Source organism: Hyperoodon ampullatus (assembly GCF_949752795.1).
Source record: "Hyperoodon ampullatus genome assembly, chromosome: 14".
Taxonomy (NCBI): domain Eukaryota; kingdom Metazoa; phylum Chordata; class Mammalia; order Artiodactyla; family Ziphiidae; genus Hyperoodon; species Hyperoodon ampullatus.
This window is the reverse complement of record NC_136927.1, coordinates 22,284,084-22,567,594: the sequence shown is the minus strand read 5'-3', so window position 1 is coordinate 22,567,594 and position 283,511 is coordinate 22,284,084. Positions and strand designations below refer to the sequence as shown.

The 283,511-nt window shown below is 55.4% G+C and overlaps 5 protein-coding genes across 8 annotated transcripts; 3 read left to right on the top strand and 2 right to left on the bottom strand.

Annotated features, from left to right (window-relative positions):
- Window positions 1-19,715: 19,715 nt before the first annotated feature.
- Window positions 19,716-25,637, top strand: TEKT4 (tektin 4; the record flags this gene model as incomplete). 2 transcript variants are annotated; one of them, XM_079718748.1, is made up of 6 exons in its annotated part: window positions 19,716-20,234; window positions 22,304-22,374; window positions 22,700-22,843; window positions 23,479-23,701; window positions 24,423-24,577; window positions 25,421-25,637. In XM_079718748.1, 6 exons carry the CDS (start codon window positions 19,716-19,718, stop codon window positions 25,635-25,637), a joined length of 1,329 nt encoding a protein of 442 aa, XP_079574874.1. The 2 variants fall into 2 exon arrangements, with proteins under 2 accessions (XP_079574874.1, XP_079574873.1); XM_079718747.1 differs by having other exon boundaries at window positions 19,716-20,249.
- Window positions 25,638-28,658: 3,021 nt separating this feature from the next.
- On the top strand, window positions 28,659-30,225 carry C1QTNF8 (C1q and TNF related 8; the record flags this gene model as incomplete). Its single annotated transcript, XM_079718973.1, has 3 exons — window positions 28,659-28,691; window positions 29,299-29,470; window positions 29,675-30,225. The coding sequence occupies 3 exons, from the start codon at window positions 28,659-28,661 to the stop codon at window positions 30,223-30,225; spliced, it is 756 nt and encodes a 251-aa protein (XP_079575099.1).
- An 11,098-nt stretch (window positions 30,226-41,323) lies between these two features.
- On the bottom strand, window positions 41,324-42,421 carry SSTR5 (somatostatin receptor 5; the record flags this gene model as incomplete). Its single annotated transcript, XM_079718488.1, has 1 exon — window positions 41,324-42,421. One exon carries the CDS (start codon window positions 42,419-42,421, stop codon window positions 41,324-41,326), a length of 1,098 nt encoding a protein of 365 aa, XP_079574614.1.
- Window positions 42,422-120,459: 78,038 nt separating this feature from the next.
- Window positions 120,460-123,885, bottom strand: SOX8 (SRY-box transcription factor 8; the record flags this gene model as incomplete). Its single annotated transcript, XM_079720235.1, has 3 exons — window positions 120,460-121,199; window positions 121,905-122,134; window positions 123,464-123,885. The coding sequence occupies 3 exons, from the start codon at window positions 123,883-123,885 to the stop codon at window positions 120,460-120,462; spliced, it is 1,392 nt and encodes a 463-aa protein (XP_079576361.1).
- An 11,981-nt stretch (window positions 123,886-135,866) lies between these two features.
- LMF1 (lipase maturation factor 1) lies at window positions 135,867-238,758 on the top strand (the record flags this gene model as incomplete). 3 transcript variants are annotated; one of them, XM_079720005.1, is made up of 11 exons in its annotated part: window positions 135,867-136,059; window positions 154,584-154,893; window positions 166,542-166,552; window positions 189,325-189,473; window positions 220,902-220,967; window positions 223,766-223,933; window positions 236,323-236,510; window positions 236,874-237,023; window positions 237,175-237,358; window positions 238,045-238,157; window positions 238,543-238,758. In XM_079720005.1, the coding sequence occupies 11 exons, from the start codon at window positions 135,867-135,869 to the stop codon at window positions 238,706-238,708; spliced, it is 1,698 nt and encodes a 565-aa protein (XP_079576131.1). In that variant the 3' UTR covers window positions 238,709-238,758. The 3 variants fall into 3 exon arrangements, with proteins under 3 accessions (XP_079576131.1, XP_079576132.1, XP_079576130.1); XM_079720006.1 differs by having other exon boundaries at window positions 135,888-136,059; window positions 236,323-236,506; window positions 236,870-237,023; XM_079720004.1 differs by lacking the exon at window positions 166,542-166,552 and having other exon boundaries at window positions 135,888-136,059; window positions 220,858-220,967.
- Window positions 238,759-283,511: the final 44,753 nt, after the last annotated feature.

Genomic DNA, 283,511 nt, shown 5'->3' with positions numbered 1-283,511 from the left:
GCCTGGTTGTACCCTGAGGATTTGGGGTGACCAGAGACAGCCCCTCCCTGGAGGCCCAGCACTGCCTTGGGGCACTGACTACTTGCCAGGCTTCCTGGGGGGTGAGGGCTGAGGGCAGTGGGGGTCTCCATCCAGGCTTGGGGACAGCAGGACATGGACACTGCCTGCCAAGGTTCCAGCCTGGTCCACCTCAGTCCACTCCTTGTGGCCAAACCCCAGCGCCTGGCCAGGTGAACTGGACAGTCCACCCTGCTGGGTGTCGGTTTTCCAGCACCTTCTGTGGTCCTGTTCCATCCCGCACCTGGGTCTCCTGCCAACCCAGGGTGGGGTGAGGGTGGGGGTGGTCCCTGCTGGCACATGGGAAACGTTGCGGGCTGGATGAGGGAGGAGACTAGCCTTGTAGGAGGGTTCCACTGGCTGTGACCCTATCCATCCGTGGGCGCCACCGAGGAGGACCACCCTCCACCCTGCAGGCAACACAGAGCCTTGGTCTCCCCACCCATCATACAGGCCCCACCCCCTCTAAGCAGTTTGGAGGTGCCCTGATATGTGCCCCCGGGAAGCTCCCCAGGTCCTGGGCTGTCTGTGCTTGGCCGCACACCTGGATTACCTCTTCCTTCCACGTCCACATCCTCACACAGACCAGGGCATCCCTGATCTGAGGGTGTCCCCCCAGCAGGCGCTGAGCACTCAGGCATCCCAGCCAAGGAGTGAGGCAAGCAGGTCCACTGAGGCCTGGCTGCAGGCTCTCCCCTGCTTGCATTCAGTATCCTGCCCAACCCAACAGTGGGTCTGGTCCAGGCCATACAAGCCCGAGGCCCTCCTGTAGGCCTGGGAGCTTCAAGGAGAGGCAGGAATCAGGAAGTGCCAGAGGGCGCAGATGTCAGTGTGTGTATGTGGGGGGCTTTGAAGGGGGAAGTGATGTGATGACCCCCTTTGCCCTGGGGCTTCTAGGTCAGGGCCCTGGGGGGTAGGGGATCTCCGTGACCCACCCCATGCCGGGCCTCGTTAACAGGTGGCCGCCTCTGAGGTCCATGTGGGGGTCTCTGCATCATGGGGACTCTCAGGTCTTAAGGATTGTCCAGGCACCGATGGGGTGTCGCTCAGTGGGGGTCAGACAGCTGAGTCGACAAACTCTCCCTCCAAGGGTCCTGGAGGCACAGCCCTCCTCACACTGGCTCAGGGCAGCCGGGTATTAGGGCACCTGGACACCCTAGGCCTTGGTCTGTCTAGAGGCTGGCAGCTCACCTGAGCCTCCCTGAGGGGTCCTGGGTTTTCCGAGGCCCAAGGACTCGCATCTCCTGGGAGGAAGGTCCCTCCCCAGCCCGTGAAGTCGCAGCCCAAACTGGCAGATGGATGTGGGCTCAGCAGGTGGGGCCGCCACAAACATGGAGATTTACACACGTGAGTCAGACAGACCTTCTGTTTGTTGAGCATAAAACGCGTACATGAGATTTCTAAGTGCAGCCCTCCCTCCAGCCTCTGGATTGGGGAGGCTCACAGCCCCTACTGTCCCTCTGTGTAAGGCCCGACTGCCATGGGTTTATTATTCCTTGGACAAACGCTGGGCTTGTCCAAGGCCCTGGGAGCAGACTGGGTACACCAGAGACCAGACACTGTGGGGCCCTGGAAAAGCTGGTGGGGGGAACCCTGGGACTGACACCCCGACAGCCGGGCCTCTCTGAGGGGCATTCAGAGGGAGACAGGGCCAAGCTGCATGTCCCCATCCCTCTTGCATCCAGGTCTGCTCCCCATTTGGTGGCTCTGCTCACACAGGCCTCTGGGAAGCCCCTGCAGAACCCCCTGCACCTGAGAGCTGGGCCAGCCCTTGCCCCTGGGGTGGAGGATTCAGGGTTTCCGTCCAGGCTGAGACACACTGCTGAGCCCACCCTGGAAAACATGGGGCAGCCCAAGCCTCTAACCTGATGGAGGAGGTTAACCTGACACACACCCCCATGTTCAGCGTAAACCAGCCCCAGCATCAGGCCACCTCACACACCTGTTGGTCCAGCAAGAGCTGCCCACAAGCCTGGGAACCCTGTTTTCTCTCTCAGATGGGCACTCTGCCCCATCAGTGCCTTCCTGGTACCCACCTGCCTGTGTGTGTTTGCACGCCACACTCTGAAGCAGTTTGTTTTAGTGTTTCATTGACCTGGCAGTGCGGAATCTCGAGGCAGAGGCCATGGAACCCCTCTCCTCAGCTCCACGCAGACCCCGGAGTCTCCGCCTGTCACTGGCACCTCATGAGGAAGGCGCCTGTTGTGGGGGCTCTGAGGCCTTTGATGCCTCCAGGAGAATGGGAGTGGCTTGCAGACAGGCAGGCAGGGCTGTGGGCCATGGTGGTCATGGGACACAGCCAAGCTCTCCCTACTCCCAGCTCCACAACTCTGTCCTTCCAGAAACGATTTCCCAGCCACCAAGTCTCTGGAACCTTCTGGAGTGTTCCAGGCTGAGCTCGGGGGGACAGACAGCTCGGGGCCGAGGTGGGGCCGCTAAACCCTGACTCTCCCTATTGATCCAGGACAATTTCCAGATGGCAAACCCCATTAGGTCCTCATGCACCATTAAACACTTTAAAAATAACAATTTATCACTGATGCCGAGGCCAAAGTTCAGGGCAGGATGCTGTGTGGCTAACGGAGAGGGCGCCACTCTGGATGTGGGGGTGGGGATGTTGTGAATCTGGTCACCCCCAGCTGGGGGGGATCTTGTCTCCCCGGGTAGTTGGGAGGGGCATACCTTCTGCTTGGGAGCTCAAGTCCACTCAGGGCCCAGGAAGTTTTGCTCTAGCCAATCCCACCCCCCACCTCATGGGCCCCGGGCACCCGGGATGCCCAGTAAGCAGGGTGTGCTCCTTGCTCAAAGGTGGGGGGCCTGGCTCAGCCCCCACCCCCTCACCCCATTCCCAAGGCCTGGTGAGCAATTCTCCACCAAGACCAGGAGGCCCCGTCGCCATAGAAACAGACCACGTTCCCGGAGTAAACCACCGCCATCTGTGTCCCTCTCTGGCCAGGGCTGGGAGTGGGTGGGAACAGGTGGCCTCTCCCACTGGATCTGTTAATGAGACAAATAAGGTCAGGTCTCCGCTCGCGGCCTCCCTGTGCCAGCTTCCCATTATGCAGGAATCAATCCTCCCCCTGACCCCAACTCCCCTGTCCCCCTGACGCGCCATGCTGGCGCCAGCCCCCAGCTGGCCAGCAACACGCTGAGCCCAAGCCCATCCTGGGCTCAAAACCCGAATTAGCCACAAGCCAAGGAACACCAGGAGCCCCCAGAAGCTGGGAGAGGTGGGAAGGATCCTCCCCTGGAGCCTGCGGAGTGAGTACGGCTCCGAGACACCTTGCCTTAGAACTTTTGGCCTCCAGACTGTGAGGGAATGAATTTCTGGGTTAAGCCCCCAGGCTGTGGTCCTTTTTTAGGAGAGCCCTTGGAAGCTAACATTCTACCTTAAGTAATGGTTATCATGGTACTCTCCAAAATGGACAGTTAATGTCTCATGTAAAATATGAACAATGCATCTTTACATCTTTTGGTGCTCTTCTTGGTTTGTAATATACAAAGTAAACCTTGTATACTCAAGACAGCCTCCCCGGTTCCCCCAGGACTGCAATGCCAGCTCTCCGGGAAGCAGTGATGCTCAGGTGCCTCCGGCCAGGGTCTCCCTCTATCTGTGACGCCGTGCTGGCCTGTCAGCTGGCCACGGGGTGGCCGGGACTTGGCCAGCTGGGCCAGGCTGGGCTGGTGGCTCGCCTAACCCACTCCAGGGCGGAGCTCGTGCTGGCCAGTGTCCGTCCAGCCAGCGGTGGCCCCTCTGGCAGTGGTCACGATGTCACCTGGAGGAGGGACACCGGCTCAGCCTGGTGGGGTCCCTCCACTTAGTCAGCCCGTATACTCATGGGGCCACTCGCTGTTGGAGGCAGAGGTGTGGGCAGACGTGGAGGCCCAGCTGGAGGCCCAGCTGGATGCCCAGGAGGAGCTGGGGCTTCCTGAGAGCTTACTGGAGGAGGGGTCCCAAGGCCGGTCCTGAGGATGGAGAGAGATGGGAGGAAGAGCAGCCTGGGGGAGGCCTGGGGGCAGGATGACCTGGGCTCTGAGGACCCACAAGGTCGGCCTGACCAGCAGAGGGGCTGGGGCTGGGGGCTGGCAGGGGCCATTGTGGCGGGGGTGCGAGACAGGGCACACAAAACCCACCAGGAAGGAACTTTCTGTAAATCAGGAGTAAATGGTGTTTGTGAGGATGAGGCGCCAGCTCCCTTACAGAGGCAGGGTCCCCAGAGCACCCTTCCCGCTCTTCTCAGGAAAGCAAGATTTACAATAATGCAAAGTGCATTAGTGCGGCGGGGGCGGGAGGGGGTCTGGTCCCACCGGCTGGCGGCTGGGCTTCCTCACTGGCCTTTGTGTTGGCAGCGGGGCTGCAGTCGGTCGATGCCTTGGCTGACAGCTATTTAGAGCTGCCCAGGGTTGTGAGGGAGGGGCGGCACTAACGGGGGGCTGGGAGCAGGCAGAGGCTGCCCCCCACACCCCGTGCCAGTGCGCCCTCCCTCCGTGGGCCTGCCTGATTGGGGGAGAGGTCTTCCCCCTTCCTCGGAGGCCACATCTGACCTTACCTTACCCACAAAGAAGACCCCAAGTCCCAGGAACCTCCTTGCCCTTCTTGGGGGACCCAGAGGGTGGACATTAGCTGGCTTCGTGGTCATCAGGCGCCAAGGTGCAAGGCAGGCAGAGGTCGGGTCTCTGATGGGCTGGTGGGCTCAGGCCCGTCCAATCCCTCGCTAACTCCCAGAGCTCCGGGCACACCCTGGGTGTTCACAGGGTCTTAGAAAACCAGCAGGACTCACTGCCATTGGCGGGCAAGCATCACCAAGTGCAGGGGGAGCCCCACCTGGATTCCATTGCCCACCTACCTCCCAGAGGTTCCTGGGCTGAGCAGACTCGGGCCTGTGGGGAGACCAGAGACGGAGGGCTCCGGCCTTGGCCAGGCCCACTTCAGGGCGTCCTCTTGGCCTCCGACGGGCTCAGGGCCTGGGACGGGGTCCTCCCTGTGACCCCCATGGCCCCTGCGCTGTGGCCCTCCAGGATGGTCTCCAGGATGGAGGCCTGAATGGTCCCCTCCCATCTCTGGGAGCACCTAGAGTTCAGAGGGCAGCAACTGAGCCCCTGGCTCCTGGGGTCCCTGTCACTGTTGGGACACTGTGTCTGCACTGACCTCTGGAGCCCCAGCTGGCCAGCCTAGGCCGGAGATCCGTGTCCCAGCTTGCCTCGGCCTGCCTGGGAAGGAACAATACCCAGGGAGCTAAATTTACACCTGAGCCCGCTTCCCACAGCCACAGAGATCAGGAATCAAGGAGCTGAAGCAGGGAGGCGCACATTACCTGTGGACCGTGCCTCCCACCCTGGCCCCCGAGCTTGGAAAACCAGGCAGGGCTGGGGGCCGTCGGTGGAGGGTGCACATGAGCCCAGAGCAGGGCAGCAGGTGCAGGGCTGGGGGGCTTTGTAGGAAGGATGGGGTTGCCGGTGCAGGGAGGCCGGGGAGTGAAAGGTCGGCAGGATGGGAAGGGTTGCAGCTGACCCCTTGGCCAGGCCCTGTGGTGACCCTGCCCTTCTCCTCCAAGCACTTAACCGGCCGCTTGCTCCTTCTTGGAGACTCTGAGTGGCCCTGGTTCTCAGCTAAGTGGCTCCACGCCATGTCCACCACTCCTGCGAGGGCCTTTGGGGCTTGGTGTGCCGTCCAGCTGACGTCCTCTGTCTATTTTCAGGTCCTCTTTGGGCTAAGTGCTGGGTGGAGCCGGGCCTCCCGCCGCGGCCCTAGAGGGGTTACGCTGGGGCTGTTTGCATCCTTTCTGGGGCCACTGGGCTCCTGGCGCCTCCTCGGGCCTGACATCCCTTCAGATGCACTTGGGATGCCCTTGGCCAAGGACGCTGGGCTGGTGGGGGGGCGCGGGCACCGTCTCCTCTTTCTTGCTGGAAAGGTGTTGTCTTGGAGAGAAGAGAACCTTTTCTCTCAGGATCTCCCACAGGAAAAGCAATGCCCCTTCCAGGGTAGGGTCTCCCCGCCTCTGTGCAGTGGGGCCCAGGGCTGGCTTCTACCCACCGGATGCCAGCGGCACCCCTTCCCCTGGTGTTGTGACAACCAAAAATTCTTCTAGATGTTGCCAAGTGTCCCCCAGGGCAGAGTCACCCCCAGCTGACAGCTGCTGCTGCAGGGGGAGCATGAGGTGGTCCCATGGGGCTTGACCACAGAAAGGTGATGTGAGGGTCCCTTGGGGTCCCCTGTGTAGGGATGTTTGGGGCCTGGGGACTCCCCAGTCACACTGCATGTGGGACCCTGACTCCTCTTGTCTGACGGGGGACATAGTGCAGCCCAGCCCAATAGGCATCGGGCCCAGACCCCACTGCCAGCGCCTCGGGGTTACAGGAGGAGTGTCAGACTTCACCCACCTCTCTAATGGGTCCCAGAATCCCCCAGCACCGAGAAGACAGGAGCCCAGGCCTGCAGCCTGCCACGTAGAGGGCTAGACACCTCATTGTAGTTACCCCACACTCAGAGAAGCAGACCATGGCTCCATTTTGCAGACAAGGCACAGAGAGCTTAGGGGTTTGCCAGAAGTCACACAGCGCTCAGGCGGGATGAGGGTTCACCTGGGAAGCCTGACTTCAAGGCAGCTCTGTGCCCTTGACCAGAGCCTCCAGAGGGGCCGGAGGAGAGGGAGGGGTGGGCGGGAGGCAGGGGTTGGGTGGAAAGTATGCATTCTGCACCGGTCCTCTGTGTCTGCCCTCCAAATGACCCCTGGGCTCTTATCTGGAGCCTGCACACCCCTAATCGGCTCGATTGCCGATTGCCGACAGAGGCATTTGCACATGCTGCTGCTGGAGACCCTTAACATCAGAAGCGGCTCCCTCGCCAACACTCCACTGGGACGGCCCAAGGTCGCTGGGGCCACAACTTGCAGGGGTGCGGAGAACTGGGGGTGGGGAGTGTGGTTGCCTCAGGGGGCTGGCCAGGAGGGGCGGAGGGGCCAGGGGCAGGCCAGCTGAGGTCAGAGTGGGGGGACAGGCATCCCTGCTGCAGCCCGGGCTCCTCCATGCAGTGGAGGAAAGGGGGCCCCCCACTGACGCCCCTTCCAGGCCCGGTTCCCCGGATCTCAGGGTCTGCAGCTTAGGGCTAGCCCAGGATGTGTTACTGCTGTGTGGCCCCAGGCCGCCCCAGGACCCCATACATCTTTCTTCCTGGGGCTGCAGAGGCATAAGATGGGGAGGGGGGTGTGAGCAGCCCGAGACCTGCAGAACGTCAGGGCGTCTGGGACAGCCAGCGCCGAGGCCCGAGACACAGGGCTCAGACAGGGTTCGGGCCCGAACACTAACAGCGTCAAAATGGCCCTTCTGTCCCCCAGATGGGGCCTGACCTTACCAATACCCCGAAAGGCCTCAGCCCAGCCCCAAGCTGCCTGGACCCCTCCTTGGGCCAGCCCCACTGCCCATCGCCCCGTCCGTCCTCACTCCCAGGAAAAGGCCTGTGAGTCCTGTTATTCCTGTTACAGAGGCAGCAAGAGGCTCCTGCAAAGTCCCCCAGTTGGTGGGGGGCTCAGCAGACCCTGGACCTGCTCACGACCCAACGTCCAACACCCCCACTGCCTCCACCATGACGCCACATCGGCCACCCCAGGACCAGGGCCTCCAGGACGGGGATGTGACCATCGCTGGTCAGTCCAGTCACTTCCATGGGGGTCTGCTGGGCCCAGCCTGGCTAAGGGGTGACTGGGCAAAGGCGCCAGAGCCTGCAGTCCTTCTGAGGCCAGCAGAGCCCGCCGGCAGTGGACACCAGCCTGGGGTTGAGGTGCCTGGACACAGGGCAGGCAGTGCAGGTGGTAGGCGGGCAGGCACTGCGCCCCCCAGGCTCCCTTCCTGGCCCACCGGCTTCCACCTGTTCAGCCTGTAGGAGGCTACGAAGTTAGGGACCATCCTAAGACCCTCACTTCTGACCCCACTGCAAGCCCAGAGGTCCCCAAGACCACCCTGATGTTCCATGATTTTCCAGAAGGGCGCACAGCCCCACGATGCTCCCGGGCACGGTTTGCCTTGGGGACAGAGCACTGGTGGGCATGTGCCAGGGTGCGGGCCCCGGGGGGCAGGGTCCAGGCACCAGACACCAGACCCCTTGTTGTCCCCCCCACGGTGCCAGCACACCTTCCCCCCTGGCATGGACTGTGAGGGCACACAGGCAGTGCCAGCTGGGGATGCTCCCTGAGCCATGTCCAGGGATTTTACTGGGGATGCGGCAAGGTGGGGGAGCCCCGTGGGTGGGCAGGCAGGAGAGCCCTGCGGGAGCCTCTCCAAGACTGTGCAGCTTGAGTGCTGCATCTGAGGCCACGTCCCAGCACCCCAGTGCTGCCTGGGGTCTGAGAGTCAGGAGATACCCTGACCTCACTAAGCCTTAGTTTCCTCGCCCATAAAAGGGCTGGTTGGGAGGTAGGTTAAATCCTGCCCTGCCCATGGCAGGAGCACGTGTGTCCACTCCAGCTGGGCATTGGGGCCCAGGTGATGGAGCTTCTATGGGGTCTGAAAGGCTCACCAGTAATGATGGGGTGGTGAAGGGGAACGCGGGTGCAGGGGGCCTGTGACCCCTGCATGTGCCTTGTGGCCACTGAGCTCCAGGGCTGGGTGGGGGCTGGGCTGGGCACCCTCTGCCCACCCTCCCACCCTCAGCCCAGGCGTAAGCGGCCTCGAGACGTCAGCCTGTTCCTGGCCCTGCAAAATCTCTCCTAAATCCTGTATTTAATTTTGTTCTCTGGGAAATTGTAGGAGGTTTTGGAGATAAAGCTAAGCTGATAAATCAGGGATTTGGCCGTTCTTGCAAAAATCTTGGACTGGGAGGTGGGAGGCAGGCCCAGGATGCCTAAGTCGGCCGGGCCTGGCTTCGGAGTCCCCCCTCGGAGCACCCACAGGGCCCCCCTCAACAGGACTGAAGAGAGTCTACAGTTGGGTCATCAGTCTCCCCAGGGTGATGGGCATGAAGGACACCAGGGTGAGCATGACACACATGAGGGTCAGACCCCAAGGAACACCCCCAAGGCGCTGTTAGAAGGTGGGTCCACGCACTTCAAGAGCTTGAGGGGCTGAATTACGTGGGGGAGGGAGTTGCTGATGCTCAGCCATCCCTTGAACCCTCTTCTCAAAGTTGTGCTTCCAAAGACCCTTCCCCCGGGGGGTGTGGTGTCAGTCCCTGCCCTCGCTGGCTGCTCTGCCCTGGGCATGCCCCACTTAGCCAACACTGCCACCCCTGAATAGTCTCTCAACCTCCCACACACATTGTGGCCAGTGTAGAGTGGAGTAGTAGGATGATAACCTCCCTCATCTGGGAATATATACCTTTTTAAATGTGACCCTGAATGACATTTGGTTTGTCAGCCTTGAAACCTATTGGCTGATGTCCACCAGGGGCCTCAGAAATCCTGGTGGGTAGGGCAGTTCTTGTCTGGTTTGCTCATTATTATTGGATTTGTCTTTTTAATGGGAGTGGTGTTCAGCCTGCGGGCAGGCGATGGCTCGAACCCAAGAGTGTGCTCTGCATTGTGAGCTGCCCACTTGGCCCCCTTGTCCTCCCTTTGCCTCTCACCTCTCCCTTGCGTACACCTCGAGCTGGTTTCTTGCATTTCCTTAGCTGGGTCTGAGTTCCTTTTACTCCAACAAAGGTTTGTGAATGCTGGGACGCGTTGCTGTCTCCGGACTACTGAAGGCAGAGGAAGGAGGAGGCCTGAGCCAGTTCTGAGACTGCAGGAGGCAATCAGGGCAGACTTCCTGGGGGAGGGGTGAATTAGCAGGAAGGGGGTTGGAGAGCATTCCAGGATGAGTGTGGATGTGGGGAGGGTGGGTGTGCTGAAGCCTGGGATGACCCAGGTCCTGGCTGGGCCAGGTTTTGCAGTAGTGACAGAGGTCTGGTCATCTTGGTGGCTTCCCACAGCAAAGGTCTTTCAGGTCCCTGGTGGCCCATCCAGGGCCTGCCCCATGCCATCCTCACTCAGGGACACATCACCAGCCACCTAGCAGGGGCAGGGCAGGCGGAGAATCGGCGCCAGCTCTTTAATGCTCTGCCCATGAGTGACTCGGGTCACTTCTGCTCCCCTGTCATTGACCAGAGTGGGGCCCAGGGCTTCACCTAGCTTCAGGGGGCTGCTGGGGGCCCCCTGTGCACAGATGCGGGGCCACAGGCTGCTGTTGAACAGAGGATGCCAGGCACTCGGGGTCTGGCTCCAGCCAGGAGAAGAAAACCCCTGCTCTCCAGGTGGGTGCACTGGGCCCACCCCTAACCTCAGAGCCTGCAGGTTCCCCCACTGAGAAGCAGTGCCACAGTGGGCATGCCCTGGAGGAACAGACATCTGGGGTGGAACCCAGCCTTTGGCCCCTGAAGTCAGAGAGTGCGAGAAGCCTGGCGGCCCCAGCAAGAAACCTTTCTGGAAAGAGACATGATTTAAAATCTGCCTTGAAATTCCTGCCGTGAACTTTCTCCTAACATTGCCTCTGGAGATAGAAGTGAAGTGACCCACGGCAGCCGAGCCTGGACAGCGGCAAGTCTGCTGCCCAGGGGCTGTCCCTGGACCCTCTGCTCTGAGCAGCTGCAGACCCCCATTCCCAGAAGGCTGAGGAATTAAAAGCAGGGCAGGGGCCGGCTGTCCAGAGAGGCCCCAGCAGCTGCCCTGGGAGAAGATTCTAGAGTTGTCCAGTCCAGATGGATGCCAGCTGTGCAGCCTTGCCAGAGCGACTGCTCCTCTCTGGGCCTTGGTCTCCTCATCTGTAGATGGGACCCAGCGGCACTCAGGGTGACTGTCCAGCAGATGCTGGGGCGGGGCCACCGGAGGCCACAGGAGTGGGGGTCAGCAGGAACAGGCCGGCATAAGTGAGAGTGGGGTGTGCGGCTCTGGACCCCATGGCTCCCCCAAAATTCCACCAGCCGGCATGCTCGAGGGACGTTCCTCAGAGCCCGAGGGTGGGAGTCCCGGGTCTCGGTGGGCCACGCGCTCCTGCAGAGGACGAGGTGGAGTGGACAGACAGGGACAGAGCCCAAGGACTGGGGACACCGGCTGTCCAGATCCCCCGGGAGAGACACGGAGCTGGTGGGCCCTGCGCAGCTCCTTCCTGCAGCATCTGCCCCAAGGCCTCCCTCAACGGAGCGAGGTGCTGCATCTGAGGCTGGTCCCCTTCTCCCCAGGGGCAAGGCACACGTGCACAGGACAGGGTGCAAGCTGCCCTAGTGTCGCGTGTCATGTCGGGGGCGTTGGAAGGAGACACCTGGTGGGGATGGTGACTCTGTGAGCTGCTTGGCCCAGCTGTCCCCGATCCCTCTGCCATTCTGCGGGGTGGGCGGACGGAGTCCAGGCCCACTGGACAGTGGATGGAGGACCCCAGGAACTCATCTCTCGTGGGAGCCCATGGAAACCAGGGCAAGTCCTCCCTTTGTGCCGCCTCCTCCTCGGGATGGCCAGGGCCTTTCCCAGCTGCCTGGCCTCTGTCCAGCTCCTGTGGGCTGACTCCAGGTCCCGCTCCCTTGCCTGCTCTGTGCTGGCATCCTTGCAGTGGGCAGTGTGAACTCTCCCAGGGCTCACGGACAGCCTACCCATTCCGTTTCCAGGCTTCTCCCTTGCAACCTGACACATGGCTGCTTGAACTCCTCCACGCATGGGGAGTTCACTTTCTGTGGGAAGCACAACCTGGCAGCACCATGCTATGATTAAGTCACCCCACGTCTCAGGGCCCTCTGTTTCATGGACACATCTCAGGCATTGCTCATCTGTGTCCAGGTCCCAGACACTCGTGTCCTTGGAATTGAATCTTCCTTGTGGCTCCACCGGCCTAATTGTTGGATACACTGCTTCTTTCCACTTTGTTCTGATTATAAATTTCACTGCTGTGCAGCTTGGTACAAGTGACTTTTTTCTTTTTTTAAAAGATTCCCCTTTATTTGCAATTCTTTCCTAGGACTGGATTTCAAGGGCTGGAGTTGACGTGTCAGGTGGAGTGGCTCTCGACATCACCTGCCAAACTGCTCCCAGAAAAGCTGACCCAGCTGGCCGGGCCCACAGGACAGACAAGTGTGGGTTTCTCCGCAGCCCGGCCTGCACTGGGTTTCAAACTGCTGCCGTTTCCCCTGGTTCGATGGGGGTGTGTTGGTGGCGGGAAGTCCTTCAGGTTTCTATTATTTTCAAGTGGCGTCTGGGTAATAAAAACAATAACACACTCCAAAGGATGGAAAGCAGTGTTCAAATAAAAACCTGATGCCCACATTCACAGCAGCACTGTTGACAAAAGCTGAAAGGTGGAAACAAACCAAAGGTCCACCAGCTGAAGATGATAAACACAATGAGATAGAGCCACGTGGTGGAGTATTACTCAGCCATGAAAAGAAGTGAAGCACTGACACAGGCTACAACCTGGAAGCACGTTGAAAACAGCTTGTGCAGCAAAAGGAGCCAGATGCCAAAGGACAAATATCCATGATTCCATTTACCGGAAACATCCAGAACAGGGAAATCCACAGAGACAGACGACGACTGGGAGTTGCTGGGGGCTGGGGGAAGGGGGCAGGGAGTGAGTGCTAATGGGGACAGGGCTTCCATCTGGGGTGACAAAAAAGTTCTGGAACTGGATGAAGGTGGTTCTTGCACAGCCTTGTGAATGCATTAAATGCTACCAACTTGTACACTTTAAAATGGTAAACATGGTAAATTTTCTGTTATGTGTGTTATACGCAATAAAGAAGCAGTGACAGTAGTAACAAATGCTCCTTCAGGGCTTGCTCTGTGCCAGGCACGGTTCTTACCTCCAGCTGTGGCTCGTTAACTGCGATTTACAGATGGGGACAGGCTCTCCCGGGTCACCTCACTGGCGGGCACCCATCCGCCCCTTGTTCCTTACATCCCTGCAGCTCTGTCCCGCTCCCCTTCCTTGGGCAGAAGTTTCTTTGTAAAGCCACTTCAGTAAGTATTCGCCTGTCTGTCCTGAGCCCAGTGATTCCTCCTCTTCCGTCAAGAGCCAGACATCCACATGCCTCCTGCAGTTGGGTTCTACACGCTATCTCGTCCATTCTGGAGTTTTAAAGCTTCTTCTAAAACCTGTTTAGGAGGGCTTCCCTGGTGGCGCAGTGGTTGAGAGTCCGCCTGCCGATGCAGGGGACACGGGTTCGTGCCCCGGTCCGGGAAGATCCCACATGCCGCGGAGCGGCTAGGCCCATGAGCCATGGCCACTGAGCCTGCGCGTCTGGAGCCTGCGCTCCGCAACGGGAGAGGCCACAGCAGTGAGAGGCCCGCGTACCGCAAAAAAAAAAAAAAAAAAAAAAAACCTGTTTAGGAGAACAGGAGACAAGATGGCAGAGTAGAAGGACCTGAGCTCCTCTCATGATCACACCAAAATCACAGCTAACTGCTGAACAACCATCAATCAAAAAGGCTGGAACCTACCAAAAAAAGATATTGTACATCCAAAGACAAAGAAGAAACCACAACGAGATGAGATGGTAGTGAAACACGAGGGAAAGGGGCATGGCACAACCCTTTATGAATGACATAGCCATTGTGGTTATGACTATAAACCAGTTAGAACCGATTAGGCACAAGTTGGCAGAAGATTCGACCTCCAGTAGACCTTGAGCCTCATTATATGATCATTGTAATACATTAGCTAAATGACACGCCCACAGGTGCCAGGACAATTCTGAGGCTGACCATCAAAGGCCAAAAAGTGGGCGGTGGCCCAGTTCCTGGAAATCCCCACCCCTTCCCAGTTGGAATAATCCTCACAGTCATTAGCCTAGGAAACTACCCAGCCCATAAAAACTAACCACACTGTATTTTCGGGCCTCTCGCCTTATGAGATGGCCCCCACTCTGTCTGCGGAGTGTGTTTCTCTCAGGGCCGGCGGCTCTCCTTCCAAGAGGAACCCATGCTCTGGGGCTGCTCTCGCCTTTTGAGACAGACCACGTTCTGTCTATGGAATGTGTATCTCTATAAATAAATCCACTTCTTACCTATCACTTTGCCTCTTGCTGAATTTCTTCTGTGCTGAGACCTAAAGAACCTGAGCTTCATTAAGTCCTGAGACCAGGTGTGTGTCAATTAAAAGACAGTGGTTTGAGTCCCAGCCTGTGGGTTCAAGTCCCAGTCTGGGTTTTGGCTGGGTTCAAATCCCAAGTGAGTTGTATGGTTTCAGTAGGAGGGGGCACTCACCATATAATCAAGTCCCATACCTGCCAGGTGGGTGACCCATAAACTGGAGAATAATTATATAGAAGAAGTTCTCCCACAGGAGTGAGAGTTCTAAGCTCCCCATCAGGCTCCCCAGCCTGGGGGTCTGGCATCCAGAGAAGGAGCCCCCCAGAGCATTTGACTCTGAAGGCCAGCGGGGCTTGATCGCAGGAGCTCCACAGGACTGGAGGGCGCACACACTCTTGGAGGGCACACACAAGGTCTCCTGCACCAGGACCCAGGCAGTGACTCCACAGGAGCCTGGGATGGACCTACCTGCAGGTCTTGGAGGGTCTCCTGGGGAGGTGGGGGGTGGCTGTGGCTCTCTCTGGGGTCATAAAAACTGGTGACGGAAATGTCCGGGAGTGTTAAACTCTCGCTGGAGGCAGATCTCTTGCTTGGGTCATTAGCACCAAGACCTGGCCCCACCCAACAGCCTGTAGGCTCCGGAGCTGCAACACCTCAGGCCAAACACCAACAGGGTGAGAACACAACCCCACTCATCAGCAGACTGGCTGCCTAAGACTTCCTGAGCCCAGAGCCACCTCTAGACACGCCGCTTGACCTGCCCTACCCACCAGCTCCTCCCACCAGTGGGCAGGCACAGGGCCCTCCCCCCAGGAAGTCGGCATAAGCCTCTACACCAGCCTCACCCACCTGGGGGCAGAATCCAGAAGCAAGAAAGCTAGAATCCGGCAGCTTGCAGACCAAATCCACAAACACAGCCCAGAACCTACCCTGGGACTAGCTGGCCCCTGGCCCTTGGGTGATGAGAGGGGGCATGCACTGCGGGGGCACACAGGACGTCCCCTATGGAGGGCCAGTTCTCCAAGGTCGAGAGACATAACTAACCTTCCACATACATAAAAATAAAACCCGTTTAACTCGGACATGTGTGCAGTTAGTTCCAGAGAGCAGGGCTCCCGAGTGGTGGTGAAAGCTGAGGGCATGGTGTCCACCTCCCAGCCCCCTGCTGCTCGACAACCATCAGCTCCTTGCCGGCCCGCCCTGGGTGGGTACCCAGGACCACCTCTTTCTGGGCCCTCCCAGCCTTCTCTTCCACCTGTGGCCACCTCTCCAAGCAGATGGCCACAGACCTCACCTAGGAAGGACCTGAGGGTGGGAACAAGGCCAGGGGGTGAGGCCACCCAAACGAGGGGACAGCCGTGCCAGGAGCTGCACACACGCCTCCCTCCATCCTCACATACCACAAGGGAGAGAATAGCCGAATCCCCGTTTCACAGATGGGGAAACAGAGGCATGATCCCATGATGGCTCCCAGCCACGCAGCCTCTGGGTGACCAGGCCCCGGCCACCTGCAGCTGCCACATGTAGCGCCCACCATCGGGTGGATGAACTGCGTCCCATGTGTGATGTCCTCCCTGGTGTGGCGTGGGCAGGACAGCGCTCGTGGCCCTCAGCTCCCCCTTCCCCCACCACCCAGGGCCGGGCCGGGGAGCCAAGCCAAGTGAGTCCTCAGCTTGTCAGACTCTCTCTTGTCTGCCCGGCTGCCTGGTTGAGGGATGTGGCACGGAGCCCACCTAGGCCAGGGTCCAGACCTCTGGCTACAGCCTCGCTCCCACCTGCCTGCCTGCCCACACTCAAGTCCTGTCTGCTTGTCCGATCCTGCAGCACCAGTGCCTCTGCCGGGCCTCACAGCCCCCAGGGAAGGGGCTCCACAGCCGCCTTGGGGGTCAGACCACCCTCATGCCCCCCCCACAGCCTTGGGGATGCCTGCCCCCATCTGGACTGTGTGCCCTTCAAGCCTCAGCCAAGGGGACTCTTCCTCCAGGAAGCTCTCCTGAGCCCCCTCCCCCTCCCCCTTGGCCTCCTGTCCACACTCTGGGCTGCTGGGGCCCCCATGGGGCCCCTCCCTGCTCCATGGCTTCCCCGGCATCCACTGTGACTGTGGCCAAGGCCGGGCTCAGGGCTGTCTGAACCACTCCAAATCCTCCATTATTAAAATGTTCCACTGGGGGCTTCCCTGGTGGCGCAGTGGCTGATAGTCCGCCTGCCGATGCAGGGGACATGGGCTCGTGCCCCGGTCCGGGAGGATCCCACATGCCGCGGAGCGGCTGGGCCCGTGAGCCATGGCCGCTGAGCCTGCGTGTCCAGAGCCTGTGCTCCGCAATGGGAGAGGCCACAACAGTGAGAGGCCCGTGTACCGCAAAAAAAAAAAAAAAAAAAAAAAAAGTTCCACTGGCCCCAGGAGAGACAGGTGAGGACGCATCTCCTGCCTGTGCCTGGCAGGTGGTCTGCTGGTGGCCAGAGGCTCCTTGAGCTGTCATTTCAGGTGGGAGAGTGGGGAGGGCGTGGTGGGGGGTGTGGTCTGAGGAGGCCAGATGGCTGAGTCTCTGCCCCTGGCATCTGAGTGACCTTGGGCCCATCATGGCTACCTGGGCCTCTCAGGGTGAGCTGCAGGCTGTGAAGCTGAGCAGAAGTGACAGGCTCCTGTCTCCCCATCTGGCAACTTCCAGGCTGGACCGTGAGTGAGCAGGGGCCTTGGGCCAGGGGCAAGCTCAGGCTCATCCACTACTGGTGCCCACAGGGGTCCCCAGGGACGGTGACATGGAATGGGTCAGAGCCGTTCCAGAGTGACCCTGCTGTAGGCCATGTGTGGGGACGGGACCCCAGGCCTGGGGCAGGGGTGTGTGTCTCCTGGGCTGCCCTGCATCCTGGTTACCCTTCTGCACAGCTGGGGTCCGTGCTCTGCAGCCACCTCCGGGCTGTGCTGCAGGATGCCCACTGGGAGCTCGGGGCGCGGGCCAGGGCAGCCTCTGGACCGTCCTCCAGGTGGGCCCTCTCCCTCCTAATCGTCCTTGTCACAGGGACGCCCGTGATGGAGCTGTAGCCCTGTCCCCCATCCCCTGCCGGAGGCCCATCTGTGGCCCAGGTGAACTTGGCCCTGTCCTCCCCGTGTTCGGGTCCCGACCCGGCGGCTCAGTTGAGGCACAGCGCCCTCCATGGCCCCCAGCTGACTGAAAACCCACCCCCAGCTGCTAGGGGCTCAGCTGACCCATCCAACTCTGAGTCCATAAAAGGGGGCACTGGGGTCAGAAGGTCCAGCCACGGGGTGCAGAGGCCCCAAATCGGGGACCCTGGGTGCCCCCTCCTGAGAGGGGCTTCCCCCAAGATGCCGAGCCGCATCCTCTCTGAGCTGCTCCCCCTGCAGGGTCCTGGGGCAAATGCCGGCGGCCTGTGTGCCAAGTCTGCCTGCTGCCTCCCAGGTGTGCTGCTGGGGCCGTGGCTCAGTGTCCCCTCTGTACAGAGGGAGAGTAGCTGCTGGGCCCCCGAGGATGCCGGTGCAGGCCTGCCGGCGAGCTCTCAGGAAGGGGTGTCATTACCCCGCCATCCTCTCCCTCCTCATATGCCTCTTCTTGTCTCCGTTTATCCAGAAGGATCAGGCCCAGGCCTGGGAAGGGTTTGTTAAAGGGGCCGACCCCAAGGGAGGAGCACGCTGAGGGGCGCCCTCCAGAGCTGCCCTGGGAGGAGGGGAGTGTCCCATCCCTGGGGCGCGCAAGCAGTCTGGAGGGGAGCATTGGGGCCTCAGGGCTTTGTTGACCCCACCGCAGCCTCTGAGCCACTGCCTGAATGCTGCTGGGGAGAAGGGTGCTGGGCAGTCCCGGCATGTCCCGAGACTCAATTTTCCCGACGCTAATGCAATTTGGAAACAAATAAATTTAATAAATCAATGCACCCGCCTCTGCGTCCTGACACGTGGCTGTATCCACCTGCCTGCACTGACCTTGCAGGTCACCTCAGCCCCTGCAATGGGGGATTCACCCCCAGAGACCCTGCAAGGCTGGGTCGGGGAGGGGTGCTGTGTGGGGGTGGGAAGGGGCCAAGGGGGGCGCTTGTCACTCCCAGAACCGGGCACCAGGCCAGCCATTTCCTGGCCTCCACTCAGGCCATGCCCACAGCAGCTCCATGCAGAGGCCAGTGTAACTTCACTCCCCGAATGGGGAAACTGAGGCTCGGGGTGCTGGGGCGGGGGGGCCTCCTGTCCAGCCACATGGTAAAGCGCAGGGCCTGAGTCGTCCCAGAAGTCTTCATCCCATGAGCGCCACTCGCCTCTGGACTAAAGGCCGGAGACCGTGGGATCTACTGCTGTCCAGGGTCAGGGCCAGGTTGGCCCAGAGCCCCGCCTTGGGGACCATGTCCTGTCACAGGGAGAGTTAGACTGGGACCCCCACATGCGAAGAGGGCCCCCTGCTGGCCCACCCGCCACACCCCAGGGTCGTGCAATGTCAGGGAGCTCGGTTCCAGTCCTATGTGTTCTGGCCGGTTCCCTGGGTTGGACCCCGGGCAGGCCCATCCTGTTCTGGCCACAGGGGAAAGATGGTGTGTGAAGAGCAGGTTCTAAGTCAAAGGTGGACAGTGGTCCCTCCCGTGGTTCCCCCCCACCAGCAGGCCCTGTGTATCCACTGCCACCTGGGAAACTAAACACAGAGAAGCTCAAGGTGGTTCCTCAGGCCATCAGCCCCGATGATGGGCTCTGAGTTGGGGGAGGTCTTGGGCTGCTGTCTCCAAAGCCTACATTTTTGAAACACCTACTGTGTGCCAGGTGGTACAAATGTCACCCGTCAAGTGAGGGGTGCCAGTGCCAAGGGTCAGGGCCCTGGGAGGAGGGCATGGGTGCCCAGGCCAAGGGCAAGCTCAGGTTGGTGCATCTGAGGTGCTCCGGGGGCTTGTGTGGCCCAAGTGGGGGATGGGGCAGCAGTGAGAGAGGGGGAGGGGCAGGGACCACGGGACTGTGCTGGGGGGGGCGGGGTGTGGATGTCCTGTTACGAACACTGGTGGGTCCATGGGATGGGTCAGAGTGCGAGGTGCCAGAGGTCATCCAGGCCACAGCGTTGCCGGCTGGGTTGACTCAGGAGAACCCCAGGAGCCGCTGCCCTGCCAGCTGCACAGTATTTCACGGCCAATGGCGCCCTCTGCTGGCCATATTGGGCATAGCCCTGACACAGGCTCCCAGCCCAGGATGGGGAACTTAGTAGAGATGTTCACCCCTCCCCGCGGACCAGCAGACACACACCAGGCTCTGGGTGGCCTTGGGGACACTGTTCCCAGGACAGGACCTACCTACAGTGTGGGGAAGATTTGGGCATCTGATTCAAGGTACCCACTGGAGGCTGAATTCAACTCCCCATCAGAGACACCTGTGTGCCCAGAGGGACAGCCCCACTGGAACCAGTAAGACGCAGGAGACAAGAGCCTGGCCTCAGGTGTGGTCCAGGTGCAGTTCCTCCAGGCAGGTGCCAGACGTGGCCAGGACAGGTGGGGCTGGGGCCTGCCTGGCCCTTTAAGAGGGCCGCGGGGCAGGGGGAGGGGATCCCTGTTGCCTAGCAACAGGAGGGCTTGGTGTGTACCTTCTCCAAGACCAGAAGCCATGTCCTGCTTGGGGACAGAGTGGCCGGAGCTGCCCTGCTGACCGTGCTGAGCGGCCCTCCTCCCTCTCCCCCCCACCCCGTGCCCGGGCGCACCATGGCGCAGACAGATATACTTCTGACCAAGGAGCCCGCCCCGCAAACGGTGCCAGCATGCCAGCTACCCCGCAAGCTGTACGATGTGGCCCGAAACACAGGCACCCACACGTCCTCGGGCCTGGCCACCGCTGGCTTCCGCACGGCCAAGTACCTGGTGGATGAGTGGTTCCAGAACTGCTATGCCCGCTACCACCAGGCCTTCGCCGACCTCGACCAGTCGGAGCGGCAGCGCCATGAGAGCCAGCAGCTGGTGGCCGAGACTGAGGCGTTGGCGCAGCGCACGCAGCAGGACTCCACGAAGAAGGTGGGCGAGCGCCTGCAGGACATGCACTGCTGGAAGTCGGAGCTGCAGCGCCAGGTGGAAGAGCTGGTCGCAGAGACTGACCTGCTGCTGGCCCAGAAGCAGCGGCTGGAGCGCACCCTGGATGCCATGGCCGTGCCCTTCTCCATAGCCACCGACAACCTGCAGTGCCGGGAGTGCCGCCAGCACCCCGACCTTGTGCGTGACTGCGTGGAGATGGAGTTGCTGAAGGTTCGGCCCCTCCCAGCCCCCAGAACTGCAGACCGGGCCGCCCCACCTCTCCCCAGGAAGCATGACCTACCCTGGGCTGAGAGTGGGCACCCGTGTGCCCCCACGACATGGCTGGCAGAGGCCTTGGTGCCCATGTACCACGTGGCTGCACAGAGGCACAGGGAGCCTGCTCCCCTCGGCACACGCAGGGACACACAAGCACATGCCCAGGCGCAGAGAAGGTGGCTCTGCTTGTAGGTGGGGGACCAGAACCGACTGGGGGCGCCCCGGCTGGGGGCAGGGGCAGGGCTCAGACCGCCCAGGGGGGAGGTGCCGTCTCTGGTCCCAGGAGGGTGCCAGGTCTGGCCTTCCCACAGTCTGGTCCTTATAGTGGGTGCTGGGCAAGGCCTTGCTCCCTGCAAAGTGGGCCCAGCCAGGACATGCTGGGTTGGAGGCACTGTGGCCTGGGGGCAGGTCCCAGCATGGGGGTTGAGCATGGTTGGGGGCAGGGGCTGGACTTTCGTGCTTATCCACTCACCCGAGCCCCGGGTCCAGGGTTCCTGCTCTGCCCCCTGCCCCATTATGGCTCCCATGTGGGGGTGAGGCAGGGCCCAGGCCGTGGCAGCATTCATACCTGGAATGTGTACTGGGACGTTTGTCTGAGGCTGAGACAGTTAGAGGCCACTGAGGCAGGGTGGGGCCTGGCCAGATCCCCATAAGCCCTGATGCCCCTCCACACACCCCTGAAAACCAGGAAGGGCCTGAGCTGAGCCCCAGGAGTGGCTAACTGAGGTTGGGATGTGGTTGGGTCATGGTGGTGCCTGCACCCACTGTGCAGTCCCTCAGTCACCCCTGGGTCCTGGCACCTGCTGAAGAGCCCCTTTGGTCACCCTGGATCATGCAAATTAAGCCTGACCCTGAGTTCCCAGAGGCAGAGCCCCCCATGCCCCACCCCCCATGCCCGTGTTGGAAATCCAGCCTCAGACCAGTGTGCAGGCGTGGATGGGATAAAGGTGGGGTGGGGGCTACATGCATCCCACAAAGAGCCCTTTCCCCTCCAAACCTGGCAGGACCTGTCCTTGGGGAAGCCCCCAAAGTATCAGGGAGTCGCCCAGCCCAGGCCCCTGATGCTGGCAGGGAAGAGCCTCACCTGCGAACAGGCTGTAGGCCACAGGCACTCATGAGATATGGGGGAGACAGCCAGCCAGCCCAGGTGCCTGGGGACCCCCTGAAAACCCCAAGCTCAGGCCAGAATCTTGAATACCTCCTCCTAGCCCTAGGCCCATCCTCTGTCCCCGCAACACCGCACCCTCACACTCATTCACTCAAGAAACTCCCAAGGCTCTGGGAGTGAACCCTCTGCCCTGAGCCAGGTCCCCTGCCCAGCAGTACATGGACAACAAAGGGGCCAGGACAGGGAGATGGACCCACGGGTCAGAACTGGGCACATAGGGTTTAGAGCCCGACAGAGGAGAAAATTCAAATCAGGGGGAAAGAGTTTTTCCTGCCCAGAAAATGAAACTGTCAGGGTAGCAGGAGGAAACACAGGGTTTCCCCTTGTGTCCTTTGTCTGGGTAAGGCCTCTCTGAGCCCAAGGCCCCAAGGGGCAGCCCCAGGGGGGTTCCTGGTCCCCAGTGGCTGGGGTCCTCAAAGGCTGTCGCCAGGCTGTCCAGGGGCCAGTGGGCAGGCTAGTGGGCAGGCTGGTGCCCTCAGTGTCTTGGGCAGGCTGCAGGGGTGGCCCCAGAGCCCAGGGGGTGCTAAGTGCCCAGCAAGTGAGAACCACTTCTGGGTGATCCTCCCCACAGCCCATAGAAGCCCCCAGAAGAAAAGACCCGCTGCACCACCCCAAACATCCCAGAATAAATCCGTCAAGAAAGCCAGGCTCATCTCCCATTTCCACGAAAGAAGCTGGGGGCCAAGACCACCAGCAGAGGTCAGGTGCTGGCAGAGCCCCCAGTTCCACTGGGGGTCACCCCAAATCTCAGCTCCTCCTAGAGGTTTGAGAGGCTGCCTGTGGGCCCCACCAGCCTGGCTGTCATCAGACTCTCACCAGGGACGGGGGTCTTCTTCCCCAGGAGGCAGACCTCATCCGGAACATTCAGGAGCTCCTGAAAAGGACCATGATGCAGGTCGTGAACCAGATTCGGTGGGTCTGGGTGGCCTCTAGGGCTGCCCTCGGGATATCCCCTTACCCCTCAGGCTAGCTATGGGCAGGAAGTTGGGGTGACCCGGCCCTGAGGCTCAGAGAATTGAGGGATTGTCCCCAGTCATAGCCAGGAGCAAGGGGCTGGGTGGAAGCACTGGGCAGGTGGGGGTGGCAGATTCCTGCATGGCCAAGGGGCCTGGGCATCCAGAACCCAGGCCAGCATCCCAGAGCCCACCCTGCCGCTTGGGGGGCTTACCCGGCCCTGCGCCCAGGTGGACCCAGCTCCCCACCCGCACAGACGGCAGGCCCTGCCCGCTCTCCCCAGGATGAATCACGAGCACAAGGAAACGTGCGAGATGGACTGGTCCGACAAAGTGGAGGCCTGCGACATCGATGAGGCCTGCTGCCGCTACCACAACCAGAGCACCGACTTGCAGTTCTACCCACACTCCGCCAAGTTTGAGGAGAGGTGGGGTCTTCCGCAGGGGCTGTGCACAAACGCCCCGCCCCCACCTGCGAGATCCCACCTGGGCTCCTAGTTCCTCCGCTGGGGGTCCTTTGTGCAGCTCTTCTGCTCCTGGGGATGGGCAGGCGAGCGCGACCTCCGCCCAAGTGCCCGGCACACACGGTTCACCACAAGGGCTGGGGTTTGCGAGGGAGGCAGTACCCAGGGTGGGGGGCCGCCTGAGGCAGGGCGGCTGACTGCAGCTCCGCATAAGGCCGGCAGGGGGCGCTGGGCCACCACCCATTGCAACACAGCCCCGGGGTGGCGCAGGGCCCAGGGACGTAGGAGGCACTGGAGAGCGGGAACCACCGGGGGGCGCAGGAAGCACGGAAGACACGGAGTGGGGAGCTGGGGGCGCGGGGCTAGTGGGGCGGAGCTGGGGGAGCAGGAGGCCCGGGGAGCGCGTGGGGAGGCGCTCCGGGTGGCGCGTGGGGCGGGGCGAGGAGTGGCGCTAGGACTGGGGCGCCACTCCCCAGTCCACTTTATGCTGGGGCGCAGGGGACATCGGGCGCGGCAGGTGCGGGGAGGCCCTGGTGCAAACCGGAGCCATTGGCAGGTGCCCCCACCGACCGCGGTGCCCGCCCACTCCCTGCCCGCAGTGCCTCCACGCCCGAGACCTGGGCCAAGTTCACGCAGGAAAACCTGTACCGCGCCGAGCGCGAACGCCTGGCCTCAGTCAACTTGCGGAAGCTCGTCGACTGCATCCTGCAGGACACATCCGAGGACTTGCGGCTGCAGTGCGACGCCGTGAACCTGGCCTTCGGGCGGCGCTGTGAGGAGCTGGAGGACGCGCGCCACAAGCTGGAGCACCACCTGCGCAAGGTGGGGCCGCCCCGGCCACGCCCATCCCACATCAGACCACGCCCACTCCGCAGCCAGGCCACTCCCAGCCCACGACCTGACCTCGCCCAGGGCATCCTCTAGGGCTGGACATCCCCTGGTAACCACAGAGAAAGACCAGGCCCAGACCGGGTAACCCAGACCACCCCTCCCCCACTGGCCACTATGCCTTTGTCACGACTTGGCCTGGCTCCTGCCCATCTTGAGGGACCCCTGAGGCAGGGCCCCCACTCCTCCCTGGGCCCTCATGAAGCTGATGAGAAACCAAGTGACATTTGGGGGTGGTGGCATTGTCACTGGAGTGACTGACCAGGGGGTGCTGCAAGCAGGAGCAAGGAGGGTGGAAGGAGGTGGGGCCTGGCTGCCTAGTGGGGTGTCCCCGGTGCTGGCCCCTGGCCTGGCAGGGCTCTGACCCTAAGCTCTCAGGGTGACCTTTGCTGCCTTTGTCTCTCAAGCTCCAGACCAGGGTCGGGGGCTGGTGACCACAGGGCTGGGGGCTCTCAGGCCAGAGCTGCTGTGCCACAAGCTTTGCTGTCCTCACCGTCCCCAGGCCTCTGGGTGCCCACGGGAGGGCCGAGGTGGCCGTGCACATCCTCCCTGCCTCCACTCCTCCCCCAGAGCCAGCGGACAGAGCCGCCTGCTCGACGTGGCACAGGGCTTGGGGTGCGGTGGGGGAGACCCACAGGGACTGTCCTGTGTGCAGACACTGCGGGAAATCACGGACCAGGAGCACAATGTCGCAGCGCTGAAGCAGGCCATCAGGGACAAGGAGGCGCCTCTGAAAGTGGCCCAGACCCGCTTGTACCAGCGTTCCCACCGGCCCAACGTGGAGCTGTGCCGAGACGCTGTCCAGTTCAGGTGCCTGTCGCTGCTGGGGCTGTCCTGGGCTGGGCCTGGTCACCAACCACCATAGGGCGCCGTCCACCCGCCTCCAGGCTTTCCTCAGCCTCTGGGGCCCCCTTGAACCCCTCCCCCCACCCCCGCACACAGCCCTGCAGATGTGAAGAGGAAAGACATTGGGCCCCACACAAGCACAACACACACACACACACACACACACACACACACACACACACACACGGTTCCCACGTCCCCAATCCTGCCCCAGCATGACTGGATGCTATGCGTCCCTTGGGGGACACTGTGCCAGGCTCCTAGTGCCAGGGGCGGCCACACTCCCTGCTTCACCCTGGTGAGGAATCTCAGGGTCTGGGAGGCAGAGGTCCCCAGGCCACACGGCTGCCCTGACCATCCTGCTCGTGGCCGTCCACACCTCCAATGTCACGGTGGACACACATCCCCGGCTTGAGGCGTAAGTGGGGTCACATCTTCTGTTTTCTAACTTATTGAGCTCGCAGTCGCCTTGTAAGCAGAAGTGCCCCTGCCTTGGGCATCCCTCTTTCCCTGTCCCTCAACTCCTTCAGAAAACTGGGGCCTCACTCGCCTCCAGTGGCGCCCATCTCACTTCCAGATGCCAGGAATAGAGGAATAGAAGTTCATGTGGTGTCCTGGCCCGGCCCTCTCCCAGTGTGGCTGCTGGGTTTCCCTCTGGGCCTTTTGGGGGCCCTTCTATGGCCAAATGTCTTGACCAAGACCCCCAACAAGGGCCCCCAGCCTTTGACCTTGGGCCTCGCTCTCCCCACCCAGAAGGCCAGGCGTCCCAGGGCAGCCCCAACTCACCCCTTCCTCCCACCCCCGCAGGCTGATGAGCGAGGTAGAGGAGCTGAACCTGTCCCTGGCGGCTCTGAGGGAGAAGCTTCTGGAAGCAGAGCAGTCCCTGCGCAACCTGGAGGACACGCGCATGAGCCTGGAGAAGGACATCGCTGTCAAGACGAACAGCCTCTTCATCGACCGCCAGAAGTGCATGGCCCACCGCACCCGCTACCCCACAGTCCTCCAGCTGGCCGGCTACCAGTGACCGGGCGGGCACCCCGGCAGGTGCAGGGACCCGTCTCCCCCTCAAATAAAGAGCATGTTAGCTTTCTACTCTGAGAGTGTACCTGGACAGGTGGGCTTTGCCTGTGGACCCCACGTTTCAGCCATGGGGGGCCAGGGGTCTCCTGCTTGGGGCACCCCCAGTCACCACCTGGGGAGAGGGGTCAGCCAAGAACCGTCGAGGCCCCCCCTCATTGCTCACTGCTGACCACACGGGGCACAGCCAAAGCATCGACAGTTTCTCTGCCCACCTGGGCCACCTGCTGGATGCTTCAGAGGGGGTGTCACCTCCTGTCACCACTTGTCACAGGCTCTGGTGGCCGCAGTGATAACTGAAGCCCCGCTCCTTTTCCTCCATGTGCCTTGGACGCTGTCACCGGAGGCCAGCCGGCACTCCCCTCATTAGTGGGCCGTGAGCCTGGAGCAGCGGTGTCAGAACACGCTGCTGGCACAGCTCTCCCCTGAGGGACTTGGCCCCCAGGCTGTGAGGGGCCACGCAGGGCAGGGCCTGGGGCAGTGACCGCCGGGGGAACTGTGGGACCTCTCCCTGCCACCCCACCCAGCACAGGGTGAGCACCAGACCCTGAGCTGGGGGTGGAGGGTCAGGGCTGGAGGGGCCTCCACCCCCAGCACCTTGGTCACCTCTGTGGCCAAGCTCCTCGTCCAGCCCCCTCCTTAGCCAGTAAGTTTGTCAGGCCGGGCTGTGGGCGGATGCGTGAGGGCCACAGAGCCCTGCTGCCCACCTGGCCCCACACCCTGTGTCCATGGCTCTGGGCAGAACTGGCACAGCATCAGGGGCTCCCCCCAAGCAGGGCCAGGTGCTCTCACGGTGGCCATGAGGCCCTCTCACTGTGCCCCCTGGGGACGAGCACCAGGCTACTGGCCCCTCGCCCATGGCAGCTCATCAACAGGACTCGGGAAGTGTCCATTAAGAGGCTGGGAGATAATAACTCGGCCGCATGTACGCCAGCCACTCAGACCCCCATTACCGCCTGAGGCCGAGGCGGGCTGGCTGTGTAGCACAGCGTCCCCATCAGCGGCTACCAGGGCCTCCTTGTCCCCGCGCCCCACCCCTGCTGGGTGGCTGCTAATGGGGAGCTAAGTGGAGGTGCTGTGCGAAGGTCATTATCTCCAAAGCTGGGAGGGCGCGCGGGCACAGCCCCAGGGGGCCGGGCACTCATTGCCTGCAATTGTCTTATGACCACCCGTGAGGCTGGAAATTTTGTCCCCTTGTAGAGACAAATGACCAGGCCCTGGAGCTGATGGGTAGCTCTGGGGGAGCCAGAGCTGGGGAGTCTGGAGGGTGGCCAGACGGCTACACCGACCCGCAGGGATTCAGCCCCTGCAGGAGTGGGGAGCGGGGAGTCACAGGGGGGGACATCAGGGCCCTGAGGGTGGCTGAAGCCCGTGGCATTTCCATCCACCACAGAGGACACTCTGGCCACTCTGAGTCCACTGGTGCCCATTTAACAGGTTGGGAAACTGAGGTCAGACGCAGGGAGCAGCAGAGCTTGGGCATCTGCCCTTCTCTGGGAGCCCCAGGAGCCCCAGAGACAAAAGTGGGGCAGGCAGAGAGGAGCTTCTGCAGGTTGACTGAGGCCAGTCAGCAGCTCCCGCCGGAGCCTGGACTAACCCAGCCCTGGGTGACGCTTACAGAAAGCCCTCCATCCAGGCCACCCACATCCAGATTCCAGCAGTGGTTGCTGACAAGGCGTGGGAGGCCGCTGAGCCCCACTGGAGTGTGAACTGGCATCTCAGGGAGGCTGGGGGATATCTGGGAACTGGCTCCAGCTGGCATGATCTCCCGACCACAGCCCTCACCAGCTCTGCTCCCCTTCAGCCTGGCACAAGAAGCCCCTCAGTCTTGCCCTCTACCCTCATCCTTGCCCCCTCCCTGGTCATCAGTGAGGAGTGCCAACATGGGGAGCCTGAGGGGAGAGCCAGACCCTGGGCTGTGCCTGCATCTGCAGAGGCAAGAGAGCCAGCCCCAGCTGCCCATGGCCTGTCTTCCGGCACAGCGGTCACAGCTCCCCAGGCCACATCTGTGCCTCCCTCTGCCAGGCAGCCTGGCTTGGTGGTGGTGGTGGGGCGCTTCCCAGGGAGTCACGTCCCCATGCTCAGAGGCTGAGGCGCCAGGCCCTGCCCCTGGACCTAGCATCCAGCTGCTCAGGCCCAGAGCAAGCATGAGGCCAGGCCCTGGTGTGGGCGTAGCCCACGCCTGCCACTGCCCGGGGGGCCCTGTGAGTCATTCCTGCCAGGGGGTTGGCATCACAGGGACACAACTCTTATCCACTGAAAGGCTGGGCTAATGCCGAGGGCCCCCAACACGGTGTCACGGCAGGCCTCTTGCCCCACTGGGCACCGTGACCCTGGGAGGGTGCAGCAGGAGGTGGAGGCAGACACAATGGGCCTGGCCCGACGTTTCTCTCCCATGCTTCACCCAAAAGGCTCAGCCCTCCTGTCCCAGCCAGAGACAGGAGGGCATCACCGTCACCAGGTGGGCTCAGCACAGGCATGGTGGTCTATCTCCCCTGACTTTGGCCTCCAGCCTCCTCACCAGCCTCCCTGGCTCCTCTCTAAGTCACTGTACCCCAGACAGAGGATGGCTGCCAGCTCATGGCTTCACCCCCAACCCCCCAGTCCCAGACACCCCAGGCCCTCAGAGCCACGCTGTGGCCCATGGGCTGTCAGGAGGATACTGGAGCCCCCGTGGCAGGGCTGCACTGACGTTGCGGCAGGTGGCAGGCTGGGCAGTGGGTGGCAGGGCCCCGTGAGCCTCCTGCCCGGGAGCTCTGAAGCTGACCTGAGGCCTGTTGGTCTTGGATGGCCCAGAGGGAAGCCATGGCCACCTGGGGCGGGCATGAAAGAGCTCTTTCATGGGCCACTGGGCAGAGATGCTGGAGACGCCAGGCAGGCAGCAGCACCTGCTCGTGAAATGGTAACAGGGAGGGTGGGGTTGGGTGGGGGTCTTCACAGCCATCCTGAGCAGGGCTAGGTGGCCAGGATGCCCGGGACCCCAGACCTCTGGGGGAACAAGGTAAGGGCCCCAGTAACACAGGCCTGTCTGTGGAGCGGGCTCCCCAGGAGATACCCACTCCTGTAAGGTTCCTCCACAGGAGGAATTCAGGAGGGTCTTGCAGAGTCCAATGGGGCTAGGGGGGTGGGGGAGGATCTGCTAGGCTCTGAGGGGGAGGTGGTGGAGAGGAGGGCTCCCACCTGCCAGGGAAGCTCAGCCTGGGAGTGGGTCTCAGACCTACTATATAAGAAGAAGGACCTCACCCTGGGCTGCAGTCCCCAAGGGCTTCCTGGAAGAGGTAGCCTGAGTCTTTGCTCAGCATGGCTAGGGTACAGGGAAGAGTGAGGACCCCGACCTCACACGCCTGCCCTTGCAGGAGACCAACACTGGCTGAGCCTCTCATACGTACATGGGGAAACCAGGGCAGGCAGGGCCCACTTGCCAGGGAAACTGAGGCCCAAATGATGTGGAGCTCACCCAGGGCCCCCCAGCAGCTGCTGGTTGAGCTGGAAAGTGGAGCCTCCACCTGGCATGGATGAGCCAGGTGTCAGGCAGGGTCTCTCGAAGGAGAGGAGGTGGAGGCAAGAGGCCTAGGACTGGTAGGGCTTAAAGACCATCTTACCCACAGATGGGTGGGGGCCACATGGGGGCCAGGGGGCACCCTGAAGGCTGGATGGAGGCCACACTGAGGTTGGATTTGGTTACCAACTTCCCAGGCCTCTCCTCCTTCAAAACCCAGTTCAGACAGTTCCTCTGGCAGCTACTGGACCCCCATCATCCCCGCTGTCCTAGCCGTCCCCGTGTGACCATCTGCACAGGCCTCAGAACTGCCAGGACCTTAGGGTGTGGCTTCTTTCTCATTGCCCCGTGGAGGGCGGGTTAGCGCCCACCTGACAGATGAGACTGAGGCTCGCAGAGGTGAGGTCACTTGCAAGGCCGTGTGGCCAGAGACTCTGACCCTTGAAACCTTCACCAAGGGCTTCCCCTTACCGCCACCCCTGCAGGTGAAAAGGGTGAAGCGGGGGTCAGAGGCTGCTCCAACAGGAGCAGGAAGGAGGGCCCACCCAGCTCCCGGGGCCTCCGTGGCCACAAGGGCCAGAAGGGGCAGGTGGGGCCGCCGGGCACCCTGTGCCAGCATGCCTACGTGGCCTTCTCGGTGGGCCGGCCAGAGGGGCTGCACAGCACCGATGCCCTCCAGGCTGTGCCCTTCGACACGGAGCTGGTGAATCTGGACGGTGCCTTCGACCTGGCCTCCGGCCGCTTCCTCTGTGCCGTGCCCGGCGTCTACTTCCTGAGCCTCGACGTGCACACCTGGAATTACAAGGAGATGTACCTGCACATCACGTGCAACCGGCGGGCCGCAGCCGTGCTGTATGCGCAGCCCAGCGGGCGCAGCATGATGCAGACACAGAGCCTGCTGCTGGTGCTGGCTGCAGGTGACGCTGTCTGGGTGCGCGTGTTCCAGAGGGACGGCGACAACGCCATCTACAGCGAGCGCGGTGACCTCTACATCACCTTCAGCGGCCACCTGGTCAAGCCGGACGCTGAGCTCTAGCAGCCCCCACGCCACATCCAGCCCTCAACTGCGGTCATTCCCGGAGCCCCGCAGCCCAGGACTGATGCCAGCTGAGATGGAGCACCAACTGCGTGCAGACTCTGAGCTGAGCACAGGGGTGTGGCAGGAGCAGGACAGACCCGGGCCTGCCCTGCTGGAGATGACACAGACGAAGGTTTCACACCAAGACATTCAGGATGCAGACCCTTGTTCTGGGTGTGTGGTGGGTGGGGGATGGGGCGTGGGCCGGAGCACCTCCACACGTGATGGCGTTTGCTCCCCTGGTCGAGCTACCTATTCTGCATATAAAGGCTCTGCCAGGAACCACTGCCATGGAGAGCTTTACAAAGCACCTATTGGGTGCCGGGCTGGTTGCTAGGGAGGCTGCAGGGTAGGGGGGGAAGGGGGTTAAGTGTAGATGCCGGCCCTCCTGGAGCCAACTCTAGCCGGAAGCATGATGGATTCCAGGGTGTTCGAGGGCAGCAGAGGCCACAAGACAGGATGAAATGGAGCAGGTTAGGGTACTGGCCCGGCCGGGATGGGTCTTGTCCTTGGTGAACATGCCACCAGCCGTGGTGGGCTGATTTTCTGGGGCTCAGCATCCCCTTGTCTGTCTGGAATGGGCTGGAAGGGGGAGGAAGCTCATACCTGGATGTGCACCTGAGCCTGGGGAGCCCCAGACCCCCACGGTGTCACCTCCTACTTAGGTGTGCTGATGCTGGGCCTGGCGGCAACAGGAAGTGACCAGGCTGGCCTCGTCCCTGCGGCCGGGTGTGGATGGAGTTTGGCCATGCTTACTCCACAGGAAGCCCCTGTCCACCCCACGGTCGGAGCCACCAGGCTACCCCACCCTCGAGTCCACTCCGAATCTTTCCTTTCCTGCCATGTGTCCTCCGGCCACCCTGGGACCTTCTGTCCAGTCCCTGTGGCCCCATCACCTGCCGCCTCCCCTCTGGCCCTCCCCTGGCATCCCCTCCTGCAGCTGCTCCCTTCCGAATGAGGATTCTGGGCCAGTGAGGCTGCTGGGGCCCTGGCAAGAGCAGCGTCTGGAATCACCAGAGCCTGGCGAGCTGGCTGAGGCCCCAGGCCATGCAGAGGTGGCTGGAGCTGCAGGCTGGCTGGGCTGAGCTGGCCAGGGCCTTCCAGGTGCTGGACAGGCATGGGGGTTTCCACCTCAGGGTCTCGGGCCCACAGAACGCTGGCCTGGCTGATCCTGTCTCCTCATCACATCCTACCCCGGCCCCCACTCCTTCCCACCAGGAGCCCAAAGCATCCTGAGATGGATCTCTGACTGGCTGGGGGCCCCACATCCACCTGGCCCTGGCAGATCCTCTCCAGATCATCATCAGCTGATGGAGGAGGTGGGGAGGGGGTGGGGGCCCACTCGTCCTTTTCACAAACAGGCACCTCCTTGTCCCCAGGGAGGGGACACAGCTGGGAACACAGTGACCCTCCTCTGCCACCACGGAACTCAGTTATCCCTCAGGAGCATCAACCCTGAGTGAGACTGGAGCCAGGAACGTCCCACACCCACCCGTGAACAGCAGAGCCCACCCTCCCAAACACACAGGCCAGGACAGGCCACGCCCTTGACAGGTGGGGAAACTGAGGTCTGGCAAGGGGGTGTAGACCCCCAAGCCTGTGTGGGCTGGGAGCTGGTCCCCTCCATGGACTGGGCTGTCTCCCCTAGTATGGCCTGGGACAGAGGGGGAGGCAGGAGATGGGTCCCCACTGTGGAGGGGCTGCTGGGACTCCCTGTCTGCAGGGGGAGGGGGCTTTTTTCTTTAACATCTTTATTGGAGTATAATTGCTTTACAACGGTGTGCTAGTTTCTGTTTTATAACAAAGTGAATCAGCTATACATATACATATATCCCCATATCTCCTCCCTCTTGCATCTCCCTCCCGCCCTCCCTATCCCACCCCTCTAGGAGGTCACAAAGCACCGAGCTGATCTCCCTGTGCTATGCGGCTGCTTCTCACTAGCTATCTATTTTACATTTGGTAGTATATATAAGTCCATGCCACTCTCTCACTTTGTCCCAGCTTACCCTTCCCCCTCCCTGTGTCCTCAAGTCCATTCTCTACGTCTGCATCTTTATTCCTATCCTGCCCCTAGGTTCTTCAGAACCTTTTTTTTTTTTTAGATTCTATATATATGTGTTAGCATACAGTATTTGTTTTTCTCTTTCTGACTTACTTCACTCTGTATGACAGACTCTAGGTCCATCCACCTCACTACAAGTAACTCAATTTCATTTCTTTTTATGGCTGAGTAATATTCCATTGTATATATGTGTCACATTTTCTTTATCCATTCATCTGTGGATGGACACTTAGGTTGCTTCCATGTCCTGGCTATTGTAAATAGAGCTGCAATGAACATTGTGGTACCTGACTGTTTTTGAATTATGGTTTTCTCAGGGTATATGCCCAGTAGTGGGACTGCTGTGTCGTATAGTAGTTCTATTTTTTTTGTAAGGAACCTCCATACTGTTCTCCATAGTGGCTGTATCAATTTACATTCCCACCAACAGTGCAAGAGGGTTCCCTTTTCTCCACACCCTCTCCAGCAGTTATTGTTTGTAGAGTTTTTGATGATGGCCATTCTGACTGGTGTGAGGTGATACCTCATTGTAGTTTGGATTTGCATTTCTCTAATGATTAGTGATGTTGAGCATCCTTTCATGTGTTTGTTGGCAATCTGTATATCTTCTTTGGAGAAATGTCTATTTAGGTCTTCTGCCCATTTTTGGATTGGGTTTTTTGTTTTTTTGATATTGAGCTGCATGAGATGCTTGTAAATTTTGGAGATTAATCCTTTGTCAGTTGCTTCATTTGCAAATATTTTCTCCCATTCTGAGGGTTATCTTTTGGCCTTGTTTATGGTTTCCTTTGCTGTGCAAAAGCTTTTAAGTTTCATTAGGTCCCATTTGTTTACTTTTGTTTTTATTTCCATTTCTCTTGGAGGTGGGTCAAAAAGGATTTTGCTGTGATTTATGTCATAGAGTGTTCTGCCTATGTTTTCCTCTAAGAGTTTGATAGTTTCTGGCCTTACATTTAGGTCTTTAATCCATTTTGAGCTTATTTTTGTGTATGGTGTTAGGGAGTGTTCTAATCTCATACTTTTACATGTAGCTGTCCCGTTTTCCCAGCACCACTTATTGAAGAGGCTGTCCTTTCTCCACTGTACATTCCTGCCTCCTTTATCAAAGGTAAGGTGACCATATGTGCGTGGGTTTATCTCTGGGCTTTCTATCCTGTTCCATTGATCTATATTTCTGTTTTTGTGCCAGTACCATACTGTCTTGATTACTGTAGCTTTGTAGTATAGTCTGAAGTCAGGGAGACTGATTCCTCCAGCTCTGTTTTTCGTTCTCAAGAGTGCTTTGGCTATTCGGGGTCTTTTGTGTTTCCATACAAATTGTGAAATTTTTTGTTCTGGTTCTGTGAAAAATGCCAGTGGTAGTTTGATAGGGATTGCACTGAATCTGTAGATTGCTTTCGGTAGTATAGTCATTTTCACAATGTTGATTTTTCCAATCCAAGAACATGGTATATCTCTCCATCTGTTTGTATCATCTTTAGTTTCTTTCATCAGAGTCTTATAGTTTTCTGCATACAGGTCTTTTGTCTCCTTAGGTAGGTAGGTAGGTTTATTCCTAGGTATTTTATTCTTTTTGTTGCAAAGGTAAATGGGAATGTTTCCTTGATTTCTCTTTCAGATTTTTCATCACTAGTGTATAGGAATGCCAGAGATTTCTGTGCATTAATTTTGTATCCTGCTACTTTACCAAATTCACTGATTAGCTCTAGTAGTTTTCTGGTAGCGTCTTTAGGATTCTCTATGTATAGTATCATGTCATCTGCAAACAGCGACGGCTTTACTTCTTTTCCAACTTGGATTCTTTTTATTTCTTTTTCTTCTCTGATTGCTGTGGCTAAAACTTCCAAAACTATGTTGAATAATAGTGGTGAGAGTGGACACCCTTGTATTGTTCCTGATCTTAGAGGAAATGGTTTCAGTTTTTCACCACTGAGAATGATGTTGGCTGTGGATTTGTCATATATAGCCTTTATTATGTTGAGGTAAGTTGGGAGGGGGCTTTCTGTCAGCAGCCCACCCCAGGGCCTGGGCCTGCAGCCTCCCTTGAGGGCTGCGATGGTCCCACCAAGGCTGGATCTTGGCCAGCTCTGGACCAGGATAGGGGATCCTGGCGTCCCAGGTATGAGACCCTCGCATTCCACTTGCAGGCCCTACAGCCCCATGAGGAAGCTGAGACTCAGAGGCGTGGGTCCCTGAGCTCAGGCCTGGGCAGGGCAGGCCTGTGACTCCAGACCCCAAGCACAGGCAGGGGTCTGTACCACAAGATGCATAGCATCAGGGTCTCAAAGGGATTCCTGCTCCCAGGAGCCCCAAGGCCCGACTAGGCCCAGCTGTGGCACATGGCAGGTGGCAGCAAGACTCTGGGGGGCTTGTTACAGCCAAGGGGTCGGGGGTTGGAGTAGGACATTCTGACTGGTGATGCCCTAGCCCCACTAGAGACTAGAGGGTGCTGGGTGGGACCTCGGGAAGCCAGAGGGAAGGCTGGGACCCCTTCCCCCCATCCACATCCTGGGACCTGGCCCCTCCCGGGATGCTGAGTTGGGCTGAGAAGCCTCAGGCTGCACTTTGGCCCTTTGGCCTGTGTCCTTTTATGGCTGGAATAGCTGGACACGCCCAAGGTGCTTGGCAACCATCAGGGCATCAGGAGCCACTTCGGAGCGCTAATGGGGGCCGTGGTGGCTGGGAAGTTTCCACTGTAGAGATAAAGGTGCCCGAAGAGGAGTGCAGGGGGTTGGAAGGACCCCAGCGTCCCTCTCTCCTCCCAGGTCCTGGACTCCCCTGCCACCCTGACAGGGACCCAGACCCACTGCGTGCTGCAGGCCAACCTGGCCGGGCGGGGCCAGGAGAGCAGTCCCTGTCCAGCAGCTCCAGACAAAGCCTGGGCTCTTTCTGGCTCCTTGTGTGGCCTCAGCTCCCCTGTCCGGCATCAGGGTGCAGAGCCCTCCATGCTGCACTGGGCCCTGAGGGTGCAGGGCTGGGGTGGGCATTCCCATGAAGGCTTCAGACCCCATGGCTGCTCGGCCTCCCTCTCACTCTGTCCATGGTGCCTGGAAGGGAGGTGCTGGGGCAGCTTGGCTGAGCCTCCCGGGACAGACCCTGCTCCCAGCTGCTGACCCAGGAGAGCAGAGCAGGTCAGGCCAGAGGGTGTCTGACCAACTCCAAATCCAAGGCCACCCCCCATGCTCAGAGAACCAGGGGCGGGGTGGGGGCTCCCCTTAGTGTGGCTGAGAACCCCTCGGAGGCAGCCGGCCAGAGCCTCAGAGCACAGGGATGTGCCAGGGGACACTGTGGGTGGGTCCAGGGCAAGGCGACGGTGCCTGCATCCCCCCAGCCCAGGTTTATTTAAAAACAGCAACTGAGAACAGGGTGGGATGAGGTGACGTTGTTATCTCTGCAAAGTGATGAGCGGCCCCGAGACTCAGAAATCCGCATGCCCAGGCTGCTGCCCTGACCGCTTAGGAGATGAGAAGGGAAATGGCCCCAATCAGAGCAGCAGCCTCTAGGCACCCTCTGCGGGGCCTCGGTGGAATCAGGACTGGCCTGCTGCAGGAGAAGGAAGCTGGAAAAGACTAGAATACAGGGCAGCCTGAGAGATGGATCCTCCGGGAGCCAGTTTCCCATATCAGTTTATCCATTTGGTGGAATTCCAACAAAACACCCATTTTTAAAACTTGGGTGAAATTCATATACCATAAAATTTACCATTTTGAAGTGAACAATACAGTGGCATTTAGTACATTCACAATGTCGTGCAACCCACATCTCTATCTGGTTCCAGACGTTTTCATCACCCCACAGAAATCCCGAACCCGCGAGCTGGCACTCCCATCCCCACCCCCAGCCCCTGCTTTCTGTCTATGGATTTGCCGCTTCTGGACATTTTGTGTAAGTGGAACCACAAACTCTGTGGCCTCTTGTGTCTGTCCGTGTTGTAGTGTGTGCTGGCACCTCACCCCTTGCCACGGCTGAGGGGTACCCCACTGTGCGGACGGACCACGGTTTGCCTGTTCACCTGCTGATAAACATTCAGGTTGTTCCCACCGTTTGGCTATTGTGGGCAGTGCTATGGTGAACATCTGTGTATAAAACCCATTTTCTAACTTTGTAAAATAGTGTTGAAGGGCGCTTGGAGGAATGGGTAGGCAGGAACCAGCTCAGTTCTGTGTGCTCTCTTGGACATGGAAACAGATTTGGAAGATATGGTGATGAGTGCAGTGACCACCAGGCAGACAACAGGAACCCCCAGAGGCCAGTCACCCAGGAGGCAAGAGCCCGAGGTACCAGCGGGGTTGGGATGAGGGGGCGTTTGCGTTCAAGGGTCACCTCATGGACTAAAGCAGATATTAGTGAAGTAAAGAGTTGTCAGCAATACAACCATTAAAACTATGTGGGACACACACAACGCACAACAGCCAAAAAGTGGGAACATCTAGGTTATCTATCGATGATGAACCGATAAAGTGTTGTTGGTCCCTCCATATACGTTTTATGGAGTGTGTATTGTACCACAACTAAAAAATACGTGGGGGGCCTCCCTGGTGGCGCAGTGGTTGAGAGTCCGCCTGCCGATGCAGGGGATACGGGTTCGTGCCCCGGTCTGGGAGGATCCCATATGCCGTGGAGCGGCTGGGCCCGTGAGCCATGGCTGCTGAGCCTGCGCATCCGGAGCCTGTGCTCCGCAACGGGAGAGGCCACAACAGTGAGAGGCCCGCGTACCACAAAAAAAAAAAAAAAAAATACGTGGGAATATTTAGCTAATTTCTGGATGGGAAAGACATCACTTTTTTTTTTAAAGGAGGAATTTCCCAAGCAGAAGAGGGATAGGTTTGATTTTGTAAAAATAGAAAATATTGTTCTACATCAGTCCTGAAGCCAAAACTCATGACGCTAGGAAGTGCTCCTGCCTTGGGGAGAGCAAGGGTGGGGTTCCTGCCTTCTAACGAGCCCCCAGATGGATGGAGAAATCTTGAGAGGAGAGAGGAGATTCATCCTTGAAGGAAGGAGTGCTCCTTCTATACCGACCACCAAGGGCATCGCGTCCAGATATTGTTTCCAAGCTGCCTGATCACCACCATCATCTGTGTCCCTCAGGGAACCCGTGGGCAGGGCCTCATGGGCCCCAGCAGGGTGGCTCCAGAGGACACATGGGCAGACAGGTCCACTGTCCAGAGGGCTGAGAAGGCCGCAAGCCATGGGTCAGGAGAAGGAAACCCCAGCAGCGCAGCTCATGGGAGCCTTGGTCCCCGCCCTTTTGCATCAGCAGCTTCCAGATCCTGCCTGGTCCCAGGCACCCCTCAGCATGGCCCCTGGGGGCTCAGCTAGGAGGGAGGGTGGGACCCAGGCTCCAGTGTGGGGAGAGGTCGGGGGACTCTGGAAGCTGACCCTCATCCTAGGGCCGCCCTCTCAGGCCTGATGACCACAAGAGCAAGGACCCCTATGGACCAGGCCACCTTTCAGGTGCCCAGCAATGGGAGCCTGGCAGCGTGTGGGAAGGGGGAGGGGAGAGGGTAGGCACTCAGTCCCCAGAATGGCAGCTGCCTTCGGCTGCAGGAGGGCCGTGGGTCTCCTTGTCCTGATAGCCCCATCCCCCACCCCCCAGGTGGTAAAACTACCCGCCCACCCCTCTGCAAAACGTCCTTTAATTAAACCCTCCTCAAACTGCCCAAATGGAGGGGACACCTGTTTCCTGGGGGGCTGGGGGGAGGGTAAAACAAGTGGGGGGCACGGGGAGCCACTCGGGGTGGGAGCAGAAGGGAATCATGGCCAGTCCCCACTGCCCAGCGATCAGGTTCCTCCCTCTGGAGAGCCGGCCCCTGTGGATGGCACCGGGAGGACCATGCCCCTCCCCCTCCTGGGGCGCCCCGGTCCGTACACCCACAGGCCCAGTGCCCTATACCCGGCAGCCACGGTCAGCTGTCTGTGCAGGTGTCACGGAAGAGAGTGGCTGAGAAAGGGCCTCAACGCCCCTCCCCAGAGGCAGGGGCCAGGGGAGGGAGGTTTGCTCAGGCGGAGACCCTGCTGCCCCCAGTGTGGGGACCCACGCAGATGGAGCCCCCAGACTCCCATCAGTGCGGATACGACAAATGCATAGCTGTCACCACCACGTCCAGATATGCAGCCTGAGGGCGTGGGGAGGGGGTGGGCCTGGGACAGGGAGGAGCAAGGGCCCTGGAGAGGGGTGAGAGCTCAGGGAGGGAAGGACGGAGACGGGGACCCCAGTCAGGTTCCTGGACAGTCACTGGACCTTCAAGGTAAGAGCCGCCATCACTCAATCATCAATCAATTATCACATCAATCACTCAGTTATTCATTCAGCAAACACACTTCAGGTTCATGGTGGCCAGACCAGCCCTCAGGAGCCAGGATGGCATGGGCCAGTCTGTACAGGACAGCAGCGGAGGGGAGGCAGCACTGTAGGGTTGGGATCCCCCCATCAGCCAGGATGGAGGGGGGTCACGGACCCAGCAGTCTCTCCAGGTCCTCAGCCCACCCAGTCCTTGAAGTCCAGGGTTCTGCTGGGGCCCTGACAGGTGACCAGCCAAGACCCTATTCTCAACGTCAATCACCTCCCTGACACCCCCAAAGGGTGTCCCAGCTCTCAGCCCCCAGATTCCTGTGGGAAGTTCTTCCTGGTGTCTACCCATGGTCTGCCCTCCTCCTGTCCCAAAATGCCCAAGAGGGTGGGCCCTTCCTGACCCTTCCTCGGGGCCCTATGCAGGGCACCCCTCGCTCAGCCCTCAGTGTGGGCCAGCCTTGGTCTCCCTCACTGTGGGGCTACAATAACGGCTCTACCTGTGGGGGCTGCACCTCCATCACCCACCCCTCCCACCCTGCACCCCCCCTGCCTGGCAAACAGCCCTCCCCATCCCGATCCCAGAGGAGGCCTCACCCTGCCCGGCGGGCCGGATTTCCTGAGTAAGGTCACTCTGGGAGCCACTGGAGCCCAGTGGCCAATAAAACCCATCGATGCGGAGAGAGAGACAGTAAAGCAGGTCACCTCCCGAGGGCATTTGCTCTCCCCGCCCCCCGCCCCACTCAGGGCCTGTGGACCCAGGACCTGCAAGCAGTGTGGTGGCTCTGTGGTCCCCGCAGCTGTGCCCAGCCTGTGCTGGGTGCAGAGGGCAGTGGCCAGTCCAAGCTGCATCCCCAGGCCCACTGTGCCATGTCCACGGCTCCCTGGGCTCACGTTTGTCCTGGAACACTCCTGTCCCCGCTTCCCTACAGGCTCTCAGGGGTGCCTAGTCCTCACTTCCTCCCATTCGGTGTCCCACCCTGGCCTGGGGCTTCAGGGACTGTCCACCCTGGCCAGTCCTGGTCACCAGCTCCCACCCAGACCCAGGGTCCATGGGCTGCCTGGAATCAGCTCCTCCACCCACTGGGTCCATCAGGCTCTGGGCACACATACAGGCACACACATGTCTACACATGCACTCACACACAGGCACACACACTCACAAGCAGACACACGCATACACACCCACACGTTCACACATATATACACACAGGCACATGCACGCACAGAAGCACATACACACACACACTCACACACAGGCACACATGCACACATACTCACACCCCTCACACCCCTCACAGGCAGGACTGGTTCGGTTGCTGCTGGTGTCTGCAGTCCCCAAACGGGCATTCTTGGCTGACGCTACCCTGGGGAGGGAGCTCAAGATGCCAAATCAATTGGGAGAAATTGACCTGGGCAGATATTTCTGAGCCATCTGCTTGCTCCCCAAAATTATTCTGAGTGGATGCACTTTGCATCCGAACCCAGGGGCGGTGGGGAGTGGTTGGTTGAACGAACCTGTTTCTCCCAGGTATCCACCCCTCCCTGGGATGCTGGTCCCCCTAGGGCCGGGCAGGGGCGGCTTTAGTCACCAGCTCCCTGTGAGTCCAATGCCAGGCTTTGTGGCCCCCACCCCCAAGATGGAGCCCAGGAGTGGCAGAGACTCAGCCTGGAGCTCAGGAGGTGGCCGCATTCCCACTTGACCAGGGACGGGGGCAGGGGCCCCAAACGAGCCACCCACTTCCCGCACCCACCAGCCATGGAAGAATCAGATGCATCCCCTGCATCCTCCGGGGCCAAATCCTAACCCTGCCACCCCCAGGAGGCAAGCCAGGGCAGCCCCAGCCCTGTCGCCCCTTTTAGCCGGCTTGTGTACACCTTCCCCTTCCTTATCATCTAAGTGTTCCGCTGCCCACTTCCAGCTGGGTGTTTGCCTATCCCCATCCCAGGCGAGTATGATCCACTTGCTCTGATTTGCACTGGCTTCAATCGGCTCCAGGGACAATATTTGCTCTGGGAAAGAGTCAAACATTTATTCTCTAATTTATTCAGGGAGCGGTTGTCAAACACAAGCGCCCTCATTATGTGATCTCGTTTCCAGGGCTTGGCCTCTGTCTGGGGTCCGTGCCGAGGCCCAGGTAGCGCTGACCCAGGCTTTCCCCTGCCCAGCACGGCTCTGCCTGCTCCCCGCGCTCTCCTGGGGTCGGCATCCTGCTCTGGGCCAACTGAGGACAACTGAGGTGGGGGCGGCACTGGGCAGGGCTGTCTCAGATGGGGGCCTGCAGGTAAGTGACCCCCACATTCTGGTTCTTCTCCTTCCAGCCTCGCAAAGAGGCCCAGGCACCAGGGACCCCAAGGCCTTTCCCAGCGAGGCTGCCAGGGCATCTTCTCTGGGACCCGTTTTCAGACCTGGGGTGTGGGAGGAGCGCATTCTTGGGAGTGGAGAGGACAGGAAGCCGAATTCCTCCAGGGCCTGGCATCTGCATACGCCCCACTCGGCCTGGCCTCTCCAGTCTGCTATTTGCCTTGGGAGGCCGCTCCCCCCACTGCTGTCTGGCTATTTCTCCTCTTCTGCTCCAGTCTCCACCCTTCTCTGGGAAGGAAAGCAGAAGAGGTGGCAGTGGGTTCCTGTACCCTCACCTGCCCCCCCACACACCCAGGAAGGCCTCTCCTGGGGTCCCCTCCCGCGGCCTCTGCGCTCACAGCTTGCTGGTCTGCATGAGCCCGTTGGCCTCGCAGCTGCGTGCGGGCAGCATGGCCTCCTGCAGCCGGCTGCTCTGGCCTGGCCGCGGCTCCGTGGCATCCGCCTCCTCAGTGCGGTAGCTCTTGCGGAGGCACAGAACCTTCCGGAAGCTCTGGCGGAAGTTGTCAGAGAGGAAGCCGTAGAGCAAGGGGTTGGCGCAGCTGTTGGCATAGGACAGCACGACCACAAAGAAGTAGGCGCCAGCGGAGGCGGGCTCCTCGGGCAGCACAAAGGCCAGGTTGACGATGTTGACGATGAAGAAGGGCAGCCAGCAGCCCACGAACACCAGCACCACCACCACCACCATGCGGGTCACCTTGCGCTCTGAGCGCCGCCGCGTGGAGCCCACGCGCATGCCCGACGCCTTCAGCTTCACCACGATGAGCAGATAGCACAGGCAGATGACCAGCAGCGGCCCAAAGAAGCCAAGCACGGACGTGTAGATGATGAAGATGGCGCCCCACAGGCCCACAGGCTCCGGCCAGCTGAGGTTGCAGGTGTTCCACCCCTCCTGGATGTCTGCAAACACCACCAGCGGTAGTGACATGACCAGAGAAAAGGCCCAGACTGCGGCGCTGGCCAGCTTGGCCACCCGAGGGCGGCGCCAGCGGGCGGAGCGGATGGGGTGGACCACGGCCAGGTAGCGGTCCACGCTCATGACGGTCAGGCAGAAGATGCTGGTGAACTGGTTGATGCCGTCCAGCGTCATGACCAGGCGGCAGAGCACGGGGCCGAAGGGCCAGTAGGAGATGGCGTTCTGCGTGGCCACGAAGGGCAGCCCCAGCATGAGGAGCACGTCGGCCACGGCCAGGTTGAGGATGTAGATGTTGGTGACCGTCTTCATCTTGGCGTGGCGCAGTACCACGTAGATGACCAGTGCGTTGCCGCCCAGCCCCACTGTGCACACCAGCAGGTAGAGCACGGGCACCACCACCGCCCGGGCGCCCGGTGAGGGCACCAGCCCCGCCAGCGTCCCATTCTCGCCGCCGCTGCCTGTGGCTGCCGAGGAGGCATTCCAGCTGGTCAGTGGGGAGGCTGGGAACAGAGGCTCCATCGTGGCTGCCGCGGGCAGGGCAGGGTGAGCGGGAGCGCCGGGCGCATCCACTGCAAGAGAATGAAGGACACGGAGCGACTGACCAGGAGGGTGTCTCCCCTGAGCCCAGCCCCACTGGCCCGGGAGGCGCAGGATTACCCCATGGCGCCAGGTAAACACGATTACTCATGTTCAACTGGGCCGGGAATCACATTAAGCAAATTGTTCGGAAAACAAGCCCAGAGAGGAAGGAGCAGCAGGACAGCTGCTGTGGGGGCAATGGGCAGACAGCCCTGTGAGCCCAGACGCCGTCTGTCGATACCACGATGGCTCCCAGAGACCTGACCGTCCCTCTCCACCCCAATGCCCCCCTTCCCGGCTCACCCATGGCCACTCTCGAGTCTGTGGCTGGCACCGTCTCGCTGAGGCCTCGTGGAGTCCTGGGGGTGGCACTGATACACCCAACTCGCAGATAAGGGACTAAGGACGGTGGGAGTCACCTCCCTGGGGACTTGGACAGGTGGAGAGGGGTCGGGGAGGGATAAGGAGGCTGAAACATCGGCTGGGCACCGCAAGCCCAGGCCAGCCAGAAGTGCAGTGACACCGGCCAGGCCCACTCTCCTGGGTGACCCCAAAGCTGGACTCTGGGTTGCCTCCTGGAACCATCGGAGGGTGCCGGGCCTTCCGTGTGGTTGAAAAACCAGAACTCAGGCTGCAGAGGCTCTGTCAGCGTCCAACTGGTGAGCCATGTCCGTGTCACCCTAGCAAAGCCCCAGCCGCATGGCCAAGAGGAGCTGGTTTCCCTGCCCCCAACAGCTACCCGCCACAGCACGGATGTCACTGGGTCAAGGAGACGACCAGGGACATAGATGCACATGCTCTCGGGCAGGTTCATCACCCCCAGCCCAAGGACAGCAAGTCTGAAGCCCCAGGCAGAGGGCACCAAGCGGGAAGGGGTATATGGGGACCGCACACCATGAACAAGTAAACACGACAGGCAGAGACGAATTACAGCCTGAGCCACTGGCCAGGAGGAAATGCACGTGTACGTGTGTGGCAGGGGAACGATATGGGGAGGGTGGATGGAGGGAAGGCTTCAGGGGTGATGGGGTTTTGTAGAGAAAGAGCCAAGGCAAAGATGGGGAAATGGCATCTGCAGGTCAAGGTGATGGGCACACGTGTATCCATTATATCGTTTTTATACTTTTCTCTATGTTTAAATTGTTCATAAAAACGGTGATGCTCAGGAGAAAATAAATACCTCCATTGATGAGACGGAGAGGAGGAAGGGAAGATGGGGGCTGACACCTCCAGCAGGGGATGTGGGGCTAGCAGGGAGTCTAAGTGCCCCCACGGGACCCAGACAAGGGCCTGAGAGGGGCTGGAAGGGGACATAATGACAAAAGCCAGGGTCAGCTGACCCCCCAGCACCCCCAAGTCACCTCAGCACAGAGGGTGTTCCCAGTGGCCGCCAGGCCCGGACTGGCGACCTCAGGGTTGGGGAGGGCAACTGAAATCTTGTAGACAAAGGGGCAGAATAAACAACTCTGACAACGACAGGGAAAAACCCTCTGCTCCCGATGGGCGGACACACCCGGATGCTAACAGACACTGGGAAACGCGACCCAGAAAATCAACAGTGAGAAGGTGGATCAGTGGATTCGTTTCAGGTGAAATAAAAGTAAATGACTGAACAAGTGTGCTTAAGATATGTTTAAAAATGTTTAGAATCCTCTAGGTATGGATAAAAATATTCTGAAATGAATTTGGCTTCTGTCTAAGGAGTAAAATGAACAAGTGTCTATTTTTGAAAATTACAACTCTTGGGTGTGAAAAAAATCATCATTTGGACAAAAAAAAGCCCCACAAAAGTCTGGACACAGATGAAGAGAGAATGGGGGAATCGGAAGAGGGGCTGAAGGACTCCCTCAGAGCAGGTGCAGATGTGGGGGTGCAGAAGCACATGCAGAACTAACTCAGGGCAAGAGTCCTGCTCAAAAGGGAAACCCGGTCCCGAACAGGATAAAGAAAAAATGCAGCAGCGTCAGAGGCAACCTACAGAGCTTCGAGGATGAAGAGAAAACCCTGAAGAACGCAGACGGGCTGGCTGGACGGAAACCCAGAGCAGTGCGGGTTAGGACAACAGGTTCCGTAACCGGGGATGGGGGGTGGGGGGTGGGGGGTGGGGATCTGGGGGAGCGGGGGGGAGAGAGAAACGCTGTCTCCTCTGGAATCCCCAACCAGAGGAGGCTTCCGGCTGGCCTGAAGGGGAAAGAGATCTTTCTCTGTGTGTTGCTGAATTTGCTGGTCCAGGTGCTGAGCACACCTGCTGTATATCATGACCTGATATGAGGTGTGTGACAAAAATTCTGTTAAAAAAAAAGGCCAAGGTAGGCTGCCAAGGGATGATGCATTTCAAGACAAAGCTGGCGGCGGGTCGGGGTGGGGGGGGGACTTGCCCGGTGGTCCAGTGGTTAAGACTCTGCACTTCCACTGCAGGGGGTGCAGGTTCGATCCCTGGTTGGGGAACTAAGATCCCACATGCCGCGAGACGTGGCCTAAATAAATAAATAAATAATAATACAAAGCTTGGGGGTCCCTTGGGCTGTGCTCTGGGTTGGGGGCAGGGGTGGGTGTGGCTGGTGCCCAGTTGGCAGGAGGGACACCCCGGACACTCCGAGACTGGACACCTGCAGGCTTGCTCTCGTGGGTGGGAATTGACCTGTTGATCTCTGTTCCCCAGGGCCTGGCACAGAGGGGCCCCCTCACATTTTAAAAAGAAATTAAATGTAAAATAATGTTTAAAGCTCCCTTGAGGTGCTAATGGGGAATGAATTCTAGAAGGACGCTGGTTTGGAGACAGCCAGGTAGATTGTGTGGGCATCAGGGTGGAGAGTCCTGGGGGCTACACCCTCTCCCCAAAGATATCCAAAGCAGAGGCTTTCTGGGGGCTGGGTGGAGAAGGAGCTCGGACGCACCTGAACGTGAGTTTGATTCTAAATCAGATGAGCACCTTGTCTTCAGGAAGCGGCCAGGTGTCCCTGCTGCCCAGAACCCAGAGGGTGCTGAGCAGACTGCCAGGCCCCTGCATCCCCCCAGATACCCCAACGCCTGAGTTAAACTTCAGAGCAGTGAAGAACAAAATTGGGTTGATCGTGCCGCTCCTGCCTCTTGGAACATAATTCTGCAGGAGCCATCGTTCAGAGAAAGCAATCTTCTTAGTCACGGAAATCACACGCTCCTGGGGAACTTATCCCTCCAGCCCTTCCCCTCTGCGGGTAAGGGATTCGGGGTGGGGAGTAGCTGAGGAACGACCACGGGCCAACACTGGGGCTTTCTGACCCAGAGGCCCCCACCAGGAAGGGACCACCTGCCCACTGCTGTGGCACAGGGAATAGAGCCCACCCCTACCCCAGCCCATCCCTACACACTGGCCAAGGGGTCTTAGGTAAGTCACACCACTTCTCTGAGCCCTGGCTCCCTGTAATAGGTGATACCTACAAAGCCACTGAGCAGAGGAAATGAGTCCAGGCACACAGTGGCGCTCAATAGCTGCTGAGATGCCCGACACATAGTAGCGCTCAATAGCCGCTCCCGCTCACGTGCCCCAAACAGCCCAGCACCTCCTCCCCAGCACCAGGAGCCCTGTGCTCTGTGGAGAATGTGCCAGAGCCTCCCTGGGGAGCCTGGGAGGGGACCTCGGGTGCTCAAGTGTTCCATGCCCTGGGGGAGGATCAGCGTGGTCCAATCCCTTCTAGGCTCACCCAGTGTGAGGTCAGAAGGAAGGAGCCGGCCCTGCAGCCCAGGGGCAGCTGTGGAAGCCACCGAGATCGAGGTTTGCCGGTCCTGGGGCCTCACCTGTGCAGGGTGGGGGCAAATGGGCGGAGGATGTCGTGGCTAAGAGGACAGGCCTCAGCACCACCCAAGGGCCCCCACCCAGGCCTGCCTCCCCTGGGACGGCCTGGATCATGGGTGCAGCCGATGGCAACCCCCACTCCTGTCCCTCCCTTGAAACACGCTCCATCTGTCCTTAAGGCTGCCTTGGTCTGGGGTATCCCTTCTCCATGAGGGGGAAACTGAGGCGGGTGAGGTTGGGCTCCATGCAGCAACAGGGAGGCCAGGCTTGTAGAGCCCCCTCCTCAGGGTCTCTGCAGGGTCTGCATGCCCTGCAAGAAGTTTCCAAAGCCACATTCTGCCCCCAGCGCACTTTCTCAGAACTCCCGGTCACTATTTCACTGGGAACCAATGGTGGGTCATTGTTATCGGTGCCAGCGACCACGTCTGCCCGGGAGGCTCCCCGTCCTCCCCTCGAGTGGCCACTGTCCCCAGGAACCTGTTCTCTTCAAAAGAGGCTCAGCAGCAGCCAGGACTGCCTCACACTTTGCGCAGCAGGGGCTCTCCCACTCACTTTCTCCCCAGAACCCCAGGCTGGCAGGAGGGGCAGGGACAAGGCAAGTGGGCAGGTGAGGGCCCCACCTGGACCCTGGGTGGGGAGATAGCGCACAGGTGAACTTCCAGGCCGCTTGCTCCCTTCTGGAGAGGGTGGCCCCCAGAGCACAGGTGCCAAGCCCTGGACACGCCAGGGTTCCATCCCCAGCCGCCAGGGCCCCAACCCCTCTACTCCCCAGTCCAGGGTGAAGCACACCGGGAACCCCAGGACCAGGCACCTTGTGCTCTGCAAGGCAGGGCCCTGAAGCTGGCCCGACACTGCCTGCACTCTTCCCATAGCTCACGGACCACCGCCTCCCCTCTGCCAGCACCCCCCACCCAGGGGCCCCCCGCGGCTCCTGCGCCCTCCTCGGTCTGCTTTTTCCGCACCCACTCCAGCCACAGCCTCCTCGCGAACCCTCCCGGCTGCGCCACCCACCCTTGCCAGCCCCTGGGCGAGCCCCGCTGCGGCGCCCTCCGTGGGGAGGTCGGGCCGGGAGAGGCGCAGTGGGCAGAGTCAGAGCGGGTCGACCCAGTCTCCCTGAGGTTTCTGCCCTGACTCTGGCACATCGGGTCCAGAGGCCGGAGGATGGCGAGGGTGGGGAGCGAGGGAGTGGGAGAGGATGGGGGCCGAGGCTGAGGAGCAGACGGAAGGGGAGGGGAGGGACTCAGGACGGCGGCAGGAGAGCTCCAGGAGTGCCAGAGCGGCGCAGGGTGGTGAGACTCGTGGAGAGGGTAAAGGAGATCTGTGAGGGACCCTGGCGAGAGCGGAGGGAAGGGGCGCGCGGCACTCACCTGGGCGGGGCAGCCCCTTGGGCCCTCGGAGAGCCAAGTGCCCGCGCTGCGCTGGCTCAGGACTCTGGGCTCCGCTCTGGGGCTCGGGGTGCTGACGGGGAGGCGGCAAGCGTCGGAGGGAGGTGGGGGTGCCTGGGGCGGGGCGCGGGGCGGGGCTGGGGGCGGGCACTCGGCTCCCCGCGGGGCCCCACGCCCAGTCCATCCTCAGTCCTTTGCTCTTCCCCGGGCCTCCGCAGTTCGCCCGGAACCCTCGTCCCGTCGGCGGCGACTCCGATGACAGCGACACCCCCACCACGTTCTCTTCTGTCCGCTCTGGCTGCAGACCCGAGCTTGGGGGGGTCCTGTCCTCAGAAGGGGTTGGAAGGGACTCAAAGTGCCCTTCCGAAAGTCTGAGGAGGATTGAGGAGGGGCCCTCACTCGGGGTGAAGCGCTGGAGGCTGACTCTGACGGATAGAGTGGGGCTGTGTCCGAGAGATGGGGGTCAGGACGACGGCCAAGGGGCGGCAGGTGGCCACAGCTGGCTGGGTGGCTCACTCTGGGGTCTCCCCTTAGCAGGCATCAGAGTCACCAGAAAGAAGGCATCCAAACGCAGGTGTCTGCCTGTCACGCCCAGGGTGCTGACTCCACAGGTGGGCAGGCCTGAGAATCTTCATTTCTGCCAAGCTCCCAGGTGATGCTGCTGCTGCTGCTGCTTCAGGGACCGCACCTTAACAGCCAGTGATTTTAACCAGCAGTGTTGAGCACCTGTGCTCCCTGAGGCAGGGAGAGCTGGGTGGGGGTCTGGACATTCCCTCACCAGGATGCAGCCCCCAGCACACTTACCCTGCCCCCATCTGGGAGAGCTCAGCTCTGGTTGAATGAAATGAGCTGCTCTCAGATGATGGCTTGACCGCCAAGACACCAGGACCCTCACCCAAGGGGATGCAGGCAGCCATGGGCTGCATGTGGACAGGTGGGGACAGTGTCCCGCTGCCCCTGTATATGGAGGTACTGGCAGGTCCCTCAGCAGGGCTGTGTGCCTAGACCCTTTCTTTTCTTCTTCATGGTTTTCTGTGATATTACATTTTCTACAAGGAGCATGGCTTATGATTTAATCAAGAAAAAGCACCTAGAGATCTAAGGATCCCAGCCCGGAGGCCAGTGCCTCTCTTCACACAGGCTCCCCTTGGGGAGGCTGGGCTGCTTCCTGGAGCACACAGTACCCCCTCTGCAGCCAGACTCAGACCCCCATGCTCAGGAAGTCACCAGCCTCCCTTCCCCAACCCCAGGCTATCTCCCTCGTGTCCCCCAGCTCTCTCTCCGAGGAGGCTGCACAGACCCCACCCCCATGGACATGAGGCCAGGAGCCCAGCCAAGGGGAAATGGAGTTGGGGAGGGGAAAACCACCCCCTCAGAGTGCCAGCCCTCCCCTATAGTCCCTGCCAGTCTGTCCAAAGGCTGAGGAGTCCTGCTGGCCATCAGACGGGCAGCTGCCAGCCTGGCCTGCAGATGGAGGCACAGTGGCCCACAAGGAAGCTGATGTCTCTCCTGATGACCTGCTGGGAACAGCGGCTGCAGCAGGACGGCCCACGCTGAGGTCCAGATGTCCCAGGTGACTGGTGCAGGAGGCCTTCTGGATGGGACGAAGTGGCAAGCCAGGGCCAGGCTGCATGTCCTGCTTGGCTGGCACATGCATGTGGCCTGTCACATACTCAGCAGATTCACACACACCCTCTGGATGCATTTAGGTGGGAGACATAGAGTTCCCTGCATGCCCAGGTGCCATGGCTGTGCAGGATGGTGCAGTTGCTGCTACGGACAAAACAGACAAAGCCGTATTCTGTGAGCTCCAAGGCTGGCAGAGAGAGGGGTGATAAACCAAAAATAAGTTAATGGATGTACTTTTAGACTGTCATAAGTGGAGAGGATCAGGGTGACGGGAAAGAGAGCAGTGGAGACAGGAGGCCAGGGAGAGCCTCTCCAAGGCTCACTGTCCTGGGTGCAGGGTCATGGTGGGGGAGTCAGTGCCTGGCACACAGGGGGGACATGGCCCTGTGAGCGGGCAGGTGCTTGGTCAGTTACAGCCCAGCATCAGGCTGGGACGCCCCTTACACCGTAACATCTGTGGGGTGTCTCACCTGGGCCCCCCTAGGGGCTCTGATTCCAAAGGAGAAAAGATGCTTGGAGAGGTGGTCAGTCCACCCTGAGGCTGCCTTCCCCTCCTCTGTTGCCCCCACTTCTGGCAGGCGCCCCCTGGCCTCTGAGCCCTGGTTCTGAGCCCCAGGAGATCAAGTGAGGTGAAGCCCTGAGACATTCTGCGGAGGTCACGCCAGCACCAGAGAGGAGGGCGAGGATTAGTGGCAGCCGGGAGCCATGGCAACAGGACAATGCCCAAGGGACTCCCCAGGGATGACCCCCGGACCCCTCCCACGGGAAACCCACCCTCGCTGTAGCTCTGCTGTGGCCTGTGATCCCCCTTTCCAGAGGTGGAGGCCAGTGGCTGCTGCACGTAACATCCCCCCAGCCACTCTGCCCCTGCCCGTACTCAGGCACCAGGGCTGAGGCTCCCCGTAATTATTCAAAAGCTACGGAGGCTGACTCCAGTTCACCTGGAAACACCCTGGAGCTGGGGCAGGTCCTGGGGGGCTGTGAAACCCTCTCCATCCTCCCGCCAAGCTGGCCTTCTCTCCGCTCCTTGGATGCTCCATGCTGCCTCCCACCGCGGAGCCTTTGCCCTGGCCGCAACCCACCTCCCTTTCCCCACCTGTCAGCTAGAATGCCCCCTCCTCCAAGAAGCCCCATGGCTGCTCCATGCTGGTTGTTTGTCCCTCAGCCACCATCACTCCCAGACCGTGTCCCCCTGGCAACATCCTTCCTGGTTGCAGAAGGTGTGAATTCTGGTGAGTGAGCATCTACAGGCGCCACGGTGGGCTCCCCGGGAGGCATGGGGCCTTCGGTGGGGGCTGAGCCCCTAGGGACCTGGGAGAGGCTGGGCTGACCCTCCTGGCCGTGGTCTCAGGCTTCAGTGGGCGCTTTGTAAAGATGTGGCTTCCCTGCCTTCGGGTTGGGAGGTGGGGTGCGGGGGGCTTCACCCCAGGGCTTAGTGGGCATCATGCTGTGCTGAGCACCCTGGAGGTTCAGGGTACAATGGGGACCAGAGAGCCAGCCCCTGGTAAAGGGGAAGGGAGAACAAGGAATCTGGGTGGAAGACACTCCAGGAGACTTGGCATCCACGCTGGTGAGAAAACCTGCACCCCTGGGGGTCACTGGGATGCCCCACCCCCACCCCTGCCAAGGCTATTCCCTCACTTGCTGGTTGCACCACACCGGTGAGGCTGCAGGCCCGCCCTGTGCACTCTGATTGGCTTAGCTAGGAGAGGGGCAGGAACCTGGGGGTGGGGGGAGCCTGGCCCCACCCAGGCCTAGTGAAGGAGGTGGAGCCCTCGGGTCAGTGAGTCCAGAGGGTCAAGATGGCTGAGTGCCATGGCCAGTCCCCCAGGAGGAGGGCCTATGCCTCCTGGCCTGGCCCCACTGCCCGCACAGGTGGGCCCCTCCTCAGCCTGCCGCTTGGGGGCGGGAGCGCAAGCTCTGCGGGTCCCAGCTCTTCATCTGAAGGTGGGGAGACAGGCTTGGAGAGGGCGGGGGCTTGTCTGGGCGCAGAGCAAGCCTGAGCACCCAGACTGGGGCCTGCTCAGGACACCCTGCTGTCCCTCAAATGGAGGGGCTCTGGCAGGGCCTGGGTCATCCTGGAGAGGCCTCTCAGGGTGACTCAGCAGCCCCCCCTTGCCAAAGTCTTCCCATAAGGGGGACTTGTCCTCCCCACCTCCTCAGGCCATTGCTTCTGGGGGCTGCAGGCTCCGCCTGGGTGGGGGTGAGGCAGGGAGCAGCTGAGGTCCGTCCACACAGGGTGCACGGCCATTTCCAGGACCATCCTGCCCATGTGGTGTGGGGTACAGCTGTTGGCACTGACTCAGTGGCGGGTGTGAAGGCCTCCAGAGGGGGGAGGAAGGCACAAGCTTCCAAAATTAGCAGACATGCAGTGGGGGCTGGCGGTGCCTGTTTACAGACAGCGTCATTGATCAGCAGAGACTCGCCAAGTGCCTGCCCTGAGCCCGGAGTGTTTGGGGGACAAACGTGCAAGCACTGCCCTCCTGAGCACAATGCACAGAGGTTGTCCCTTTTCCTGAGGTCACCGGGAGAAGGTGGCAGAGTGGCATCCAACCCTTCCCGGCACCAAGGCTGTGGGCTTCCCTTGCTGCCTGGCCGAGGGAGTAGACGGAGGTGCTGGGGGAGACCTAAGGTTTGGAGCCCAGGGATGAGGAGAGAGCAGTGTTGGGACAAGAGACAGATGACACACCCAGACTGGGGATGCTGTGCGCCGGGGGCCTGGGTCCGAATTGGGGAGAGACCGGGAGGCCGTGATGCGCCCACAGAGCTACAGCTCCCCCTCCCCACGCAGACTGTAGGCTGCATAGACCAGCCTCCCCTGTGGCCCTGACTGGGTTTGTGGGTTTCGGCTGGTTCCACCTGCAACACCCTGACCCCCCAGGGGCAGGGATGGGAAATGCCCAAAGGCGGGGGATGGGGGTTCTAGACATGAGGACCTGCTGGTCGGCAGGACCTCCTTCCAGGGGTCTGGGGTCAGCTCGTTGGGGGTGAGACTGAATGTACAAAAGGGCAAGAGCCAGCCACATGTGACAAGACCACAGAGGTGTGGTCTCCCGCAGTCTGGAGGCCAGAAGTCTTCAATCAGCATGCCAGCAGGGCCGCGCTGCCCCCTAAGGCTCTAGGGGAGAATCTGCTTCCTGCCTCTTCCAGCTTCTGGAGGTGGGACAGTCCTTAGCATCCCTTGGCTTGTGGCCGCATCCCTCCAACCCCTGCCTCTGCCTTCACAGGCCTCTCCTCCGGGTCTCTATCTCTCTGCATCCTCTGTTTAGAAGGATGCCCCTAAACCCAGGATGAGTTCATCTTGAGATCCCAAATTACATCTGCAAAGGCCTGATTTCCATATAAGGTCACATGAATTTGGGAGGATGCTTTTCAATCCAGTACACAGGGTGAGCATGTTATGTCTACAACTGAGTAAGTGGGGTGGGGTGGGGGAGGCAGCTGGCAGCCAAGGGGCTGCCTCTGTTGGAAGCAGAATGTGAGTTAAACAGGACAAAGACAGTGGTGTCCTGAGAGCACACGTGGGCAGGGACCCATCCCAGCCTTTCTCACCTGTGTTTCTTCCCACATGAGCCACCCAGTTACACCGAAACGATGGTGCAGAAGGAAGAGAAAGCACCTAGCCCCTTTCCTCTGTGCCACCTCGCTCACCAAAGCAGAGGGTTGCAGAGTGTGTGAATTCAAGGGTGAAATCAGCTGCCTGAGTCTTGGGCGGCGTTTCCACTAACCTGGTGACAACAAAACACACGTGCGCGAACTCATCGTGAAGTAGGAATCATGCGGTTTGGGTGGTTTCACTAAAGAGTGAAACATCTTATAGCTGCGTTTACAACTGACATCACACAATACAGAGACGAATGATAAAATTCATGTTAATAATTTAAACTTAAAAATTTTCCTCACTTAGAACAATATTAAATCACCAATGAAAAGACCAGGACAAATCGTCAGAGACTGAAGAAGAAAGGAAAACATTTTCTGTATTAGTACCATTCATGGCACTTTTCTCCTGATTTTTGGTCACGGGCCCTGCCAGTCATGTAGCCAGGATAGGCGGCCCGTGCCTGGAGCCTCTCGGGGACCTGGGCTGAAGCTGACCTCCCCACGGTGCCCTCCGCTCCTCCTCTGACCTTGAGGACACCGTGGAGCCAGGCTGGAGGTGCCCCAATCAAGTGCAATTTAATAATCCAGTGGCCACAATGCCATCCACCCAGCGGATGCCAGAATGACGTGGGGCACTCAGGGCAGTGACGGGCTGCAGGTTCGGGATCCAAGACGGGGGTGACGGACACATGGCTTGGCCTTTAGGAGGGGCTCCAGGGAGGCCGGGGTCTTGGGGGACAGGGTGCTGGACAGAGCCTGGGGATGGGGGCTCCCACTGACACTTCCATGCCCTGCCTGCTGTGGCCTGGCTGCAGCCGGAAACCCAGGAACTGGCTCCTTGTCATCTTTTTTTTTTAATTAATAGACTACATTTTAGGGCAATTTTAGGTTTACAGAAAACAAAGCAAATAGTACAGAGTTCCAATATTCCCCCTCTCCCTCTACACAGGATTCCCTCTGCTATCAGTCTTGCATTTGTGATACGTTTGTTGATATTAATGTTACAATGATTGATAATATTGATACATTATTATGAACTAATGTGTGTAGCTTCTGTTAGGGTTGGTTCTCAGCCTTATACATTCTTTGAGTTTAGACAAATGTGTAATGACATGTATCTATCACTATAGTGTCATACAGGGTAGTTTCACTGCCCTAAAAATCCTCTGTGCTCTGCCTGGTCATCCTTTCCTATTCCCAACTCCTAACAACCACTGATCCTTTTACTGTCTCCATACTTTTGCCTTTTCCAGAATGTCATGTAGTTGGAAGTATACAGTATGTAGCCTTTTCAAACTGGCTTCTTTCACTTAGTAACATGCTTTTAAGGAATTCCCAGCACAGGCGGCCCGGGTTTGATCCCTGGCCAGGGAACTAGATCCCACGTGCTGCAACGAAGATCCCGCGTGCCACAACTAAGATATCCTGCGTGCTGCAACTAAGACCCGGCACACCTGAATAAATAAATATATATTTTTTAAATGAGCCATTAAAAAAAAAAGTTTCCTCGGTGTCTTTTCATGGCTCACTAGCTCATTTCTTTTTAGCCCTGAATATTCCACCATCTGGATGGACCACAGTTTACTTATCCATTCACCTGCTGATCGCTCCCAGCCCTCTGTCCTTTTAGGGACAGAACAGGTAATACTCAAATTCCCAACCAGTGCCTTCCCGCTGCACACACATCCTGTTCCCCACCTGGATGTCGGGAAGCTGTCCCGGGCCCATCTCACCCTTGCCCCAGGCCTGGTACAGAGCTGGGCAAACACCAGGGTCTCAGCTAGTGTTGGATGATCTTGCCCAAAGAACACTGGTCCCTGAACCCAAGGGGGAGATATGTCAGCTCTCTGGGCAGCAGAGCCCTGCCACCTCCTCCAGGAAGCCCTCCTCCTTGGAGCTCTGTGGCCACTGTCAGTTCGTGAGTGTTAAAGGGCCCATACTGGGCTGAAGAGTGTCTCCCCAAAATTCATGTCCAACCAGAACCCCAGAATGTGACCTTATTTGGAAACAGGGTCTTTGAAGATGTAGTTAAGTGAAAGATCTTGAGATGAAGACCTCCTGGATCAGGGTGGTCCTAAATCCAATGACAGTGTCCTTACAAGAGACAGAAGAAGAGAGACACAGAGGAGAAGGCACATGAAGATGGAGGCAGAGACTGGAGTGACGTGGCCACAGCCAAGGGACACCTGGGGCCCCAGAAGCTGGAAGAGGCAGGAAGGATCCTCCCCTAGAGCCTCAGAGGGGAGCGTGACCCTGCCTACACCTTGATCTTGGACTTCCGGCCTCCAGACTATGAGAGAATGAAATTCTGTTGCTGTAAGTCACCAGGTTTGTGATAATTTGTCCTGGTGGCCCCAGGACACTGGACAGGCTCAACCCTTACAGGCTCCCTCCCTCCCTTTCTCCCTGGTAACCCCCTGCAGCCCCTCCTCCTGGGCTAACCCTGTGTGCCTTCGGGGACTCTGGTCTCCCCTCGGAGACCCCACTCGTTGTGGCCAGATATCCAGATGGCCCGGCCGGGTCCTCTGTGGCCCCAGCTCCCCCAGGGGAGAAAGGGCTGCATCCCCAGAGCAGGGAGAGGCACACCTTCCCCACTCTCCCCCCAAACATGAGAGCTCTGCAGGACTTCTGCGTTTGCGTTTCCACATTTAGTATGTTCTGGTGTCGGTGCCTTCAAAGTCCATTTGAGGGACTTCCCCGGTGGCGCAGTGGTTAAGAATCCGCCTGTCAGTGCAGGGGACACAGGTTCGACCCCTGGTCCGAGAAGATCCCACATGCCGTGGAGCAACTAAGCCCGTGTGCCACAACTACTGAGCCTCACTCTAGAGACCGTAAGCCACAACTACTGAGCCCACACACCACAACTACTGAAGCCTGCATGCCTAGAGCCCGTGTTCCACAACAGGAGATGCCACTGCAATGAGAAGCCTGTGTGCCGCAATGAAGAGTAGCCCCCGCTCGCCACAACCAGAGAAAGCCCGCGCGCAGCAAGGAAGACCCAATGCAGCCAAAAATAAATAAAAAATAAATTAATTAAAACAGGGGGCTTCCCTGGTGGCACAGTGGTTGAGAGTCCGCCTGCCGATGCAGGAGACACGGGTTTGTGCCCCGGTCTGGGAGGATCCCACATGCCGCGGAGTGGCTGGGCCCGTGAGCCATGGCCGCTGAGCCTGCACATCCGGAGCCTGTGCTCCGCAACGGGAGAGGCCGCAGCAGTGAGAGGCCCGTGTACAGCAAAAAAAAAAAAAAAAAAATTAAAACAAACAAACAAACCAAAAAAACCCCCAAAGTCCACTTGAGTCACTTAGTTTCCCACTCGGAGGCAAATCAAAAGGAGCACATTTGTCTTGATTTGTTCACATCAACCAACTTTGACATCAATTAAGAAGTCCATTTCGCTCACCAGATGCCAAAGGAGTGCTCTTTTCTAATATGTTAGCATTTAGTGATCATCAGTTTATTTCATTCCATTTACATCTGAGAGTCAAATGGCATTTGAAGGCAGAATTCCCCATTAGAGAAAAAGTTGTCAATAAGTCAGCACGAAAACGCAAAGCCCGCACTGCTCTGTCTCAGCAGCAAATCGTGGTGCTGGGACTTAGGGGATGGGTGCCCCGCCCCCATCTCATCTCAGCATCTGAGCCCCCAGCCAGGAGTGACTGCCAGGCTCCCAAACACCTCGGCCTCCGGCTGGTGGGAACTTAAATGAGGGATGGCACCTCTGTGTCAGGGGTGGGACTGGGCCACCTGCCATCCTCAGGCTAAGCAGGGGTCCCTCTCAGCTCCAGCCGACGGCTGCCCTTCGAGAACAGAGGCCCGGCATTGCCAGAACTTCTGACTTTTTCAAGAGAAAAATTGTTATGTTCATTGTCCCAATCCCCACGTGCTGTCAGCAAACTCCACCCACAATATCCACCAAGCCTCCCAGCACATCCGGGGCCTCGTCTTGTCCTCGCAGCTGCCCTGACACCAGGGTGCTGGCCACCCTTTCTCTGAGTGAGCCAGCTGACCCGCGGGGAGATGCTATACAGGCGTCCCGACACCTGGCGCGGCAGCCCAGTCTCCTTGGGGCAGCCCAAGTAGTGGTGCAGCTGGGGGACCCTGGCTCTGCTCTGACCAGCTGTGGATCTAGGACAGTCCACAGCTGTCTGCTTCCTCATCTGTAAAGGGGAACAGTAAAAACAACGAAAATGAACCATCACAACGAAAATACCAGTTGTGATGGGCCGTTTTCTGAGCCCACTTGGCTGCTCAGTCACACACACAGGCACAGGTGTGGCTGTGAAGGCATGTGCTTTACATCTGCCTTCAGGTGGCTTTAAGAGATTGGAGGTCTCAGGGGCAAGAGAGGCTTACCAGGATGGAATCACTGCGGAATCAAAGGCCACACCACAGGGACACTGCCCTGTGCACTGAGATTCACGTTGCAGGGGGCCAGGGACCCCATGGAGGCCACGAACATGTCCCGCCTTCGAGTCCCTCTCAGGTGCCCTGGAGCCAAGCCCCACATTAGACGGGCTGCAGGAAGCGCCAGTGATGGTGCAGACGCCCCGCGGCCCGCAATTCTGGCGGCACTGGAACCAGCTCTGTACCCAGCAGGCCTAAACCACCATTTAGCTCCACACGCTGAGGCCACAGCCCCTTAAAGGGTGACTAAGTCTGACCTAATTCAATCAGAGGCAGAGTGGTGACTGGGCCTCAGCAGCAGCGGCCAGGGACAAAGCATCCAGCTGCCTCGTGATGTCTAGGTGGCTGGAGGCGGGGTACCCAGGTTGGGTGGGACCACCAAGGCTGAAACCAGAAATTCACCAGGTGCCTGGAGGGATCCGGCTCCAAGTGCTATTCCCGAATCTCGGTCACCGCTGTGAGAAAGGGCCAGATGGGGAAACTGAGGCCCTGAGGGCACAGCACCTGTCCGCAGTCCCCTGCGTTAAGTTCCAGGGCAGCTGCAACAAAGGACCACACAATGGGGACTAAAGCAAGGGAAATTTATTCTCACAGCCTGGAGGCCAGAAGTCACAATCGAGGTATGGGCAGGGCCGCACTCCCTCCGCAGGCTCTGGGGGAACTCCTGCCTCCGTCCTAGTGCTGGTATCACCAGCATCCTTGATGCTCCTTTACCCCAATCTCTGCCTCTGGTCACATGGCCATCTCCCTGCGTGTCTGTGTCCAAGGACACTAGTCATTGGTTGGGGCCCACCCTCACGGCCTTGACTTACCTTGGTCACATCTGTTAAGACCCTGTTTCCATATAAGGTCACGCTTGCAGTTATTGGGGGAGAGGATGTAGACATACCTTTGGGGGGACACGGTTCAACAATTCAACCCACACCACTGGCTCCTAATGCCAGGGCTGGATTTAGCCCCAGGCCTTTAGCAGCAGTGACCACTGGTCAGCACTGCTCATTGGCACACTCCTCCCCAGGCTCAGGGCTGGTCCCTCCACCACCTCCGTGAAGGGACCACCTGGAACGCCAGGAGGGCAGGACCAGCCGATCCCAGTGGAGACAGAGTCAGGGGAGGGGCTGTGCCCACCCCCGCCTGCTCAAGAGAAAGGGGCACCCCTGAGACACCCTCCCAAGTGCCGGGCTGGCTTTGCTGTCCACTCAGCAAGAGCCAGGCCCTGGGCCAATGGCTGAGAGTGACCAGGCGTCCACTCTAGGCCGAAGGGGGGCACTGGGAGGGCTCCTCTGGGTGGCTGGGCGGCATCCCTGCAGACCGTGGGCCTCTCAGTCTGTTCTAGGACACAGAGACCACCCAGGCCCCAAGAAAGGCAAACGTCCACCCCAGGGCGGGGGCTCCATGGAAGAAATGATGCCTGACAAAGATGAGCTCACACCATGAAGGATGGCAGCAGACACACTGGCACTTTGAGGACTAAAAATAATAATGGCAGAAAAATCAAAAGAGATCATACAGTAAGCCTAAAGTGATTAAAGAGGTAAAAGTGGAAGTAAAAACCAATAGTGTGAAAAAAGACAGCAGATATGGAAAACAACCAAATAGGACCTTCAGTATGAGAAATGTGGTCATTAGTATGAAACCCTGAACTGAGGGTTTGCATAGCAGCTTGTATGTGGGCAAAAGAGAACAAAAGAGCTGGGAGACAGGCCTGAGGAATTCACCCAGACATTGCTCCCCCCAGCCCCATCCAAGAGGGGGATGAGGTGCAGAGAGACCGGGCTTTCTACTGAAGATACAGGCCAAGCCAATGACCTCGACACAAATAGGAGGGCAGGGACATCAGGAAACGTGAAGCCGAGGCTCCCGAAACCCCCGTGCCCTATGCCCACATCTGTGAAGACCAGGTGAGATGTGGGTGTAAAGCCCCCAGCCCGGCAGTGCCCCCAGAATGCCAGAGCACCCTGACAGGCACAACCTCTCAGGATGGCAGGGACTCAGGCCTCAGCAGGAAATGTTCAAAGCCACCAAGAACTGGCCAGCCCTGCCTGTGCTTCTACGTGGAACCTCTCAGCATCAAATTGACATTGTGATAATTGGCTGAAAAGACAAATTAAGGCATTAGGCAAGGACAAGTGAGAGGCTCTCAACAGGCTGGGAGGAAATGGGGTGGGGGAGGGGGCCTGGTCTGAGCCGAAGTGGTGCAGTGAAGGGGGAGGGGAGGGAATCTAGACTCAGGGGTCAAGGGCCCCCACCTCCCCTACCCTACCAACCCTCAATTGTTCCGGGGGCCCACTGCCGTCTCCTCTGCCACTGCTCCCCCCCGCGGGTCTTCTTCCTGGGACCCCCATGTCCCCTGCTGTGTTCCCTCCATCGGTCCTGGACCCCACCTAGCTCTCCCCTTCCTCCCAACCCTTCGCTCCCTGCCTGGACCCCCAGTGGGGCGGGGGCCAGCTTGTGTGCAGGGGGAGCAGAAGGGAAGGCAACACAGACGCTGAGACCCACCTCTCTTCCCCCGGTCGGTGTTCCTGGGAGGAGGCAGCCCCCCACTCAACCCTCCCTCCGCAAGGGAAACCTTCGGGGTGCCGGAGCCAGGGCCTGCTCCCTGCGCCACGCGGTCCCCAGGCAGAAGCTGCCGCGCCCTCCCACCCCCATCCCAGGGCGCACCCCCACTCCTGCACCGCCGGGCCCTGACCCGGGTACGCGCCGCTGGGAGGGTCGCGGTCAGACGCGGACCTCGCTCATCGGTCGGCCTCTGGCGTCACCTGCTGGGCGCCGCGGTCACTGAGGGCGGGGGCGGGCTCTGCGAGGGGTGTGGCCTGAGCAAAGGTGGGGCTGGGGCCCAGCTGTGGTGCTTCCTGAGTGGGGCAAGGGTGGAAGCGACCAGAGGCGGGGTTCCGTGCCTGCCTATGGCGCCCGAGTGCCACCCATGGCCACAAACTCCCCTCGTGCCACCCACGGCCGGGCCGAGTTCCTAACAAGTCATCTGTGTGGCCTCAGCTGGTCACTCAACTTCTCTGAGCCTCAACATCCTCCTCAGAAACAGAGAGGTCATAATTACTGCCCCTCTTGTCCACTCCACTGGAAGTTTCCAGGAGACCCCTGCCCTGAGCCTCTCCCGGGTCTGCCCCAGGCCCGCAGCCTGTACTGGGGTCCCTGGGGCCCCTTGGTTGGATGACACCTCCCCAGTGTTTCCCTAAGCTCCTCTCCCTGGTGGACAGCTCTCCACGGGGAGCCCTTGTCTTGGGGGTCAGTGCCATAGGCCTCAGGGCCTGTGTGGGTGTGGGTGGCATGCACAGAACAGGAGAGGAGAGGATGGGGGGTTCCTTGAGCAGGTCACGCCTCTGCCCCCTCTTCAGGGACCTGCCTGAAGGTCTGTGTCCACCAGTCCAGGCCTTGGCCAGGCCTCGGGCCCTCCTGCAGGGGGACCACCATTCCTGCACGGGGACAGCTGGTGCCCAGTCACCTGGGTGCTGGACATGCCCATTTGATGGGGGGCCATTAGCACCCTGTACAGCTGCCCCAAGGCCCAAGGGTGCCCGTGGGACTCACTCTTAAGCCCCCCACCCTCTCCAGGCTTCCTGTTGGCACTGAGTCTCTGTCTGATTTGAGGATCCCAACTGGAGGCAGCCTCTTTTTGGTCCCCTCCTCTCCCTCAGCCCCCTAAACCTGCCCCCACCAAGAGAGAGTTCAGAACCCCCTCTGAACCTGCGCTCTCAGTGGACCACAGCACAGCACCACCCGGTGGCTCCCCATCACTGGGCCCCCACCAGCCTCTATGAATCACTTGGAACAAAGCCGGCACTGGCCACTGGGGGGTGTGAGCAGCTCACAAATGCTCCAGACACAAAACCAGGGGCCCAGGGGCCCTCCAGCCAAAGCTGAGAGGGAGGACTGGGGGAGGAGGGTGTCCTTGCTGTGCCTCTTCTCTGATGGTGAGGATTTCCCGCATTGGACTGAGAACCTGGGGTTTCAGGCCAAGACCCAGGGCCAGCCAACCACCCTGGCTGGCCGTAGGGCCCAGAGAAGCTGGGTTGTGGTCTCTGCTCTGGTGGGGGCAGTGGTGAACTACGTTGGGTATGGGGGCCTCCTGCCACCCCAGCCCCGTCCACTCTCTGCTGACTTTGCTGCCTGGGCAAGGGGCCAGGGCGGCCGCCCCACACCCTCCAGCAGCTGGCTGGCAACTCTCCCGACGGCCGGCGGACTCTGCTCAGCCGGGCCGACCACACCTGCCACAGCAGCTGGTTCAAAATCCCCAAATCCTGAAAACTGGTCCCACTTGGCCAGGCCAGGGAGTCCTTGGCCCCGACGGTTGGCCTGTCCTTCGCTGAACTGGCTGACAGGGACTGTGGCCAGACAGCCCCAGTGCCCCGAGATGCCAGGGGCTCCAGGCAGGCCAGGCCATGCAGACCCCGGGCCTTTGGTGGGGTGGACGTGTCCCCACGGCAGGAGTGGATCTAGGGGAACTGCAGACTCACTTTTCAGCAGAAAGAGTAATGGAGACATTTGAGCGAGTCTGACCACCCAGGCCACCTCAGACCAGAAGGCGGGGGTCTGGGACATTGTCCCTCTGTGCCCACGCGGCCAGTGGGGAGGCTCTGGTCCATGGTCATGATGGGGACCTCAGGACCCGCGTGGCCAGGAGAGGAGGGGCCAGCGCTGTGGGAGCCCCTTGGCTGTGTGGGCTGCCGCCAGGCCTGGAGTGAGACCCACTGCCCCCTGCTCGGGGCAGGTGCTGCCCTGACCCCAGAATCTCAGGCTGTGGGAAGTGAGACAGGCACCCACGGGAGTAACTGATGATCCTGTGCGGTCAGCGCTTCACCAGGCTGGGGCCGCTGATGCCTGGAGCATTGATGGGCACCTGCCGTGTGCCCGGGCCCCCGCACAGGGCAGCCGCCCCTGCGACCTCCCTCACCGAGGCCGCGCAGCCTCCATCTTGCCCCTTGAACTGCCCACCTCCGCTCAGCCCCAGGACGCGGGTAGGTGGTCACTAGTCTCGGGAAGGGGGTAGGGGCAGCTTCTGGGTGTCACTGTGCACTGCCTGGAGTGTTAATGGGAGGGGGTTTGCCTACATCTGGGGCTGGGGACGGCCAGGGGAGGCCAAGGGACAGTTTCTAGTGAGCAATAGGACCCCTGGGCTGTGGGAGGAGGTGGACAGCTACGTCCATGCCCGCCACGCCACCCATGGGAGAGCTGGTGCCACACCTGGGGGATGAGGGGATGGGAAGGGGTCAGCCCTGTGCTCTCCCCCCCACCCACCGCCCCTGCCCCCCTGTAGTCCCCGCCGCTGTAACTGATCCCCGGGTGGGGGCAGCCTGGGCTCTGGGCTCTCCTGGCTCTCGAGCCTCCGGCCCAGCTGTTGCTGGGGAGGCCATGTCTGTCCCAGGGACTAACAGCTGCAGGCCCGGAAGCCCCCCACCCTCCCCAGAGCAGGTGTGCCCCCCATGGCCCAGCCTAGCCTGCCAAGGGCCGGTCCCAGGGGTACCGGGGCCCCTCACCCTCGTCTGCTCGGCCCTGGCGGGGCCCTGGGCTGGGACTGACATTCAGGGTGCTCAGGCATCCTGCAGCCGGCCTGTGGGCTGTGACCAGCGCCAAGAATGGGCCCTGCCACGCGCTCTCACCCACCAACACTGCAGGGCCGGCCGGACAAACACACACAGGTGCCTTGTCCAAGGTCCCCGGGGCGGAGAGCGGGAGGTCAGCTTCCCCCGAGGACCACAGAGTATCCTCACTCCAGGGACCCTGGGTGGGCAGCAGTGAGCACCCCAGGAGCCCACCCCCCACTCCTGCCCAGACTCGGCCAGGGCCCAGCCCCATGCTGCTCCCCTCCCTCAGGACCCCAGCACGGCAGTGCTCTCCCTGACCTGTGAGCCTGTCCCCACTGTCCACTCCAGGTCCAGGACAGGGGCCCCTGAGCCATGGAAGCCACTTGTGAACACTTGTCGAGGGGTCCACCCCCACCTGGGGTGCTTCTAGCAGACTCTGCCCTGCTCCACCCAGCAGGGCTGCCTATTTCCTGGGCTGTCCGTGGCCACAGTGGAAGGAGCCTGAGGCTTCAAACCAGGGGCCAACTTGGACCCCCCTTTCCCCCCACCCCCCACCAGCTCTGGGCACTGACTCTCTGCCCCCAACACCCCACCTCTGCCCGGTGCTTCATCTCTGACCCTTGGAGCCCCCCACCAGCGCACCTTCCCAGGACAGGGAGAGGCTCCCAGTTAGGACACAGAGCCTGGGACCATTAAGGGCAGGTGGCCCCACTTTACAGAGGAGAGGCTGGGGCTCCAAGAGGGGTTTTGCCCCAAGGGCGGACATGAGCCAGGCCGGCCTGCCCCACACGCTTCCCCTCGTACACTTGGTGTCTTTACTGGGTTGAATGGTGTCCCCCCAAATTCATGTCCACCTGGACCCTCAGCTGTGATCCTGTTTGCGGGTATGATTAAATCACGGTGAGGCCAGGCAGGGCAGAGTGAACACTAATGTCACTAATGTCACAAGCACTGATGTCTCCTCCTTAGAGAGAAGGAGGCGGCTCAGGAAGAGGCCAAGTGACGACCTGGCAGAGGCTGGAGGGAGGTGGCCACCAGCCAAGGGGCACCGGGGGCCACCAGGAGCTAGAGTGTCAGGAAGGAGCCTCCCCTGGAGCCTCCGGAGGGAACGGAGCCGGCCCACTCCTTCACTTCCTCCTCTGTCCTCCGGACTGAGAGAGGGCACCTTCCTGCTGTTTTAAGCCCCCATTTGTGAACATCTGCACACTGGCCCCAGGACACTAGCACAGGCCCCATCCCTGGACATGGCGGGTGGGGGCAAGGAACTTGCTCAGTGCCTGGCACCCAGGGCGCCCAGCAGGCCCGCCTCTGGGCACTCCACCAGCCCTCCTGTCTCTGCCTTGTCCCTGAGACCCCCATCCGGGCACGGCCTGTGGCTGTGGCTCCTGACCCAGGTTGGGGGGTCCTGGCCCCGCTCATGGGGCTCCACGGGCCTCGTTCGTGGGTGGTGTCACCTGAACTGTGCATTGGGTTTAAATTTACATTGTCAACTAAACTGCTTGTCCTGGGGGGCATCGACCCTGGATCAGGAGCAGCCCTGCCGTAGGAGGTGGCCCTCAGGACGTCTTGGGTCTCCGAGGTCAGAAGCTCACCTCTGTGGCCTGTAACCACACCTGGTGGGGCTGCTACATGTGCGCAGAGGGATGTATTTCCAATCAGCCCAAGTCCCCGGAGGCCTCTCTTGCATGTGGGGGTAAATAGTCATCTCCATCAAGCCCTGGGGCAGTGGGGGGACGTAGAATGGGTGGACCACACACGAGACCTGAGGATGATGGACAGGGCTAGGGACCCAGAGAGATGGCTCTGTAGGGCTGCAGGAAGGGCTTGGCAGCGTGGCCCCGAGGTGTCCAGCCCTGGTCCTTTTCCCTCACCCCACAGTGGGAGAGGCTGTGACACCCCTGACATCTACCTCTCCTCCACAGGACTGTCCCCTCCCCAACAGGACTGACCCCCAGGCACAGAGCAGGAGCCCCCCAGGAAGGGAGCACATGGTAGGCTCAGGGGTGCCAGGGCTTCCAGGATCGAGGAGGGTGGCATCAGCCCTGAGGTGGATGAAGGGTCAGGGCTGGGAGTTCTGGGGAGGAGGGAAGACCCCTTGCTTCTCCTGTGGCAGGGACTTCCCTGGGCTGTGGGTGGGCTGGACCTCTCAGGCTAGGGCCATCAGACCCCTCATGGCTGCCTGGAGGGATGTGCTGAAAAGGTCAGGAAGCCATTTCTGCAAGAGTGTGTGCAGGGCTTGATTAGTGATGTCTGCCCCAGGAGCCACAGGAGGAGTGATGCCATGCATGCCAGTGTTTGCCACCTGGCTGAGAGGAAGCAGGATGAACCAGGCAACCTCTAAAGATCCTTCCCAGCCAGTCCCCAGCCTGGGGTTTCTCAGAACAGGGTCCAGGCCGCTCCTGGGAGCAGTCTCTTCCAGGCCAACTTCAGGCGTCCGGACTGGAGTGGGCTCTTCAGGACCTCGGGTCTCCAGGTGACTCCCTGGGCTGCCTGGAAAGACGAGGAGGGAGTGGGCACACCAGCCACCCCGGGCTGGTCCCCTCCTGACCCCGCAGTAAAGGAGGCCTGGGCCAGACACGTCTGGTCAGGCAGACATGGTCCCTGTGCCCTTCTGGGCCCCCGGCACCTCCAGCATCAGTTACTGCAGCCTCCCCTGCTTGGCATCCAATCCATCAGCAGCCTCTCCAGCCCAGGCCCAGCGGTGAGGTGGCTAGCTGGCTTTAAGCAGGTGATTTATCTGGGCTTTGTTTCTCCCCAGCATTTTCAAACCAACGTCTGATGGTTTTATTTCTATGGAGCGGCTCTCTGCGTGGTCTGGATTTCCCATCTCCGGGAACCTTTCACTTCTGAGAGAGACTAAAGCAGTGGACGTTTTATTTTACTGCTTCTCCCCACGCAGGAGTTTAATAATTTAGCAGCAGGTTTGAGGCAGCTCTGTGCAGATTTCTCTTCTTTTCCAGACCCCCATGTGCATGCGCCGGCTGGCTGCATATCATGTTTTTCCTCGAAAGAAGTGGTTTTGCTATTAAGATCTTTATTTCAGCTAGATTATTCTACCATCCCTCGTCTTTGGCCCAGCTGCCCGGGGCCAGCGGCAGCTCCACGGGGCTTGACCTGCACCGCTGGTGGGTCGGCCCCGAAACGCCTGCCCAAGGCTCAGCCCAGACACTCGGGCCACACGTTCGGGGCCTTTGCTGGGGAGCAAAGCTGGGCCTTACATCAGCCCCTGCTTAGGGCATCTTACTGCCCCGGAGGGCAGACCCCAGGGTGGATCTCACCTCTCAGGGACTCTTGGCTCTGGCTGAGGCCAGTGTCTACCAGGAAGACTCCAAAGAAGAACAAGCACTCATTAAGCACCTACTGTGTGCTGCTGGCTTGACTCGCCTTATCTGTAAACTTGACGTTGGTGGCCTTCCCCTCGTGAGAGGGCATGAGGCTCTGAGAGGTAGTGGTTATTTAACAAACTCTTATTAGTGTGTTCCTGTGCGCCAGGCACCATTGGAAGGACTGCACAAAATGTGCTCCATTCTCTACACCACAATCCAACACGTGTACAACTGTTAGCCCCAGACAAGGAAACAGAGGCCCAGAGAGGCTGAGCGCCCATAAAATGGGCCAGAGCTGGCGGGTGGGGAAGCAGGCACCTGGTGCACACTGGCTGTCCCCACTCACCCCTGCTCCTCGGCTGGACGGGTGTGTGCGCCGCGGGAGGGGATTTTGATGAAGAGGAGGGGTCCAGGGGTGACTTCAGGAAAACCTGCTGACTGAGGAGGCTTGGGGGAACCTGGGGGGTCCAGGTTTGCCCCTCCTGGCCTGGACGTGAAGGGGCACGGGAGGGGGCAGTCCTGGCGTGTGCTGCCCGGAGGGGGCAGAAGGGGCTAAGGGGACCATCCCCCTGTGGGTCCCCCTGCAGCGAGCCCCTCCCTGTCTTGTGACCGACTTAGCTAATCACCATCAAAATCGGGTCATAAAGCTCAGCACAGCAGGCCCTGTGCTCCTGGGCTCACCGGGCCCTTCTCAGGGGGGCTCTTTAATTGAAACAACCCTGTGGTGACCATGCTCCCTGGCCCCACCCTGCCCAGCTCCCAGGCCCCACTGAACAGAACTGATCGGCTTGGGACCAGGCCCGGCCTCCCCTCCCCACCTGCGTCCTGAGGCTGGCAGAGTGGATGGCTGTCCTCGTAGGAGCTGGGCCCCTAGGACGTGGAGACCCAGGAGCTGCGGCGTCAGGTACGGGCGCTCAGCAGCCAGGGTTATAGGGGTGCCATGATGGGGATGCCCCCCTCGGCCCTGTTGAGACAGCAGCTGCTGCAGTCTGTCGGTAGCACCTGACAGCTCCAGGCACCATGCTGCACTGATGCTGGGGAGTGGCCCCAGGGAGGAGCCTGCGGGGACTGCAGCCACCCCAGGACCCTGTGCCGCTGGTGGGAGTGCCTGCTGCCCCCCGTCCCCCATATCCCGACTGAATGCAGATATGGACACCCAGTGCAAGGTGAAACGTGTGCAGATGGTCAGTAACCTCAGGAGGCGGCCGTGGAGCGGCACCCAGCACAGGGCCCTTGGTCGGTGCCCGGCCAGGTCCCCCAGATGGCCAGTGCCAGCCTCCACCTCAGATGCGGGCACCACAACCCCTCAGCGCACAGATACAGGCTCTGGGACTGAGTCAGCCCCAGCCCGCCTCCCTCACTCAGGCCCCCCAAGCTGCCCAGCCGGGAGGGGCTCCAGCGAGCGCCCCCCTGCAGCCCCCTCTCGCTCCTCATCTCCTCCCACACGTGTGAGCACAGCTGTGGGCCCCCAGCCGGAGGAAATCCTCAGCTTTGCCCAGGCCCTGGGGGACAGAGACCTCGTCTAGAACAGCTGGGAGTGAGCGCTGCTGATGGGGGCTGGGCTGGGGGCACCATTTCTGAAGAGGGAGGCAGGGCAGGGGCTGTTCTCCGAGGACCCTCTGGCAGGGAACATGCACCTTTGAGTTCAGGGATCTGCTCCCACCCACCGAGGAGACCTGGGTGATAGGGCCCGTGGCTGTGACTGTCTGTCCAACCTCTCCTTGCCAGAAAAGAAACCTGAAATTCGTGTCACTGACTTACCTCTGAGACACCCCGGGTTCTGGCCACAGCCAGGGACTGAGGGAAGAAGAGGGGGACAGGAGGGGACACTACATGGTCCTGAGCCTAAGGAGAGGTGTGGTCCCCTCTCCCAGCTGCCCCGGAGCGGTTCTGGGGGTGCCACAAGGCTGTGGTCTGGTGTGACCCGAAGACAAAAGACAACGCCCCAGGGTGGTACTGGCCTTGGGTCAGGCGTAGGAGTCAGTGACCCTGAGCAGGCTGGAGGTGGAGCCGGCGCTGCTCAGAGACCCCCGACAGGCCCAGCTGAATGGAGGCATCTTCGCAGAGCCAGCCACAGCTGCAGCATCTCCCTGCCCGGTGCGTGCTGCCCTGAGGAGCAAGGAGGAGGGGCTGCTTGGTGACCCCAAGGTGGGGTGGGCCTGCTGTGTCCACCAGGCCAGAGGTGGACAGTGATGCTCCTCAGGGCCACACGTGGGTATGGGCACAGGCAGCTGAAGCCTTGGTCACCAGGAGAAGGGAAGGGGACGGGGCTCACTTGTCACAGGTGCTGAGCTCGTCCCGGTGCTCCTCCCCCGACCCAGGATCCATCCAATGTCCTGAAGGCCTGTGAAGCAAATAACGGAAACATCAGTCTCCTGGACTTCAGTGAAAAAAGCACAAGTTTCTGGATCACGAAGTTGGGGGTCATAGCTTCAGGCATGGCTAGATCCAGGCACTCAGCTCTCCTGCCTGCTCAGCTGAGCTTCCCTGTGCTTTCACTCTCCCAGGGAAGACAGCCTCCTCCATGTACTGAGCTGCTAGGTACGAGAGGCCCTGTGGTCACACGTCACATCCACGGTGGAGAAGAAGAATCTGTGATAAATCCCTTTGCCCAGCCCACAGAGCAAAGGTGAGGGGAAGAAAGATCTCTGTCCCCTCAGAGGACCTGTGGCCCTGAGACTCCAATGTCGCAAGGCTGGCACTCGAGGCTGTTGGCCTCCAGCCTACAGACTGGGCATCTCTGTGCCCAGCAAGAGCCTTGGCCTTTCGGGTGGCCATGCTGTTCGGCAGGGTTCCAGGACAAGCTCCCTGCGGGCCCTGGGGCTGCAACAAGAAGCAACTCAGCTCTGAACCCCAAACCCCATGTCCTGAGCTGTCTGCACCTAGGTGTCCCAACGGCCCCACACGGGGACACTGCCAGCCCTCAGTCTGGTGGCTGTCCCCAGAGCAGCACCTGGCAGGCTCTTTGGGGACCCCTCCCTGTGAGGATGTGTCCATGGGCCACCCCAGGCCCCTGGGAGCAGCAGGACAACTCCTGGGGCAGCTTTAGCATCCACCAAGTATGTCCAGCCACCCCCTGCCCTGCCCTGGCCTTGAGGAGGTGAGTTCTGGGGGCCGAGGTGAAGCCAGGAGTGGATGGCGGCACACAGTGGGTGCTCAGCTGCAGGCCACCCCAGACTCCCCAGGAAGGGGCCCTGGCACGGAGCCCTCTGTCTGGATAAGCCCGCCTCAGGACGGCAGCCCGCCTCACCCTAACGGGGTTCGGGGACAGGAACCGCACTGGACCGGGGGCACAGGGCCCGGCATCTGTGGCCCAGGGCAGTGGGGCCCGCCTATCCGGCTCCGTGCTGCCCAGCCAGGAAGGCCGCCTCACACAACAGGGCTCTGAGCCTGGGGTGGGCCGGGAGGCACTGCCCGCCGCCCGCCGGCCGCAGGCTCACAAGGGCCCCATTGTGCGGCTGCGGCTGTGGGCAGCAGGTGGCTGCCCGGTCCCACACGGGGAGGCCCTGCCGCCAGCCGCGAGAGCGGAGGAGGGCACCGCGGGCACCAGCGGCAGCGGGGGGGCGCGGTGCGGGTGGGCCGGGCTGGGCCGGGGCGCAGCACACACGGAGTCGGGGCTGCAGCCTGAAGGCTCCTATTCTCCCAGCCCTGGCCCCGCCTGCTCGGCCTGGACAGCATGTGGTGAGGCGGCCCCCACCCCGCCCCAGGCCCCAGGCCAGTGCCCGGCCGTGCCCGGGACGTGGATGCCCGCACTGTGGCCTGCCAGTGGCTGCGGCTGGGAACACAGGGCTAGTTCTGAGCAGAGCAGTCCAGGCGGCTTCCTGGAGGTGGTGAGAGGCAAGAGGGGCAGGAAGTGGGCAGTAGGAGGGCCCAGCATGACAGGGAGGCCCCCCGGAGTCAGGGCAGCCCCTAGACACGTTCGGGCAGTAGGACGGCCCCTTGGAGAGAGCTGAGCACAGACATCCCCTCTCTGCAACCTACGGCCTCGGACAGTGGACGTCCCCTCTCTGTGCCTCAGTCTCTCCGTCCGTGGAAGGCAGAGAGCCCCAGAATCACCCTGGAGGTGGCGGAGAGTGTGACATGAGCTAACCCGTGGACAGGCCAGGTGGGGGTGAGCACCACGCCATCCCTCCTCTCAGAGCCAACGTACAAGGCAAAAATCTCTCCCCTCCGCAGGCCCTGCCTGGGAAGCCCCCTCCCCACCTAGCTGGGCCTGTCTTCCAGCAGCTGGCAGGGAGGGGCACCAGAAGAGGCTCGGCCTGCCGCCTTCCTTGGCCCCCGACTCCTCCCAGCCCTGCCCCCCGGCCCTGGGCCTGTCATGCAGGCAGCGAGCCGGCGCCTGGCCGCCCCGGTTTGGACACTGGGCAGGCTGCTCCCACAAAGGCAGGAGGCTGGGGCTTGGCTCCCACCCGGCCCCCCACCCCAAGCCGGCTGGAAACACATATGGGGGCGGCCACCCAGCCTCCCTCCCCGAAGTGGCATTAGGTAAGGACAGCTGGAGCCAGCTGGGGAGGCTGGCCGGTCCGATGGTCAGTCAGGGCTCTTGCAACCAGACACTGGGCTGGTTTCACCACAGCTCCCCGGCCGGCCTGGGGCTCTGGGTCACATTGCCCCTCCTCACCTGCCTGGCAGTCAGAGGGGGCTGCCTGGAGCCCAGACTAGCAGGCAGGCAGCCCCTCTCCAGTGCCGCCGGGGGCCTCACAGCTGCTGTTGGCACAGTTGTCCCTCAAAACAAGAGGTTTGAGTTAATGCAGTTTTAATGTACAGGATGAGACAGAAATGAAAGGAAGGAATAGTCAGCCCCAACAGCAGGATTTGAGTCAAAATAAAACTTAGCCCTGGGCCTGGATGCCCCCAGGACCGCAGGGGCATGGACACTACCCCACACCTTTGGGCAGCCCAGCCCCTACCATGAACACAAAGTCATGGGGGTCAGGGGGCCGAGGGAGGCCCGAAAATGGCCGCCACGGGTAGAGGTCACCTGCCTCACATGAGCTCCGCACAAGGGCCTCGGGCAACTGAGCAGAACCCAGATGGCCCCACTTCACAGATGGGAAACCGAGGCCCAGAGCCCACTGATGCCTCGGGGCTGGTGCTGGCAGGGTCAGGGTGGGGCAGCCTGTGCTGGACCAGCCCCTCTTCGGCCTCCTCCCAGGGAGGAATCGTCCCTTCTGAAACTCCTGTTCTCGCCTCCTGCACTGCCGGGGAGCTGGGGGGCCGGGGGGCTGGGGAGCTGGGTTCCTGCAGACCTCCCCTCATCCGCTACCTCGAGGGGCAGGCAAACTGCTTGGCTCTGAAAGGCAGACCTTTCTGGGGCCTACCCCTCCCCAGCATCTTGGCGCAGCCTCCTGGAGGCCCCTGCCCGACTCCTCTTGCCCTTGGCCCGGCCAGCGAGGAGGCCTTCCGGGGCTGACTCTCCAGAAGGGGCTCGGCGTACAATGCCAGCCTGTTGGGGTGACTCCGGCACTCAGGGAAGCCGGGGTGTCAGAGAGAGACGTTCCAGGCAATTGAGAGCGCTCAGCCAGGCGTGAGACGGCGGTCGCTGCAGGGCCCGTGGGAAGAGCACGTTTGATTCACCAAAGCCGGAGCCAGATGAGGGCTGCCCGCCCTGGGCCTGGCCCGCGGAGCCGCCTCACTGAGGCCTGGCCCAGAGGGGACATGCAGCCTGGCTGGGGCCGTGGGTCTCACCTTCTTGTCCCTGCCCAGCTAAGCTCTGCCATCTCCATCCCCACTGCACCAGCTCAAGGCTGCCTCCTCCAGGAAGCGTGCCTAAGGCCTCCCTCTCCTCCCTGTAGCTCATAGTGGGCAGTGAAAGAGCCAAAGAAAGGGAACCGGGCTGCATCTGTGCTCTCCCTTCATCCCCGACTTTGGCTGCCCATGCCTGGTGACACCCCCCAGTCTCTGACACTCCCCATAGGCATGTCCCTGTCCTTGGAGGACTCAGGCCAGGGTGTGTCCATCATCCCTGGGTCTCGTGCCTGACACAAGTGCTGGCTGGCAGAGCGAGCCCCATGGAGACCCTGCTGGGCTCCTGCCTCTGGGGATGACAAGACCCCTGTAGGCGGGCCTGACCCACTGTCCTGGCTCTGCTTTTCACAGTGGCGCCAGCAGGCTGTCCAGGGGTGCGTGGGGAGGGCAGGGAGGGGCGAGGGCGGGATGGGGGGATGGGCAGGGGGCTCCCTGCCTGCGGTCGCCTGGATGTGGCACAAATCAATTCTCCCCCAATTTCTTGCTGGGCCAATCTGGAGCTGGATCAGAGGAGGAATTCCACAGCCAACGGAGTGGAGCCAGGCTTAACGCTGAACAAACCGGCTCCCCCACTGCCCCCCCAGCCCGAATCACAGCCAGAGCCCAATTACCCGCTCCCTCCCGTCACGCCCTGTGGCTCCGGGCAGGGGGCAGGCTCCGGGCAGGGGGCAGCCTGACGCCCCGGAGGCCCCAGTGTGCCCCGCCTCCCACTCAGCTCGGTCTGCCCACTGCACCCCCCAACCCTGGCCAAGAGAGGAGGGAGCTGGGCCAGGTGGGGCCTGTGCTGTCCCACTGAGGACCCGGCTTGGCCCCTGCCCCTAGCGGGGCTGCTGCCAGCTGCCCAGAGCTGCCCCAGCCCATCAGCTCCAGGTGGATGGTGTGTCTGTCTGGACACTGTAAGTGTCCCCTGAAACGTGGGCTTCATGGCTGCAAAGTGACACCAAATGGCCTGTCCCCAGTTCTTCCCAAACTTTAAAATATGCTAACAAGTTTGGCTTTGGAATGAGTTGGCCGGACGGGTGTCCCCGGCCAGGAGGGCAGCATCGGGAAACTGCATGTTGGCAGTTGGCAGACACGCAGCGGGCAGGCTTGGGTTTGACCCAGGGGCCCAAGGACTGGGCTCAGGTGTTTGGGCTTCACAGGGCCACTAAGGGGGGGCCACTGGAGGCATCTGTGAAAGGGAGTGGCTCAGCGTCCTTAAACTTGGGCCCCGTCTGTGAGGAGGGTGTTCTGGGTCACTGTGGCCACACGCAGGAAGGACCTGGTGACCAGGATGTCTCAGCAGCTTTGCTGCCCTCTCACTGCTCACAGGCCTCCTGCTTCCCAGGATCAACGCCTCTTGCTTCTCCGATAGCCCCTCCCTGCCTCCCTCCCTGCTTGGTACACTGACCAGGTGATGTGAAGCCCCAGGGCCTTTGCACTTGCTCTTCCTGTAACGTCTCCACCCCAGAGCTTTGTACATGCACTCCGTCTTGTCCATCAGATCCAGGCAAAGAGGCCACCTCCTGTGTCTTAGTCCACTCAGGCTACTATAACAAACAGCCCTGGCCTGGGTGCTTTAAACAGCAAATCTTGATTTCTCACAGTCCCAAAGGCTGGAAGTCCCAGGTCAAGGTGCCGGCAGATTCTGTGTCTGGTGAGGACCTGCTCCCTGGTTCATAGATGGCCGACCTCTTGCAGTGTCCTCCTCAAGGAAGGGGCAAGGGCGCATTGGGGGTCTCTTTTAGAAGGACACTGGTCACCTCCTAGAGTCCTCACCTCCTGACACCATGACCTAGGGGATAGGATTTAACACAAGAGTTTGGGGGACACGAATATTTGGTCTACAGCATCCCCTGAGAAGCCCTTCCTGACCAGCCACTGTGCCCAAACTGTGTTGTCCTCTCCCAGCACTGACCCTCAGTGACCTCATGTGTCTGCCTCTCTGGTCATCTGTCTCCTCCTTTCAGACTGACTGGACCTGAGCTCCATTCACTGCCACGGCCCCACAGCCTAGTCCAGCCCTGACCCTCGGGAGGCATTCAGCACGTGATACCCCATGAATAGTTAATGAGTGACCATCAGAATCCCCGGCTAAACTGAAAATAGTGACCTAGCCATTTGGTTACATGATCTGCCTACATCTGGCATGTGATTCTTTTCACTGAATTAACCAGCTGTTTTGGAGTCACACATAACCAGGCTGATTAAATTCATTTTTGCGGGTTGATTTGAGTTGATGGATTGGAACAGAGGGTTCAGCAACAGATCTTGCACACAGGGAACTTAGCTCATTGGGAATTGGTGAGGGAAGCATGGATTCTACAGCGACTGGTGTAGGGACAACTGTTTACCCATAAATACCCGTACACTCAGATCCCTACCTCACACCACACACAAAGTGAATGCCAAGGGGATACAAGCTCTTGACATGGACAAGAGAATGAACACTAACATTGCAGTCAAGGTGCGGTGCCTGACGCCAAGGCCAGAACTCATGGAGGAGACTGACATAGGTCCTTCACTGACATGTCAAATACCTCGGGAGCAACCTGGCAACCTGCACAGGACAAGGTTTAAAATTAGTGACAGATGGTGGCCAGGGCGACACTGCCTCAGTTACGGAGAAGCCACCGGGAGAGGGGAGACAGTCTGAGCTCGGAAGACGTAGGGACAGGTGGTCCTGGGAGGTTGGCCCTTAGTGGGAACGTGAAAGGATGGGATTTCTTAGCTGTCACTGCTTTTGGGGAGCACAGGGCTCAGGAACGTTGATGGAGGGAAGCCTCTCTCAGGCCGGGATGTGGGAGCTCCTGGCAGTCACACGGACACAGGACCCCTCAGAGCACGTGGGACCTCCGCAGCAGCCAGGCAGCCCCTCACACTGAGTCCAGCTCACGGGCCCTGGGGACCGTATTGTGGTGGGACCCAGGTGGTCAGGTGGGAGTTCATGGTGATGCCGGGTGATCGGGAAGGAGACAAATCAGGAACTTTGGTTGGGAGGATTGTAGCCACACAGTGAAGAGAATAGGAAGCAGCTTTAAGGTTGACAACTTGGGCGAGATGACAGGATCCTGTCTGATATACAGGTAGGCGCCCAACTGGTTCTCACACAGTGAGTCAGTGAGCTCGAGACCAGGCAAGACAGAGTTTACATGCCCTTCAATTCCTGGACTTACAAAGAGAAGTGGGGGGTGGGAGGGAGGGAGGGAGCCAGGAAAGAGGGGGAGAAGGAGGGAGCCCGGGGAGTGTGGGGGAGGGGGGTCCTCAGGGGGAAGGTGGGGGCGGGGTCCCCAGGACAGAGGAGGCTTCCCTAACCTGGGCAGGAGGCTCTGGCGTCACCTGCTGGCGGCCCCTGGGAGCCCCATCCTCAGGCACCCTGGCCGGAGCAGCCGCACACCCCCTCGCCAGCACAGGGTGTCGGGTGGAAACACCCTCTGGGCTTGGCAGACAGCTGCTGACTAGGCTTCGGCCTCGGACGCCAGGCTGGGGCTTCTGGCTGTTTGTCTCACCAGGGCTCCGCGGCCCCCCGCTGGAAGCCCACTTCCCTAATTACACGTTGGGGCCGCGGTGGGCCAGCCTGGCGGCAGTCTCGGGCTGACTGTCATCTCAGAGGGAAATTTCCAGCCTCTGGGCCCCAGGGGACCCCGGACCCTGCTGGCTCCTGGCTGCCGTGGAGCGGGACACGTCCGCACCCTACGGAGTGGGAACAGCTATGCCCCAAGGTCCCATGCTGGCTCCCACGGCCGGGCCAGGCCTCCTCTCCCGAGAGCTGTTTCCTTACAGCCCAGAGACAGAGCCTCCTCCTTTTGCGGCTGCAGCTGGGCTTGGACGGGGGTCAACGTCCAGCGTAGCCACCAGCTTTGTGACTTTGCCCAGGTTGCTTTACCTCTCTGAGCCCTGTCTCTGCATGTGAAGCAGGAATGATAATACTCGTATCTTCCGGAGTCTCTGTGGGGCTTGAGGGTGCGTGTGCAGTCTTGGCCACAGCAGGTGTGGCTGCCCTGAGGCCCGTCCTACTCGAGCTAGGGAAGGAGTGGGGGCCTCTCCGGGCAGAAGGCCCTGATTCCACGTCGAGCAGCAGAGCTGCCGAGGGAGGGTCCCTCCTCTGGACTCTCTTCAGCCTTCCCATGATCTGAGGGTAAACTCAGGGACAGTGTAGGGAACCCAGCATTCTGTCGCCTATCCTATGGAGGGAGCCCAGGCCTCAGGCCCAGGAAACCAGGAGCTTAAGACCTCAGACTCGCCGGCGGCCTGGTTTGAATCCAGCTCTGCAGCTTCCTGGTTCTGATACCAGGCTCGTCACTGGGCCCCTCTCCCTCAGTTTCCCCACCTGGAAAGGGAGAGGCCAACAGTACAAGCCGTAGCGGGCTGTTGTCAGGAAACCTGGGCCAGGCCATGGGCTCCTTGGAGCTTTAGGTATCTGGAGCAGGCTGTCCAGAGAGTTCCGCCAAGATCAGGAACCCAGGGGAGCCAGAGTGTGGGCAGGAGGGGGGCAGGCAGGAGGACCAGATCAGGCCACACAGGTGAAGCAAGCTCTGGGAATGTTCACGGCATGTCCCCAGGACTCGGGGCTGGGCTGGGCACACAGTGAGGACTCAGCAGGAGCTCTGCGAATGAGGGAACGACCTTGTGAGTGAATGAATGAATGTGTGAATGAACTGTGTGAATGAGGGAAGGAATGTGCCAGTGAGTTAGTGTGACTTATGCTGGTGGCCCTTCCAGCCCCAAGCGCCACAGGAGCTCCCTCTGGGAGGGCAGCCCTTCTCCAGAAAGTCCCCCGGCAGCCAATGCTTCTGTTGGACACCTGAGCAGGGGCTGGAGGGGCAGGGGATTCTACCAAGGCTGCTGGGGGCATGACCTCCAACCTCACTGGAAAATGGTCAAGTGACCAGTGACAAAAGATGGATGTGAGAATAAGGCCTCCCTCCTTCTCCCAGGAGGGCCACGTGGTGCAGCTTTGGAGGCAAAACCCAGAGATACCCTCGCCCATTGCCAGAGCTCCTGCATTCCCAGGGACCGATCTGAAACAAGTCAAAAGAGGACAGGGGTGCAGGGATGTGGCCCGCCACCCAACAGCGGCCACAGTGCAGAAAAATAACCCAAATGCCTGTAGAGGGGAGGTACACCTCATCGGGCAAAATAACATCTCAATAAGGCAAAGACCAGAATCAGGGCCAAAAAGTATAGTGTGGTGTATTATCCACTGCTGTTGCTGTGGGCTGAGTGTGCCCCCCAGATTCCTATGTTGAAATACTAACCCCCACTTCCTCATGATGTGACCATATTTGGAGATGGGGTCTTTGAAGAGGTGATGAAGGTAAAATGACGCCATATGGGTGGACCCTAATCCAATGTGACTGGTGCTCTTATACGAAGAGATCAGGAGACACACACGCACAGAGGGACACCATGGGGGGACATGGGGAGAAAACAGTCGTCTGCAACCCAAGGAGAGAAGCTGCAGGAGGAATCAGCCCTGCTGACGCGTTGATCTCCGTCACTCGGGATTTCTGTGTTCTCCAGGGCTGTGCGAGATACATTTCTGCTGTTTAAGCCACCTCGTCTGGGATTTTGTTAGGGCGGCCTTAGCGCACTAGGGCAGCTGTGTAAAACATCGTCTCCAAACTTACCTGCTTAAAATAACTACAAACACTTGCTGTCCACGCAGCTTCTGAGTCCAGGATCTTGGGAGCAGCTTAGCTGGTGGGTTCTGGCTAGGGGTCCTCGTGAAGATGCGGTCAAGCTGTCAGCTGGGCTGTATCATCTGAGATGGGGCTGGAGGGTCCACTTCTAAGGGGGCCCACCTCTCACTTCTGGGACTGGCAGGTCAGTGCTGCAGGCGGGCTGGGGGGTGAGCACCCCGCGAGCATCCTTCCAGCACGGCGGCCGGCGTCTCTCTGGGTGAGTACTCTAGAGAGGTTTTTAGGACCTGGCTGCAGCAGTCACACTCTGTCACTCTGCAGTATCCCACCAGATACACAGGCCAGCCCTCCTCAGTGCATGGGGACCACACTGAGTGGGAACGCCAGCGTCTGAGAACCATTGGGACCACCTTGGATGCTGGCTGTGCACACAGGATTACAGAGACGGGATTCCACGCTGCTCTGCAAGATTGTACAACTAGTAAATGAATACATTCCACCTGCATTTATAGGAAAGTCATCTGGAGAGACATGCACCCCAAAGTTCCCCAGAGTTATACTTGTGTGTTTGGGACCGCAGTAGAAATGTGGGGCTTCTCTCTGTTGTACTTGAGTTTTGTGACGAGCATGTCTTATTTGTATAATAATGTTTAAAGCTTTATGCAAAAGATAAAGAACGTGAGCAAGACCAGAAGTTTCCAAGTCCCAACCTTGAAGCTGAAGGCTGTGCAGCGGGTCAGACCACCCTTCCCAGGGTCCAGCCTCCTGAGAAGGCAGGAAACAATTTAGTCCTCCGGTGCAAATGTTTTCATCACAAATGGTGATCGCTGAAGTCAGGCGCCCGGCCACTTCTTCCTTCATTGTTGAAGCATCAGGGTGTGTTTCTTCGGTGGGTTCTGCTGTCACCTAGGCTGAGTCGATACACAGAAGTACAGACTGAAAGTCACAAACAGGAGGAAGGCGCTCTCAAGCCAGCCTCTTGGCTAAGATTCGACGTCTCCCACTGAGGGGATGTCGGTCTCCTCCCTGTGGCACACAGCCACCCGGGGCTGCAGTGCGGGCGGGAAGGGAAGTCTGTCTCACTCAGGGGACCCTGGTGGGGTCAGATCCTCTGGTGACCACAACGGCAGCTCCAGAAAGAGGGCTGAGCACACTGGGCACCCAGGGCACATGCGGGACGCCACTTCTTGGGGATTAGCACCTATACTCTCTAGCGCCCCAACCTGACCCTGAACCCCAACACAGTGGCCAAGTTATGAGACGTGTCGCTACTGCCGCTGCCCCAGGGGCTTCCAGAACCTCCACCGGCTGATGGAGGACACATGACCCCATGGAGGTGCATGTTGGGGTCACCTGGCTGACCGGATGGGATGGGAGACCCAGCTCGCAGCAGAAACCACCTGTTGGGGGAGAAGCCCAGCCTGCACTGGGACCCTCCTGGCACCACTGGCCAGGTGCCGCCAGCCTCCAGCCCTCTGGCCTCAGTCCCTCTCAGTCACGGGCTGTAACCAGCAATTACCAGAGAAAACCACAAACGACTGCACAAAATTGTCCCAAATCCCCAAAGCAGTGAACACACAAACCTCCCAGGGACGAGGGGCGCCTTCAGGCAGATCCCGTCTCTCAGCAGTCCCCTCGGGGCCCCCAGGGTGGGCTGCAGCGGCAGCCCCTCCCGAGGCGTCCTCCGGGCTGGCGCCCCTTCTGCTCCCTCCTCATTTCGGCGCCTCCAGGATTCCGGGCTCTCCCGCAGGAAGCCGCGCGGTCCCCGCAGACGGCCAGGGCTTCCTTCGGAAGTTGTTCGGCTGGAGCCTGAGGTTGGCGCGGCGAGGGGAATGAGTCCTCCTAATTACAAGTGTGCAGAAATCGCCAGCCGTCGGAAACGGGGCGATTACATGCTCGGGGCTGGCAATGCTGCAGACGGCGATCTGAAATGAATTATGGCCACTGGGTGACTTCCCCTGGAAACTCAGCTCCAGGGGTCCCCTCTGTGGGGCAGCTGCTGGACATACAGCCCCCTTCCTGGCTGGGACCGTCTCCCTCAGCTTTAATGTTCCCCAGGGTAGGGGGACACCCTGACAGATCCCTGGGCTGCCAGGGGTGGTCTCTCTCACCCCTCCCTGAACTTGGGGACCCACGGATAGGAGGGAAAGAAGGCAAAGCTTCCCAGCCCCCCTCCCACTCTGAGATCCCATGCAAAGCAGCCACGTGCACGTGGGGGACAGTGGAGACCCCAGCTCGGCCCTGTGAGCCCCTGGGCGGGAGTCCCAGAGGTGAGCCTCATCCCCCACCCAGAGTCAGACCCCAGGCAAGGCCCCAGCTCCCGGAGCTTGTTTGCAGGGCTGTGAGGAGGTGGAGAGGGAGCAGCAGCCAGCGAGGGGGCTCCTGGCTCCTGGCTCCGGATGTTTATGTGCCAACTCCTGGGGTCCTTCCAGTATCCAGAGGGTCCCCAGGCTGGCTGGCTGCGGCAGGAGTGGAGGGAAGCACCGCAGTGGGGCTGGCTGTGTCCCCTCTGGGTCCCCTGTGCAGGGCAGAGGCCAGGGCTAGGGGACAATTCCTGAGCACCCAGGCATACAGGAGGTGCTTAATAAATGCAGATGCCCTCCTGGGAGGGAGAGGCAAAGTGAATGAGGGAACTCTGCTCCCTTTCCAGCCCCAACACAGGCCTGCACTGCACACAGTAGGTGCTGAGCTAAGATCTGCCCCGGGAACCACTGTGTGCCCAGGAGCTGGCCCACACTTCCCTGGCTCGCAGCCAGGCCTTAAGGGGTTAATGGAGGGCTGGCAGGCAGCCTCCCCAATGCTGGTCCATCCCCGCCCTTTGGGCTCTTCCTCTCCTCCCGTGCCCACTCATTCAGCTCCAAACAGGGCTCTGTTGTCCACCAAGGCACACGCCTGTAGGCGGGGGACATCAGGCCACTGCCCCGAGCACACATGGGCTTGGCAGGACCACAGGAGAGGCCGCTGCCGTGCTCACCGAGCTCCTAGGGCTGGTGGCCGGCTTGACGGCCTCCAGGATGGAGCTCTTGACGGTCCCCTGCCCCCTCACTGGCCTCTGTCCGCAGTGGCAACACAGGCGGCCGAGAATGTGGGCCCCGCCACTTCCCACTTGCGTGGACCTGAGCCTTGGTTTCTACCCCTGCATCTCCCAGGGAAGTATGAAGAGGCCATGTGGGTGGCAAACGTCCTCTCCTCATGTCCCTCCAGAAACCAGTGTCTCATCTGAAGCCAAGGCACCGGACTCCTTGCAGCTGCCTGTAGCCAACCCTCCTCCCAAAGTTCCAGACCAGCCCTCCGGGCACCCTGAGGGTCACCTCCAAGGCCGGCAGCCTTGGCTCATCCCTGCTGGCTTCAGGAGCCTGGTGGAGATGGTATCAAGTCGGGGTCAGAGAGTGTCAGTCACTGCACCCCAGGCGGCGTCCACTCGGGTCCAGGCCCCTCCAGGCCTCTGTCCAGTCGCACTGATGATGGATCCACACCATGAAGCCAGCCCCATGCTGGGCCCAGCACCCCCCTTGCTGGGTTCCCAGGGCCCTGGCAGCCTAGCCACCCTGGCCAGCAGCTCCCCCTCCTCAGCCAAGCCCACCCCCCCAGGCTGGCACTGTGCCCTCAGGCCCCAGCCAAGTCTAGACTGATGGATGCTGGGAGCACGCAGGAGCCTCTCCCACCTGGAACCCCTGCCCTTTCCCAGCCACCTCCTCACGCCCTTGCACTCCTGCCCAAAGCACGCTCGTCCAGCCTTTCTGTCCTCTCCTTGGTCTGAATCAGCTTGGCCCAGCAGACACATCTTCCCACCCTGAGTTTTCCTCAGTCCAAAGGAGGGTGAGTAATTACACTGTTATAAACTGGAAACACTTCTCAGCTGCAGTGGCAGGGGCCAGCAGGTCCAGACTCCCACCCAGAGCCCGCAGCTGTGGCTGGGCTGTCTGCCTGGTGGCCGGTGGGAAAGCCAAGGCCCTGGGAGGAGGGTGGGCGGTGAGACCTGTCTGGGGCTCCCCCCCACTGCCCATTCATCAGTCACCCAAGGTCAGACACACAGAGGGATGGACAGATAGATGGACAGACAGACAAATAGATGATTGGATGGGTTAATAGATGGACAGACGGATGGATCAATAGATGGGTGAACAGGTAGACAGATGGATATTTGGATGGATGGACAAAAGGAGAAATGAACAAAGTTAACGGGGCCTGGGAGGGCAAACAGAGCCTTCAGCTCCTTTCTCAGGGGCTCATAGAGGCAAAACCACCAGCCTGGGGGCTGAGCCCAGACTTGGCCGTCACCGGAGGGACTCACGCAAACCCTGAGCCATCCTTTCCCTGCCCTCTGAATTTGGTGGATGGTTCTGCAGGTGGGCACATTCCACGTGACCCAAAAGCTCGCCTGGGCTATTTCTTGCAAAGACTTAGAGGTCAGGCAGCCACCTCTGTCCAGCAAGCTGAGGGGCACCTGGGACAGGAAGGGCGTGGGTGGATTCCAATCCCCATCCTCTCTGGACCCGTCTGTGTGCCTGGCTGCAGGGGGCTGAACGGTACCCCCCCACCCGCAAAATTTATGTCCACCAGAACCTGTGAATAGGATCATATTTGGAAAGGGGTCTTTGCAGCTGCAATTAGGATAAGGTTCTCTAGATGAGGTCAGCCTGGATTAGCTGGGTTGGCCCTAAACCCAATGCCGAGTCTTTAAAAGAGACAGAAAAGACACACTGAAGAAGAGGCACAGATTGGAGTGATTTGGCCACTCGCCAAGGAACACCAAGGATTGCCAGCCACCACCCCAGGGAGCCACCTCCCTCCACGTGGGTGGGCTGTTCGTTTCCTGCCCACCAAGCCGGGGCCCCGGCAACGGAGGCTGGGCACCTGGGTCACCTGGCTGCACATCCAGCACCTGCCCTAGGTGTCTCCCCCGACTCTCTGAGCCCCAGGCCCACAGTGCAGAAGCTCCCTCCCTTCCCCTCTCAGCGCTCCAGCCCCTGGGGAGGTGGGCCTGGAGGGAGGCTGTGGGCTCCCCACCGTCTCTGCATTCACTGTCTCACCAGCAGCACAGCCCTGGCTCCCCCTCTCCGTCCCTCCAGCCGAGGTGTGGCCATGGCCGCTGCTGCCCATCCCTGCATGCTTCACCCCTCCTCCACGCCCCCATCGAGTCACTCAGCTCCCTCTGGTGTAAAGGTCTTAGGAGGGGGTTCTCTTCCTTGGCAGGCCCCTGACTGAGGGGCCATCCTGCTGGGAAGCCATGTGCTCCCACCCACGGCCCAGAGCTGCAACTTCTGACCCCCCTCCCACCTAGGTGGCCACAGACAGCCCTGCTGGACACCCGAGCCCCGGCTGAGCCCTCTTGCTCCATGTGGCCAGCGCTCTGGTGTCCAGGTCATGGGAGTGCCGCCCACTTCAGCCCCCTTCCCACCTCCTCCCAGACAAGCCCTGGGTACAGGCCGACATGAGCCAGGCTGAATGGCAAGGGGTCTTCTTAGGGGCTGTGAATGCAAGGGTCCCGCTTCGCTGCAGAGCCCTGGGCTGCCGGCATGGTGCTCAGGGCAGGGTTCCTGCCGGGGGACCCCCAGCCCAGCCCCCAGGATGCCCTCTGAGCTCCACAGGCCTCCCTGGCCTCCCCACCCTCTGAGGTCATTTTCCGCTTGGCCCACACCCGCTGGAAAAAGAGACCAGGGCATCTCGTTGCCAAGCCAGGGGGGCCGCTGGGGAGCAGCGGGAACCCGACCAGGCAGCAATTTAAACCAGGAGGCGCAGCCCGTCAGCCGCCAAGGGAGGGGGCTTTCAGGACCAGGCGGGGCACCCCTCAAGGAGAGGCCTCCTCTGGCACCGACGTCGGGTGACACCACACCCTCGGCCCCACGTTCACCCCATCTTACAGACGCTCACAGGGCCCGCGGCAGCATGGCCATACTTAAACCCAGTGGCCCAGATCCGGGCTGGGTCTGGGAGCCCCGCCAGCCGCGTGGACAGAACAGGGTGAGTGGGGCAGCCACTCAGTCCTGGGGCACTGTAGCAAAGGACCACAGGCTGGATGGCCTGAAACAACGAAAATTAATCTCTCGAAGTCTGGAGCCAGAAGTCTGAAATCAAGGTGTCTCAGGGCCCGGCTCCCTCTGAGGCTCCTGGGAGGCTCCCTCCTGCCTCATCCAGCTTCTGGGGCTGCCAGTGTCCCTGGGTTTGTGGCCACGTCCTTCCCATCTCTGCCTCGTCGTCACACAGCTGTCCTTCTGCGTCTGTGTTTAGGTTTTCTTTGCCGGCATGGACACCAGCCACCCTGCCTCCACCATGCCAGTCTGACCTCATTGTAACTCGATTAATCTGCAAAGACCCTATTTCCAAATAAAGTCACTTTCTGAGGTTATGGGTGGACATGAATTTTGAGGGGACCTGTAGAGCGTCCTGGGATGTGAGCAGAGGCCTTGCGTCAGGAAACCGTATCTGACGAATGAGGAGCCGCTTACAGAGCATGGGCCATGCGGCACCAGGGCAGGCAGTACCGGGGTCCTGCGGTCAAAACGCAGCCGGGTGTCATAGGAACAGCTGGAGGCTTTGGGGCAGGCCTGGCTGGGGTGGGGGGAGCAGGGGAGGGAGAGGCATGGGACCCCGGGGCTGGGAGCCCTCCCGGGCCCTGCAGCTGGCTCACTGTGCATGCTGGTGGATGCGGTGGTCAGCAGATGCTCGTGCAGTGACCAGGAGTAAGGGGGCAGCAGGATTGTGGAAGGAAGAAGGCCCCAAGTCAGAGAAAATGAGTCGTCGGGGCCCAGGCAGTTTGGGGGCATGTCGGGGCCCGGAGGGGAGGTGGAGAGAGTCTGAGGGAGAGACGGCTGTCCTCAGGGCAGACGTGTGTCTGGGGCTTGGTGGCCACAGTCGGCCTTCCCAGGTGACAGATGTCTATGGTGCTGAGCAGAGAAGAGCTCGTACACCTCCCGGCAGCCAGCGAGGGGCGGGTGGGCTGTGGCTTCCCTGGGGGCGGGGTGAGGGTGCCGAGGCCTCTGGGGGCCTTGGCAGGGGTGGGGTGGGGGATGGCTCATAGGGACAGTCAGCTGAGAAGGTAGATGTAGGGGACGGGGCGGCGGCTTGGCTGGCGGGAAGGCGTAGGGAGGCCAAGGAGCACGCAGACTTCCTTCCTGGGGCGGAAACTCCGCACATCGGCTGTGATAGGAAGCAGTTGTGTGTCTTGGAATTCGGAGAGGGGGTCCCGGCCTCCCCTGACCCACGCCAAGCATCTCCTGAGGCTCCTGGTCTGCAGGCTCCAGAGGAAGAGGGGCCATCTGCTTTGTGTCTGGCAGACAGTCTGGGGCTGCCCCTCTCCGGCCTGGGGGCCGCCCTCCCAGGTGGGGGCATCCTGCAAACCTGCCCCCACCCTCCACGTGTGGAAATAGGAGAATGATCACGGCAGCTGGGCCGCCTGTGCTGTGCGTAATGTGGGCTCTCCCTGTTGATTTCGCTAAACCCCACTGGGTAAGGAGGCCGAGACTTCCAGAAGGTTCCAGGGTGCCCCCACCCCCATAACAGCCCACTGGCCCCTTGGCCCCTCATCAGACCAGCCGGCTCGTCCCTGGCCAGGGTCTTGCACGTGGGGTCTCTCTCAGGGCCCCACGCTGTGGGGAGAGGGCGCCCCACGGAGCCTGAGAGGCTGGGCTTCCATCCAGGCAGGAGCCGCTGTGATGCATGCAGGGGTCCCTGCCCCCACCAGGGGATCCCTCGGCATGACACTTCCGGGGCACTGAGCTTCCAACCCCCAGGAAGGGGGCTGCCCTTCCGCTGGCGGTTGTCACTTGGATTCATCCTGAAGGCAGCGGACAGAGGAACGTGGGCCCAGCTCCCCGTGTCACCGCAGGAGACCGGCCCCCCCGGCGGGGCCGAGAAAACAGATAAGGACTTGTTCGGAGACATGACACCTGCGTGAGAACCTGGGGACAGAGAGCTGCGTGACTGGGTTTTTTCCACTTTTTTGTGGTAAAATACACAAAAAATTTACTGTTTTAACCATTTTTAAATGCACAGTTCAGTGGTGTTAGGCACATTCACATTGTTGTGCGACCATCGCCACCATCCATCTCAGAACGTCCTCATCTTCCCAAACTGAGATGCCATCACCCAGTGTATCCAGAATATTATCATTGCCCCATGTAATTAGTATCAAAATTATTAATGAGGTGGTTTACAGTTTTTAAATTTTATTTTTATTTATTTATTTATGGCTGTGTTGGGTCTTCAGTGCGGTGCACAGGCTTCTCATTGAGGTGGCTTCTCTTGTTGCGGAGCACAGGCTCTAGGCACACGGGCTTCGGTAGTTGTGGCATGCCGTCTCAGTAGTTGTGGCTTGGAGGCTCTAGAGCACAGGCTCAGTAGTTGTGACACACGGGGTTAGTTGCTCCGCGGCATGTGGGATCTTCTCGAACCCGGGCTCAAACCCATGTCCCCTGCATTGGCAGGCGGATTCTTAGCCACTGTGCCACCAGGGAAGCCCGGTTTCCATTTTTAAAACCAGTTTTATTGACATATAATTCACCCACTTAAAGTCTACACTTCAATGGCTTTTAATATATTCAGAGCTGTGCAGCCATCTCCACAGTCAATTTTAGAACATATTCATCCCCACAAAGAGAAGTCATTCCCAGTGCCCCCCTCCCCTCCCAGCCCCTGGCAACCACTGATCCACTCTCTGTCTGTGGATTTGCCTGTTCTGGATGCTTCACATAAATGGACTCACACACGATGTGGTCTTCTGTGTCTGGCTTCTCTCACTGAGCATCATGTTTTTAAGGTTCATCATGTGGTGGCCTGTGTCAGTGCTTCGTTCTCTTTTATGGCTGCATAATATTCTGTTACATGGATCTACCGTGTTACATTCTTTTTTTAGGTCTTGGAAATCTGGCCAGCATTTTACACTGACGGTTCATCTCTACTTGGACCGGCCACATTTACGGTCAGCAGCCCCGAGTGGCCCCTTTGAGCCCCGGTTGTCCGACAGCCGACCATGCTATACCTTAGGAAGGTCGTACCAATACGAGGAAAAAGTTAACGGCTCTGATGTTTCAGAAAGAAAGAAAAGGAGACTGTCCTCTGAATATGTTTTCCAACTGGCTCCTTGCATTTGGTTTTCTATCGGAACAAGCTTGAACGTTTGGGGGAAAGTAGGTGGGAAACCTGCCAAATCCTTTTGGGTGACACGTCCTGACCACGTTGTGCTGCTGCTCAAAGGGGCTGGGGCACAGAGACGGGCTCACCCTTGCCCAGCAGCCACCATCCTGCTCCCCGAGCAACACAGGCACCCTGCCTGCACCGCTCCTCAGAGGGCGCCTACTGGGCCCTCAGCCGTGTCCATGGCAACCCTGGCCTTCAATGCCCCAGGGAAGGTGGCCTTCTCAGGGGTGCCGGGCATCCCAGCCGGTGAGCTGCCCCCAGCCGAGCCCTCACCCATGGGATCAGTTTACCTGCCGGATGCCATCGTGTCCTCCTGCTCCCTGCCTGGAAGCCAGGCCATGGGAGCTTCTGCATCTTTCTGTGACCTGGGGGTGGGCACAGAGGCCCTTTCTCCCACCAGGCCCCACGCCATCCCAGCACTCCAGTCTCCACTGAGTCTGGATCCCACGTCAGCTGGGGTGCTGGGTGCTGCCACCCTCTTTTACAGATGAGGAGACAGGCTCGGTGTCAGGTCAGGGTCACCCCTGCTTGGTGGGGTGGGGCTGCGCCTCAAACCCAGGGTTTCTGGCTCCTGTCTCTTTCGCCTCCTAAATAATATTCATAGTGACCACTCTTCACGCGTGGGGCACGGGGCCCTTTCTACACGGGGGGCAGAGCCAAGCTCAGCAAGGCCGGAAGTAGGTGAGGCCACTTCACACATGTGAGGACTGAGGCTCCGAGAGAGCCGGGATCCGCTGGGGGCACCAGCTGGGAGGCAGGTCCTGCCCACCTCCCCAATGGCCTTCCTGGTCAGGGGGTGGAATCCCCGCACTGTGGTGGGGCAGGTCCGACAGGGAGGAAACCGAAACCTGGGGAGGGCCCTGCAGCGCCCAGCCAGCCAGCCTGCCTGCTGCGTTGACTGAGCTGCTGCTCAGGACCATCCCCGCAGCTTCTTCACCAGGCTGGGTCCTCCGCAGCTGGGCCTCAACTTTGCCAGTCAACGCTCAGGGTCAGCAGCCTCCAGCCCCAGCTGCAGTCTCAGGGCTGAGGGACAGGAAGTGGTCTAATCTGAGCCATCTGCCCAACCCAGATGCCCTGAGGTGGGACTCGGGGCTCCCCAGCTGCACTGCGTCCCCCCAGGAAGCAGGAACCAGCGTCTCTGGCCCAGTACATCCTGACGAAGGGCACTTGCCCACCGGGGGAAGCTGCCTGGCCACCAGCTCTGCATCCCTACCCCTAGCCCCGCAGAGCTGAGAGCTGCGCCATCACTCTGGGAGCCAGGCACCCATGAGTCACCCCAGGGAATTCCACCCACACATCCAGCAGGGTGGGGCCTCCGGGCCCAGTTGCTCTTGCTAGAAGTGGAAGGAACGTCCTGTGGAGGTGCCTCGGCCGCTTGCCAAGTGGACTCCAGGGTGTTTTCCAGGAAGATCAGGAAGTGAAATCGCTCCTCATCCAGCCCTGGGGGCAGGGACCCTGGCTGGCCCCTAGGGAGGGAGAGCAGATCCTTCCCCATGGGCTCACCTTCACCAGGGCCCCTACAGCTGCACCCCCTGGACACCATCCCCAACATCCTGTGGCCAGGCGCCCTGCACTGGGCAGGCAGGAAGCCCGCCACGCCCGCTCCTGGGGGTGGTGGAGGGTGGGGGAGAAAGGACGCCTTCGAGGGCGTGGCCCGTCCCTGTGGAGCTAGCTGAGTCTGGTGTGAGGGCTGTACAGGGTGAGTGGTAAGTCAGACCCTGAGGGACATGCGGAGACCCTGATTCTGGGGGCAGCAATCTGACCAGCAAGCTCAGGCTGGGATGGAGGACCATGCTGGAGTTTGAGCCCCTTGATCAGAGTCAGGGGGCTGGATACAGTTCAACACAACGCCCGCTGCCCGTACTCCATAGCCAGTGAGCCACTCAGGGTGGCCTCGGCCACCAGAACCCCTGTCTGCACCCTGCATTCCAACCAGGAAAACCCCGCTTCCCTCACTTTGCTAGGGATTCGCCCAGAAGCAGAAGTGTGTTCAGATGACCTGAAACCCGGGTGAGGGTCACTGCAGGGTGAGAGACATGTAACTTTCTGTGCCACGCCCCTAAACAGGCCCCTGGGCACAGAAGCCACTGGTGGAAGTTCGGAAAACCTCCAACACCCCGGCTTGGAAGCAAAACGTGGAAGTCTCGATGGCGTAGCCGTTTTCCTTCTGGAAGGAGGGAACACTGGGTCACAGATGGAGTGTTCCAGCCCGTGATCGAGGCCTCCGTGCCGCGCCCCCCACCCCCCACTCCCACGTCAGCCGGGCTGCAAACCCCAGCTAACTGGGTCCCTCTCCCAGCTTGCGGGCAACGTCTGCTGGGTCCGCCCTCTGCCCCCCTGGCGCCAGGCCGGCCTGCCGGGGAGGGGCTGTTGGCCACGTTAATCTATCAGTTCCTGGTGTGCCCTGGCTCCAAACAGCAGAGGGACCAGTAGATGCTCGCTTGGAGCCCCCGGGACTGCTGATAACGCAGCCCCTCCCAGCACGACCCCACCAGCAGGCTGGAGCCAGGGCCAGAGTTCAAACTCATTAGCACACGCAAAATGCAAAACGGGAGTCCAAGGATGTCCTCCTGCCCTGACCTCCCAACCTCCCATCTTTCACTGGTGAAGGATCACCACTGGTGAAGGATTCCTCCTCACCCGCCTCCGGTTGCTGTGATGTCATCAGGCCCTGGTCCCCTGCCACCAGGAGCAGCATTCCCCGCTGGCTTTGTGTGGCCTCTGGAGGTGAGGCAAGAACCCGGCACCACGGGGTGCCCCGGGTCCCCCACTGCTCATCCCCCCTCCAGGGCACCCCCAGCCTTCATCCACCATGCCTGGAAAGCCCCCCAGAGATGGTGCCTTCAAGTCCCCGAGGGGGAGGGAGACATCTGCGTACAGATCCTCGGCCCACTGGCCCCCGACTCGGCGGCTCACGCATTCACACGCTCACAAACACGTGCACACGCCCTGCTCTGAGCACAGGGAGAGAGCAGAGCTGCAAAAGCCCTCAGACAAATGTCCTTGCATCCGCCTTGCTAGTCCTGGTGCAGAGGCTGTTTTTCTGGCCAGGGGTTGCCCAGGACACAGTGAAGAGCCTGAGGGAACAAAGAAGCCGTGGGCAGGCAGGCATTTTCCTGGGAGGAGGGTCTGTGCTTTCAGAGGGTTTCTACCCCAGTCAGGACCCCTTCGGCAGGGTGGACACACGGCTGCCTGGGGTTCTCATACACGGAGCAGAATGATTTCCACACCCCCAGCCCCAGACCCGTGATGTGTCCAAATGCAGTGCAGGGCAGGTGCCGACCACACCTTGGAGAAGGCCACTGCCCCCATTGACTTCCAGGACATGGGGAATAGTTGCCATGGCCCCCAGAGGCCACCAGGAGGGCTGGTCCAGGACAGCTGCTCCGGCATCCCTTTGGCTGTGTCTGCACGGTGGTCCGGCCCCAACCTCACACACCTGGATGACTGATCTGAGGATCTGAGGATCCACCCGACACGCCCTTGGGAAAGTGCTGGGCTCTGCTGCATCTCAGCCAAACCCTGGCCCCTCCAGGCACCAGCCAAACAACCGTGAACATCTCAGTGGCCCAACAAAGAGTGACAGGGTCCCCGCAAACCCTAAAAATGCAGTTAAAGAGAAAGCAACAGACCAGCCAGTGCATGATTTACTCCCGCAAAGCACAGCTGCAAAAGCCAGTCCCAGTGCCGGGCAGTCTGCAGTGACCTCAGCCCCTCCTGCACCTTCTGCCTGGGACTCAGATGGCTTTGCCATCCGTTTACACAGGTGCTAATGGCCAAGGGTTGTGGGCTGGGCAGCGGGAGAACCGAGGGGCCAGGCAGTGCCTGTGGGCACAGCCGTCTGCGCGGCCAGGGGCTGGAGACGCCAGCCCAGTCGGGCCGTTGCCCTGTCTGCCGCCGGCCCTGCACGGCGTGCCTCGCTGGGTTTCAGCTGCCTTCCGAGAGCGGTCCCCTGCTTGCTGATTTGTGGCCGACTTAATCCCACACTAATTAGATTTCTGCGTTGGTGGCGAAAGGGCCCCGTGCCGTGCGTGCCAGCCCCCTGGCAGCCCAGCCTGTGGCTTGTTTTGCACAGAATTTTAATTGTTTCCAAATTAATCCTCGGACTTGAGTGAGCTCAGCACAGATAAGCCGGTCGCCGGGAGGGGAGCAGCCGCGTTCCCATCTCCCCGGGCCGAAGCTGGCAGCCCTCCGGTGGGGCGGCGCGGGGAGGCCGAGCCTCGGACATGACGCGATCGCCCAGAAATGTCCAGGCCATCTCCCACCTCCTGCCTCTGAGAGCGCTGCTGGGCTGCCCGGCCCTGGGAGTTTTCCTTCTGTTTGCTCTTGGCTCAGCTTCCCTCCTAATCCTATTTTCGCCAGTTTCTATCCAATTTAATACAGCTTCTGTAAGTCAGAATTAATTACCCTGTGTGCTTTCAGCCCTCTGCTCACTGTTCGAGGGCTGGGCTCAGAAAGGTGGGGCTCGGAAGGCAGACAGGTGGAGGAGAGGAAGACAGTCCCACACGTGGAGGAGGGTTTGGTGTCCCACTTCCGCACCAGGGAGCCCTGCCCAGCTGAAGAGGCTGGGTCCCAACACTGCAGCATGAAGGACCAGCCTCTTCCACCAGGAAGCCTTCCCTGATTGCCTCGGCCTCCCCGGGCTCTGCCGACAACCACAACGTGTACCCAACGCCAAGCCCGCCATCCCCACCACCCTCAGGGAAGGACCCACAAAGGACTCGAGCACCTTGCAAAATGTGTCCATTACCTTCGGATAAAAAACCAAGAAAGATACCGTAGGCTACAGAAGAAAAAAAATAGATAAATGACTTCACCAAATTAAAAACTTTTGTGCTGCAAAGTCACCATCAGGAAAAGGAAAAGACAACCTACAAATCGGGAGATGTTTGCAAGTCATGTACCTGATAAAGGAGTAGTGTCTCGAATGTAGAGAAAACTCGAACAACTCAGCAATAAGAAGACAGATCACCTACTTTAAAAAATGGGTAAAGGATTTTTTTTTTTTTTTATGGCTGCGTTGGGTCTTCACTGCTGCATGCGGGCTTTCTCTAGTTGCGGCGAGCGAGGGCTACTCTTTGTTGCAGTGTGCGGGCTTCTCATTGTGATGGCTTCTCTTGCTGCAGAGCACAGGCTCTAGGAACGTGGGTTTCAGTAGTTGTGGCACGCGGACTCAGTAGTTGTGGCTCGTGGGCTCTAGAGCTCAGGCTCAGTAGTTGTGGTGCACAGGCTTAGTTGCTCCATGGCATGTGGGATCCTCCCAGACCAGGGCCCGAATCCATGTCCCCTGCATTGGCAGGTGGATTCTTAACCACTGCGCCACCAGGGAAGTCCTGGGTAAAGGATTTGCATAGACATTTCTCCAAAGGAGACACACAAATGGCCAGTTAGTACATGAAAAGATGCTCAACATCATCACTCATCTGGGAAATGCAAACTAAAACCACTATGAGATACTACCTCACACCCACTAGGATGGCCAGGATCAAAAAACAAAACAAACTAACCTCAGAAAATGACAAGTGTTGGGGAGGATGTGGTCGTGGAAGCTTGTGCACTGCTGGTAGGAATGGAAATGGTGCAGCCACCAGGGAAAATAGTATGGCACTTCCTCCAAAGGTTAAACACAGGATTACCATGAAATCCAGCAATTCCACTTCCAGGTAGTCACCTGAGGTAATTGAAAACATATGTCCACACAAGAACTTGTGCACAAATGTTCATAGCATGATTCACAGCAGCCCAAAGTGGAAACAACCCAAATGTCCAACAGAGGAATGGATGAGCATAATGTGGTCTATCCACACAATGGAATACTATTCAGCCATAAAAAGGAAGTACTGATGCACACTACAACACAGATGAACCTCAAAAACATCACGCTCAGTAAAATAAGTCAGATACAGAAAGACACACACTGTACGATTGTCCCTTTATGAAATGTCCAGAATAGGCAAATCCACTGGGACAGAAAGTAGATTAGTGGTTGTCTAGGGATGGGGGCTGAGGGAGGGATGGCCGAGGGGTATGGGGTTTCCTTTAGGGCGTCCCAAAATGGATTGTGATCCTGGTTGCCCAACTCCAGTATCTGTAGTGAGTATCCTAAGAACAATTGAATCCTACACTTTAAAATGGCAAATCTTGGGACTTCCTTGGTGGTGCAGTGGATAAGACTCTGCACTCCTGATGCAGGGGGCCCGGGTTCGATCCCTGGTCAGGGAACTAGATCCCATATGCATGACACAACTAGAGTTCACATGCCACAGCTAAGAAGCCTGCTTGCTGCAACTAAGGAGCCCACCGGCCACAACTAAGACCCAGAGCAGCCAAACAAACAAACAAATAAATAAATATTTCAAAAAATAACAAAGAAATGGCAAATATTACTGCAGGTTAAGTAATCTAAGAAAAGTGATTATAAAAAACTGAATAATGAGTGAAGAAAGGAAGAAGAAGTACCAAAAGAAACCAAGAAGTCCAGAGAGTGCCCAGAGCCCCCAAGGCGGTTGAGGTGGGTCACACCCTCTGCTTCGAGCTTCCCGTAGGCAGAGCAAAGATGGAAATGCACTCACAACGATGCCCTTTGCCTCCAAGATCACATTCCAGGAACTTCTCACCTGTCAGCCAAGTTCATCCCCAGCAGAAACAGGCAGGAGGCTGGCTTTACAAATGAGAGCACCAAGGCAAGGCCAAGGTCACGAGCTGGCGAATGGCAGAGACCAGATAGGCACCCAGGCACTCCGCACACCCCACTGCCTCCCCACCTGCCCGTTTGTGTCCACAGAGATGTGAGCGGTCACCACCAGCAAGAGCAGCCACACATGGCCTATCCAAAGGAGATTCTGTAACCTGTTCTTGAAGACGGGGTGGGGGGGTGCGATTCACCCCCACAGGGTAATATACACCAGGACCAGCCAGGTGTCCCTTGCAGACAGAGGGCAGGATTGGGGGCAGCCCCGGGGAGCACATCCAGGGCTCATCACAGAAGGATGCTGGCCAGAGAGGCGGATCCTGACCACCACCATGACTAAAGTTTAAAGAATGTTTGAAGCCTTGAGGATTTTATGAAAGGGCCCATTCCTGAGGGCATTTGGGAGCATCTTGGTCCCTGGGCAGGGAGACCCTGCTTCCCGAGGTTGTCGGCCCGCCCACCCCCGCTGATGTGCACACAGAAGCACGCTCGCCCGTGGATTTGAGCAACCCTCCAGAAATGCCTGTCTCTCCAAGGACCCAGGCCCTGGGGGTTCCAGGCTTGTGGTCTCGGTGGTGTCTTCCTCTTCACCACTTTTCCCTGGGGTGACATTGAGGGAGGGAGCGGGCGCCACAAGACCACAGTTCCCACGGCCAGCGGCCCCTCAGAAGCCCTGGCTGGGGCCTCAACAGAGGGGGAGGCCCGGGGGTCCCTGCAGCCTGCGCCTTGCTTGCTCTTTCCTGGGACCCTCGGCACTGGGCTCTGCCCGATTCTCAAATGCCCGGCGTTGCAGTCCTGGGCGCAATGCGCCAGGCTCAGGTCTCCTGCAGAGTTCGGCTTGGGGGCTGGGACTCTCAACACCCACAAATCCTGAGGCCCTTTGCCAAAGAGAACCATGTCGCTGCCTGCGCCTCACTTCCCTCTACTGGACCCGGGGAAGAGGGGGCGCCCGGCCCCGCAGTGACCCCGCCTGGAGTTTAGACAGGTGGTCAGGCCCTGCCTCGGATGTCAGAGCTCCAAAAGTGGCTCCTGGGGCAGACAGCAGTACAGGGGGCTCCCCCGGGGGCACTGCAGGATTTGTCCCGGCCTCTATCCAGCTGCTGGCGGTTCCTGGGTGCCGGGCAACGAGTTGCCAGTCTTCACAGGCACTCTCCCTGAGTGCGCTGTGTCCACAACCTTCTCTGAAGGATTCCAGTCCCATTGGGTTAGGGTCCGCCCCACTCGGGAATGACCGCATCTTACCTTCACTAACTATAGCTGCAATGACCCTGTTTCCAAATGAGGTCCCCCTTGGAGGTACTGTGGGTCAGCACTTCAACACAGGAATTTTAGAGGGTCACAATGCAACCCTTAACATCCCCAACAGAATTCCACCATCAATACGACTCATGTGAGGCTGAAATGTGTGCTGGGGAGTGGACCGCACCCGACGACACTGTTGGCCTGGGTGCAGGTTCTGGGCATGGGGGCAGCTCTGCAGGGCCTGGTTGGGGGAAGGGGTAGTGGTTCCGAGGGGTGCCGAGGCCCGATGGGCTGCACTGGGGACAGAGAGCACAGAGGGTGGGGTCCCTGGGGTCCTGCCACGTGGGGCCCCAGGGCCGTGTTACGAATTTGCCCACCAGCTGACCTGAGATGGGATTACCCTGGGTTATCTGGGTGGGCCCAGTGTCATCCCAGGGGTCTTCAGAGGTGGACGAGGAGGCCAAGGAGACGTGAGTGAACATGGAGGAGGGGGCTGAGCCAGGGACGTTGTGCCTCCAGAAGCTGGAAAATGCAGGAAACGATTCTGCCCTGGAGCCTCTGAGGAGCCGGCCCAGCAGACACCGTGATTTCAGCCCGTGTGGGACTACTGACCACCAGACTGTGAGAGAATAAAATGTCACTGTCTTAAGGCACTGAGTTTGTGTGATTTGTTACAGTAGCCACAGGACACCTGTATGCCCCTGTCCCCTCCCCCTCTGGAACAGGGGGTTCCAGGAACAAGGCCCAGAGCCCTGTGCCACCAGGTGGATCCAGCTAACCAGCCACAGAGGCTTTTGACTGAATGCTGGTCTAGTGCCACGGAGAGTTCCCCAGAAGGACGAGAAGGAATACAGTATGGCCACACCTGTGACAGACGCTGCACACCTGATGCCATGAAAGGCCACGCCCTGTGAGCTCCACCTCGATGAAGGACAGCTCACTTTGATGGGTGACCAGAGCTCTGAATGTGCCTGTCCTCGTGGCCTAAGGCCTGGGGCAGCCTTGGGGGACCTGGAGCTCATGGGAGGCCTGAAGGACCCTGACAGGGCTGTGTGACCCCCTGTCCCACCCCAGGCCCTGGAGACCTCTGTCCTCTGCCAACCCCGGCCCAAGCGGCCGGCCTGCCCAGCTGCTCCGAGCAGACACAGCCACAGAGAGTGGGCCCAGCCCCAATACACACAGCCCAGAGCCCTGGCCGAGAGCAGCCTCCCAGTGCGAGCGGCCACCAGCTGTCCAGAGCGCCGTCTCCGTTGCTGAGACTGGTGGGGTTGTGCCACCCCCAAACACTGTCCCTAAACTTGGACAGCGTGTACAGTGCTCTGTGCCACCCCACTGCTCAGACAGGGAGACTGAGGCTCAGAGGGCCAGGGGCCACCAGCTCTGAAGCCCACACCCAGGCCCCCACCCTAAAGGGACAGCTCACCCATCCTATTCTGTGGACAGACCTGGGGAGGGGCCGAGAGGGGAATAAACACCCACTGGAGCTCAGGCTGCCACTGGGGTGGGGCATCTGGACCTCGGCCCCCACCTCTCCCGGAGCTGGGAATGGTAGCCCGCAAGAACTGTCAGGCCTGAAGGAACCCCAAGCCCCTGGCCCATCTCCGCCCTCGGGACACTTCATCCCCCTCCAAGAAGTGCAGCCCGGGTGGGTCTCCAGGGCCCACACCTCATCAAGTGAGAAGGAACTCCCTTGGGGGCCCTGCAGTGTAGGTGGGGTCCCTCAAGCCAGCCACTGGCCATCCCTGCAGCCCTTGCCCATCTTGCTCACCCCAGGGTCCTCCAGGGTCACGGCGCCTAGGACCTCACAGGTGCTCAGAGACAGAGCTTCACCCCAGACCCAGGGCCCCGCCTCTTGGCACAGCTGCTCAGAGCCCAGCGCACAGTAGAATCTCCCTAAACACCCGTCAGATGCAGGTGGAGTAAGGGGCTCCGGGCCGGCAGCATCTCCCCCTGCTCCCGGCCACTAGGACTCCAGTTAGAGCTAGACCGCTGCCCTGGGCCAGGCTCGGCTCCACCAGCCTCCACTCCCCAAGCACCCGGCCAGCTCCTCCTGCAGCTCTGTGTCCCCAGTGCAGCCGGGACTGCACTGGAGCCAGTGGAGGTTGGAACAGCCCACGAGGAGCCACTAGGGGTCCGGACACAGAGTGGATTCAGGGGAGGTGGGGCTTTCGAGCAGGAAGACCCTGGCACCTGCTTCACAGGCAGATGAGGGGGCAAAGAGGACATGTATGAACCTGTGCTTGCAACCTGCATGTGTATGAGCACCACACATGTCCACGTGCACGTCCCTGTGTGTGTACGAGCACAGCAGTGTGTGCACATGTGTGCACTTCTGTACGTGTGCATCTACCTTGTGGGGTGCTCCTGTGAGCTTTGGGAGCCATGAAGAGCCCAGCCCAGCCCCAGGATCCCTGTGGGCCACGGCCATCTGTCCTCCCTGGACACTGTTAGAGCCGGGCCCTGGACCTGGGGTGGAGCTGAGCAGGCCCCTCAGCCCTTCCCACCTCAGATGCCCACCCCCCCACCCCCACGCCTCACTCTGCGACTGTGGGGAAGGCCTGTCGGACAGGACAACAGCACAGACAAAGGCAGGGAGGTGGGACCCAATGCAGCCTGTTCCCAGGACTGGGCAACATCGGTGGGACACCCCAAGGCCGAACAGCCAGGACCAGAATGGTGGCCTGAGCGCAGGCGTCCCAGGACCCAGGGCAGCCCCTCCCAGCGCTCTGCAGTGACCCTGGGCTGCCTTCCCAAAAGTATGGATTCCAGAGCAGCTGTTCGGCTATCCAATCACCTTGGGAAATACAGACAGACACTGCCTGGCAGTGTCGGGGTAATCCACGCCTTCCTGGGGAGACAGTGACCACTGGGGAGCCCTGAAAACTGATTTTCCACCCGATTTAGCCAGCTCCCCTGTCCCTCCCAACGTGGCCCCCACTGTGCTCTGGGCAGGGCTGCCCTGGACCTCCCCCTCCCCCAGCCCCAGCCCCGCCTTCCTGTGTGGGGCTCCTGGGTGTCAGTGAGCTGAAGGGTGTGGCTCCTCCATCGCCCCCCAGTGGGCCCCACACTGAGGATTCAGGGGCCTCGGGTGAGAACCCTTCTTGCCGGCAGGCCTGTGCTTCTTCCAGTGTGTGTGGACCGGAAAGAGAACTCCACCAGCATCACAGACCTGCCTCAGGAAACCTCTTTTCAAACAGGCTTGAAGCTCAAGTGGATTTATTTTGAAGAAAAGTAGGTCACTAGCGGCACAGGTGGCCATGGGTCCAGCAAGGCAAACAGTGTTGACAACATCCTCCTTGAGTGCGCGCACGCCTGAGCATGTATCGGGGAGATAAATCGGGTTAACAGGTGTCTTTCAGCACCTACTATGCACCCAGCTCCACGCTACCCGCCAGTTGAGTATCTTTAAGCAGAGAGAAGTGCGTCATCCCTGAGGCCTAGGAGCTGGGATCCCCGCTGAGAGTGGGCCAGGGGCAGGGGCAGGACAAGCCCTGGGGTTTCCTGACCCACAGGGGGAGGAGGGTAAGGCCACTGGCCGGAGGGGAAAGGAGCCGTGTCCCTGGCCTCATGGACACCCGGCTGGTCAATCATGGAGATGGTTTCTTCCGGCTCCCCGGGCCTGCCAGGCACCACACTCCTGCTCTCTCCATTCACCAGCTTCTCTCTCCTCCCCAGGGGGTTGTGGTCTGTCAGAATCAGGACAGAGTCAACCCCTACGGGAGCCTCCTCTACCATGTGGGACAGTCAGGTAGCCGGTGATGGACGGAGAGACCAAAGGGATGCAGCCACTAGCCAGGAACACCACAGATTGCCGGCAGCCAGGAAGCTGCAGGAAACCAGTGCAGACAAGGGTCCAGGAACCCAGGACCACAAATGGGTTAAAACAACAGGAACTTAATCTCTCACAGCTCTGGAGGCCAGGTCGAAAATCAACGTGTCAACAGGGTTGAATTCTTCCTGAGGCTCCAGGCGAGGATCCTTCCTGCCTCGTCCAGCTCCTGGTGGCCGCGGGCTGTCCTGGGCTCCTGGGCACATGCCCCAGCCTCTGCCTCCGTCCTAACACAGTCATCCTCTCCCCATGTCTTCTTAATGTCTGCCAGGGTAGGGCAACTCCGGGCCATGCCCAGTCCTGCCCACGGGACGGAGCCCGGTGCCCATGGCGCTAACCTGCTTGCTCCCCAGCATTCCTGGAATCAGGTCCTCCTGGAACCCTTGTCTCCAGACACGCTGGGCTCAGGCCATCTCCCTCGATACCCGGAGATCACTGAGGGGAAATGCTGGCTGCAAGACGCTCGCACGGAGAACACCTGCCTCACCTTTCTGCGTTTCTCCTCCTGTGGAGGTGAGGGTGTCCTGCCCATGGATGGGCCACATGGACGCATAGCCGGTCACCCCGAGCAGAAGCAGCCTTGGCCTAGCAGCGTCATGGAAACCACCGCGGCTGCACGCTCGCCCCCACATGCCTGGAGCCCCGTCCGGCCGCGGCACTGCCGAAGGCCCTCTGGTTTCCGTGTCGTGGCTCAGGCTGCCCTGCTTGTTCACAGGCAGGTTTTAAATTCGGGGTTAATACCACGGTCCAGCACTCGGCACCTCAAATTTACAGCAGGAAGTCCTCCGAGGTCCCTCTGCATCTGGCCTTATTTATGGCCTCACACTCGAGATGCCGGACGCCCCCACCCACCCCACCCCAGGGAGCCTGGACCCGGGCACAGGATGGGGAGCAGGATGGGGCGGCGGTCGCCTAGAGAAGCGTGACTCGGGCCAGGCCTTGCCGGCCAACAGCTGTGCCTGAAGCAGCTGCTGGCCAAGGCAGCCTGGTTGGGCCTGGAACAGGCGGGCCAGCCAGGTGCCCCACAGCCAGGCCAGGGCCCCCACCTGTGCAGCCCCCACGTTCCTCCCTCCTGATGGACGAGGAGACTGGCTTGGTGGACGCTGTGCCCACCTGTCCCTCCATGGGTGCCCCCCAGGCTGGGTCCTTAACGTCCCAGCAGCAGGCACATAACCTGCAGGGTGTGCTAGGAGGATGGAGGCTCAGGCAGCAGCCTCGAGTCTCCCTCTGCCAGCATCAAGATGGCATTTCAGTCCTTTTTCTGCAAAGCCCTTTCCGTGGACATTGTCTGAACACCTACTGTGCGTTCAGCCCACAGACCAGCCTCTGTGTTTAGCCTCGGCCCCAGAATGCCTCTGTGCCGCCCGCAGGCTTCCCATCCCCAACAGGACCTGTGACCTCCCACCCTCATCCCCAGGGAGGCTCTGTTCTCAACTACCCCCCTTCCTCTATTAAAATCACAGGCCAAATCACACCTCAGAATGGGCTCTGGGGTTGCCTTTCTGCGTGGTCCATCGGGACCTACCAGCTGCCCCGCCTCCCAGACTCCCCATTCCCACAGGAGGCAGGTCTCTGGACGCCTCTTTCCCTGTCTGGCAGCTCCCTAGGCATCCACCTCCAACCAGCTCATTCCCCTCAGCGCCTGGGGGTTCCCCTCCCATCCACAGGCCCCTGTGCCCCCCAGAGCAGTCCCCACCACAGGAGTTGGCCTGGATCTGGGGGCTCCCCCACCTCTCTGGGCATCAACTGCTTGAGCTAAAGTAGGCGCTGCCCTGGGCGGGTAGCATCCCCAAAATTCACATCCGTCAGAACCTCAGAATGAGACCTTATTTGGAAATAGAGTCTCCACAGACGTAATTAAGTCAGAAGAGGTGGTCCTGGATTAGGGTGAGAGTTAATGCTCTGACACGCGCCCTTCTAAGCGGAGAGGACACACAGAGGGAAGAGGGAGTCACACTGGGGTGAGGGGCTCTGACCTCAGGCTCTGGCCTCCAGAACCTGCAGACAGTGTTTGCTGCTCTTCTAAGCTGCCCAGTTTGTGGGGGGTGGTCCCCATGCCCAGGACACTGACACAGGCACCTCATCTCTGCCCCTTCTCCCATGGGGATCAAGAGCCCACCAGCCCCATGGTCCCACCCTGAAGGACAGTCTGTGAGCAACGAGGTCCTCCCTTCCCTCGGGCGGGCTGGGTCGGGGGCAAGGGCAGGACGCCAGCCATGAGGTCCCGGCCGTGGGTGGACACGGGAGCCCTGGGTGACGGTGTCTGCGGGAGCCAGGCTGGAGGTCCCTGCCGAGAGTCTGCAGGCCCAAGTGGGGGGGCCTGGGAGACCCTTGGGCCTTTGGGGACCTGCAGGGCCTCAAGGATCCCAGGGCCCCAGGGAAGGGGGCAGTAGGGAGTTACAGGAAGTTCGGCAGAAGCTGGCCAGGTTCCCCGCCAGGGCCTGGCAGAGCCCGCAGGGGTGGGAGGAAGACGTGGAGCCTCATGGGGAGGAGTGGGGACAGCCAGCCGCCCCCTGCTGTTTGCACAGGGCCAGAGGGGTGTCCCAGGCCAGGCTCTGGTTACCTGGCCTGGCAGAGCTGCCCGAAGCTCCGGGCACATTCATCTTGCTGAGTATCCACGCTCTCCTCCCTTGCTGGACGCCTCTAGGGCTATTTCAGGCGCCTGGTGAAGACACGAGCTGTCTGGCCAGACAGGGGCATGGCCCCCGCCCACTGGGCCCTCCCTGCCCAGGCGTCCTGGCCCTGCATGCCGTGGTGACTCATGCCCACCATCAGGCCACCAGCCATCTCAGGGCAGGGTGGTCCGCAAGGATTCTGCTCTCCCAACCTCCACTGCAGGGAGACCCCCACGTCGGGGACCACTGTGCTGGGGCCACCGGGCCTCTCCTTCCAGGCCCCAAGCCAGCCTTCTGCCCCCTGGGCACTGAGCCACTTCCCCACCCGGAAGGGGGAAATCAGAGTTGCACCGCCATCCTCACGCTCCCTCGGGGTCCACACCATCCCCCGGCCTCACACCACACCATCCTGCTCTGGGCCAGGTCTCAAAGCCCCCACATTGCCAGGTGATTGAGCTAAGGGCCCACCGCTGAGGTGCAAGGGGCGGGACAACCGTGGGTGACGGTTTCCCTGTGGATGGCGGCAGGAGTGACCAGCTCCCAGGCTGTGGCCACAGTGGGAGGGTCAGACGCTGAGACTGGCCCCAATGCCATGCCACAGGGGATGAGACCAAAGACTGTCTGAGTCTACGCCCACTGGGGCCAGGGTGAGTTCACACTGGTGGTACCAAGACCCCAGCCCTCACGGGCACCTGGCTGGGTGCACGGAGGGGGTTCTTGTCCTGAATCCAAAATGCCACTCTACACGCCAAGTCCTTCACACCGCATGTGCCTGCTCCCTGCAGAGCGACCTCAAACCTAACAGAAGCCCCATACATCATGTGCTGTGAGCACCAGCACCCCTGTTCCCGACAAGGGGGTTCAGCACACGGGGCAGAGCTGAACATGGAGCCCCACTGCCGCCTCCCCTTCGTCCCTATCACGTTTTCCAAAAATTCAAATATGCACAGAACCCAGAAAATGAAATTGCTTCTGTCCGTTTCATGCTGCAGTTCCCATTCTACTCCCTACGTACCGGTTACTGGAAAGCAAGTTTCACAAACGGCTTTCTGTAAAGGACTTGTTTTTGGCGAGTTTATACAGCTACCTTTGTTCATATAAAAATCTGGAAGCTGCCTTCTGTGAGCTGGGCCCCTCCCCCTTGGACACTTAGGGAAGTATTTCTGCATGGAATATGGTCCCTGCTCTGAGGCAAAAAACGAGCAGGCACAGTAAATTCTGAGGTGGAATTTGTTTAACCTATCACCCCCCCCCCCCCCCCCCCCCCGGCAGTAAGTGTGACACTGGGCGGCCTAGAGCACTGAGGTATTTTTATGACGCTTGGCAAGTCCGCTTGGGAGGCTGGAGAAAACCCGCCAATCGGAGCTGCTGCAGGGGTGGGCTCACTCCCCGGCTGACTCCTCTCTCAGAAAAGGTTCTGAAGCCTCACGGGTCTCTGCAGCAAACCATTTAATCATAAGATCATTCGTTCATTCATTCATCCATTCGCGGCCGACTTCGCTCTCTAGCCAGGCTGGCTGCTGCTGGACAGGACCATGAAGATACTACCCCCAGCCCTGGTCTGCCCTGACACGGTGGGACAGGCCATGGGGAGCGGGGAGTTTTGTAACACTCCCAGGAGGAAGGGCTGAAAGAAGAATGAGGGTCCCAAGAAGCTTTGCTGCCCCTCGAGCAGCACACGCGGGTGGCCTTCACAGAGGGTGAGCCCCCCGGCTCCGGTCGTAAGCAAGGAGAGGCTGGGGAACCCCAGAGAGTGGGCTGGGCATCTCCAGGAACGCCCCATCTCCCTGGTCACTCACACACAGCGTGCTCCACGGGCCTGGGTCTGTAGCTGCAGGACAGAGCTGCTTCTTCCTGCCAATGGCAAGGATTTGGAAGGAGGTGATGAGCAGACCAGGAAGGTGGGAACTTGATCCGACACACACGTCCACACTGGAGACGCAGCCCCTCACCAAGAGAGGCCCAGCTCATCACCTCATGGCCCTGGGTTTTGTGAGACTCTGACTTTTCGGCCCCAAAGTGCGATTAGGGCCCGATGACCATCCCACGGAGAGACTGTCCCTCCATGGCCATCAGCCTCCAGGGGCTGCTACAGGGTCTGGGATCAGCAGGGCACTCAGGGAAATGGGGACAGTTTAACTGCCAGAACGCCCTCCTGAAATTGAAGTTTTCTTTGGTTTGGGGTTTTTTTTTTTTTTTGCGGTACGCGGGCCTCGCACCGTTGTGGCCTCTCCCGTTGTGGAGCACAGGCCCCGGATGCGCAGGCTCAGCGGCCATGGCTCACGGGCCCAGCCGCTCCGTGGCATGTGGGATCTTCCCGGACCGGGGCACGAACCCGCGTCCCCTGCATCAGCAGGCGGACTCTCAACCACTGCGCCACCAGGGAAGCCCCTGAAATTGAAGTTTTATCATCTAAGTCTTAATTGAAATAAGTTAGGAAAATTCTCCCCCACTTGGCTTTGCAAAGAAAAGGAATCGACCTATGTGAAATGGGGGGTGCCCATGCAGGTGCTGCAGCCCCATCCCAGCTCACAGCCCCCATCTCTCCCCTCAGCCCCCACCTCTGCCCACAGCCCCCTTCTCTGCCCAGCCTGAGGGCTCTGTCCAGCTCAGGCCCTGGGGCCTCGGGCAGCATCCCCACAGTCACCCTGCAGGCTCCCTCCACCCTGGAGGCGCGGCGGGTGCCACCTCTGCTCTGCATCAATATTGACCCAGCCCGGTGGGAGTGGGGAGCCCGGTGGCCCGCAGGGGGCTTGCAGAGTCACTCACGCCTGCCGTGCTCCCCGGGCCCCTGAAATGTTTGTGGAAAGTTGGAAACCACCCTGGGCTCCACATTTACATTGGGAAAAATAACAGGGTTTTTTTCTTTTTTTCATGAAAAGTTCGTTAATGGCTTCTGGAGGGGAAAGAAACCTTGAAACCTTGGTATCAAACTTACCAGGAGTGTGAACCTCACGGTTGTGCCTGCCACGAGGCCCAGCAGGCGTGGAGCCAGGGCGGAACATTCCGGGGCGGCTTCTCCTCAGAGCACTGATGCCAAGGTTTGGTTTGGGGGAGGGCCAGTGCGAGACTGGGCACTGTGTGTGTCCCGGCTGTGCTTCCTGCAAAGGGGGACCTGCACAGGTAGCGTGGAACCCTGATGGGTAGACAAGATCACAGAAGCTTCTGGAAACTCTCCCAGGGTGTGGACACAGCTGCCTAAGTCACACTGCACTTGACCTGCAAGTATTTCAGTGGCTTTTGTCTGCTCAGGTGGCCAGAGAACAGAGCCCCACTGACAGGGGGGCTCAATAGCAGGAATGTGTCTCCTCCCAGTCCCCGTGCTGGACGTGGAGATCACGGTGTGGGCAGGGCTGGGTCCTCCGGAGGCCTCTGTCCTCGGCGTGCACACGACCGCCTTCTCCCTGTGTCCTCCGTGGTCTCCCCTGTGCACGTCTGTGTCCTGATCTCCTAAGGACACCAGGCATGTTGATTAGGACCCATCCTAACAACCCCATTTTACCTTTACCACGTCTGTAAAGACTCCCTCTCCAAATACAGACACATCCTGAGGAACTGGGGGCTGGGCCTTCAACACAGGAACTTGGGGGACACATCCTGCCCATGAGAGCTTCAGTCTCTGACAATCGCCCTGGGGTAATGGTGAAAATAAAAATCACTGCCCCGGGCTTCCCTGGTGGTGCAGTGGTTGAGAGTCCGCCTGCCGATGCAGGGGACACGGGTTCGTGCCCCGGTCCAGGAGGATCCCACATGCCGTGGAGCGGCTGGGCCTGTGGACCATGGCCTCTGGGCCTGTACATCCGGAGCCTGTGCTCCGCAGCGGGAGAGGCCACAGCGGTGAGAGGCCCCCGTACCGCAAAAGAAGGAAAGGGAAAAAAAAAAAAAGAAAAAAAAAAAGTCACTGCCCGGACGCTCAGAGCTTTGTAGGTGCATCATCCCCCTTCAGCCCCACAGGCAGGGGCACCATGATCCCCCTATTCCCAGGCCCAGGGGTGGGTCATGGAGATGGGGACACACTCGCTGTCCAGGGGTCCCAGACCTCTGCCATGGGAACCCCAGGGGACATGCAGGACCATAGCGTTGGTGGAGAGGATGGTGATGACTTGTAGCTCACTCTGAGCAGCCCCCAGGAGTCCTGAAGCCACACCTGCACTAGGCGCATCACCTCTCTGAGCCTCAGTATCCCCATCTATAAAGTGGGTACAACCAGAGTTCCCACCTGGAGGTCATGTGTGTCAGCGCTTTGGCTGGCGCTGGAGGAGAAGGTTTCCTTTCCGTGGCCACTCTCATTACCACCAACGACGCCACAGATTGGGAAATCACATCCAGGTGCAAAGGTGGGCAGAGGGCACATAGCTCCTGCCAGAGGCAGGACCCAGATGGGCCTGAGCGACCGGTGCCCTGGAAAGTTTCTCCTCCCCACCTCCCCCAGGAAGGCTGCTGCCTGTGCGTACCCCTGACACACGGGCCTGGCCCCCACACGCCTGCCCCAGCAAAAGTGGGGCCTGGCCACGGAGGAGCACAGCCTCCTGAGATGCCACGGCCTCTGGGGGCACCAGGGGCCACTGCCTGGGGCCAGCACTTCCTGGGGGACCAAGGCCTTCCCGCTCCCCATGGAGATGCACCAGCCTTCCGCCTGACCGTTAATGGGGCCTGATAGCTAACAAATAATGAGAGGGGACAGTAGGCAGGTGGATTTTCAGTGGGGGGTTTGCCTCGTATGCTGTCTGGGGAGCAGGGTGAGTGGGACCCTGGGTGACCAGCGGCCACTCCAGCCCCTTCTGGGGCGTGTCTGGGGTTCTAGCCCGGTTGGGCGGTGTGAGGGGCCCATCCCTGACTCCAGCCATGGGCAGCACTTTCCATGAAGCCTGGAAAATCTCCCTGGGGCCCGCCCCTTCCCCAGAGAGTGGTGGGTGACGTGGGGAGGGGGGTGAGCCCCTGGGCCCCACGGGACCGCGTGGACGAGTACAGGGTATGTGTGCACGCAACCTGTGGGGCCCGGACGAGGAGCACCAGCTCCTCACTCTGAGCCACAGTCCTTGGCTCTGGGCAGGCCCCGTCCATACCCCCAGGGAGACCACATCCCCTCCTGCGCCTCTGCAGTGTCTTCTCCATGTCGGCTTCTCCCAGGAAGGCCAAAGGCTGTCCGGGCTCCTGGGCCCACACCCCCGGCCCGGCCCAGGCCCCCTGCCCCTCCTGCTGGACCCAGCCCTGACAAGGACTTTCATTTCTCCAAACTCAAAGCCACTCCCTGACCTGGGAGGGCCAAGCCTGCATCCACTGCTTGCATGACATGGCACCTGAGCTTCAGTCCCCTCCTGCCTAGGAGGAAACCCAGCCACCTGGCCGGTGAAGCCCCTACTCAGCCAGTGTGCCTCCGCCCTCCCTGGCCCGAGCGACCTCATTTTGGTCTTTCAGTTTTTGGAAAAGTTCGGATTTGTCTTTAAATGACCACAATACAAATGGTCTGATGAGTCACCCCCAAACCTGGGTCATCTTGGCTGCCATGAATCTTTCTATTTTAATGTATTGAGTTGAGATTCACATAACATAAAATTAACCATTTTAGATGTACATTCTCAGTGCGGTGCAGCCACCACTTCTCTGGAGTTCCGGAACTTTTCTACGCCCCGGAAGGAAACCCCGGCCCCATCAGTCAATCCCCATGCCCCTCCCCCAGCCCCTGGTGACCACTGATCCATTTTCTCTCTCTGAGGATTTGCCTGTTCTGTACGTTTCGCATACATGGAGTTACACACTATGTGGCCTTCTGTGTCTGGCTTCTCTCACTAAGCATCATGTTTTCAAGGTGCATCCATGTTGTAGCAAGTGTCCGTGCTTCATTTCTTTTCATGGCTGACTGATACTCCGAGTGTGGACAGACCACACTTGTTTATCGCTTGGCCTGGCCCTTGTCACCCGTTGTCCCAGGGCCACGGGAGCAAGCACTGCCGAGCCTCCACACTTGGTCCCAGCCCACATAGCCAGCCGCCACACACCAGGTGTCGGCTTTGCAGCGGTTTGTTCTGGGGACAGGCTCTCCAAGGACAGGTTGGATTTCACTCATTTTTTTTTAAGTGAGCTTTTTTTTTTTTGGCCGCACCGCATGACATACGGGATCGTAGTTTTTCCTGACCAGGGATCGAACCTGTGCCCCCTGCAGTGGAAGCACAGAGTCTTAACCACTGGACCACCAGGGAAGTCCCTGGATTTTACTCAGCCCCGGTGTGGCGTATCAGGGCCCCAGGGCCGTACCAGCTGCCCCTCTGTGCAGAGACACTAATTCCCTGCTCACAGAGGTCACTCACGTCTGCTGTCCCCACCAAAGGGCAGCCCCCATCGTTCCAGAAGCAGGCTCTGAGGCTGGTGTAAAGGGGCCACCTGTGTTCTGTCACCTGATCACTGCAGAGCCCCCATGTGAGAAGCAGTGCCCAGACAGGCTAAGAAGCATATCTCAGGCTGCGTGGCCGTGGGCAGAGCAGGAGGCCAAGCCCCCCAGCCCGCCCAGGGTCCAGACCTTCCCTCTCCGCTCTCCTGAGCTCAGCTTCCAGCTGACTTTCCTGCTGGCATTCTGAGGAAAATCCAATCCTCCTGGGTGGAAACGGCATCTGTCCAAATGAGTTTTCCGAGTCTGGTTGAAAACACTCTGGGAAGCTCCGGGAGAGAAAATGTGGTTTTGATTTTCTGGGGCAGCCAGGCCCCCAAACTCAGCCCACGTGGCCCAAGCACGAGTCTCTCCGATTCTCAGCCAGACACAGCACGTCACTGAGCAGGAGCTTGCTGACAGGTGGCCTCTCCCCGGGGCCTGGGGCTCCTGTCCTAGGGTGCTGCTCCCTCCGGCCTCATCTCGGACAAAGCCAGCATCTGAGCTCTGACTGGTCACTTCTCAAGGTCACTAAGAAACTTGGGCAGGGAAAGAGCTGACCCCATGGGGCTTCCGGGACATCCCGACCAAGCCTGGGTTCACAACTGCTGCCTCCTACCTGGGATTGTCCAGCTAGGTAGTGAGCTCCTCTGTGCAAGAAGTTTGCCAGGGCAGCTGGGCACGTGGACAGAGGCGAGGTCCTCCCAAGCGCCCATGCCCATTCTTGTCTGAGGTCAGGGGTGTTCGTTGTGTCCACCTCTGGCTGGAGGATCCCAAGCCCGTAGGCAGCAGGGAGGGTCCGGCCACCCAGAGTCCATGGAGGGGGTCCGTGTGGGGCTCCTGCTTCCTCTCCCAGGCCAGACTCTTGGAAGCCCACAGGAGCACTTTGGGGGAAACCCGTTGGCCTCCTGGGGCTGAGGTCATGGGGAAAAGGTCCTCCTGCTCCCAGGGGTCCCTGGGGTTCTACTCACTTCCCTGCACCCCACATCAGCTAGAGAGCAACTCAAGAGGCCTTACCAGTCTCTGATGCCTTGTAACACGGAGACCCCAGTTCCCCATCAGCAGAGCGGGGAGACCCCCGCCCGGGCAGGGAGTCTGAGCGGTATCATGAGGGGGGTCAGCAAGTTCCAGGGCTCAGCCGGGGGATGGGACTGGGAGGTACCCGAGCGCCCCCCCACCCACCCAGACTCTGCCTCCGGAGCCCCTGTCCACCCCTGATGGTCAGCTCGTGTGTCTGACATGAGGCGCTGGGGTCAGCAGTGACCACAGTGGGCCCGTCGCTGCCCTCTCGGGGCTCATGGTGTGTGGGCAGGAGTCCCACCTGTCGCAATGACAGCTGACGGTGACCTGGGCTACTGGGGAAATAATCAGATAGGCTCATTATGTGGGGTAGTGCAGAAGGCTTCTCGGAGGAGGAGGCATCTGGGCCGAGGGTGACGGGGCCAGCAGGGGAGAGGCAGGGCAGGCACGTTTAGCGCTGAGGACACCACTCCCCACTTCTCCCAGGAGGGGAGATGTCCCCTCATGGCAGCAACCTGTAGGACGGTCTGGCTGGTGCGCCTTCCCCTTCCTCCCGACAGTGGAAGCAAACAGGTAACCCACTCAGTTCCCGTCAAGTCTCCTGGGAAGCGGCAATGCCTGTTCCGGCCTCTCCTTCTTCCCCCATCTCTCTCTCTTTAAGTCTGGTGCAGGGACATTCTGGCCAGCCAGCCCGGCTCCCCTCATTGAACCCTCCCTCCCTGCCCATCTCCTCCACCTCCCCTGCAGCCCCCACCAGGGGCGGCTCCTTGGAGTACTCACCAGGCCAGGCTATTTGCATCGCCTCTTGACACCCACCCAGGAGCCAGGCGCTATACCTGGTTAATTGTTTCCTACTGCTGTTGGGAGCCCCCACCCACACACCTCCCCCAGGCTGCCCCCTGCCTGCTCCAGAGCTCCTGGAACCTGTGTGCACCCCTGACGACCCAAGGGCAAGGTCTCTGGGGCCGCTGGACACGCGTGTCTCCGTTTCATGGGCCTCCTCCCCAGGGGCCACCCAGCCTCGCAGCCTGGCCCCAGCACGCATGGCTCTGGCTTATCCACCGCATGGCTGCATAGGAATCTCCCAATTTAGTCCATTGCTCAGGCTCCGTGGGGCTCAAGCCTCTGCTCACTCAGGCTGACCTCCTGGCTGCCCATGGGGGAAGCTGCTCCTCTCTTTCCCCATTGGCTCTCTCGCCACTCTGAGGTGCCCAGGCAGGCGGACTTCGGTGCCCATTTCCCAGATGGGTAAACTGAGTCTGAGCCTTCCCGATATGCCTAGCCCAGGGGAACCAGCAGGGACCGTGAAGCGGCCTCTTGCTGGGGTCCCAGCATCCATCTGGGTGGCAGGGGTAGGAGGGCATTTTGCAGACTGGTGCTTCAGGGGCTCAGTATCAAGGAGGATCTGGGTGGGGCCTCTCCGGGGCTTCATGCAAATGAGCCTGCGCTGGGGCTGTTTTGTAACAGCCTCGCCCACACTCCGGATCTGCCGCGCCCGCTGCCGCCCACGGACCCTGCGGAATTAGCTCGCAAATGGGAGGAACAGGTGACAGGGAGCCCGCGTGAGGGGAGTCAGCCCCGCCAATCTCACACCCGGGTGTGCGGAGCGGGAGGTAGGCGGGGGCGAGGGCCCGCGACCCCATCAACCCATCACAATCAAGATGTAGTTTGTCTCCTTTCCAAAGGCACCGAGCTGGCTGCGTCCCTGCTTTGCAAGAAAACGACTTTCCTGCCAGCTGGGAGCAGGACGCCCACCTCCCCAAAGCCCCAGCTCTGTCTTCCTCCACGACAGCGCCTGCTCCATCCACACTGCGGGCATTCCCGAGGCGATGAAAACCCCCGCTCAGCCTGGCCTGTGACATCCATCTGCCCGGCGGCGGGTGGGGCTGGGGCTGGTGTTTCATGGAAGGAAACACTCCAGCCAGCGCTTCCTGCTCAGGTTGCCTTCTGTCCCTGCCGCTCCCTCTGGGCCTGGCGGTCACGGAGGCAGGGCCAGGCTCCACATCCAGCAGCCCCCAGTGTGCACCCCACCGCCACCCACCACTCAAGCCAGCTCCCAAGGGTGCCTGCGGGGCCTCCCTGGCCTCAGGGCCAGCCTGAACATCCAAATGTGCTGGCCGCCCTCCCGGGGTGTCCAGAACCTTTTCTCAGCCTTAGATCATCCTCTAACTAGGACACCCAAGAATGCTTCCCTCTGTGGATGATGCCAGCGCATTCGGGTCCCCTGGCAGGCCAGCTTGGGGGTTGATGGGGCAGGGGCACCTCTGGCATGACCCGCCAAGGCAGAGTCCAGGAGGAGCGTCTGAGCCCACAAACCCCTTCCATCCAGCTGACAGAGTGAAGGCCCTTCCCCTTCCCAGCAAGGAAGCCCGCACTGCTCAGAGGACAGACAGGTGTAGGGTGTCCTTCTTTAGCGCAGCAGATCCTGGCGCGTCCTGCCACTGGGGCCTTGCCCCACTTTGCTCTTCTGCGCAGGGCTTGGCCTGCGGCCCCGGCCAACAGAGTGACCACGAGGGAATCACAGACCCTTCAGGCCTTTGCTGAGATCACACTGGCTGAGCACAGGCCAGCCCAGTGCCCAGCGCATACTGTACGGTCGCTGCTGTCCTCACGACCCCTACCCTCTTCTGCACCCCCGCCTGCACCCCCAATCCCTTATGAATAGATGCCTCCCCAGGTCCTCACAGAGCATGTAGGTTTCCTCTTTTAACAGGACCATGCTCCCCACCCAGACATTCCTCTCTGGGGACCTCGGCAGCTGTGAGGGGCTCCCGCCGGCCTTGCCCTCCTCACCCTCAGCAGGGGAAAGGCATTCTGGACTCCCTTTCACCATCGCTCTCTTCACCATCACTTACCTGTTTCAGGATATTTTCTTTCTGTCTGCTGAATAGAGTGGAACATTCCACAATGTGGAAACGTGGGGACATAGGTCCCCTGACTCTGGGGAGAAAAGTTCCAGAGACCCCACTTTCCATAGAGTGATCAGCAGAACTTTGGGTTGATTTTGGAAGAAATCTTCCTACATGTTTTTCTCACTGCCCTGCCTTAAAAAACAACAACAAAACAAAACACAAAAGCCCTTATCCTGCATGTGAATGGAATCTCCCGGGTGAATGGAATCTCAGGGTGATCCCTGCCTTGGGAGGCTCCGCGATACCTGGCTCCTTCTCCCAGCCGTGTTGGACCCCAGTGTGTGTAAAGATCATAATTCACTTACTTACTCAAAGGGCACTTGGGAGGCTTCCAGTTTGCAGCCTACAGGGAACCTTCTTGTCTTGTGAGCACAAGAGCTTTTGGCTGGGTGTGCACACCCAGGAGCGGGACTGGGGGGTTGAAGGGCACCTATGTGTCACCTGCAGGCGGGACTAAAGCTGTTTTGAAGGATGAGGCCCTGGTTCCCCACATCCTCTCCAGCACTTGGTGTTTTCCCTCCTCTTAATTTTGGCCTTTCTGGCAGGTGCCACCCCTTCTGGAGAAGGGAGTTCACACACGCCTCAGCTGTTTCTTGATAATTCAAGGTCTCGATTATCAGTGTTACTCACAGTTCCAGATTAAATAGCTCAGAGCAGACCAGCCCTCCCCATGTTGTGTGCTTAGCACCCCCCTCACAACAACTCACCGTGCATGGACCACCAGACTGCCAACCAGAGTGCCCGGGGCTCCCAAGGCCTCCTTTGTGCCCTGTCAGCCACCCCTTTTCACTCCCTGCCACTCCTGTACAAATATTGTCACTATTTGAGACATACTGAAAGAGAAAACAGTGAGTCCCTGGGCATCCTGCCATGCTGCTGCCCTGCCCTTCTGTGACCACTGGGCCTTCGTCCGGCTTCAAGCTTTGGAAGAACTGAGACTCACTTCATCTTCCTCTGTTCATTCACTGATCCACAGTCAGCAAATACTCCCTGACCATCTGGTCTGTGTCCAGAACAGCCTATGTCATGGATGAAGCTCAAGCACAGCCACAGTCCTGACCCTGTTGAGCTCGTAAGGCCACCCAGGGGCACACTGCCCATGCTGGGATGGGGTTGCCCTCCCAACACTGCCCCCACCCACAACCCAAAGTGTGTGTTTTCCACAGAGAGGCGTGGGCAGTGCGGGACCTCCCACACCTGTTTATTGGGTGACCACCGTCCTGGTTCTCCAGGGACAGAGGGCCTCCCAGGATACATGACAGTCAGTGCCAAAGCTGGAAATGTCTGGAGAAATTGGGGTGAGTATGGACCCAGAGTTGTGGTGGGCTGCACCTGGGTCCTGGCCCAGACACTCTGCCTGCCTTGGGCATGGCTCAGGTCTACCCTGGTGTCTTCTCAGTGCTGCTGCCCACTCAGGTCCAGTGAGAAAAGAACCAGCCAGGGCTGCCCAGATGGGCTTCTGAGGCTGAGTGAAGGAGCGAAGGATGATGCCATTTACCAGGATCTGTACTAGGTAAGGCTGAGGTCACAGATCCCTGCTCAGAGGCAAGACTCTGTGGAGGGGATTTCCCTGGTGGTGCAGTAGTTAAGACTCCAAGCTCCCAATGCAGGGGGCCCAGGTTCGATCCTGGTCAAGGAACTTGGTCCCACAAGCATGCAGCAACTAGGAGTTTGCATGCCACAACTGAGGAGTCCATGTGCCGCAACTAAGGAGCCTGCGAGCTGCAACTAAGGAGCCCCACCTGCCACAACTAAGGAGCCCACCTGCCGCAACTAAGACCTGGCGTAACCAAATAAATAAATAAATATTAAAAAAAAAAAAACCTCAGTGGAAACATCTCAGGGAGACGCCTCCACGACAACCCGCAGAGGATGCTGGTCCCTGTGTAGGTTCCTACAGTCCCCTTCACTTGTCCTGTGTGACCCTTTCTTGCTGCACTGAGAGGGGGGCAGGGCTAGGTTAGTCTCCTTCTCCTTTAAAGCCCGGTACCTGGTGTCTGATGGTCATTGGATGGATGGAGGGATGGATGGGGAGCATGTCGGCCCTGTCCAGCAAGCAGGCAGACTCCTTGCTGAGGTGTGAGTCCTAACTTCAGCTCAATGACAACTTTGGGTGATGTGTATTTAGTGGCTGCTCCTAACCAAGTCCTGTGCTAAGGACTCATCTCCCATGCTTCTGAGCACCGTTCCTGGGAGGTACACACCATCCTTCCCATTTTACAGAGGGACCTCAGAAGCCAGAGAGGCCTACCAGATGCCAGGCACCGTGACCCTGCCTTGATAACCCCCTTCCCGTTTGGAAAAATGTAGAAGACTCAGGTTTCTAGAGCTAAGGGTCATCCAGGCCCTCTGGCCACCTTCATCCCACCCCTCCCTCTCCCTTTAGTGAACAAGCTCCTCAGAAGACCCATGTGACCCCAGGAAATTGGGGAGAAGGAAGGGGAGGCCCCCCCTTTGGGGGTGATGCCCAGAGTGTCCAGGCCCACCTTAGTCCCACACTTGTGTGTGAGAGGGGACACACACACAACCATTGGGGGTACGGGGTACAGAAGCATCAGCGATGCTTCCCAGTGGTGTTCAGACGCCCTGCCACCAATGGGACACTTGTTATCTGGAAATGGATGTGGCCTCTGCTCCATGCAGCCCTGGCTTGATGGAGCTCCCTCCACCCAGGGACACCCAGCACTTGCCCTCTGCCTGCACTAGGGGCTGTCCTCTGGACAGAGCAGCCCCTGATCCTCCATCAGCCGGGATCTGGAGCTGGTCCAAGTGTCCCAGTGGTGGTGTTACCTGTCCCTTAACATCCAGCCCAGGAAGGGGCATTGACTGCCTGGTCACACACCCTGCTTATTCTCCCACATCCCCATTGCCCCGCGGCAGGGGGACCCCTCTCCCAACTTGTCTGGCATTTCAGCCTCCTCCCTTCCACCCCCGAGATGACACCCAGGAGGCACAAGACATGCCGTGAAGGAGCAGGAAACCAGGGAGCCGGGCACCGGATCCTCCAGGCAGTTTCCAAATCCAGCCCCCCAGGGGGTCGCAGGGAGGAGCTGGCTGATCCTCCCCCGCGATGTACTCCTAAGTCACAGGCTCAATTTTTCTGGGTGGGAGAGCTAGATCTGTGGGTGGCACTTTTTTTCCTGGTGACGTCTAAATAACCATGACAGCAGCAGCAAAGGATGGCAGAGCCTGGCTCTCGGAAGAGTTTCTTCTGGGTCTTCCAGGCTCCCTCTGCCCTCCCCTCCTCTCTTCTCCTCTTCTCTCTTCTTTTCTACCCTCCTCACCTCACCTGTCTCCTCTTTCCTCTCCTCTCAGTCCCTCTCCTCCCCCCTCCCCGTCCCTGCCTTCTGCTTCTCACAATGCAAGGAGCACCCCCACTGCCGGCCTCTGTCCCCTGAGCCAGGAGGTAGAGTCCAGGGGCCAGGATGCCCACCCGCCAAAGTCCCCTCTGTATCCAAATATTTACACTGTGTCTGCACACAAAAATTAATACATCGATTTTGTCAGCCGATTCCCACTGCCCGCTTGGCCTCTGGAGAGTCAGGCCGGCGCTGGCCCGTCCTGACCGCCACAACGGCAGCGCCCACAATGCTGCCCAGAAGCCGGCTGGTAGCGCATACAAAGCACCCGACCGGCCATTATCATTCCGGAGCCGAAATCCACCCCGGCGTGCATCTCATCGGTCATTCAGCAGCCCTTAATGACTTGTCAGTTCCTTGCCCTGCCATTTTCTGTCTAATTAATTCTTTTATTGTGCACCGGATAAAGCAAGACAAAGGCCTCCCCGGCAATAATGATTCATTAAAATGCAGCGCCTTCGCTGGCGCTCTTGGCCCTGCACCAGCCCGGCTGCTCTGCTCAGCCGCCTGCACTCCCGCCAGGCCTCCAGCACCTTAACCCTTTGCGGGGTCCTGCGGGTGGCACCCTGGCACAGGGAGCCCGCGAGCAGGGCCGACCTGACCCGGTTAGGGACCTCTTGGAAAGGCCCAGCAGCAGCCTCAGCAGACCGAGCTCTGCATTCTGGCCCCAGCCCCCTGGGGACGGCAGGGGTTATGGAGAGCTTGGGGGGGCGGGGGCGAGGTATCCACTGCACACAGGACCTTGCTGGGGACAGCCCAGCCTGGGCAGGGGAGGCAGGAAGGCTGTGCAGGCCTCCACCGCCGACCATTCTGGGGCTGAGCTGAGGAAGTCACTATGAGGCTGGGGGAGATGAGGGGAGGGAAGACCCCAGGGGTCTGGGTACAAGTCTGCCAGCAGGATGGGGCAGGAAGGTTCCTGTCCCGTGTGTCCAAGTGCTGGCCTCAGGCTCACCAAGTACATCCTCAAGGTACCTTGGTGAGACGATCATCACCCCATGGTCATGGGGGGAAACTGAGGCACAGAGGGGTTGACGGGCAAGTGGTAGAGCTTCTATCCACCGGCCCAGACTGCCTTACTGCAGGGAAGCTTGGAGGACACCTCGGTGCAGCAGGAGGGGTCCCAGAGGCGGAGGTTGGGAGGGGGGCATCCCAGGCCCCTGGCCTTTGAATGCACATTCTCTGCCCATTTCACTTTTACTTAATTTTCTTACTGGCAAATCCACCTTATTCTGCAGATGAGCAAGAAGCAGCATCATGTGATTGAAGGTGGTAATAATAGCACCAAGAGTTCTCTCAGGTATCTGTGCAAATGCTCCATCGCGGGCAGGTCCTAATCTCACTGAGTCCCCCCAGTATGTCAGGGGGTCTTTTCCATCTGTCCTCCCTCCCAGAGGGAGGCCAGGTACCCCAAAACCAGACCGAAGAAGTAGAAGACAGGACACCCCTCACAGCCTGGTTGCCCAGGCACGCAGCCAGGGGTGGACAGTGCTGGGCTCTCAGGGCCAGTCCTCGGCCCCACTCTCTGCTCCAGGACGTCCCTCACATGAAGGGGAGGCTGGAGCCCCTTGTGTATCTCCCTCTTTTGCTCCTTCCCTCCCTGACTTTTCCCCTTGGAAGCCTCCTGCAGCCCCATCCTTGGAGACATCTGTACATCTGCTCCCTCCTGGAGGAGAAGTGCCCGGACCAGGGGGCCCGAGTTTGGGGGCAGGGTGTAGCTACAAGTCTCCTTCCTCGAGAATGATTCCTTACCCCCAGTGCCTGGCAGAGCAGCCCATCTCCCCTGTCTTGGGGTCTACACTGGCTCTGGGGTGAGACTGGGGGATTTGGCATCACGGGCTTTGTGGCCTCCAGACTAGGTCCTGGTCAGCACAGGTTTTCCATGAAGCCTGTTGGAATGTGTCCAAGGAGGCCGTCCACACAGGGTGTGAGGGCTTGCCTAGTGTCTGGTGGCCATCGAGTCACCACCTGGAAACACATCCCCCCAGCCCCACCTGATGCCATGGACCGCAGCCCCTGCAAACCTGGTCAGCCAGAGATGGCATCCACAGAGACCCTCTGTCCTGGGCTAGGCTGGAGACCCCAGCTACACATTGGGGAGGAAAGAGTTGGTTCCACACCAGGCCAGGACTCTAAGTCTGTGATGCCCATCCTGAGTGCTGTCCCCTTAAATGTGGCCCAAAGTTGCAGCAGGCTGGGTGGGTCCTGAATCTGACCCTTGGGATCGGCCGGGTGAGCAGGACTTTGGGCCTCTCCCAGGCAGCTGCTCAGAGGACACGGGCCTTCCCTGAAGCTGACAGCCACACTGGCCATGAACTCCCATCCAAACAGAAAATCCACTTCTGAAAGCCGATATCATCCCAGGAAGAGTGATTGTGAACCAGAAGGGGCCTTTCCAACCCATCAGAGCAGGGCTGGATCATAAATGCCATTTCCCCTTTCTCCCTGAACAGGGCACTCTGTTCATCTGAGATCAGAGGCAATGCTCTCTGTTCTGCATGAGGAAATGAAAAATGAGGAACTTTTCCTGCCAGCCTGGCCCTGGGATGGGCCAATGGAACAGTCTAAATGAGAACAGGACTCCGGACCAGCTTGAGCAGACACTCTCTTCGACTTGCAGTGAGGCGGGGCGAGGCCGACCTTGGGAGTAACCTTGTCAGCTGGGCTCTCCTCAAAAATCCTTCACCAGCCTGAGGACCAGGGTAGCCCAGGGAACCCTTTCAGCAGCCCTGACCCCCCGGGGGGCCGCCCCAGCTGCCTTCTCAGAGTGTCACTGAGGGACCCAGTATTTGGGGAGACAGAGACCCCACCACTTCTAGGGTCCTTGGCTGTGGACTCGGCCTGCGATGCCTGCCTGAGAATGCTCCCAGCGGGGAAGCCACCAGCCCAGGCCCCAAAGACGGGAGGGGGCCCTGGAGGGGCAGGGACAAGGTGCAGGGCACTGGGTCTCCACGCCCTTGGCCAGGCAGGGTGTGGTTGCGCCAGGACCATGTGGCTGTCCTTCCTCTCCCTCGAGCGTCAGGAGCTCAGATGTAGGAAACCCATGGGAACCTTGCCCAGAACCCCGGGGCCACGGGGGCTGTCACACAGGGTGGGTCAGCGGGAAAAGACCGGGACCTGGGGAGTTAATACGCAGGAGCCCCTCCAACTCCAAACAAAAGTGGCAGAGCCTCCAGCCCTCGGGAACCTGGCAAGGCCTGAGCAATCCCAGAACAGCAAAGGGGAGGCCTTGCTCCCTCTGTCAGCAAGCTGGACGCTGGGGGCTTTCCTTGGTTTGGGGTGTCAATGCGAGGGCTTAGAGGGCCATATGGACCTGGACAGCCCTTCACTGGATGCAGGGCAGGCTGGGTTGGCTCCTTGCAGGCGGCCGGCTGTGAAGGCCGCGGGCCTCCGTGAGCCTGGATGTCTACATCCCCCCACCCCAGACCCGCCTCACCCGGGAAGCTTGGCACACACTGGTCTCACGAACCCTCATAAATCCGGGCAGCTCTTCCCAAACGCTGCTCTTGGCAGGCCCTGGATGTGGCTCCCCGGCGCGGGGTGAGGGACGCGCCCTGGATTGCAGCCACGCGAGCGGCTGGGCAGGCGAGGGGACGGGTGCGTGGCCCCATACCCAGGCCACCCCATTAAAATTGCATACGCAGCTGCCTTGCGTATCTGGGTTCTCTTAAGAAGCATAATCTTCCTCTCACCCCCAGATGCATCTGCACAGCTCAGAGGTGGGTGCCTCCAGGCCCGTGTGCTGGGGAGGCCCAGCCGGGGAGCGAGACTGCCCCTCTCTTGCTGTTGCTCCCACAACCGTTTCTTCCTAGAAACCCTTTCTGCCAACCAGACAGTCCTGTCCGGGGCCTGCAGGGCGGCTTTTATCCAGCTCCCAGCCTGGCTCTGAGCCAGTGCCCGAAAAATGTCGTCAGCCACCCAGAAACCAGCTCTGGGATTCGCCTGGGAGGAAACCACGGCCCAAATCTGGCCCATCTGGACCCATTTTGCCTACTGAGGAGGTTCCCCCCCCCCCCCCCCCCCGCAACACACACCAGGAGGAAGATGCTTCCCCGGCTTCCTGGAGGCTTCTGAGATCTATTCTTTTCAAATTCAGATGCAGCACCCAAGAGGGAGGGTGGTCTAGCCAGCCGGCCCCTCCCCCTGGGGAGCCTGGGGTTAACCCTCACAGAGCCCACTCCTGCCTTGGCCAAACCCCTTCAAAACAGGACCCCCATGGTCTCGGAGACCCACAGCCCCCACGCTTATAGAAAGCAACACACAAAATGCAGCCCACGTAGATAAAAAGCATTTTTTAATTTTATCAAATTGATCTGTACAAAAGTTAGCGTTGCTTGGTCAGAAAGTAGTGAAACACAGCAGGTAAGTGACAGCGAAAGTCCAAACTTGACACTGAAAAATAGATTGCATAAAAATGAGTTTGCTGTAGTTCCCTGCCCCCACCCCCAGGAAGAGATATGCAAAACAAAAAATTTTCTTCTAGAAAATGGTAGGAAAAAGTAGAAAAAGTAAAAAGAAGCAACATCTCAGATGTACTTAAATTTACAAAGTTTTAAAGGCACAATTTTCCATGAAGTAGGCGGTTATCATCGCTCAGCACACAGCAGAAGCAGGACAGGGAAATCAGGTATTATTCTTCTAAAACTAAGAATCTAAAAGCGCTTAGTGGAGAAGGTTTTAGTTTCACAGCTTGTAGGTGGCGCCTGGTTCCTAAGAGCCAAGATTAATGCGTTTCTGGAGCCACCACGTCCCAGGAAATTCCCGCCTCCACCACTTGGCACGGTCGTGAGCAGGAATGAAGTTCAGCGACACCCTGCCTTCTAAACCTTGACTTAATGCCGGGTGCCAGGGGCACCCCAACCTGATCAGAGACACCACAAGACAAATCCCTTCTCCTGCCTCGGGGTTCCGGCCACCTCCGGGGGGCCTGGAACTGGGGCTCTGCCTGATGCCTCCCAAACAGCCAGGCTCCCAAATGCCTGGAGCAAGGGCCCCACCCCATCTGCCCCCACCCCCAGCCCTCACCCTCAGCTCTGCGGCTTCCGTTTTGTCTTAAATTCTGCTCTCTGCACAGATTACTTCATTAATTAAAGATAAAATAATACAGAACATAAATACATTTTAACAGCTTTCAATACAAATCAAACACATTGAAGCTTCAAAAATAAAAATTAAAAAAATAAAATAAAAAGAGAGAAGTGTTAATCACAGCCAAACCTTGCTCAGAAGAACCCTAACTACAAGGAACACCTCAGGTCTAATGGGCTGGTCCCAAGAGGTGCTCCCGCGGACACATCCCCGCCAGGCTGTGGGTGACGGGTGATGACTGGCCTCAGGAACGTCATCCATTGGTCTTGGGGAGTTCTCAGAGCCAAGGGTGGCCAGGACCTCGGAACACGGGCGGCCTGGAGACCCCACACCTCTTCCCTCCTTTTGTCCTTTGTGCTGTGGCTGCTGCTTTGCAGACACTGAGATGCAAAACCCAGACGCTGGCGTCTGCTCGGAAGAGGGACCCAGTGACTGTCCGTCAGAGTCGCAGTCCCCGCAAAAAGAGGGAGAGAAGGGAAGGAGGGCTTTGTCCATGGACGGGAGTTTGGAAGTCTGGAAGCAGAGGGGACTCGTTTACAAAGCCTGGCTTCCCGCGGACCTCAGCAGGCACTTGATGGAGCTGCGGCTCCTCCCCACGTCACACACCTTCTGGAAGCCCTCAGAGGTCTGTCTATCTTTGCCGAGATCAAGGTTGTCCTCAGCCGCAGCCCGTACACGCGGCCACACCCTCAGGGTCTGGTCAGGGTGGTGTACACGGGCTGCTCCCAGTTACTGGGGGGGCTGTGGGCGGGTGGCACGGAGAGGCCACCGAGCAGGGGCGAGGCGTAGGGTCGGCGGGGCGAGTGGAAGTAGGGGTACTGGTAGAGGCCGGATGGGTAGCCGGGGTACGGGCCATAGTAGTTGGGGGCCTGCAGGTCGGTGTAGTCGCACTGTGAGCTGGTGAAGGAGCTGGCGGCTGCGGCGGAGGCGGCCGTGGTGACACTGGCCTGAGCGCTGTAGGAGCCGTAGTCGGTGTGCCCCGGAGAGCCGTGCGACTGGTCGCTGTAGTGGCCGGGGCTCAGCTGCTCCGTCTTGATGTGCGGCCTCGGGGGCCCTGCTTCAGTGGGCGACGCAGAGGCTGACGGGGCTCCCTTGTGGGCCCACACGGCAGACGCCCCGATGCCAGCTGCCCCGGAGTGCGAGTAGGAGGTGCCTCCGTAGGAGCTGGCGGCCGCGGGCTGGCCCGGCTCTGTGGGCAAGGCCGAGTGGCCGTTGAGGGGCAGGTACTGGTCGAACTCGTGGACGTCAAAGGTGTCCATGTTTCCGATGACCTCACTGCTCAGCTCAGAGATGTCCACGTTGCTGAAGTCGATGTTCTGGCGCCCGCTGTCCACCAGGCGGCGGCCTTCCAGCTTCAGCTCCTGCTTGCCCCCGTGGTGCAGGTCAGTCTTGGGGGTGGTGGGGGGGGTGGGTGGCCCATGGGTCTGCCCTGGGGACAGAGCACATTTCAGGGATGAATGCCCCTTCTGTAGGGGGCGGCCAGGCTGGTGACGTGCACACAGGAGGAAAACCAGCCCCGCTAACTGCCGCAGGTAGGAATCAACGGCTTTTTGTTCCTGTACATTTCCCAGAAATTCCAGCAAAGCCAGACCTAGACCTCACTCCTCGGCTGAGGAAATTCCGTTAAGCACTGTTCTAGGGGAAGACCTGGGGCCAGGGAGGCCCCATCATGAAGAGCAAGCTGGGGAGGGGGGGGAGGAGAGGAAGTGCCCAGCCCCTCGCCCACGGCAACACAGTCCACACAAAACCTGTCTCCCCAGGCCCGTGGCTGTAGCCAGCGTGACTAAGACTGCTCAGCTGGCCAGGATTCCAGCCGGGTCAGTCTGATCCTGAAACTGGGCTGCTAACCCCCAGGCCTGTGGCATGAGTGAATCCTAGGTCAGAACCAGCAAAAAGGCCCGCGGAGCAAAAACGCTTTCGGGAAGGACAGAAAACACCCAGGTCACAGTGCGCTGGACCAGGGCAAGTTATCAGGCCCTCAGTCTCAGAGGGGGCTAAGCAGGCCCCTGTGGGCATCGGAAACAGCTGCCTTTTGGGGCTATGGGGCCTTTTCCCGGGTACCCGGGGAAGGTTTCATTCTCTTGAGGGTGCCTGCCCTGGGAGTGAGCCCCTGCTCCCACCCCCAGGAGCCCACCTGTGTGGTCACCGTGGTGGTGTGCGTCACCGAGGCCGGTGTCAGCCTTGTAGACGGCACCGCCCGGGTGGTGGCCCAGCTCGGCGCCTGAGTCTGAGTCGCTCTGGCCAGTCTTCACACTCTTCCTCCGGCGTGGCTGGTACTTGTAATCTGGGTGGTCCTTCTTGTGCTGGACCCGCAGCCTCTCTGCCTCCTCCACGAAGGGGCGTTTCTCGCTCTCACTCAGCAAGCTGCAGGGCAAAGGGCAGGAGCAAGATGACGAGGGGGCCAGCATCACCCCAGGAGTTGGCCCGCGCATCAGGTGAGGTGCTGGGTAGGACCAGGGAAGCCCGAGTGCATGCCCGCAACCTGGTGGGCACCAGGCAGGTGCTCCCCTTCTCTGAGGACGGGAGGGATCAAGCCGGGGGTGAGGGCATTAGGTGAGGTCAGAGGAACAAGCCAGAATAAGACCCAAACCTTCCGGCTTCCATCTTCCTCCTCTGACTTCCCCCCTCCCTGAACCTGTCCCCTCCCTTTGGGACTTTCTAAGGCAGGCGGGTGTACAGGCCAGGACCCAGCTGAGAATACACTGTGGACAAAGGGAGGCTTCTGGGAAGCAAGCCGGGACTCTGTGGGCAGCTGGGCTTCCCAGACTTCCAGAAACACTGGCAAAACCCAGTGGTCCTCACTAAGGCTCAGAACACACACCGGCCCCCCATACCCTTCCAGAAGCTCATGTCTGCCTGCAGGACAGGGTCTAGGGATACAGAGGCACGGGGCTGCCATGGGTCCACAGCACCCCGACTGGACAGAGGCCGGAGCACAGAAGACATAAACAAGCTTCGAGCGCCCACTCATGAGGTGAGGAGCAGGAAATGAGACCAGCGCCCTGGATCCAGAGCCGTTCACTTTAAACCCCAGTAGAGAGTGTTTGGTGGGGATGGGCTGTCCCAAGCAGCAACCCTGTCACTGCTGCCCATTGCTTGCCATCCTACTTTCTGCAAAATGGCCAGCCTCATCACACCAAAGTGCACACCAGTGCTGAACACCCCCTCCATCCCCTTCCTTCCCTGGTGAGGGTGCAGAGGTGGCACAGCACTGGGAGAAGCTGCGGGGAAGGTGCCAAAGGTGCCGGTGGGGCAAACACACACCATTCCATCTGCCTTCTGGACTCCCTCCACAGGGTGGTCGGGGAGTCCTTTCCAAGGAGGGGGCACCTCCATAGAGTTGTGTCCTGCTTCCAGAAAGAGGCCACTTTCCTCTGGGAGGGACAAGCCTCCAGGCTCTGCGGCCACTCACAGCTGGGGTCCCCAACTCGGCCTGCCATTCACTGCCTAGAGAAGGCTGTTTCTGGGCTCAGGGAATGTGCTAGGGGCTGCACACTGCTCCTGCTGCCCTCTGCGTGCCCAGGCCGTCCTGTACCCCGCGTCCCATCCGTCTGGCCAGATCGGGTTTTTCCACTACGACTCGCCCTGGGAACAGCCACTGGGAGCAGGGCCGAGGCCGGGCGCTGCGCCACCGCCCAGCTCCACGCACCCCAGGACCCGCTCCCCGCCCCGGCCTGGGGACAGTGCACTCACCGCCACAGCTTGCCCAGCGTCTTGCTGAGTTCCGCGTTGTGCAGGTGCGGGTACTGATCCGCCAGCTTGCGGCGCGCTGCTTGCGCCCACACCATGAAGGCGTTCATGGGCCGCTTCACGTGCGGCTTGGCCTTGAGGGCACCGCCGCCGCCGCCTCGCACCGGCATGGGCACCAGGCTCCAGTCGTAGCCCTTGAGCACCTGCGACACGGCGTCGCGGATGCAGGCGGGGAAGCGCTCGTCCGCCGCCTCGGCTGCGTCGACCCGGCCGCCGCCCCCCGCGCCCGCCGCACGGCCCAGACCCTCGGAACCGGCAGGCGACGGCGGCGCGTCCGAGTCCGAGTCCTCCACGTGCGACATGGAGCTAGCAGTGCCAGATGGGCTGCAGGGCGGCTGGGCGCGGGTCTCGCTCATGTCCAGCATCGGGGCCGCGCGCGGAGAAGCGCGCACCAGGGAGGTGCACCGAGTCCGATGCCCGGCTGCGCTGCAGCCTCTCTGGGACCCGAGGTCGTCGCGCGGTGGCCTGACCCGCGTCCCGCAGCCTCCCAACCCCGGCCCTCTTGCCGCCGCCGCCACTGCCGTCGCCGCCGCCGGAGCTCAGTCCCCGCTGGGCTACCCGCAACAAGTTTCTTTAAGCGGCGGCCACAAGGCTCCGCCCCCCGCCCGGCTCCCCATTGGCCGGCGCGCACCCCACTGCCACCGGGGGCGGAGCTTGGCCGCCCCCGCCCCCTCCCCCCACCTTAAAGAAAGCGCCGCAGTTCCCCCTGCGCCCCCGCCCACCCCGCCTGGCGCCGCACCACGTGGGGCCGGCGCGCCCGGCAGCCGAGGACCGGATCCCGGGCTGTGCAGCACGCCGCTGGCCCCCCTTCCAGGAGGGGCGGGAAGGAAAAAGGGGTCAGAGACGGGTAGAGGTGGGCGCTCCGGGGTGCCCTTTGCCTGCTGGGGTTCTCCGCTGCGCTCCCTCTGCTGGCTCATAGCTGCTCCTGTGCGTCCGGGCCCCGGTCCCATTACCCAGCCTCGGCCTCCCGCTGCGTAAGGAGGCGGGTCCTCAAGAGCCTCCCCCACAGCTTGCTTTGAGCCCCGATGTCTTGCCCACAGCCCAGAGGCGCCGGGGTCAACTGCTGCCAGCCTGCGGCCCAGGGCGGGGGGTCGGCTCCCCGCCCGCAAGGCCGGCGCGACGTGCAGGAGCCTCCCCCGCGCCAGTCTGCACGCCGCGCACGTCCAGGTAACGGCGCGCCCAGGGGCCACGGCTCGGAGCTGGGCGATCCCAGGACCCCGATCCCGTCCGGGCGTGTAAAGTGCGGTAGGGGCGCTGCCGCAGGAGCCGCGGCAGCCGAAGGGGGCGGGAGCGCTGGGCGGGGCCTGGGCTGACCCTAGCTGTTGAGTCCCTAGGGCGGCCCGGCGGATGGCGTGGCCGGACGCGGGGGCCCAGGGCCTTCCGGGCGTGACCCGGGGGTTGGGGGCACCGAGGCCGTCCGGCGGGGCGGTCCTGGGTGGTCTGGCGGAGGCGGACGCCGCTCCGGGCGCTTGGAGTGGAGGAGGTGGGCGCGCCAGCCAAGGAGAGAAGGGGGCGGGGTGTGCCGCCCTGTTGGGGGCGGCGGGGTCGGAGAGGGGACATTTCCCCGGAGGCAAGCGCCGGGCCGCGGCTCCGAGTCCCCGCCCGAGGCCGCCCCCGCGAGTTGGCCGTGGGCCCGGCGGTCCCGGAGGGCGGCTCGGATTCTTTCGCCAAACCCGCCGAGAGGCGACGGCCCGGCCGCCCAGAGCTTCGCCAGACTCCCCCCCCCCGCCCAACCCAAGACAGCCAACACGGAACACGCGCGTCTCCGACCTTGCGACCCGGGTGACCCTAGTCAAGGGCGCCCAGTTCCCCAGCCATGCACCTCCTGCCGAGTCATGGATTCCCGGGCGAGGGGCCACGGCAGCCTAAAGAGTAGAAGGGGCGGGTCTGTTAGCAGAAAACACCAAAGCTGAAGAGTCTCCCCTATGTGCTTTTATCAACCCAGGGGCTGCCACCAAAGCTCTGACCTCGCAGGGAGAGCCTCCTGCCCTCACCCCGCCCCCACACGTAAGACAGGGCTCCAGCCAGTTTCCAACTGAGCGCGCCATTGCCTGGGCTGTGAACTCCTTAGTCAGGCCTTGGAGCCAGTTTCTGCTAGACATCGAGTGGGCTCTGGGGGATGCCGGGGATGCCCGGGACCCCCGCAGCCTTGCATCTGGAGCAGCTGGCACAGGGCCTAAGAGGCAGGGGCCAGCGCCCAGGCTGCCCTGTTCCCCACCACATTCGGGTGATGGAAGGGCTACCCCACTGGCCCAGGTCAGGGAACCCGACCTCCAATCTTTCAGGAAAGCACCATGAGGAGCCTTGCTGTAAGGCGAAACAGTGTGCTGGGAGGACGCCCTGATACCAGAGGGAGAGCAGGCCTCCAGAGTGGCCTGTCCCCTTGCCTCCCCTCCTGTCATCTGCCTGCCTTTTCAGGGTCACCTGCCAGGAACATCCTTCCCGCTGGTCTGCAGTGGCTTCCCTTCGGAGGTCCTGCCCTCCTCTTGGAGCCCCACCCTGCAGTCGGAGGACACCAGGGAGGCCCAAGTGAGGGCTTCCTCAGGGGCATCCACCGGACTTCCTGGCCCATAGGGACCCATGCAAATAAATGCAGGATTGAAGTGGGGAGAAGGAGGTAAGGATGACAGACATGGCCCAAACTGTCCTTCCTCCAACCCTGTCCTGGGGATCAGATCCCACCCCTCCCTGCACTGGTTGTGCCGTTGGGCATCAGGTCTGCGTTTCCATGAAGAGCTCTCCTTTGCCAGGGAAAATGGAGCACAGGCTGCACTGGGTACATTGGGCAGGGCAGCCTCTCCCCGCTCCCCACTGACCCATGGTGGGGCACCACACAGCTATGTCCCCTAGGACACAGGTTACCACTGGGACCCTTGGAGGAAAAGAGGCTGAGCTAGGAGAGTCCAGTGCCAGATCCAGGTCACAGTGTGTGGCATGTGCGGTCCTAGGCCCCACCCTCAGCTCCACCGGGCTGCAGTGACCACCTCAGGGACTGATGGGGTCCTGGTGGGCAGCTTCTGTCATATATGTGCAGGCCACCATTCCCAGGGGATGGGCAGGCAGATCCCTGCCAGGGCTTGGCTCAGGCTGGCTGCTGACACAGAGGGTGGCACCCAGAAGTGCCTCAAAGCTCCCTCATGGTCTTGAAGGCTGTAAAATTTGCCATGTGCTATCCGGCCCCACCCATTAGTGCTGACCTCGATTCATATCCTCATCTGCTAGGCAGCCCCTGAGTGGACACCAGGACGTAGCCTTCAGAGGAGGTGGTGGCCACAGTTAGTTCCTGTGTTTACCAGTATCGATGAAGTGCCTGCCGTGTGCTGGGGCTTTTCTGGGCAACACAGCACAGAACCACACTACACCATCCTAGCCTAGAAGATGTGGCATTTGAGGAGGGGGCCAACAGTGAATACACCAAGGGGCTGAGACATTCGCCATGGGTGGCAGGGGGGTGGTGGGGGGGTGGTCCAGGAAGGCAGCTTTGAGGAGGTGACAAGTTGGGGCCTGACACTTCTGACCAATCGAAGAGGGAGGAAAGAGCACGGCGGGGGGAGGGGGGAGCATGTGCAAAGGCTCTGTGGCAGCAAAGAGCACAGGTTATCTGAGAACAGAGCGAGGCTGAGGGGCGGCTCTCAGTCCATCCCCGGCTCCCCTCTTCTCTGAGCTCTTCCTTTCTGTCCCCACCCACCCCAGTCCACATGCCTCTACCTTTATCTGTGGGCTCTGCAGTTTTAGGGAGATGATCTGATTGGCCAAGTTTGGACCAGGTACCTGCCCCGGGACTATCAGCCTGGGGCGTGGGAAAGCTGACGTAAGCAAGGTTTCTAGACCCACACCCCTGGCAGAGGGTCCAAGGGGACCTGCAAAGAAGGAGGTGTGGGCTGCCAGGCACCCCCCATGCCTATGAGACCTGGCCAGTGGAGGGCTGGAGAGCTCCAGGGAAATGTCTTTCAGGTGCAGAGACACCCCCCAGCCCATCCACTCGTTGGCTTCTAGGCCGGCTCGGGAAGTCCATGTGAAGGGGCTGCTGAGGGCCAGATCACCACGGAGGAGGACACCTGCCCATCCTCTGCCTGTCCCCTGCCTGGCTCTTCTCTCAGGGCGGCCATGTGTGTAGTTGGTACAGTCTTTAAGAGAAAGGCCTTGGGGGCAGGTCATGTGGGCCCATGAACCCCAGGCCGATGTGTCCCCTGTGTGTCCGCAGCCCTGGCCTGGGCCTCTTGGCAAGCCAGCCTGAGGCAGTTGGCATTACATCCTGGGAACCCTGGCTCAACCTTGGGGATTAATTGGTACTTTTAATTACTGGCCGGTCTGCAGAACCAAGCTTCCAGGCCAAAGATGAAGGGACAGCTCTGAGCAGAGGCCCCATAAAGGCAGCCTCGTCCTGGCCCACCAGGTCTTCAGAGAGAGAAGAGAGGGGGCTCCCAAGGGTGCCAGGGGTCCAGCATCCCCCGGTAACAGACTCTCGGGGCTCTGGGCCAAGCCTTTTGCTGAAACCCCTCCCCGACATAGTTGCCGGCTGGTGTGGAAGTTCTGGTTTGGGTGGAAGCCGGCCCCTTGGTTGAGCTAATATCCCCTCGGGAGCTGGCCGTAGCTGTTCCTTGTCCTGTGCAGAGGACACTGGAAGATCACGCCCGGATTCCTCCCCTCTCTGCCTGTAGGGCCAGGGTGTTGGGGGCCAGCCTGTGGCAGGCACTGGTCCCATGCAGCTTGCTCCTGAGCCCTGTCACTGCTTCCAGCAGACACCTCAGGATGCCTCCCCACCTCCAGGTAGGGAGAACCTGCTCCAGGCTGTCCCTCTGCACCTTTTCATCAGCTCTAAGGCCTCCTGATAAGTAAACCCATACTGCCTGGGGGTGACTGCTGACTGCCAGTGGGACCCCCTGCTGTGGCTGTTCTCTGGGGAGGGGGCAGTGCTTAACCCAAGGACCCCAAAGCACATTGTCTGCCCAGTGAGATGTGTGTGCACAGATGTGTCGGAACAGCTGTGGTCTCTGCTCTGGCCTCCACTCACCCCTTCCTGGTAGTGGTCCCCGAGCCTCCGGCTGTGCCCATCCATCTCTCTCCGGCCAGTGGGCTTGGAGCTGACTCCACCAGCAGCCATTAGGTCTCTTTGACTGCGGGAAGAGGGTGATTCTGCAGCCAAAAACATCTCCAAGCAGGGTCCCAGGGGTAGAGGGAGCACCAAGGGGTCCAGGCCAGGCACCAGCAGCGTCTTCCACAGAGCAACTGAGTGCTGAGGCGTTAGCGTTTCGGCATTGGGGTGTGCCTTCCTCTGGACGTCTCCCCCGTCAGCCAGTAAATTCCATTCCTTGTCCCTGCAGAAGGGCTCTGTGTGCTACCAGACTCCTGGATCCCTGGACCCCAGCCCCATGCTGGGCCCTCACTCCCCTGGGCCCTGGACTCCACCCTCACGTTGGGCCCTCAGTCTCCTGAACTCCCAGACCCCACTCTCATTCTGGGCCTTCGCCCCCTGGACCCCAGCGATGGGGCCGGGAGAGACTTTCTCAGCCCCGCTGCAGGAGGGGACCCAGGACGTTGAAGCTGACTCTCACTTCAGAAAATCAGCTTTCTGAGCCCAAACAGGCTGCCAAGAGCTATGCTTGTCCTTCCAATCTTGGCTCTCAGATTTAATGAGGCCTCTTGTCCAAGCTGAACCCCTCAAAGTGTGACTGGGATGGGCCAACATGGCTGGAAGTAGACACGTCACAGAGAAAATCCCTTTCTGAGTAAGGGGCTCCGGCCGGCAGGGACCTGGCCGCCTCTGCCACAATGAAAGGTTCCAGAGACCCACTAGTGTCAAAGGCAAGTTAAAACACACCCTGTCAAAAGATTACCACCCAGGTCTCCCAGGTATTTGTTTTTCTGAACACAGAGTAGAAGGGTTTAATTAAGATGCTCTCAGGCGGACACATTGGGGTTCTTCTGCAGTGAGGTGGGAGCCGGCCTGCAGGAGCTCAGACATGGGTGTGGCAAAGCTTTGCCTCTGGGGGCGTTGGGCTGGGGCAGAGGTGCAGGAAACTCCTGGTCTTCTCTTCGTGGGTCCCTTGGTCCCTCTGGGCCTGGCACAGGGAGCTGGATGGGCAGCTGCTGGCGAGAGCAAACCCAGCCTCCTCGGCTGCAAACCCCAACGTCTCCTTCCTCTTGGGACATGGCATGTGTAGAACAGGACCGTCAGCCACCTGCTCCCGAGCCCCAGGACCTGAGGACTTCAAGATATGGGCCAACTTTGCCACTCAAACTGGTGATTCCCACTCAGTCACCTGGTGTTGGTTTGAGAAGGAATGGGCTCCTTGGCCAGGTGCAAGCAGGAGCCTGGCAGGTCATCAGAGGAGGTAGCTGGCACCCCGGGGGCGGGTATATTGGAGCCTCCTGATGGCTGGGGGCCTGCTGCTCCCTCTCCGTTCCCTTGGACAGAGGGGCCCTGAGCTGGCTGTGTGGGGGTGGGTGCCGGAGTGGCCTGGATGAGCCAGCTCTGAAAGCTCTTGATCACGTGACCCCTGCACGTTATCTGGAAGTACAGTAATGAGTTAACCCGAGCGGTTAGAAGCAATTTCTGGCAGCTTTCAACATTCCCTGTGACCACGATGAGATGGAGAGACCCCCATGGCCGCTGTGCAGGTCCATTAGACTAGATCGGGATGGGGGAAGTAAGCGTACTGTATTCTATAGCTCATTCTGAAAACACTTTTGGGGCTTCCAGGCCAGACCTGTGTTGGTGCTGGGACAGTGGGTGACGTTCACAGGGGCTCTGTCCTGTAGAAGCTTATGCCGGCAAAGCGTTCCAATAAAGTGTAGTAGGAGGTTTCCCACCTGGTTTCTGAACTGGGGCTGCACGGTGGTCCCTGCCCTGCCTCCTGCCCTGGGGGTGTGGAAAGGGGCAGGAGGGAGTTGTGGGGCTCCCCCGAGAAGGTGCTGGAGTTCTAGAAAGGAGGGCTTCTCCAGGTCATGGGTTCTGATGCCGTTCTCTGTGGCCTCTAGCTTTGGGCAAGTTACGGGGTTACTCCGGGCAGCAGAGGGTCTGGAGTACCTGTCTGTCCCGGGGGCCCCACCAGACCTGCACGAGTTGATGTCCGTAGGATTCTGGGTGTGCTGTAGACAACATCTGATGTGTCCTGCATCTTCTCAGTGACCTCACCATCATGCGAAGCTGGCAGAGTTCTGAGCACATCTCCCACTGTCAGGCCCACTGGGCCTCTTGCAGGAGAACCCATAACAGCAATGCTGCCCTCTCTTTCCAGAAATGAATCGCCTGCTTTAATCACGGAGTGAGTCTTAAGAAGGTAAGACCTGGTGATGGACGGCACTGGGCACAAGCTGCCCCAGCCCAGCCCTCAGCACCCCCCAGGTTTGGGCCAAATCAGGGTCTTGGATGCAGGTGCCTTCAGGAGCCAGGCAGGGAGGGGAATGTGGAAGCTGTTGAGGGTGAGGCTATAAGGAGTGATGCGGCCTGTGGGTGGCCAGAGAGAGGCCCTAATGGCCAGCCAGGGCTCTGCTGCTACCCAGACCTCAGCTGACTGCAGAGGCATACCTGAGCCAGGCTGGATGGGAAGCACTGCCCAGTGACACAACAACTTGTGGCTCTGAGGCTGTTTGTTACGTGGCATTATTGTGGTGATTGGTAAATGATACAGTTCTGTGGGCCGAATTTACCTGCAGTCCTCCTGATTGTGACCTCAGTAGTTTTCAAGACTTCTTCCAGTTCAGAATATGATTCCATGAGAAAAACATAACTGTACACTCTTTTCCCCCATAGGGCTCTACAACCAGAGAATGTCACTGCAGTGGGATTATTTGCTTTCCACTCTGCCTGGCAGTCATGGCTCACCAGCTTGCAGGTCCACACAGGGTCACATCTCCTTCTGGGGAGCAGGGGTAGGAGTGCGCGTGGCCTGGAACTGAGGTGCGGGGACAGGAGATGGGCAAGCCAAGCAGAACAGCCGTCCATGAGTCATGGTTCCAGAACAACCAGCAAATGGCCAGCACCTGCTCACCCACCCCCTCCCGCACCTGCCAGCCTCACCAGGGGGTTTTGGCCGCTGGACAGTCAGGGTGGGGCCGGCCCAAACTGACCACCCCTCCAGAAGAAAGTGACAGATGTTAGCACCAGCAGGTCCTGCCCTCCCCATCAACAGATGTCAAGACATGAAAAATTGGGGTAAATGAAGGGTGCACGATTAGATTTGGACCCAAGCTGGGTTCTTGTGGGTGCCAGAGACAGCTGCAAAGGCACGTCAGGGACAATCACCCCGATGCGGTGGGGGCTGCCAGGCCCGTGTGCCCAGGGACAGCTGGACGAGGTGCTGACATGGGGCTCCTTCCTCTGAAGCCGTCCCGCAGCTGCTGGGAGTGCCGCCAGCTGTGAGCTTGTGCGCCTCGGCTCCAGGGCCGTGCTGGGGGAGCTGCAGGCGGGCCCACCTAGGGGTTCCTGGGACACTAGCCCATCTTGAGCTGATAGCTCCTCTCAGGGGAGCCCCCTTTCTCCCCTCCCCTCCCCTTCTTGGCCCTTTCTGGCTCTGTCCAGGTGGGGCTCAGCTCCAGGTCTCTTGAAACCAGCCCGGAGGGCAGTCAGGCCTCCTCTCAGCACCTCTGGCCTCTCCCGTATCTTGGCTTGTTTTCATATAGTTTTTTGCTTGAAAATGTAGGTTCAGGAGCCTCCCCCAGGCTCCTGGCATTGGTGAACAGCTGCTTCGTAGAGACCCCAGCATGCAGGCGCTGAGCGGTGGGGCGAGAGGAAAGCATCTCAGTGCCCCGACCCAGCACCAGGCCCCGGCCCTCCAGCTTGGGGTTTGCAGAAGATGTTTGTTTTAGAGTGGGGCATCTTCATGGGGCACAAGATGTACCCATGTCTAAATATTATTTTAAAACTGTTAGTTGCTCTCTAGCATAGATGAAGATGTAAGTTTAAATGAAGATGTAAGTATAAATGACATGACTTATTCCAACAGGTAAAAGCAATGCTTTTTTAGGTGATTCTGAATCAAGGACCAGAGCAGATTTTTTTTTTTTAATTTTGGTGAAATTCACATAGCATAAAATTAAGTATTTTTAGGTGTACAATTCAGTAGCATTTAGTACATTCACCATGTTGTGCAAGCATCACCTCTATCTAGTTCTACAATATCTTCATCACCCCACAAGGAAACCCTGTCCCTGTTAGCAGTCACTCCTCATCCCCCTCCCCCAGCCCCTGGGAACCACTGATCTAATTTCTGTCTCTGTGGATTTGCCTATTCTGGATGTTTCATATAAATGGAACTGTACAATATGTGGCTTTGTGTGTCTGTCTGGCTTCACTCACTGAATATGTTTTCAAGGTTCATCTATGTTGTAGAATGTATCAATATGACTCTTTTTTATGGCTGAACAATACACCAGTGCACGTTTGATTAAATTCAGGATGAAACAGGCACGAACTGAGCCACTGGCCAGCCTTTCCATGGCCAAGCCCTGCTCGATGGGGTTCATTCCCGTGAAGGCTCTAGACCCTCAAATGGACTGGACCTCTGCAGTCAGCTCAAAGGAGGACCCTGGAGGAGACATGAGAACACGAGCTCCCGGTGGACCCTCTGATGGCCTCGCCCACCCTGTGCAAACTTGGGGAGGGAGCCCAGAGCCCAGCGAGCTGGAGGCTGGACAAGGGGCCCCTTTCTGCTCTGCACAATGTCCCATTGTGCCCTTCTCAGGGGGGAACAATGCAGCCCCAGCCAGGGGAAGCTGAGGACAAAGGGCCCTTTGTGAAAACTGTCCCCACCTGAAAAGCAGCACCCGGGGTCACACCTGACAGCAGAGCCATCCTTTCTTGCCTCCGTCCCCTGTGCAGCTCCCACATCCAGGCGGGGACCCAGGGAAGCTCGGGCAGGCTTGGGCTGGGGGCCCTGGACTCTCCCCACTCTTCCCAAGTGGCTGTGTGGGCTCATCCTGAGCGTGGCACCCGGACAACAGCGGGTATTGGGGGGAGGTGTGGGTTGTGGATTCCTGTGGAAGGACCTGGAAGCAGGGCACGGCCAGGGCTCCCCAAAGCTTGAGCCCTCGGGCACACACTTCCTGCTAGGGGCTGTCCAGGCTACAGAAGATGTTTGCACCCTCTGTTGAAAATCTCTTATAGGTCTTAGAGATGGGGTCTGAGGGAGGGTTTTTCATGGAAAAGAAAAGGGAGCTTTTAGGGCTTCCCTGGTGGCGCAGTGGTTGAGAGTCCGCCTGCCGATGCAGGGGACACGGGTTCGTGCCTCGGTCTGGGAAGATCCCACATGCCGCGGAGCGGCTGGGCCCGTGAGCCATGGCTGCTGAGCCTGCGCGTCCGGAGCCTGTGCTTCGCAACGGGAGAGGCCACAACAATGAGAGGCCCACATACTGCAAAAAAAAAAAAAAAAAAAAGGGGGGGAGCTTTTAAAAAAAATCACACTATAAGATACACGTAAATGCTATTACCCCAACAATGGGAGGGTGGGGTGGCAGCTGGGGGCTGGAGGGGGGGTTCCAGAAGTTCCTGGTCAAGCCTGATTTGGGGAGCCTATGTCCAGAGGCAATCCCTGCCCTCATGGGGCTCACACTACAGGTGAAGATATAATTAAACATGCCAGAAAAACTGATCTTTTGACCACACAACTATTGATAATTTACATACCAAAGACTAGGAACAAGACGTAAAAACAAACAAAAAACCCAGAACATTTGCAATATACAGACAAGAAGAAGATCTTTCTTGACAAAATTCACCACTCACTTGTCTGGGCTTGTTGTGTGTGGTGCATTTCACATTGTATGACTAGGTGGTTGTCTCTCCCTTGCTAGACTGTGAATTCTTTCAGGATCAAGACTATTTCAGGGCTTCCCTGGTGGCACAGTGGTTGAGAGTCCGCCTGCCGATGCAGGGGACACGGGTTCGTGCCCCGGTCCGGGAAGATCCCACATGCTGCGGAGCGGCTGGGCCCGCGAGCCCTGGTCGCTGAGCCTGCGCGTCCGGAGCCTGTGCTCCGCAACGGGAGAGGCCACAACAGTGAGAGGCCTGAGTACCGCAAAAAAAAAAAAAAAAAAAAAAACCTATTTCATATTTACCTTTGAATTCTCAGTGGCCAACACAAATGAAAATGGTATAGTTAAAATGAAAACTATACCTCATGGGCTTTAATGTTTTTTCTTTTAAAGTATAAAGTGAGAATGTTGATCTACTTCCACTTTGAAATGGAAAGATATTTTAAGTAGATAAAATCCCAAGCAATATTAAAAAAAGAGGATCTTTAATATGTAAAGAGCTCTAACAAATGAATAAGAAAAAAACACACCTACCTCAATCATTTCCTTCCAAGTGCCCCGCAGTTTACCCAGTAACCCCTAAGGTCCATTCTCTCACACAGCTCTTCCTTCCTCTGAGGAATGCCTACCATTCCACCTGCTTAGAAACACCTCTCCTGTATCCTCAGAATGTAGGGTTGCTTGTGTCCTCACTGGGGTTATGCTTGGGTCATTGGTCAGTAAGCTCTTCCTTACTCTGAATCCTCAGCCCACCACTCTCCCCTGCGGCTGGAGGTCCAGTCTTGAGGGCCAATAGGAGCGCTGACCATCTAAGGGGACTTTGCTGTCCTGTGCAGAGATGTTGTGGGGTTGGTGGGGGGTAAAGGGGAAGAAAGCTAGAGGGTCTGAATTTTAGGGCCCAGCCGCTGCCTGCACTGTCCCTCACTAGCTGTGTGATCATCACCCCAGCACCCTCCTCAGACAGCAGAGATGGGGAGTTGGGAGGGGACAGCTGTGAGGTACTGGTCCACAGCCCCCGTTCAGGCGGTGGCAGCCTGGAGCCCTGGGGTGAAGCTGCTGCTCTGGCCTTTCCTCTGCAGGAATGCGAGTCCACACACAGCCAGGGCGTGCAGCAGGAGCGCAGTACCCTCCAGGGTCCTTGGCTGCCCACATCTCAGCCGCCCTGGACGCGGAGAAGGCCTGTGATCTGATACGTGCTTTCCGATAATCTCTTTCACATTGCATTTCTGCTTCTGAAGTGCCATCCGTCCCTCTCCAGTGTGAGGGTCCAGGAAGGTAGGCGCCTAGGTAGGGGAGTGCACTGGGGGCCTCTGCAACTTTGGCTAATTCAATGAATGAATGAGCGAGTGAATGAATGAGTGAGTGGGTAAAGCCCGCTCCAGGTGGGGCGACGCGCCGTTCTCCACGAACCCACCCCCTTACTCTCACGGCTGCAGCGCCCCGAGCGACCTGCGGGGAGCGCGCGCGGTTATCAGGCCAGGTCCTCGCTCCCCGCGCATGGGCGTGGCTGGCCGGAGTTGGTCGGACCTCCAAGTGTGGGCGGGGTCTCTGGGCGTGGGCGGGGCATTTCAGCGCGCGGCGCTTCTCGCGCATGCGCTTCGACGCCCCGGCGATGGCGGCGCCAGAGGAACCCTTGAGGAGGCGGAAGGCCGGGGCCGCGGGCCCGGCGCCTGAATCTCCGCCTGGGCCGGGGCGCGACCCCGCGGGCTGCCCAGCCCGCCTCCGCGCGGGCACCTTCTGGCTGACCAGGATCGTGCTCCTGAAGGCCCTCGCTTTCGTTTACTGTGAGTCCGCGGGGCCAGGCGCCCCAGTGTGGCCCCTCCGCTCGCGCCCTGCCCCCCACCCTCAGGCCCACCCCCAAGCGGGTTCGCGGCCGAGCCTCGGCCCTGCGCGCCCCTCCGTCCTGCAGGTCCGGGGGGCCCCACGCCGACCCCGCGCTGACCAGGAGCTCGTGAGGCGGTGACTCCCCTTTGCCGCCTGCAGGTCCCACGAGCTGCGGCCCCGCCGCCCTCCCCGCCGCTCCGCAGCTTTGAGGCCTGAGCAGCAGGTGCGGCCTCACCTGCGGGATTCTGTGCGAGCCAGGTTTGACCAGGCGGAGAACCGCGCGGTCTGCCCCAGTCTTCCTCTCTCCCTCCCCTCGCCCCAGGCCGCCCCCCAGAACACCCGGACGCCCCCGCTCCGCGCGCGCGCGCGGAGTGCACACCCCCCGACCCCGATCCCCACGCCTGGAGGGGCGCAAACGCCCTGAGCCGAGCAACGGTGCCTGAAGCCAAACTGGGCTTCTCAGACAAACGTGGCAGTGCGGGGGCCAGCGGGGTTGGGGCGCAGCCCCCGGCTGAGATGGCCTGGGGCCAGTGGGCAGTCCCCCTTCTAGAGGGTTCCGGAGGGCGCTGGTACCCGGCGGGCCGGCCGGGATTGCCCGCCGCGGGCACCGGCCGTCCCAGCGTCATTTCTGAGTCTTCAGAACATGCGTTTCAAGGGGGTGGAAGTGCCGCGCTTTGCACAGCGACCGTCATGACACACCGAGCGGGGCGCCGCGGGGACCAGGGCCCGGCGCGCGGTGAGGCTCAGTGTGCGGCGCTGGGGGATCAGCTACGACTCTCGTGCGCTCTAAGTTACTATAGAAAATACTTCTTGCCAGTATTGCTTTATTCTCCACGGGATAAGGCATTCTAAACGTTTGAGCTGTCACTTAGCAAAAGATGGAGTCAAGACAAAGTTAATCTGCGAGACTTTAACAGACCCTTAAACCGGCGCCATGACAGTGGAAAAACCCCGGTGGCTTCGCTCGCAGAGAGCACAGCTTATAAAAACCTCAGCTCGGCTTTCCAGTGTTAGGGGCTGCCTTTGATCTCCACAGGGATTCTCTGTTCGGTTCAGAAGGAAACCGTTTTGAACCAGTGGGTCAAGAAGATATTTTAAGGCCGGTGCTGAGCACAGAATGATTTGCTTTGGCAAATGCATTCCCCCACCATCTTTTCTCGCTATTTGGGGTAGAGTCAGTGTTTTTCAGCTGCACGAAGGAACCAGTTTACCATCTTCAGGGACGAGGGTCCCTGGCTGAGATGGCTCCGGCAAGTAGGCAGTCGCCCTGTATTGATTTCTTTCTGGAGGGTTCCAGATCTCCTGGGGACTGTGAGCTACCTCAGAGTTCCTTAAGTTCCAGGAATTTCCCACAATGCCACAGGCTGTCCACAGCTTTCACTTGATGTTGAGTGTTACAGTTGCCCTCATGGACTGCTGATCCCACCAGGAGGCTGAATAATGGACCCCTAGCCTATGCTTCCTTCACCCTCTGCACATCTAACAGAGTTCTTAGTGTCATTAGTCTACGTGTCTGTGCGACTCCCTGGGAGATCCTTGCAGCCAGGGTCGGTGTTTAATACCTCTGTCCTCTGTCTTCTAGGAGCAGCTCCTGCTCCATAAAATTTCCTTGACGTTTTGCAGTCTTTATCATTGCTCTGTGCCACCATAGGATACTTTTCCAAATGTGTCCTCCCCCCTCCCCGGCTCGGCACCCCAGGCCCTGGGTGTGACACTCAGGTCAGAGACTGCCCACCCGAGAGGCCCCTGGTTCTCTCTGAGTTGTAGTTGTAATTCCTCAGATCTCGTGTCTTGTTTGGGGTTTATTCTCTCTCTTTACTGGAGCATATCCCAAAACAACTTTCCAAGAAAGTATACAGAGAAGGTGAACTTTCTGTGTCCTTCCTTGCACATGTAGAAATTGTCCACTTGCCTGGGTCTGTGGCTCTCAGAGCAGTTTTCCTCAGAACTTTGTGGTGTCAAGGGGTCTTTACACAATCTGACTCCTGCTCTTTTGCAGGTGACTAAAGGGAAACACTTTTATTTCTTCTGCTCACATGCTTCTGACACCAGATGTGGGTTTTTTCTCACACCGAGTAATCGTCTGATTGTCCAGACACCACGTGAGTGTCCTGCAAGTCAGTTCGTTCTGACCCTAACTGCCCAGCGTCCCCACAGCCTGAGGGCTCAGTCCCACGAGACATCCCCCCCCCCCCCCGCAGACCCCAATGAGAAGTCCAGGCCGTCACCTGTGCTTCTGACCAACCATATGTAAATTGGGGTTCCCACGACCCCCTCCTTGGGTTCCATAACTTGCCTGAATGGCTCACAGAACTCAGGGGAACACTTTGCTTATGTTACTGGTTTATCATACAGGACATGACTCGGGAACAGCCAGGTGGGAGAGATGCCCAGGGAAGGTGTGGGAAGGGGTGCAGAGCCCCCACGCCCTCTCCGGGAGCCACCCTCCCAGCACCTCCCTGAACCCCTCCATTTGGGGTTTGTGTGGAGGCTCCATTACACAGGCAGGACTGATTAAATCCCTGGCTGTTGGAGATCGGCTGCGTCTCCAGCCCCTCCCCATCCCGGGAGGTCAGAGGTCAGGAGTGGGGCTGAAATTTCCTCTGGCAACCAGCCCCCATCCTCCAAGAATCACCTCATTGGTATAAACCCAGGTAAGGTTGAAAGGGGCTTGTTATGAATAACAGATGCTCCTCTCACCTCATCACTCAGGAAATCCCCGGGGTTTTAGGAGCTTTGTGCCAGGAACCTGGACAAAGACCGAATAAATATTTCTTATGATACGACAGTACCACAGGGACCTTTTTTCCTCTCTGGGAGCTTTTCGAGTCTGCTGCCTTGCCATCCTGGCCCGGGTCCTTGTCATGTGATGGCGTGGCTCTGTGAGCTCCCTTCCTCGTTCCTTCGCAGGGCCCAGGTGAGCTCACTCAGACTTAAGACTCCTGCCCGAGTTCTGGACGAGCTTCTCTGGCCCTGCTCAGTCTGCTGACTCCAGGCGCCTGTCTGTCCAGACACCCCAGTGGGACCCAGATGTACCCCACTGGGGACCACCAACGCACTGAGGCTCCCAGCTCAGACCAGAGCCTGACGCTAAATGAGGATCTGATGCAGAAGGAGGTGAGCTCCTCCCAGGCCCCGGGAATTGTGCCCTCATATGGGACCCACCGCCGTGATGGCCAGGACCGTCTGAGTAACCGTATGTAGGTGACTGCCGCCATGGTGCTCTCCAGAAGGATCTGCAAGCACTGGAGTGAATGGAGGACTTTTTGACACATCAGCAAAATTATTTATCTCCCCAGTTTCATATGGTACCTTGGAGTCCCCGGGATAATATATCTTTTAAAATCCTACTTCAAAAAGATCTCACAGCTAGTTTCAGCCCAACTCTGATTCCTGGCTTTGCTAGCTTATGGTACTGTCCTTTTGGTTCAGATTTGCTGTGCAGTGTCATGCTTGTGTCTTTCCTTGTTTACGTTACCTGTAGTGGAGTTTATTAGGTCTTTCCTCCCAGCTGCCAGTCACTGTTGGAGCGTCTGAGGTGAACCTAAACTGCACCCTCTAACAGCTGCAGCTTGTCTCACTCATGGTCAAGAGGTCTCACCTGGAGTCTGGTAGCTTAGCCTTGCGGCCAGTCCACGCCCAGGCCCAGCACTGGCGCAGCCCAGCAGAACCACACGCACCTGCATTTGCTGAACTCTTAGGTGTTCTTTGGAAATTTTGAGGAAGAAAATGGAACCAAAAGAGTACTCGAATCTTGCTTCATTTTCTGTTGTTCTGAGCTTTCAGCGCTTCCAAGATTCACAGAAAGTTAGTTCTTCCCTCCGGGCCCCTCGATTGCTAATAAAATGCTCTGCTTGGTTTCACAAGCTTCTCTGTAAAATGCTTCCAGTTTGTTTAAGAAACAAACCTGCCCTATGTCTGAGCTCTCTACAGCACACGCCTTTAAAGAAAAAGTACTGGAGGTTCTTTTTCTAAGGCCCAGAATTTCGCCACAGTCCATAAAACCACCCGTCAGAGAGTGACATTTCGGAGATGATTCTGTTTTAATTTTATAGCACTTTATCTGAAGGGGAGAGAAAACTAAATTTTTTCTTTTTGATTTATTAAAGAAAATATTTGCAGACATCCTTGATAATGCATATTAGGTGACCTGGTAACCTCTCCTAGACCAGTCTGTGGGTTACCCCACCAGGGAGCAGCTGAGAGTCTCATGCCTGGGCCCTGTCTCCTTCCTTCCTAGAGCTGGGGGGAGGGGGTGTCTCCTTCCTTCCTAGAGCTGGGCAGGGGCTGTCTCCTCCTTTCCTAGACCTGTGGGGGGGGTGTCGCCTTCCTTCCTAGAGCTGGGCAGAGGGCTGACTCTTTCCTAGAGTGGGGTGGGGGCTGACTGAGCCTTTTTAAGGTTGGTTGTTTGGTTTAGCTTTGAGATCCTATGATTTTTAGAAAATATTTTTCTTTATTTAGTCATTTCTATAACAGGAGTGAAAAATGAATAGGTTTTTTCCTTCTGAAATTTAAACCCATTCTATTTTCATTTTTTCCTGTAAAGTAGGAAGTTTCCTATGATGCTTGTCTTAGGTTTACTTTTTTTTTTTTTTTAGTTAAGATGGTATGTTTTATGCTTTGTGTATTTTACCACAATTTAAAACTTTAAATTTTTTTAAATTAAAAATTGAAAATATCGTAAATGGGTGTTGAACTTTGTCAGAAGTTCTTTCTGCATCTGTTGAGATGATCATATGGTTTTTATTCTTCGATTTGTTAATGTGGTGTATCACATTGATTGATTTGCATATATTGAAGAATCCTTGCATCCCTGGGATGAATCCCACTTGATCAGGGTGTATGATCCTTTTAATATGTTGTTGGTAGATTTACTTTTTAACTAGTGAGACCAAATCTCATTTTTCTTTCATGGCATTGGACTGTGGTTGTGGGGAGGGAGGATGTCCAGCTGTTCAGCCATTGCTAATTAGGTCCCCATGTAGTCTGAGTCGGGAGAGACAGGCTCCACCTGGGTGCATGTGTATGGATGTGCACACACACGGCCCGGGCTGGGTGGGCACCACTGTGGGGGTGGCCTCCACGTTATCAGGAAAGTCGGTGGCATGTGGACTTGGGCAGCTTTTGCCCAGTGATGGAGGCAGCAGGAGGGGTGCGAGGAGAAGACCAGGGGAGCCCTCCCTGCTGACCCTCTGGTGTCCAGTGCTCTGTCTTTATTCCTGACATCCTGGACATCTGCTGTCATGGAGGGATCAGGTCTCAGTTTTCTTCCTGCAGTTACAATGAGCCGCACGAAGTATTCAAGAAACATTTGCCTTTAAAAACAAAACAAAACTATGAACCAAACCCCAGACCTTACTGGTTTTCCACCGGCACCCCTTCCCATCCGGTGTCCCCGCACTGCGTTAGCCATCATGGCTCCTCTGTCCCCTCTGGTCTGCAGCAATCTCTGGACTTCCCTGGCTCTTCATGACCTTGACAGTTTTGAGCATGTCTGGTCATGTGTTTGGTAGAATGTCCCTCAAATTGGGCTTGTCTGATGTCTTCTCGTGACTGGACAGGTTGTGGGTTTGGGGAGAATCCCACAGAGGAGAGGTGCCCTTTGCATCACAGATGATACTGACCTGGATCACCTGGTTGGGGTGTGTCTGCCAGGTGTCTCCTCTGTCAAGTTCTCCTTTTTCCGTCCATTCTCTGTCCTCTGGAACCCAGTCATGGGGTCCAGTCCATGCTCCAGGGACCCCCCGAGGGGGCATCTCCACATGTTATTTGGATCTCCTCTGTAAGGAATTTATTTGGCAATTGTCATATTTGTTTACACTGTGGGTTGTGGTCCAGCCGTGTTACTTGTGGTATCAAATTGTCTGGCTCTGGTCAGTGGTGGTTCTTCCCAGTTGTCTCCTGTATCCCTGTGACATGCCTCCATTCTTTATTTTTCGAGAGTTCCTTACTTTGTGGTACTACAGGATGCTGCAGGCTCCTCTCATTTCCCAGCCCTAAAACCAGCCATTTCTCCAGGAGCCCTCGTTCCTTTTATTGGAGAGTGTTGTTAGGAACCCAGATCTGGGTGCTGTGCTGAGAGTGCCCATTGCTACTGGGGTGTCACTGCTTCCAGACTCTCTTAGCAAACAGAGCTAGGTTACAAATGTGGGTGGGCTCACTCACATATGGTCATTTCTCTGCATATCCATTTGAATGTATATTAGGGTAAACATGAATTCTCATTGGCACCTCTGATTCTCATCCAGTACGTGGGGTGGGGTGTGTGTTGGCCTTCCCTTCTTGCTTATCTGGAACCTCCTTCTTCACTAGTGAGAAATCTTGCCCCACCATCTCCCATGGTTTATTTGCTTAACCCCAATGCACATGCAAAGCAGTCTTAGAATTGTTTGCCTACCCCCAATTAGACTCCGGTGTTTCTATACAGTTACTTTTGTCTTTGTCCTTAGTTTTTACTCAGAACAATTTCCAAAGTTTCTTAGGCCAGCCCTCCCTCTTTCCTTGCATTCAGTGTGGCCGAGTTATACTTTTGTGATAGAGTTTGATTCATTTGTCACAGTCTGCATTCCATCCTGGCATCCCCTGAACTCCTGGCTAGGTTGTTTTGGTAGTTTATATACATTAAAGTTCATTTTTTATGATGTACAATTACGGGTTTTGACAAATGCATAGTTATCCATCACTCTAGTACTGTACCAGAATAGTTACATCTCTTGAAAATTCCCCTGTCCACGTAATCGGCTTCCCCCCACAGCCCCTGGCATGCTCTGGTCTGTGTTCTGCCCCATGGTTTTGTCTTTTCCAGTGTGTCAGATGAATGGAATCCTACAGTGTGTAGCCTTTGGGTCTGGGTTCCTTTACTTAGTAAAATGTACTTGAGGTCTTTCCATGCTGTTGAGTGAATCAACATTCCGTTGATATTCTCTCTGAATATCATACCGTTTTATGAACGCACCACAGTTTTTATCCATTCAAGCTCTGAGGGACATCTATGTTGTTTCCAGTTTTAGCAATTATGAACAAAGTTCCTGTAAACATTTGCATGCAGGCTTTTGTGTAAATGTACGTTCTCAGCTCACTTGGGTGCACACGTAAGAGTATAATTGCTGGGTCATATGGTAAATCTATGTTTAACTTTATGAGAAACTGCCAAACTGTCCTCCAGAGTGACTGTACCATTTGCATCCTACCAGCAATGAATGAGAGTTCCTCTTTTTCTGAATCCTCTGGAGCATTCAGTATTTTCAGTTTTTTGGATTTTGGCTGTTATGATAGGTGTGTGGTGATACTGCATTGCGTTGGTTTTTTTTTAAGTTTTTTAAAATTTTTATTTATTGTTTATTTATTTTTGACTGCGTTGGGTCTTTGTTGCTGCATGTGGGCTTTCTCTAGTTGGGGTGAGCAGGGGCTACTCTTCGTTGTGATACGCAGGCTTCTCATTGCGGTGGCTTCTCTTGTTGCAGAGCACCACAGGCTCTAGGCGCGTGGGCTTCAGTAGTTGTGGCTCGCAGGCTCTAGAGCACAGGCTCAGTAGTTGTGGCTCCCGGGCTTAGTTGCTCTGCGGCATGTGGGATCTTCCCGGACCAGGGCACGAACCCGTGTCCCCTGCATTGGCAGGCGGATTCTTAACCACAGCACCACCAGGGAAGCCCCTGCATTGCAGTTTTAATTGGCGTTTCCCCACTAACAAATGATATTAAGCATCTTTTCATGTGCTTATTTGCCATCTGTGTATCTTCTTTGTGTGAAGCAGATGACTTTCAGTATCTGTTCAGATCTTTTGCCCTTTAAAAAACTGGGTGGTTTGTTTTCTTGTTGTTGAGTTTTAATGGTACTTTATTCTGGATGCAAGTCCTTTATCAGATATGTGATGTGCAGGTATTTTTCCCAGTCTGTGGCTTGTCTTTTCGTTCTCTTAAAAATGTCTTTTACAGAGCAAAAGTTTTTCATTTGATAAAGTAGAATTTATCAGTTTTTTCTTTCATGGATCATGCTTTGGGTGTTGTATCTAAAAAACTCATTGCCAAACCCAAGTCACATAGATTTTCTTCTATATTTATTTTAGAAGTTCCATACTTCTATGTTTTACATTTAGGTCTCTGGTCCTTTTTGAATAAATTTTTGTACAAAGTGTGAGTTATGTGTCAAGGTTCATTTTTTTTGCATATGACATCTAGTTGTTCCAGCACCGCTTGTTGAAAATACTGTCTTTCTCTGTAATTGTCTTTGCACCCTTGTCAGAAATCAGTTGACTGTCTTTGTGTAGGTCTACTTCTGGGCTCTCTAGTCTCCCATTGATTTGCGTGTCTGTACTTTTGCTAATACCACACTGTCTTCATTACTGTAGCTTTGCAGTAAGTCTTGAAATTGGGTAAAATGAGTCCTCGAACTTTGTTCGTTATCGGAATTATTTTGGCTATCCTAGTTCCTTTGCTCTTACATACACATTTTAGAATCAGCTTGTCAATATCTATGGAAAAGCTTACTGGATGTTTTGATTGAGATTGCATTGAATCTATAGATCAAAGTGGGGAGAACTGACATCTTAATAATGCTGACTCTTCTTCCAGATCATGAACACATGAATCTTTCCATTTATTTCGATCTTCTTTGATTTCTCTCATCATGTTTTGTAGTTTCCCACGTACGGATTCTGCATATATTTTGTTAGTTTTTTATCTAGGCACCTTATTTATTTATTTATTTATTTATTTATTTTTGCGGTACGCAGGCCCCTCACTGTTGTGGCCTCTCCCGTTGCGGAGCACAGGCTCTGGACGTGCAGGCCCAGCAGCCATGGCTCATGGGCCCAGCCGCTCCGCGGCATGTGGGATCTTCCCGGACCGGGGCACAAACCCGTGTCCCCTGCATCGGCAGGCGGACTCTCAACCACTGCGCCACCGGGGAAGCCCTAGGCACTTTTTTTGGTGGCTGTTGTAATATTTAAACGTTCAGCTTACAGTTGTTCATTGATGATATATAGGAATATAATTGACTTTTGTATATTGGTCTTGTATTCTGTGACCTTCTTAAACTCACTTATTAGTGCCATGAGGGCTTTTTTTTTCTTCTTTTTCTTTCTTTTTTGTTGATTCTTTGGGATTTTCTACATAGGCAGTCTATTAATAGAGATAGTTTCATTTCTTCCTTTCTAACCTATATACCTTTATTTCTTATACTTGCCTCATTGCACTAGCTAGGATTTCCTAGTGTTGAATATGAGTAATAAGAGAAGAGATAGTCTTGCTTTGTTCCAAATCTTCAGGGGAAAGTATTTAGTCATTAATCTTTAAGCATGATCTTGGCTGTAGGTTTTTCATAGTTACGTTTTATAGACTGATGACGTACCCTTCTATTCCTAATTTGCTGAAAGTTTTTTTTACCATGAACGGATGAATTCTTTTTTTTTTTTTTTTTTTTTTAATAAATTTATTTATTTATTTATTTATAGCTGTGTTGGGTCTTCGTTTCTGTGTGAGGGCTTTCTCTAGTTGTGGCAAGCGGGGGCCATTCTTCATTGCGGCGCGTGGGCCTCTCACTATCACGGCCTCTCTTGTTGCGGAGCACAGGCTCCAGACGCGCAGGCTCAGTAGTTGTGCCTCACGGGCCCAGTTGCTCCGCGGCATGTGGGATCTTCCCAGACCAGGGCTCGAACCTGTGTCCCCTGCATTGGCAGGCAGATTCTCAACCACTGCACCACCAGGGAAGCCCCTGAATTCTTTCATTTACTTTTTTGGGGGTCTATTGATACTATCTTATGGTTTTCTGATTTAGTTTGTTAGCGTGGTGATTTCATTGATTGGTTTTTTTTTTTTTTTTTTTTAAATTTGGCTTCCTGGGTCTTAGTTGAGGCACTTGGGACGTTCCTTGCCTCGTGCAGGATATTTAGTTGCGGCATGCAGAATCTTTTAGTTGTGGCATGCGGGATCTTTTAGTTGCGGTATGCAGGATCTTTAGTTGCGGCATGTGAGCTCTTAGTTGCAGCATGTGGGATCTAGTTCCCCGACCAGGGACAGAACCTAGGCCCCCTGCATTGGGAGTGCAGAGACTTGGCCATTGGACCACCAGGGAAGTCCCCGTGGATAGTTTTTTTGTTGTTGTTGTTATAAATAAAAGTAAAATAAGGTGTATTTAATTTTTAATTTTTTTTTACATCTTTATTGGAATATAATTGCTTCACAATGGTGTGTTAGTTTCTGCTTTATAACAAAGTGAATCAGTTATACATATACATATGTTCCCATATCTCTTCCCTCTTGTGTCTCCCTCCCTCCCACGCTCCCTATCCCACCCCTCTAGGTGGTCACAAAGCACCGAGCTGATCTCCCTGTGCTATGCGGCTGCTTCCCACTAGCTATCTGTTTTACGTTTGGTAGTGGATATATGTCCATGCCACTCTGTCACTTTGTCACAGCTTACCTTTCCCCCTCCCCATATCCTCAAGTCCATTCTCTAGTAGCTCTGTGTCTTTATTCCTGTTTTACCCCTAGGTTCTTCATGACATTTTTTTTTCTTAGATTCCATATATATGTGTTAGCATACGGTATTTGTCTTTCTCTTTCTGACTTACTTCACTCTGTATGACAGACTCTAGGTCCATCCACCTCACTACAAATAACTCAATTTCATTTCTTTTTATGGCTGAGTAATATTCCATTTTATATATGTGCCACATCTTCTTTATCCATTCATCCGATGATGGACACTTAGGTTGCTTCCATGTTCTGGCTATTGTAAATAGAGCTGCAGTGAACATTTTGGTACATGACTCTTTCTGAATTATGGTTTTCTCAGAGTATATGCCCAGTAGTGGGATTGCTGGGTCATATGGTAGTTCTATTTGTAGTTTTTTAAGGAACCTCCATACTGTTCTCCATAGTGGCTGTACGAATTCACATTCCCACCAGCAGTGCAAGAGTGTTCCCTTTTCTCCACACCCTCTCCAGCATTTGTTGTTTCTAGATTTTCTGATGATGGCCGTTCTGACTGGTGTGAGATGATATCTCATTGTAGTTTTGATTTGCATTTCTCTAATGATTAATGATGTTGAGCATTCTTTCATGTGTTTGTTGGCAATCTGTATATCTTCTTTGGAGAAATGTCTATTTAGGTCTTCTGCCCATTTTTGGATTGGGTTTTTTGTTTTTTTGATATTGAGCTGCATGAGCGGCTTGTAAATTTTGGAGATTAATCCTTTGTCAGTTGCTTCATTGGCAAATATTTTCTCCCATAGTGAGGATTGTCTTTTCGTCTTGTTTATGGTTTCCTTTGCTGTGCAAAAGCTTTTAAGTTACATTAGGTCCCATTTGTTTATTTTTGTTTTTATTTCCATTTCTCTAGGAGGTGGGTCAAAAAGGATCTTGCTGTGATTTATGTCATAGAGTGCTCTGCCTATGTTTATGTCATAGAGTTGTTCTGCCTATGTTTATGTCATAGAGTTGTTCTGCCTATGTTATGTCATAGAGTTCTGCCTATGTTTTCCTCTAAGAGTTTGATAGTTTCTGGCCTTACATTTAGGTCTTTAATCCATTTTGAGCTTATTTTTGTGTATGGTGTTAGGGTGTGTTCTAATCTCATACTTTTACATGTACCTGTCCAGTTTTCCCAGCACCACTTAGTGAAGAGGCTGTCCTTTCTCCACTGTACATTCCTGCCTCCTTTATCAAAGGTAAGGTGACCATATGTGCGTGGGTTTATCTCTGAGCTTTCTATCCTGTTCCATTGATCTATATTTCTGTTTTTGTGCCAGTACCATACTGTCTTGATTACTGTAGCTTTGTAGTATAGTCTGAAGTCAGGGAGCCTGATTCCTCCAGCTCTGTTTTTCATTCTCAAGAGTGCTTTGGCTATTCGGGGTCTTTTGTGTTTCCATACAAATTGTGAAATTTTTTGTTCTGGTTCTGTGAAAAATGCCAGTGGTAGTTTGATAGGGATTGCATTGAATCTGTAGATTGCTTTGAGTAGTAGAGTCATTTTCACAATGTTGATTCTTCCAATCCAAGAACATGGTATATCTCTCCATCTGTTTGTATCATCTTTAATTTCTTTCATCAGTGTCTTGCAGTTTTCTGCATACAGGTCTTTTGTCTCCTTAGGTAGGTTTATTCCTAGATATTTTATTCTTTTTGTTGCAGTGGTAAATGGGAGTGTTTTCCTAATTTCACTTTCAGATTTTTCATCATTAGTGTATAGGAATGCCAGAGATTTCTGTGCATTAATTTTGTAACCTGCTACTTTACCCAATTCATTGATTAGCTCTAGTAGTTTTCTGGTAGCATCTTTAGGATTCTCTATGTATAGTATCATGTTATCTGCAAACAGTGACAGCTTTACTTCTTCTTTTCCGATTTGGATTCCTTTTATTTCCTTTTCTTCTCTGATTGCTGTGGCTAAAACTTCCAAAACTATGTTGAATAAGAGTGGTGAGAGTGGGCAACCTTGTCTTGTTCCTGATCTTAGTGGAAATCGTTTCAGTTTTTCACCATTGAGGACGATGTTGGCTGTGGGTTTGTCATATATGGCCTTTATTATGTTGAGGAAAGTTCCCTGTATGCCTACTTTCTGCAGGGTTTTTATCATAAATTGGTGTTGAATTTTGTCGAAAGCTTTCTCTGCCATCTATTGAGATGATCATATGGTTTTTCTCCTTCAATTTGTTAATATGGTGTATCACATTGATTGATTTGCGTATATTGAAGAATCCTTGCATTCCTGGAATAAACCCTACTTGATCATAGTGTATGATCCTTTTAATGTGCTGTTGGATTCTGTTTGTTAGTATTTTGTTGAGGATTTTTGCATCTATGTTCATCAGTGATATTGGCCTGTAGTTTTCTTTCTTTGTGACATCCTTCTCTGGTTTTGGTATCAGGGTGATGGTGGCCTCGTAGAATGAGTTTGGGAGTGTTCCTCCCTCTGCTATATTTTGGAAGAGTTTGAGAAGGATAGGTGTTAGCTCTTCTCTAAATGTTTGATAGAATTCGCCTGTGAAGCCATCTGGTCCTGGGCTTTTGTTTGTTGGAAGATTTTTAATCACAGTTTCAATTTCAGTGCTTGTGATTGGTCTGTTCATATTTTCTATTTCTTCCTGATTCAGTCTTGGCAGGTTGTGCATTTCTTTTTTTTTATTAAATTTATTTATTTATTTATTTATTTATGGCTGTGTTGGGTCTTCGTTGCTACACGCGGGCTTTCTCTAGTTGCAGCGAGTGGGGGCTACTGTTCATTTCGGTGCGTGGGCTTCTCATTGTGGTGGCTTCTCTCGTTGTGGAGCACAGGCTCTAGGTGCGCGGGCTCCAGAGCGCCCGCTCAGTAGTTGTGGCACACGGGCTTAGTTGCTCCACGGCATGTGGGATCTTCCCGGACCAGGGCTCAAACCCGTGTCCCCTGCATTGACAGGCAGATTCTTAACCACTGCGTCACCAGGGAAGTCCAGGTTGTGCATTTCTAAGAATTTGTCCATTTCTTCCAGGTTGTCCATTTTATTGGCATAGAGTTGCTTGTAGTAATCTCTCATGATCTTTTGTATTTCTGCAGTGTCAGTTGTTACTTCTCGTTTTTCATTTCTAATTCTATTGATTTGAGTCTTCTCCCTTTTTTTCTTGATGAGTCTGGCTAATGGTTTATCAATTTTGTTTATCTTCTCAAAGAACCAGCTTTTAGTTTTATTGATCTTTGCTATCGTTTCTTTCATTTTTTTTTTCATTTATTTCTGATCTGATCTTTGTGATTTCTTTCCTTCTGCTAACTTTTGGGTTTTTTATTCTTCTTTCTCTAATTGCTTTAGGTGCAAGGTTAGGTTGTTTATTCGAGATGTTTCCTGTTTCTTAAGGTAGGATTGTATTGCTATAAACTTCCCTCTTAGAACTGCTTTTACTGCATCCCATAGGTTTTGGGTCGTCATGTCTCCATTGTCATTTGTTTCTAGGTATTTTTTGATTTCCTCTTTGATTTCTTCAGTGATCACTTCATTATTAAGTAGTGTATTGTTTAGACTCCATGTGTTTGTATTTTTTACAGATCTTTTCCTGTGATTGATATCTAGTCTCACAGCATTGTAGTCAGAAAAGATACTTGATACAATTTCAATTTTCTTAAATTTACCAAGGCTTGATTTGTGACCCAAGATATGATCTATCCTGGAGAATGTTCCATGAGCACTTGAGAAAAATGTGTATTCTGTTGTTTTTGGATGGAATGTCCTATAAATATCAATTAAGTCCATCTTGTTTAATGTATCATTTAAAGCTTGTGTTTCCTTATTTATTTTCATTTTGGATGATCTGTCCATTGGTGAAAGTGGGGTGTGAAAGTCCCCTACTATGAATGTGTTACTGTCGATTTCCCCTTTTATGGCTGTTAGTATTTGCCTTATGTATTGAGGTGCTCCTTTGTTTGGTGCATAAATATTTACAATTGTTATATCTTCTTCTTGGATCGATCCCTTGATCATTATGTAGTGTCCTTCTTTGTCTCTTCTAATCGTCTTTATTTTAAAGTCTATTTTGTCTGATATGAGAATTGCTACTCCAGCTTTCTTTTGGTTTCCATTTGCATGGAATATCTTTTTCCATCCCCTCACTTTCAGTCTGTATGTGTCCCTAGGTCTGAAGTGGGTCTCTTGTAGACAGCATATATATGGGTCTTGTTTTTGTATCCATTCAGCCAGTCTGTGTCTTTTGGTGGGAGCCTTTAATCCATTTACATTTAAGGTAATTATCGATATGTATGTTCCTATTCCCATTTTCTTAATTGTTTTGGGTTTGTTATTGTAGGTCTTTTCCTTCTCTTGTGTTTCTTGCCTAGAGAAGTTCCTTTAGCATTTGTTGTAAAGCTGGTTTGGTGGTGCTGAACTCTCTCAGCTTTTGCTTGTCTATAAAGGTTTTAATTTCTCCATCAAATCTGAATGAGATCCTTGCTGGGTAGAGTAATCTTAGTTGTAGGTTTTTCTCCTTCATCACTTTAATTATGTCCTGCCACTCCCTTCTGGCTTGCAGAGTTTCTGCTGAAAGATCAGCTGTTAACCTTATGGGGATTCCCTTGTGTGTTATTTGTTGTTTTTCCCTTGCTGCTTTTAATATGTTTTCTTTGTATTTAATTTTTGACAGTTTGATTAGTATGTGTCTTGGCGTGTTTCTCCTTGGATTTATCCTGTATGGGACTCTGTGCTTCCTGGACTTGATTAACTATTTCTTTTCCCGTATTAGGGAAGTTTTCAACTATAATCTCTTCAAATATTTTCTCAATCCCTTACTTTTTCTCTTCTTCTTCTGGGACCCCTATAATTCGAATGTTGGTGCGTTTAATGTTGCCCCAGAGGTCTCTGAGACTGTCCTCAGTTCTTTTCATTTTTTTCTTTATTCTGCTCTGCATTAGTTATTTCCACTATTTTATCTTCCAGGTCACTTATTTGTTCTTCTGCCTCAGTTATTCTGCTATTGATCCCTTCTAGAGTATTTTTAATTTCATTTATTGTGTTGTTCATCATTGCTTGTTTCCTCTTTAGTTCTTCTAGGTCCTTGTTAAATGTTTCTTGCATTTTCTCTATTCTATTTCCAAGATTTTGGATCATCTTTACTATCATTATTCTGAATTCTTTTTCAGGTAGACTGCCTATTTCCTCTTCATTTGTTACGTCTGGTGGGTTTGTATCTTGCTCCTTCATCTGCTATGTGTTTTTCTGTCTTCTCATTTTGCTTATTTTACTGTGTTTGGGGTCTCCTTTTTGCAGGCTGCAGGTTCGTAGTTCCTGTTGTTTTTGGTGTCTGTCCCCAGTGGCTAAAGTTGGTTCAGTGAGTTGTGTAGGCTTCCTGGTGGAGGGCACTAGTGCCTGTGTTCTGGTGGATGAGGCTGGATCTTGTCTTACTGGTGGGCAGGTCCACATCTGGTGGTGTGTTTTGGGGTGTCTGTGGCCTTACTATGATTTTAGGCAGCCTCTCTGCTAATGGGTGGGGTTGTGTTCCTGTCTTGCTAGTTGTTTGGCATAGGGTGTCCAGCACTGTAGCTTGCTGGTCGTTGAGTGAAGCTGGGTGTTGGTGTTGAGATGGAGATCTCTGGGAGATTTTCGCCATTTGATATTACGTGGAGCTGGGAGGTCTCTTGCGGACCAGTGTCCTGAAGTTGGCTCTCCCACCTCAGAGGAACAGCACTGACTCCTGGCTGCAGCACCAAGAGCCTTTCATCCACACAACTCAGAATAAAAGGGAGAAAAAGTAGAAAGAAAGAGAGAAAGAGAGAGAGAGAGAGAGAGAAGATAAAATAAAATAAAGTAAGATAAAATAAAGTTATTAAAATAAAAAATAATTATTAAGAAAAAAATTTTTAAGTAAAAAAAAAAACAAAAAAATGGGCGGACAGAACCCTAGGACAAATGGTGAAAGCAAAGCTGTACAGACAAAATCTCACACAGAAGCATACACATACATACTCACAAAAAGAGAAAAAGGGGAAAAAATAATAAATCTTGCTCTCAAAATCCACCTCCTCAATTTGGGATGATTTGTTGTTTATTCAGGTATTCCAGGGATGCAGGGTACATCAAGTTGATTGTGGAGATTTAATCTGCTGCTCCTGAGGCTGCTGGGAGAAATTTCCCTCTCTCTTCTTTGTTCACACAGCTCCCGGGGCTCAGCTTTGGATTTGGCCCCGCCTCTGCGTGTAGGTCGCCAGAGGGCGTCTGTTCTTCGCTCAGACAGGACGGGGTTAAAGGAGCAGCTGATTCCAGGGCCTTGGCTCACTCAGGCTGGAGGGAGGGAGGGGCACGGAGTGCGGGGCGAGCCTGCGGCGGCAGAGGTCGACAGGACGTTGCACCAGCCTGAGGCGCGCCGTGCGTTCTCCCAGGGAAGTTGTCCCTGGATCCCTGGACCCTGGCAGTGGCAGGCTGCATAGGCTCCCCGGAAGGGAGGTGTGGATAGTGACCTGTGCTCGCACACAGGCTTCTTGGTGGCGGCAGCAGTAGCCTTAGTGTCTCATGCCCGTCTCTGGGGTCCACGCTGTTAGCCGCGGCTCGCGCCCGTCTCTGGAGCTTCTTTAAGCAGCATTCTTAATCCCCTCTCCTTGCACACCAGGAAACAAAGAGGGAAGAAAAAGTCTCTTGCCTCTTCAGCAGGTCCAGACTTTTCCCCGGACTCCCTCCCGGCTAGCCGTGGTACACTAACCCCTTCAGGCTGTGTTCACGCCGCCAGTCCTCTCCCTGCAATCCGACCGAAGCCCTAGCCTTAGCTCCCAGCCCCTGCCCGCCCCGGCGGGTGAGCAGACAAGACTCTCGGGCTGGTGAGTGCCGGTCGGCACCGATCCTCTGTGAGGGAATCTCTCCGCTTTGCCTTCTGCACCCCTGTTGCTGTGCTCTCCTCCGCGGCTCCGAAGCTTACCACCTCCGCCATCCACAGTCTCCGCCCACGAAGGGGCTTCTAGTGTGTGGAAACCTTTCCTCCTTCACAGCTCCTTCCCACTGGTCCAGGTCACATCCCTATTCTTTTGTCTCTGTTTATTCTTTTTTCTTTTGCCCTACCCAGGTACATGGGGAGTTTCTTGCCTTTTGGGAGGTCTGAGGTCTCCTGTCAGTGTTCAGTGGGTGTTCTGTAGGATTTGTTCCACGTGTAGATGTATTTCTGATGTATCTGTGGGGAAGAAGGTGATCTCCGCCCATGGATAGTTTTTTGAGGGTTGAACCAGCCTTGCATTTCTGAGATGAAGTTGGCTGGTTGTGATGTATTATCTTTTGTGAGTTTTGGTAGTTGGTGTCTTTCAACTAATTCTCCTATTTCATCTAAGTTGTCAAACTTAAGATCTTAGAGAGATGTATGGTATTCCTGTATTATCTTTTTACACCTGTGGGATCTGTAGCAGCGTTCTTTTTTGATCCCAGATATTGGTGTCTTCTTTCCTTTCCTTGGTTAGTCTGACTAGAGTTCTAACAATTATATTGATTTTATCGAAGAACCAACTTTTGGTTTTATTGATTTTCTCTATTTTTTCCCTGTTCTCAATTTCATTGATTTCACCTCTTTAAAAATGTTTTTTCTGATGCTTGTTTTGTATATAATTTACTCTTTTTTTCTGATTTCTTAAAGTAGAAGTTTAGATTTGAGGCCTTTCTATTTTTCTAACATGAGTGTTTTACTGTAAATTTACTTTAAGCAAAGTTCATTCTGGGATAGTTAACTAACCATTTTATGTAATCAGGCACATATTTTATATAAATGTGTGTCTATTTTATATACACATATACATTGTGTATAAGTTGATACAACACACATAGCTATGTGTACATACACATACATTGTGACTTCTCCAGGTTGGATCTTCTAATATCTCTCCCAAGATTTTGTGAAATACTCAGACCCCTTGAGTCCACGCTTTGATTCCAAACCACTGGTCAGACTCTGCCTCATCTTCTTGCCTAGCCAAGGCCCTGCACATCTGAAAAGTATCTACAGAAGGCTGTGTTCTTGTTCATGTTCCTTTTGTCTTCTTTTCCTTCCAGTTGTGGCATTCTTGGTGGCCTTCCATCAGAACAAGCAGCTGATTGGAGACAGGGGACTGCTGCCCTGCAGAGTGTACCTGAGGAGTGTGCAGCAGCACTTCCGTGGGCAAGTCAGCTGGGAGACCGTGAGCTACGCCCCCACCGTCCTCTGGCTGCTGGACTGGTCTCACATGGACTTCAACCTGGACGCGCTGGCTCTTCTCGGGCTGGGCATCTCCTCTTTCATCCTGGTCTCCGGCTGTGCCAATATGGTTCTCATGGCTGCTCTCTGGATCCTCTACATGTCCCTGGTCAACGTGGGGCAGATCTGGTAAGAGGGAAGGACGGGGCACCTATAACGCAGGCGCGTGGTAACTCAGGGTTCTAGGGGTGTTACCCCTCAGAGCCCAACGAGGCCTCCTGGTAACAGGAGCAAGCAAGTGAGATTACTTCTTACGTTAATTTGGAAAATATCACCCTTTTAATTAGGCTGTGGTAGACCCTGCTGGTCGCATTCAACCAAAATCCAGGAGCTTCCTTATTTGGGTGTAATTGCGATTCTGTTGGGAGTGTCATGGCCACACCTGAGATAGCATTGCCAGCCTCTTGTACTGGGGGGCCATGAGACGGCAGTGGAAGCTGCTGGGTGGGCTGCTGGGAACGCTCTAGTGGTGGGGCTTGATTTGGAGGCTTACTCCTCTGCTCCTGCCCCCACCTGCTCCTTCCGTGTTCAAGAGGAACTGGTGCCGGTGGTCACAGTTCAGGCCAGCCCTGCTGGGGGGAATAGGCTCCAGTGCCAGCCAGGTCAGAGGCAGCATTGGGCTCCATGGAGGGAGAGTCACATGGGAACACGGACGGGGGCATCAGTGCAGTGTGTGGCTTGGATAGGCTTGGAGGAAAATGGAGGGCCATGAAGTGCTGTGCCATGTTTGACAGTGGAGGGGGGGGGGTGCCACTCTTCTTCAAGTTCTGGGCTCCGGCCCTCGGGAAGAATCACCTACCAGAGGAAGCACAGAGGACTCTGTAAGAGAAGGTGAAGCCTTGAGAGAAAGCTCTGGGGTCAGGGCGGGTGTCTGTATAGACATGGAGGAAGTAGACAAGGGGGTGGTGTCTGCGTGGATGAGCAGGAAGTGGAGGAGGGGTGGTGTCTGTGTAGAGGAGCAGGAGGTTAAGCACCTCTGGGGCTCCTCCTGCCATGTTCCCACCGGAGCCTTTGTTTTCTGGGAGGAAAGGTTCATTCAGTGGCCTGACATTCTTGGCTGCTGGCCCAGGTCAAAGGGGCTGGCTAGGTCCTGGACCATGACATGAATGGGTTTTAACCCAGACGCCAGACTCCTTCAGTGTCACTCACTCGGCTCGTGAGCCATCAGAGGTCCCCTCCCAGCTCCTGTCGTCTGGCCCTGGTCCCCAAGCAAGTGTGAGTGACACTCAGTGTGTGAGCTGAAGGCACCTCTCCCCATCCAGTCTACGGAAAAGAAGGCTGATGTCTCAGTCACTCTGGCTCCCCTTCCTGCTCCCGGGGCCTTCATGTTGATATTGAACTGTTGACCAGCCAGCACCCTGGTAGTCAGAGCCAGAATTTATTCAGAGACTTTGGGAAACTTCAATGCCCTGGTGTTGTGGCGTGGGCTGCGTGGATCAGAAGGAACAGTGATGGGCGTCGGTTACCAGGTTTTGCAGGGGTCACCAAGTGGGTGGCAACATCGTACTGCGGTGGTGCATCCTGTGTCCAGTTCCATACAGAAACTGTGTGGGTTCCTAGACAAATGATATTTACATCTGATTTATGGCATTTTCTTTTCTGAAGGCCCAAGCAGTGAGGGTGGAAATAGGGGCTGGCTCCCGGTAGGTGGAATGTGCCTCGTGCCTGTCAGGCAGCTGTGAGGCGAGGGAAGCGTCCTTCATTCCTGTCTTCTCCTCCCCACCTGGGATTCACGGGTGCTGCCACCTCGAGCTGTCTGACCTCCTCGGCAGCCACAGGCATTCACTGTCCGCCTCTAGTCTCTCTGGTCAGTGGATGTTTACAGCACAAGAGGACTCTGGCTGGGGTTGTCTGTGATGTCTAAAAGCCTGCTGTTTCTTGGCACGTGTGATTCAGCGCATGTCAGAGGAGGGAGAATTCTGGGTACGTTTGCCCTGTTTTAACAGCTGGAGTTACAGAGATGGGGAGCGCAATGCCCGGCTCCAGTGTGCTGCTCAGAGGACGCACCCGTCTGTAACACGGGGCTGGGGCCGTACTGTACCTCGCCCAGCAACCGGGAAAATCGTATCCACTGTCAGTTAGGGGTTTTTTTCTTTTTTTTAAATTTATTTTTGGCTGCGTTGGGTCTTCGTTGCTGCTTGTGGGCTTTCACTAGTGGTGGCGAGCAGGGCCTACTCTTTGTTGCAGTGCGCGGGCTTCTCATTGCAGTGGCTTTAGGCATGGGGGCTTCAGTAGTTGCGGCACATGGGCTCTAGGGTGCTTGGGCTTCAGTGGTTGTGGCACGCGAGCTCTGTAGTTGTGGCTCACGAGCTTTAGAGCGCAGGCTCAGTAGTTATGGCGCATGGGCTTAGTTGCTCTGCGGCATGCGGAATCCTCCCAGACCAGGGATCAAACCTGTGTACCATGCGTCGGCAGGCAGATTCTTAACCACCGTGCCACCAGGGAAGTCCCTCCACTGTCAGTTTTGTTTTGTTTTGTTTTGTTTTTTTAATAAATTTATTTTATTTTTTTTTTTGGCTGTGTTGGGTCTTTGTTTCTGTGCACGGGCTTTCTTTAGTTGCGGCGAGTGTGGGCTACTCTTCGTTGTGGTGCATGGGCTTCTCACCGCAGTGGCTTCTCTTGTTGTGGAGCACGAGCTCTACGCGTGTGAACTTCAGTAGTTGTGCTCGTGTGCTCTAGAGCACAGGCTCAGTAGTTGTGGCGCACGGGCTTACTTGCTTGGCAGCATGTGGGATCTTCCCAGACCAGGGCTCGAACCCGTGTCCCCTGCATTGGCATGCAGATTCTCAAGCACCATGCCACCAAGGAAGCCCCTCCACTGTCAATTTTAAGCAGTAATTTCTAGTCACATCTAGAATGTGTTGGTCAGGAAGATTTTTGAAAACTGGTCTGAGTACACGTGGCCAAAAATAGAGTCTTGTATTTTTTCGGTGGAAAAGATGTTCTGCTCCCTTCCACTTGGATGTGTTTTAAAATGTGATTTGAATTAATTTAAGCTCACCCAAGGAAAATAAAATAAAACTGTTTTCTCAGAAATGACACATGAGGGCTTCTCTGGTGGCACAGTGGTTAAGAATCCACCTGCCAATGCAGAGGACATGGGTTCGAGCCCTGGTCTGGGAAGATCCCACATGCCGCGGGGCAGTTAAGCCCATGCGCCACAACTATTGAGCCTGCACTCTAGAGTCCACGAGCCACAACTACTGAAGCACGCGCACCTAGAGCCTGTGCTCCACAACAAGAGAAGCCACTGCAGTGAGAAGCCCGCACACTGCAATGAAGAGTAACCCCAACTCACTGCAACTAGAGAAAGCCCATCCACAGCAACAAAGACCCAACACAGCCAAAGATAAAATAAATACATTTATTTTTTTAAAAAATGACACATGAGATGTTTTAGGTGAAAAATGTAAAAACAAACAAAAAAAAAACCTGTCAGTGGAGACCAGTGGATTATTTACCGCGTTCTTGATGCCGAACATCTGTGTTCCCAGCTGAACTGCAGGCTGCTTGCTGTGGCCCACCTGTGGGGCCCCAGGCGAGGCTGGGCAGGCCCCTCGATCTGGAAGGTGTCTCAGGTCACCTTGACTCGGGGCTCCCTGATGGATGATAGTTTCCAGGTTGTCAGAGTGATGCTGGAAACTTACTGGGAGAGTGAGGACCCCTTAAATGGAAATTGGACTTTCCTTTTCATGATGCCCCAGCATGAGAGTTAGATACACTCTGTTCTTTCACGTCCCATTTATTCTAAGTTGAGGGAAAAGGATATCTGTTTGGGGTGAGATCCTCAGATAATGGACACTGTTGATTGGATGTCTTTCAAGTGTCATCCAGCTGGTGGCCTGCAGTGGGGACAGGAAGCCCCCATGGGGCGAGGAGGCACCAGGCAGGTGCACGGGGCACATCTTGGCCGGCACCGAGGCCCCTGCCCTGGGGTCCCGTGGTGGTGGCTCAGCGCCTGCCCAGCCTGGCTTGTGTGCACTATGGCCGCTGCTTCACTTGAAGCCTTGCTCACTCCCTTCTCTTAAGTGGGTGTCCCCTCTGCTCCTGCTGACCCCAACTGGCATCTGTGATGAAGTCCCAGCGTTGGAAATGAACGTCCTCAGCAGACGTGGGATGCAGCGTTGCTGCCAAGTGATGCTGGTGGGGCCCCACGTCGATGTCTTGGGCGGAGTCAGGCAGCCTTCCAGACAGCCTGCTCGTCCTGGGATCCTGGGATCATGCCCGCCCTTCTCCCGCCCTCCTGACATGGTCCTAGTACGTGCGCGGTGAGGCTAGCAGGAACCTGATGAATCCACTTCATGGCGGCAGTGGTCAGAGATCTTCCTTTTGGGGAGAGTGGCTTTAGTCATACAGTTGGTGCTTTGTAGGGTGATGACCCTGGTCCTCAGACTCGGGAAGCGATACTTTCAGAGGAGCCAGAAAAGACTGGTGTTATCAACTGCTTGTCTAGTGGTGGCAGGAGGGAGAGCAGGATCGCAGTGTTCCCACCTTGCAGCAGGAACAAGGGAACCAAGACAGGGCCAGCTGGGGTGGTGTGCCCCTGGATGAGGGTCCGGCTCTCTGGGGTCCTCTCCTGGAGCTGCACCCTGGAGGCAGCACAGTGCATGGGCAGGCTTGGGGCCAGCCATGGCCACGCTGAAACCCAACCCCGGCCCCGTAGACACCTGGGCTGTGTTGTTGCCTTAGCTGCGTCTCCAGCTCCACAAATCAGCATGTCCACACTTGGCCTGTCCCCCAGGTGGGACCCTGGGGAGACCTGGGACTTGTTCGTGACTCTTCCTGCTTCCCTCGTGTTTCACCAACCTCCACATCCTCCTGATTTCACCTGCAGGGTATCTCCGGAACCTTCCTCTGCTGCCAGCACCAGTGTGGCCCTGAGTCCATAGTCGCTGTCAGCTGTGCTCCTCACACGCCCTGTGGTTTGTCAGGGACACATGTGCCAGCTTCCTCTGGGTTTCTGCTGTTCCAGGCCTGGCAGTTAGAAGGCGGTACTTTTACGTGTGGGCAGATCTAAGGGGAGGACCCCAACCACCCTCCCCACCCGCCCCACCTCGTCCTGAAGAGCAGGGCAGGCATGCTTTTGGGTTTCCAGGCCTTGGAAGCTGGGCCCTGTTGCCTCTAGACCAGGGCTGCTGTCAGCCTCCTTTCAGGGAATGGGAACGACTCCCACGGCCCTTAGAGGGGACCTCGTAGGGTCAAGGTGCCACAGACTCACAAAGCGGGCCAGGCGGGTTGGAGCTATGGGGTGGGTGAGGGAGTCCTTGGACTTCGCTGGCCGGAGGGAGGAGAAGGAGGAGCAGAGGCACTGCCGTCGTGGCGTTTCCGTCGGCTCTGGTTCTGTTCTGTTTGGGTTGGTTGAGAAGCTCAGAGAGAGGGTGCAGCAGGCAGCAGGGGTGCACCTTCCTGACACCTGTCGTGTCTTCTGGACATGGGAAGGAAACGACGCCAGACGGTTCTTCAAGACAGGAAGCAAGGCACAGGCTTGGCGCCCGGGGGCTGGACATTTGGGGGCCTCCCTGAGGACAGTGCTGCCACTGAGAGCGGGCAGTAAGAAGCCCACCAGGGGCTTCCCTGGTGGCGCAGAGGTTGAGAGTCCGCCTGCCGATGCAGGGGACGCGGGTTCGTGCCCCGGTCTGGGAGGATCCCACGTGCCGCGGAGCGGCTGGGCCCGTGAGCTATGGCCGCTGAGCCTGCGCGTCCGGAGCCTGTGCTCCGCAACGGGAAAGGCCACAACAGTGAGAGGCCCACATACCACAAAAAAAAAAAAAAAAAAAAAAAAGAAGCCCACCAGGCCAGCAGGTCCCTCAGGAGAGGTGCAGGGCCGGCCCGGGGGGCCCAGAGTTTCCAAGGACACAGGTGTGGCCGCGCCACATGGCTTTGGGATCACACACAGCCCCCCAGAGTCTCGATCAAGCGTGGCGGGAGTAGGTTCTGATTTAATGGTGCCCGGGGACTGGGTGGCAGCAGGAGTCATAGTCGTCCCCGAAGGGCAGACAGCCAGGGCCAGCTCCATGACACGCTTGGTTCCGTGTCTGGGTTTCACAGAGGACGCCTTGCTGGCAGAGGGCGCAGCTCTGGCAGGCAGGACGGGGTGGGGGGTGGCCAGGCGCTGGGTCTGCAGCAAGGAGCTTTGGGCCAGGCACATCAGGTGCAGGGCGAGTCTGTCCTGTTCTGGCCAGAACTTGAGTTCACCTACCTTGGCCATTGCCAGAGCCCCTGGGTGTTGCATGCACTCACAGGAGGGGAGCTGGGCTGGCCTCGAGGTGACGGCCGTTCTGTGCGTTCTGTTTGCGGGGCTGGAGGCAGCTCTCCTGACAGGTGCAGATGTTGTTGCTGCCCAGCTACCTCGACTTTTCTTAATTTCACAGACTTCATTTTTAGAAGAGTTTGAGACCTACTGAATTACTGCAGAAGCAGTGCGGAGTTCCTGTGTGCCCCACTCCCAGTTTCCCGTTATTATCCTCTACACTAGACGGTGCATTTGTCACACTTAACAAGCCAGTGTTGACACTGTTGTTTATTCACCTCTTCTCAGTCCTTCCCATCCCGGGACCCCATCCAGGCCCCACAGACATCTGGTTGCCGCATCTCCTTGGGCCCCCCTGGGCTGGGACCGTGGCTCAGACGCCCCTGTTCTGGATGCCTAGACGGTGTTGAGGAGGACTGGTCAGCGGTTTTGTAGTATGTCCCTCCGGCGGGATTTGTCTGATGTTTTTCTCATTGTTGACGTGGTGATGGGTTTGAGAGGAAGACCAGAGGTAAAGTGCTGTTGTCGACACATCGGATCAGGAGTCCCTGCCCTCAGCATGACCTGTCTGCTGACGTTGCCCTGACCTCTGGCCAGGGTCATGCCTATTAGGCGTCTCCACTGTCCCAAGTTTCCACCGTGTCTTCATTGGAGGTCATCACAGCACAGACCACACACGGGGGGGGGGGGGTGTCAGCCCCTCCTCAAGGGGGGCACAGACACGGTGACGTGGGCTCTTCCCCACGGGTCTCTCTGGCATCCCCGTGTTTACTCAGTCATTGGCCAAGCCGCCGTGGACTGGAGCATGTTTTTTGGTGCCCTGGGGGCCCGTCCTCTTGCTCTAGGCATTGAAACATCTTGGGGTCAGTGACACTGAAGAGAGACAGAGCCAGAGCTCAGTGACTGTTGTTGCGTGAAATGTGAGTGACCTCACGGAAGACGGACCGGCCCAGCGCTGTCCTGCTCAAACGGCATCGGAAGCCCGACTTGTCCCTTCTTCTCCAGTTTCTTCAGTTAGTATCAACTTTCCCAAAAAGTTGGATTTCTGGTTCTGTTATCTGTGCTTTGCTTTGGCAGGAATCCTAAAGGGCTTCTTTGTTGCTCTTAAGGATGGCCGTGTGGCCGTCCTTTCCTCTTCCCACCTTCCCGGCCCCCACAAAGAAGAAAGGATTATCTCTAGAAACTTGGAGCGAGGTCGGGGGCTCCGGAGGTCCCTTCCTGCAGAGGAAGCCGCCTTGGCACTTTCCTCTGGCAGAAGGGACAGAGTATCAACTTCAAAGAGTGCCGGCAGCAGATGCCCGAGGGCTGCAGAGGTGCGGAGGGACCCCTGCATAGCGGCCGCCTTCGGACTGTTGAGGATGAAAACTTTATTTTGGCCTTAAACGCAGTTGATGTCCATGGCTGCCCCTGCCCGTAGCCCCAGGTGCTTTTACGGGTGTAGATAGATTTGACGTGTAGAAATGAATTCCTGCTACGGCTTTGCGAGGTCCAGGCAGCAGCATGGTGCTGATTCCGCCGTGTGGCCGTGCAGCAGGGCCCTGTCCCCTGGGGAAGCCCCATGTCCTTGTCAAAAGAGTGGCTCACCGCTGCCCACAATCATCGGACCCTGACACGGGCCTTCTCTGCTCTCTCAGACAGTGCCAAGACGTGGCGGGTCCCAGGACAGACCGTGTTCCTGGACTGGGGTGGGGGGGGCAGTCACCCATTGGCTGCATCGGTCGGGCCGCTGCTTCACCCCCTCTGGCCTTTCTGTCCTGCCCTGCTTCTGTTCAGCCGTCTCCACGTGGCACTCATGGGCACGGCTTGGAAGAACATGCTTTATCATGAATTCCCATCCACCTGCTTCCTGAATGGGCCTTCGGGAAGCGCTCTGTGCCAGGCAAGAAAGTGGGAGAATTCTACAGATTCACAGCTGCCCCTCCACAGCCAGGGGAGAGCAATCTAAAATATTTATCCAGGGCTTCCCTGGTGGCGCAGTGGTTAAGAATCCGCCTGCCACTGCAGGGGACACGGGTTCGAGCCCTGGTCCGGGAAGATCCCACATGCTGCGGAACAACTAAGCCTGTGCGCCACAACTACTGAGCCTGCGTTCCAGAGCCCGTGAGCCACAACTCCTGAAGCCTGGTCACCTAGAGCCCGTGCTCTGCAACAAGAGAAGCCACCGCAATGAGAAGCCCGTGCACCGCAACAAATGCTCACTGCAACTAGAGAAAGCCCGTGCACAGCAACAAAGACCCAACACAGCCAAAAATAAATAAATAAAATAAATACATCTTTTTTAAAAATTTAAAAAATAAAAATAAAATATTTATCCATGATGCCTTCTTACAAAGTGAAAAATCGCTGGGAACTGCTTTAGTTTTCTAATCAGAGGCTTTCTGTAAAACAGGAGCCTTGCATAGAGGTTGCTGGGGTGGCTTAAGGCCGAGGGCTGCAGACATGGGCGCGAGGAGGCCCGGCACACACACCCCTCCCTTCTTGGTTCTGTGGCTTCCTTCCCGTGGAGATGAGTGGTCGGTGGGCTGTGGGCCACCTCTGATGGGGGGAAGGCCTGTCGCTAACAGACAGTTGGAGGTAAGGTGTTAATACAGACCATTTGGGAGCAAAATCTGGAACTCTTAGACCAGGGAGGACTTGAGTTTCTTTAAAGAACAAAACAACAGACCATCCCCCAAAGTAGTTCCGTGGACGGCCATCTCTTCTAAAATAAGTTCCAGCTGTTAAAAATATAATAAAAGCTGTAAAAGTCTAATGAATACTTTTAAACTTTTCATGTAATTAGATATAACTGCCTGTATTTTAAAATCTTATATCAAGTAGCCTTGAAATTTAAAATTCAAAACAGGTGAAGTTAGGAGAGAACGCATTTCCAAATGCCCTCAGCAAATTTGACAGCAGTGATGCCACAAGCCCGTCGCCAGTGTCCACGGGGACACTGTTCTGGTGGCCAGGCGGTGGGTGGGAGCTGGGCCAGGCCACCTCTGTCCTGTTAGCTTTCAGTCTCTTCCAGTTGGTTCTGATGAAAATGTAAAACGTCCATTGTTTGTGAGGTTTTAAAAGTCAGCCCCTTCCCTTTTCTCTGCTCACCAAGGTTATTTATTGGGAGAATTTACTGGGTAAGCTTATTTCTCGCATTAGCCAGTGTGTGCACTGGCTGTTTATAGGTTTTTATTATGGAAACTCAGAATCCTGCTCAGAAGCAGAGGGAGTCACGCAGAGCGCTCAGGCCCGTGTTCTGTGCTTGTTCTGTCCTCACTCCTCCGTGCAGCTTTCCCTGTAGGAAGCCAGCATCTCTCTGGGTGGGATTGTTAAAACGCCCCTACTCAGTGAGGAAGGGCCCTGGCCTCACCATGTCCTTTATTGCCCGGCCTGCAGTGTCTGTGTCCTGCCTTCTCAGGTGGGAAATTGCTTCGTGTGGGAAACAGGCAGTCGGGGGGCCTCCTCGCGCCCCCACACCCTGCCCTTCCCTCCCCTCACTGGGGGCTTCCAGCAAATCTCAGCCTTCCTATTGTTTCATTCACACCTCCTTAATCAGGCAACTTTTTTTTTTTTTAACATCTTTATTTACAAACCATAAAATGTAACGATTTAACACATGCAAGAACAGTCACCATCTGCCTCTAAAACATTTCATCAGCCTGGGCCTGCATCCTCACCCCCTGGCACCCGCTCTTGCTTCCTGTCTGCGGACATGCCTGCTCCGGCTGCTTCACACAGATGGAGTCACCCCATGAGGCCTCCATGTGCAGCTGCCGTCACCGAGGAGGCGCTGCATGGCTCATCCACAGTGTAGCTGGGACCGCTGCCTTGCTCCTTTCACTCATGATCACTTGCAGAGTCGGTTAGAGACAGTTGTGTCCCTTGTATTCTGGGGTCCTCCTGCTGGGTGTTGCGTTAACTTGGGCAGAGTGATGGGCAGAGGATTCACAGGTGTGAGGAATGTGTTCTGGAGCCACTGCGATCCCAGCCAGGGCCACTTGTGTTACATTGTGGGCTTCCTTTCCATGACCTGGGGTCCATACACATGTTTGTGCTCCCCAGGGGTGCGTCCTGGAAGCCCTTGTGGGCGAAGACCCCCAACTCCCTCAGATTCCACAGGGAAGGCATGTCTGACACATCCTCCATTTAGGGTTGCTTTTCTAATAACCTGTGCTCGTGGTAATGGGGTGTCCTTTGAAATTAAAGATTCTAGGGTAGGACATTTTCATGGTGTTTGAAAGAAATTATTTACTGCAGTAAAACCAAGTACAGTTGACCTGTGAATACATGGGTCAGAATTGCATTGAGTCCACTTCTACACAGGTTTCTCACTAAAACCTATGAGAAAACCACTCAACCTGCAGTGAGAGGGGCGATCTAAAAAAAACCTCCACTGCAGAAGTAATAGCCCGCCTAAATGCCAAATTGTTCAAGGGTGAACAGTATTCCATTTACTTTTCCAAACATGTTTATTGATACCCTGTTGTGGGCGTGGCCCTGTAGTGTGATTGTACAATGGGGCAAATAGGAAACACTCCTGTCAGTGACAGTTACCTGGGTACCTAAGGTGTGCACCCCAAGTTCAGTAAACTAGGACAGGTCTCCCCTCAGCTTCACCTCCACTCACACCTCAGAGCATGTCTCCCCTCAACTTCATCTTTACTCAGACACTTGAGGGCAGGACTCCCTTCAGCTTCACCTCCACTCAGAGAGCTGATGGCTGGTCTCCCCTCATTTTTATCTCCACTCAGATGCCTGAAAGCAGGTGCCCCCTCAGCTTCACCTCCACTCAGAAACCTCAGTGCATATCTCCCCTCTTCTTCACCTCTACATAGACACCTCAGGACAGGTCTCCACTTTAGCTTCACCTCCACTCAGACACCTGTGGGAGGGTCTCCCCTCACCTTTACCTCCACTTAGACCTTAGAGGGAAGGTCTCCGTCACCTTCACCTCCACCTGGAAACCTGAGGGTGTATCTCCCCTTAGCTTTCTCTCCACTGTGTCACCTGATGGCAGGTTTCCGCTCACCTTCATATCCACTCAGATACCTCAGGACAGGTCTCTTCTCACCCTCATCTCCACTCAGAAACCTCAGGTCAGGTTCACCTTCACTCAGACACCTGAGGGCAGGTCTCCCTGCACCTTCATGTCACTCAAACATCTGAGACTAGGTCTCCCCTCAGCTTCATCTCCACTCAGACTCCTCAGGATAGGTCACCCCTTAGCTTCACCTCTACTCTTACACCTGAGGTGACTTTTCCCCTAACCTTTACCTCCACTCAGACACCCAAGTACAGGTCTCCTCCACTCAGTCGCCGGAGTGCAGGTATCCCCTCAGATGCCCCTCTACTCTGTCACCTGAGTGCATGTCTCCCCTCACTTTTTCCTTGTACCTTAGTAATGTGGTGGGTGACCTCTGTAACTTGTCCCCGTTCTGTTTGGAGACACTGTGTTAATCTTTCTTTAGTGGGGTGAAATGATGCTTAAATTAGAAGTTTTTGGTAAAGCCGTCCTAAATTAATACATTCTTCCCCTTCTGTCTTTCAGGTATTCATTTGGTAAGTGGCAGACACTTAGGATAGCCTACCATGTTAGAAGTAATCTGGGGTATGTATCTTTGCTCGTGTCCTGGCTTCTCGTGCTGGCGTCTCTCGTTCTCTGTGGTTGCACCGTCTCTCTCTGATAACCCATTTGCCCTTGACCTGCACCCTCACCCACAGCCTTCCACCAGATGGGGGACTAATGATACTGTCATGCCTCCATCTGTCATGCCCTCATGTGCTGACATCTATTTTCATACTGGTGATGGGCACCCAGCGGGGTGTCCCAGGACATTGTCATTGGTTGTACCCTTCTGGTGACGGAGGGGCTTGTGGCATGAGGACTGCAGTGTCCTGCAGGCCTGCTCTCCACTCCCAGGCGTCCCTGGGGACACCCCATGCAGTGCAAGTTTCCTGGGTGCCCCACAGGCTCGGGTTTTGCCTGGTTCTCTGCGGGGAGACTTCAGGTCCCACCCGTGCTCTGTGGGCAGCGCCGCCCCAGAGGCTCCCGAGCCAGCAGAGGCACAGGGCTCTGGGCATGTGGCCGAGAGTGATCAGGCAGGCTGAGCGCGAGGCTGGTCTCGACCCCGAGGCCTCTGGGCGGCCCTGGGGACATAGCGGGTCCATCGGTTGACACGTCTCAAGGGTCCTCCCGGGGTCAGGGAGCAGAAGCAGGGGTTCCCCGGGGCACCAAGATCCATGTCGGGTGGAATGGGAGCCCAGTGCCCTCCCGCCCGTCCTGCTCCCACGCTGACCTCTCCCTCCACGCACAGTAGGCAGTCGGGGTCCAGGGCTGCCCCCCTCACCGTCTCCACCTGGCCTCTGAGGCGCATGCCCCCTGCATCAGAGGTCACTGTCTTCGTGCTTCATTCCTTAAAGGTCCTTCCCTTACCAGCAGTGCAGGGCCTCCTGTGACAAGTATGACGGGTGACTTGGAGCTTGTGGCCTAGACCAGGGGCTGGAGACAGGATTCCTTGACTGTCTCACAGTTATTACATCAACAAGAGGCAAAGCAGTACATAGTATTTGTTTTCAGTTCTGTTCGAGGGGACTCTGGGTGAGGAGAGGCCGTGTGAACACAGGAGACCGCGGTGCCCACCACCATGCACTCTCTGCTGTGCACTTTGGAGGCCACTAGTGTTGCAACTTTTACTTCAAAAAATAGGTCTAAAATTCTGTGCCCTGTAAGTGCGGCCTGTTTCCTGCTCCCCTGCAGGAAATGTGCTTTTTTTTTTTTTTTTTTTACAACTTTATTGGAGTATAATTGCTTTACAATGGTGTGTTAGTTTCTGCTTTTTAACAAAGTGAATCAGTTATACATATACATCTGTTCCCATATCCCTTCCCTCTTACGTCTCCCTCTGCTTTTTGATATTTGTGAGCTTGGGGCTGGGAGCCTTTTTCGAACTTCATGCTGGTCCCTGTGCATTTGAAAACCATGCAGGAATCTGGCAGGCCCGGCTTAGCTGCAGCTTCCAGGAAGGGCTTTCTGGTCTTTTCCCCCAGGACGAGGCTGCTCTTGGCCCAAGGCTGAGCCCTGTGGGGCTCCAGGCGGGGCCATAGGGAGGGAGGCTCCAGGAAGGGACTCCCCTCTGCCCGCATGTGCTCAGGTCAGGGTGAGTGAAGGGTCACCTCAGTCGTTTTCTCCGGGCCGACCTGTGATTCCCTCCAAGTGCTTCTGCAGAGTCCACGCTCAGAGGCAGGCCCCTCCCAGGCCTGGGCAGGCGAGAGCGCCAGAAGGACAGGCCAACCCACTGGAGGATGGGTGATGAACGCTGGCCAAGCCCAGGTTGGGGTCTCCTCGGCTCCGGCTCTTGTCCATCTACCAGGGCCCTCACGCCCAGGCAGACAGACAGATAGACAGACATGGGGATGCTGGTGCTTTCCTGAGACCTCACTCCTTCTTTCATCACTCCTGAGGCTTTGGGAGTGAGTGTTTTGTAACTTCTTTGATTTGATTTTATCTTGAGGGACCTCAGTGTGTGCAGATGGTGCCTCCAGGTGACCTCCAGGGGATGACCTTCGGGTGATGACCTCCTGGCAGGTGACCTCCAGGTGGTGACCTCCTGGCAGGTGACCTTCAGGGATGACCTCCCAGCAGGTGACCTCCAGGCACCTTCATCCCTGTCTCCACTTTTCAGCCCTGAGACTCATCTGTCAGGAGCCTTGCTGTCCTGACAGGCACAATATAAGTGCGTTTGATTCACTCCTTAGGAGTTTTCTCTTAAGGGACATATTTCCCTATTTCTCAACTCTGGTGGGGAGGGAGGGGGAAGAGGGAATTTTAAGGAAGGATTCCGAAAGGCTCCACGCCCAGGATGTTCCTTTTGAGGATAAGTGTTCACTGTTTTACTGTCTTACTGCAGGCCCATCAGGCTAAGAATTGGACATTTAGGGATCCTTGGTTTTATTGAGAAGCTCAGTGGATGAATATTTGATTTAGCCTAACGTGAAAACTAAGTGTCAGCTAGTGCACAGTCTTCCTTGGGACTGGGCAAGTGTTGGGGTCCCGCCTCGAACTGCAGGGTCAGGGCACAGGACCACAACGGAGACGGTGAGGGCTGACCACTCGGATTGTGTGTGCCGTGTGAGCCGGGAGCACACCGGGTCCTCTTGGCAGGTGCACGGAGTGGATCGCAGCTTTTAAAATAAACAGGCCCAGGCTGTGGAGGCCTGTGCGGGGGAGGCCGGGGAGGCGGGGCAGGCGAGCAGCTCCCTAGGCAGGTAGGTGTCTGGCAGCAGAGCTGCTGTGCAGTGGGGCCACGCCTCCTGTGCGGGGCGAGGAGAACCTGGGCTGCGGGCAGGATGTGAGCAGACAGGCTGTGTTTAAGTCTGTCACCTGCCGCCATACCTTTGGTGCCGTGCTCTGCTGTGCTCTTGCCGAGTGGGCCACCCTCACTCCTGTGTGTTGAGTCTGTTTCCAGGCAGGTCGAGGGCAGGTCAGATGTTTACGCAGCCTGCACCCGCAGACCCCACATCCCCTGTCACAGCAGCACCTCCCGGCAGCCGTTGCAAATTAAATGCTCCCTGTGACCTTTACCTCTCTTAAATTCATGCTTTGAAAACAGCTTAATGAGGGGTTTACTGGCCCAATTGGAAGTTTTTATTAAAACCCATTGGTGCTGGAGTGGAGCCTGCCTGCAGGAAGCGATTAGCCAGCCTCGTGTCTCAGAGCTGCCTTGGCCACAGCAGGGCCACCAAACCGTTTCCAGACCCTCACCGGCCCCGGCTCCAAGCTTCGCCTGGTTCTCATATCCTCCACTTTAATTCATGGTTCGCCTAGTTCTCCCTCCAGCCCCATGTCCAATAAAGCAGTTTCTTGTGATTAAATTATTCCCGTAATCAGAGGCAGCCGCAGCTGCCCTGTCCTATGAGCTCACCAGGCTGCAGACCCTTCCGGGGAGCCTGTTCCTACTGACCCCTTCCCGGCCCTCCAATCTGCCCCCTGGAATGTGAGCTCTGCTAGGCAGTGTCGGTCTTGATCTCATGTCTTGTTGTGTCCTTAGAAAGGACAAAGAACCTGGGTCAGGTGACTCTCAGGGCCGCCATGTGACCCAGCAAAGGTGGTCATTTCCGAAGTGAGGGAAACAGGCGCCACTAGTATTCTCACTGTGAGTGGCCCTTGGTGACCCTCCCTGCTGGGGGCTCCCGGCGCCCGCCTGCCCCCTCTGGTCTGAGTCTCCTCCTTGGTGTGGGCCAGTGTGGCCTTGCTCTTTCCTCTCCATCCCTCTCCCGGTCATGGGGAATGCAGTGCAGGAGACATGCTGCCCAGAGGTCACTGTCCATTGCTGGAGGGGAAGGAGCAGCAGGTGAGGGGCTGGAGCCGGGGGAGACTGAAGGTGCCATCCCCACGGTAACCACCTAGCTGGTCATGCCTTCCTTACCCTGGAGCCCGCTCAGATCTGCACACAAGCACAGACCAGGCGGGCCGTGGTATATGCATTTCTGCCCTTCTCTTTTTTTCACTTGGTAATATCCAGTGAAAATTACTTAGTGGAACCTAAAAGAAAATATATTTTAAAGACTTTTTTCTTGTTCACATGATTATTAACACTTTGCTTGTTCTAAATTTTTCCCATCTAGTACCCGTTTCTGCTTCTAAAACAGAATGTGCAGAATTCTAGAATACCAAAGAAGCATTTTGTGGCTGTGATTCATATTTCCAGTCCTGAATCCTTTTGGGGATGTTTTGTCTGGAATCTTCTAAATAACCTTTTATTTTTATTAAATTGTGTAGATGTTGGACTAGCATTGCCTTTTCAGTTCACAGTATAATTAATAATAACAGCATCGCAGTTGACTGTGGAGGCTCCTGGGTGCCGGCACCCTGGCCATTGAAGGCAGGTTCATCACCACCCATTTTCCAGAGACTTGCTGTTAGTCCTGCAGCCCAGGGTCTGCCTGCTGGCCAGCCGCCCTCCTGCTCACGCCCCTGGCCTCACCACTCCCCAACCCATGGTGCTGCCTCGACTCTCCTGTGATGCCAAATGCGTGTTTGGCTCCTCCCTCCCCCCACATCACAGTAGCCATATGGGTCCTTTCAAAGAACTGGCTTTATTTATCAGATTTTTAAAAAATATGTTCTGGCTCATTAAATTTTACTTTTTACAGGTTGCTTCCTCCTTCTGGGAGGAGGGGGTTTAATATTTTCTAAGATCTTGAGTTGATTAACTCATTAATTGTCCATTCTTCTTACCTGCAAATGAAAGTATGGAGAGGGGTGATCACTCCCCTCTGAATGTGTCCCTGGCCACCCTGGCAGCTGACCCCAGTGTCCCCGAGAGTGGCAGATAGTGTAGTTTTATAACCTTCAGATGCTGATGCCTCTTTGTCCCAAGTGCTGTTTAGAGAAGAGTGTCAAATGCTTAAGGTTTTATAGGTTATCTTTTGTTGGTCAATTTCTGATTTTATTACACTACGGCCAGATAACATGGCCTAAAGATTGTTCTTTTTTTTTAAATTTATTTATTTTATTTATTTATTTTTGGCTGCATTGGGTCTTCATTGCTGTGTACTGGCTTTCTCTAGTTGCGGCGAGCAGGGGCTACTCTTCGTTGCAGTGCGCAGGCTTCTCACCGTGGTGGCTTCTCTTGTTGCAGAGTACGGGCTCTAGGCGCGTGGGCTTCAGTAGTTGTGGCTCGCGGGCTCTAGAGCGCAGGCTCAGTAGTTGTGGCACATAGGCTTAGTTGCTCCACGGCATGTGGGATCTTCCCGGACCAGGGCTCGAACCCGTGTCCCCTGCATTGGCAGGCGGATTCTTAACCACTGTGCCAGCAGGGAAGCCCGATTGTTCTTTTACTTATTATTTTTTTTAAGTTAGACATGAGAGTGGATTAGAAATTCAAGTTGTATTACACAGCTTCTAACAAAAACAGCTTACCTTCTTTTACCTGCACTCACCCCATCCTGTTCTCAGGGTAACTCCTTCACCTCCTCAAGCAGTTCTGACTAACGTGTTTATATAGATTATTCTTACTGTATCACCTCTAGACATTATCCGTGTACTTCCTGTTATTACTCTCTCACACTTCTAATGCTCTTCCCCTATCTCAGTTCAGCTGTCACAAATGTAATTTTTATTAAATTAATATTCAGTCTTTACATTATTGCAACTATGTAATATTGTTGATTGCTGAGCTGATAGTGACGTATAATGATTTTTTTTTAATAACTTTTTTTTTTTGGCTGCTTTGGGTCTTCGTTGCTGCACGCAGGCTTTTCTCTAGTTGCAGAGCACAGGCTGTAGGCACGCGGGCTTCAGTAGTTGTGGCACGTGGGCTCAGTAGTTGTGGCTCATGGGCTCTAGAGCACAACAGGCTCAGTAGTTGTGGTGCACGGGCTTAGTTGCTCCGCAGCATGTGGGATCTTCCTGGACCAGGGCTCGAACCCGTGTCCCCTGCACTGGCAGGCAGATTCTTAACCACTGTGCCAGCAGGGAAGTCCCTCTGATAACTGTTTTTGGGGGAGCCGTGCAGCTTACGGGATCTTAGTTCCCCAACCAGGGATCGAACCTGGGCCCCCTGCAGTAGAAGCACAGAGTCTTAACCACGGGCCACCAGGGAATTCCCTAAGAACTCTTTGTTTTTCCTGGAGTTAATAGTTGCCTCTTCTTTTAAAAAAAATACATTTTTTCCTTCCTTTTTTTTTTTTTTTGGCCATGCCACACGGCTTACGGGATCTCAGTTCCCCAACCAGGGATTAAACCCGGGCGGTGAAAGCATGGAATCCTAACCACTAGACCGCCAGGGAATTCCCTAGTTGCCTCTTCTTTTTTTGGTTTGCTTTGTTTTTCATCTCTGATCATGTTTCATTCAGCAGTTTGTTCCAAATTCAACAGCACAACTGCTTGACCCCTCCCGATAACTGGTTTTTTTTTTTTTTTTTTTTTTTTTTTTACTGAATCAGACACATTAGATAATCTATCAGTGCCTTCTCCCCCTTCATAGAGATTTCTCCTTGGATGCTGTTACCACCTGGAGTGCATGCTTTTGAGGCCTTGGATTTGGAGATGGTGGGCAGGTTAACACTGCCAGATTAGGTACCACTGACTGACTGGTCCCTCTCCCCATCTCTGGGATCCTTGTGGTTCACAGGACAGGTGCCTTGTTGTGCTGGGGGTAAGGCCAGAGATGCATCCATGTCTCCACTTCCTTCCTCCCTGTTGTGTTCTGGAGCAGTATTCTCAGGGAGGATCATTTTTAAGCCCTTTCCTTGATCACATTTATATAAAACAGCTAAAAGCATCTGGCGAGATGGGTCCTTCTCTTTACTTCTCCAGCATTAATAGTCACCTGTCGGGGCTTCCCTGGTGGCGCAGTGGTTGGGAGTCCGCCTGCCGATGCAGGGGACGCGGGTTCGTGCCCCGGTCCGGGAGGATCCCACATGCCGCGGAGCGGCTGGGCCCGTGAGCCATGGCCGCTGGGCCTGCGCGTCCGGAGCCTGTGCTCCGCAATGGGAGAGGCCGCGACAGTGAGAGGCCGCGTACCACAAAAAAAAAAAAAAAAAAAAGTCACCTGTCTGAGGCAAGGCGAACAGGCTGATTTTATTCACCTTGCCCAAGTGCTGCTCCCTTTCCAGGTAAACACCAGTGTGTCCTGAATCCTGAAAAGCACTGAGGAGCCAGAGAAGGGCTCTTGGTCTCACTGGACACCATAGCAGCCACTGGCTGGCCTGGAACCTCCAGAGTCTGGTGTGTGTCCCTGGAGCTTCCTGGCTGCAATGCCCCATTGTCGGGTGCGGGAGGAACACAGCGTCGGCAAGCCTGACCTTTGGCAGCACAGTAACAGGGAGAGGCATTGTTAGGTTAGCTCTGGAGCAGCAGCTGTGTGCCAGTTTCTTTTGTAAATGCTTTGATATTTTAAAACAGAAATTTTAAACGAGGAAACCATGCTTTGTTGCTGTTACAATAGCAGCTCTTGTCCATTTGGGTTCATTGAATGGAGACAGACACCGATGCAGCTTTAGTACCATTAATGGCTCCCAAGTGTGTCAGACAAATCTCTTCTTGATGGCTGTGTCCTTCTCTTACCAAGAATGTTATACCTCTTTTAAAGAAGGATCCTGTACTTATTACGGACATGTTGGCTGATCTCAGATTAATGTTCGTTTGACAGGGTTTTCCATTTGTTTGCAGCCTCAGTGCCTGTCTTTTGAGCATTTAGAAGACTGACATACAAACAGGATTCAGGGGTAAAATTTGTGTGATTTCCACTGACCCTTATGGGCCTCTGTACGGGCTGTTCCTGCTGTGGGACGTGGCCCCTGGAGCTGCGTGCTCCCCTGCCGCCGGCATCCTGCACATCCCCGGGGGCTCCTCCAGCCGCTGCCCCGGCCTTGTCCTTCCCCGGCCCAAATCCCTGCCACTCCTGATGTGGATCTTCCTTGCGCACTGGTGCCCCTCCCCTCAGTGTGCAGACCTAGTCCCGAGAGGAACTTGATCACGGCTCGGAGCCTGCATGTGGGATGGGGACTCTGGGTCCTCCGGCTTGGCACAGGAGCGGGCAGGCGGTCAGCCCCCTGGAGGGAAGCCTCACGCCTGCTCCGGGCACCCGCTCAGGAGGCCATGCTGGTGGCGCACACGCACATTGAGAAACCCGAGTCCTTGTTTCCTTTGATTGTCTGTGAAACAAGTGTGTGTGTGCCCTGGTGTCTGGGCAATTGCGGGTAGAGAGGCTCATGGGGCCTCCTTGGGCATCAGCCCACGCTCTGGGCCTTGACACGGACCCGGGAGAGCGCTGAGCAGAACCTCCGCAGTCAGTTCCCCCCAGCAACGGCAGCCGCACAGCGAGGGCCACGGGCTGCCTGGCTCTGCTCTCCTCGGCCCAGGCCCGGGCAGTGGCAGGATGGGCAGCGGCCACGGCCACGTGTTGTTCCCAGGTGGTCTGAGGCAGAGTCCCTGAGTCTGTCCTCTTCAGGCAGCTTGTCCTGGTGAAATGTGTCAACAGCACCTTGAAAAAGATCTCGGCATAGCTTCCAAGTTGGTTCAGAGCCCAGGGGGTGCTTCGCCCAGCCCCCCGTAGACATCTTACTGACCCAGCACTGGCCACCACAGCTGGACTGCAGACAAAATTGGGCTTGTCTGGTGTTTTCTCAAGACTGGACAGGTTGGGAGTTGGGGGCTGGGTACCATGGGGCAGGTGAGTTGCTGCGACCTCCCTGGAGCACAGTCATGTGCCTGCCAGCGGCCTGCTCCCCTCAGGGTTCCTACTGCAGGACCGGGAAGGGACGGGCAGGCTGGGACAGGGCTCCTCCCTGTGTTGGGGATGGAAACGGAGGTGTGTCAGAGGCTCAGGTGGGGAGCTGGTTAAGTAATGTGCATCTCTGCTCTGGGTTACTGCATGATAGAATTCAGTGACCACAGTGCTGTTTAACGAGTGAAGCCGTGTTTATGACGTGTTAAGCAGTGTGTCCTGTATTCCATTTTGCCTCTAAAAAAATCTAGCAGATCTGTTTTGAAATCCATGACCAAGGGGTTAACCAGATTTACCTCTGGGTGAGCAGGTCACTTCCTTCTTCTCTCTGGTTCCGATTTATCTTCACTAAACATTTTTGCTTTCAATTAAGGATAAATACGTTCATTTTAACAAGTTAGTTTTAATAAAGGAAATCAAAGGTGAAGGGACGTGAGCTGGGCCAGGGCACGCAGAGTCTGTGTTCACGACAGGCTTCTAAAAGCCCTGGGCTTACTGAGGCCACGGGACTTGCCTTGTGGGAAGGCAATTCCTTCCCTGGGATGAGGTCTCAGCTAGGCGGAAGCGGGTTGCAGGCAAGGTTCAGGCCCCATCTGGGTTGGGGGCAGGGACCCAGCGTGCTGGGATTTGGGAGGGTGGAGGTCTTCGGGGCTGGTGGGGGGGGTAGCAGGGGGTCAAGCCACCAAGTAGGGACCTATCTCTGGCCAGGCCCGAGGTTGACCTGCTCTCTGCACCGCTGCCCAGCAGGAGGCACTGGCCAGGGATGCCTGGATCCCACAGATGGTCATGGAGACAGTCCTTAAAGGAGGGCCCATCTGTGAGGTGGTGTCGAGCAGGCAGGGTGGGACGTGACGGGTCTTGAGGTCTGAGCTTCAAGGACACCCAGCTGCAGGCGTGGAGGCTGAGCAGGAGGAGTGTGGGTGCAAAGAGCTTCTGACCTGACCTCTTCATCTTCTGTGCCAAGTGCTTGGGTGGGTCTGCAGAACGTGGGGCAGGGGTGTCACTGGGCCCTCGCCAGGCACTTGGCGCTTCATCGGGGCCTGGCTAGTTCAATATCCTTCTACCCGTCGCCTTTGTGCTGTGTCTTGGGTTTTGTATTTTTTGATGGCAAGAAATCTCCTTTCATCTGAGGAAGAGCTGTTTGATCTGCCTCAAGAAAGGCAGGAGGCTTGAGGGATGAAAGCAGTGACACAGGAAACAAAACCCGATTCTCGTCACGCAGCGGACCTCTCCAGACCTCGGACCTTCTGGACTCTCCGTGGTCTGGGGCCCCTTCTTCCTGCACTCCGAGCGTGCGTGTGTGGTTTTGTTGAGAGGCTTACGTGAAGGTCTTACTACGTCAGCGCGTCCCAGGCTTTAATTTGGTGAAAAATGCTGTTCCAGGATGGAGAGAGTGGGTCTCACCCTGGTCCGTTTACGCAGGACAGTGAGATAAGCGTCAGCCTTTCGGCTTAAACACTGTTAAGCGGTTTTCGCTGATGAAACCTTGCCCCCGCCACCACCACTTGGTTCAGGACCCAGATTTGGGACAGTTGACACCACTGAACATTCGGCTCATCTTCAGTAACCGGACAGCTCTCTTCCTTTTTGCCCCTTTTGGATTGTGCCCAAATCAGCAATTTTGTCATAATCCCAATGAAAATAACAGCTGAGAAATGTCAGGGGATTTGCAGGTAGCCAGCAGGTGCGCTGTGGATGGGGCATGGCCAGCTCTGTGGTTTGGGAACTGGAGGCCCTGGGTGGGTGCCCCTTCTTTCTTTCATGAACACTGAACTGGAGCAAAGCCCTACAGTTTTCTTAGAGAACATGGCTGTCTGCACAGAATCCTGGGTCCTACCTTTCTTCCCTCAGGCCCTCATAAGGCCTCACTCTGTGTGGGAAGAGCTCAGGGCATGAGCAGTTCAGCGTGCAGGGCACGTGGCTCTGCTTCCACCTTACTCCCACCTCGGGCTACAATTGGACAACCTCGGAGTGGGAGGGAACACATTCAAAGAAGTTCCATCAGTCCCATTTCAGCCCCTAGCTCTTAGCCTCCTTGGGGAAATCAGTCACTCTGAAAAACACACCTCCTGTTTTGTTCTGGAAAAAAGTTTTGTTTTTAGAGTTACACCTGAATAGTTTGATCAGACTCACTACTGCAGCTCCCAAGATGATGACTTGCAGCTGTTCTGTAAAGTGAGTGCTCTTTCTGCTGGGAGTTTTAAAGACTTATTCCCATACTCACTGTAAGTTTGGCTACTAGAACAAATGGCAGTGTAAAAATAGCATTTCAGGGACTTTCCTGGTGGCGCAGTGGTTAAGAGTCTGCCTGCCAATGCAGGAAACTCGGGTTCAATCCCTGGTCTGGGGAGATCCCGCATGCTGTGGAGCAACTAAGCCATGCACCACAACTACTGAGCCTGTGCTCTAGAGCCCACGAGCCACAACTACTGAGCCCACGCGCCACAACTACTGAAGCCCCTGCCCCCTAGTGCCTGCACGCTGCAACTACTGAAGCCCACGTGCCTAGAGCCCATGCTCCACAACAAGAGAAGCCACTGCAGTGAGAAGCCCACGCACCGCTACAAAGAGTAGCCCCTGCTTGCTGAAACTAGAGGAAGCCCGCATGCAGCAACAAAGACCCAACGCAGCCCATATATATATATATATATATATATATATAACATGTTGCAATTTGCTTGCACTCAGAGAGAATGCCAGTGATCAGTTTTAAACATTTCTTTAATTTTTGAATATGAAAAACATCAAATCTGAAAGTAAACAGAGTGGCCTTGTGAGCCCTGGCAAGCGTCTCAGACGCTTCACTGCCCAAGACGTGCCTGTCTTCCATGTGCGGGTGACCCCTTCCACTCTGCTATTTAAAGTAAACCGTAGGCGTTGCGTTATTGCGTTTAGAAATACTTCGTTGTACACCTCTGAGAGATGGAGTCTTTTAAAACAATGTGACTACAATACCAGCATCACACCTGAAAGCTTAAGATGAGTTCTATCAAATATGTAGTCAGCATTCCAATGTTCCTGGTTGTCTCCTAAATAATGTCCTTTCTACATTCTGTCCAAATAGGGATCTGACACATTGCATTGATGTGCCCTTATCGCCTCTCCAGAGGCTCCTCCTTTATGCTCCCGGACAAGGTGTTTCTCGGTCTGGGAGTGCCAGGCCCCCCGCCCTCACTGTGAGCTGGTAGGAGAGCTCCAGGCCACATCAGTCAGCTTTGCTTCTGGCAAAGATGCTTCTTGGGCGCTGGGACTTTCTGTTGCCGCAAATCAGGAGGCACAGCCTGCCTTTCCCGTCTCTCTCTGCAATGGTGCGATTGCTGAGGTCAGGCCTTCCCAGCCTGATCTGTCATTAGAAAGTTCTCCACCAGCCACACTGCTGGGCCCCAGCAGCCTCGGTGTTCATTGCCTGGACTCATCCGCTAGGGCCTGCAAGCTGGCGATGTTCTAATTCTGTTGTTCTGTTTGCATTTGTTATTGGGGATTTTTTTAAATCAAAGTAACTTTCCCTCATCAACTCTCTGGTTGCTGTAAATGCCGTTTCTCTGGGGATGTCAGAATAAACCCTTCACCCTTTCCTTTACTTAATTTTCAGAAGAACTTGGTTCCCAAGCACCCCAGAGGATTCCCTTTTTTTTTTTTTCTTTTGGCTGCGTTGGGTCGTTGCTGCGTGCAGGCTTTCTCTAGTTGCCGCAAGCAGGGGCTACTCTTTGTTGCAGTGCATCGTCTTCTTATTGCAGTGGCTTCTCTTGTTGCGGAGCACAGACTCTAGGCGCACGGTGTCTGGAGCACAGGCTCAGTAGTTGTGGCACACGGGCTTAGCTGCTCCGTGGCATGTGGGATCTTCCCGGACCAGGGATTGAACCCATGTCCCCTGCATCGGCAGGCGGATTCTTAACCACTGCGCTACCAGGGAAGTCCGGCAGAGAATTCCTTTTAATGTCATTTCCGGTCACTCTTAACACCACTCAGTAGTTGAGCTCATTTCCTGTAGATTCTCTTGGGGTTTTTTTGTTTTTTTATTTCTATATAGGCAATCATATTTTTTTCCACTTCAGACCTTAAACTTTTATTTCTTTTTCTCATTTTTGCAGTGTCTAAGAACTCCACTACAGTGTTGAATAGACTTTTTAAGTCATTTATGAAAAATTTCAAGCATACAAAAAAAGTTGAATTGTATAGTAAAAAACCCATCTATGGACCACCTAGATTCTACAGTTTATATTTTACTAGTTTTTGTTGTTGTTATTGTGGTAGCTCATATGTTCATCTTTCTATCCACCACCAACCCTTCATGTATTTTGATGCAATCCAGAGTAAATGTCAGTTGTCAGTATCCTGCCCCTAAATACTAAAGACTCAGTGGGCAGGTCGTTAACAAGAGCTCAGCGCACCTTCAGGGTTTTGCCTTGATGAAGAATTCACAATGAAATGTGCAGATCATAAGTGGACATTGTTAGTTTTGACAAATGCATATACCTGTGTAATCTAGATCACCACTCCCATTTAAGAAAAAGACTGAATCTATTCTGTTCTAAGATTGAGTCCATGTGAGAACTTACAAGACTTTTTGTCTGTTTGCACCAGATGCTCCTCAGGAGGAGGGAAGGTTTGCTTCATGCCAAGCTCCTCACCTAACTTTCCAAAGGACCTGCTCAGTTAATATCTCTCCTCAAAACCCTCATGCCCTGTCCTTTGGTTTCAGTGGCCGGCGGGGAAGGGCATGGTTAGCTATGTGAATGACAGCTGGAGGATTCTGCATATCTGGCAAGTGAAATTAAAATTCCTGAAATGAAAGCATATCTTAGTTATATAGAGAAGTTTCACCTGCTTTCTCATTTATAGGCTATAATGTTTTTTATAAGGATGGGTAGTATTTTTTCTGTTCATTGTTATTAATGTAAGGCACTTAAGTCACAATCTTACCTCTTTGATTTATGTCCTAGAGAGAACGGCCTGTTTTCACTGAGTGCCTTCTGAGCATAGTGTGTGATGATGCATGGCTTTCCGTCTCTCCTTGCTTGGACAGACAGCCTGATAGATCCTCCTGGTGGAGGTAGTGATTCCTCCCTCCACACCTATACTGCTTTATTTCCCCTTTAAATCTTTGATGATGCTCAACATTGTCCTCATGCAAGCAGTCTGAGTCTCTTGCTGTCTGAAAAGCTTCTGGATTCTTGACTCTCATCTCGGAACAGACAGTTCCATCAGGTGCAAGACTCTGCACTCAGTTCACCGTCTTCTCATCTCCATTGTTGCTGACGAGAACTCGGCTGCTGTTCCTCTTGTCAGTTCTCTGAGCATAATGTCTTTCTTTTCTCTGACTGCTTTGGAGGTTTTGTCTTTGGTTTGCAGCAGTTTGACTATGATGTGCCTACATGTGGCATTATCCTGCTTATGATTCCCTGAGGTTTTTGAGTCTGTAATTTATGTCTTTTACCAAACTTAGCTAATTTTTGCCAGTATTTTTTCAAAGTTTTTTATGCCCCATTTCTCTCTCCTCTCCTAAGATTCCAATTACATGTATGTTAGAGCTTTTGATGTTGTCCGACCAGTTCCTGAAAGTCTGTTCTTTTGTTATTCAATTTTTTAAGTCTCTGCCTCAGATTGAATAACTTTGATTGAGCTCTCTTCATGTTCACCACCTTTTTTTTTTTTTTTGCGGTACGCGGGCCTCTCACTGTTGTGGCCTCTCCCGTTGCGGAGCACAGGCTCCGGACTCACAGGCTCAGAGGCCATGGCTCACGGGCCCAACCGGAGCACGAACCTGTGTCCCCTGCATCGGCAGGCGGACTCTCAACCACTGCGCCACCAGGGAAGCCCCTTCACTACCTTTTTATTCTCTGTCATCCAATCTGCTATTAAGCTCATCTAGTAAAATTTTAATTTCAGATATTTTATTTTTCAGTTCTAGAATGTTTGTTCTTTTTTTATAGTTCTGTTTCTCTTCCAAGTTCTCTCGTCTGTTTATGTCTTATGATCGATCATATTTTCATTTATGTTCTTGAGAATTCTTACTATGGATGCTTTACTTTGTCTGCTTGGAGCTTGTGTTCTGGGTGCAGAATGAGTGGAGAATGGAAATAATTGAGATGAGCAGTGTGTGGCAGGGTGAGTGTTGCAGGCTAGGCAGTGCCGGGATGGACTGAGGCCCAGGTGTAAATGTTACGTCCAGGGAAGGTGTATCTGAGCAGAGACCTGACCAAAGGGCCATAGGGATGGGCACTGGGGGCAGGGACTTGACATGCCTGGGCTGCCAGCAAGGGAGGAGACCCCTGGGCAGAGCAGAGGAACAGGAGAGGCAGTCAGGGGGGCCCTGGTCAGCTTCATTCTCTCCCTGTGGGTCTCTCTGTGGGTCACCCATGGTGTTTTCCCATGATGACTTGCATCAGCTGACTTAGCTGAAACCTGACCCTCTGCCGTACACTGATCCTTCTAGAAGAAAGGGAATCTCTTCTAATGGCATCGAGGACATGATGCCGGAAGCTGTCACTGCCCCTCCCCGAGTCCCTGAACCACCACCAGGCTCCCTTGCAAATGACCCCTGAGCAAGATTGTGGCAGCTGGCGGAGCCCACTGGGTCCTGGTTCTGTGACCGAGACGCCGTCCCTCCCCTCCTCATTCCTTGGGTGTACGTGCCACCCAGAGAGGGTCTGTGAGGCTCCCTGCCCTCATCAGCCATCCCGGCCTCCGGGCCCAGGAGCTGCCCGTCACGCTGACCTCACGGAGGGCCAGAGACAGTGAGCATCCAAGAGGCATGGACAAGTAGAGGTATGGGGAGGGCAAGAAGAAGGCTGGTGTGTCCCCTGCCATGGCCCCATGAGAGACAGTGTCCACGTGGGGCAGAGGCCTTGGGGCTGGCCCGACCTCTGCCCTGACCTCTACCCAGGGTGCCTGCCAGGTGGAGAAGTGTATGTGATTCCCTCCTTTCCAGAGGAGCTGACCCTCCCTGTTATTTCTGACGAGTGTGGACACACTGGCCTCTCCACCCTCAGGTGACAGGGCCTGCCCATGGGCAGCGAGGAGGACGCTGAGAACCGTGTCCACCAGTGTGGGGAAGCTCTTGAGAGCTGTGGGTGAGTGGGTCATCTTCCAGGATTATGTGGGTGAGGGTTACCCCACTTCCGTGGCACAGGGGTGGGGGACAGGAGCTCACCCTGCTGTGATGCTGGGTGGGCGTGGCCGCTCCGCACAGGACCTGTGGACACACGTGCCTCCTGGGCTGACAGAGAGCAGGTCTGCCCGACCACCGCCAGCCACGTTTCAAGCTCAGCAGCCCCACATGGCTAGTGGGCCTGGGCTGCACAGGCAGGAGGCAGGTCAGAACCTCCCCTCGTCTTGAGCAACCCCGAGACAGCACTGCCCAGCATCTCGTGAGGGGTCTCACAAGGCACTTTGAGACGAGCTTCAGCTAATTTTCTTTTCTTTTCTTTTTTTTAAGATTTATGTATTATTTATTTATTTTTGGTTGCATTGGGTCTTAGTTGTAGCACGCAGGATCTTTGTTGTGGCATGCAGGATCTTTCATTGTGGCATGCGGGCTCTTCGTTGTGGTGCGCAGGCTTCTCTCTAGTTGTGGTGTGCAGGTTTTCTCTTCTCTAGTTGTGGCATCCAGGGTTTTTTCCTCTTCTCTAGTCGTGGCGTGCAGGTTTTCTCTCTCTAGTTATGACGCACAGGGTCCAGGGTGCATGGGCTCTGTAGTTTGCAGCATGCAGGCTCTGAGGTACACAAGCTCAGCAGTTGTGGTGCGTGGGCTTAGTTGCCCCGTGGCATGTGGGATCTTAGTTCCCTGACCAGGGATCGAACCCATGTCCCCTGCATTGTAAGGTGGATTCTTTACCACTGGACCACCAGGGAAGTCCCATCAGCTAATTTTCATGCACAGGAAACAAAAGACAAAGAAATGGTAAGGCATTGTGCCCTTCAGCCAGATATATGTTAAATATTTGGAATATGTTAATCCTGAAAAATCTCTGTTGCCAAGTCTCATTTCCGTTGACGGGAAGCATTCTCATATTTATCCCAAACCAGTAAAGCCAGCTAAGGTCATTACTATGGATTTTGTTTTCAGGCTAGCTGGTGACACCTGTGTGGATCTGAGCAGCAGGGGACACCTGGGGCTATGAAGTCTGGTTGCCAGAGCAACCGAGTATGAACCAGCACCGTGACAGAGTGTAGTGGGAGGAGGGTCGCTGTGCGGGTCACACAGGTCACTTCCCGTTCCCTGCAGCGCCCAAGGACATCCGTAAAACACAGACTGGCAATTTGTTAAGCGCTTCCTAATTGAGAGCATGCAATTTAAAATGATTTTACTTAAAGCGTGAAGCATTTAACCAGGTCTTTCAAAAACGTCTTCTTGCCAGAAGACGTGTTCCATTTAGCATCTGATCTCTGGCTTAAATCCTCAAATATGTGAGAAGTGACCAGGAAGCCGGACAGACAGGGTCCTGTCCCAAGAGACCTGCCCAGCTCACGCCGGTTCTGGAGGATTCCTGGGCAGACGTGGCTCTGAGCGGGTCCTGGTAGGGGGCACAGGAGGCTCTAGACCAGGCCCGGCATGAGGGGGGCTGAGGTTGGGGAGGTGAACAGGAGCCTGGCTGCACCTCTGGGGCAGGGCAGCATTAGTACCTCCTGGGCCCTGAGGACAGGCCCCAGTCTGTCCCCTTAAGGCAAGGGCAGCTCTGCCAGGTGGTTCTTATGGCCGGAAGGGGTTGGTGGACCTGGGCAAGGCCCCGTGCACCGTGGTGACTGCAGGAGGGGGTGTGAGGTGGATGTAAGGTGTGAGCAGGCTGGGCGGGGCTCCTGACCTCCCTGGACAGGTGCACGCAATCACCAGGCGCCCCGTCCAGGTGGGGAACAGAGAGATACGCATGTTCCCCGTGACGTGCTGGACAGCGGGCGGCTGTTTCTAAACACCAGTGAGAGTTTTCCTTCAAGTTTTGTTGTAGCCTCCCTTGTGTTTTTTACCTGATCTCATTTTATATTATGTCTCAACAAAAGAGGAAAGTGTGTTAGCCAGTCATTGGGCAGGGCATGCTGGTCTGGACTGCAGTGTTTGCAGCAGTCACCAGCAGCATGCAGCTCTCCCTAGCTCACCCTTCTGGGTGACGGGCGGGCAGACGGTTCAGGAACAGTGTCGGCGGAACCTCCCCCCTGATTTCCCGGCTGCCATGCAGCCCCCACTCCCCAAGGCCCGACACCACACAGCGAGGCCTGCCCTTTGCTCAATACCCCGTGGCTCCGCTCTGGTGGGCATCGGGGCTCCAGCTGGCCCACCAGAGCCCATGCAATGCAGGAGCTCCTCTGCCTGCACCCGGCTGGCACTCTGCCCTCAAAACACCAGGTCCCTCCAGTGGAGTCTGCGTCACACATGCCAAGCGGCCATGATAAAAACTCTCAAGCATGGCTTTGCAGATCAGAAATGTGGAGGAGAACACAGGAGTTCAGCCCCGGGTGGCCTGGACCCCTGGGCCGCCTCTGATGCTCTGCTGAGAAGAGGGGCTTTTTCTCCACCTGCCGCTCAGGCTATTCCAGGGTCGCCTGCTTCTGTGAAACTCGTACTTTGCAGGCGTTGAGCACGGAAGTCACCAGAGTCAAAGACACAGGGAGGAGCGGGGTCTGCAGACTGTGCTCCTGGACCACGCCAGCTGGACGTGTCCCGTGACCCAGGCCCCGTGTTCTGGACACAGGCCCGGGCAGCCCTCTAGCTTATTAGCCCCAGAGTCTGAGCACCTCTCCTGCTGCCTGAGGTCGGTGAGGGGGCCCAGGGCACGTGGCAAGCAGCAGCCAGTGTCACAGCAAATGGAGTCGGGGCTGCCTGCCTTTTCCTGCCGCCTTTCCGACCATGGTCTCTGCCTGGGCCACCCCGCACACAGGAGCCACTGTGCCTATCGCGAGGCCCCCGGTAGGGCTGTGAGCGAGACCCAGAACTATCCCCGCCAATGCCAAAGTGACATCCTCCCACCGGATGGGGCCAAGGACAGTGGACCAGGCACTCCCCCAGCTGGCCCGTCACCCTATGTCTCGAGCTTTGGCCTCTGAATCCCACCTGCCCATCACAGCGGGCTCTGACTGCACTTGTAGGAGGCGTGGGGCTCTGTGGCAGAGCGAACATCGGCACCTGGGGGGACAGGGTGGCCCCAGAACTGTCCCCAAGGTGTAAAAACAGCCCTTCTTTGCCGTCAGTAGCTGCAGAACGGGCTGCTGTGCCCGTGAAGACTGGGAGTGACTTACAGCTCCGAGTGCTCCCAGGGTGGGCGGCTCAGGCAGGAGTGACAGCCCGACAGGAGGGAAGCGCTTTCCCCCTTCTCCCGCTTTTAACCACGAAGCTAATGGGTTTCCTACTCATAACGTGGATGGTGCTGTCATCTTTGAAGGATCCATGCCTGCGACATTTAATTACTCTAAGTAACTGTAATAGTTTCGAGGAGGTTGTGAGGCCTCAGTTGCTTTCAGAGCCATCGGGTGGCCTCTGCCACTGAAACCTTGCTTTAGGTCACATTTCCTTTCTGGTTGGTGGCTTAGCCTGTGCCATCCTGACCTTGACTCTGGGTGACCACAGTGCCTGGCGAGCCCCCTCTGAGCCCCCTTGACGGTCAGCAAGAATCCCCCATGAGGAGCCGCCCGGCCCCATCCTTGTCCATCCTGGAGTGCCATGCCCACTCTGCGGTGGCCGTGTGTTCTGCATCACCAGGCCCATGCCAGGCCGCCCAGTGGTGGATTATCCAGTCTTCAATAGAAGAGCGTCTTCGCTCTTCACAGGCCCACGAGGACAGAGCCAGAAGTCAGCACCACATCCACATCGGAGCTGTTTGGGGAGCAGGTGCCCCATGTGGCGAAGGAGTGAGGGACCCACGGGTCACAGGTCGGGCCGGGAGACTGAGGGGCCAGATTCAGCATGTTGTAGGCCTTCCTCAGACTCGTGTGCAGCTCTGGCAGACACGGGCTGGGTGACTCGGAAGCACAAGTCGGGAGGAGGGGAGCGTGGAGAGCATCCACTTCCTCTGACCACTTGAGTCTGCTCGGCTGCAGCCGGTCCAGCCCAGAGGCACCCAGACTGCCCAGAGCCTGCAAGGCAAGGGGCTGTGTCTGCTCTCAGACCTGGAGACCACCAACTATGGCCGGCCCTGAGCTCTGGTCAGGACAGGGCTAGACGACCCTGCACATCCCTGTCGGAGCCGTCCCCAGAGACAGTGGGCAAGCGGCTCCTTGGGAAGGCCACCCCCGCCGCACCTCACCCAGCATGGAGGGTGGGCGCCAACCCTCAGTCTCACGAGGACGCCTCCCAAACGTGGCTGGACGCTGGGCTGCATTCCTGGAAACCAGCCAGTAGCCACCGAGGTGAAAGTTCTAGCAGCAGGTGGTGCAGCCCACGGAGACTCCCCTGGTCACTTGCTCACTGTCACCCCAGAGCCACCAGTGGGAGGTCCCATGCCGTGGGCGAAACCTTCCAGGCCCGTGTGAAGGGGCTGTCGCCTTGCCCTCCTGAGGGGTCTGCGTATAGGCTGGGGTGCACGTCTGGGAGGAGGGCTTGTCTTTCTGGGGCCACGGAGAACAGTGGTGTTCCTTGTGCCAGCAGCATAGCTGCTGACCATCGGCGGGACCCCAGCAAAGGAAGCTGAGCAGGTGGGTGCAGGCCACCCTCTCCTCCTAGCAGTGCCGGTGAGCGCTAATGGCTGGACTGGTGGCCAGCAAGCAGGCAGCCTCAGCTTCGGCCCAGAAAATGGCTATGCCGAGATGGGGGGCGGGGGTGGCCCCACGCACCCAGCAGGATGAGAGAGGTTCCGAGTTCAGGAGGAGGCAGGAGGGCCAGGTGACACGTACGTCCCTAGGGTGATAGCGGGTCCCCGTCACCTGCTTCCTGGCACTTAGGAGGGTCTCTGGGCTCTGCCATTTGCATTTCGCTTTGATTGGTGTCACTCAAACTGCACATTAAAATTCCGTTCGTCGCGTCTGTGCAGAGCGAGGTGACAGAGAAGGCAGACCCGGGCTCGGGGGACCGCTCTGCCCGCCCACGTGAGGTCTGCAAGCTGCTGAGGGGCTTCCAGGGAGCACGAGCAAGGCCGGGTCCCCACTCCTGGGCGGGTACGTGGGCTGTTCCAGCCTTGCTTCCTCTGGGGCCTGCCCAGCTCAGCCTGGAGCGCCGTGTCCGCCTGCCCTGCTCGCAGGGCCGCATTGAGGAGAGGTGGGAACAAGTGGCCTTTGAGGTACCTTCTCAGGTCGGAAGCGTCTGCACATAAGTCCTCCCAGAGCCGTGTCATCACTCCCATGTTCTGCCGTCATAAAACCACACGTTTTAAGATGCCCCCATGTGGAAGGAGTCCAAGCTTAATGAAAACGACTTCTCAGGATAAAACCAGAGAAGGTGTCACATCAGGAACAGAGTCCGCTTCTTCCTGTTGAGACAAGAAGGGGGTTTGAAGCACATTGTGAAGCAAAGATCGTCCATGTCCACGAGCAGAAGGACGAGACCTGGACCCAAAATGAGCGACGCTCAGTGTCTGGAACCTCATAGAGCAGATGAGCATGAGGGCTTCCTGCTTTCTTCCCTTGAGGCATCTGGGGGAAGCCGGGTGTGTGCCCTGGAGGCCAGCTCAGCCCACGTGGGCATCCCACACACTGGTTCCCCAGAGGAGGGTGGCACCGATGTCCCCATCTTGGCCTTGGCCAGAGTGCCCTGTGCTCTGCCTTCCTCTCCCGTCGGTGACAGCTGTGCCGACAGGCCCACTGTCTCCATTGGTTGTGGCCTGGCCACAGCCTGGTGGCGCTCTGGGCTCCAGTCGCCCGCCTCACTCGGCTCCCTCCCCCGGGCACCCCTCCCCAGCACTGTCCAGGCTTCTTTCTGCTTCTGGAATCATCTCCAGACGGTGCAGGGCGCACGCTGGTGCCCCAGATCCCCCAGCACAGGTGGCTCAGCCGATGCAGTGAGCCCAGAGACCCCAGGCAATGACGGCCCACCCGTCGGTGCCGCCCTGGTGTTGGCACTGCTGCCTTTGGGCAAACTCACCTGTTTGTCTCCCAGAGAAGAACCGATGTGGAACTGAGCTTCAGAAATCTAGAGCATATGAGAGTCATTGGGATTTCTCCCTCCACATTTTACTATGAAAAATTTCAAGCCACAGAAAGTTTCAAACAGTTGTACAGTGAAAACCTGCAAACCCACCACCTACATTCTGCCGTGGCTGGTCCTTGGCTCTATTGGCATCATCACACATCTGTTCACGCCTTATCTTAACGTTCAGTGTGTCTCAGAGTGGGGTTCAAAATTCATTTAGGTTTGTCTGTTTTTTTGAGAAAGAGGTTTACAAACATTGAAATGCACAGACCTTAAGGTGCTTTTGGTAATTCTTGGCCAGTGCACCACCATGACCAGCACTCCCACCCCCAGGGCGCAGACCCCCCAGGCAGCCAGGTTCTAATTTCTCTCACCTGCATGGGGGCAGCTTGTTCTGGAACCTGCATCGTGGAACTGTAGAGTGTTTGCCCGTGTCTGAAGTGTCTCTGATGCAGCAGAATGTCTTTGAGGTTCGTCATTGTGGGGTGAAAGGGAAGTCGTGCAGCCCACAAAGTGCAGTGCAGCCTCCTTTTGATGCAGCCCGAGACCAGCTCCACGTTCCGGGTGTCCCGGGGACACAGTGTGAGGGGCCGTCTCCACAGTAGGAGCGAGAACTCAGGTGTGCTGCTCACACCTGCATTTCTCACATGGGCTCCCCAGCAGGAAGAATGACTGATGCCCCCCATCCAGCGGTGCCGGGCTGAGCCACGCAGGGCCTGTACTTGCTACTCCCCCGGCTCCCTCCCTCACCTGGGCAGGTGGGACCACAGTCTGCTCTGTGCTCAGCAACTCACGTCTGGGTTGTCCAGCCTGCTCGGTGCCCGTGTCCACCCTGGTGACTCCTCAGGGGCTGCACCGTGTCTGTGGGCACCCTGCAAAGGGTAGGAGCCACGGCCTGAGCTGCTAGGCTCAGCCGGGAGCTGTGTCTCGGTTGCTCTTTGTTCTGTTTGAAGGACCGTCTGGGTTAAGCCGGGTTTGGTGCAGTTGCTTCCTCGGAAAGTGTCCACTGCTGCTCACTCGTCCTTTGTGTTCTGCCGCCCTCATTTCAGGATGGGAGTCCCAGCTTCTGGAGACGGGCTTCCTGGGGATTTTCCTGTGCCCTCTCTGGACTCTGTCTCCATTGCCCAGGGGGACCCCCACGTCCCGGATCGTCCTGTGGGGCTATCGGTGGCTGATTTTCAGAATCATGCTCGGAGCGGTAAGTAGAACTTTTATTTGTTATACTTGGAAGGAAACGTACTAAAAACGAGTGGCTGCCTTGCCTTCCCGCCTTCCCGCCAGCCAGGCCAGCCGTGCCCCTTCCACCACTTTCCATGATGTCCGAGGCCTGTTTCTGAGCACTCGGTGCTCCACTGGCCCCTCTGGCATGGTCATTTTCTGTGGGAAACAACCAGGACTTGAGTCGTTCCACGGGGACACTCAGGGGAGGGCCCCCTGGTCACCCCTTCCCCCCAGCCCTCCTGGTGTGTATGGAGCATCTGAAATGTCGGGAAACGTGTTAGCGGGTCACACGATGTCGTCTGTGACCCCGGCCTCGCGCCCTCCCGTCTCTCTGCCGGTGGAGCCCCTTCTCCCGACGCCTCCCCGTGTGGTTGCGGTGGTGCTCAGCTGTCCCGCTTCCCTGCCACGTCCTCTCCCCCTCACGCCCTCCTGCTGCGCCCTGGGACCAGGCTCCTCGACTCCCACCTGCCATGCAGCTGTGGAAAGTGCACGTCTCAGTTTTAATTACACCTTCGAGTTTTCAGAAACTTAAAATCAGGAGTGAGGTGGTTCACCAGGCAGAGGTCCGGGCGACTTCGTGTACTTTCCCTTCTGCCTCTGCCCTGCTTGTTACGCTAAAATGTAAAATACCCATTTCTTTCACATCGTCCAGACAGTCTAGTGTCTGTTGGCTCTTAAGTCGTTCCTCGTGGGGGAAAATACAAGCCTGCAGGGGGGTGGGGGCCGGCGCTGGTCCTCCTGCAAAGTCGCTGTCCTCCACTGCGCCATGCTGCCCCTTCCTTGTCAAATGTTCGGTTTACTCATGGGCTTCTTACGTGAGGGGGGCCACGTCCCCCGGGCAGCACAGCGCCATCTTGCCCTCTGCGGCTCTCTGTATTTGAAGCCCCCGTCGCCTCACGTCCTGGCTGGTGCCACAGTCTGCTGGGAAGACTGAACTAGCAAGTGACGGCATCTGCTGTCGAGGGGGATGGGCCGGTCCTCAAGCAGGACGGGTGTCCCCTCGGACCGTGGGTTCCCACTCCCACAGGCTCCCCTCCTGGACTCCCAGGGTGTTGGCCGTCACGCCGTGGTGGTTCAGGTAGCTGCCACGTCTGCGCCGTCTGGCCAGGCTCCGGGGGCACTGCAGGCAGCTGGGTGCAGAGGGATGAACTCTGTGGCAAGGGGGTGGGCGTGGGGGGTGGGAGACAGGCCGGGGTGGTTGGCCAGGTTCCCGACCCAGGGGGGTGTGAGCAGCTACAGACACTTGGAAACACCATGTTGGGTGATTGTGTGGGTCCAGATTCCACGGCAAAGTGTGATGCTTTCCCTAAACCCATTTTTCCATTTAATTAGAAAGATGAGCATGGTTTTCATACGTCCCTTTGATGAAACACGAAACCGTGAGCTGTCTCGCCACCGCACAGGTGTTCTTAGCTTCAAGGCTGCTGTTCCTTGTCCGTCTAGGACTCAATTGTAGAGTCTCTCTCAGCTGGCTTTAAAAAGCATAAAAACATATGCATTGTTTCTAAGGACTTTATCAGGACCCTCCTGGGACGGTAGCTTCGGCTGCAGAGCCCTGGGTGGCAGAGCTGTCAGGTTGCTCTGAGCACGGTTCGCAGTTGCACAAACTCCCACGATGCCTCACAGGGGCGGCGAGTCATTAGCATGTTGTAAAGCACCTTTTATGGCATTTTGATTGACTGTTAGCACCAGCTGGATAAAAAATTATCAGGTGCACTAAAAGGTGTAATTACTTGATTCCGTCTGTACGTTGGATATTATTAACCTCCCTTCGTAGGAAAGCAGAACGACAGAGTTGACTTGGTAAAAAGGAGTGACGGCAGCGAGTTGTCCAGCCCGTAGGAGCTGAGCAGGTGCTGCCGGGATGAGCCCGGCCCCGATTGTCTGCTGCTCGATCAGAACTGGCGACTGTCCCGGACGCTCAGACCCGCTGTGGTTCTGTAGTCTGGCCATGCTTCACATGCCCCAGAGGACAGATTGGTCCTTTCAGAGCTCAGCTTCAGAGGGGACCCCAGGTGGTGTGGGTGGGGGTGCCCGAGCAGAAGGAAGGAAACCTCTCTGCCTGCTGATGGCCTGGTCCCCCCAGGTGCCCGGGGTGCAGTCGGTGCGGCCACTCCATCCTCAGGTGTCTGGAGAGGTGGCACCAGGCTACCCTTCTCTGGAAGCAGCTGGAAACTGGACACATGGTGACACAACTGTTTTCACACCCGACGACAGCCGGGTGGGCCGGGGTCCAGGGGGAAATTCTCGAGCCGAGCCCTTGACTGCCTGGCTCTTCGGGGAGGCCGGGGTCCTTGCCGCGGGGAGGCAGTGATGGCCGGAGGGCTTCCTGCTGGAGGCAGCGGCCAGGGCACAGAGGGGAGGAATCTGTGCAGAGGATGCAGCTCCAAGGACAAAGCATCACTTCTGTCCAAAATGCATCCTCTGATCTAACCATGAGGAAGCATCAGACATGCCCCAACTGCGGGACGTTCTGCACAGCTTCTGACCAGCATCTCAAGTATCCAAGTCATACCTTAGTTAAAGCCTAAGGAGCCGTCAGCCAGGACGTTAGTGGGAAGCTGGTGAAACCCAAGTAGGGTTGAAGTAGTAGTGACACGTGTACAGGGTCTCCTTGTCATTTTTACAGCTTTTCTGAAGTGTAAGATTTTCTTCAAAATAAAAGGTTAAAGAGAAATAGTATGGGCAACTTTATGCACGTGAAGTGGGCAGTTAGAGGACATAGAGGTAGGTAGGTTTCTGACACTGACACGAGGGTCAGCGCAGCTGAATCATTTTTATAAACTGAGTCATTAAACATACAAAAGGTACCTCCCACAGAAAACTCCAGGCCCAGACGACTCCACTGATGAGATTTATCAAATGTTTAAGGAAGAAGTGGTAACAAATCTACACACACTCATTCAGAAAACGGGAGAGAGGAACCCTTCCCAGCTCACTCTCCTGAGGCCAGTGAAGACAAGGACATTTCACAAAGGGAAGTTACAGAATACTATTCTTCAAGACCACAAACAAAAATTATCAAGGAATTATTAGCAAATGAATCCAGAGTACATAAAGGTGTCAAGTCCACGTGGGATTTTCCCCAGAATGCAAGGCTGGTAGGACATGAATAAATAGATGTAATTCACCAAGTTACCAGATTAAGGAAGAAAGAGATCAAATGATATGTTCATCTCATTCTAGGTAGAAAAAGCATTAGACAGTGTTAAACACTTATTCACAATTAACAAGCATTAGACAATGTTAAACACTTATTCACAATTAACAAAAAAAATTCTCAGCAAACTAGAAATAGAAGGAAACGTCTTCAACCTGATAAAAGGTAACTGTACAAACTACCTAGAGCTACACGTGGAACAACTCCTACAGAACACCTACTGAACGCTGGCAGAAGACCCCAGACCTCCCAAAAGGCAAGAAACTCCCCACATACCTGGGTAGGGCAAAGCGGAGAGATTCCCGCACAGAGGATCGGTGCCGAGCGGCACTCACCAGCCCGAGAGGCTTGTCTGCTCGCCCGCCGGGGCGGGCGGCGCTGGAAGCTGAGGCTCGGGCTTCGGTCAGAGCGCAGGGAGAGGACTGGGGCTGGCGGCGAGAACTCAGCCTGAAGGGGGCTAATGTGCCACAGCTAGCCGGGAGGGAGTCCGGGAAAACTCTGGAGCTGCCGAAGAGGCAAGAGACTTGTTCTTCCCTCTTGGTTTCCTGGTGCGCGAGGAGAGGGGATTAAGAGCGCTGCTTAAAGGGGCTCCACAGACGGGCGCGAGTCGCGACTGAAAGCGCGGAGCCCAGTGACGGGCGTGGGACGCTGGGGCTGCTGCTGCCGCCGCCAAGAAGCCCGTGTGCGAGCGCAGGTCACTGTCCACACCGCCCTTCCGGGAGCCTGAGCAGCCCGCCACTGCCGGGGTCCCGGGATCCAGGGGCGGCTTCCCTGGGAGAACGCACGGCGCGCCTCGGGCTGGTGCAACGTCACGCCGACCTCTGCCGCTGCAGGCTCGCCCCGCACTCCGTGCCCCTCCCTCCCGCCCGGCCTGAGTGAGCCAGAGTTCCCGAAGAGGCTGCTCCTTTAACCCTTTCCTGTCTGAGCGAAGAACAGACGCCCTCCGGCGACCTACACGCAGAGGCGGGGCCAAATCCAAAGCTGAGACCCGGGAGCTGTGAGAACAAAGAAGAGAAAGGGAAACCTCTCCCAGCAGCCTCAGAAGCAGCGGATTAAAGCTCCACAATCAACTTGATGTACCCTGCATCTGTGGAATACATGAATAGACAACAAATCATCCCAAATTGAGGAGCCAGGAGTCAGTACTGTGCCTCTGAGGTGGGAGAGCCAACTTCAGGACACTGGTCCACAAGAGACCTCCCAGCTCCACATAATATCAAACGGCGAAAATCTTCCAGAGATCTCCATCTCAACACCAGCACCCAGCTTCACTCAACGACCAGCAAGCTACAGTGCTGGACACCCTATGCCAAACAACTAGCAAGACAGGAACACAACGCCACCCATTAGCAGAGAGGTGGCCTAAAATCATAAAAAGTCTGCAGACACCCCAAAACACACCACCAGACGTGGACCTGCCCACCAGAAAGACAAGATCCAGCCTCATCCACCAGAACACAGGCACTAGTCCCCTCGACCAGGAAACCTACACAACCCACTAAACCAACCTTAGCCACTGGGGACAGACACCAAAAACAACAGGAACTACGAACCTGCAGCCGGCAAAAAGGAGACCCCAAACACAGTAACATAAGCAAAATGAGAAGACAGAAAAACACACAGCAGGAGAAGGAGCAAGATAAAAACCCACCAGACCTAACAAATGAAGAGGTAATAGGCAGTCTATCTGAAAAAGAATTCAGAATAATGATAGTAAAGATGATCCAAAATCTTGGAAATAGAATAGACAAAATGCAAGAAACAGTTAACAAGGACCTAGTAGAACTAAAGATGAATCAAGCATCGATTAAAAACACAATAAATGAAATGAAAAATACTCTAGATGGGATCAATAGCAGAATAACTGAGGCAGAAGAACGGATAAGTGAGGTGGAAGATAAAATAGTGGAAATAACTAATGCAGAGCAAAATAAAGAGAAAAGAATGAAAAGAACAGAGGACAATATCAGAGACCTCTGGGACAACATTAAACGCACCAACATTCGAATTATAGGGGTTCCAGAAGAAGAAGAGAAAAAGAAAGGGACTGAGAAAATATTTGAAGAGATTATAGTTGAAAACTTCCCTAATATGGGAAAGGAAATAGTTAATCAAGTCCAAGAAGCACAGAGAGTCCCATACAGGATAAATCCAAGGAGAAATACGCCAAGACACATATTAATCAAACTGTCAAAAATTAAACACAAAGAAATCATATTAAAAGCAGCAAGGCAAAAACAACAAATAACACACAAGGGAATCTCCATCAGGATAACAGCTGATCTCTCAGCAGAAACTCTACAAGCCAGAAGGGAGTGGCAGGACATAATTAAAGTGATGAAGGAGAGAAACCTGCAACCAAGATTACTCTACCCAGCAAGGATCTCATTCAGATTTGATGGAGAAATTAAAACGTTTACAGACAAGCAAAAGCTGAGAGAGTTCAGCACCACCAAACCAGCTTTACAACAAATGCTAAAGGAACTTCACTAGGCAAGAAACACAACAGAAGGAAAAGACCTACAATAACGAACCCAAAACAATTAAGAAAATGGGAATAGGAACATACATATCGATAATTACCTTAAATGTAAATGGACTAAACGCTCCCACCAAAAGACACAGATTGGCTGAATGGATACAAAAACAAGACCCATATATATGCTGTCTACAAGAGACCCACTTCAGACCTAGAGACACATACAGACTGAAAGTAAGGGGATGGAAAAAGATATTCCATGCAAATGGAAACCAAAAGAAAGCTGGAGTAGCAATTCTCATATCAGACAAAATAGACTTTAAAATAAAGACTACTAGAAGAGACAAAGAAGGACACTACATAATGATCAAGGGATCGATCCAAGAAGAAGATATAACAATTGTAAATATTTATGCACCCAACATAGGAGCACCTCAATACATAAGGCAAACACTAACAGCCATAAAAGGAGAAATCGACAGTAACACAATCATAGTAGGGGACTTTAACACCCCACTTTCACCAATGGACAGATCATCCAAAATGAAAATAAATAAGGAAACACAAGCTTTAAATGATACATTAAACAAGATGGACTTAATTGATATTTATAGGACATTCCATCCAAAAACAACAGAATACACATTTTTCTCAAGTGCTCATGGAACATTCTCCAGGATAGATCATATCTTGGGTCACAAATCAAGCCTTGGTAAATTTAAGAAAATTGAAATTGTATCAAGTATCTTTTCCGACCACAATGCTATGAGACTAGATATCAATTACAGGAAAAGAGCTATAAAAAATACAAACACATGGAGGCTAAACAATACATTACTTAATAACGAAGTGATCACTGAAGAAATCAAAGAGGAAATAAAAAAATACCTAGAAACAAATGACAATGGAGACACGACGACCCAAAACCTATGGGATGCAGCAAAAGCAGTTCTAAGAGGGAAGTTTATAGCAATACAATCCCACCTTAAGAAACAGGAAATATCTCGACTAAACAACCTAACCTTGCACCTAAAGCAATTAGAGAAAGAAGAACAAAAACATCCCAAAGTTAGCAGAAGGAAAGAAATCATAAAAATCAGATCAGAAATAAATGAAAAAGAAATGAAGGAAACAATAGCAAAGATCAATAAAACTAAAAGCTGGTTCTTTGAGAAGATAAACAAAATTGATAAACCATTAGCCAGACTCATCAAGAAAAAAAGGGAGAAGACTCAAATCAATAGAATTAGAAATGAAAAAGGAGAAGTAACAACTGACACTGCAGAAATACAAAAGATCGTGAGAGATTACTATAAGCAACTCTATGCCAATAAAATGGACAACCTGGAAGAAATGGACAAATTCTTAGAAATGCACAACCTGCCAAGACTGAATCAGGAAGAAATAGAACATATGAACAGACCAATCACAAGCACTGAAATTGAAACTGTGATAAAAAATCTTCCAACAAACAAAAGCCCAGGACCAGATGGCTTCACAGGCGAATTCTATCAAGCATTTAGAGAAGAGCTAACGCCTATCCTTCTCAAACTCTTCCAAAATATAGCAGAGGGAGGAACACTCCCAAACTCATTCTACGAGGCCACCATCACCTTGATACCAAAACCAGACAAGGATGTCACAAAGAAAGAAAACTACAGGCCAATATCACTGATGAACATAGATGCAAAAATCCTCAACAAAATACTAGCAAACAGAATCCAACAGCACATTAAAAGGATCATACACCATGATCAAGTGGGGTTTATCCCAGGAATGCAAGGATTCTTCAATATACGCAAATCAATCAACGTGATACACCATATTAACAAATTGAAGGAGAAAAACCATATGATCATCTCAATAGATGCAGAGAAAGCTTTCGACAAAATTCAACACCCATTCATGATAAAAACCCTGCAGAAAGTAGGCATAGAGGGAACTTTCCTCAACATAATAAAGGCCATATATGACAAACCCACAGCCAGCATCGTCCTCAATGGTGAAAAACTGAAACCATTTCCACTAAGATCAGGAACAAGACAAGGTTGCCCACTCTCACCACTCTTATTCAACATAGTTTTGGAAGTTTTAGCCACAGCAATCAGAGAAGAAAAGCAAATAAAAGGAATCCAAATTGGAAAAGAAGAAGTAAAGCTGTCACTGTTTGCAGATGACATGATACTATACATAGAGAATCCTAAAGATGCTACCAGAAAACTACTAGAGCTAATCAATGAATTTGGTAAAGTTGCAGGATACAAAATTAATGCACAGAAATCTCTGGCATTCCTATATACTAATGATGAAAAATCTGAAAGTGAAATCAAGGAAACACTCCCATTTACCATTGCAACAAAAAGAATAAAATATCTAGGAATAAACCTACCTAAGGAGACAAAAGACCTGTATGCAGAAAATTATAAGACACTGATGAAAGAAATTAAAGATGATACAAATAGATGGAGAGATGTACCATGTTCTTGGATTGGAAGAATCAACATTGTGAAAATGACTCTACTACCCAAAGCAATCTACAGATTCAATGCAATCCCTATCAAAATACCACTGGCATTTTTCACAGAACTAGAACAAAAAATTTCACAATTTGTATGGAAACACAAAAGACCCCGAATAGCCAAAGCAATCTTGAGAACGAAAAATGGAGCTGGAGGAATCAGGCTCCCTGACTTCAGACTATACTACAAAGCTGCAGTAATCAAGACAGTATGGTACTGGCACAGAAACAGAAAGATAGATCAATGGAACAGGATAGAAAGCCCAGAGATAAACCCACGGACATATGGTCACCTTATCTTTGATAAAGGAGGCAGGAATGTACAGTGGAGAAAGGACAGTCTCTTCAATAAGTGGTGTTGGGAAAACTGGACAGGGACATGTAAAAGTATGAGATTCGATCACTCCCTAACACCATACACAAAAATAAGCTCAAAATGGATTAAAGACCTAAATGTAAGGCCAGACACTATCAAACTCTTAGAGGACAACATAGGCAGAACACTCTATGACATAAATCACAGCAAGATCCTTTTTGACCCACCTCCTAGAGAAATGGAAATAAAGACAAAAATAAACACATGGGACCTAATGAAACTTAAAAGCTTTTGCACAGCAAAGGAAACCATAAACAAGACCAAAAGACAACCCTCAGAATGGGAGAAAATATTTGCAAATGAAGCAACTGACAAAGGATTAATCTCCAAAATTTATAAGCAGCTCATGCAGCTCAATAACAAAAAAACAAACAACCCAATCCAAAAATGGGCAGAAGACCTAAATAGACATTTCTCCACAGAAGATATACAGACTGCCAACAAACACATGAAAGGATGCTCAACATCTTTACTAATTAGAGAAATGCAAATCAAAACTACAATGAGATATCATCTCACACCAGTCAGAATGGCCATCATCAAAAAATCTAGAAACAATAAATGCTGGAGAGGGTGTGGAAAAAAGGGAACACTCTTGCACTGCTGGTGGGAATGTGAATTGGTACAGCCACTATGGAGAACGGTATGGAGGTTCCTTAAAAAACTACAAATAGAACTACCATATGACCCTGCAATCCCACTACTGGGCATATACCCTGAGAAAACCATAATTCAAAAAGAGACATGTACCAAAATGTTCATAGCAGCCCTATTTACAATAGCCCGGAGATGGAAACAACCTAAGTGTCCCTCATCGGATGAATGGGTAAAGAAGATGTGGCACATACATACAATGGAATATTACTCAGCCATAAAAAGAAATGAAATTGAACTATTTGTAATGAGGTGGATGGACCTAGAGTCTGTCATACAGAGTGAAGTAAGTCAGAAAGAGAAAGACAAATACTGTATGCTGACACATATATATGGAATTTAAGAAAAAAAAAGGTCATGAAGAACATAGGGGTAAGACAGGAATAAAGACACAGACCTACTAGAGAATGGACTTGAGGATATGGGGAGGGGGAAGGGTAAGCTGTGACAAAGTGAAAGAGCGGCATGGACATATATACACTACCAAACGTAAGGTAGATAGCTAGTGGGAAGCAGCCGCATAGCACAGGGAGATCAGCTCGGTGCTTTGTGACCGCCTGGAGGGGTGGGATAGGGAGGGTGGGAGGGAGACGCAAAAGGGAGGGGATATGGGAACATATGTATACATATAACTGATTAAATTTGTGATAAAGCAAAAAATAAAAATAAAAAAATAAAAAAATAAAAAAAAAATAAAAAAAAAAAAAATAAACAAACTACCTACAGCTAACATCATACTAAATGGTGAAAGACTGAACATTTTGCCTCTAAGACTGGGAACAGGGCAGTGGTGGCCAACCTCCTCATGGCTAGTCAACAGTGTGTTGAAGATCTTAGCTTGTGCATTAAAGCAAGAAAAAGTGGTGAAGGCCCTGAAGATTGGAACAGAGGAAGTAAAATTATCTCTGTTCATCACGTATGTGGAAGATCACAAGGGCCGTAGAACTAGGGATTGAAGTCGACCAGGGTGCAGGACTCAGGGCCAGTATTTCCATGAGCTGGCAAAAACTGTCAAAAATATGAAAGTTTAAAATATACCCGTAACATCCACAACCATAAAGTACTGAGGAAGTTTTCACGGAAGTGCAACACTTGTGTTCTGAAAACCACCAAACGTCACTGAGAGGAGACTTGGGCAAGTAGATCTTCCACGTTTGTGGTCAGAAGGCTCGGTACCAGCCAAGGGTCACTTGTCCCCAAACTGGTCGATAGATTTTGTGCAGCCCCAAACATAATCCTAGAAGGGTTTTCTTTTTAGAAATTAACAAACCAAGTCTTAGATGTGCGTGCAAATGCCCAGGACCTAGTCTTGAATGAGAGTAAAGTTGTCGGCGTCACACTGCTTGTGGGTTCAGGCCTTCCCAGAGGACGTGGCCCTCGAGGCACCAGGGGAGGTGAGAGGCCGAGAGCCGTATCAACGGGGTGGGTCAGTCTGGAAATAGTCCCACACTGAAGTCACGGTTAAGTGACATCTGGACAAGACAGCAAGTCAATTCAGCTGAGAAAGAAAAGTGTCTCCCCCGCCGGTGCTGGGTATCCACACGGGCACACGGACCCCACCCCCCACCACACCACACACGACAGTCAGTTCGAGGTGGACGCAAACGTAAAACCAAGACACTCCTCGCAGATAACTTAGAACGTTCACAGTCTTGGAGAAGCAAAGATTGTTTACAGCACAGAAACCATTAACCATAAGAGAAGAAAATAGGTAAACTGTACATGAAAATGATGAAAATCTTGGGTTCTTCAAAAGACACCATGGAAAAATGGCAAGCCACAGGTTGCGGGGAGCACTCAACAGCACACACCTGGCAGAACCTCCGTGTAGAGTACGTGAAGAACTCATGCATGTCACTAACGGACAGTTCACTCTGAAAAAGGGAGCGGTCTCGGCAGGCGTGCGCGTGGCCATCCCAGCACTTGCACGAAACACATGGATGGATGCTGAGGTCCCACCCGCCCAAGAGGACAGAATTTAGCGGCTGACCAAACCAAATACTGGCTCACTCAAGTTGCTGTAACAAAATACCACAGCCCAGGTGGCTTAAACCACATTTATTTTCTCACAGTTCTGGAGGCTGGAAGTCCGGGGTCGGTGTTGCAGCCAATTCTGTTCCCGGCGAGGACTCTCCCTGGCTTGCAGATACCACCCTCACACTGTGTCCTCACTTGTTGGGTCAGCTCCCCCGCCACATGACCTCCTTGACCCTGCGTGACTCCCTTGGTCCAGACGCAGCCGCACTGGGGGTCAGGGCCTCGACATACGAATATTGAGGGGCGTGAGCAAGAGGGACTCCCTGCGCGCTCTCCTGTGGCTGTGTAAAACAGTGCAGCCACTTGGGGAGGCAGTTGGGCGTTTACTTACTGAGTTGACCCCACGCCACCCTGTCCCCCAGAGTTTCCACTCGATACTCAACCCAGGAGAAGTGGAAACGTGGTCACAGAGGCCTTTTACACAAACACTCGTGGCAGCATTATCCACACGCACCAAGAACTGGAAACCAACCACAGTCCACCAGCAGGAGGATGGGGGCAGCCTGGCCCAAATCCCCCAAAGGCAAACCACCCAGCTGGACAGGGACCCAGTGCCGAGCCCACAGGCATCATGCGGCTGAGAGCAGTAGCCAGGAAGGGGTCCCACGTGAGTCCTTGAGAAGGTTCTGGAATTGGCGGAGCCAGCAGGTGGCCACAGACCCAGAGGCTCTGTCACATCTGGGATGTGGGGTGGGGATTGATGGGCATGCAGGAGCTCTTGGGGCGATGGGGTGAGGGTCCACGGGCATGCACATCCACACAAGCCCCTCAGCTGCAGCTTCAGGTTAGGACATAAGTCATTTCCTGCAACCTAACAAGAGGTCACGGTAAGGGGAGCCTCGGGAGGTGGTCTGTCGGCCCCACAAAGAGCAGAGTTGTGCACACCCCACCGAGCCGGGTTTTCCTGGGCTGAGCACCAGTTGACACAACATGCCTTCAAGCCCTGGAAAGACCATCAGCACCCCCAGGCACTGCAGCTCGAGACAGGCTCCCAGATGCTGCTTCCTACCTGTTGCCCGAGCCAACCGCGGGCCTGGCCTGTGCGGCGTGAGTTCTCGTTATTCGTTCCCACTGATACAGAGGTGACTTGACGGCCCCAAACTGTCGCCACACGGGCCGGGGGGGGCAGGGTGGCCACCCCACATTGGTGTGATTGGAACTGGAATTCAGGCCGTCCCATGCTGGGGCTTCACAGCTGTGCGGCTGTTCTGTGCGTTGGCATCCTGCGGCCAGACCGAAGCAGCAAGGAGCTGCCAGTTCCTCACAGGAGAGGGCAGACCAGGCCCAGATGCACTCCTTCCCTTTCCGTCCTCAGAGCAAAGAGTGGAGACTCTCTCACCTGCAGGAAATGGTAGATGGTGTAGGTGTCCAAGTCACTGTGGTTAAGCCCTTTAATTACGCTTTAAAGATAAAAGTTTTCACTTTTGGACTTCCCTGGTGGCGCACTGGTTAAGAATCCACCTGCCAATGCAGGGGACACGGGTTCGAGCCCTGGTCTGGGAAGATCCCACATGCCGCAGAGCAACTAAGCCCGTGCACCACAGCTAGTGATCCTGTGCTCTAGAGCCCCAGAGCCACAACTACTGAAGCCCGTGCGCCTAGAGCCCGTGCTCCACAACGAGAAGCCACCGCAGTGAGAAGCCCTCGCGCTGCAATGAAGAGTAGCCCCCGCTCACCGCAACTAGAGAAAGCCCACGCATAGCAACGAAGACCCAACAAGCCAAAAAATAAATAAGTGAACAAACAAAAAACTATTTTCAAAAAAAAGTTTTCACTTTTATCTCAATCTGTTTTTGTAGCTGAGTTCATACTGGCCAAAGTTTTCAGCCAGAGCATGTTAAACACCTGTCGTGGAAGCCAGAGCCCTTGGCTCCTGGTCCCTGTGCTGCTTCCATGGGGAGTGGACGGGGATGTTCCACACGGGCATCCTCAATGGTTCCAGCCCATGCTGGGCCCGAGAACTGTGCTCACTCGATGGCTGACATTCTGGGAACTGAGCCAGTATCCATGCTACTGGGAGTTCTCATACCTGGACAACGCCAAGGGGATACCAGCTAGGTCAGTCTGACCCCCGGGAAGTCGAAGAACGAAACCTGTCTCTTTTCTGCACCTCCCTCCCTCCAGCCTGGCCCCCAGGGTTGTGTGCACGTAGCCGTCGGGTGGCGGCGGCTGGCATCTCTCTCTTACCATAGGAGCCTTGCTTGGTATGAGGGCTGCCTCACAGGGGTGTCCTGGGCCCGCGAGGAGAGTGGCAGTGAGAAGAGGCGGTGCCCGGACATTCACAGTCATCAAACAAGGGAAGTAGGAACCTGTCCTGCTGCTAGATGTCTGGCAGTGGGGGGAACCCATCCTGCTGCTGGATGTCTAGAGTGGGGGAACCTGTCCGGCTGCTGGATGTCTAGGTGGGTGGGGAAGGCTGTCCTGCTACTGGATGTCTGGCGGGGAGGGACCCGTCCTGCTGCTGGATGTCGGGGGGGTGGGGGAACCCGTCCTGCTGCTGGATGTCTGGGGGTGGTGGGGGTAACTGTCTCCTGGACGGCTGCTTCCACTTGCATTAGCTAGGTTGTTAGCGTGGCTTTTATTTTCCTGTATATTCTCTCTACAGTTCTTCCAATGTCTTTTACTACCTTTCTCCTGATACTAAATTGTTTTTATTTTATTGCTTCACATTTTGAGTTAAGAACTTAATTCCCCAAGATGACATGATACTATACATAGAGAATCCTAAAGACGCTACCCTCCTCACGGATACACCAGAAATACAGCTACACGTGGAACAACTCCTACAGAACACCTACTGAACGCTGGCAGAAGACCCCAGACCTCCCAAAAGGCAAGAAACTCCCCACATACCTGGGTAGGGCAAAGCGGAGAGATTCCCGCACAGAGGATCGGTGCCGAGCGGCACTCACCAGCCCGAGAGGCTTGTCTGCTCGCCCGCCGGGGCGGGCGGCGCTGGAAGCTGAGGCTCGGGCTTCGGTCAGAGCGCAGGGAGAGGACTGGGGCTGGCGGCGAGAACTCAGCCTGAAGGGGGCTAATGTGCCACAGCTAGCCGGGAGGGAGTCCGGGAAAACTCTGGAGCTGCCGAACAGGCAAGAGACTTGTTCTTCCCTCTTGGTTTCCTGCTGCGCGAGGAGAGGGGATTAAGAGCGCTGCTTAAAGGGGCTCCACAGACGGGCGCGAGTCGCGACTGAAAGCGCGGAGCCCAGTGACGGGCGTGGGACGCTGGGGCTGCTGCTGCCGCCGCCAAGAAGCCCGTGTGCGAGCGCAGGTCACTGTCCACACCGCCCTTCCAGGAGCCTGAGCAGCCCGCCACTGCCGGGGTCCCGGGATCCAGGGGCGGCTTCCCTGGGAGAACGCACGGCGCGCCTCGGGCTGGTGCAACGTCACGCCGACCTCTGCCGCTGCAGGCTCGCCCCGCACTCCGTGCCCCTCCCTCCCGCCCGGCCTGAGTGAGCCAGAGTTCCCGAAGAGGCTGCTCCTTTAACCCTTTCCTGTCTGAGCGAAGAACAGACGCCCTCCGGCGACCTACACGCAGAGGCGGGGCCAAATCCAAAGCTGAGACCCGGGAGCTGTGAGAACAAAGAAGAGAAAGGGAAACCTCTCCCAGCAGCCTCAGAAGCAGCGGATTAAAGCTCCACAATCAACTTGATGTACCCTGCATCTGTGGAATACATGAATAGACAACAACTCATCCCAAATTGAGGAGCCAGGAGTCAGTACTGTGCCTCTGAGGTGGGAGAGCCAACTTCAGGACACTGGTCCACAAGAGACCTCCCAGCTCCACATAATATCAAACGGCGAAAATCTTCCAGAGATCTCCATCTCAACACCAGCACCCAGCTTCACTCAACGACCAGCAAGCTACAGTGCTGGACACCCTATGCCAAACAACTAGCAAGACAGGAACACAACGCCACCCATTAGCAGAGAGGCGGCCTAAAATCATAAAAAGTCTGCAGACACCCCAAAACATACCACCAGACGTGGACCTGCCCACCAGAAAGACAAGATCCAGCCTCATCCACCAGAACACAGGCACTAGTCCCCTCGACCAGGAAGCCTACACAACCCACTAAACCAACCTTAGCCACTGGGGACAGACACCAAAAACAACAGGAACTACGAACCTGCAGCCGGCAAAAAGGAGACCCCAAACACAGTAACATAAGCAAAATGAGAAGACAGAAAAACACACAGCAGGAGAAGGAGCAAGATAAAAACCCACCAGACCTAACAAATGAAGAGGTAATAGGCAGTCTATCTGAAAAAGAATTCAGAATAATGATAGTAAAGATGATCCAAAATCTTGGAAATAGAATAGACAAAATGCAAGAAACAGTTAACAAGGACCTAGTAGAACTAAAGATGAATCAAGCATCGATTAAAAACACAATAAATGAAATGAAAAATACTCTAGATGGGATCAATAGCAGAATAACTGAGGCAGAAGAACGGATAAGTGAGGTGGAAGATAAAATAGTGGAAATAACTAATGCAGAGCAAAATAAAGAAAAAAGAATGAAAAGAACAGAGGACAATATCAGAGACCTCTGGGACAACATTAAACGCACCAACATTCGAATTATAGGGGTTCCAGAAGAAGAAGAGAAAAAGAAAGGGACTGAGAAAATATTTGAAGAGATTATAGTTGAAAACTTCCCTAATATGGGAAAGGAAATAGTTAATCAAGTCCAAGAAGCACAGAGAGTCCCATACAGGATAAATCCAAGGAGAAATACGCCAAGACACATATTAATCAAACTGTCAAAAATTAAACACAAAGAAATCATATTAAAAGCAGCAAGGCAAAAACAACAAATAACACACAAGGGAATCCCCATCAGGATAACAGCTGATCTCTCAGCAGAAACTCTACAAGCCAGAAGGGAGTGGCAGGACATAATTAAAGTGATGAAGGAGAAAAACCTGCAACCAAGATTACTCTACCCAGCAAGGATCTCATTCAGATTTGATGGAGAAATTAAAACATTTACAGACAAGCAAAAGCTGAGAGAGTTCAGCACCACCAAACCAGCTTTACAACAAATGCTAAAGGAACTTCTCTAGGCAAGAAACACAACAGAAGGAAAAGACCTACAATAACGAACCCAAAACAATTAAGAAAATGGGAATAGGAACATACATATCGATAATTACCTTAAATGTAAATGGACTAAACGCTCCCACCAAAAGACACAGATTGGCTGAATGGATACAAAAACAAGACCCATATATATGCTGTCTACAAGAGACCCACTTCAGACCTAGAGACACATACAGACTGAAAGTAAGGGGATGGAAAAAGATATTCCATGCAAATGGAAACCAAAAGAAAGCTGGAGTAGCAATTCTCATATCAGACAAAATAGACTTTAAAATAAAGACTACTAGAAGAGACAAAGAAGGACACTACATAATGATCAAGGGATCGATCCAAGAAGAAGATATAACAATTGTAAATATTTATGCACCCAACATAGGAGCACCTCAATACATAAGGCAAACACTAGCAGCCATAAAAGGAGAAATCGACAGTAACACAATCATAGTAGGGGACTTTAACACCCCACTTTCACCAATGGACAGATCATCCAAAATGAAAATAAATAAGGAAACACAAGCTTTAAATGATACATTAAACAAGATGGACTTAATTGATATTTATAGGACATTCCATCCAAAAACAACAGAATACACATTTTTCTCAAGTGTTCATGGAACATTCTCCAGGATAGATCATATCTTGGGTCACAAATCAAGCCTTGGTAAATTTAAGAAAATTGAAATTGTATCAAGTATCTTTTCCGACCACAATGCTATGAGACTAGATATCAATTACAGGAAAAGAGCTATAAAAAATACAAACACATGGAGGCTAAACAATACATTACTTAATAACGAAGTGATCACTGAAGAAATCAAAGAGGAAATAAAAAAATACCTAGAAACAAATGACAATGGAGACACGACGACCCAAAACCTATGGGATGCAGCAAAAGCAGTTCTAAGAGGGAAGTTTATAGCAATACAATCCCACCTTAAGAAACAGGAAATATCTCGACTAAACAACCTAACCTTGCACCTAAAGCAATTAGAGAAAGAAGAACAAAAACATCCCAAAGTTAGCAGAAGGAAAGAAATCATAAAAATCAGATCAGAAATAAATGAAAAAGAAATGAAGGAAACAATAGCAAAGATCAATAAAACTAAAAGCTGGTTCTTTGAGAAGATAAACAAAATTGATAAACCATTAGCCAGACTCATCAAGAAAAAAAGGGAGAAGACTCAAATCAATAGAATTAGAAATGAAAAAGGAGAAGTAACAACTGACACTGCAGAAATACAAAAGATCGTGAGAGATTACTATAAGCAACTCTATGCCAATAAAATGGACAACCTGGAAGAAATGGACAAATTCTTAGAAATGCACAACCTGCCAAGACTGAATCAGGAAGAAATAGAACATATGAACAGACCAATCACAAGCACTGAAATTGAAACTGTGATAAAAAATCTTCCAACAAACAAAAGCCCAGGACCAGATGGCTTCACAGGCGAATTCTATCAAGCATTTAGAGAAGAGCTAACGCCTATCCTTCTCAAACTCTTCCAAAATATAGCAGAGGGAGGAACACTCCCAAACTCATTCTACGAGGCCACCATCACCTTGATACCAAAACCAGACAAGGATGTCACAAAGAAAGAAAACTACAGGCCAATATCACTGATGAACATAGATGCAAAAATCCTCAACAAAATACTAGCAAACAGAATCCAACAGCACATTAAAAGGATCATACACCATGATCAAGTGGGGTTTATCCCAGGAATGCAAGGATTCTTCAATATACGCAAATCAATCAACGTGATACACCATATTAACAAATTGAAGGAGAAAAACCATATGATCATCTCAATAGATGCAGAGAAAGCTTTTGACAAAATTCAACACCCATTCATGATAAAAACCCTGCAGAAAGTAGGCATAGAGGGAACTTTCCTCAACATAATAAAGGCCATATATGACAAACCCACAGCCAGCATCGTCCTCAATGGTGAAAAACTGAAACCATTTCCACTAAGATCAGGAACAAGACAAGGTTGCCCACTCTCACCACTCTTATTCAACATAGTTTTGGAAGTTTTAGCCACAGCAATCAGAGAAGAAAAGCAAATAAAAGGAATCCAAATTGGAAAAGAAGAAGTAAAGCTGTCACTGTTTGCAGATGACATGATACTATACATAGAGAATCCTAAAGATGCTACCAGAAAACTACTAGAGCTAATCAATGAATTTGGTAAAGTTGCAGGATACAAAATTAATGCACAGAAATCTCTGGCATTCCTATATACTAATGATGAAAAATCTGAAAGTGAAATCAAGGAAACACTCCCATTTACCATTGCAACAAAAAGAATAAAATATCTAGGAATAAACCTACCTAAGGAGACAAAAGACCTGTATGCAGAAAATTATAAGACACTGATGAAAGAAATTAAAGATGATACAAATAGATGGAGAGATGTACCATGTTCTTGGATTGGAAGAATCAACATTGTGAAAATGACTCTACTACCCAAAGCAATCTACAGATTCAATGCAATCCCTATCAAAATACCACTGGCATTTTTCACAGAACTAGAACAAAAAATTTCACAATTTGTATGGAAACACAAAAGACCCCGAATAGCCAAAGCAATCTTGAGAACGAAAAATGGAGCTGGAGGAATCAGGCTCCCTGACTTCAGACTATACTACAAAGCTGCAGTAATCAAGACAGTATGGTACTGGCACAGAAACAGAAAGATAGATCAATGGAACAGGATAGAAAGCCCAGAGATAAACCCACGGACATATGGTCACCTTATCTTTGATAAAGGAGGCAGGAATGTACAGTGGAGAAAGGACAGTCTCTTCAATAAGTGGTGTTGGGAAAACTGGACAGGGACATGTAAAAGTATGAGATTCGATCACTCCCTAACACCATACACAAAAATAAGCTCAAAATGGATTAAAGACCTAAATGTAAGGCCAGACACTATCAAACTCTTAGAGGACAACATAGGCAGAACACTCTATGACATAAATCACAGCAAGATCCTTTTTGACCCACCTCCTAGAGAAATGGAAATAAAGACAAAAATAAACACATGGGACCTAATGGAACTTAAAAGCTTTTGCACAGCAAAGGAAACCATAAACAAGACCAAAAGACAACCCTCAGAATGGGAGAAAATATTTGCAAATGAAGCAACTGACAAAGGATTAATCTCCAAAATTTATAAGCAGCTCATGCAGCTCAATAACAAAAAAACAAACAACCCAATCCAAAAATGGGCAGAAGACCTAAATAGACATTTCTCCACAGAAGATACACAGACTGCCAACAAACACATGAAAGGATGCTCAACATCTTTACTAATTAGAGAAATGCAAATCAAAACTACAATGAGATATCATCTCACACCAGTCAGAATGGCCATCATCAAAAAATCTAGAAACAATAAATGCTGGAGAGGGTGTGGAAAAAAGGGAACACTCTTGCACTGCTGGTGGGAATGTGAATTGGTACAGCCACTATGGAGAACGGTATGGAGGTTCCTTAAAAAACTACAAATAGAACTACCATATGACCCTGCAATCCCACTACTGGGCATATACCCTGAGAAAACCATAATTCAAAAAGAGACATGTACCAAAATGTTCATAGCAGCCCTATTTACAATAGCCCGGAGATGGAAACAACCTAAGTGTCCCTCATCGGATGAATGGGTAAAGAAGATGTGGCACATACATACAATGGAATATTACTCAGCCATAAAAAGAAATGAAATTGAACTATTTGTAATGAGGTGGATGGACCTAGAGTCTGTCATACAGAGTGAAGTAAGTCAGAAAGAGAAAGACAAATACTGTATGCTGACACATATATATGGAATTTAAGAAAAAAAAAGGTCATGAAGAACATAGGGGTAAGACAGGAATAAAGACACAGACCTACTAGAGAATGGACTTGAGGATATGGGGAGGGGGAAGGGTAAGCTGTGACAAAGTGAAAGAGCGGCATGGACATATATACACTACCAAACGTAAGGTAGATAGCTAGTGGGAAGCAGCCGCATAGCACAGGGAGATCAGCTCGGTGCTTTGTGACCGCCTGGAGGGGTGGGATAGGGAGGGTGGGAGGGAGACGCAAAAGGGAGGGGATATGGGAACATATGTATACATATAACTGATTAAATTTGTGATAAAGCAAAAAAAAAAAAAAAAAAAGACGCTACCAGAAAACTACTAGAGCTAATCATGGAATATGGTAAAGTAGCAGGATACAAAATTAATGCACAGAAATCTCTTACATTCCTATACACTAATGATGAAAAACCTGAAAGAGAAATTAAGGAAACACTCCCATTTACCACTGCAACAACAAGAATAAAATACCTAGGAATAAACCTTCCTAAGGAGACAAAAGACCTGTATGCAGAAAACTGTAAGACACTGATGAAAGAAATTAAAGATGATACAAACAGATGGAGAGATATACCATGTTCTTGAATTGGAAGAATCAACATTGTGAAAATGACTGTACTACCCAAAGCAATCTACAGATTCAGTGCAATCCCTATCAAACTACCAATGGCATTTTTCACAGAACTAGAAAAAAAATTTCACAATTTATATGGAAACACAAAAGACCCCGAATAGCCAAAGCAATCTTGAGAAGGAAAAACGGAGCTGGAGGAATCAAGCTCCCTGACTTCAGACTATACTACAAAGCTATGGTAATCAAGACAGTATGGTACTGGCACAAAAACAGAAATCTAGATCAATGGAACAAGATAGAAAGCCCAGAGATAAACCCACGCACATATGGTCACCTTACCTTTGATAAAGGAGGCAGGAATGTACAATGAAGAAAGGACAGCCTCTTCAATAAGTGGTGCTGGGAAAACGGGACAGCTACATGTAAAAGAATGAAATTAGAACACTCCCTAACACCATACACAAAAATAAACTCAAAATGGATTAAAGACCTAAATGTAAGGCCAGACACTATCAAACTCTTAGAGGAAAACATAGGCGGAACACTCTATGACATAAATCATAGCAAGATCCTTTTGACCCACCTCCAAGAGAAATGGAAATAAAAACAAAAGTAAACAAATGGGACCTAATGAAACTTAAAACCTTTTGCACAGTAAAGGAAACCATAAACAAAACGAAAAGACAACCCTCAGAATGGGAGAAAATATTTGCAAATGCAGCAACTGACAAAGGATTAATCTCCAAAATTTACAAGCAGCTCATGCAGCTCAATATAAAAAAAAAAAACCCAATCCAAAAATGGGCAGAGACCTAAATAGACATTTCTCCAAAGAAGATATACAGATTGCCACAAACACATGAAAGGATGCTCAACATCACTAATCATTAGAGAAATGCAAATCAGAACTACAATGAGGTATCACCTCACGCCAGTCAGAATGGCCATCATCAAAAAATCTAGAAACAATAAAAGCTGGAGAGGGTGTGGAGAAAAGGGAACCCTCTTGCACTGTTGGTGGAAATGTAAATTGATACAGCCACTACGGAGAACAGTATGGACATTCCTTAAAAAACTAAAAATAGAACTACCATACGACCCAGCAATCCCACTACTGGGCATATACCCTGATAAAACCATAATTCAAAAAGAGTCATGGGGCTTCCCTGGTGGCGCAGTGGTTGAGAGTCTGCCTGCCAATACAGGGGACATGGTTTTGTGCCCCGGTCCGGGAAGATACCACATGCCACGGAGCGGCTGGGCCCGTGAGCCATGGCCGCTGAGCCTGCGCATCTGGAGCCTGTGCTCCACAACGGGAGAGGCCACAACAGTGAGAGGCCCGTGTACCGCAAAAAAAAAAAAAAGAGTCATGTACCGCAATGTTCATTGCAGCTCTATTTACAATAGCCAGGACATGGAAGCAACCTAAGTGTCCATCCACAGATGAATGGACAAAGAAGATGTGGCACATATATACAATGGAATATTACTCAGCCATAAAAAGGAACGAAATTGATTTATTTGTAGTGAGGTGGATGGACCTAGAGTCTGTCATACAGCGTGAAGTAAGTCAGAAAGAGAAAAACAAATACCGTATGCTAACACATATATATGGAATCTAAAGGAAAAAAATGGTTCTGAAGAACCTAGGGGCAGGACAGGAATAAAGATGCAGATGTAGAGAATGGACTTGAGGACACGGGGGGAGGGAAGGGTAAGCTGGGACGAAGTGAGAGAGTGGCATGGACATATATACACTACCAAATGTAAAATAGCTAGCTAGTAGGAAGCAGCCGCATAGCAGAGGGAGATCAGCTCGGTGCTTTGTGACCACCTAGAGGGGTGGGATGGAGACGCAAGAGGGAGGAGATATGGGGATATGTGTATATGTATAGCTGATTCACTTTGTTATAAAGCAGAAACTAACACACCATAGTAAAGCAATTATACTCCAATAAAGATGTTAAAAAAAAAAAGAAAACTTAATACTCTAAATTTTCATTGAGCAGAATTGCAGCTAAAATCAGTTTTCATTGAGATTTGCATCTTTGCTATGGCTGGGGCAGGTCATTTTCTTTTTTTTTTTTTTTTTTCGGCTTCTCCGCGCAGCTTGTGGGATTTTAGCTCCCCAACCAGGGACTGAACTCAGGCCCTCAGCAGTGAAAGCGCCAAGTCCTAACCACTGGACCACCAGGGAATTCCCTGGAGCAGGTCATTTTTATGTGAAATGGAGGGGATGCAACATAAAAGGAGGCTCTGGAGAATCTGGGCACGAAGACGAGCCTCTGGGCCCTCGGAGGCGGCACGAGGATGTGCTTTCCTGTCCGTACCTGGGCAACCGCCATGTAACCTGCAGGCTGCAGGCAGCGGCCTCTAGTCCCTTCTCGCTAATCAGAAGGGGCTCGGTTGCTAACCACCTGTGCTGCCCACAGCTCTGTGCTCACACCTGCTGCACACCCCATGGGGCCCTGATGCTCCTTATGTGCAGACCGTCCCTGTCTTGTTAACACAAAAAAAAGCCATATCTAAGATGGAGAAAATAGAGGCCCACAGGACCTACCATTTTGGGGTCAGAACTCAGCAGGGCCAGGAGCCACAGCCATGCTGTGATTGAAGGACACCATGAGAAAGCACTGTCTTTACTTAACTGGCAGTTTTGTCTGAGATCCTGCCGTAAAGTCACCTGGAATATTATGAAAGCTTTGGGCCAATAAATTTGACAACATAGGTGAAATGGACAAATTTCTTGACAGGTGCAGCTTACCAAAACTGAGACAGAAGGAAACAGGAACTCGAAAGTGCTCCATATCTGGTAAATAAATTGAATCTGTAATCAAAAACCATTCCAGAAAGAAAGTGTAGGCACAGTGAAATCAAACATTTGAAATAAAACATTTGAAACACCAGTGAAATCAAACATTTAAAGAGGAAATAACAGCAATCCTACACAAACTCTTGGAAAATAGCAGAGGCAGGGACACTTCCCAGATTGTTTTCTGTGACCAGCATAAGAGTGATACCAAAACCTGATGAGGACAGGACAAAAAGGAAGATAGAAACCAGTGTCCCTCACGAACAAAGACACAGAAACCCTTAGCAAAATATTGGCAAATCAAAGTCGGCAATAAAAGAGGCATGGTTTATCTCTGGAATGCAAGATTGGTTTAATATTGGAAAATCAATTAATGCAATTCACTATACAACAGAATAAAACTGAAGAATGATTTTTTTCTCCTCAACAGATGTAAAAAGTACACGATACAATGCAGTACCCACTCAAGGGCGTGTTAGACGGGGCTTCCTCAATGGTGATAGAATGAGAGCATTCATGTGTGATTAGAAACAGGCCTGTTGTCTGTTTTTGCTGCTGCTCTTCAACACTGTATTGGAAGTCCTAGTGCAATAAAACAAGAAAAAGAAAGCCGTAAAGATTCCCAAAAAAGAAATGAAACTTATTCACAGACATGGTGGTACATGTACAAAACCCAGTGGAATCTTAAAAAGCGACTACTAAAGTGAATACATTAATTTAGCAAGGTTGTAGGATACAAGGTCAATGTGAAAAATAAATTGTACATATACTATTATGAAGTCATTAGAGGGGACTTCCCTGGCGGTGCAGTGGTTAAGAATCCACCTGCCAATGCAGGGGACATTTGTTCGAGCCCTGGTCTGGGAAGATCCCACATGCCGCAGAGCAACTAAGCCCGCATGCCACAACTACTGAGCCTGCGCTCTAGAGCCCGGGAGCCACAACTACTGAGCCCACGTGCCACAACTACTGAGCCCACATGCCACAACTACTGAAGCCCGCGTGCCTAGAGCCCGCGCAGCAATGAAGAGTAGCCCCCGCTCGCCACAGCTAGAGAAAGCCTGTGCACAGCAACAAAGACCCAACACAGCAATAAATAAATAAATATGTCGTTTTTCACCCAGATTTATATGTAGACTCAAGGTAATTCCTGTCAAATTCCCAGTGGGCTTTTTGGGAAAAGTGACATGTTGATTCTAAAATTTACATAGAAATAAAAAGAAATTTGAAAAAGAACAAAGTTGGAGGACTTATACTTCCTGATTTTAGAGCTTAATTTAAAACTGAAGTATGGGGACTTCCCTGGTGGTGCAGTGGATAAAACTCTGTGCTCCCAATGCAGGGGGCCCTGGTTCAATCCCTGGTCAGGGAACTAGATCCCACATGCCACAACTAAGGAGCCTGCGTGCCGCAACTAAGGAGCCCATCTGCCACAAGTAAGACTGTGCAACCAAATAAATATTAAAAATAAATAAAACTGGGCTTCCCTGGTGGCACAGTGGTTGAGAGTCCGCCTGCCGATGCAGGGGACACAGGTTCGTGCCCCGGTCCGGGAAGATCCATGCCACGGAGCGGCTAGGCCCGTGAACCATGGCCGCTGAGCCCGCGCGTCCGGAGCCTATGCTCCGCAATGGGAGAGGCCACAACAGTGAGAGGCCCGTGTACCACAAACAAACAAACAAACATACAAATAAATAAATAAATAAAACTGAAGTATGGTATTGATCTAAACTGGAAAAATAGATCGGTGGAAGAGAAGAGAGTCCAGAGATAGACCCACACCTCTGCTGTCAACTGATACTCAACCAAGGTACCAAGTCAAGTCAATGGGAAAATGAAGGTCATTTTTTTTACAAATAGTGCTAAAATAATTGGAAATCTGTATAGAAGAATAAAATGAGCTTTGAGTGCTCTTTCATCTATACCAAACTCTAATTTGAAGTAAATCATGGACCTAAACATAAAAGCAAAACCAAAAAGTTCTTAGAAGAAAACATAAAAGAGTATCTCCCAGAAACAGACCCACACAGATGTAATTGATTGATTTTCAGCCAAAGCAATAAGCCAAATCAGTGGGGCAAGAAAAAATATATTTTTTAACAAACATAAAAGGTAGAATCATAAAATTTTTTGAAGATAGCATAGACAGTTACCTTGGGGTAGACAGAGATTTCTTGGACAGGGCACAAAAAGCACTAACCATTAAAGAAAAACATTGATAAATTATACTTCACTGATATTAAATTTCTCCATCTTCAAAATACACCATTACGAAAATGAATAGGCAAGCCCCGCCTGGGAAACACCTGCAGTGTACAAGTCCAGCTGAAATCTAACATTCGGAACCTGCAGATCACAGTAGGAAGGTGGGTGCAGGACCTGAACATGCTTCACCCTCGAAGGGATGGGAACGGCGACGAGGACGTGAAAACTGTGGGGCGGCATTTTGTACCCGGGAGGGGCTGGGTGTAAAGCACTAACAGCGCCCGAGGTCGGAGGGTCTGCGGGCCATGGGATTCCTGGTGGGAGCGTCACTTGGCTCGTAGGGGGTGCAGTGGTGCAGCCTTGCTCAGCAGCCGTAGGCCAGTTTCCTACAAGGCAAGACATGACCCCGCCTGTGAGCCCGCCTTCCGCTGCCAGGAAAGGAAACCTGTCCACACATGTCTACAGCAGCCCTGCTCATCATGACCGCAGACCTGGGCACCAGCCCAGTGTCCATCGATGGATGGGCAGCCTGTGGTGCATCCACACAAGGGACAGCGCTCAGCTGGGAGAGGGAACCAACCCCCCGAGGCAGTGATTCAGACAGACCTGAAGTCCCTGGAGGAGCACGGCCAGCCTGAGCCCAGGGCCACGGGCCACCAGCCCCTACGAGTGTGAAACCCCGGGGGCAGGCGGAGGCGGAGGTGGCCCCCTGACCAGTGCATGTGGAATTGCCTGGAAGGTGGTCACGAAGAATGTTCTGTGGGATGGAAACCTGTGTCCTGTTTTGGGTGGATTCCTGATTGTGTACAATTGTCAGACACATTGAACTGGACATTTCATCTGTGTGCGTTCTGTTTCATGTGAATTGTAGCTCAACCCTTTGACTTAAGAGGCCGTGTGAGTTTGCTTTTTCACGCAAGGATCCCTGTGAGATGCAACCCCATTAAAGCCACAGACCTTGGAGATTAGGGGGTCACAGCTCACCGCAGCCCTTGGGCCTCGCCCCAGAGCCCGCCGTCGGGAGTGAGCCACGCCCCTTTCCGTCCAGACGGCACACATTTCTGCCTGAGCTTGCTGGCAGCGAGTCCAGGTGTGGTGACGGCCCTCTGTGTCCACCTCCGAGCAACGCTGTCGCTGCTGTAGCATCTGCACTGGGCCCACAGCTCCCGCTTCCCTCGCTGGCTGGGGAAGGAGGATTCCTGGAACCCAGCGAGTCTGCATTTGGGTCTGTGCGCTTTCCCTGGAGGCCCAGGACTGCTCTGAGTGGGTGAAGCAGGTCATCTGAAGCAGTTTCCGCGTTGCCGTGTGGGGTCCCAGCGATGCTCCGGCCCCACAGCGGCAGCAACGGCGCTGAAAGGTGAGCGAGCGAGACGAGACACCAGACCCATTAGCAAATAAGAGCAGGAGCTCTGTAGGAAAGAGCCTTCAGGTCGGGGCCTCTCTGGGAGTCAGTTCCTACAGTAAAATCTTATTAACATAATGAAATAAACGTTGGAATGTGACTCACTCCCAAGACCAAGTCAAGCGGGTGTCGCTGCCACTTCCTTGACGAGCCTTCTGTGTCCTGGGATCACCACTCTAAAATGAGAGCGGTTATTCTAATTTGCCTTATTGCGTTAGTGTGTGCTGCTCTGTCCTCCTTCCCATGGTGCCGCTGGTGGAGGCGTCCTGGGAACCTCTGGGGAGCGCCGTCCACGGGCTCTGACCTCTGCCCAGCTGCACGCCCCTCACGTCAGCCCCCTGCCCAGCGGCTCAGCGCCCTCTTTGTGCTGTCTCTCTGCCAGTTGTCTCGAACCAGCCTCGGCGGGAGGACGGTCATACCCAGGCCTGCAGTAGCTGTGAAGACCTGAGACTGTCCCCTCCACCCGCTCCACGGCCCCTGCAGGTCTGGGCAGTTTTCACAAGCTCTCGGGGTTCCGGGAGGGGGCACAACAAGACCCCCCACCAACAGCATCCACGATTTCTCTCCCTCCCTGCACATTAGGCTCAGAGGTTCCCCCGTAGCTGATGCGGTGCCTGCCATCTGCGTAGATGCACTGCACTGGTGAATTCAGAGGGTGGATTTCCATCTAATCATACCCCGGAGTCTGAAAGTGCAGACACCGCCGCAGACCTGGAGAGAAGGGGCTAGGTGGCAACCCTGTGTAGTCTGGGGCCCCTTCAGATGTGGAGACAGGTCAGTCCTGAGAGACCCCAGGCCAGCCTGTGCACACTCAGGTGAGATCTGGGCGCTAAGCCATGAGCCTCACGCTGCGGTCGTCCACCTGCTCACAGAGCACGTGGGGGTCCCGTGGGTCCAGCTCAGCTCCCAGGGGAGATGCAGAGTGCTGCCAGGTCTGAGCAGAACCGAGGCGTCCCGACCCCCACCCCCCCATGGCTGTGAGCACGTCCCAGACCAACAGGCCTGCTCCAGGGAGGGAACAGCCCCTCTTCCCGTACCTACAGACCCAGGTTGCTGATGCTTCTCCTTTGTGGGAAAGGAGCAGGTGTAGGACTGATCACCCGTGTCTGCAGATGGAGAAAAGGATTTCCAGAGAGACAGACTCTGACGGTGAGAGAACGGGGTGCAGTGTACGTGCAAAATGGGGGCACTGCCGAGGGAGCTCTCGGTGCTGGCTCGGACCCGAGGGCTGTCTCCCCTCCCCCGGCTGCAGGCCTGGGAGCCCCCCACCCAGTTAGGTGTGATGGGACTTGTGCAGCGTCACAGAAATTGATGTTCTTTCTGTGGCAAAAGGCCTTGCTTTTTCCCATTTCCAAATGGGAGATTTTAAGGAGCATGTTCTTGGACCCGTGAGCTTTAGAGAGAAGCCCCTGTGCATCCCCCGGGCACCTGCCCCCACCCGCTGCCCATAAGGCCTGAGGTCTCCTCAGTCGCCCCAGAATATTCTAGCATCCTGGCACTCACCCTTTCCCCAGGGAGAGCAGAGGTTGTATGGACAGCTGGAGGTCACTCGGTGTGTTACTGGTCTGTCTGTGCCATTTTTTTGGAATTAATTTTGGGCTGAAAAAGGCTCAAAGAAGGCTTTGTTCCTTTGACACTTACTCTGGAAGAAAAAAAAATCCGTGGAAAATCTGACATCTGCATTGTAGAGAGAAATCAATAGATGGGGAGGAATATAATTATCCTCCACTCCCAAAAGAATGTTTCAGATTTTTAAGTGTCTCATACCAGCTTAGAATTTGAATGACATTTTAATTATTTTGTTTTTTTTCTTCTTTGCCTGGTTTGAATCTCCAAAGAGTGCCTCTCGGATTCCAGGGGATGTAGGGAGCAGAGCCTGCACTCACGGGGAGTGAAGTGTGACAGTGGCTGTGTTTTCTTGCCGAACGAGCAGGCACGTTGCCACAGAAACCAGCGGTTCATCCGCGCCAGCAGGACACGATAGGCTTTCTGAAGCGCTGTTTCTGTACAGATGCGACCGTGTATGGCAGAGTTCACGCTGGAAGTTGTCTCCGGCACTTCTGTGATCTAAGCAAACCCAGTTTCCAGAGACTTGACTAACCGCTTCTCAAGGTGACTAGTTCTGTGAGTCTGTAGACAGAGCAGGCGGGTCCTCGGAGCGCGGCTCCACGTCCGCTACACAAGCTCCCCTGACATGGGGTCGGCCCCACTGCAGGGCGCCAGGCCCCAGAGAGGTGGGTGCGGAACAGCCACAGGGTGTGAATGGCGCCCAGGACAGCTGAGTGTTGTGGGCTCCGTGGGACGTATTTGTAAACTCTCTGCTGGGCCGCACAGCTAGCTAATGCCTGGCCCATGTGCTTGGCCAGGACACGGTCACTCGGTCTCACTGTGGAAGCTGCCGGCATGGCCACCACGTGGCTCTAGCTTCCCTGTTGTTTCTTGTCCCTGCTCCTTTGGGTGTCGCTGCGTCTGTGCCGCCCACAGGGGCCCAGGCCAGGTGTCAGCTGCCCCCTCGGCCCATCCTATGGGCTCCACGGTCGAGGCAAGTCCAGGGTGGGACACGTCTTACACCCTGGGCAGCCATCCTGCCTTGCTGGCAGCGTGGCCGTCAGAGGACTTGTCGACTCACACTGTCCTGTCCCCAGCTCAGAGCCCTCAACTGCCCCGAAGTTCTTCCCCTGTGGGAAGGTCAGTTTTATGTGCGAGTCTGGCTGGGCTGCCACCCCAGGTATTCAACCAAACCCCAGTTCGACGTGGCTGCCAGGCTGTTTTGCAGACGTGATTGAAGTCCATGGTGGGTTGGCTCCAGTGGGGAAGGGTGCCCGGGACAGGCTGGGCAGGTGCGAGGATGGGCTGAGGGGACTCGCCCCCGAGCAGCTGCAGCTGCAGAGACCACCAGCCAAGAGAGCCAGGCCGCCATCCAGGCTGCTTTCTTGGCGACACAGTTTCTCACCTTCCAGTCCAGCTGTCAACGTGAGACAGACGTTAGGGCTGAATCTGTGCATCCAGCAACGGTTTTACTCCCGTTGGTGAGCAGTTTGCTTCTGACCGTGAAGGGATCGCGTGGAACTGTGATTCCCAAGGGCAAGTGAACGGGGGAGTGCGGCAGGCAGTGAGCTGACTGTCCTCCTGGCCACTGTGGACCGGCCATGCTGGCCGCTGCCCATCAGGGAGACTGGCAGGGCTGCAGACAAGCTCACCCACAGGCTGCACTGCGGAGGCCCTCTCTCCGCAGTCACTTTCCCGGCGGACTGGGCAGCACAGGAGTTCCCTAGAGCCCCTCCCGAGCCTGAGCACCGGGGTCTCCCACATGCTGTGGCCTGAGCACCGGGGTCTCCCACATGCTGTGGCCTGAGCACTGGGGTCTCCCATGTGCTGTGGCCTGAGTACTGGGTTCTCCCTTGTACTGTGGCCTAAGCACGGGGTCTCTCGTATGCTGTGGTGGGTGGATATTCTCACCGAGGCCACTGGAGCTCCTGAATCATCGTCACCTTAGCAGTTGGGACATCGTCCCTCCCACGTCTTCCTTGGCGTCTAAGTCAGGTTGTGCTCATGTGCTTTGCGAATTTGCCCTTTTCTAAAGCCTCACAGGTGCATTATTATGGTGATGCTCAGAGTCTGAAAACTGGGTTTTAAAGAAACACAGGAGGAACTGATTTTATAAAAAGCAAAGAGTGGGATTTCCCTGGTGGCGCAGTGGTTAAGAATCCACCTGCCAATGCAGGGGGACACGGGTTCGAGCCCTGGTCCAGGAAGATCCCACATGCCACAGAGCAACTAAGCCCTTGTGCCACAACTACTGAGCCTGCTCTCTGGAGCCCGCAAGCCACAGCTACTGAGCCCACACGCCACAACTACTGAAGCCCGCGCACCTAGAGCCTGTTCTCCGCAACAAGAGAAGCCGCTGCAATGAGAAGCCCATGCACCACAATGAAGAGTAGCCCCTGCTCGCCACAACTAGAGAAAGCCCGCACGCAGCAGCAAAGACCCAACACAGCCAAAAATAAATAAATTGATCAATCAATCAATTAATTTTTTTAAAGCGTTTCTTTTTCCCTGTGTTTGCTACTTTTAGTCCTCAGAAACCCTAAACATGTCTTTCCTGGACTTTGTTCAGATTTTTCCTTTCATGTCGCTTCAGGCATCACATGAGGTCCGTCACTCCCGCAGGTCCATCCGGAGGTGGCTCACATTCCTCTCTGTCTCTTCGGCAGGGTCTGATCAAGATCCGGGGGGACCAGTGCTGGCAGGACCTCACCTGCATGGACTTCCACTACGAGGTGAGTGGCGCGGCTGTGCGGCGATGTGGGGGCACAGGTGCAGGCTGGGATCGTTTCCCTGTGAATCACCCCGAGGGTGTTAGGCGTCGTGGTGTCAGCTCATCCACATTTGCCCCGCGTGCCTGTCACTACCTGTTTTCCTCACATGGGGCCCTGCGTTCCTGCTGGGTCTGGGGTGCCACCTGTCAAGCAGGATGTCTTCTTCCTCGTTTCCTTCCCCGGGGCAGCGGGCAGCAGTCTCCTCCCTCCTGGGATCCCACTTGGGCTCCTGGAGAGGCCCTGCGGGAGGGAGGGCCCCTTGCAGACGTTTCTCTCCTGCCTGTGTCCTGAACCCACTGGGAGCCGGAGCAAGGAGACCAACGCTGCACCCCAACAACTTCCTCAGCCACCCCGTCACGCCAGTGCCAGGGAGCCCTGCCCCATGCCTGCCTCATCCACTTGCCTGTGTCGGCCACTTCTGGGTCCCAGGGTGGAGGTCTGGGAACTCGGCCCAGCAGAAATCCCAGGAGGGGCAAAACAAGGGCCAGAGGTCTCATGGGCAGGAGACCCCACCCATCCCTGGCCACTGGGGTCCCAACCCACTGGTGCCTGGCTCTCCCACCTGGGCGTCTCCAGGACTGGGGGTCGGTGGGGGGGCAGGGTGACGAACAGGAGAGCCTTCGGGAGTGCTTCAGCTCTGAGTCTGCGTTCCCTGCTGGCTGCCAGCCAGGCCCTCTCAGCCCCACGGGAGCGAAGAAGGTCCCCTGGTGGGTGGGGAACCTCAGCTGGTCTGTGAAGGGGTGGGAACAGAGAAGGAAGGTCTAGCTGGCTTGCCTCCCACCTGGAGCGGCTGATGGGTATGCAGTGGACGCAGTGGGCACACATCCCACCTGCCTCTGGCGGGGGGCAGTGCAGGGGATCCCAGGCTCCCATTTCCCTCTCTCTGGTGGGCGTAACCTGTGTTGATGAGAGGCAACGTCGGGGGAGGGCAGGGGGGGGTCCCCTCAAGGCCTCGCTCCCCCCAGCTGCCTGTGGCTGTAGGTAACATGGGGCCTTCAGCCCTGAAGAGCGTGCAGGGTCACATGTCCCTCTGCCGCCCGAGGCTGGGCCGCCTCCTGAGCTGGGTCCTGAGACGTGACAGAGGGGCTGCTCCTGTGCTCAGTCACCATTCCCAGTGCTGCCCACGGTGTGGCCCGTCCACAGCACGCACCTGTCCAGGGGCCACGGCGCCTTCCGGCAGCCTCACTCTCATGTGCACACATCCACATACACTCGCATACACATGCGTGTACACACCGTATCCAGGAAACGCTCTGTTGTTTAAAAAAGCTGAAACATTTGGAACTGATTTGATGCTGCCTTTTTGTGTTGTTAGTGAAATTGCTGCTAACCACCAGAATATCTCCAGTTTTAGGACTGTGGTGGTTTCATTCCACTCAGGCGTTAACCGTCATGTGGTGAATCTGGCGTCAGGAAGCACAGGCCTTTGAGCGGAAAGGGCCCCGACAGTTCTGCTCCCCCAACCCCGTGTCTCCCCAGGGCCCCGCCCCCACTGAGCCCCCCACCCCCCAGCCCTGCATGCCCTTCCCCAAAGGGGCTGCCTCTCTGTGTCTGATCCGCCCTCCACGTTCACAAAGTGGGAACCTCTGCAGCCAAGACAGAGAGAGAGCACAGTTAAACGCAGTTTTATGAGCCAGGCCAGCAGGGATGCGGGGCAGGGAGACAGCAATGCCCAGACCGGGTTTCTAACACCCGTCTCCACCCAGAGGGACCAGGCTCCTGGAGAAGCGGCTGCCCCCGGGCTGGAGCAGGAAGGGGCTCAGGTGACCCTGAGCATCTTTAGAGCCGGATAACAGGGAGACGCTCAGGGTGGTTACAGCCCAACGAGTACGACAGCCCACGTGTCCACACCCATGTGGGTGCGAGTGGAGAGGAGCGACCCTGTCCTCACAGCAGACGCGGCGCCCTTCACGGACTCACTCTCCACAGACGGCAGAGGCGCAATTAGCCTTATGGTGGGTGCTGCGGGTCCACCGGGTCTGGGGCTGCCGCGGCCTGGTGTCCTGCCCCAGCCAGCTCAGCATGGAGGGCCACCTGCACACAGTACCCGTCACCGATGCTGGATGTCCACACCAGGGCCACCCCAGCCCCACACAGTGTCAGCACAGCTGGCCCTTCTGAGCATGGACAGCCGCGTGAGTGGGGAGGACGGGGCCTGTGGTTGGAGGCGCAGGGCCCATCAGCTGGGCCCTAGGCGGCCAGCACCACGGCTGAGTCAACATGTGGGCCTCGGGGACCTGCTGTGCCCTCCCACCCCGCACACGTGTGGAGGCCGTTCCCAGGAACACACACGTGGGGCCGGGACCCACTCCCCCAGCCTCCACTGTCCTCCAAGAGGAAATCCACCATGTGTGAGCATCCCATGGTCCCGCCTCCGCACCTGTGCCCTGTCCCCTCGCTGGGGGCTTGCCGGTGCCCATGCTGCTCAGGGCTCTGACCACAGACTCTTCCCCAGCATCTGAGCTCCTGCGTTACCGGGGCCCTCAGGGTCCCCTTGACGGGGTCAGTGTCAGAATTACAGGAAGCCAGGCGAATAGAGAAGGTCGGGACCCATGGCCCCCCACCATTCCCCATCCTGGTGACGTGTGAGCTGCTGAAGGGTGGGCCACGCCGCTGGTCTTCCCCGCACCTCTCCCGGCCAGGGTGGCCCCATGCACCCCCCTTCCCCAAAAGGCCATCAGCGGGCACCACAGAGCAGAGCCTGGGAGGGCAGGTCCCCACCTCCAGGCGCAGCTCATGGGCCTCCTTTCATCCCACAGACGCAGCCAGTGCCCAACCCCGTGGCCTACTTCCTGCACCACTCCCCATGGTGGTTCCACCGCTTCGAGACCCTCAGCAACCACTTCCTGGAGCTCGTGGTGCCCTTCTTCGTCTTCCTCGGACGGCAGATGTGCATCCTCCATGGGGCCCTACAGATCCTGTTCCAGGTGAGCAGCCGCGTGTCAGTTCCCAAGGAAAACCTGGAATTTCCACGTCCTGTTCACCTTGTTTATGGAGGTTTGACCTACGGCGTATTCGTTGTTCTGCTAGTTTTGCCTCCATCTTTCTGTTCGTCGGTGTCCGGGCCCGTGTGCTGTGCGCCCCAGATGATGGGTGCGGCAGCAGCAGGAGTGGGGCGTCCCACACCTGGGGGAGCCGCCTGTGGCTTGCTTGGTTGGTTGTTTATTGTGGCCATTTCTACCAAGTTCTCTTGTTTATTCTTTACTAGGAAGTTCTATGGGTTTTGTTTTGGGTATGTTTAGTCATGAATGGATGTTGAAGTTTAGCAAATGGTTTTTTCTCCACCAGTTGTGAGAAGATCACTTTTTTGCCCTTAATTTGTTAGCGTGAATTACATTACCACTGCTAAAATGGAACCAATTTTACCTTCCTAGGATAAATCAACTCAGTCGTGCTGTGCATACTGTAACATGTTAGTGGGTATAACTTGCTACCATTTTGTTTGGGTTTTTCGTGTTGTCAGTGAATGAAGTTTGTGGTTTTCCATCCACACTGGCCTTGTCTGATTCTGCTCCAGGTTTTACTCTCACCCTCATAGACAAGACAGAGTTGGTTCTCCTACATCACTGCCTGGCCCAGGGGGAGGGGGCGTGGTCTTTGTGGCCACTGACAGCCCTTTCGTGGCTGCCAGACAGGCAGGGTCTGTTTTTTTCTGGAGACAGTTGTGTTTTGTTTTAATATTTATTTATTTGTTTATTTTGGCTGTACCAGGTCTTAGTTGCAGCATGCGGGATCTTTTAGTTGCGGCATGCAGGCTTCTAAGTCACGGCATGCAGGCTTCTAAGTCGCAGCATGCGGACTTCTTAGTTGTGGCTTGCAGACTCTTAGTTGCGGCATGCGGACTCTTAGTTGTGGCACGCGGACTTCTTAGTTGCGGCTTGCGGACTCTTAGTTGCGGCTTGCGGACTTAGTTGCGGCATGCATGCAGGATCTATCTAGTTCACCGACCAGGGATCAAACCCGGGCCCCATGCATTGGGAGTGCAGAGTCTTACCCACTGGACCACCAGAGAAGTCCCTGGAGGCAATTTTAATGGCAGACATTTTCCTGGGAATTTGTCCATTTCATCTGTTTTCAAATGTGTTGGCCAAGGATCAAGTCACAGTAATCTCCTGTTTTGCAGAGTCTGGATTTGTGTCCTTTTCTTCGGTGTTGCCTCTGTGACAGCACAGAGCAGGATTCTTTTTCCAACGAGGCTCATGCTCTTTAAGTATCGTGTATCTCAGCTGGTACATTTGCATTTTATTTTATTTCCACATCTTTGTGTACTCTTTTTGCCCTTTTTAGCTCTCTTATGAGGTTTTTCTCGTTCCATTATTCCCCCTCTCCTAATTAGCAAGTTATACACTCTGTTTCTTTCAGGCAAGTACACAACTAACTGAACGTCTAAATTTAATCCCCGTCCTTGCCGCCCCTGTGGCCTCGAAATGCTTTGATTGTCTCCCCCTACCTGCTCACCTGCTTTTGCTGCCAGTATTTTAAGTTATATTTTGTTTTGTTTTTAATTAATAGACTTTTAAAGAACAATTTTAGATTCACAGAAAAACTGAGCAGAGAGTATAGAGTTCCTATATCCCCCCCCACAGTTTCCCCATCAGGAACATCTTGCATTAGTTAGTGTGATACATTTATTACAACTAAGGAACCAATATTGATACTTTACTGTTAACTAAAGTCCACAGCTTACATTGGGGTTCACTCTTGGTGTTGTGCATTCTATGGGTTTGGACAAATGTAAAATGACATGTATCCATCATAGTATCATACAGACTCATTTCACTGCCCTAAAAATCCTCTGTGCTCCCTGGATTCATCCTTCTCCCACCCCTAACCCCTGGCAACCACTGATCCTTTCACGGTCTCCATAGTTTTGCCTTTTCTAGAACGTCATATAGTTGGAATCATCCAGGATATAGCCTTTTCAGACTGGCTTTTTTCCTTAGTAATATGCATTTGGGGTTCCTCGTGTCTTTCCATGGGTTGAGAGCGCGTTTTTTATTGCTGTCTGGATGCACCACAGTTTATCCGTAAACTATCTGGACTTGGCTGGAGGGCACAGTCCTGGCTGGTGGGTGACCCTTGCTCCCAACAGTCTCCAGTGAGGGACCCCCGGGAGGCCAGGGGTGCTCTGCCCTGTCCCTGCCCCGTGCACACTGCAGCCCAGTGGCTCCGTCATCCTGAGCTGCGGGAGGAGGCTCCAAACAGAGGCTCAAGCATCCTTGTGAGTGTCCACCAGTGTGGACGCTGCCTCATGCTGGACCTTCCTCCATTGTCAAAGGATGCCCAGCCATAGGCTCCCACCTTCCTCTGCTGATGGAGAACATGGGTCCAGTCCCCAAGGCAACTTGGAGGACCTGCCTGGCACACAGTCTCAGCAGGAATCTGGGTCTGCTTAGGCTGCGTGGTCACCACGGTGACCAAGAATCACTGTTAAGGCTGCGGGGCGTTAATTAGTTGCTGCTTCAGCCACTTTTACAAGCCTGGGACCACTGGGATCCTTTCAGGGCTGTAAATCCTACTGGGCCTATAGGGACCCTCCAGACATCCCTCAGGCTGTACTGACCACCTACCACTTTCTGTCCAGATAATCTGAAGCCCACCTTTGGCAAGCAGTAAAGAAAAGCAAATTGTCATATCACTTAAAAAACACATTTGAAGGAAGTTTGATTTACTAGTGCAGGTGAAAGGGTTCAGCTACTTGAAAATAGGATTTGGGAAGATATTTACATTGACCTTTGACCCAGCAGCCTCGAAATGCCCTTGTTTATTCACTTGGCATGAGTCTCATGGTGCTTTAGGACGAGGACCCGCTAACTGGACCCAGCCCAGCTTAGTCTGTGTCCCAGCCGGGGGCACTGGTGCCTCCACCATGGGGGACTGTGCAGACCGGGGGCAGGTTGGGGGGACTCAGGTATAGACGGCTCCCAGAAGCTCAGGCCACATGGCTGAGTCTCCACCTGATTCTGGGTCTGGTGTCCGGGTGGACAGTGGTGGCATGGGGACACTGGGCAGGGGAGGGCCAGAATGGGACCTTGAAAGGCCTTGCCGCCAACCTGCGGCCTTGGACGTTATTCCCAAAGGCAGGCCATGCACTCGCCTTCTGTCCCCCAAGGCCTTGGGAGCCTCAGTCTAGGTGTGTCCCCAGCATCATCCTCCCCCACCCACACCATGCCCAGGACAAGGTGGGACATGGCCCAGGGCTGTGGCTCTTCTCTGAGGCCTGGTCTGATGCCCCCCAGGGGCTGGGCCTCAGCTGTCCAGAGCAAAGAAGACAAATGGCCCCCTGGCCCAGCTGCACGTGTCCAGCCTCGCAGGCAGCGTGGGGCGCGCAGGGCAGTCTCACGGGGGCACGTGGCCCTCTGCAGGCCACAGTGCTGGCCACCCCTGGACTTGAACGTTGCTCCCGTCTCCACGCCCGCGACCCCGAGGGTCCCTGGTTCTGTTTGTTTCCGTTCGTTCCCCGGGAGAGGGTTGAGGATGTGAGCACACGCACCTCCTCCCACGCTCAGTTTGCACAGCTGTTCCGGAAGGTTCTGCAAGGCCTCCAGAGGCAGCCTGTTGTCTACTTGGAGAGGCGCGCCACCCCCACCTCAGACCCCCACTCTAATGCCAAGGAGAGACGCTGGAGGGGCAGTGCTCGGCTTCTGCTGTGGGCCAGGCTGGACCTCCCATCCTGGCGTGGAGCGGGCACTCACCAGGCTAGTGGCTCCTAGTCAGTGCAAAGACGCATCTCAGATCCCAGGCTCTCCTCCCCAACCTCCCACCATGTCCTGCTCTTTCTAATCTCTGTAACGTCAGCAGACCAGGGGACATCACTGTGGGAACATCACTACGGCTTTGGGCGCAGAGAGCTGCCCCCACCAGCCCCTAAGTGACCCACCCGGAGCTGGGGTCACAGCATAACTGTCCCAGGGCTCCTGGCTGTAGAACATCATCTGCGAGCACACATGTCCTCTCCTAGGCTGTGGGAGTCCATAGCCCAACAGGGGAGTCCCAGACACCCAGCCCCTTCCTTCAGGGGCATCTCCTGGGCCCGGGGTCCCACCTCCCAGCTCGTCTTCCCACCCGGCCCCCACCATGGGGTCACAGCCAGTGTGTGCCAGACAAGGGCACGAAGACGGCATTATGAATCCTCAGGCCTCCTGCTGCTTTATTAGAAACAGGGTTCCATCTCCAAAACTGCTCTGGTGAACCCTAGTCTCTGAGTCAGGGCCCCCTAGCTGGTCTCAGGGTGGAGTGACTGGGGAGGGGTGTCTTTGGGCCCCAATGGACCAGGGTGGCGGAGGGAAGCCGGGCATCACTCAGAGGTCATAAGGACCCCACGGCCACTTGGTGGCCTTTAGACAAAGGCTCCTGAGTTCTCACCGGGATAGAGAATCCTATTGTGCCAGAACATTCCGGGTCATGGCGTGTGGACCAGGCATCAGGGGCCTCAGCCCCATCCCAACGTGAGCTCTTCCTGCCGCATGCAGGGGGTCAGGGCCACTCAGGTGGCCGTGCCAGGAGGATGCGTCCTCAGCTCGAAAGTGGGGGAGCCCGAGCCAGGAGCTAGAGAACAGTGTCAAGGGCATCCTGGCTAGACGCTGACCCACAGTGGGGGCAGCTTGTGAGCCTGGCCCTCCTGTAGCTGTTTGGAGAAATGATCTTCCCTGGAGCTGGCCCCACGCTGCTCCTGCACCTGAGTCTGTAGCCAGGGCTGAAGGTCACTGGGGTCACTGGGCAAAAGGCTGAGGCCACACCAGCACAGCCTCCTCAGGAAGCAGAACTCAAAGCCCCCGCCCGCCGAGGTCACTGTGCCAAGTGGACAGCATCGCGCCCGACCTCAGAAGGTTGACTCAGGCTGTGCTGTGTCCTCGCTCACGTGGCCCCAGGGCTACAGGGTGATGGCCTCTCTCCAGTGCTCACACTCGGTGGGGGGGGACGCTGCTTTTTCCAGTTTTCCTTTACAGAGGTGGGGACGCTGCCCTCTCAAGAAGGCACAGGTCCTTGAGCTGACTGTGCAGGTCCCAGCCCTGACAGTGCTGAGCCGCTGGGCCCCTCCCCTGGGGCTCTTCCTCGGCCCCCAGTGGCCCCATCAGGTCTGCCACCCCATTCGCTGTGGGTGGGTAGGCGGGATTGTGGTCCACCAGGGGTGGCCTGGGCGTGTGTCCCTCCAGGAGGGCTTGGACTACAGCCAGCAGGATGACAGGGTTCCAAACCAATGCCAGGGGAAGCCTGTGCAGCGTCACCGCTGTGGGAGCCACGCTGGCCGAGGCCTTGCACCCGCATCCTGGGGTGTGGCCCTCACGGGTCCAGAGGCACCAAGAGTCCCCCCGATAGCACTCATTTTGAATGGAAAATAACTATGGTTTGGAACAGAAACAAGGGAATGAAAGGACCCCCATGGGTCCCTGCTGGTCATGTGTGGGGTCTTCCCTCCACGAGAGCGTGTGCCCAGCCACAACCACGTATTCTCACTCACTGTTAAATCTTTGCAGCCATCATTCCAACAACTGCAACCACGATGTGTGGCTTTTCATTTAAACAGCTGGTTGTCTGTGTTTAACAATCGCCCACGGGCTTAGTTTCCAGCCCCCTGCCCTCCTGTGTGTGCATCCTGGTCATTTTCCTTCTGCCTGAGGGATGTTTCATTTGGTTTTCTAACATTTCTTAGCAGAGGCTGCTGGTGGATGTCTTCCCTTCAGCTGTCCATGGTCTCTGCCCGCAGCATCTCTGCTGGGGAGTCTGCGGTACCCTTAGCCCCACTCCTCTGTCTGCGACTTTTCCTCTCTGACTGCTTCTACGATTTTTCCCTTTTTCACAGTTTTTCAACAATTTGGTTTGATGTGCCTTAGGTGTGGCTTTCTTTGAGTTTATCCTGTGTGAGATTTCTTAGGCTTCTGTGACCTGTGCGTTCATAGTTCTCTTCAATGAGGAGAATTTTCTTCATGTTGTGTCTGCCCCCTTCCCTTCCTGGGGCTTAAATCACACGTCTGTCAGGCCAGTGGGTGCTGTCCCCTAGGCCCTGAGGGGCTGCCCAGGCTCTGCTCAGCTTTGTTTCTCCTTGTGCTTCACTTTGCAAGGTTCCTGTTGTTCTGGGCTCATATTCACTGACTTTGTCCTTTACAGTGTCAGTTTTGTCAAAAGCCTATCCAGTAAATTATCTGTTTTGTATACAGTAAGTCCCCTACATACAAACAAGTTCCGTTTTAGGAGCACGTTCATAAGTCCAATTTATAAGTCCAACAAAGTTAGCCTAGGTACCCAACTACCACAATCGGCTATATAGTACTGTACTGTAATAGGTTTATAATACTTTCCACACAAATAATACTTAAAAAACAAACACAAAAAATAAAACAATTTTAATCTTACAGTACCTTGAAAAGTACAGTAGTACAGTACAGTACAATAGCTGGCATCCAGGGGCTGGCATCGAGTGAACAGGCAAGAAGAGTTACTGACTGGAGGACGGAGAGGAGGTGGGAGATGGTAGAGCTGAAGGGTCGTCAGCAACAGGAGACGAAGGGCAAGCTGCACTTTCACTCTCGCCTGACGTTGATGGCACAGGTTCTGGTTCCTTGCTGGATTCAATTCTACCTACCCTCTTGAAAAAATGATCCAGTGATGTCTGGGTAGTAGCTCTTTTTTTCTCATCATAGATGACACGGTAGCACTGGATTGCATTCTGAACGGCTGCTGCAACCTTCATATACCATTCTACATTCGGGTCCTGTGCCTCAGAAACTAACAGTGCCTCCTCAAGTAAAGAAAATCCCCTTGCCATTTTCTGCATTGTCCGTGAATCTCTTCGGTTCTTCAGTTACTTCTTCTTTCTCTTGTCTCTCTTCATCCTTTCTTGGCGCTTGGTGCTTCTTAGCAGTACCAGCTACATCAACACTTTCACGCTTGCTTCCAGACATCCTGGGCTTGAAATAAAGCCACTGTAATACTGTACTCTATACAGCACTGTACAGTCAAGTACACAGAAACACACCACTTGTAGAGGATGCACGCACATGACAATGTACGCCAGACACGTGAACTAACTTATGTGATTGGACATGTGAATACATGTTCGCATCTTTGAAAGTTCACAGCTTGAAGGTTCATATGTAGGGGACTGACTGTATTATCTTTTTTTTTTTTTTTGGCTGCGTTGGGTCTTCGTTGCTGTGCGCGGGCTTTCTCTAGTTGCAGTGAGCAGGGGCCACTCCTCGTTGTGGTGCGCGGGCTTCTCATTGCAGTGGCTTCTCTTGTTGCGGAGCATGGGCTCTAGGTGTGCGGGCTTCAGTAGTTGCAGCACGTGGGCTCAGTAGTTGTGGCATGTGGGCCCTAGAGCGCGCAGGCTCAGTAGTTGTGGTGCACAGGCTTAGTTGCTCCGTGGCATGTGGGATCTTCCCAGACCGGGGATTGAACCTGTGTCCCGGGCATTGGCAGGCGGATTCTTAACTACTGCACCACCAGGGAAGTCCCTGTATTACCTTTTAAACTCTCAAATTATCATCTCGTTATTCTTTGGCATTTTCATATTTCTCTTATGACTGTGTTTTCTTTTAAACCCCTTAATTTTTGACAGTAGCTGTTTTCACATTCTTATCTACTGGCTTCAGGCCATCTCTGGTTTCTGACTCCGCTCCCAGCCTGTTTTGTCTCTGCTCGTGCCGCAGGCTACTAACTACCAACTTGGAGTCTGTTAACTTTTGATTGGGTGCTGGACGCTGGTGTTGTTGATTCTCTCCTGACAGCAGCTAATTCACTTGCAAATCAGTTTCAGAGCCTCCTGGGCAGGTCTGAATGTGCCTTCCCTGTAGGGCCAGCCTAGTTCCACAGGACAGGGCCTCGGCCTGGCTCTCCATGTCTCTCCAGGCGGGTTCGCAGGACTGGAAGGTCCTCTAGACCCACGTGAGCTCAGCGATGGCAACAGCCTTGGTCGTGGTGCTTTCCTTGTCCTCACGGAGTCTCCACCCTGCGAGCTCAGCGGCCATGGGGACCCAGGCAGGACCCACAACTCCTGACTGCTGTGCTCATGTGGCATGTGGCAAGCCAGCCCCTCGAGCTCCCCCAGCTTCAGGCTCTGCCCCCTGCCCTGCCCTCCCTCAGTGTCCAGGCCTGCATTTCAGATAGTCGCTTTGAGGGTCCAGCACCGCTACCTCCCTCTTGGCCTGAAGCAGGAGTCGCTGGTGGAGTTTTAGCTTTGAAGTCAACATGAGGCCACTGAGCAATGAGGCAGGACGGACGTGGACCTGGGCCCCAAGGGGTAGCCCTGCTTCTCCAGGGTAAAGGAGGCGGCGGTGGGGGCAGGTCCCCCACCTGGGAAACTCAGCTCAGTGGAGCAAGAGGAAGCGCACGCCTGGGAGGGGGAGACGCAGGAGGAAATGGGCGCCTGGCAGGTTGTCCCTGGGTCTCGTCCTTGGTCAAGGCAGTGGGTCCTAGGGTGACACCGGGCCTTGTGCTCAGCTCTCAGTTGGGGCCAGGCCCAGCGGCTGCATTCTGGTCGTCCTTTATGTTCCCGCTGCTGCCCGCCTACTTCTCTTGTTCGTGGAGGTGAGTGGCGACTACTCCAAGGGTCCCACCTCCTTGGGCCACCTTCCTCACTTTTCTTTCCTTTTCTTCTCATTTTTTATATTTTTCAGTCTAAATGCTTATACTGTTTTACTTATGATTCATCCTTGGAAACGAGAAATGGCCAGAACATGTGTGGGCCCAGGTCCTGGTCCGGTAACTGGTCCTGCACCCCTCATCCCCCGAGGCCCAGGCCTCCTTCCGCCTCGAGAGTGCCGAGTCTATTTTTACATCATTCTCATCCGGCAAAATCAATTGTGTAGCCGCTGACTCTGCTGAATCTGTATTGTTTCCCTCAAAGGTTCTCCCATTTCTGCACCACATTCTGGAAGGATTTCTCAAATCAGTCTTCTGAATCACTAATTCAGACTTCAGCATCATTCATTCTGCTTTTCACCTGTTAGGGTTTTAACGTTGTGCGTGTTACACATGAGGCTGTAGACAAACAGATGCCATTTACTGATCGGGGTCCTTCAAATTAGCAGTGTCTTGTCTGGGTTTCTCTGGACGCCTCTGGGGTCTCGGGAGCCCCGAGTGGCCACAAAGCGAGGCTGTGCCTCAGCGAGGGTGTAGGCTGCACCAGCTACACCTGGAGAGGTTGGTGAGTAGGCCATCTGGAGTGAACTCGGGCAGGTGGGCGCCCCAGGAAGCCCGCGGCTGCCCTGCTTTGCAGCATTATGGTGGCCATGTCTCCCAGCAGTTTGAGTGTCAGTGGAGAGGTGGGTGCTGATGGCTTGGGCTGGTGGCTGCAGAGGACACGGCTGCCCATCAGTTGCCTGCCAGGTTTGAGTGTGGACCAGCCCTAAGGGGCAGTGTGATGGGCGAACAAGGCGGGCTGTTCCCCGCATGCCTTCCCAAGGGCCGTAGGACATAGGCAGGAGCCCCCAGGCCAGGTGCGGAGGTGTCTTCTAGCTGGAGGCTGCCATGCGCCGGGTGCTTCTCCCAGCTTTGGCCGCTGTCTCATCCGAGAATTAGGCAGTAGAGGGCTCTTGTCACCCGTGTGGCCCCGACAGCTGCACCAGGATGGCAGGCCCTCGGGGAAGCGGCCTGTTCTCACCCTTGATCACCACTCCTGGTGGCCTTAGCTGCACAGCTGAGCCATGGAGAAAAGGGGACCCCCATGCAGCTGACCAGCCCACCCCAAAGCAAAACGCATTTGTCAGGAGGTGTCAGGAGGAGCAAAGGGACCGTTCCTCTTAAGCCCCTTGCTGACACAGTGGAGGAGCTAGTGGAGCGTCTGAGGTCTCGCTGGTCTGGGAGATGAGAATTGAAGGTCGGGCCCCTCCAGTGCTGTCCACGGGGGAGCTGGGCCCAGGCCACGGGACCCCCGCTGTCCCCCGCAGTGGAAGAGAGCCTGGCGGCACCACAAACCCAGACCGTCGGGAGCCAGCAGTTTTCAGGAAACTCCAGGGTGAAGCCCAGTCGGCCCGAAGCAGCTCGAGACCAGAGGCCCAGGGACCCCGAGGGGCCAGGCAGGGCTGTAAGAGAGACCACCAGCCCAGGGCGGGCGCATTTTGGGCACAGGGGTTTGTTAACATCCTAGACAGTGAAGAATAAGAAATAATTATTTGGGGCCTCAGAACCAGGAAAACTGGTTTTCCAAATTAATCCAGGAAGAGCTGTGAATCCACACCATCTCCCATCACACACTGTAAGACCCTATCGTGATCCATAAAACTGACCTATTGAAAGCCTAGCTCCTCTCTCCCCAGCCCCTTTTGAGGCCGGTATCTGTGACCTCACGTTCTCCCCAGTCACTAGGATCAAGACCCAGCTTTTTTTTTTTTTTTTTTTTTTTTTTTTTTTTTTTTTTGTGGTATGCGGGCCTCTCACTGTTGTGGCCTCTCCCGTTGCGGAGCACAGGCTCCGGATGCGCAGGCTCAGCAGCCATGGCTCACGGGCCCAGCCGCTCCGCGGCATATGGGATCCTCCCAGACCGGGGCACGAACCCGTATCCCCTGCATCGGCAGGCGGACTCTCAACCACTGCGCCACCAGGGAGGCCCAAGACCCAGCTTTAATGACAAATCAGAAATTGAGGAGCTGGGTGTCAGCTGAGTCTCATCCGGCCATGGGGCCCCCAGCCTGGGTCTTTGGTGTCACCTCCTTCCTTGATGCCCCCACGTGGCTCTGACCCGTCGGCTCCTGTGCAGGGAGGCCCGCAGGGCCCCGGCACATGCGCGTGAGTGACCTGGACAGGGACATGGCTGTTCTACTACTCAGGGACTGTCTGCTCGTTCAGGTCTTATTTTTTGCAGAAATGTGTCCATTTGGTTGGACAGTTGAAAATCTCCTTATTTCTCTTGTCACTGTGGCGACTGCACCATTTTCATTGTGGGCTTATTTGCTGGTGGTGCTGGTCCCCATTTCCTTCTGCTTTGCTGACCTGTGGCTCCTAGTGTCTTGTTTCCCCTTTTCTGAGGCACGTGCTTGAGGCAGTTTGTCTCCCTGTAGACACGTCCGCCGTGGACCCGTGTGCTCGCACCTCCCAGCACCCGACACCCCGGTCATCCCAGAGGCCCTGCTCCCTCCCAAGTCTTACCCCCACCTCCCCAGCCAGGGGCAGAGCCTGGACCAGAGCAGAGCCAGCTGGTGTGAACCTTACATCACACCTTCCATAAAAAACTAATTCGAAATGGATCCGAGACCTAAACATAATAGCCGGACCTGTAAAACTTTTAGAAGATCTTTACATCTTTGGAGGAGGAAAAGATTTCTTAGATGGGACACAAAAAGCAGAATTGTAAAGTTTTTTTTAATTGATAACTTGGACTTCCTAAAAACGTAAACTTCGCCTCTTAGAAAACTGTGTAATGAAAAGGCCGCAGCTGGCAGTCGTGCGTCTGACAGAGGACTGGCTCCAGGTTCTGCTAGGACTTCCAGCTCAGGGAAGCATGGGGGTGTCCTGGGCTGCACCCCAGAAGCCCTCGGCTCTGCCTCTTGCCCTCCCCAGCCTCCACCTGCCCTCCCACTGTGGTCACCTGGAATGTCCTCACCCACGTTTGTGCAGCCCACAGGAAGCTCTGCGTGCAGCTGGCACTGGGATCCCTGGGGCTCCACAATCAGAGGCGTCTGCCTGGGGGGCAAGCGGGGCTGCTCTTCGCTCTAGGAGAGCCTGGCGCCTGGTCGGGAGGGCGGGACGTGAACCCTGCAGCCTCTCCTCCCCTCAAGTGGAGACCACCCACTCCCTACTCCCGCCCGCATCCTTGACAACAGGGTCAAAATCAGGCAGAAGGTGCCATTTTCAAGTCACTAAAACAACTTACAAGCCTGTCCAAAGCACCCCCCACCCCTGTGAGGGGCACATACCACAGGTGCCGTGGGGCTGGTCCTGGCCCCGACACCTGGGTGGACTACTGAGCAGCCAGCTGGAGTCCTGGGGCTACCCAGGGCCTGTTGATTAACAGTCACGGTGACAGTTGCCACAAACACAAACTTGTCACCTCCCAGTTGTGTAACTTCAGTGGCCTCCAAGCAGGGTCGGAGGCCGGAATCAGGGTCGGCAGGTGGGGTCCTCACCAGAGGCACTGGGTAGTGTCCGCCTCTGAGATCATTTAGGATGTAGACATTGCGGGGTTGGTCTGAGGGAGGCGGGGCAAGTGGCCGAGGGGGCGCGTGGGGCCTGGGCCACGGCCTCCCGGGCACCTGGGGATCAGCACAGGCTGCTGGGAAGGACGGGACCCCCAGCCCCCATGCCTCTGGCGTGGGCTCCATGCATCACTGTGGAGCACATGAAATGCAGTGGCTGGAGGGATCTCTCTCTCCACCCCCAGATGGTCCTCATCATCAGCGGGAATCTGAGCTTCCTGAACTGGCTAACCATCGTGCCCAGCCTCGCCTGCTTCGATGACGCCACTCTGGGCTTCCTGTTTCCCTCGGGGCCCGGCTGCCTCAAGGACCAAGTCCTGAGGATGCAGGAGGAGGAAGCTCGAGGGGCCAGGGCCCCACGGACACATGGTGGGTGACAGACACCTGAAGGCGGATGTGGCCGGGCAGCCCGGGTGGTCTCGAGTTGATGGCACCCAGCCCTGTGCCCACACCAGTGCCCTGGGAGACAGGGCAGCATCTCCATGCCTGGGCGGGGTCACTCCTGTCTGCTTGGTATGGACAGTGTGTCCTGGTCCTCAGGAAGGGAGGCCCTAAGAGGGAGCTGCTGTGTTTCCACATCCGCCTTGGAAGGTGTCCTTGGCGCAGGGAGAAGGGGCTCGGGCTGTGGTGGGGGCAGCAGTACCTCCCTCGGCTTCTGTGGGCCCAAGGGGCCGAACAGAGGCCAGGCCTGGAGGCAGGAGCCCACCCCCCCACTATCCCCCCTCCCGGCAGGCAGTGTGGCACGGCACACAGTCAACCTGGCGCTGGGCGTCCTGGTCGCCTGGCTCAGCATCCCCGTGGTCCTCAACTTGCTGAGCTCCCGACAGGTCATGAACAGCTCCTTCAACCCTCTCCGGATCGTCAACACATATGGGGCCTTTGGCAGGTACCTCGGGGCCACCATGACCCCAGCGGGGAGACATGAGGGTGAGGCCAGCCCCGACCTGCAGCCCCCCAGCCTCGCCCTGGTCTGCTCAGGTCGGGGGGTGGGGTCAGGGTGGGGAGGTGCAGCCCTGACTGGTCTCCCCCACACCCAGCGTCACCAAGGAACGCACGGAGGTCATCTTGCAGGGCACCGCCAGCCCCAATGCCAGCGCACCAGACGCCAAGTGGGAGGACTACGAGTTCAAGTGCAAGCCCGGTGACCTGAGGCGGCGGCCATGCCTCATCTCCCCGTACCACCACCGCCTGGACTGGCTTATGTGGTTCGCCGCCTTCCAGGTGAGGCCCTAGGTGTGGAGGCCCCGCTGACACGCCGAGGCCCGGGAATCCTGCGCTGGGGCACAGCCCGTGGGGAACCTTCCCAGGCTCCCGGCACGGCCCTTGCACGAGGATCTGTGGGTGCCCAGGGCTGGGCCGCACAGCCGGCTTCTCAGAGCGCTTCCACCAGAGGGGCCGAGGCATGCGTGGCCAACGCTGGGGCAGCCAGTGTCCACAGAATCTTTGCTCAGGCCAGAGTGAGGCTGCAGCACTGTCGCCATCCCACCTTGCCCAGGAAGATAGCCTCTGGGGGGCTCGGTCACTTGCCCGAAATCCCTGGCCTGGCAGGTGACAAAGCTGACAGGTGAACTGGGATAGCCAGGCCCAGCCCAGCTCCATCCAGGTCCCCGCAGACAGCACAGTGGCAGCGGCACCCAGGAGAGCGAGCAGGACCAGGGGCCCTGCAAGAACAGGAAGGAGGTGGTCCCAAACCAAAGAACTGCAGCATAGGCCCTCAGGGCAGCCCCCCCTCAAGAGAGGCTGGCCTCCAGCCACACTGGAGTCAGATGCCCCCAGGACAACAGACTGAAGGCCGGGTGACCGTCAAGAGGGAGGGGGCGGAAAGCACACATCCACGGGGCTCTCCAAGGGCCCGGTGGCGGTGCAGGCGCCCAGCTCTCTGCGCCCTGTCCTCTTCTCACCTCCAGACCTATGAGCACAACGAGTGGATCATCCACCTGGCGGGCAAGCTCCTGGCCAACGACGCCCAGGCCCTATCCCTGCTGGCTGTTAACCCCTTCGCAGGCAGGGCACCCCCCAGGTAAGATTCCCCTCCCAGACAGAAACACACACCCCACCCCATCCCCGCCAACTGCAGCCTCAGCTGCCTTTCAGGGCTTCTCCCCAAATGAAGGGGTCTGCTCTGGGGGCTGGGCCCACCTCCTGGAAGCATGCCCAGACACAACGGTCTGCAAACCTCAGGTACCACTCACCTGCTGAAAGGATGCAGGGCTCAGCCCGATTGGCTCTGAGTGCTTGGCCCTCCCGGCTCCAGAGCCCCGCCCACCCCGCCATCATCTGGTCAGGGGCCTGGTTGTGCCGGGGGCTCCTTGGGGCTCTCTGGCTTCCCCTGGGTGGCCTCTCCCTCTGAGGACTCCAGGGCTGTCTTTGGGGCGGAGGCTGACTGTGCTGCCCTCGCTCTGCAGGTGGGTCCGGGGAGAGCACTACAGGTACAAGTTCAGCCGCCCCGGGGGCAAGCACGCCGCTGAGGGCAAGTGGTGGATCCGGAAGAGGCTCGGCCCCTACTTCCCCCCGCTCAGCTTCCAGGACCTGAAGGGCTACTTCAGGTCACGGGAGTGGCCGTACCCCTAACCCGAATAGAGGTGGCCCAGGGCTTGTGCCCCAAGAAATAAAGTGGGAAGACCGCAGGTTGGCTGCTCTGAGTGGGGTCTCCACAAGGACATCCAGGGAAGCCGACCCAGAGAGGAGGGGCTGCCAGGGTCCTGGGTGGTTGTCTGTGCTTTCCTGTCTCCCCACAGTCAGTCCCCATGGTCCCCAAGTCTCTTCGCTCTGGGTTCGTCAGAAGAATCCCCAGAAAGCCCCCAGCCCTGCTCCACCCAGATCGTGCCCCTTGTCACCAGGCACCCCCCCCCCCCGCCAGACACCAGCATCCCGATGTTGCACCCAGCTCTGGTCCGTCCCAGGACCACCCAGCTCTGGTCTGTCCCAGGACCACCTGCCCATGCGGCCGAGAGGAGAGCCTGCCTCTCCTCTCTGCTCCCCCAAACGGGTCCCCACCACGTCCAGGAGGGTCCTGCGTGAGAAAGTAGTCAGGGCTCCCTCTCAGAACGCACATGCGCCCACACGTGCTCTTCTCCACATTGACCAGCACCCGAAGGTGTGGACAGAGGGCCTCTGTCCTCCTTGGGTGGACCACCCCCACCAGCCCTGAGTGAGGCGCCTCCTCCCCTCCTTTGTGACCACGTTGCCCAGTCTCACACCTGGAGCCTCCTGCTCCCTGACCTAGGGTGGGAGGACGGGACAGCAGGGCAGTCAGCCCCAGCCTGGGCACCAGGGTCCCCAGGGCAGCAATTCTGAGGCCCAGTCACTGCAGGTTGAACTGGATTAATGGTGTGTTGCTTGGCAACCCTACTGGGCTGTGGCCCAGAACCTCTACGGCCTGATGTCAGCAGTGAGTGGACACCCACCTGCCCCCCACCATCCGGGGCGCCTGCCGCGCTGTGGAGGGTCCCGGCGGGAACGAGGTGCTTCAGGCTAGGAGGCCAGGCTGAGGTGGGCACAAGTGTGGATCTGTGTGGAGCCCCCCCCCGCCTGCCTGGGGGCCTGGCCAGCCCAGGTGCCAACAAGAGAGGCTGTGTTCCTGCTCGCAGGCAAACAGGCGCCCTGTGTCTGTCGCAGGACAGACAGGGCCTCTGACAAGGAGCCTGGAGCCAGCAAGTCTGCCTGCGGCAGCCGCGTAAAACTACCACCAGCATGCTGGAATGGGCAGCCCTTACCAGGGGGCTGTCCTTGGGACCCTGCCAATGGGTAGGAGCACCAGGGGTGCCCCTGTGGGGCCCAGGGTGGGTAGGGGGCCTGAGGAGCTGCTGTGTCTTGGCTCGGGGTGGCCCTGCAGCCCCAGAACCACAGGTGGCCTCCCTGCCAGGAGCCATGGTGGGTCCCTGCCCCTGCCAGCCCTTCCCGCCACACTCTGGGCTCACTGCCACCCAGGGCTCAGGCAGGGGAGGCCCCCAGCACTCCTTGGTGTGGGCTCCTCTCTGAGCCTTGGTCCAGCTGTGCCCCCCAAGGCTCCTGGGACAGCCCCCCAGACATACACAGGAGGCTGTGCTTAGACCTGTGGGCTGGGTGGGGCTGGGGCTGGAGCCAGTGGCAGGAGTGACACAGGAGGCCCTGAGCCCATGGTGGGGGGCAGGAATTAAGTGGCCCCACCCCTCCTGGGACAGGACAGCATCCTCTCACCCCGGGGGACGTCCTAGGTGATCCCTAGTCAGGGGGGGCACATGGCCCTCTAACAAACCAAGGAGTCTGCCAGACCTGCACACCCCTCCAGAGGCTCTGGTCCCCCAGGGCCCACCCATCTGCCAGAAAGGGTGCCAGCCCCACCTTCAGAGCCTGTCCTGAGACCACACCCTCCCATCAAGGACAGCCAGACTGCACCTCTCCTCCACTCAGAGCCCTCCCAGGGCCCCCACCTCACTGAGCATCAACCTGGGGTCCCTGCCTATCACCTCCGCCCACTCCCCTGCATCCTCTCCATCCCGCATGCCCACCAGCCATGTTGGGCCCCAGGCCTTTGCACTGGTAGCTCGTGGTGCTCACCTCTCTCAGGGCCTCCTCTCCTGCCTCTGCTGGACTCCAGGCTGCTCCTGGTCACACACAGGCTGGTGGGGGGCTCATCCTGGCCCCCCAGTGCTGGATACACTGTTGACCTGATGAAAGAGAAAGGCCCAGACACTTAACGTCTGCTCCACCTGATGCTGCCTCAGTCCAGCTTCAGGACGGTCAGCTGTTTCGGGGGCAGGGGGGGCGAGTGCAGGGCAGGGACACAAGGTGGGGCCTTGGCTCGCCCCTCCTGGCAGCTGTGTCCCCATGAATCATCCACCGGGCAGCAGGGGATGCTTGCAGGTGAGGGTCCGCCCTACTCAACAAGAGGCTCAGATGCATGTTGGAAACTGAATTTCTGTCAGGCTCAGGCCGCTGTGCCACGGTTCTACGTTCACCTTCTAAAACCAGAAGTCAGCCTGAGGCTCCTGGGGAGGTGGCAGCAGGAGTCTTCTCAGACCACAGGAGGGGCGGCCTGCTTGCGGGAGGGGCTGCCCTGGAGAAGGGTGAGCAGGGCATGATCGGGGCACCCTGACTTCCAGAGGGACTGGGAATTTCAGATCTGTTCTTCCCACCTGCTCTCTTGAGCCGACGCCCCCTGGAAACCACTGCCCGACAAGCTGGCCCTCGCTGAGACCCCCACCCAATCTGAGGGTGTCTCCCCTGCAGAGTACTCTGCCCCGTGGCTGTCACACATCTGAAAGGGGTCTGTCTGGTGACAGCAACGCCCAGGCCCAGCCGGAACCCCATAGGCTGCAGAGTGTGCCCAGCCCCCCACCCCACCCCCAGCCCCCCACCCCACCCCCACCCCCCAGCTCTCCAACTGGAGGGCGCTGTGCTCAGCCCTCTTGCTCCAGGATGGGATGTGGACTCAGGACTCCAGTCACAGGGCAGTGGCTGAGCTCAGGTGATCCACTGAGCCTGGCTGTCGGCCCATCCAAAGCTGGGGGCTCAGCCAGGGGCCTGTCTCAGGGAGCACCCACCGTCTCCCTCTTGCTCCAGGACAGCGCGAGGGGTTCAGGCGCAGGTCCCGCCCCCACGAGGGGGGTGTGTACCAGCCTCCCTCTGTCAGAGGGCCTCTGGGCATCTTCCCCTTCACCAAGAGGTTTTCACTCAGAGGTGATCAGTGCATCTTGGGTGCCTGCTGAGGCCAAGCCCACCCTCTTTGCAGCCTAGTTCAGATCAGAGCCCTCCCATGGGGCGTCCCTGGGCAGGGTTCACAAGCCCTCCTCTTCCTGGGCTTCTACATCTGCACGGGCATTGCCTAATGCTTTGTGCTCTTAGGCCTCCAGCTCTGGAGGGACAGGGTCAGCAAACTCCCAGCCTGGTGGCTTTGTGGGAGCAGGAAGATCTCCACATCAATGCGTGTTGAGTTCAAGCATGTCACCAGTTATTAGAACAGACCCATGAAGACGCAGAAAACCTGAGCTGTCGTGGAGCGCTTCGCTGCCTTCCTCCATTGTCCCCAGCGTCCCCCACAACCTCTGGGCCCCACCGTGGAGTGAGGCCCTTCTCCCTCCTGATGTTCATCCAGGGCTTCTCTCTTGTCTCCTCATCAGTCTTCTCACAGCGCCAGCTTTGGCTTCTTCAGTCAACTGTCCTCTTCCACTTTCTGTTTCACATACATACGTTGTTATTTCCTTCCACCTTTTTCAGGTTTGCCTTCTGTCATCTCGAGTTGCAGACTTTCTTTCTTTCTATTCCTCCTTCTGATTTCTAGGAAACACAGCTAAGGATCCCACACACACAAGTGGCTGCACCCACAGGCTCTGTTGACCACTGTGGGCTTTGTGAATTCTAGAGACTGTGATGTCCTCTTAACACATCGAATAATAGAGGTGGGGATTTAAATGTTCAAACGAATGGATTTGGGAGGCAGTCTTTTACCTTGAATTTTATCACCGTGTTTGCCACTCCCAGCACCCCTCACCCACCCATGCCTCCAGCACCGTGGATCAACGCCCCTTTCAGAAGTGAACAAATTCTGGTGGAAAGGAGACCTCCAATTCTGAAAGCTACTTGCATCCCTCTGCTGAGGGGTTCCCTAGTTCAGTTAGCATCATGACAACCTGTCCCCTGGATCCACCCCTGCCCTGTATCCCACAGCCTGAGGATACCATGGACCTCTGTCCCCAGGGATTCAGTTCCAAAGCCACTGGGTAAGGTGGAACTCACATGTCAGCAAACTGACCTTTAAAGCTCCTAAAGTAATCAGCAAAATTGACAGAACTGTAGCTTAACTGACAAAAAGAAGATACAAATAACTAAAAAAGTTAAGTGGGGACATTACTACCAACATTACAGACATAAAAAGGATTACAAGAGAATAGTATGAACAACTGTAGCCAACAAATCAGGTAACCTAGACAGTGGACAAATTCCTAAAGACACACAAAATGCTAGAAGTGACTCAGGAAGAAATAGGAAATTTGAAGAGATCTATAGCAAGTAAGGAAATTGAATCAGTAATCAAAACCTCCAGCAGAGAAAAGTACTGCATCAGATGGCTTTGTTACTGAATTCTCCCAAGAATTCAAGAAAAATTAACACCAATCCTTCCACAACTTTTTCCAAAGAATTAGAAGAGGAGGTAGGACTTCCCTGGTGGTGCAGTAGTTAAGAATCCACCTGCCAATGCAGGGGACACAGGTTTGAGCCCTGGTCCAGGAAGATCTATGTGCCTCAGAGCAACTAAGCCTATGCGTCACAACTACTGAGCCTGCACTCCAGAGCCCAGAAGCCACAACTACTGAAGCCTGTGCTCCACAACAAGAGAAGCCACTGCAACGAGAAGCCCGTGCACTGCAACAAAAAGTAGACCCCACTCACTGCAACTAGAGAAAGCCCCTGCACAGCAATGAAGACTCAACACAGCCAAATTTTAATTAATTAATTAATTTTAAAAGAGGAGGGAACACTTCCTAACACAGCCTGTGGAGGCCAGCATGACCCCGGTAACAAGGCCAGATAAAGACACCAGTATCCTTCGTGAATAGAGATACAAAAATGCTCAACAAAATACTAGCAAAACAAATCTATCAGCATATTAAGAAGATTATATGCCATGACCAAGTGGTATTTATCCTAGGAATGCCAGAGTGGTTCAACATAAGAAAATCAATGTAATACACCACATTAACAGAATACAGGGGCAGAAAGAAAAACATGATCATCTCAACTGATGCAGAAAAATCATTTGAAAAAAATCCAACGCACTCTCATGATAAAAACCACTCAGAAAACTAGGAATAGAAGGGAACTTCCTCAACGTAATAAAAGGCATGTATGAAAACTCCACAGCTAAAATCATACTCAATGGTGAAAGACTGAAAACTTTACCTCTATGATCAAGACCAAGACAAGGATGCCCCTTTTCACCACTGCTATTCAACACTGTACTGGAGGTCTAGCCAGAGCAATTAGTCAAGAAAAATAAATAAAAGGCTTTGAATTGGAGAGGAAGAAGTAAAACTATATTAACAGATGATATAATCCTATATATAGGAAATTCCAGCAATCCACAAAAATATTACAGGAGCTAATAAACTAAGTCAGCAAAGTTACAGGGTATAAGATCAACACACAAAAATCAGATGTGTTTCTATACCTGCAATGAACAGTCTGAAAAAGAAACTAAGGCAACAATACCACTTATAATAGCATTCAGAAGAATAAAATACCAAGAATAAATTTAACTGAGGAGGTATATGACTTGTACACTGAAAAGTACAAAACATTGCTGAAAGAAATCAAGGAAAACATAAATTCACTGAAAGGCATCCATATCCATGGATTTGATGACAATATTGTTAAGATGACAATACTAACAAAGAGTTGAAAAAATTCCAATGGCCTTTTTTATAAAAATATAAAGACCAATCCTCAAATCCATATGGAATTGTAAGAGGCCCTAAATAACGAAAACAACCTTGAAAAAGAAGAATAAAGCTGACGGACTCACACTTCTGATTTTAAAACAGTACGAAGTAATCAAAACTGGTCATGGCACAAGGATAGACACACAGACCAACAGGATAGAGTGCTGAGCCTAGAGAGAAACCCTCGCGTGTATGGCCAAATGGCCTTTGACAAGGGTGCCAAGACCATTCAATGGAAAAAGGATAGTCTTTTCAACTGATGCTGGGAAAAATGGATCTACATGCTAAAGAGTGAGCTTGGGCCCTTACCTCACACCATATTCAAAAATTAACTCAAAATGGATGAAATACCTAAATGTAAGAGCTAACACTATTACAACTTTTTTTTTTTTTTTTTGCGGTACGCAGGCCCCTCACTGCTGTGGCCTCTCCCGTTGCGGAGCACAGGCTCTGGACCCGCAGGCTCAGCGGCCGTGGCTCATGGGCCCAGCTGCTCCACGGCATGTGGGATCTTCCCGGACCGGGGCATGAACCCCTGTCCCCTGCATTGGCAGGCGGACTCTCAACCACTGCGCCACCAGGGAAGCCCAACTCTTGAAAGAAAACATGGTTACTCTTCATGACCTTGAATTTGGCAGTGGATTCTGAGGTATGATGCCAAAAGCAAGAGCAACAATAACCCAAGATAAATTGGACTTCATCAAATTTAAAACTTTTATCTAAAGACATCTAAAGACACTATCAAGATGTGGCCCATATATACAATGGAATATTACTCAGCCATAAAAAGAAATGAAATTGAGCTTTTGTAGTGAGGTGGATGGACCTAGAGTCTGTCATACAGAGTGAAGTAAGTCAGAAAGAGAAAAACAAATACTGTATGCTACCACATATATATGAAATCTTTAAAAAAAAAATGGTTATGAAGAACCTAGGGGCAGGACAGGAATAAAGACACAGACCTACCAGACAATGGACTTGAGGACACAGGGAAGGGGAAGGGTAAGCTGTGACAAAGAGAGTGGCATGGACATATATACACTACCAAACGTAAAACATAGCTAGTGGGAAGCAGCCGCATAGTACAGGGAGATCAGCTCGGTGCTTTGTGACCGCCTGGAGGGGTGGGATAGGGAGGGTGGGAGGGAGGGAGGCACAAGAGGGAAGAGATATGGGAACATATGTATATGTATATTGATTCACTTTGTTATAAAGCAGAAACTAACACACCATTGTAAAGCAATTATACTCCAATAAAGATGTTTAAAAAATAACTAAATAAAAGACGCTATCAAGTTTGGGGTTAGCAGATGCAAACTATTACATATAGAATGGATAAACAAGTCCTACTGTATAGCACAGGGAACTATTTTCAATATCCTGAGATAAACCATAATGGAAAAGAATATAAAAAAAGAACATATATATGTATAAATGAATCACTTTGCTGTACAGCAGAAACACAGCATTGTAAATCAACTATACTTCAATTTAAAAAAATAAAAACAAAGACACCATAGAGTGAAAAGATGACCCACAGAATGAGAGAAAATATTTGCAAGTCATATATCTCATAAGACTCTACTATCCAGAATATATAAATAACTCCTACAACTAAGCAACAAAAAGACAAACATCCCAATTCAAAATTATTTGAATGGACATTTCTTCAAGGAAGACATACAAATAGCCAACAAGCACATGAAAAGATACTCAAAATCCTTAATCATAGAAATGCACGTGAAAATGCACACAATGAGATACCACTTCACACCCATGAGGATGGCTATAATTTTTTTAATGGAAAAAAACAAGTGTTGGCAAGGATGTAGAAAATTGGAAACTTCGTACATTGCAATTGGTAACACAAAATGGTGCAGCTGTTATGGAAAAGTCTAGCAGTTCCTCAAAAAGTTAAACATTGGGTCAATTACCATATGAACCAGCAATTCTACTTCTAGGTATGTATCCAAAAGAACTGAAATCAGGGACTCAAACAGATACTTGTATGCCAATGTTCACAGCATCATTATTCACAATAGCCAAAAGGTGGAAACAACACAAATGTCCACCAACAGATGAATGGATAAACAAAGCATACAAGGGAATACTATTCAGCCACAAAAAGGAATAAAGCATCAGCACACACTACAGTGTGGATAAGTCTTGAAAACATTATGCCCAGTAAAATAAGCCAGACACAAAAGGTCACCTGTAATATGATTCCATTTATAGAAATATCTAAAACAGATAAATCTATAAAAATAGAGAGCTGACTAGTGGTTGCCAGAGGCTGGGGGGAGGGGAGAATGGGGAGTGACTGCTAATGGTACAGGGTTTCCTTTTGAGATGATAAAATATTTTGGAACTAGATAGAGGTGATAATTGCACAACACTGTGATATATTAAATGCCGCTGTTTACTGTAAAATGGTTAATGTTAACATCAATTTCTTCTCAATTTTTAAAAATAAGCCTTCTGAGTGTCCTGAGACCCTGCCCCAGGGGGCTGGGAGACCTCACACTGCCAAGATCTAGTGAGAACAGTCGGGGGTGGGGGCGGGGCAGTGAGACAGATAAAGTGCTTCATCCCTTTTTTGCTAAGCGCATAGGGCTGGATTCACTTGAGGCTAAAACGTGAGGCTGTGATTAGCCAGTGGGATGGAAGGTGGGCTTCCAGAGCCAGCATGTGACACATGGGCACACTTTTAACTGATGGTCTTGGAAAGACAGTCACACATGGAACTACCAAATTAGGCGAGGAAAACTCAAGCAAGTGAAAGGGCCGCCGCGCGGCTACGTGATGTTGGTGATTCTTAAACCTACGTCTGGAGGGCTTTCTGCTGAGGCTGCCTGCCCCACCCTCACCCAGAGCAGCTTCTTAGCAAGGCCTCGGGACATAGCTGGGGTCCTGACCCCTCTCCCCACAGGTGTGCGACCACCTCATCCACCAGGACTGACCTGACCGGGTGGACAGCAGCTGACCCTGCCTCTGGGCAGTGTGGTTCACTGTTCTAGGGGTCATACGTGTCTAGGTGTTCCGCATGGTCCACACTGTTACAGCTTTATCATCGATCCCAGTACCTCGCGGTCTCAGCCTCCACCTCTCAAAACTGCCTTGACTATCTCTGGCCCATTGCTCACAACAAGCTGAAGTTTCTTGTTAGTTCTAATACAGGCAGACCTCATTTTATTGCACTTCACAGAAATCAGTGTATTTTACAAATTGAAGCAACCCTGCATCAAGTCTGTAGGCGCCATTTTTCAACAGCATTTTCTAACTTCAGGTCTCTGTGTCACATTTTAGTAATTCTCTTAAAAATAATGAAAATGGGGCTTCCCTGGTGGTGCAGTGGTTGAGAGTCCGCCTGCCGATGCAGGGGACACGGGTTCATGCCCCGGTCTGGGAAGATACCACATGCCGCGGAGCAGCTGGGCCCGTGAGCCATGGCCGCTGAGCCTGCGCGTCCGGAGCCTGTGCTCCACAGCAGGAGAGGCCACAGTGGTGAGAGGCCCGCGTACCGCAAAAATAATAATAATAATAATAATAATGAAAATGTTTGAAATACTGCATTTGTGATGGTGCTATGTGATCAGTGATCTTTGATGCCACTACTGTAATTGTTTTGGGCACCATGAACTGTACCCATGTAAGATCATGAACTGAATGGATAAATGTGTGTGTTCTGACTGCTCTACCAACCAGCCGTTCCCCCCATCTGTCTCCCTCTCCTCAGGCCTCCCAGTTCCCTAAGACACAGCAAGATTGAAATTAGGCCAATTAATAACCCTACAGTAGCCTCTAAGTGTTCAAGTGACAGGAAGAGTTGCATGTCTCTCACTTTAAATCAAAAGCTGAAGATGATTAAATTTAGTGAGGAAGGCATGTCAAAAGTCAAGGTAGGCCAAAAGCCAGGCCTCTTGCACCAAACAGCCAAGTTGTGAATGCAAAGGAAAAGTTCTTGAAGGAAATTAAAAGTGCCACTCCAGTGAACACATGAATGATAAAGTGAAACAGCCTTATTGCTGATATGGAGAAAGTTTTAGTCTAGATTGAAGATCTAACTAGCCACAACATGCCCTTAAACCAAAGTCTAATTCAAAACAAGGCTAACTCTCTTCAATTCTATGAAGGCTGAGAGAGACAAGGAAGCTGCAGAAGAAAAGCCTGAAACTGGCAGAGGTTGGTTCGTGAGGCTGAAGGAAAGAAGCCATCTCCATAAAATAAAAGTTCAGGGTGAAGCAGCAAATGCTGATGTAGAAGCTGCAGCAAGTTATCCAGAAGATCTAGCTGAGACCATTAATGAAGGTGGCTGCACCAAACAACAGATACTCAATGTAGACGAGACAGCCTTCTGTTGGAACAAGAGGCCATCTAGGACTTTCACAGCTAGAGAGAAGTCAGTGCCTGGCTTCAAAGCATCGAAGGACAAGCTGACTCTCTTGTTAGAGGCTAATGCAGCTGGTGACTTTAAGCTGAAGCCAATGCTTATTTACCATTCTGAAAATCCTCAAGTCCTTAAGAATTATGTTAAATCTACTCTCCTATGCTCAATAAATGAAACCACAAAACCTGGATGACACATCTGTTTACAACATGGCTTACTGAATATTATAAGCCCACTGTTGACACCTACTGCTCAGAAAAAAAAAAAATTCAAAATATCACTACTCTTTGACAATGCAACTGGTCCCCCAAGAGCTCTGGTGGAGGTGTACAATGAGATTAATGTTATTTCCCTGTCTGCTAGCACAGCATCCATCCTGTAGCCCATGGATCAAAGAGTAATTTTTGATTTTGAAGTCTTATTATTTAAGAAATGCATATCATAAGGCTATAGCTGCCATAGATAGTGATTCCTCTGATGGATCTGGGCAATCCATCACCATCCTAGATACCATCCTAGATACCATTATGAACTTTTATGATTCATGGGAAGAGGTCAAATTATCAACATTAACAGGAGTTTGGAAGAAGTTGACTCAAACCTTCATGGATGACTTTGAGGGGTTCAAGACTTCAGTGGAGGAAGTAATTGCAGATGTGGCAGAAATAGCAAGAGAACTAGAATTAGAAGTGGAACCTAAAGATGTAACTGAGTTGCTTCAATCTCATGACAAAACTTTTAATGAATGAGGAGTTGCCTCTCACGGATGAGCAATAAAGTGGTTTCTTGAGATGGAATCAACTCCAGTGAAGATGCTGTGAAGACTGTTGAAATGGCAACAAAGAATTTTAAATATTACATGAACTTAGTTGATAAAGCAGCAGCAGGGTTTGAGAGGATTGACTCCAATTTTGAAAGAAGTTCTACTATGGGTACAATGCTATCAAACAGCATTGCATGCTACAGAGAAACCATTCATGAAAGGAAGAGTCAATGAATGTGGTGAACTTCATTATCTTATTTTAAGAAATTGTCACAGCCACCTCAACCTTCAGTAACCACCACCCCGATCAGTTAGCAGATATCAACATCAAGGCAAGACTCTCCACCAGGAAAAAGACTACAACTCACTAAGGCTCAGATGATGATTAGCATTGTTTTTTTGTTTTTGTTTTTTTGGGTTTTTTTTGCGGTACGCGGGCCTCTCACTACTGTGGCCTCTCCCGTTGCGGAGCACAGGCTCCGGATGTGCAGGCTCAGCAGCCATGACTCACGGGCCTAGCCGCTCCACGGTATGTGGGATCTTCCCAGAACAGGGCACGAACCCGTGTCCCCTGCATCGGCAGGCAGACTCTCAACCACTGCGCCACCAGGGAAGCCTGATGATTAGCATTTTTAAATTAAGGTATGTATGTAACATTACTCTTTTAGACATAATGCTATTGCACACTTAATAGACAACAGTACAGTGTAAAGGTAACTTTTATATGCTCTGGAAAACCAAAAAATCATGTGATTTGCTTTATTGCGATGTTCTGGAACCAAAACCCATGGCATCTCCAAGTTGTGCCTGTAGTTATGTGCAAATAGTGGAAAAACTTTTTGGTTTTTTGGGGTTTTGGGGTTTTTTTTTTTCGGCCACACCACATGGCTTGCAGGATTTTAGTTCCCTGACCAGGGATCGAACCTGGGCCCTCAGCAGTGACAGCATGGAATCCTAACCACTGGACCACCAAGGAATTCCCTCTTTCTTGTCTTCTGGTGCTAGCTTCCAGGTTGAGGCCCACCATCTCTCTTATGACCTCTTGTCTTTTTTCTAACCTAGAAGTTGTCCCTTTAAAAAATCTCACCACAGTAAGCTAGTCTACTGCAAAAACCCTTTGGCTGAAACCATGTAAAAATGCTGGGGAAAAAAATAATCAAATTTTGTTTCTGAACTCACGAAAAATATATAATGCAGTGCAAGAAGAGAAGCTGAAAGCCAGAACAGTGCACCGCAGGCTGCAGGGAAGAGGCACCTTGTCCTGATGACATGGGGACTCCCAACAAAGACCTTTCCATAAAACTAGAACCCTTTCAGGGCCAAAACATTAGACAACAAAATCAATGAAACCCAGTTTGGTTCTTTGAAAATATCGGTAAAAGGGATAAACTTCTAGCTACAATGATCAAGCAAAAAGGAGACAGAACACAAATTACAACATCAAGAGGAAAAAGGGGACATCACTACAGATCCTATAGACGCTGAAAGAACAATAAGGGAATATTGTGAACATTATTCTAATAGACTTGACATCCTAGTTGAAGTGAAAAAGAATTCCATGAAATATACACATTACTAAAAGTGACTTACAAAGAAAGAGAAAACCCAAACAGCCCCATCACAATTAAAGAAATTGAATTCATAATTTAAAATCTCACAAAGAAAACTTCAGACCGAGATGGCCTGATTGGTAAGTTCTATCAACATTTAATGAAGAAATTATGTCATTCTATACAAACTTTCAGAAAATAGAGGAGGAGGAAATGCACACTACTGATCAGAATATAAAAAGGTATGGGACTTCCCTGGTGGCTCAGTGGATAAGACTCCGTGCTCCCAATGCAGGGGGGCCGGGTTCGATCCTTGGTCAGGGAGCTAGATCCCATATGAATGCTGCAACTAAGAGTTCGCATGCCACAACTAAGGAGCCAGCGAGCTGCAACTAAGGAGCCAGCGAGCTGCAACTAAGAAGCCCACGTCCCGCAACTAAGGAACTAGCGCAACCAAAGAAAGAAAGACTATTAAAAGGTACAATGACATGAAAAACAGTTTGGCATTTTGAAAACATTAAACATGTACTACCATATGACCCGGCCATTCCTCTCCTAGGTATGAAAACACAGAGACCTTTAAGCACTGTTCTTAGCAGACTTATTCATAATAACCAAAGAGCTGGGAGCAGCCCAGGGGTCCATCAGTAGGCGAGTGGATGAACCCATTGTGTTGTAAATGTGCATGTAAACATGCAAATAATTCTTAGCAATAAACAGATCAAATTATTGCTACACATTTGAACCTCAAAAACATGCTGAGCTAACAAATCCAGAAACAAAAGCATATACACCATATGATTCCATTTATATAGGACTCTAGGGAGGAAAAAAGTCCCAGTCAATCCCTCCCCAACTCGGCCCCGGCTAACCATTGACCTGTTCTCTGTCCCTGGGAAGTGGAACAAGGGAATATCTGCGGGGGCTGGAAATGTTCTATATCTTAATTGTGTGGTAGGTACCTCAGTGTACACATTTGTCAAAAACCATCAAGCTGTACACTTAAAATAGGTGCATTTTGTTTCATGTAAATTACGACTGACTCTCTGCATAAAGCCCTGATTTGTAGTATTTTTTAATTTCCATGATCTGAACACTCCCACCACATCACTCAGCACAGAGCTGGGAAGGGGTGTGCATGGTCAGTCTTGTGCGGCGGTACAAGTCAGCTCCGGCACAATACCACTTGTCCCTCAGTCAAGTTGGTCTTGAAAAGAAAACAAAGAAACCCTGAAATATCATTACGGCAGGCTAAAATAAATAAGACTTTCAATGCCAAGTGTTGATGAAGGCGCAGAGCAGTGGAAATGCTGGTAAAAGCATAGATTGGCGATATCTATTAAAAGTTGACGCTGTACACACCCAGGACCCAGCTGCGCCATGCCTGGGGCGTCCACAACAGAAGCGTGCACTACAGGTCACAGCAGCACTGTTCACTAAAGACCAAACACCCATCAGGAGTGAAGAGGTGGACGGGGCTCGTGCACTCACACGACGGGACACTTTACTGCACTCGGATACGCGCCTCGTGACTTCACTTACAATACGACGCTCACAGGCAAGCGGTGCTAAGTGCAGGGTTGTGGTCACACTGGGGGACACCGACATTCAGCCTCTGAACATTTTCTGAGCTCACATTTTGTGGACTTTTGTATGTGTTCCAATCCACAATTAAAACGTTTTTGACAGAAAAATCTGTTTTCATCGTTGAGTGTCAGACCCTTTACACTGTATTTATTATACGAGCCCAGAGCTGGGTGTTTGTCTTCTCATAGACACGCGTAAGAAGGTGCTGTGCCCACTTGACTCCGGGTGGTGTTCCTGCGCATCTTGTCTTGCGCTGTGACTGACACACTTTCCCTTTGCTGGTTGCCCATCGTGGAAGGGCTTTCTGTTCCCTGAGTTTGTAAACCTGCTGGGTGAGACTCAAAAGCCCCAGACAGCCCTCCCTCCCACCCAAGGGCGATTTGGTTCTTTTCTAAAGTCAACACTTGAACCCTGAGGGACCAGAGCAAGTTCACAAAGCCTCCCGAGATAGAGCTGGCGGCGTCCGGTTGGCCCATGGCTACCTGCAAGGACACCTTGCTCTGGGGCTGAAAGTCAGGAAAGCGGCGACGTGAAGCCGGCAGAACCAGACGACGCCTCTTACCTGTCTTTCCTCCTGCACGGGGTCCACGATTCCATTGTCCTGGGAGGATCATCTGCATTGCTGCCCCCACTGGCGCTGGCTCGGTAGGGCTGCACCTGGGGCAAGGGCCTCAGCGCCAGCCAGCAGCTGCGCTCCCCGCGGGCACACATTTGCATCTCAATAACCGGGGCTGAAGCTGAAGGAGCCAGCTGTCGGAGCCTCGGGAGAAACGCGCCTTGTTCCTTTAAGGGGTGGGCTCAAGGCTCTTCATCAAGTGGCCTCCATCTCCCCGCTGGTCTTCACACTCACACAATTCTTCTAGACGAAAAAAATATGAAGCACCATTAGCGAGCGAGTTATCAGGGGCCAACTGTGTCCCCATCAATGCCCCTCAGTCCATTGTGGCCGTCGTGCAGCTGCAGGGCTGGCGCCGAGCAAGCCGCCGGCTGGGCTGTCCCTCCATCCCGTCTGACCATCTCCACTGGGCACTGCGGCCATCGAGCCCTTTCACTGTCGTGTCCAGTGGAAGTGGATGGCACGTTCAGAGCTCATGCACTGTCCTGGAGGGACCAGGCCCAGCCAACGCCCCCCAGACGATGGCTCAGCCCCAGTGGATCCCATACACCCCTCACCCGCCGGCTGTTCTTGTCGACCCAGTGCCATGAGCCCACCCCGTGCTGACCAATGCCCCTAGCTGCCCACTGCCCCAGGGTCTCGGCACACAGGTCCGCCCCAGAGGCCTTCCCTGGACCACCGCAACGCGTCCCTCACTGGGAGTCTCAGAACAGGTGTCCCTGGGCCTGGTGTTCCATACTCCTCAGTCCCCATACGAGGGCATCACCTCCACCAGTGAGGGCCTGCAGGTCAGCGGTGGTGGGTTGAATAGTGTCCCCCAAAATTCACATCCACCCAGAACCGCAGAACATGACCTTAGAAATAGGGTCTTTACAGATGTGATCAGTTAAGAGGAGGTGATGCTGGGTTAGGCTGGGACTAAACCAATGTCCAGTGTCCTCACACCAGGAGGAGACACAGACACAGGGGAGGCCATGTGACCACAGAGGCAGAGACAGTGATGAGGCCACAACCCAGGGATGCCAGAGCCCCCAGAAGCAGGACGAGGCGGGAAGGATCCTCCCCTGGAGCCTCGGACTTCTGGCCTCAGACCGGGAGATGGGACATTCCTTTCTTCCTAAACCCCCTAGGTTATGGCCCTGTGCTGCAAGGACCCCCAGAGACCCACACACTGGAGGAGGAGGCAGCGCCTCTGGACTCAGGAGAGCCTCGCATGCCCAGATCTGGCCGTGCAGAGCATGGGGCCCAGGGTGGCCCCCACAACCACCCTCCTCGATGACCTGGGGGCAGGTGGGCAACCACCTCCTGGGGCAGCAGCCCCACCCAAGAGGGTCTGGGATGCAGGACAGTGAGATGGACGGTTCCGCTCTGGGGACTGGCTCCACCCCATCAGCTCATGCAGGGCCCCCCAGGCATCTGTGCCCTTGACCCCACCTGCCCCTCTGAGCCCTTCGCACCCAGCCGGGAGCCACTGGGACCCTTCGCCCCTGGCCAGGGGGCACACTGCCCTGGATACAGGCAAATTTTGGTATGAGTCCCTAGGGGAGCGGGACACTGGGCATTCACGGGCGACCCCTAGGGAGGACAGGGGCCAAATTCCTCCCTAGATGGTGAGGAGGTCCCCAGGTGGCCATGCCGGGAGGTACCAGCAGGCCCGCAGCCCAGGGCTGGGCTCTTGAGCTCCTGCTGCCCAACGCAGAGGGGAGGCACTGTGGGTGGCACCCACTTTCCATCACTAGCAGCTCCAGGTAGGAATACACTGGGAACTGACATAACAGGCACCATGGAACCACAGGCCCCTTGCTGGGAGGAAGGACCATAAGGACAGGCCAGGGGGAAAGAGACCAAGAGGCTCCCTTCTGCTCTGACGGGGAAGAGCCCCACCTGGGAGGGGACCCACCCCAACGCTCTGCCTTTCCCTAAGGGTGCCAACCTTGTCTGTCACCCTCCCCTGGGGTGCTGGATGGGCCAACCCCATGAGGAGCCGAGGACACGGGTCACCTGGTCCCTCATCTGTGACCCTCAGGGCCAGCTTGGGGGTTCAGAGGGAATCAAGTGCAGCCACAGGGCCTGAACAGTCTAGGCATCAACACTCCAGGTTTCCACAGGGACCGGGAGAACCAGACAGAGACAGGGCAGGCGGACCGACCGCAGGTTCTTGCCAAACATCTAAGAGACGTTTGGGGTTTGGAATCGCAGATCAGGGCTGTGGGTGGCATCCTATTCCATAGACTTTTCTGGGGAGGAGAGACTCCCACCCTAAGAGAGAAAGAGGGGCCAGCAGAGTTGGCAAGGCCTACCTCAGATGCTGGTGGAGCCCCCACACACACGTGTGCACACAGGCAGGACCACATATGTACACGTGCAGGCACACAGGCACGGGGTGCATCTTAAGTACACAGTTGTGTATATGACATTTCATACTAATATCACAGTTACGTAAATTGTGTGACTAGCTAGATATTTTGGAAACAGGAGTGACCACCAGACCTGACCCTCCACCCTGTGGGCCACAGCGGAGGCGGCCACGCTGGGCCTGCCTGGACTGACCTCCAAGCAGGTGCAAATAAGCTCCTGGCAAGCGCAGAACACACGGGTTCAGATGCCTCTTCCAAAGGAAGGTCCAGCATCCCGGGGGTGGGGGCACCTTGGCTGTCCGGTGCCCACATGCACGGTCTCGCTTGCCTGTCCCCACCCCCTCCCTGAGGACACCCAGCAGCACGGCCGCTCTGAGGAGCCAAGATGGCACCAGGAGACACCGTCTGGCTGCAGGACCCCCGGCCCCCTGCCCAGAGCTGTGGCGGGTCCTGCCAGAGCCCCCAGCCCAGTCTGGGGCTGCACTGACTGACTCACCCAGGGCAGCTGTGGCAGCAATGAGCCAGGGTACGAGCCCCCAGTGCACACAGCCAACCAGCTCCTTCCACGTTTTCTGGTGTCACAGGGTCTTGGTTGGTGGGACACAGTTATCAAGGGGGTTCCCCTCTATCATCCCTGAGTGCTGGGGCAGGAATGGCTGCAAAGCCCAGGGGGCGCTTCCAGGTGGAGGCAGAAGCTGGAGGCCCTGACGCGGCTCTGCCCGCTGACCCCATCAAGACTCAGCACCTAATTGCTCCTGCTCCCGTCCCAGGGCTGGCAGAGGATGCCCTGGAGGGGCTGCCAGCCAGGCTGTGCCCCAAGGGTCAGGGGGACAGCTGCCCGGAGAGGAGGGGACGACACCTGAGACCACAGGCACCTCCTCTGCCTCAAAAAGGAAGACGCCAGGATCCCTGGACGCAGAGGCATCTGTCTTCCCCAGGTCAGGTTAGCAGGGAGGTGGCGGAGCCAGGAAAACCCGGCACGCAGCCGCCTCTTCACAGGGTGAGAGGGACAACGCCCCACCCGAGACCGGGGGGACAGCTGGCCCGCCACTGTTGGGGCTCAGGCACCACAGCTGCACAGGCAGCCGAACCCCACTCAGACCCAGGAAGCAGAGCGCACACTGCCCGGAACTCCTATCTGTGCCGCGCAGCTGGCAAGGGCCAGAGGCAGCTCACAGCGGGAGGGAGCTGGCATCATCCACCCTTGGCCAGGGTGCCCACAGGTCCCTAAACAAGGTGGGGGCGCTGAGCCCAGGTCCTTGCAAGCAGCACAGGGTACAGCGGCCCATCCCTTCCCGGACAGGCACCCAGGGCCAGTGCTGAGCCATCCTTACCAGCCTGCAAGGTGGGAACCCACATGCACCTCACAGCTCAGGGACAGAAGCTGAGGGGCTTTGTGGAAAGACTTGCCCACCCCGATGATCCCGCAGCCCAAGCCTCTGAGCTGAAACCGGCGAGTCTCTCGCAGCCTTCTCAGGACCAGTGGGTCCAAGCTGGGGCCAGGAAGGGAAGGCACCCCTGCACCGACAGGAGCCAGGCACACCCCACACCTGGGGCCACACCGGAGAGCAGCCCACAGGGCCGGGCAGCAGGGGAGGCCACTGCCAGAGCCCCATCATCCTGCCTTACCAGGATAGGCCCCAAATCCAATGGCAGTGTCCTTACAGGAGACAGAAGAGGACAGACACAGACTGAGAAGAAGTCACATGAAGATGGAGATGGGAGCCCCCAGAAGCTGGAAGAGGCTGGAAGGATCCTCCGATGGAGCTTCTATCTTGGTCTGACTTCTGGCCTCCAGACTGTGAGAGGATGAGGGTCTGCTGTTTTCACCACCCAGGTTGTGGTGATTTGATCTGGCAGCCCCAGGACACTAGCACACCCACCATCCCACCCTAGTGTGGGTGTGATGGAGGTGGCCCCCTCCCCAGGCTTCTTCCGACTTCTCTGGTCAGCCCTGGGGGCACACCCTTGGCCCCGGCTTCAATGGACACACCCAAGTCAGAAGCAGAAACACCCCTCCTTTGATAACTTAGATGAAATGGACCAATTCCCCCAAAATCACAAACAACCAAACTCACCCAAAATGTAATAGATACTGAATAGTAGTATAATTGTCAAAGACGTTGAATTTGCAGTTAAAACTATGGAAGAGAAATGTCCAGGCCCAGGTGGTTTTACTGGTGAATTCTACCAAACATTTAAAGAAAAAGTAACACCAATTCTACCCGATCCCTTCCAGAAAGTAGAAAAGGAGGGAACACTTCCAAGGTCAGCATTACCCAAATCAAAGCCAGAAAGGACAAACAAGAAAACCACAGACCAACATCACTCATGAAATAGAAAATGAGCCAGCAACCAACTGGGCTCAGCTTCAAAATTTGAAAATCAAAAGACCAAATAAGAAAAACCATATAATCGTATCAACAGATGAAGAAAAAACATTAGACAAAATTCAATATCTATTCATGATAAACAACAACCACCACCTCTCAGCTAATCGGAACAAGAACTTCCTGAACCTGACAAAGGGCATCTACACACCCACAGCCGCCCCTCTCCCCCGTGCCCCCCCCCACTCAGTGGAGAAAACCCTACAGCGGTCTGGCTGGGAACCGACCCCTCTGTTCTGAGGAGCTGGGCAAGGGCGGGAAGCGGGCAGACAGTCCAGAAAAGGCAGGACGGCCACCACTGTCAGATGGGAGAAGCTGGCAGACAAGCTCCGTGTCCCAGACAGAGCATCACACAAAGGCCACCTCCCCCAGGGCAGGGGCCCCGGCCCAGGAGCCGCCCCTGTGTCCCAGGGTCTAGTGCTGAACCATGGTCAGGCCCAGGGTGGGCCTGCAGACGCCCCCACCCCCTGGGGTCCTCAGAGGCTGGGTCTGAAGGGGCTGCACCCCTGGTGTGGTCGCCCCCAGGTCCAGGCTCAGCCCGGGTGTGCCCTCCCAGCGGCTCTCAGGTGGGGGACCCTGAAGGGGCTTCAACACGTCAGCAGGACCCCTAGGGACTGTCATAGGCGACAGCTGGAGGTGAGAGGCTGGAGCTAGGCCCTGAGGCCCCTCGAACTTGCAGGTTCAAAGCTCACAGCGTCTAAGCCAGGCGGCTTCCCCATGCATTATTCCCACATGTCAATAACTTCATGGGGATTTTCGTCCTCCTGAGGTGAGAGCTTGACAAGGCCTGTATATCGGCCGCAGGGCATCCCCCGGAGCCAGCCCCTCCAAGAAGGGCCTTGACCGGCCTGTGGCTTCGGACCCTGGCCTCACTCGGACTGACGTCCAGTGCCCGCGGGCAGCGCTCAAGGACAGAGCTGGGCCGAGGGACACCAGCCTCCCAGCTCACAGCCCAACGTAGTGTAAACGTTTGGTAGAATCGCAGTGAAGCGGCCCAGGCGTTCCTCCAGGGAGGTTTTTAAACCACTAACCTAATCTATTTCTTACAGGTCTTAGCTTCTGACAGTGAGAAAAGGCAAAGGGAAAAATAACAAATAACGAAAAGCACTCAGATGTGAGTCTCCTGGTCTTGCTCACACAGGAGAGAAGGAACCCGCCTCCTTCCTGGTTGTTTCCCGACCAAATGTGATTCAAACATCTCCTCTCCTGATGACGCCGTTCCTGACAGATGTGGCAGCGGGGCCCGCGTGCTGCTCATGGCAACAGGGACCCTCGTCTCCAGGTCTCTGTCCTGTAGAGACGCCTCCAAACAGGAAAGCGAGGAATCCCCTGGCGGTCCTGCGATCAGGATTCGGCCCCTGCAGGTGACCCAGCCTGCTCGGAGTCTGCATCTGCCCCCAGCCTGACCCCACACAAACGACCGAGGAGACCCCAGACACATCCAGGCCCCCTACCCGGGTACATCCAGCTGACGGCGACCCCCCGCACATCACGTCCAACACCTGACCCTCACCCTGCTTCCCTGCCCCCCGCCCCCACTCCTTCCCCCCACAGCCCCCCTCCCCGCCGTTGCCTCCACCCCACCCAAAGCACGCCCCCCACCTCAGCTCCACCTGCCCAGCCTGAGCCCCTCCCCCATCCACTCACAAGCCCCCACCTCCCCACGGCCCCACATACGCTGCCCTCCCCGGGGGACCAGTCCGACAGCTGGTCGGTGCAGCGCAAATCAACCCGGACCCCGTCCCTTGAACGTACCCCCCAGTTCACTCGATTTCTCTTCCCTCATCTCTGAACGGGCGCTGGAGACCTCGTGCACAACCCGCAGGGAAGCAAGCCCACCACCTGCGGACAATCATACTCAGGCCTCCGCCTCCGAACCGCTCACCTTTCTGCTCAGGGTGCACGCGGGTGGGGAGGGGGCGCAGGGTGGGGGGTCCCAGCAGAGAGAGGACGAGCCCCGCTGACCACAGCCCAGGCCCAGTGGGGCCCAGACCCTACCGTGACCAGGGCCCTGAATGCGGGTAGGGCCTGCCACAGGACGTGAAAAAGTGCTGGGACTCCTGTGACTACCCTCGCCAAGCGCTTCACGCCACCCACCTGAGCCTCGTTGAGACGCCCACACACAAAGACTGCAGCCTCCACCTGTACTGCCCCAGTGGGGCTAGCTGGGCGGGGCCTCACACCCACGGAGCTGAGAGATAATGGTAAACAGGTGTGGCTCAAGCCGCCGAATTGTGGAAATCTGTTACACAGCCACAGAAATCTAATTCAGTCACAAAGGAAGCATCAGTGAGTTCCATGAAGTAGAAATGTTATAGAACTGATCATAAAGCAATAAGACCACAAGTTGTTAACAGTGTCAAAAAGCAGACAGAAAAAGACTTTCATGTGGAAAAAAATTTTTTAAACTATTAACTCTTGGATGAGTGGGGAAATACAACCGAAAGTATAGAATTTCTAAAAAAAATAATGACGTGGAAACACTACACATCAGAATCTATGAAATACATTTAAAGCACTAATCATAGAGCAATTCACAATATTAAACATTTTTATTTAAAATGATGAAAACAAGTTAAATTCCCAACCCAAACAAAGCTTAGAAAAAGAATTAAGTAAATCAATAGATAGCATAAGAGAGGAAATAATAAAAATGAGAAGAGGTATTACAGGGTAAAGAACAGAAAAAACATAATTATGATTAGTAAACCAAAATCCTAATTTTTAAATTAACAGAATAGGTCATCCATTAGTTAATTGAGAAAAGAGAAGAAAACCAAAAAAAAAAAAAAAAAAAAAAAAGAAATAATAAGAGGAGGACTTCCTTGGTGGTGCAGTGGTTAAGAATCCACCTGCCAGGGCTTCCCTGGTGGCTCAGCGGTTGAGAGTCCACCTGCCGATGCAGGGGACACGGATTCATGCCCCGGTCCGGGAAGATCCCACATGCCATGGGGCAGCTGGGCCTGTGAGCCACGGCCGCTGAGCCTGCGCGTCCGGGGCCTGTGCTCCGCAACGGGAGAGGCCACAGTAGTGAGAGGCCCGTGTACCGCAAAAAAAAAAAAGAATCCACCTGCCAATGCAGGGGACACAGGTTCGAGCCCTGGTCCAGGAAGATCCCACATGCCGTGGAGCAACTAAGCCTGTGTGCAACAACTACTGAGCCTGCGCTCTAGAGCCCATGAGCCACAACTACTGAGCCCATGTGTCACAACTACTGAAGCCCACATGCCTAGAGCTCATGCTCCATAGCAAGAGAAGCCACCGCAATGAGAAGCCCACACACTGAAATGAAGAGTAGCCCCCGCTCATCACAACTAGAGAAAGCCTGCACACAGCAATGAAGACCCAATGCAGCCAAAAATTAAAATTAAAATTAAAATTAATTAATTAATTAATTTAAAAAAAACTGGCCCTGTTAGAGATGGAAAACTTAGACCTATTTCCATGGAAGAAATAAAGTTACCAGGAAACACTCAGCCCCCTGTCCCCCAAAAAAGGCAATAGGCACAGGTAATTTCACAGATAAATTCTACCAAATCTTTAAGGACCAGATGGTCTTTTTTTTTTTTTTTTTTTTGGAGTACAGTTGCTTTACAATGTTTTGTTAGTTTCTGCTGTACAGCAAAGTGAATCAGCTATACATATACATATATCCCCTCTTTTTTGGATTTCCTTCCCATTTAGGTCACCACAGAGCAAGGGACCAGATGGTCTTAAAGCTTTACAAATTATCCCACAGCATTGAAGATGAGGGAAAAACTTTTATATTCTTTTTCTAAAGCAAGAAGAACATTGGTAACCTAACTATAATAAAGACAGTATGAAAGAAGACATTTACAAGCCAATATCACTTATGAATATTGATGCAAAAGCACCAACTAAAACATTGCCCATCAGAATACAACCCCATACAAGGAAAATAAGACACCACGGCCAAGGGGGATTTATCCCAAGACTCCAACGTTGCTTCACTATCAGACATTCCAGACATAAAATTCACTATATTGACAGATTTCAGGAGAAAAATCATGATTCTCTCCATAGGTGCAAAAAAAGCCCTGACAAAATTTAATGCCCGTTCCTGACAAAAATATAAACAGTAAGGAAAATAGATATTGATAGATACTTTCTTCACATAACAAAATATATATACCATTTCCTAAACCCATCACCCCCCTGAACAAGAGATGCTACTGTCAGCACTCTACAGAGGCATTAGCCACTGCAATCAGACAAAAAAAATCAGTGAGGATCATAAGAACTGGAAAAGAAATGAAACATTCTCTATCTGCAGAGGCTATGATCGTCTACCTGGAAAACCTTAGAGCAATGCTGTGCAATTAAACTTTTTGTGATGATGGAATGTTCCACATCCTCCATGTCCAAAACAGGACCCACCAGCCACATGCAGCTATTGAGTTTTGAAATAGGGCTCCTGTTACTGAGGAACCAAGTATTTGGTTTCATTTCATTTTATTTTATGTGCACACATTATTTATTTATTTATTTATTTTATGTATTTATTTATCTTGGTTGCATTGGGTCTTCGTTGCTGTTCGCGGGCTTCCCCTAGTTGCAGCAAGCGGGGGCTACTCTTCACTGTGGTGCGTGGGCTCCTCACTGCAGTGGTTTCTCTTGTTGCAGAGCATGGGCTCTAGGCGCATGGGCTTCAGTAGTTGTGGCATGTGGGCTCAGTAGTTGTGGCTCACGGGCTCTAGAGCTCAGGCTCAGTAGTTGTGGCGCACGGCCTTAGTTGCTCCACAGCATGTGGGATCTTCCCAGACCAGGGCTCAAACCCATGTCCCCTGCATTGGCAGGTGGATTCTTAACCACTGTGCCAACAGGGAAGTCCCTGCACATACATTTTTATCAGCAATGGGCATTAAATTGTGTCAGGGCTTTTTTTGCACCTATGGAGAGAATCATGTGATTTTTCTCCTGAAATCTGTCTATATAGTGAATTTTATGTATAGAATTTCTGATAGTGAAGCAACTTCGGAGTCTTGGGATAAATCCCCCTTGGTTGTGGTGCTTTATTTTCCTTATATAGGGCTGTATTCTGATGGCCAATGTTTTTTTGTTTTGTTTTGTTTTGTTTTTGCGGTGCGCGGGCCTCTCACTGTTGTGGCCTCTCCCGTTGCGGAGCACAGGCTCCCGACGCGCAGGCTCAGCGGCCATGGCTCACGGGCCCAGCCGCTCCGCGGCATGTGGGATCTTCCCGGACCGGGGCACGAACCCGTGTCCCCTGCATTGGCAGGCGGACTCTCAACCACTGCGCCACCAGGGAAGCCCTGGCCAATGTTTTGGTTAGTGCTTTTGCATCAGTATTCAACAGCTACAAGTGACTATCACGTTGGACAGCAGGTCTGGCCATAGAGAATCAATGGGGAAAATGGACTCAAACAGTAAGCGAGTTCACAAAGGCATGAAATTATCACACAGAAATCCAGAGCTTTATGTCCACACAAAATAACCCCCATCAACATCAGACACCAAGAAGATGAAACACTTTGGAATTAACCTAACAATAGTGTGCAGAAGTCATTATTGGGACAATTAAAGAAATGTGAGTACAAATTGCAGATTAGAGAACACCTAGTATTGTATCGAGGTTAACATCCCGATTTTGACTTATGCTTCGGTCGTAGGAGGATGAACGCCCATGTTTAGGAAACACACCCCTGGAATATTTAGGGTTGAGGGGGGCACCATTATGCAACTTAATCTCTGAAGACAAACATAGGAAACTGACTTTTGGGTGATCTGGGAGAAAGGAATGCAGGATTCACTGACCTATTTTTGCAACTTTTCTCTAAATGTGAGATCATTTCACAATAAAAAGTTAAAGAACTGAATTATAAATGCCACGCTCTATGACCTGGCACTTCCTTGCAGGAACTTGGGTCACACTTGTGCCTGTGAGCACAGCTTCTACGAAGAGCTTCTCTGTTATGTCCAGACTTTCTACTGCCTTCTAACATCACTAAGTTATGTGCGTCCACACGGCGGCTCCTTACATCCACCAAAGGGCTGGGCAGGTGGAGACAACCCCCCACACAAAGACCACAGAAGGTGCAGGAGGGTGTGTGTGGAGGGCTCTGTGCACACAGAGTGTCCCCAGGACACCGAGAAACGTGGGGTGGCCATCTCTCGGGGAGGAACTTGGAGCACTGGGGTGGGGAAAAAAATTCATGTTTCAGTACATATCCCTAAAAATTAAATATTTTAAAACTTAAATAATTTTGAGGGCTTCCCTGGTGGCGCAGTGGTTGAGAGTCCGCCTGCCGATGCAGGGGACGCGGGTTCGTGCCCTGGTCCGGGAGGATCCCACATGCCGCGGAGCGGCTGGGCCCGTGAGCCGTGGCCGCTGAGCCTGCGCGTCCGGGGCCTGTGCTCCGCAACGGGAGAGGCCACAGCAGTGAGAGGCCCGCATACCACACACACAAAAAAAAACTTAAATAATTTGGATACTGTCAAATACAAGATGGTACAGCCGGAACCCTGCTATGGGCTGAATTGTGTCCCCAAAAATAGATGCTGACATCCTGACCCACAACATCTCAGAATGGGACCCTGTCTGGAAACAGGGTCTTTGCAGATGTCGTTAGTTAAGATGAGGTCTTAGTGGAGCAGCGCAGCCCTAATCCGCTAAGACTGGTGGCCTTCTAGGAGGAGGAGACAAGACACAGCCATATGAAGACGGAGACAGATGGGGGATGCGTCCAAAGGCCGGGACGCCAAGGGTTGCAGGCAGCACTAGAAGCTGGAAGAGGCAGGAGAAGCCTCCCCTGGAGCCTCAGAGGGAGCGGCCTGATCTGATTTCTGGCCTCCAGACAGGGGACGCACTTCTGTGGCTTGAAGCCCCAAGCCTGTGTGATAGGCAGTCCTGGGAAAAGTAACACAGACCCTGAAAGCAAACAGGCCTGAGCCCAAGGTGCAAACGTCAGCCCATCAGCCAGCCTGCAAGCTCCGGCCCAGGAGCAAGGACACCCACTCCCTGGTCGGTCCCTGTCACAGGATGTAGAGTTGGCCCCACCGCTGTAGCCAGAAACCACCTCCGGCTTGTCAAGTGCAAACGTGGGCTCTTTCAAATGCTAATTGGGATGCACTGGGGGCCCCCAAAAGGAAAAGAAATAATGGGCAAAGCAGGGCCCTAAAGGAGCTGTGAGGGGAGAGAAGGGACGGGAGGCAGACAGGAAGCAAGGACACGGCAGTCAGGGGGTCTGCACACACTGTGCCGCGTCTGTGCGCCGCCCGAGGGGGTGGGGTCCAGACCAGAGAGCAGCGGGGGCGGGGGGGGGAGAAGGCGACAAAGAGCCCAGCAGAAGGTCTAGTGACCGCAGTGTCCGGCACAGGTAAGAACTCAGCCACACCAACAGTTGCAGGGCGACCCCAGGTGACCAGCACTGCTAAGCAGAGTTGTGTCCACCAAGAGAGGACTTTGTCAGCCCCGGGTGTCACTGGGGGCGTCCACTCACCGGAGGAGCCAGGCAGGGCCCCGCTTCACACGCAGATGCAGGAGCAGGTGCCGCGGCCAACACGCCTCACCCTGGTTCCTCATTAGTGTCCTAGCTGTGCCAACATGCTCACACACATACACACGTGCACACGCACACCCCAGCTTTGAGGAGCCCTTCTGCCTCCTTATTCACTTACTCCCAGACCAGCTTTGCCCTTTCTAGATGGGACGGAACAAGGCAGGCATCCTCACCAGGGACAGGAGCCACAGAGCAGGCATCCACAGCCGCAGGGCTGGGAGCGGTTACGCCGGAGAACCGAGAACAGAGACAAATGCTCTGACCAGCAGGACTGGGATTCCGCTGTTGAGGTAGCGAGTCACTCACACACACAGGCAGAAATTCGAGGGAGGCTGTGGAGTTGGGTGGAATGGGGAGGCATATGGGTGTGAACTCAGTTTCAATCCAAGTGGCTACAGACCAAAGTGCACAAACGTGTGTGTGCACATTCACGTGCTCCTTAGCTCCGTCCAAGAGCATCTAGAGTACTTTCCAAATCCTACCTCTCACGGAAAGGCACCAGGCTCTGCAGAGTGGCCACGTCCAGGGCTGGGCGGGGACAGCAGAGCCTGAACACCTTCAGTCCAGAGAGTAAGGATAGACCCACAAAGAGGGGCTCCCACCGGCCAAGGCCCAGACTCTGGGGCAGGAGCATGAAATAGGACATTGAATGAATGAATGAATGAATGGAGAGTCCAACAAGGAGCAAGACCTTTGGAGTTCTAAGGTTATGGCGGGGGAAAGAGGCATGGAGGACACGGTGCTGATGGACCATCACAGTGAACACTGCCAGAAACAAGCCACATGGAAATCATGCCCTCCCAATCCTGCATAGGTGAAAACGCGTGAACCCCCTGTCCTGAAGCAACATCAGACAGACCCAAACTGAGGTCCCCACGAGGCCATGGTCCCTGCTCTTCAAAAGCTGAAGGTCACCAAGTCCAGACAGAGGGGACGGAGATGTTCACATGCTGGCCTGTCCTCCAGGCCCACCATGCATCAAGACTGACACAGGGTCCACCCAGGTGGGCTTGGGGCGTGCTGACTTGTCATAGGGTCTTCCCTTCCCCAAAGACCCTACAGCACAGATTAGCTTTTATGTTGAATTTGCTTTGGTTTTTCCCTAAGAACTTGGTGACCCTCCCTCGGCACAGAGACCTCCCAGAATCCAGGGGGCAGGATCCAGAGGGAAGACCTCAAGGACTTTTTGCTCCAGGCAAGACCTCTGCTCTCAGATGGCGGGCGCGGGAGGTCTTCCTTCGGAGCAAGTTCCTCCCTCCCAGGGGTGCAGCCAGAGCCACAGCCCTGGGCCAGGGCCAGGGTCAGCTCTTGGCCAGGGCCAGGGTCAGCTCTCAGGGAGAAGGCCTTTCCTTTCTCCCCAGCCATCTGACCTACCCCAAATGGGCACCCCTCACAGTGTTTTCTAGGAAGCCATTTCTCCACCCCCTGGTCCCCTGCGGCATCGAATGGGACCCCTGAGGCACTGTCACCCTCACTATGGCCGGGGGGGGGGGGGGGGCGGGGACAAAGAACCTGGTGTGCTTTCCGGGCCGGTGACAATGAAAGCAGACCTCCCCTAAACCCGATGGCCCGCTCGGCCCCTCTGCCTGTGGGGACTCACCCCACGTGGCCCAAGCTGGGGCTCCAGGCAGCAGCGCCTGCTGGTGGAGCTGCAGCTCCTCCTCCAGAGTGTGCCCCCCAGGCCCATCCTGCCTGCTCCCCACAGCTGCCTGGGGCAAGCTCGCTGCTTCTCTTCTCTGTGTGTATTTTCTCTGGAGCCCGACCCATGGGCTTTTCTGCATTCTCTTTGAGATAAAAATCAAAAACAAATCTTTAAAGACCATCTCCAAAAACCACAGAATGGCTGGAATTAAATAAAAATAAAGCTTGTGGTTTTCCTTTCAGGAACTTCCTGCTTATCTGAAATGCACAGAGTCAGCAGCACCTCGGAGCCCGGACGGAGGTTCCCGGGGCCTCAGCCTTGGGATGGGGTCATCCCAGCAGGTGACTGGCCACCCTGTCCCGGTGTGCATCACGGGAGGGGGACAGTGGCCAGACCTGCTGGCCTAACGCCAATGTACACGTGTGTGCAGTCCACGTGGGGGCTGAAGAGTGTCCCCAAATATCCACATCCACCCTGATCTGTGCCCAGACTGTTCTGTGTTCTCTTATGAGACGGTTGGTCATGTGTGGGCACAGAATAATAGCTCGGGAAGACAAAGTTTATTAGACTCAAGGGTCCTAGAGATGAGGCCACACATGCAGGGCCATGGGGAAGCCCCTGAGTGGAAGCAGGAGCCGGGAGAGGCCTAGGAGAGCCTTTATCAGTTCCGGGGGCGCTGGGGTTGTCCCCAGCTGTCTGGTCCCTCTTCCTAGGTGATTAAGGGCAAGGGGGAATGTTGGCTCCGTGTGTGAGAGGTGGATAAAGAGGTGGTGTGGGGTCTGGAAGCAAAAGGTTTCTTAAGATGTCAAGACATCACAAGGTACAGAAAACTGTAAAACATGATGAATACAACCTGAATATCAGGTTATGACATTATTTGGAAACGGGGTCCTTGCAGACGTAGTAAAGTGAAGGATCTTTAAGATGAGATCATCCTGGATCAGCGTGGCCCTCAATCCAACGACTGGAGTCCTGACAGAGGAGAAACCACGCGAAGATGGAGGCAGAGGCTGGAGTGATGCGGCCACAGCCCAGGGACACCTGGTGCCCCAGAGGCTGGACAAGCCCAGAAGGATCCTCTCCCTTCCAGCCCCCGAGAGCCTCCAGAGGCAGCGCAGCCCTGAGACACCTGAATCTCTGATTCAGGCTCCAGACTGCAAGAGAACCAGTGTTGCCTCAGGCCCCCAGTTGGCGGTGATTTGTTGTTCCCTGAATCCGCGGTCCCAGAAACATTCCAAGGGATTTCAGCATCATCTTGAAACAGCCTTGAGAAACCAATAAAACTGTCCATTAAACTTTCCTTTCAGCTGCCAAGAGAGCACCTTTGGGACGACATTAAAATCTGGGGGCAGGAGGACGGAAAGGATGCTTTTTGGTGGGTGCTGTTAGTCTGCCGAAACTGGCACCACAGAAGGAGAATCGGGACGTTTTCACCTGGAAAGCCTGTCGTTTATGACCAGGTCCTTCTGACCGCGTCCCAGACCACAGGTTCCTCCCAGGCTCCGGGTAACACATACTGGGATCCACCCACGTCTGAATACAGCACAAAAATCTCCCTTGCTGCAAGTGGAGAGCTTTCCCACACGATTAATTTAAGATGCTGGGACACATGGGGGCGAGGCATCTGAAACCTGCTCGAGATCTCTGCTGAATTCCAAGTGGAATTTATGCGTATCTACTGATTGCCAGGAATAGATCTATCACACTAACAACTGCAGTCCTTAACAGCACTCACATACATCTAGTGGCAAGTAACAGAACTGCAGGAACACAGGTGAAAAGGAGAACCTGGCAGCTCTAGAAGCAGTCTTGTGCTCTTCACAAAATTCCCACCTGTACTTGTCTCTCCCTACCCTGAAGGTCACTCCCTTAGAATGTATATTCCGCGCAGCCTCATCAGCCAGGAAGACTTTGTCATACCTTCTGATCCACAGCTAGTAGTGTGAAATAAAAATGAGTTTTATTTTTAGAAAATTTTCCAAATGCAAACCATAACATAAAATTTAACGTGATTTTTCTTTCAGGCCATATTGTCTCAAAATCCTGACAGAGCCTCCTAGAGGTGGGGGCCGGGTACCCATGTGAAAATCACTCTTCTGGAAAAACTGACTTAATGATCATGAAAAGATATGGACTGCTTCACTTGCGTGTCATCCTTGCGCAGGGGCCGTGCTAATCTCTGTATTGTTCCAGTTTTAGTGCATGTGGTGCTGAAGCCAACACCATGTGGAATTTAAACCGACACTCGCATGAATAACGCCGATGTCCGCCGCGCCCCCTGTAACCAACAACCGCCTTAGGGGGCTTCCCCAATGGTGTTTCATCACCTCTTCCAGACCGATCCAAGTCTTAGTTTTTGTGCAGAATAATCTTTCTTCCTTGTACTGATGTGGTAAGAAATAATAGTTGTTTTCACAATTCACCATCCATACACGGTAACAGAAGACAGTCGCCTATCAGAACACAGCTTTGCTAAAAGTGGCTGGTTGGGAGGCAAACTCCTAATTGTACTTGGACGGGACAGTGGGTTAACTTTGCCAAGAAGGAGAGTTTGGAAGAGAAAAGAAGAGACAGACAAGGAATCATTAATTTCTTTTGTGCAGCAAAATATTCTATCAGCTTACGGCTATAAAGTTCTAACAACTAACAAGCTTTACTGAAGAGAAAAAAGAAACCGCACGCTGGCCAACATGGAGCCCAAGGCCCAAAGCTGTCTTAGACTTGAAGAGATTGGAGCAAAAGCAAAGTCACTCGTGAAACAAAAGCAGAGAGGCTCAAAGGGAGCTGCACACATCAGTATTTTCAACGAATAAACATCCGCAGGCACCTGTTTGCTGGGAACCAAAAGAGAAGAGCAAAGACTTTAGAAAAAAGCAGGGAGTGAGGCGCGGGCCATGGGGACTAAAAGTCATCTAATTTTATCTGGCTTCTTTCCAACGGTAAAATCTAATCCATCATTTTCTCTGGGTGAAAGCTCTTAATGAAAATTATGGAGTGCAACTGAAATTTAGAATTCTCCGGGGATTCTGCTGGGAAGATGTCTAACAGTCACACAAAACTCACCGCAGCCAAACCTGCCAAGAGAACAGACCACATGGGAAGCCGTGGGGCTGTACCGTGGCTCCCGGACCTCCGTGCCCCTCGCCACCACAGGAAACATCCTCCTCCTGCCGGGGAGGAGGGGGTGGCTCCTCCAAGACCCCAGTTTAAAGCTCTCAGCTCGTGAAACCCTGTGGGAAGGGCCGGATGGAGAGAGGCAGCCTCTCAGCACCACACACTTGCGCCCTTGACACCACCCCCTACCGTCCTTACTTGGACGGATGGGGAAGGAGTCTCACTGGTCTCCCTCGTGCGACCATCACACCTGTCTAGTTCCAGACTTTTCCATCACCCAAAATTGAAACCCCACACCCATTAGCAGTCACTCCCCAACCCCTCCCCCAGCCCCTGGCACCTGCTGATCTGTTTCTGTCTCTCAATTTACCTGTTCTGGATGTTTCACACACAAGTGAACTCACGTCATGTATGTGGCCCTTTCTGTCTGGGCTCTTTCACTTAGAATAATGGTTTCAAGGTTCATCCACATTGTAGTGTGTCAGCACTTCATTCCTTTTTACAGCTGGATGATGCCCCCTTGTACAGATGACCACATTCTGTTTATCCATCATTCGTCAATGGACACGGGCTGTTTCCACCTTACGGCTGCAGTGATTGTGCAGGAATGACCGTGGGCAGGCAGGTATCTGCTCAGGTGCCTGTTTTCAATTCTCTTGGGTGTGCACCCAGGAGTGGAGTTGCTGGGTCACCTGGTAACTCTGTGCTTAACCTTCTGAGGAACCTCCAGCCTGTTTCCCACAGCGGCTACACTGTTTTACATCCCCACCAGCCATGCACGAGGGTTCCAATTTCTCCACATCTACGCCAGCACTTGTCATTTTGCATTTTTATTATAACCACCAGACAGGGGGCAAATGGTATCTCGTGCTGGTTCTGATTTGCATTTTGCCAAGTATCTTTTCAGGTGCTTGTTGGCCATCTACCTATCTTCTCTGGGGAAGTGCATTTTTTAATGGGGCTGTCTTTCTCCTGTTTCCACTCGCCTTTCTGTAGCCCTGTATGTAGGAGGCTTGGGCGTGCAGGGTGCCAGTACTCACGTGAGGCTTGCAGGGTCGTCCAGCATGCCCTCCAGTACACAGGCTGTGACCTTTGGTCAATGTTTGGACACAGGAGGAGGGGTGATCTCAGCCTTTTAATGATCTCCTGGGTGTTCCCTTGTTAAGGATCTTTGATCAAAGGACATTATCATCCAGTATATTTTATATTTTATTTTCTCCTGGGAAGAAATGGATCCCAGTTATCCCAGAGCATAAGGAATGACCCAGAGGTCAGGTTGACACCTCAAGCCGAGTAACGTAAGACAGCAGCCAGGGCTTCCACACCATTGAAACCCAAGCCCACTGCCACCTTCAATCCCAGAGAGGGTGTGAAGAACCAAAATTCAACTGAAAAAGCCAGAAAACACGTAGCGATACCAGGTGTCACCATTAAGCTTACAATAGTGACAAATAATTTTTCTACCACTTCAAAGTTGTGTCACCACGTCCATTCCCTGCACCACGAGCTCAGTATCCCCTTAATTTTCCGCCTTTGATAAACAGGCAATTCGGATTTGTTTCCACAAAAGCAGGGCCCACGTAAAATTCTCAACAGATGTACTCCAAGCACACGCGATGCGAGAGCAGTGTTAAAGCATTTTGCATCTTAACTCTCTACGCTCTGGAGCGTCTCGCCCTGAAAAACCAGCATGATTTAAGGGAGCTCCCCGAAATTCAGAAAATATGTTCTTCTGTATCTACATGAAAATACGGGTATGACCTCTCACACTTGCAACCTGAACATTACGTTTCCAGTGATAAACATTCTAAATCATCTCAGCAAACCTCCGCCCAGCACGTCTGCACCTGGTTAGGGTGTGGCTTCCAGAAGGAGGGGCAGACGTCCTGCACGCAGGTTGCTCCCAGCTCCTCCTGAGGGCAGAGGTCACCAGAGCTGGCTGAGGCCCAGTGGCTCCCGTTGGCTCAGGTGATGGAGCCAATGGACTCGCCGTTCTCTCTGAGGGCCAAGGAGATGACAAGTTCAGGGTACGGTGGGAGCACACAGCAAATCCCCCTTTTGTTTCCTATGTGGGACATTTTGAACCGAATTTAAACCAAACACAGGAAAAAGCTAAAATTTTTTTCAGTTTTCTGACACGTGTAGTCCCCAAGACGATGACACATCGCCCGCCCTGTAGAAGGCACGCCCCTCCCTTCTCTACAACCCTTGCCTGCCTTCCTGGGACCTCTCTTCTCACTCACCTTCCTGCCTGACAATGTTTTGTTTCTGATGAAAAGCCATCATTTGTCTGCCTAGGGGATCAATCTCCATCTTCCCACTCATTCTGGTGAGTGTTTGAGCGTGATGTCACACATAAGGGGAGGAGGGGCAGTCCCGGCTCCTGCCCTCACAGCCCCATGCCCCCTCCACCCCCATCGCCTCACCCCACCTCCACGTCTGGCCAAGTTACGGAGCCTCTGTGGTGAAGGAGGCTGTAGGGTAGGAAATACCGTTTCCTTTACCCTCTCACGTTCAGTAACAGACGTGCGTGGACTAAACTGACAAAAGATTTAACAGAAGAAAAAAGTTCATTCGTATGCATATGGGAGCCAAGAAAAGTAGCTGGCTCAGTAAATGGTTTCAATTAGATGCTTATATACCTAATTTAATAGGGGAAAGGGAGCCGGGAGAAAAGCCTTCCTACAGGAAAAACAAGTCTCTTTAGGAAAGACAAACGGGTTTTAAGAGAACAATCGAAACATAAGAAGGTATGCGGGGTTTCCCTGGTGGCGCAGTGGTTGAGAGTCCACCTGCCGATGCAGGAGACACGGGTTCGTGCCCCGGTCCGGGAAGATCCCACGTGCCGCAGAGCGGCTGGGCCCGTGAGCCATGGCCGCTGGGCCTGCGCGTCCGGAGCCTGTGCTCCGCAACGGGAGAGGCCACAGCAGTGAGAGGCCTGCGTACCGGGAAAAAAAAAAAGAAGGTATGTGATAATGTCCCTGAGAAGGCACTTGGGATAGGATTTATTCACAGTATCTCCCCTGGGAGCAGACAGGCCCGACAGAAGGAATTTACAGCAGCCTTATTTCCCAGAAGTTGCTCTTATTCAGATGAGGGATGCTCCAAAAAGGCCTCTTTCTGCATCTATTGATTCTCGAATGCTTTCAGCTCAAAATAAACCTCAGGCCAAGGTGCTATATTTTGGCGCGGCATATCCTGATCCCCTTCAGGGCCCTTAACCACACGTTTGCCCTGTCACCCAGCGATGACCAAGTCTCCGGGCTCAGCAGGACTCGCTGCCGCACAGGCTCCACCTGCTCTTTCCTCCAAGACCAGGCCCAGCAGATCTTTTAAGGGCCACTCAATCTCCCACATGAGGGTGATTAGAACACCCAGTGAAGAAGGAACCAAGAAGGGAGTGTGGCCCCCACGGCAGCCTGGGAGCCCACTGTGGAGCACAGCAGAGGAACCGTGTCAGGTCCTTTTACTCCAGGAAGCTGGTGACAGAGGTGAGGAAGTGGGTGGCCGGACATGCCAGAGCCTCCCCCAACCCAGGCCGAGCCAGTGGCCCACGGTCCACGATACCCTAAGTACAGGCCACAAGAACACCCTCTGACAGAGACTCTTCAGCTGGCTGCTTCCTGGAACCCTGGCTATACCGATGCTGCTGAGCGGCTTGGATAAGCATCCTGCTCACATGCGCTGCCTCCCCGTCACCTCCAGCATCCCGTCTCTCCAGGGTTTACTCTTCCAGTGAAACCATGGTTGTGTTTAGAGCCTCTGATAAAGTTTTGCAACAATAACAAAAGACAAGATTTCTGTCCTGATACATCAGATATTCTTCCACTTGGAATAAGATGAATAAATTCCCCTCCCCTTCCAAAATAAATAAAGACACAAGCATTCTTAAATTCGAACACAAGACATGTGCTTGGAAATGCCTGAGACCCAAATATTTTGTCAATTCAGTATGTACTGGGGCACCAAAAAAGACCAAGCAGCGAGTCCTTTTATGATCCTCTAAATTATGTTTTGACTTTTGAGTTTATACACATCTTGTTTGTTTTTACATGGGACCCACCATATTCCTTCATATGTGTTTCTTTTCTAATATGAGAAAAACTAAGGAGATGAAATGGAATGTTATTACATACAGTCCCACATGTTTCCACAGTCAAAGTCAGGTGGTTGGAAAGAATGGAGCTAGAACTGGTTCTATGGGATGGCGGTCTGGCATCCTCTAGATGAGTCCCAGCAGTTAGCAGTAGCTCCAGGACCTGGTTCAGTCAAGGCTGAAAGGTCCATCATCATCATCATCACCAACATCATCATCACCATCATCAAAATCATTATCACCATCATCATCACCAATATCATCATCACCACTATCAGCACCACCATCATCATCATCACTATCATGATCATCATCACCATCACCACCATCATCATCATCACTATCATCACCACCATCATCACCAACACCACCATGATCATCACCACCACCATCATCATTGTCATCACCAACATCATCAAAATCACCTTGGGGGCTTCCCTGGTGGCGCAGTGGTTGAGAGTCCGCCTGCCGATGCAGGGGACATGGGTTCGTGCCCTGGTCCAGGAAGATCCCACATGCCGCAGAGCGGCTGGGCCCGAGAGCCATGGCCGCCGAGCCTGAGCTTCCGGAGCCTGTGCTCCGCAACGGGAGAGGCCACAACAGTGAGAGGCCTGCGTACCGCAAAAAAAAAAAAAAAGAACATTTATGAAAAGCCAGGAGCCTCCATCCTCACTCAGCATCCTCACTCATTAAGGACATGTCAGTGGAGAGTGGAGCCAAACATTCTTGTTCTAGGAAGGAAACAGGCTTTACCACAAACCAGTTGTCACCAGGACAATGAGAGGTAAGGCCCAGACTGCCATACAGTCCCAGGCTGCTCCCACCCCAAGTGCTGGGAAGGTGACAGGGACAGCCTGGAGTGGGGCCCCCACCTCCCAATCCAGCCCAATCCACTCAGCCCAGAGTATCCGCCAGCCCCTACAGTCACCACCTCGTCAGTGCACACACCCATGCTCCCCATCACCCCTCCTGCCTGCTCCCTGTGGAGCCTGGCCCTCAGCAGGAGCTGGTCACCCATGACTAGCACCATCGGGGGCCTCAGAGCCTCATGGGGATCCTGAGGGGCAAAGCAGGTGAAGGCAGTGGCTCAAGGCCCCGAGGCCAGAGTGAGGCCTCCCAGAAAAGCCAAAGGGGGAGTCTGAGGAGACGACAGCCTGAACTCACAATCCCATTAGCTCACCTGAGAGCAGGCCCAGCGGGGAGACAGCAGGCTGGTTGCCCACTGGATCCAGGGAACGTGGGCTGAGCTGGGAGGACATGTGCTCCCCGACAGAGCTCAGGCACCAGGACCAAGGAGTCCCTCACCAAAGCAGAGCCTCGGCTCCCCCTGAGATGAGGCCTCAGACTGGGGGGGCTGCAGGGCTCCTCAACAGGTGCTCCACCAGATGCTCAAGGGTATTGGGCCTCCATCTCCCTCAGCCCTGCTTTGCTGTTGCTGCTTCTATGACACCACATGCTCTCCTGGCCCCGGGCTGCCATCCCCTCAGGCTCTCACCCCTTCCCTCTCTCTTTCTCCCTTTGAGGAGGACAGGAAGGACCCTGTTCAGTGCCTCTAGCCCCTCTCAATCTTAGGGGACGGAAGCAGGACATACAGAAAGGTCGTGGTCCAAGGAGCAGTCCCCATCTCTCTGCCTAACCATGAGAAAAACATCTGACAAACGCCAGTTGAGGGGCACCCTACGAAATCCCTGACCAGCACACCTCAGAATGGTCAAGGCCATCAAAACTAAGCCAGAGGGGCTTCCCTGGTGGCGCAGTGGTTGAGAATCTGCCTGCTAATGCAGGGGACACGGGTTCGAGCCCTGGTCTGGGAGGATCCCACATGCCGCGGAGCAACTAGGCCCGTGAGCCATGGCCGCTGAGCCTGCACGGCTGGAGCCTGTGCTCCACAACAAGAGAGGCCGCAATAGTGAGGCCCGCGCACCGTGATGAAGAGTGGCCCCCGCTTGCCACAACTAGAGAAAGCCCTCGCACAGAAACGAAGACCAAATACAGCAAAAATAAATAAATAAAAAAACTCCTACCCCCAAAACTAAGCTAGAGACCCTATCCCAGAGGAGCCCAGGAGATGTGAGGACCACACATCACGGGGGCCTGGCACAGGAAGAGGATGCTACTTAACACTGTGTTGGCGTTGGTTCATAACTGTGATGAGTGCACCTCATGAGCGCAGAGGTTAGTGACGGGGGTGCGCAGGGCAGGGGACACACACGGACTCTGTCCTTCCTGCTCAGTTTTTCTGTAAACCTAAATCTGCTCTAAAAAGGTTTTAATTAAGTCTATAATTAATTTTTTTAAGTAGCAAGATGTCCCCACAATCAAAGCAGCCCAGTCTCTCCAGAGACCCCGAAAGGTGAAAGGACCAGGACCCTCACAATCACCCAGTCTCTGACACAGACGGTGTCCTCTGGGAATCTCAAATATCTGGGCCTCAGCAAGACTGACAGGCAGAGTAACCTTGATTACAAATCAGATTTCCACAAGCTCACTTCTCCTCATAAAATTATACTAAATATTTTATGACTGACCCTCCTTATCTTCAACAAAAGGAATCAAAAAGCAGCAAGTCAATGGGGACAGAAGACCAGAAAGGGTGTGAGTCAACCACACGTGGTTCGCGAGGTGGGTCCAGGGTCATAGGGCTGCGAAGAACTATATGTTCTCACCCCTGACCTCTTGAAAGGGTACAGTGGGATATTCCAGAGGCTATGTACCTGACAGGCAAAGTCGGAACCGACTCAGCAGAAGCAGAGTCAAGAATGCAGCTCCTTTAAGAGATCTGCACAAACGTAAAACGATGGGAAAATAATGCTGTTTTTCTTTAAAACGTGATGTTTACATGTAGTGGATTTATTAAGGAGAGTTAAGAGGTCCTGAGACCGAATTTGAAAGCTAGGTCCGGCGTTTGCAACGTAGGGAGGTGATTGCATGGGCCTGTGGCTCCACCTAGTGCCAGGCAGGGGACACGGGTGGCCCAGCCAGCTAACCGAGGATGGAGCCACCTGACACCACCATACAAAGTCGTGGAGATTCAGGAGGTGTCTTTTTGGGATTCAGGTGAATGTAACATGAAACTCTGTCCTGGCAGGGCTGCTGGGACCCTCCTCCAAGATGCAGCTCCACAGACCTCGGCACAAGACCGGCTCAGAGCCTCCAGACACCATGGGGAGCACTCTCACCATGCCATTGATGCATTTGCCCGTCAGAGATGGACCCCCCAGAAAGTGAGACTTGGCTACCTGCACAACCCAGGCCCTGCCCAGGACCAGGCCAGGGGGCTCAAGGTGGGGGGCTGTGGAGGAACAAGGAGAGGCGGCCTCCAAGTTAGAACTCAGGGACTCACCAAGATAGGGTGGCAGTGGGGCCCCCCGTGGGTGTTGAGCAGCACCCCTAGCCTCCACCACCCAAACGCCACAACTACTCCCAGTGGGAGCCGCCATCTACACCCTAGCAGACAGTGGTGGGGCAAGATTGGATGTGGATCCCAGGAGACCAGCTTCACAGGTGTGCAAAAGGTCACGGCTCCTTTGCTGTGCCTTGATTCACCAAATTTTGTCTCCAACCCGTCCCTCCCCCTCCCTGCAAGCCTGCCCTACTTGCCGTCCAAGCCACAGGCCACCGGGACAGCGCCCCAAGTCCTTAACTGACTCATGCTGGAATACAAGCTTTGTCCACTGTCACCTGTCTTCCCAGCCTGTTTTACACAAAACTGCCTGGTGTCCACTCCATGACACACCTCAAAACGCACCTGGAACAATAATTAAGTAGCTAACTCAGGTTTCCAGAACAGCCCTTTAGGAGGGAGGGAGGGTGACCCTCGAGAGGGGCAACGTGGGGAGGGGAGACTTGAGAGGGAGGACCTGAGGAAGGGTCCTGAGAGGGGGGGACATGGTTGGGGGGACCTGAGAGGGAGGACCTGAGAGGGGGGACATGGGTCAGGCAGAGGCACCCTGCCGGCTCTGTCGCCTGACTCTAACATCGCCCCTTTTTTCACGGAGTCCCGCGGCCAGTCACGCTCACCAATGCCGCCGTGGGAGTGTCCGGCCCCCTCAAACGTCACCTACCATAACTTGACAGGAGCCTGGGAAGCCAGATCAAGGGAACACCTGAGAGTCACATACGTGACAACACCGGCTCCCTCCACGCCACACTTCCGCCCTGAGGACGCCATCGCCCGGCTCCAAGATGGCTGTGCCACGCACGACGTCGTACCACAGAGGCCCCGCCCCTCAAACGGAGGGCCGGCCCTCTGAACGCCCCGCCCCCTCCGCGCTTCGACCCGGAAAGGATCTCTCAAGGCGGCAGCGAGCTTCCAGTGCCACAGGCAGTTGAAAAAAGGGCCGCGGCGGGGATCGCGCAGCTGCCCAGGGTTTGGCGGCCCGGAACCTCCTTCAAGGCCTTCCCTCGCGGAGCCGTACAGTACTTTCTTCATGATAAACACCCCACGTTAACACCAGTAAGAGCGCCGGAAACCTTTGTTTGGCTCAAGCTTTCTAGATAAATGGGCCGTCAGCCTCCGTGCTAGGAGTCCTCGTCCAGTAAGGACTTTTGATAACGACATCTGTCGCGTGGGGTTTCCTGCCGAAATCCCGGCCGTGAGGGGAAACCCACTGACCCTGCTGTACGGTGCTGGCGGCCGAGGGGCCAGAGCCCCGCGGTGCGTGGGCTCCTCCCGAAGCCAAGAGCAGATTCGTCCTGGGTGAACCCGAGCAGCGAGCTTGGCACACCCTGGGGCCGTGAGCGTGGGGAGCGCCCGGCGGGTGTGCCCTCGGCGCCGCTCCCGCCCATCTCCACCCCGCCAGCTCCGCTGTCCAGTTCGCGCTCCCAAGGAGCTCCTTGCGTGGACTCCCGTTGGCTTTGTCCTCTCCCGTGTCACATGACAGACAGTCCCCCCCCTCCCCGGGAGATTTAATTCCAGGGGTGGGAGGGGTGTCTGGATCCCTCTAACTCTAGTGTCTGCCTCTGAGGCTTCAAGTTCTGCACCCCATCTGGCCAGAGCAGTCTGCACAGACTGCATCCCGCGGTGGCAGACACGGCCCAGGGGAGGGAGCCCCACGCTGGACCTGGGAGGGGTGAACGTCCACAGTCCCCATGGAGACCTCACCCCCTGGCACAGGACAGGGGTCCTTTCTGGGAAGAGAGCTTTGTGATAGTTGAGGGTGCCCATTCAGTCACTTGCACTGTGCAGTCACCAGAGCTTCTGCAGCTTCTGATGAAATGAGCAGATGGCCAGGGATTCCAGGTGTTTGAGGGAAGTCACTAAATGAAGGACACAACACCCACAGAGAGGGTGGGACCTGGGCAAGCCCCAGAGCCTCAGTTTCCTGCTCAGCACAGGGGCCAGTTCCTCAGACCCACCCTAGACGGCGAGTACTGCTGGACATTGTCCTTGCCTTGGGAGGCGGCCCCTGCCTGACAGAGGTGTCTCCTCCCTTTGCTTTTGTGGAAAACCTCTGGGCACTGAAATTGTTTCTAGGAGGCCTCTTTCATCCACCCCCACGTTGTGGTCGTATTGCTTGGGACTAGAAGCAAACGTGCTGAAGGTGCAAGTCCCACTGCGCTTGGCCACTGGCCCAAGGGCAGCGGGCGGGGGCCGGGGGGGCTGATAGGCTGGTCTGCACCTGTTTCCTCTGTGAGGCAGCAGAGGTGAACTGCTCCTGGAAGTGGCCCACTGCGCTGGGCCAGCCTTGCTCCATCTTGTCAGGGGGTGCGTGTGTGGGGTCAGCTGTGAGACAGAGTGCGGGGGGCCCTCCACACGCCCCCAGCCCCACTCGCATAGCTGCACGCTGCCGCTGCCCCATGCTCAGGTAGAATTCTCTGCAGTGCTGCACAGACCTGGGGGGTGCAAGTCAGAGGGAAGGCTGAGAGCCACGCCCAGGCCTTTGTGAGAACGCACTGGCGGCCCGATGTGTGCGTCTGCCCCACTCACCCACCTTCGCGGTGCATGGCCCTTTGGGGGTGCAGACCGGTAGACTCACCAGCAATGCACAGGACCACTGAGTGGCATCGGCCTCATCAGGAGGGGACCTCCATGGCCTGTGGGCACTGGAGTGTTCGGTGCTTAGGCGGGTGCAGGCCCTGGGCCTGTTCCTGAGCCTCGGAGTCCTGAGATACAGACCATGTGCGTCTTCCTGTTCCACATGCTGGCAGGAGCCAGCATCGCAGGAGGACTGGAGCGGGCGGGGAAGATGGAGTCACCTGTGGACCACAGAGCCGTTAGAATAAACCACTTAACCGGAGTCACTTCCCTGAGACTTTATGACTCAGACCTTGTGCCGACTAGAGCCCATGATTCCCTGGAATCATTTGTTGTATATTTTGCACACATTGAGTCTAACAGCTTAAATTATTTTTGAAAATCGTTTTCAAACATTCAAAGATTATCCAAGAACTACCTAGTTTTTTGTGAGCTCTGTTTAACTGGGTGAAATAAAGCTTCTTTGGTATCTTCCAGTCCCCGTGTTCGCCTCTGCTGGTTTTGTTTCCAGGGTCAGGAAACAAGTAGGCACATCCCCCGGGGCCACTGTCACTGTGCCTCAGGAGGGGGTCAGCCTGTTGTAACACCAAGGGTCCCACACCCACCCTGGGACGGAGTGCTGTCAGGCCGGGCCCCCGCCAGGCCTGGGTCCTGCAGCGTGGAACACTTGTCTTTTAGTTTCCTCACTGGAGGCCAGGCCAGTTGTATGTAGGGTCTGACCTCCCCAAGGTCTGAAGCGAAGCTGCAGACACAGGGGAGGTGGTCTCACTCAGGCCTCATCACTCCTGGGCGTGGGGCCGGATCTGCCCAGGCAGGGCACTCCATTGCTGGGGCACCATGTGGAAGAGAGCCCTGGTCTCAGGAGGACCCTGAGCAGGGAGCTGACAACAGCCTGGGTGGCCACGCTGGGTCACCAGAATGCCCAGAAGGGACCAGGTGAGAGGCCGGCCTCAGCTCTGGCCCCGCCCAGCAGGGCCACGGGTTGGAGTGGCATTGGGACAGCACCAGGCTGCAGGTCCCATCTGGTGGGGGCGTATCTTGCCCCTGCTCCCTGAGCCCTCCTTGGGGACCCTGCCCAGAATGGGTCAAAGCACCCCATACACACCACTGTCTGATTCTTCCTGAGCACTAAACCCAGCACAAGGGGGACCCTGCCTCAGGGTCTCACTTCACCTCCCCCCATGCCCACCCTGTCCCCAGGAGCCCAGCCCACACCCCCGCCCCAGTCAGGAGCCCTGCAGGTGTGGGGCCTGGAGCAGCCATTTCTAGGCCAGTCAGGAGCCCTGTTGGTTCTCACCAGCAGCCCAGTTACTGGAGATAATTTCAGAAAGGCTGCTGGTCTCCCTGGATCTGCTCTGGGCTACTGCAAGGTAGGTCAGCTGGAGCACAAGCCGTCACTGCTTCTGGAACGTCCTCCTCCCACCGCAAATCACTGGGCCTTTGCTCATTCCAGACCCACCCGGTACCCCTGGGGTGTCTAGGGTTCACAAGTGCAGCCTCCCAGGAAAGTGAGAAATAGGAGTTGCTGGGTCCCCCAACTCTCACCAAGGACAGGAGCTTCACAGGCTCACATGAGCAGGCATGCGTCAGCTTGACCACCGCGTGGAGTTTTGGCCTCTGCCACATGGGGCCACCAGGGTCAGCACAGGGACCACTTCTGAACCCTGAGGGTCCACAGGGCAGCAGGTGTGACCAGCACTCATAGACAGGAAACAGCACCTCAGAGCAGGAGTGCAGACCCTGCGCCCCCACACAGCTCCCTCCTGCAGGCCAAGCTCCCGCCATCCTGATGACATGACGATGCCCAGGTATGTTCAAGTGTCATCACTAGGCCTGTGTGCAGCTCTAAGGCTGATTTCAGCTGTGGTCACAGTGGAGTTCTCTGATCCACAGAGGAGAGATCAAACAGCGCCCGCAATGCAGGCCCCGGAGCAGACCACAGGGGCCATGCCCTGCCGGGTCACACCAGGGCATCTCCCAGAGGACTCTCAGGACGCTGTTGGGCCAGAACCTGGTCCTGGGTCCCCTGTTCTGCCCACACCCGCAAGGGAAAGGTGTGGTTGGTGGCAGGCCCTGGCTGGCCTGGGTCTCAGTCTAAATCTTGAGCCAGTTCTGGGGGCTGACTCGACACCCTGCCCCGTGCCCCGACCCCTTGTGAGCTGGGCCCCCAGCCACAGGAGAGCCCCAGGTAGCCCAAGCAACACAGTGCACGCCCAGTCACAGGGCACCCAAGGGGCCAGGCAGGGGGGAGGAGTGAGGCCAGCATTGCCAGCCATCTGCCCTGAGGAGGACGCTGGCACCCTTGGCTCTAAGCCCCCCAACCCTCATAAATCCATAATAAAAATAATCCCTGCTCTTCCTAACATGCCCCAGTTCCCGAAGTGCCTCCTGATCCGTCATCACACTGATGTGCCAGAGGGGCCGGGGAGGCGCAGCTGACCTTGTTTTATGCAATCACAACAGGGAGGGCCCAGGACCCCAAGGCAGGCAGGGAACACCCCCTACCCTGTCCTGCCTTCTGAGTGGGCGCAGAGTCAGCCAGGGGAGGCTGCAGGAGCACCTGCCGAGGGTCTGGCCCCCGCTGCCCTGGGGAGCTGTGGGGTCTGGCCTCCGAAGGGATTGGTTGGTGAGCTGGGCCCTGCCACCCACCATAGCTGCCCAGTCTGCCTGCCTCTGGCCTGGGAATGCAGGGCAGGGGCCGGAGCAGGAAGCAACTCCACCCAGGCCCAGGTGGCCTGGCCAGAACAGGCTCACACTGTGGTGGGTCAGCTCTGGGCCTATCAGTGGACACTGCTGAAGCCCCACGGGGATGTAGCATCTTGACCCCATCCTTGCTATTCCCACCTGGCCTGGTGACTCCAGCCCATGAGAGGCAGCAGGGGCTGGGGTACAACCTAACAGCTGATGGTCTTTGGTGCTGCACAACGTGACAGCCCA